Raw genomic sequence first — 220,450 nt, forward strand, 5'->3', positions numbered from 1 at the left:
GCACCCTGGCTGCGGGAGGGCTCCTCACCGGGGTGAACCAATTCAGGTCACCTTCCCAGGGCCCCGGCTCTCCCGGGGTCACATCCTGCCCGCAGGGCAAGCTCAGCACTCCGGCCAGGATGCTGATGTGCCTTTGGACTTCCCATCAACGGCACCATAGGAAATTAATACACCCTGATCGCGGGTTGACATAAGCAGTTTGTTAGCGTGCACGCACGGATGCGCTCAGGGAGACGTCTGAACAGGAGGAAAGGTGTTTTTTCCTCAGGGTTTGGTAAATGAAATCCTTTGGCAACGATGGCCATTCGCAGGGACCGTGTCTGCCCCCCACACAACCTGAGCCCCTCTCCACCGCCGCAGCGGACCCAACGGGGCCGGTGCCTTGAACGGGGACGTGAGGAACGCGCTGTTCCTCTCCATATTGATGCATCTCGGGCAGAGTCTCCATAGCGACTGCAGCGCCTGCAGCTCGGCGGGGCCGGATCCTGACCCACCGGGCGCCGCAGAGCCCGGATGCCGTGAGTGTGGCCGGGCTAGAGGTGGCAGCTCTGCTGTCCCCTGCCCCTTGCCGCTGCCCGGCCTTTTTGGGTCTGCGCGGGCACTTCCCATGTCCACCCCACCTGTCCTGCGGCAGGGCCGCGCTCACTGCATCCTCCTCTCGGTTGTGGCCCTGGCAGCCCCGCACGTGGTGCGTGGGGCAGGTCCCAGCACCTGCAGCCACTGCTCCAGCAGCTCTGCGAGAGATACAGATGCCTGAACCCCCTTCCCACCTCCTCCCCCCTTTGGGGAGACCCCATGGGACCACCACGGCCCCGCTCCCCAGCACCTCCTGAAAGCAGGCTGCACTTCATGTAGCCACCGCAGGCAGGGAAAGTCATACGTGTGTCTTACTGCCGGCTTTGCTAATCGCAATGTGTTGCTTCTCACAGAAATGCTAATCAACGCACCCTGACTTGCAATTATTCAGTGAACTTCTCAGAAAAGGCTGCCGGAGCAGTACCGGGTAGGGAAATTCATCAGGCAGTGAGCGCGGCGCGGGCGGGAGCTGGGCAGGACGATGCTCGGCGCCGCGCTTCCATCCTGCCCTGCTCAGGTGCACCAAAGGCTTTTGTATAGTTAAAAAGCAAAGTATTTTTAATATCAGCAGATGGTGCTATTAAAGATAGCTGCAAAAGCGCAGCCCGACAACACGCGGAGGCAGACCCGTGCGAGCGGTGAGCCACTTGCCCCAGACTTTGCTCTTTTCAGAAGCCGTTGTGTGCGTATGGGAAAAATTTGTTTCATGTTTGAATCTCTCTGATTCGGCAGGGGATGGATCCTGAAAACAAGACACCAGAGCCAACAGCAACCCAGTGCCAGGCTAAGTGCTGCAGCTGCCCCTAAGCAGTGTGCTCTCCATGCATTGCCTTCAGACTCCATGTCTCAACCCTAAAAATGACCCCGAGCTTTGCCCAGCCACAAAGTGCTTCCTCTTCCTGCAGGGCTGTGGCTTGGGGTGGCTCTTGCACAAAGCGACATCCTAATTATCCTCTGGGGAGCACCAGGTCACCACAGCCAACAAGGACATGGCCACGGACTTCATGGGCCGGCCCGTCGCCCTCACCTCCATCCCCTGGGGCAGCGGCGGCCGGGGACGCCGGCACAGTCACCGCTCTGCAGCAAAGGTCACTTCCAAGCTGGTGCTTCAGCGCCGCATTGCCACATGCTCGTGATAAATGACTGTTCCCAGCTCATAAAGCCATTATCGAATTTGGCACTCTCTCAGAGAAGCCCTCGGCAGACGCCTTCCTACCGGAGCACCCCGGGCGCGCGGCTCGCTGGGCCTGCCCTCAGAGCTGACCGAGCCCCTCGCGCTTCCGTTGTGCTTCTCGCCTTATTCAAGCAGGAAGGCTGAACGATAAGATCAAGAACTTCTCTGGAAATCATCTATATTCACATCCTGCCCTGGAGCTGGACTCTTTGTACCCGTCCTCTGCTGAAGGGCACGGCTTGCCCTCCTCCATATGTAACGGCTTGGCAGGCGGCGCGGCAGCCGTATTGCAGGGCAGGGTCGCTATACCCCTGGCATCCATAATTCAAGGAGTGGCTAAGAGGCTGCAGCTTTTATTTCACTCCTGCCCATTAGGAGGCTGGCTGCAACTTCTTCTATTACCACCTATTTTAACAGAGTCACATCCAACAGATTGCTGCCCTGTCCTCTCTCCCAGGACAGGGAAGCCAAATCCAGAAGTTTTCTCCCGATGGAATAATTTTAAATCACATGCTGAGATCGATTTCAGGTCTCTCCATAGCCCTGTGTTTGCATTTCACCATCTTTCTTTTTCCCATTCCCTTTGATGCCGGCTGGGTGCAGCCGTTGGTGACTCGGCGCCGTGCCCGTCACTGTGGCAGGACTTGCCCATCCCCAGAGCGGCCACAAAGCGGTGGCACTGGTGGCACCCGGCGCTCCCGGAGAAGTGTGTGATTCAACGCGCTCTGCAAATGCTGTGTCTGCATCTGCACGTTGTTCTCCCAAACCTCTTAGCACTCGATTTGTTGTCATACACTCAAGTCATGTTATTTTATCTTTCCCCCAAGCTGGGATGAAAATTGACAGCGTTTGGCCTTTCCCACCAGAGAGAAATACCGACCTGGGCAGCCACCAACCTGGGCAAGGAGTCCCTGACCTCTCCCCAACGCTTCTCCCATGCCACCACCCCGCCAGCCCTGGCAGCATCTTTGCTGCAGCCAAGCCAGCACCACAGGATGCATTTTGCAGCTCAGTCTCTGCTGCACCTGCCATGGACAGGAGCACATGGACGAAGTCACGCCCCTTGCAGCAGTGGCTCTGGACAGCCTGTCCCCTGAGGTCACCAAGCTGCAGGGCTGAGGCTCAGTGCATCACAAGAAACCCGCAGGGATGTTGCTTTTATTAGTGATGGGCAGCTAATGGGCGTCTGCTCAGCACGGGACGTGGCTGTGTCCGTCCTTGCTGTCCCAGGAAAATGGGTCTCACTTCAAAATGCCACCACGAGGCCTCAGCTGCAGACATTTAGCCTGTAGCATCGCAGGTACCTGCCCCCAGCTCCAGGTGGAACCACAGCTGGTTGCTGCTGAGCTCAGCCTGGGTGCGGCTCTGGGCTGAGCCCGGGTGCCAGCCCTTAACAGGCATCGTCCTCAGAGCGCCCCCCTGACTGTTTAGGTGCATCTGAGGCTGAAGGAACTGCTTTGCCAGATCTGGGCAGGAGATAAGAGGTGGTAATTTGCTCCCTAAAAGTCTTCAGATGGATGCTGAGCAGCCTGAAAGGGTTCCTTTGCTCCTCCCTGAAATGCACGCTGGCTGCTGCTTGACGCATGGCAGCTGGGTCCTGCTGCAGGGCACATCGCCGGCACTAATGTGGGAGCAAAGGTGGGTGTGCTGCTGCCTTGGGTTCCTTTGTGTCTCTCTCCGGTAGATCTGAGGGCTTAAGAAAAACAACCGAATAGTGCCCCTCCACCCGGGGTACCAGACATAGCTTACAGCCGGAGGAAGCAGCAGGCAGCTGGAGGCAGGGCCCTGCGAGCCCCGCTCTGGTCGAGCTGCATCTGCTCCAGCCTCCCAGTGTGGGAATTGCCTGAAGCTGCTGTTCGGCTCAGGATCGCTGTCAAAATCTTCCCCTTTTCCTCCCTTTGGGGAAATTGAAGCAAGAATGAGACTTCCTGATTTCTTCCCTTTGTAGCTGTTCCTTGCGTGTGTTACCGTGCCAAGCCCCTGGTTTGGGCTGGGACCGGGCTTTGCTGTGCTGCTGGTGTGGGGCTCTGCTGCGTGCCAGGGATGGCTCTGGCTGAACCTGATGTCCTTTGTGGCTCGGCACAACCAGCAGGTGCTGCTGTTCTGGGCTCTTTCCCCTGGCATTGCTGGCACCAGAGTTTGCAGCATGCACGAGGAGGGTCCTGCAGGCAGTGCCAGGTGTCAGCAGCCCTGGAGCCTCCTGCGACTCCACGTGCTTTGGGTGAGGTTTTGAGGGGTTTTCACTTCTCTTAGTGAATGAAAGCTGGAGATGGGCCCTGGGCTTACTGGCACCACGGTACATCTTCTGGAGCTCCCCCAAAGGGAGGTTTCTGGGTGCATGTGTCCCCTCTGCTCAAAGAGGTGCAGACGTGTCCACCATGAGCTTCTCCTGATGTCACTGCAGATCTTCCAACAGCTTAACTGCAGAGGAAACAATGTCACCTGCCCAGGAAACCTGAGATCTTCATTACCTCACCAATAACTCCCCAAATCCCTCAATATCTCCAGTGCAACAGCTTTTGCTTCAACTGCAGAAAGGTTACAAGGGCTCTCCCCATCTGCTGTGCGCTTCGGACAGAGGCAGGTGAGGACTGCGGTGCAGCCAGCTGCTGGAATGATGTTGGGTTGATACAAGAGCAATCGCTTCCTCCATGGGCAATTTCACAGCTGAGTGGATTTTTGCGATAGGACACTAAGGACAGACAGGATGCATCTGGGCTGCTTCCAGATGAGGCATGGCTCTGCTATTGCTCATCTCTTCCTTGCAATCGTTCTCGCACATGGGCTGGGTCTGCCCAGTGTCCCATCCGCAGAGATCAGGAGCCAAAATATTGACTGTACAGAAGAGACACAAAACTTTTCACAAGTGAACCATGATTTTGGATCCCTTTGCCTAGTAGTGATGATGATCTGGACTTTTGGCCCCACGTAGTCTATAAATCAAGCTGTGCCAAGCCATCTGAATTCAGACACCCCAAGATTAGGGGGATTTGGGGGAGGTAAGTGCTTACAGCTGGCTTCAGGCAGGCCACGTGGCACTCAGCTTTGAAGGGAGCTGCTAGAGAGTGGAAATATCGTCTTGTTTTTCACTGCATATAGATGAGAACCCAGTCCTTCCTCTCCTGACCTGTCAGACGAAGTCTGAGATAGATCTGGAAATCTATTTCCTTGGGGATGTTTTTTCATCCTAAGTAGCTTCTCTTGCTTATCTGCTGAGTGATCAAACAGTGGCGGTTGATTTATTACCCCTTCTGCATGATACATGGGCTGCTGCTCATCCTGGGCACCGCACTCTGCTCTCCAGGCTCCCTTAATGCCAGCACATTAGCAGGAGGGAGCAGCTGTGCAATGTAATTACAGGGAACGTGACATTCCTGGATGCTTCCCTTCCCCAGGCACAAAGCATCGCATCTCCGGGGTTCCTTGGCACAGCCCCGTGGCTCCCACCAGTGGTCTCCAGCCGTCCCCTGTCCTCCCCTACCTAGAAATAGCAGTCGCTGTCCTGTCCTCGCTTCTGGAGCGATGAGGAGATGGTAAACAAGTGGGAAGGGTGGGGGCTGCTCCTGAAACTCTCTTCCATGCTCAGCAGCAAGCAGAAACCCCAGGTTGTGTGGATGGGGCAGCGAAGGTGGCAGCACATGGCACAAAACAACCTTCAGGTGACAGTGAATCTGCCCCGGCTGTGAGCTGGGGGAGGCTCAGAAGCCAGGCACCAGAAGTGGGGTGCAGAAACCTGAATGTGAAGCATCTGTGTGACACTCACATATACCAGCCAAATGAAAGCCTTTTTTTCCCACCCTGCCTCTTCTTTTCTCACCAGCTTCTCTCTGAGTGAATTGCTCTGGCAGGTTCCCTTCCCAGTCCTTCAAGCTGTAAGGGGTCTGCCCATAGAGCTGACGCTCTCCTGCAGCATTTATCTCACAGATAGCTCAGGAAGCAACACAGCAGAAGGGGTCTTTATTTTCTCAGCCATCAAGGCAACCACATTCTCATTTTGCAGTGCCTGAGAGGTGGCTTGGAGCAGGCTGATGTCTGCAGCGACTTCACACGGAGCTCTTCTGGGATGTACAAGAAGTGTGAGGCCTTTTTACTCCTTTTTCCCATCAGGGAGGGCACAGATGAATGTTTGTTGCTTTGTGCTCGAGGAATCTCAAGAATCCTCGATCATCTCAAGACTTTCTACTTCTCATTTTAAAAAAACATTAGAGAAATCAGAATAAAAATTGCTGGCTTTCTCACGTGGTCATATTTTCAACAGCAGAGTTTATCCCAGCCCTGCCAAGAGCTCTAGCCATGCCAGCCCTGGGATCAAGGACTGAATCTGCAGTGCAAGAAGAGCCACACAAGACAAGGAGACAACATCAGGGAAAAAAAGTAGGTGAAGCCTGCAGCTCTTCTCCCTGCTTGGCAGGTCAGTGAGCAGCAAGGCTCTGGGACGTGGCAGGGATCAGCTGCTGCTGGAGGGAGGCTGCACTCAGGCTCTCAGAAGTTTGTTTTAGCTAGAAAAATTTCTTCTTTCAGTTTTAGATATGTGGGTTTCTAGCTGGGGTACAGTTCTGAAACAGGGGCACAGAGGAGCGTGGGCACAGTGGCTCAGCCTGCCCCTGGGAAGGGCGTTGTGATGCGATGCCACCACCTGCCCTTGCGCTCCCCAGACTGCCCCGTGCTGCTCAGCTGCCCGCCAAGCGCAGCTTATTTGGGATTTTAGAGCATCAGGAAAGCTCCATTTCAATGATCTGGCAGAGACACTGTGGCCACTCCTTCTGCATGTGAGCTGGAAGAAGCCTCGCTGGCAGCCCCTGTCTGCCTCTGCATCTGTGAGCACGGGCAGGTGCCGCCAGGGATGCGCGGCGAGCGGCCAGGTCAGCCTGGCTGCCAGCAGCAGTCCCCCGTGGGAACAGCACAGAAGAACAGTTCTCCACCAAGTGTTATGGAAAAAACACTTTAGGACAATCTGCCAGGTGTTACGATGTAGAGGTGTGAGAATTTGGCTAGAAACGTGCCATAGCAACTGTAATGCCGAGTGCTGCCAAAATAACAACCTTAGGAAAGAACAGCAGAATGCTTAAAATGAAAAATAAGTATATATAAAAAAAAAAAAAGCCTTCATTTGCAGGAAGCTGGCAACAAGAGTTCAGATGGCTGAAAGAAGGAAAGATTACTAGAGCTGGTTATTTGCATGCTGGGAACCTGGCAGACAGGGGGGCAGTGTTCGGATGCGACGGGACCGTGTGGAGCCTGGGATGGGAGCTGCCAGAGGGGAACTGGAAAGTGTCAGCTGACGGCCAGGAGAATCGGAGCACCAGGTCAGCAGGGCTGCTCTGGTTGCAAGGAGCACCTGGGGAACACCGAGGAATAGGCAAGCCACGAGACTCTTTCTCTCTTCTCAGATGAAGATGTGGTAGGCAGATGTGACCAAATAGTTCTTCCTTCCTAAAGGCTCTGAAAACAGCTCTTGAGAGCAAGCAGAGACTGGTAGGTGTCATGAGGTCTGGCTGCCCTTGTGAGGTTCAAGGCAAGTCACCTAAAGCAGGCTGCTCAGGACCATGTCCAGAGAGCTTTTCAGTATCTCCAGGGATGGAGACTCACAAACCTCTCTGGGCCTAGTCACCCTCCTAGTAAAAGGAGTGTTTCCTGGCATTCAGAGGGAACCCCTGTGTTTCAGGCTGTGCTCGTTGCCACTCGTCCTGTCACGGGGTACCACTGAAATGAGCCTCACCCCGTCTTCTTTACAGTCTCCTTTACATACAGTTTTTCATGAATAGTCAAGAAGTGCTAGATGTTCTTCAGCAGCTAGTTGGAAGTCATCCTACATAGCTAAATACAAGATACTATAATGATACTTTATCTGTTGACAGCTTCACAGAATGGCTGAGGTTAGAAGGGTCATCTGGTCGAACCTTGTGAGACTGCTTCTCCTTCCCTGCCTGCCACCTCTCAGGTCGCAGAGCTTGTCTCCGGCCCTGCTGCAGAAACTGTGCTTCTTGCAGAGGCACGGCAGTTCGCACAGCAGCCTCTGGCACTAAGTCAGGAGCTGACACAGACATCAGGCTGTCTGATGGCATATTTGAATGATGTACTATTTAAAAGCACATTCTGCTAAACACTTGCAGCAGTTAAAAGGGACCGGATGGCATGCAGCCTGGATCAATGATGTTCAGCTGCTCAGGTCAGTGGTTTCTTGGTGAAACCACTGACTGATGGATGCTCATGAGCCAACGGATGACTCCACTCCAGTGGTATGGAGCCAGAGAAATGGCTAAAAGTTGTTGGCACAGCCCTGAAGTCAAAACAGAAGGACATAAGCGGGATGAGGTGATACAAACAGGGCCCGGGCTGTGGAAGGGGTTGCCTGGCCCCAGTTGTAGCACACATGGTGCTTATCAGCCCTGAGGTGATTTGGGGAGCCCCAAAATTCACGTGTGCAACATGTGAAACAAGCAGATAAGAAAATTTTCCATGAGGATTTAAATAACAAGCTGTTACTGATGGTCTCTTCTGTCATCCCCAACTGCATCTCACAGCGTTGCCATTCATAGCAGGGGCTGCTAATTCCTTATCACCAGCGGTCTGGGCTGAGTGGTGCAGCCACCACCTTCCACCAGGCACCAGTCTGCTTGTGCCTGAGGGGCCATCAGTGCCCTGCACGCTCACAAAACGCTTGGGCGGTGTTCATCACCCCTGCCTGGCTTCCTCCTACACCTTCACCAGGCCCCCAGCAGAGGTTGAGGCTTCCCACAGCCCTAATGGAATGAAATTGCATTTAGATGAAATTAGAGGCTTGGATGGAGACCAGTCGCTGCAGGTGTACAGTAAAGATATCAACTCAGAAATCTGCGATGTTGTCACATAGTTCACCTATTGCTGCAGGAAATCTGCGCCAGAAGTTTAGGTTTTCCTTCCTTTCCAACAAAATGTCCAGCTTTTGTAGTGGTGAAGGGAAGAAAAAAACCAACGCAACATTAAAGTGTGAACTGGGCTGTGGAATGGGGAGTAGTTTACGTGGAGGCTAGTTCATGTCTGGGGGTATGAACACAAATGTATAGCACTTTTCTCTTGGGTCAGAGTTTCTGGGGATGGGAACATGGCAGGGAGACAGGTTTGGCCCCATGCTGCAGGTTCCTGTCAGTTATATGGCTGCAGTTTGCTCCTGGCCCTTTTACTTCAAAGCTGCATTCACTCCAGTGACATTCATGCTGCCTAATGTTCATCTATGAATATGAAGTGAAGAGCTGAGTTAAACAATATGGTGAACTTTTATTTCATTTATTTTATTTTATTTTGCCCACCAGTCAATGTGGTACAGCAGGGGAATGATTCCTTCCTTCTCTGGTTTTCCCTGCCCAAGTTATTGGATGGCTGATAAGCCCTTGAACTAATGAATTATTTAAGGTTTTCTATCGTACGGCATTCTGGCATTAGGAACCCAACCTCTAATCATGTATCCTGTTTTTTAATGTAACTACTTATTTTCAATTTTTATCTTCATAGGATTCATTGTTATTTCCTTGCTTTTGATTGCTCTTTCGATCATGTAGATAGGGGGCTGCTCAACAGAGTTTGTGTGTGCATGTGTTACATATGCTTGAGCAGTTGGAACTGGTAAACTGAGGACTGTTCACAAAATGTACTGAGGCATCCATAGATCAGCCTGACATCTAGATTATTTTCAGCTCATTCTGCCCCGCAATATTGATGGCCCTGTCAGTAAGAGCTGTGGCCACTCTGCCTGGTGCTTCCGCAGTCCCGTGGCCAGAGCTCCCGTTCCTTTAGGACATCTGAAACAACAGAGTGTTGGCGGAAAAACTGTCACGTTGTCCTTACTTGATTCATCAACATGAGAACTCCTGTTGGCTACGTCTGTAGGGGCAAACTCGGGACACCGATAGCCTTTGAGTAGTTGGTTATGAAACCCCGCTGACAGGATCAGTCAGCGTCAGTCGTGGGCAGGAGCTGAGGGGTGGCAGGGGGCGAGGGGCCGGCCTGGGGACACGGCTGTTGTTGGGTGTCGTGAGGACGGACAGCGAACGTGGAAGTATTTGCTGGAGGTATTTGCTCATCGCAGGGGTCTGCGCTGCTGCATGCGGCATAGGCTGCTCCTGGGGCTGCCCGTGCCTTTCGGTGAGCCGGGCAGATCCTGCCAGCGCCGTGTGGAGCAAAGCGCTCCTGCCCGTCCCCGAGCTCAGCCCCGCTCCAGTGTGCGGGCAGAGCTGCGTGCCCCCGCCTCGCCGCCATCCCAGCCCCGGCCCTCCCACGGGACCCGAGGCGGGATGCGGCCCTCCTCGGCGCTTCGCTTCCCGATGAAGTTCGGCCCGGCCGCTGCGCCGTAGGGCGGTTGCTGTAGCGACGAGCGGCGCGGCCTGGTGCGGCGGAGCTCCCGATGTCGTTCCGCGACCTGCGCAGTGAGCGCGGCCACGGGTCCCCTCGCGTCCCCCCCTGTCCCCCCGTGTCCCCCCTCGGGTCCCCGGGCTGGTGCGAAGGGCTCCCGGGCCGGGCTCAGAGCCGCGCCGTGCTCCGTTAGGGGCGCCGCGATGGCGGCCGGGCCCCGGCTCCTCACGGGGGGCTCGCGGTCGGTGCTCGCAGCAGCGCCCGGACCCGCGCTCTCGGCTGTTTTTCAGATTTCACCGAGATGATGAGGGCGCTGGGGTATCCCCGGCTCATCTCCATGGAGAACTTCCACGCCCCGAACTTCATGCTGGTTGCCGAAGTGCTGCTGTGGCTGGTGAAGAGGTGGGTGGGTGGTCGCTGCCGTGGGGCCGCGGGCCTCGGGCCGACGGAGAAACTTAACGCGACCCGGCCGTTCTCTGACATCTCCCCTCCGCGTCACGTAGAACATGCAGAAATTAAGTTTGAGGCTTTGGAGTTTAATTATAGAAGCTGACAACGTGTTTTGGTAACTGAAGTAGAGAATAGTGCCCGAGTCCTGTCAGGGACGGCACCCTGAAGTTGGGTGGACTTAAAGGTGCTTTTACCTTTCACGTATTCCACAGGCTGCACCGCTGGCCTTGCACCCCAACCAGGGCGATGTGCAGTCAGAACGGCTCGTTAGTTAGTTTTTATCTTGTTACAGTTCTTACTGGTTCAGCTTGGGCTTGTCCAGCATCCGTGCTGCATTGTAAAACCGTGTGCATATAAATACAGTATTCACCTACCGCTATCCAGTTACGGTTTTGCACCCACCTAACCCATTGACAGACTTTGTTTAAACGTTTATGAAACTTGACCTGCTGATACATACTCTTCTTTCCCTCACGTATGTGAAAAAAATAAAACAACTTAAGCTACTCCCCACATTGAATATTCCAATGGAAAATAGTGATCTGTTTGCCTGATAGCTGTTTCTTTGGCCTGGATTTGTAATTGATATAATAGCTGGGAAATTAAATTGAATGGATGTTTCCTGAATGCTGTCACAATTGTAGTAAAATAGGGGAATACTTAAAAATGATTCAAAAGTACTTGAAGTGAGTTACCCAAATATTATTTAAACTACTGCTATTACACAGAGGGTCTAAATTACTTGTTGTTTCCACCTCATGTTTAAAAGTGTGAATCAGTGTCCCCCCACAGAACACAACAGGGTTGCTGTGAAAATAAAGAAAATAAAAATATCATTTTTAAAATAGTATTTCTAAAAATAATAAAAATAATAAAATATCATTTAAAAAAATAGTATGTCCCTACTTAAAAGCTTAAACTTCAATGCTGTGAGATAACTGGGAGCTCTGTGCCTGTTAGGGAAGCGCTTTACTTTCAGACCAAACAGCAACTGAATGCCAGCATCCTTCTCTGTTATGAGTCAGATTTACACTTGACACTGACAAGCAGCTTTTCCTCTCAAGAAGCCTTTTGATTACACTTTAAAGCAGAGAGGCTACTTTGCACATGCCTTGCTCTTAATTGCAAATGTGACTTGAAAGGGAAGATGTTTTTTTTTTTTTTGCCTGTCTGAATGGTGAAAATCTCAAAGCCCGGGAATAACCCCAGGAATTTACTTTTTTTTCTTCCTTGGTTCCTGTAGGCTGGGGACTTCTGGAAGTTTCTGCACTTCACTAGTCCTTTTTAAAAAGCAGTTCACAATCTTTCCGTCTGCTTTTTCATGTTTCATTTAATTCTAAAAGTAATATGTGTGAAAGGATGTCCGTGAGCGTGTACTTTTCTTATGTATTTTGAGAGTGTGGAAACATGTATGGTAACATTTTAAAAGACAATGTGGCTCTTTTTGTTACTGCCATCAGTAGTAATCTAGCACACAACATTTTAACGTACCACCTGAAAGGCTGAGAAGATGAGCTCTGTCATATGCCAGGTGTTTTAAATTGTGAAGCCACGTGTGATCGAGTTTAGTTTGATTTACAGAAGCAGCTAGTGATTTGAGTAGTAAGTTATTGCTGAGTATAAGTATTTCACAGATTTGATTAAGTCAGCTAAATTTTGCTCCTTTGCAAAACCCTGAGTGAAAAGATGTACTCTGGATCCCAAAATAACAATTCCTGCTGGAGAAGTATCTCGAGTTTCATAGCTTTTGCAGTTTGTACACAAATGCAATGTGTAGCATTTGTGCAAGCCCTCAATGCATTCCAGGGCTTGGATCTCTGTATCTGCAGTAGGAGCTAAAGAGTTATTTTCAGTTTTGTACGTGTGTTGTCTTTTTTCTTTTTGATTTTGCCTCACAAATGAAAGAGTCTCCTCAATACTGCGTATTTATTTCAGAATTGATACATGCTTCTTTCCACAGGTACGAGCCTCAGACTGACATTCCTCCTGATGTTGAGACGGAACAGGACCGTGTTTTCTTCATTAAGGCTGTGGCTCAGTTTATGGTATGTCTGTTTATTTCACATTGAAATACGTGTTCTGTGTTAGCTTTAGTGGTTTCCCTCTTAATCCCTTATGATTTCCGTTTGATGGGTGGCTGAGTATGTACTGTACTCTGTGATGTATGTCAAATTGCAGGTCAGCTTTGTTTTCTCTCTGACATAATAATTTAGGCTATATAATTTACTGGGGAATTCTGCTCAGGATCAAAAATACAAATTAAAAAATAGTAAGACAATGAAGAGGAAGGGAGAGAGAGGTTCATTTCAGAACTTACTACTAATAAAGCTTCAGCTATTGCAATGATATAAGCATAACTGCTTACCTGATACTGTAAGTAGCTTCATTCGAGTCATAGTAGTGAAGTCAAGTAGAAGTATTCTTCCTTGGTTCATAGGCTCTTTGGGCCTTGAGTGTTCTTTTTGGCTTGTATTTGCACGGATCCAAAACAAGTGGCGACCTTGTCCGTGACTTGGGATCCTGATGTAACAGCTGTTACAAACTTGAGGAGCCCAGGGTATGCTGTTACTGAAATCATGTAGAGTTATGTCCGTGACTTCACAGAATTGGAATCTAAACATCTAATGATAAAACAGAATTCATCTTTATCTCTTAATATTGGGGGGTGGGGAGTGGGAGTAAGAGTGAAAGATATAGCTGTAGATAGGACGTTTGTGAAGCCCTTTAAATGGGTTCAGAAGAGATTCTGTCTTATTTACTACTAACTTTGGATACCTAATTAGTTCATATGCTTGAGTAGTTATAACCTCTGATGTGCTCTATAGAATCGTACACTGATATTCTGTCGTATGAGCCTTCTCACTGATTGGGCTGAGGCACATTTTTCTCAGAGCCAATCTTTTACCACCTTATTCTTAACCATACTTGAATTAGGTTATCAACTTCTGTAGTCTCATGCGATAAGAACACAGTCCTTCACATCAGCCTTGTTACTTTGATGTATGTGGCATGAGCCTTTGCTGTTACGACACACCTGTGCACAACTTTAATCAGGTGGAAAAAACTTAGTGGTTAAAACTTACAGATGGGTTTGGAAACAGTGGAATTCCTTCTGCTAGAGCCAAAGAGTAATTTCTTATAAAACTTCTCTGATTTTTTAAAATATATTAAAATGATATTCTAATCAGGATGACTTTTGTCTTCAGATTTGTGATGGTGTCCACCATAAGTTTCCTTGATTCTTAATTTTACGTTGTTCAGAATGTGATTCACATCTGTGCATACCAGAATGTACTTCTGAGCCCTGGAGCATCGTAAGACAAAGTGAACAGATGTATTTTGTTGGGAGGGATTTCTTCCCTCCAAACCAAGCATGTCTTGAAATGAAAAGATGGAGTCATTAGTAATGTTGTTAATACATTTTCCTTTTACTACGTGATTTCACGGAAGATATCCCTAAAGATTTTGAAGAATTATTTTATTGAGAAAATGAAATGAATTGAAATTTCTTTAATCATCCTATGCTTAGTTAATATTACAAAATAATGTGGGGATTATTGTAGTTCTTCAGCATTTTCAGAATGAGAAAAGCTTGTAGACATTTCCTTAATAACTCAATGTCTGTGGAACCCACAGTTATCTTGTCTAGTAGCTGGGAGCTTTATGCGTCCGTAGCCAGAGGTGAGATGTGATAGAGACAGATTTATTGTAGGGAATATCGTGATGGATTAATCACCATGAAATATATCTAGAATATTCCTTTCCTTTACCAGACAAGGAGTATAAATGTGTTTTTACTCAAACAATGCATTGCCCTGTGTTACTGGGTTTAGATACTACCGAGACTGTGTTGTTGTACAGGAAAGAAAGCGAAATGCTTGGGCCAGCTGGGATAAAGACTGGGTCTGCAACTGAATGGCTGGAGCACACAGCTGGGACTTCTGGTGGTTCTTCCCTGAGCTGTTTTTGCTTTCCCATCACACAGTATTTGGCTAATTAACTGATTACAAGGACTGAAACCTGTGTCTGGCATAGGCACAAGTCCTGCTCCTGGTACTGCCTGGGCTGGGTGCTTTACAGCTGTGTCGGGGTTCCAAAAAGGCCAAATGTCAGCAGCAAGGATCTCTGCAGAAACCAACCAAGGATCTCGGGGCCCGAACTATTACTGTCTTTGGATGCTCTATTGGTAATTTGCAGAGAGCTCTTAGGAGCACAGGAGTGTGTTAGTAGTGAGCCATGGGATAGAGGAAATAAATTGCAGGGCTTGTTGCTTTGCACAGCAAGGCCCTGTGTTTGTGGCATGTCCATAGCTCTGTGTCCTGGGACTGCCCTCACTGCTGGAATTAATGTTTGTTGTCAGATTCGGGACCTAGTGGTTTTGTGGGGTTTGGAGGAGGGTTACGATGCGTATGACCTCATGTAATTAGGATATCCGTTTCATCTGTCCTGTCTCATAGGAATATAAATTCTTCCTGCTTGCGGTTATCTCTTATTGAATTACTGAATTGACAGATAGAAAGTTTTAATATAACAGGAAAGATGTAGACTGTTGGGAGAAGCAAGGACAAAGGTACTGAGCCCGCCACCCTTTGGTTTAAATGGTACGGCATAGCGTCCCCTCCTACACAGCACAGAAGAAAGTAAGATGGGACTGGAAAAATCCGCCAGCCACTTTAATCCCCCAGGAAGGGGACTTGTAGCACAGTGGCAGTGCTGCGGTGCCGTGCCGCTCTGTGGGTCAGGCAGGAACCTTTCACGTTCCCGCTTCTCTGAATGTCTTTACTGAGGCTCTGCCTTGGGTCCACAATTTGGCTCCATGATAATAATGAAGCAGGTTTTAAAGTAGAGCAAATTTTCTGGCTGTTGATTCCATTCTTGCAGTGAATTTTTATTTCTTTTCTATTGCATTGTAATAATTGGATTTTCAGGATAGATGGAAGTGATTCGTGATGATACTTTAAAACTATTTGGAGTTGTTAGAAAATAGGTGACTGAATCTCGAGCTTTCCAAACATGAAGTTTGCTTGCTTGAATAGGCAGTGCAATTATGTCAATCTGAAAAATATATGTAGTTTTATGTGTTTTTCCTCTTTTTATTTCTAAGTAGCCTTTGAGTGCAAAACATTTTTTTCCTTTTACTAGACATTGATTTTTCTTTCTTGAGGTTGAATGGAACTGAAATTGGAATTCCTGTCTCTAACCATGTCCTTCATGATGTGGTGTATTAGTCGTCTTTGCGTAGTGGATGTTTAACAGATTCTGTCAATTTAATGGCATACTTCTCTTAAAATTTAATACCTACTGTTTCTACGGTTTAGTTTTTTAGATTCCTTGTACCCAAAGAGATGGAAGAACACATCTGGCTTTCTGCTTTGTGTGTCGGTTCGTTTGAGGTCACATTGGCCAAAATTTTCAAAAGCGGTTTGGGGTTTTTGTACCGTAAGCCTCATACTGCCCCTGATCAGGGTGTGCAACATCAGTAACCTGTTCTGGAAAGTGTGACTTCACTTTTACCTGTGCTCCTGCGTGCAGGAAGTGGGTGTAGAGTCACTGTGCTGCGTTGTGACTTGGTGAAGAAAGAGGCAAGATGCAAGCACCGCCCAGAAATCTGGTTGTAAAGTCATGAAGCTTGGCCGGAATCAGATGACAAAACGTTGATCAACAGCTGTTTGCTTTGTTTCCTTTGCTCCCTGAAAAGTTGGAGCTAGGTCCGTGGTTTGAGATGCAGTCCTTTCTCCCTTCCGTTTCACGTGAAACTTTCCTGCGTTGAAGTATTCGGAGAAGCCCAGTGCAGAGTGGGCAAAGCTAGTACCAACCGTTCTGGTGTTCGAGTCGTGTATCCCGAGGCTGAAGGTATTGCACTGCTAGGCATCCGTAAGAGGATGTGAAGTTAAAACTTAGCTGTATTTGTATTTGTAGAACTAGAGGGCAAACAGCTCTTCTTTGCTTGTCTGTTTAGTCAGGCCATCAGCAAGAGTGCCTCAAGGTTTAACCTGGAGTTTGGCGTTGGCTCCTTGTGGCTGTTCGTTTGTAACGTAATCTTGTTAGGAATTTCAAGAACTCCGTTTGTGTCCTTTCTGCAACAGATGTGTAGCTTCTGCGATGCTCACTTTTTCCCTTTGGTATTTTGAATAAAAAATGATAACGTTATAGTTTTTGATGGCTTTTTTCCTTACTGGTCTGTCCGTACTTTTCAGAGATGGAAGACAAGGGAATAAAGTCGGTAATATTGTAGCAGGGAATAATTTGACAGAAACAATAAAATATTCTGAAGGTACTGCTGAAAGAGAAGACAGTTAAATTAGGATAATTGATCTTATTCTTGTAACTCATTAAGGGTGAAATTTACCTCTCTGCAGCATCATCACAAGACCTGGGCAGCACTTACATTCCACTTAAACTTAATTTGAATTTAAGTGGTGCACAGGGTTTTTGCTGATCTTCGCACAGGGAAGAATTAATGGAGAGTTTGAGGTTTTTTTAGTCTGGTAATTATCTGCAAATGTTCTGACGTGCAGAAAGTGCACATATTTCAGAAAGATTTCTTTTAGAAACATCAGCAATACGGTGAGGCAAATTTGTTTCCAAACAGGAAGATTTATTCTCATAAAGCAGAGGATGGTGCCCCCAAAAAGAGCTTTAGAGTGAAGTGTGAAAAGGTAAAGATTTTATTCTTTGTTACATGATAAATTCTTTCTTCCCAAAGGCTACCAAGGCTCACATAAAGCTCAACACGAAGAAGCTGTACCAGGCAGATGGCTATGCAGTGAAGGAACTGCTGAAAGTCACCTCTGTGCTTTACGGTGCTATGAACACCAAGGGAGTGGAGCGCGCAGACGTGAGTGAGGAAGACAGCAGCAAATTCAAGTTTGATCTTGGCTCAAAAGTAAGGAAAACTTGTAGTCTTGTTTTGTATTAATCTGTGGAAAAAAAAAAACCATTTTCTGGCTGAAACCTAAGTAGAGAATGTTCTCTAAAGGAAGTTGATATGTCTTTATCTCAGACTTTCTGTGGCTGAAGTTACACACTATGGCTTGTTTTTAATTTGTGTGTTCTTAAGCAGAAGTAGAGGCAACAGAGGCACAAAATTGGTTATCTTTGTTTTGCATTGCTATTGAAATTGCAGAGCTATTGGAGTAGGCCAGAATAAAGACTTATTTTCTCTCTCTTAATCTCATTGCAACAAGGGAGCTTCCAAACCACTGACTGATAGTTGGGTTTTAAGCCAATTTGGGTTGAGTGAAAGGGGAATCTTCCTGTCATCTTAACGGACATCAAATGTTGTTCAAGCCCTTAAAATAAATGCCTTCTCTAGATATTTCATAAAAAAAAAAAAAAGGCAACCAACAAAACTGTGTTAAATAAGAGGAATTCTTGTTGCTGCTTTTTTGTTACTTTTATCACCTCTTTATGTTCTGGTATCTTTAGTCTTTGATTCTATTATAGCTGTGCTATGTCAGATCTGCTAAGAAAGTACCGAGAAGAAATCATGAAAAAACACTTATCCTAGATGATCAGTATTTGCTATTTATGCACCATGCTAGTCATGTACCTTCTATTATATGCACTTTTTACTTTTGCATGTGGAAAAAGGTATTTTCCCTTTGCCCTGGGCAGCACGTGAACCAACAACCGGCAGAGTCAGTTTTGAGGAGTGTTTTTTGTTGGCCTGAGGTGTCTGGGGTTTTACTGATGTGTAAATGGAGGCTAATCTAGACCACGTTAAAGCCAAGAGACAAGCTCACTGTGATTCCGGTGGGGAACTTCAGTGCTACAGTAGAGATTCAGCCTCTGTGCTGGCCTCCCATGCATTTTTAACATAAAATGGGAAAAATCTGTGGATCTTCTGTGTGATATTGTGGATTCTCTTTTGCCATTGAGTGCTGTTGCTCTGTTTCCAGATTGCTGACTTGAAGGCAGCTAGACAGCTTGCTTCTGAAATCACCTCCAAAGGAGCAAGTCTGTATGACTTACTTGGCAAAGAAGTTGAGCTAAGGGTAAGTTAACCCTGGAGAGTGTACAAGAACTTTTGTTCGCTGGGTGCTGCGAAGGAAAAAAGGTGGAAAAAGTATGTAGCTGTTTTTAACAGCTGCATCTAAAATGAATATCCTGTTATTTGTAGGATTGGGTCAGAAAGTTTGCGTTTTCTTCCCACTCATTAACACCTGGATTGCAATGAAACTGAGAGAACAGTTTTTGGCACTTTCTCTTCAGAAGAAAACTGAAATAGTCTGTGAAGAACTATTTGGGGATATTGACTTCACGTGTATGTTTTAGCAGTGGTGATGAATGTGTTCTGAAAGATAAATGATTAATGCCTTTAGTTATCCAAGTGCAAGGCTCGTTATTTCTGTTACAGTAATTGAAAGCCCCACAAGCCTGCAGGGTACATATTCTTTAGCTTTGTTGTAAAATCACAAGCTATTGCATGAAGTCACGGAAGTGTCATCAAACACTTTGCCAATAAGTCTTTCAATATTTTCTTTAATGCTTTCATCTGCAATGCTGTAGATTATTTGTTTGCTGATAACAGACATTTAAGCGAGGGAAGCCCAGAATATCTAGTATTGTTTTTGGTAATCTTCAGATTTGTAATATCTGAGCTGTGGGAAGCGCATCCTGTAAGAGCAGTAGACTGTGTGCCTTGACAACTAATGCTCCCGGGTCCTCGTTTGATGGAGTGCGAGTGTTTCAAAGGATGGATGATGCACAGGGAAGATTACCTGTGGAGCGTTGTCTTTTCTTCTAGATACATTAGCATGGTGTACAGCTGTGTGAAAGACATTAGTATCTTAGAAGGGAGAGAGAAGTGATAACCAGTTTGATTCAACATACACAAGTCTTACAAAACTGTTAATCAGTCACTTGTCATCTTGTACTTTTTGCTTAATTTGCTGGCTTTGACATTTTCACATTTTCACGTGAGTACTGCCTAACGTGCTAATGCTTGCTTTAGAGCATTAAACTATTTTTTTTTCTGTATGTGGCATCTCTTAGAGCTCAGCTAAAAAGTCAAGTACAGGTCAGTGTAAGTCAGCATTTTTAGAAAGTACTTAAGCATTGCTTTGAAATTGGTCATTGTTTAGTCACTTTAAATCAAGGCTTTTAGGAGTCCAACTGACTTTAGAACTGGGCCTTAAAATAGGGACTTACACAAGTGCCGAGTGCTGAAAGTGTGAAATGAAAAATCAAGAGATGGGTAAGTGCTTCATCGCAGCCACTTCTCGTTGCACCCATTAAGAGACCTTCAATGGTAGTCTGTTTAAGGGTGCGATTTGTAAAAGGATAGAATTTATTATATACTGTAGAGAGCGTATGTTTCTTGTGGTGTAACGACAGAGTGCACAAGCTGGGGCTAACTGATCTTACAGAGGTACGCAGTTTGTATTTTGCAAAAAGGCTTGACAGACTGAATTTGTTATCTTTAAGAAATCCTTTCCTAGGAAAGATGACCTTTGCTTCTGTCTCATTAGCTACGAGTTTATATCTTTAAAGCACAAAATGACACTATGCCAGTGCAGTGAGTACCTCAAGAGCAACAAAGAAAATTTCTTGCTCTGTTCCTTTGCATTTGATACTGATTCCAGCCTTCTGAGTGATTTGTTAAAACTGGAGGAAAAAAAAAAATTGGCTTGTGTGTTAAATGCCAAGTTTGGTATGTAATTGTGTACGAGTTTGAGATTTAAGCATTTAGCAAAGCAAATAATTTTCAGGTTAAAAAGCCATGAGGTTGCAATAAGCAGTTTTCTGGTGGAGTTTGTCAAGTTTGTTTGTTTTAATTATAAGCAGTTGTTTTTTTACTTCATGGCTTTGTTTTCTTCTACAAAGACTGCTAGCGTGGTGATGGTGATTACTTGGCTTTTTGTTGTTTGTTTATTTTAAATGGGGTCGCTGAGCACTTGCAACATCTTTGAAAGAGAAAGGGACAAAAGGCAGTTGTAGCCATGGCCTCTTTGGAACTGATCCAGCCTGGAATATGTCTAGGGCTATGTATGGGAGCACAATGGGTATGGTCTTCCCTGAGGACTGTGTCTTCATGTCCTGTTCTGTTGAACAAATATTGTAAAATGGGTATGGGAAAAGCACTTTAACAGTGGTTGGTTTTTAATTGGGACTTCTTATTTTTTTTTATGGAAAATGTATTTAATCATATAAAGAGCCTATAAATTGATAGGAAGGGATGAAGAATTTGCTTTCAATTAGTAACAGAAAGTTTATGACTAGACACCTGTTGCTGCCATTTTTTAGAAAATTGCAGTTTAGATACTGTAAAAATTATTTCCAGCCCGTGCACCAGAAAAAGTAATCTCCTAAAAATGAGCTGAACTTAGTGTGTTGTTCTGAGTAGTTTACAGATCACTTATACCAGGAAATGACCAAAGTGCTGGGCAGCTTTATTGGTTTTGGCACTGTTATGCCTCTTGTTGTCTGGAGAGACGGTGGAGGCCAGCACAGCGCCTTTGGGAGAGCTTAGAAAACATAAGGTGAAGTGAGACTAAATACAAGCGAATTCCCCTGGCTCTTGTCACTTCCATCTTTTCAGGAGTCACAAAGCAAAACCTTTACCCTCAAATTGGTACTGGGGTCACTTCAGTTTACCTCTTTGTAAAGTAGATACAGTAACTTTCTCTTCCTCTGCGAAGCTTAACTAATAATATGGGAAGTGTTGTCTTGGGCTTTTCTGACAGAATCTGCAATACGATTGTGAATGATTATAGCCGGGATTCGATTCAGGAGTGATAACCTTCCTTTTGGCAGCTACCGAGATCTTTGTGACGGAACCTGAGACCCTCGCTCTGTACTTTAGGAAGCAGATGGAAAAGGGAAATCCAGAAATAATGTGTAGGTGGGAGATAAATCTTACCGCTCCCTGAAGCTGGAATTCGGCTGAATGTGCAGCTGGGTCACTGGCTCACCGCTCCATTGTGCGGTTTGAGCCCTGTTTGGTGGTGCTGAAGGGTGTGCGCATCAATGCAGTCCATCCCAGGGCAAACCGGCCCCGTGTGCCTCAGCCACCTGTGTTGCTGGGATGCAGGATACTACCCAGAACTGCACCGCGTGCATGCATGTTTCGGTTGAGTGTAAAGGGAACTCAGTGTGGATGGCACGAAGGCGAGACACCTGCAGCTTGGTGAGATGGCTTTCCCCTTTCACCTGCCGGTGCAGGCCTTGGTCAAAGATCTTGACTGGGTGCACCAGGTGATCCTGCAATCACAGATGTGAGCACCTGAGTGTGTGTGGTGTAAGACAGTTGATGTGCTGCCTGGCACTGCCCAGCTTGAGGGCTTCTGTGTGCCTCCAACTCCCGGCAGCAGCAGCTCCAGCCTCGCTGCAGGCTATCCCAGCTGGGGGAGCGGAATCCTCGGGGCTGCGGGGTTTTCCTACACAAAGTTTATGGCAGGGAGGGAGGATGTCTCTGGGGGAAAAAGAGGGATGTATGGTAACCTTTAGAAGATTTCATCATCCTAATTTTTCCTCCCAAATATTTTAAATAATTGGGCTACATGAGCTCACTTGAGTATGAAATGAACTCATCGAGTGAGAGGCAGAGAGCCAAATGCTGCTGTTTTCTGCCATTGCCATTAAGTCTGATAATGCCTATGGAAGTCAGTGGAGTTGTAGTTATTTCCAAACAGCCAGTGTGGAGGGCAGTAAGGAATTGCCCGTCATCATTTCACCCCATCTCCCTGGATTCTTCACAGACTCGGTGAGGTGCTCTGAAGCTGACGGGGTGGCATCCTGTGCCTGCCCTTCCCACCCCGTTCCAGGTGGGCAGGAGAAGTGCTGGGAATTCTGCCTTCATGTGGAGACCTAGAGCTTTGTCTGTACATATCAAATTAGCTGCCATTAATCTAAGGTTACTTTTAGTATTTTTTTTAATGTGTTGGTTATTGATTTCCATTGCTTATTTTCTTTTGACATTGCATGGCTAAGTAACGCACACAATAAATTGCACTGGAGGAGAGACTGCGCTATTGAAGGGCAGTAGGAGAGCAGTATGGTTTATTTGTTAATTACGTTTTATGTCCTGAAACCTGTTGCATATATTAAAATGCATCGACAGTTCTGATATTGTTTTAATGAATTTGAGAACATGGTTGTTTTATTTTCCCCGAACTCCCTCCCCCTTCCCTTCCAATTCATCCTTCTCCAAATATCCAATTGGAGGATCTTGCTACCGAGGCTTAGTTAAGCTGAGGATCTTGTTTCTATCCTAAGCAAAGACTGCTTCATTTTCTTGTAACTGTAAAAGAAATGCCAGCGTTTGTCATTAATGGGTTGAATAGATCTGTTTTCATTGTCTAAGCACCTTTTGGGGAAAGATCACTGGGAAAAGTGAAGTAAAACTCATTTTTATTTCCTGTAGAAACGTTGACTATAATTTGTCACAACCTTTATTTTCTTTATTGGAGCTCTTCTTGCACATAATTTGTATAGAAGCTATGTAGAAAATCCTTATGCATAAGATAAACCTTATTGATCCAAGTCATGGGTCACTTTCGTAAATTACTTTCTGAATGAAAACAAATTTCAGCCAGAGAAGGGAAGGGTTTATTAAGGGAAAATTTATATCAGATGTGTTGTAGGTACGTATTGATGTAAATGCATCTGTATTAATTTGGTAGAGTATTTGTGTTCATGGAAATGTGGTACTGTGCCTTTGTAATACCTTTATAAATCCATGATTTCCTCATTGAATTTCTGATATATTTGTAAACTGCTTTTAGAATTAATCTATAATGTTCAAACAACAAAAAAAAACACAACCAATAAACATCACTCAAACCTTTAATTTAAGAATACCGGAGGAAGCAAAACCTACAGGTACTTATTTGCTTAATTCAGACTAGGGTGCTGTTGGTAATTTTTTGGTCAGAATCTTAACTAAAAGCTATGCTTATCTCATCAGATGAAAATCACAAATGTCATTTTTGGTTTAAATAAGAAATCAGATTTTATATTGGAGCAGAACGGGAAGGCATTTCCAGATAAACAGCCCTACAGCAGCAGAAAGCTGAAATGTGAGGAGAAGCCGCTGGGTTCCAGCCCTGCAGACGGGTCAGGAGATTTCTTTTCCTGCTCTCCCACCTCGTGCGTCGGGCTGCGGGGCGCGAGGTGTGGGTAGGGAGAAGTGCAGGTGCTGCCTTTGCCCTGTTGCAGCTGGGGGACACCGGTGCTGGCAGGTCACTGCCGGGGGGGGAACTTGGCACAGTTCAGCGCTAAGGGGGAGAGAGACGGAAAGCTGGACGTCATCAGGGGATCTTTGGAGTTCAGTGCTGGAGTGCACTGAAGCTGCTGGGATGCCGTGCTTCAAGAACAGCTGTTGGTGAGCACAGCATAGGTGTCCTGTGGCAGCGCGCTGGGGGAGGGACAGGCTTCTTGTTTTAAAATGGATTTAGCCCTTCTATTTGTGGATAGTTTGCAGTTGCCAGTCTTACTGGTCCAAGTATAGAAATTGGAAAGTTGGAGTTCGTAGAGTCTGTTTTTCAATATGCTGGTTCCTAGCGCTCAGTAATTGTTTCTTCATGCGTGGAATCATTGTAATCTTGATATATGTTAGGACTGTAGCGGAGCTGATGAATGAGTTCTGGTGCAACACAGTGAGTTCCCCAGCTGAAAAGCAAATTCTGTGTACGGAGGTGCATGTATTTATCTTCATTGTCTCCTTTACTGCCAGTGGGACTTCCTCTGCATTGCATGACTATGTGGCCTTAATTTTCAGAGTATTTATATCCAGCTTTGGAAGAGTAACTAGACACTGAGTTCTCGCTTCCTAGCACTCCCTTCCTGCCCCCCCCCCCCCCCTCAGATGAGGAAATGTGGGGGTTGATTTGAGTTTGGGATAGGGATGGAGAGATATGATTTATATTTCTCCCTCTCTCCATCCCTCTCTCTCTCTCTCTCTGTGCATACACTGTTTTCTATGCTTACGAGGACCAAAAGAAGTAGAAGTTGAAACTACTGGTGCTGTGATCAAGCTTGTCAAGCCCCAAATCAAGAAAAGCACTAGAGTAATTAATGTTGGTGCTCAGGCGAAATGCAGCGCCACTTCATTGTGCATTCAGTTCAGTTTTCACGTGGGTCGGCTGACCCTGGACCTACACAGCTAACTGCTACGGTCTTGTAAATGGCCCAGAGACCTTAGAAAAGCCAGTGGTCCCCTGTGTCATGTAACAGCTGGTTACCGACAGGTCGCTCGTGGGGAAGATGGCAAGACAAGTCTTTACTGGGTGGGAGGGCTGATGAGGTGACCCAAAAGATTCTTTAGCATAAAGCAGTAACGACTTTCAAGGTCAATTGTGATCAATTGAGGAAGGATGCTCCTGAGTTGTCATACGTTGAACATCCAAAAGGAAAAATTCACGGCTATTTATAACACTTGGGCGAAGCTGACTGTCTCTGAGAGGCTGCCACTTTGCGTCTGCCAGAGGTCCCGTGGACATGTTAGCAGGAGCCTGTCAAGTAGCTGCCTTGCTTAGGCTTGCTGGCTTATTAGACGCAGTAAGATAATGAAGCAAAAAAATTCCAAAATAAAACTGCCTCTGCGCTGGTGGCAGGCGTAAAGATTTCTGACCTTCTCAAGGTTGTTTTCATTTTATTTACCTCTTAATTAACTCCAAGCCATGTAAAACTGAAGAAAGGTGAAAATAATCTCTCTTCTGATGTACTTTGCTTGTGCTGAAGATGGGCGGCACCCTGGGTCAGTATTCTCACGTTCCTCTTGGCTCTTACTCAGTCTGCGACCTTGAACAAACCATTTAGTCCCTGTGTATTCTCTTGCGTAAATAAAGTAATTTCTGTAATTTTGTAGATCAGAGCTTTTAACAGCCAGATAGTGTTTCCAAGTCTGCGGAAGATGAATTTTGAAGTACAGGGTGTTGGTACGAGTGTTACTGTTATGTATGCACACAGTATAAGCTTATCCCAAAATTGATGGAAGCCATTGAGAATCTCTTTGCTGACTTCAGTTTGTGACATGCTTGAATTAAACTCTCAGGAGAGCCAAAGGCATTTAGATCCAGCTGCGGAACTGAAATGGCATTAGTTACAACATAAAGAGATGCCTCTGAAGACATTTAACTGGATCTCTTCATTCCCTGCTTCTTGATTTAAGATTCCCTCTCCCCTGCTTCCCCCTGCTCATTCTGTTGCAGTTTGCTGCCTGCCCCTCTCCGTCGAGGGAGAGGTGGGTCGGTTTGGAGTGACAGCTGCGTTCTTGAAAGGTAACTACAAGAAATTATTTTACCTGTAACGCTGGAAACGTTTTCCATCTGCCAAATGTTAGTTCTGGGTGCTAGAGACTGCCTAGGGGAGGCTGATAAACTAATTTCTCTCTTTCCCGTGCCTTGGCTACAAAGTTGCCACGCACATCACAGGGGTAAAAGTGATTTCTAGTGGGAACTTGTAATTCGAAGTTCCCAGAACTCCAGAGAATTACCTAGTTTGCTTCAAATTCTTTGAGCTGTGCTGCTTCAAACCAAAACCTAACTTACCAGTTTTGAAGAAGAGGGATTATTGCAAGGTGGGAAGCTGAAATTAAACCTTGAGGTTGTGAGAAGTTGAATCAATACTGCCCTATACTTTGGATTGTTTTAACCATAGGCGTGGTTATATGTTCACGTGACAAATAATTTTCTGGTGAGCTTTGCATTAGTATTTGGCTTGCAGACATAGCATCATCTATAAATTGGTAGGGGGCGCGTTTCCTGTTGCAGTTTGGGGCCAGTTGTTTCAGTGCAGTGATGATTTTGTCAACCAGCTGGAAGACTTGCATGCTTGTAGCTCAGTTCTAGACTGTTTTGAAAAGCCATTCTAGCTTAGCTGGGAAGCAAATCACATCCAAACCATCTTCTGTATGTCACAGCACTTGTCAAAAACTGCATGACTCTGCAAGAAGGTTCGCTTAATAATTGGGCTACATCAGAAACGCTGCGTTCTGAATATCTGGTGAGGCTTCAGTTGCTCATTATTCCTAACCTTCCTTCATTAGAGACAAAGTATAGCCATGTCAAAATTTTAATTACATCAGAGGAAAATGTGCTGACTTAAATTGCCTTTGTTTCTGCCGAAGAGCCGCCCCGTATTTCTGTCACTGGAGCACACCAGCCACTCCACTTCTTGCTGGTTAAGCTTTGTTGGGAATGGAAACCCAAGCTGCGTGGCAATGTCTACGGAATCGAGGGCTCGATGCGAGTTTAAAAGTTTAAACTGTCTCTCGGGTGGTATTGCTGCATACCCAATGCCTGTTCCTGCTTTTACTGCAGCTTTGCATGGTGTCATAGCATGTTTTTGAGGTCTGAAAGATGCTGCTGAACAAAACACTCTTTTTGTTGATGCTTCTTTTTCGTTCTGAGGAAATCATAACCCTTCCTGAAGCTTTCCTTTTATTTTTATCGAGTAGGGAAAGGAAATACTTTTAAAAACATTTGTTACAGAAGGATGTGGATAAAAGGAGATATTGAAGTAACTTCTGGCCTGAGCAGGTGCCTTGCCTTTTTGATGACCCTGCTGTTTTTTCCTTTAAAAAACAAAAAGCATGCTTCCAACTGTCCGTGCTGGCCAAGGCCAATTTCATCTGTTTGTAATAGGAAATCCACTCACAAACACAGCTTCTGCTGTGCTGGCAGACATACGTTCGTTGTCTTCTTGCCAGACTGTGGAAGAGACATCACAAGCTGCCGCCTGGATCAGGACCCCCGGTCCAAGCAGCACCCTGCAGCCCTGTGGACTAATCCAAACTTTACCAATGCAATGTGCCGTGAAACCCGTCGAGTATTAAATTAAAGGTGAGGGTTTGAAGGATGCAGGAAGACAGCAGTAAGCACTTGCTGGGGTTTGTGAGCGGAAGGTAATTCAGTGGAAACAGCTCTTGAGCTAGAAGACCCGCGGACCACCTGGAGGTCGGTGTGGGGAGGGGAGAGCAGCGTAACTACATGCCTGTCAGGAAGCTTTACAATTCTCCTTCTTGCCTCACAGTTCAGCAGTCTGGATGCTAATGTTTGCAAGGGGTTTCTTCTGTCATAAAACATATGTTCAGATTACATCTTATCTGGCTAGGCAGGCTGCCTGATTCTTTTTGGTCTGCAGAAAATTATGCTTTCCAGCTGGTTCTTTAGCTCAGATCCCCTTCTCGTGCCATGTTTTTTAAACATTGCAATAGCTACTGGGGCTTCGGACAGTAGCTTTGGTTGAGGGCTCTGCATTGCTGAGTAGGCAGATGTCTCTGTGGATTTACTTTGTGGACTGCTGAGATGAGCATACAAGACAGCAGCTTCCTGGGAGCCTGGAAGCAGCAAAAATCTCGATGAACTTGAGCTTTAATCTCCTGAGGAAGAAAGTAGGCTGTTAGGAGTATCAGGTTCCTTCAGAAGGTCTTGATTATTATAGAATCATAGAATATCCCAAGTGGGAAGGGACCCGTAAGGATCATCGAGTCCAACTCCTGGCACCGCACAGGTCTGCCCAAAAGCTTAGACCATGTGGCTAAGTGCACAGTCCAATCTCTTCTTAAATTCAGGCAGGCTTGGTGCAGTGACTGCTTCACTGGGGAGCCTGTTCCAGTGTGCGACCACCCTCTCGGTGAAGAACCTCTTCCTGATGTCCAGCCTAAACTTCCCCCGCCTCAGCTTAACACTGTTCCCATGGGTCCTATCGCTGGTGTTTACGGAGAATAGGTCCCCTGCCCCTCCACTCCCCCTCACGAGGAAGTTGTAGACTGCGATGAGGTCCCCCCTCAGCCTCCTCTTCTCCAGGCTGAACAGGCCAAGTGACCTCAGCCACTCCTCATATGTCTTCCCCTCTAGGCCCTTCACCATCTTCGTCGCCCTCCTCTGGACACTCTCCAACAGTTTCCCGTCCTTTTTGCACTGCGGTGCCCAGCACTGCACACAGTGCTCGAGGTGAGGCCGCACCAGCGCAGAGCAGAGCGGGACAATCACTTCCCTCGACCGACTAGCGATGCCGTGCTTGATGCACCCCAGGATACTGTTGGCCCTCCTGGCTGCCAGGGCACACTGCTGGTTCATATTCAACTTGGTGTCAACCACAGCCCCCACATCCCTCTCTGTGGGGCTGCTCTCCAGCGTCTCGTCGCCCAGTCTGTACGTATAGCCAGGGTTGCCCCATCCCAGGTGCAGGACCCAGCACTTGCTCTTGTTAAACTTCATGCGGTTGGTGATCGCACAGCTCTCCAATCTGTCCAGATCTCTCGGCAAGGCCTTTCCATCCTCAGCAGAGTCTACAACTCCTCCAAGTTTGGTGGTGTTGGCAAATTTGCTCAAAACACATTCTAGTCCTGATTATTTTTAATTTCCATCCTGTACCTTCCTGTTCATGTGTAACTGTGCCTAATAATCCATTCCATTTTGGCTAAATGTGATCACGGTGTATGTTAATTAGTTTCCTGAATGGTAAACTCTCCAAAAGTAGAGTTTTATTACCTGCATTGACAGCTGTAGTTACAAAAACCCTGTTTGCAGTGAGTATGGGATGTAATGCTTCCTGGAGTAAGACTGAAGGCAGCAGAGAGTGGCAGTGAGGAGGTAACTTGTATGTGCTCCTGAGAGAGGAGCAAAGATTTAATCCGTGGTCAAAAAATGTTATGTGCAAAGTCTACTGTGGTGGAGAAAAGCTTTTGTGTCTGGTCCTTAAGACAAAAAAGAAAAAAAAAATAAGATCTAGAAACCTCCGTTAGACTTCTGCACATCAGTATATACATATAATATACAACAGTTATCATGAGTGACCTGTATGCTAGTCGTGCACCCCTTACTGCACTTCAGAAGATACGTGCATCCATTTATCGCACATATCAGGCATGCAGGAAGCTGGCTTAGCTGGTTTTGATTCAGCATGTTGGAAAACAATAGCTAGTTGGAAATTCTTCACTGGGCATGTTTGTAGACTGTTTTTTGCATTAGTGGCTTTTCATTTTTAACCAAATATAAAACTCCTAGAGGGAAAAATCCTTAGTAAAGGAAGCGGTGGGGGGCTTTTGCAGGAATGGCAGCAACTTCCTGGCCCCATGTTGCGTGCACAGTAGGTACATTTGGCTTTTCTGCATGCTGACATTACTTTGTGGCCAGGCAGCCTGTGAATTTAGGATGACTTTAAGTGTTCCTTGTTATCACTGCAGCACCCAGGGAAACAAATCAACAGGAGCATAGTGTAGTGGGAACGACCTGCCTTGCTCAGTGGCATCACTCCTGCATGTCAGCGTATTTGCTCAGCAAGACAACGCGAAGTAGCACAGGTACACTCAAAATTCACCACCTTAGTTCTGTTTGCAGGAACTTCCTGTGCAAAGTGCCAGCATCGCCGCTGTACTCAGAGTCCGCTGACTTTAATAGAAGCTCTTCAGGTTGTGGTAGAAGGCTGAGAAATTGTACAGCTATTTCCCATTCTAGGTCTGAAATGCAAGCCAAATGAGCCACGCTGCAGCTGAGTCCATGTAAGTGCTTCTAGATTTCACAATGGGCTCACAACATTGTCCTTCATGTAAGGGTTGTGAATCAGATTATAACACCTCTTGCATAATGGAAAGCTAAAATGTACCTTGGAAGTGCTGCTGCTGGTTTCTGCTAAGGCCACGATCCCATGTACTTTTAGAAGATGCTGGGAGCTGTATCTTGACCCTCTGCCAGTAATTGCTCTGTGGAGCCCATATGACACTTGACAACAAACCAGTTCCTTCTGTAATGTTTGCTACTGCATCTTGTGCTTTGGGAGAGTTTTGTATTTGTTTTTCTTGACAATTTTAGTTGACTGCATGGAATATTTCTTATAATTGATGTGTAAGTGGGCTGAAGTCCAAACTTACAGGAGCTTTTATCTGGCTTTTATTTTACTTTTTATTCAGGAAGATGACAAAGCCATACTGTGTTGGTTTTTTTTGTTTTGCTTTTTAATTTGCAGTGCAGGTGCCCAAATCTAGCCATCTAAGCCCATTTTGGATGGCTGAAGTTGACCAAGACATCTGAAAATGGCTGGCAAATATAATACAGGACTTAGGGCGTACCTGGAAGATGAGTGACATCTTTGTTCGGGCACTGGAGTCCCCTGCATGTTAGCATTTATTTCAGAGATCCTGTATATACCTGAAGGGGAACTTTGCTTTGAATAAAAGATAAGTATTCCCTAATGGTCTTAGAGATCCATGTTTTTCCACATCCAGGAAGTTTGTCCGTAGAGCTTTGTGGAACAGGTCTTCAGGAAAGGCAGATCCTGCGCTGCTTTTCTGCATTTTATATTTCAAACAGCGTTTGTACGTTAGCTGGGTATTTGGCAGTGAAGCTGAAAGAGGGGTTGATAAAAATTACTGTCCCTGTATTTGTATCCTAAAGGATGCTTTTTTGATGAGTGCTGCAGAACTCCTGGTGCAATGAACGAGTTGCTTCCTTGTCCTTTGGCAGAAAGAAGCCTTACTGTGACACTAAACTGAGTGTTGTGACTATAATGACAGTTTGTGGTCCTGTGATAGGCAGACATCTCCAATAGGAGCCAAAAGGTGGCTGCTGGGGTAGATGACCAGAACCGCAGCTTGTTGCAGCTTCTGGAGGGCCAGCTGCTGGTGTGGTTTCCATCGACAGAACCTCAGGCATCTGCTGTGGCCTTCTCCTTTGCTGGTTTTTGAGCCAGGGGACCGTCACTCAGCAGCAGTGCACACGTGAGACTAGTAATTTCTTTAGACAGATGGAGTTTTGAAGGCTTTAAGCTCAGTGTTACTTCCTGAAACGATGGCAGTACAGTTTTGCTCTAAGGAAATTTATCTTCACTTTTGATGCCAAAACTGGTGCGACTTGGGTGGAGCTGGCTTCGCTGTTAGCCTTCTGCATCCTGCGGGGATTGTTCTGTCAGGCTGTGCTCTGTTCTGCTTGATTGGGCAGTCAGCTGGCCTTTGATTAGAGATCTTTCTAACTTTGTAATGAAATTCTCATTTCCAAAGAAAACAAAATTTTTGAGTCTAAACCAGCCAACTAATTTGATAGTACATTCAGTTGGCTTTGTCCAAAGTGAGATGCAACACTTGCAGAACTAACATCTCAGCCTTTCTTGTGCAGCACCAAATACTGGCTGAACCGGAGTGGGTTCAATGCCAGCAAATGGTGTCTCTTGTGTACTTTTGTGTGTTTTCTTTAATAATTGTCAGCTTTCGTTCATCAAAAATGATTTTACACTTGGCTTCCCTGATTTTTAATTAGTATTTATCATGTAAAAGTATAGCCAGGGAGCTCTTTGAACACCTTGAACAGGAAGCACTGGTAAGTGGTAAACAATCAGCTTGTTCATGAACACCTCTCTGTTTTTGTATATGTTTGTCGTCTTAAGTTGTAATTACTCGGCATAGTCCTAAATTGTTCAGCTTCTTCCCTCCTCTTGCCTTCATAATTTTTTCTATATTTTTCACCTCTCCTGAGAGCTCTGTTTTTAATGGTTAATTTAAAGGAAGCCTCTTGTGTATTATAATGTGCATTCTGATTAGTACACCTAATTGCAAAGAGTACATTACTTCAAAAGAAAATGAAGAAAGACACATTTTGCAGCTTGGTTTCATTTGCACACTTTTTTTGAGCACATGGAATTGTGAGTACAGCCAGTAGCAATGTAATACCTGGTATTTGGGCAAATTCAGAATATTGGTTTGCCTTCAGGTGTACAGCCTGTTTGTAGCCACAGATTTAAGCACAAACAGGCAGCTTTTGTGCCAAGTCAGGTTTTAAAAATCTCAGTTGTCATCTTACTGTGTATTTTATACCGGGGAAGAAATGCTATTGATGACAAGTTGGGCTGGCAGGAAAATATGGTTTATTTGCTTGTGTGGGGAGTCAGAGATTGTCAAAGTGGTCGTGTGAACTTAAATTCATTTTCTTTCATTTGCTAATGGCTTAATAATGTTTAAATTAGTCAACTCTGGTATTTTTAAATACTTTTCATAACATCTCCATAGTCTTTGTGGGGTATTTTATTTTTCTTCATGCACATTAATGTGAGCTATCTTCTTTTTATGGCCTTTGCCATAAAAGTTGCAGGGTCCTTCCTCAAAAGAGGTACTGAAAGTAAAAGCTTTCTCTTCAAGAGTTTTCATGGGGTGACAGGAAATGTCCCGCTGACAGATACCTATGGGAGCCTTTACAAACATCCAGTAATAAATTAATTTACCATTTTCATTTTCTCAAAGTGTATTTATTTTTCCATTATGATTTAGTGCCCACTTATATTTTCTGCTCTGAAGTCTCACAGGTTAATGGCACTGTTTGTAGCAGTGAAGTGAAAAATGGGCATGCAAACGTAGACCCTTAGGGAGGAGCTGTGTGCCCATGGAAGCTGCAGTGGTGCACCTGGGTTCACCTCTCGGTCTGCTGGAGCGCAAGGAGGACATTCATGGCACTGACTGCCTTCGTTTCGGTTCAGCTGTGGTTCAGTAATCAAGTCTGAAAACACAAATTGCTGCCTTAACTCTGCTCTTCATTGGCCTGACACACTTTTCCAAGCAGGCGTGACTCGAGGACTGAACCTCATTCTGGGCATTGATGTGGATTTCTCCATGAAGACTGTACGTAAAACTTCCACGGGTGGTAGAGGGAAGGTAGAAGGAGAGACATCAAACTTGTAGAGATGATTCCAACTTGAAATGGTGGCTCCTCAAAGGTATATCTGAAACCCATCAGTTACCCTGATCTGACACAGGTCAGAGTGACTTGTGCGTTATCTGTGGGTGCTTCACCAGGCTACTAAAAGGAAATTGGTAAGGGAGTTGGGTGTAATTAAAATCTAAGGTCCTTGCTGTTTCTTTTATCTTGTTTGAAAATGGAAAGGAAAATCATTTCCTTCCTCCTGCTGAGTGATAAACTATTTTGTTGAAAATACAGTCGCTTTGTAGCAGAGATCTCACTATTGCCATCGGGAGAGCTGAGTGCACTTGGCAGGGCAGTGTTTCCAGCAGCTGATCTGGCTTCCTTTTCAGCTTCTGTGCATCTCGGCTCAGGTGGAGTCTTCACAAATGAACAGGCATTTTGTTGAGCTTGTGGATGCAGAATGGTCTCATAATAGCTACTGAGCTACATTATTCCTATCCGGCCTTCCTCCAAAAGCATCTACCTGTGGAGTTATTCAGGAATATGTACTGTGCAGACTCTTCGCATCTTATATTCAACCAGACTGACTTTCTGCTGCTTGGCGCTTGTATTTCTGCGTGGGCAGGGGAACGTTCGTAAGCACCTTAGGCGGCGTAAGCTGTCACTGCCACTAACAGATGTAGCTCTTGTCATTCCCCAACAGGATATTTCTCCTACTTCTCTTGTGCCCCCCCCCCCAAAAAATAACAAAAGCCCTCCACACATCGTGTGGCAGGCTGATTCAGGGAGCTGATCCAGCAGAGGAATAAGCTCTGCACGAAAAGCAGCTTTTTTTGTCTGGGTGAGCTCCCCCATTGGATTCACTGTGCAACTCTCTGAGTTTGAGTTGGTGAGGCAGCGGGATGGAGTTGGGCTGCCTCCGCCAGTACGTGCTTACGCAAGCTGGAGTATCTGGCCTGGTAACGTAACGGAGTAATTGTATCTGCTGCCAGCAGCTGTCCTGTAGCAGGCTGGGTGCAGCCTGTTGCGGTGTGTGTAACGTGTTTTCAGGTTCTTAGTCAGACGTTCTCTAGAGAGATGCTATTTCTGTCTTTATCCACCTGCTTCCAAATGGTTTGCCGACATAAGATGATTTTAAGGACTTTTGGCTGGAAAAATCTCCCTCTTCTCCCAGTCAAGCAACCAATTCAGTGTTTGTGTGTAATGACCTGGTCAGTTTTGTAAGACATCATACGGACGAGGGCATGCTGAATACTCCTAAGCCCATCCGTCCCCAAAACTGCTGTATGCAGAAGAGGTTTTTGGGGGGATATAAACAAGGAATGCAGTTTTGATGAGGAGTCTGAATCACTTGGTTACCTGAATCAGAGAAGCCCATACATCTGCATCAGCTCATTTCATATGGGTCTGCACCCACATGGGAAGCGCCTACGGACTGTCCCAACTGCCTGGCTTAGTTAGGTGGGTTCACACTGCTTGTGTCTCTGCAAATTTTTGACACTGGGCTCATCTGCCTGCACTGCTGTTTATGTGAGCTGCATTGTAATGATGAAATCTTCTGTATAATGTTGCACACTTTGCTTAACGTGTAATAACCTGTGCAGTTTCTAAAAAATCTGCATTCAAGAATAGTTGCAGTTCAAATGATAACGCTTACCTTGTTTTGAAAAGTTACCTTAATTGCTCCATGTTGATCCCAGCCTCACTTAACTGACTTTTTCATAACCTCCCATTCTTTTAATTGTTTGAGCCCTGGTGCATAAATACTAAATCCTATGCCATTTGTTATGCAGATGATTATGTTGTTGTTGCTTGACCGTCCTCTGTTCTGCAAATACTGATTTCTTAGTGTACTGTTTAAATTTATTTATGTACTTTTATTTCATAGGAAGCAAGAACAGAATCTATTGCCAGACCTTTGGAGATAAATGAGGCTGAGAAGATGATGAAAATTGCCATTGACTGTGTTCTGGTAAGCAAATTGATATTTAATTGCAAAATCATCATTCCTCTCCTGCAAGAAGAACGTAGTTGTTCTTATCAACAGCCTAGGGTTAAGCTGTAGCGCACACATCACCTTCAACTGACTGGGCCAAGTAATGCTCTGCCTGGTTAGTTAACAGGTAGTGTGAAACTTCAACTAATGGCTAATGCAAGTTTTGGTCTTTGTGTTCTCACGTTTAATGTTACCTATGTTCATCAAGGCAGAGAGCAGTCTGTGATGACTCCTTGCATCGTGGCAATGAATATAGTGATGATCTTTATGATTTCTGTGGAAAATCTGTTGTGTTCAAAGTGAACAGCCCTGTTAACTGTAACTGGTAGCTTTTCTTGGCAGAGTAGAAGAGGTGTCTGCACAGTGCTGATTATGAGCTGGCAGTCAGAAATCACAGCCTGCAGCAGAACGGATAAACTATGTTAGCAGCAGTGCCTTGGAGAACATGTTAAGAGCATCTCTGCTGCCAGACTGTTGTGCTGTATGGCTGTGTTGGTTTAATGTGCAGAAATATTCTCCCAGCTGAACTGACTTTGGTAACAAACCTGTGGTGTTGCTGTCAATACAGCTGTGTCAAAGAACAGCTTCCCTTGGCCTCTATCTTGGGAGAAAACAACAGAAAACCCCTCCGTGGTTTAGTCGTAATCCCTGCTTCTGGTAGGGGCTCAGCAGTAGTCCCAGAATCTCTACAGGAATGATTGACTGCATCAGCACAGAAATCTGCATGCCACCTCCATTGTTTAAGCTGTGTCAGTTTTACAGTCCTGGCTGCAAGGGGCATACTTGGTAACTCAAAATGTGTTGCTACCTCTGGGGTTGTGAAGGTGGGCTCTGGAAAAAGGATAGCTGAACTGAGAAAGGGGTGAGAAGAACTTGCACTGTGCTAATTAGTGGCATGCCAGTGCATCATTACGGTTCCAGTTTCAGAAGTCCCTTGTCCTGGTCTCGGGAACATTGTCCTTGCTCCAGTGCTTGGGTTCCTGTATCTCTGAATCATTAGCTGCCCTGAGAGGCAAGTATGGTGGTTAATTAAATCCTAGTGAATACTGTAGGTTATTTAACTGCAAACTGTATCCAGTCCAATTGTATAATTACAAGGAGTGGAGTTCCAGGTTTTAAACAGCCAGCGCATAATCAATAGATACTCCTGGCGATCTTTGTTTCTGCTCCTACTTGCAGTCCATATCAACTCTAAATGTTGTTAACGTCCATTGATATTCTAGGCAGTAGTGCTAATAAACTACCAGGAAAATATTAGAGCAATGGAGAAATACCAATAACACATACCTCATCTGGTTTAGTTCTGGACCAGTTAATGAAACGACCTATTATAGCTGTACAGCACGTAACAATTACTTCTTGAATTTGAGTAACTGTGAAGTCCTTCTTCCCTTTCACTCAAGCGAGATTCAGAGTTTCTAGAGCATGAGCACCCTGAATGCACTCAGTTGTTCTAAAAAGCTTTCCCCTCCTTATTCCTATAATGCGTTACAAATTTTGGGATGCTTCCCAGATTTTGAAAAGATGGATGCAGCAAGACTCAGAAGAGGATGAAGGTATTGGGATAGATTAACTTCTTTTCAAAAGTAACATTTATCAGGAGGAAAAAGAATGTTGATAAAAGCCTAGATATTCCCTAAAATAGCGCCAAGAAATAAATACATTTCTCATCTGTGTTTGTTCAGATGCCTACCTGTTGAAAGATGACTTTCTATATCCTGTCAGATTTTTGGAGGGGGCTTCTTTCCTTCCCATCTTTTAGTACCATTTTGATGAAAAAGAAAGTAAGAAAGTTAAAGCTCAGGACAGCTTTTTTTTTTCTTTAAGAATGCATGGGGAAAAAGTAGGTATTTTAAATTTCTAAATGTATAGCTAGTTCATTATCCTGGTCACAAAAAAAAAAATCATTCTCATTGCCTGGCTTGTTCTAGCTCATTGTTATAAAGTTTTATGAAAACATGTTATATGAGATAATACAGAAGGATGTTTAGCATCTGAAAGACAATTCTAATTATTCCAGTGCATGCTATGGTTTATCATCCTTCTCCTTTAGGAACAAGTCCAAAAGACTAAAGACATGTTGAATAATGTGGCTTTGGATGAAGCCAATTTGGAAGCCAAGATTGAAAAAAGAAAATTGGAGCTGGAAAGAAGCCAGAAGAGGCTACAGACCCTACAGAGTGTTCGGTAAAGCTTATGAACCGATTACCTACTGCATAAATGAGTGCTAGCATAAATGATGGTATTGTGTGTTCTTAATGCTTAGAGCAGCGAGGAGTGAAGTCTGTTAATGAGACTGAGATGATGGCCTGTGGGAGAAGGATTTTCATCTCTAGAGATGCCCAATCTGGATTGTAGTTGTTTATTTTTTCGGTTATTTTGTATTTGAAATCAGATTATCAGGGCTGTTAAAAGCCCCCAGAACATTATTTGGTGGGCTGCCTAGTTGCTGCTTGAGCTGTACAAAATGGTCAGGTAGTATGTCTTCTCTCCTTTGTCATTAAACATAAATGGAGACATGTACTTCCACTGAAAATGACATGTGGGGCAAGCATTCCCTTTGTTCCAGAGGCTTCCAGCATTCCCAGCCACCAAAGTAATTAGGCATCCCTTGTTGGGATAGGTTCCTCTGGGCAGTGACACAGCTTGCCATAAAATCAAAATGTTTAGATCCATGATTTAGCTTGGTTAAATTAACCATGCCCCCTTGGTTAAATTGCAGATTTATGCAATCTATAAGATCATTCTCTATTTTTGAACCTCATATGAAGAAAAAAGAATATAAATATGAGAAAAATGAGTGGTGGGAAGAATAACATTGGATTCATATACACGTCGTGATCCAGAACACTTCAGTTGGTAGATGTGAAGCACTGAACAGCAGTAGCATTCTGTGGGGCACAGCAGTAGGCACTGTGGTAAAAGGCCTCATCATTTACTTGTATCGGGACTAGTTATGCTTCTAATAACACCGTACACTTTTGTTGCAGATAAGCCTCCAGTAAAGTAGGTGGCTTACCATCCATGCAACAAGCTGATTTTTTTTTTTTTTTGGAGTTAAGGAACAGCAAGCTGATTAATTTAGATTTGTCTGCTAAAGAGGCCAAAATGCTGCCTTCTGTTTGTTTGGAAAGGAATGGTAGTGGATATGCAGTAATGTTTCCTTTGCTATGTGTAATTTTCATAGGATAGCGTAGTATTTCTTTGCCTCATGCTTTTAGTCTCTGAAGTAGCGTGGAACCTTGGAAGAGAAGGTCCTTATAGATTAATACAGTAGACATGGAAAAGCAGCTGCAAAAACAGGAATGCTGTTCCAGATTTCTGCATGTACAGGTCTATGTTTCTCTGAGTAGTTTGTTCTTGTTGTCTGCAGTCCTGCTTTTATGGATGAGTATGAGAAGATAGAGGAGCAACTGCAGAAACAATACAGTAGTTACCTAGAAAAATTCCGTAATCTAACCTACTTGGAGCAGCTCCTGGATGATCATCGTCGGACAGAGCAAGAGATGTTTGAGGTAAAACAGTTTAGAAATGCTCATCAAGACTCTCTGTACTGTAGTCTTTGGCCTTATAACAGAAAATGTCATAATACCCCTTTGCCAAAGCAGCCTGTTGCTTGTAGAACCAGCTCCAAATGACCGGCAGTTTACTAATGTGCTGTAAAGTGTGATTGCTCTTGGACAAACGTGATAATAGAGCTTTCTATTTTCGGTTAGTGAAGTTAAACCAATGTAACGATACCCCTTTCCAGACTAACTTTTCTTGATTCTTTCTTTCTCAATTGATGCCTTTTATTGTGTGGAGCATTTTCAGTATTTCTAATCTTCCTCTTGCTACATACAGTGTATGTGCTAAGAGTTTTAGACAGTTATTTTTGTTGTCTGCCAACAACTGATTTATAAGGGCTTCTTAGCACAAGGCTCTTCAATTTCCTCATAGTTGTTCTCTTCAATGAAAACATAGCAAAAAGTAGCAGTGAAAGAATCAGATATGCTGGAATCCTCTCTCACAAAGACTTCACTTTATTTTGGCAGAAATTCTATTTTCTGCAGACTTACTGAATTGTATCAGTTCAGGGTGATTCTTGATTATCCAACAGGATAGAAAATATGCATCTCTATCTCATCTTATTTCATCCTTTCCTTTCCTTTGGGTGTTTACTGGACTGCAGCACTTTCAGCCAGCTTTTTATTCAGCTTCCTGTAGCTTTGTGGTTTACTGATATTATTGGCTTTTCATCCTTCTTGCAATCTTTACCCAGTACATTTTCTGTCTGCATTGAAAAGAGATGGTTCAGTGAATGATGTCCCCTTGGGCCTTAATCTTGGTGGGTGTGCTATACCTTGTTTGAGTGAAACAGTGCTTCCACTTTCTGGTCTCCTACCTTTCATATGCAGATTGTTTTATTTTGTCAACACAACTCACTCTCGTTCTTGGCAGAAGTTTGGGAGAGCCGCAAGTAGCGTTCCTTGTGTCTGGTCTACAACTGCACATTTTGCTTTTGTCATATCTGTATGAGCCTATTGATTTGGGGAAGAAAAAAAAAAACAGTTAAGTCGTTTACCCCCAAGTTTAGTTAAAGTTTTTGTGACCTGTGCTTAGGCTAGAAATAAGATAAGGTAACTTTGTCTCTCTTTTTCCATGATGTCTCTCTTGAGCTGGTGAGATTGTATCATTTTAGAAAGCTTTGCAATTCTGTAGAACTGATTGTGTCGAGAAACCTCCCCTTTGAGTATTGTCTGCACTCTTTCTGTGCATCTGAGCTGCACAACATGATGTACAGAGGGCTTCATAACCAGGCTCTCAGTTCTTTTTGCTGTCTAGAGAAAATACAGTAATGCCCGTCACCTCTGGGACACAGGAAAAGGATGCTCTATTTTGTTCAGAAGGCTCAAATATTTTACTGCATTATTTGCCTGAGGAGAAAGTCAATCTGTATTTTAAAAGATAACATGGGCATTTGACAACTTGTTAATTGTTGTGAACCAACTTCCTATTAATCTCCCTTTTTATAAGCTATCTGTCTCTGTAGAAACTGTCACATATTTCTAACCAGTAGCGAGCTTCATATTTTCATGTGTCTTGTTTAATAATACTCTAGTTCTTCCCGATCTCTTTGGAAGAAAAAAAAACCCTCCTCAATTAAATCATACTCTTGAGATGAAGCCTAAAATCTGATTTATTCTTTTCCCTTCTGTTCAAATGTCATTGAGACTTAATACCAGAGGTAGAAATGTTTTGAATTCGACTACCTGGAACTGTTTATAAATTCATGCACAGAAGTTAGTAATGAGTTGGCTTACAGCTCTTGAGAGGATTTTTGTTAAAAGATAATAAGATGAAGGAAAAGCCTTTGCCATTCAGGAATGTTCCTGTGCTTAGAATATGGAGAGCACTTTTTATTTTCCTTCTTCTTTCTGTGAGGTGCCTGGAGAATCCATATAGATTCTTTGGCTTTTAATTTAGTAGGCTAAGCAGATAGTGATATTTCAGCATTGTGCAGAATTAAAGAGTATTAAAGGCTGTGAAAAAAAGATGTGTCTTTCTCTGTGTACTTCTGTTACTTGTTATATGCGGTACACATTAGCCAGCATCAGAACTGGAAACTTCTTAAACGTGTGTTTTATGTTAACATTAAAATAGCATCAAGTCTTCTGCACTTGGAATGTGCTCTTGCCATGGTTGAGTGTTCCTAACAATGATCTCAAGCGATCTAGTTACCTTGCTTAAACCATCTGTAAAATGCATTGTGTTAGCTTAAACCAGCAGTTTACCTGTCTAGTTCCATAGCTTGAGCTAAGCCCTGAAAAGACCCTGAGACCATTTCATTTCACTTCCCATAGGTTAAAGTCTGTTAAATCTTTTCCTGAGGCAATGTTTGAGAATACTGTCCCATTTCCCCCCCCCCCCCCCCCCCCAAAAAAAAAAAAACACAACCACAAAACAAAAAAGACAAACAACAAGGGAGGAAAAAAAGGTACCTTTGACAGTTTTTGTTCAGACTGAGGAAAAGAGCATGGGTATGAAGAACAGAAAACTAGAGTATCTAAAATACTTAGAATGTTTAAAGAGTGAGGCTCTAAACGTCCCTTTGTGGGCAGCAATCCAGCGACTCAAGCAGCGATGACTGCTTTGTTGCAGAAGCTGTTGCTTTGGTAAAAGAAGAGGTTGTGCGTGTCTTTTACAGCCAGATTCTCAGGAGTGCTGGAGTCCAAGCTAGTATATGAAGTCATGAGATGTCAGTGCTTGAAATCAGGCTCCAGGACTTGGTAACTGAAAGAGAATGAAGAATCTGGGTCCTGACTAGGCCAAGAGACTTGCTGGCACTCTCGTAGCTCCAAACTGGTGGGAGGGTATTTTTATTTTTAAGAGTGTGGTGTTTAATCCATTTTGTGTTAGTCTCTCACCAAGCTGGAACACCAGGGCATTATTCTGACTTCTTGGTCTGCTTTTCAGGTAGTGTTTCTTCACCTTTGGTATGTGTTGGTGAAGCAAAACAGGGGGTGGTTTTCTTACATGCTTGAAAAAAGGAATTTGCTCCAAGCTGATGCTGAATGCCGTCTTAGAGTTTATCATCTCTGTATCACTTTTAGAATCAACAGAGGAAAAATAACTGGGATAATTGCATTTAATCCATTGTAATATGCAGTCTCTTGAACTGTCAAAAATACTGAAAATTGTGTTGATTTTAACTGTGATTTGTCTTTTGTTCCACCAAACAAATCTTAATTATCTTGTGTGGTAGAAGTGAGAGTCAACTCTTTTATCGTTGCAGTGTATTTTGTTAAATAGCTTGCTAGGAAAAGCAACAGCAACGTAATTAGATTAATCCGGCACTCTGTGTGCTGTTCAGTACTGAGGGCTGTTTCCTGGATCACTTTCCTTGACTGGTTGCATGTCTTAAAGAGGAATTTTTGTTCTGATTGAGAGACTGTTGCTGAATAACGAGACTAATCTCTAGCGTGCTTAGACTCAAAGCCGTTTGGTAGCCTGCTGACGTAACAGGGCTAATGACATAGGCCAGAGTGCATTTCCTAATTAGAAAAGTGATTTAAAGATTGTACCCAAGCACACAGATTTAATTAAGTGACATTGAGCAGTGGAAGCACTCCAGCCTTTCCAAACCGCGGTGCTGGTTGTTTGTGTGGATTTTTTGGGTTTGTTCTTTCAAGTGGGAGGTGTGTGGCTGCTTGGAGAGCTGCGCTCCGGAGCTCACGCCGCCGCGGCCTCGAGCTTCCCGTTCCTATTTTACTTGCCACCCGGTGACTGTGATAACAGGGAGCAGCGTTCGGAGGACAATTGGCGGTAGTCTCCTGCCAAGCACCGGACTGAGAAATATCCGTCGGTGTTAAAAGGAACTTGAAGGCTTGCTATTGAGTCTCAACTTAAAGAATTGGCAGAACTGAACAGTTAATTGATGATGAAATTACCACCTGCAGAGTGCCTGCCTGTTTGATGTGGAAACCCTTTGAAATGTATGAAAAATACGAAATTATTTGTCTGTTATCAACTCTCGTTTGTGGAAATGTCAGAAGTCCTTACATGACTCCTCTTTTGAGTGAGTTTCTCACATTTATTGACAAACTGTCGTGCACTATTTATTATTGGATCCAAGGAATTTAAATAAGGGTATTTTGTCTTTGTGGTTTCCTTAGCCATTTTTTCATTTTTCAGTCACCTCTTTTATTCTGTTTCCGTTCTCTTGTGCTGCTCGTGGCACTAATCCATCTTCTTGCATGTCCGCACAGAAGCGGGGATTTATGTGCCGTGTCTTCTGAAAGATTTGTTCTTATTTTTCTACTATGTAAAAAGAGTCGATGCTCTTCATTAATTTTTATCCTATTTTTAAGACAAAATTGGTTCTGATGTTTAGCCATTAAAGTTATTAGAACTTTGGCTGCTGTAAAATTCAAAGTTTCAGGGGTTTTCAGACTGGGGGCTGAATTTTTGGACTGTAATAGATGCCTGTCCTTTAAAGGACAGCACAGGCTAATACAGTTAGAAAGACATTTTTGAAACTAGTTTGTGTAATGCCAGAATAACATGGCAATATCCTTTAGCATTTGCTGGCCTTTTTTCTAGACAGAATATACTTATGTTTCTTTTGCGCTTTGCAGAGGGCATGCTTGGAGTATTTTCTTCAGCTACTTCCTACTGATGTGTTTTAAGACTGCTTTTATGATGGTACTGTGAAACTAAGAAATACCATGGAGTGGTGGACATGGAAAAAGATGTTCTAAGCTACTCTGTCATTATCTTTGGTTTGGGATTGCTTAAACCATTTTTCTTTTCACCATTCTGATATTACTTTCAATAAGCAGTCCATTATGATGAGAGGTTAAGCAAGGGAAAAAAACAAACTGCATCGTGACTTTCTCTTCGTAACCCACCCTACCCAGATAAAATCCTGTCTTCATTTACCTAACGCTTTCCTATCAGAGCTCCATACCTGAAGCAGGTGCTTTATTCTGAACATGTATGTATCAGGGATATCTGAGTTCTGCTGCTCTCCAAGATAATCTTTGGTTCTGCTGTTTTGCTTTTTGTCTTTTGCCTTGCACTATCCCTTTGAAATATTAAATCTAGACATTCCCATTGCAATGTCTGCTTACTGAAATAGCCAGACAGAAGGTTAATATGAAAAGCGTTTGGTTACAGTCTTTAATCTTCTAGCTAATGTGCACTTGAATTATGACTGTTTGGAAACATTTTTATAGGTATCAGGAGAGCACTCCTGGTACAGCATAGCTAAATTATATTGAATATCAGATGTAAAAGTAAGCACGGGCATCTTAATTGTTGATTGCTTCTGTTCTGGCATTTAGTCCAGTCTACAAGTACAACAGTGATGGTGGGCTGAGACACAGAAATCCCATAATGGAGAAATGTGGAAAAAAACAGAAGAGGAGGAAGGGATCGCATAGGCAGAGAAGGAGAGCAATGGAGCATTGGGAGGAAAAGACATAGGAAACTGCTGGCCTGAGAAATTATGGTCACACAGTAGGAGAAGATGGTGGAGACAAAGAAAAGGTGGGAGGGCATGTGAAGAGCAAGCTAGAAAAGATGGAGGTTACAAGGAGCTTTTGCTGCACACGTTCTTTCCACTGAAGCAAAAATGTGCAATCCCCTACCAATACCATGGCAACTGGAGCTGGAGTCTCAGAGGTACCTCGAACTGCCCTGAAGTGGTTGTGTGCTCCTGGTGCTTTATTGACGCTGTCTCACCTTAAAAACCTTAGCATAAACTTTTTGGGAAATGAAAACAATTGAGATGTATGTTTCTCAGTGCTCAAAGGTCCACGTATTTGTTACGGTTCTCTGGACATGTGATGTGCCATATGGGCAAACAAGCTTGCGTTTGTCTCCTGGATTTGGGGTCATTTGACTCAAGGCTATGTGTTCCTTTTATTCGACAGACTCTAGAATTTTTTGCAGACTCAGAGATCAAACAACAGTTGATTAAAACCCTAACAATACCACTTAAAACTCACTGTATCTACTGCACGATAACCCCTAGTTTGGCTTCGGAAGAATAAAACTGTGATATTTGAGAAGCCCTAACTGTTTTCTGGTGGCTCAGGAGGTACAAGTATAGAACTGAAACTCTGTATTGAGAACTTTGTTTTCACTCCACTCGCTAAATTAAAAAGGGAGCCAAGATGAGATTTAAAATATTTCAGTGAGCTAGGGATACGTGGGAAAGCAGAGAGGTTTTTGAATAGGCCAATACGCATCTGGCGATAGAGAAGAAAGCCAAGACTGCTGGGGCTTGGTAAGAGGAGAATGATGCAGGAATGCAGGTCATCTCTGCTCTCACATCAAATTCTGACACAGCCTGAAGTGGGATTCATTAAAAGAATTGAGGGGGTGGCAGGACTGAAGATGACTTCCCAGAGTGGCTGCTAAATCGTCTTGCGCTTGTTACCGCTGTCAGTTTTTGGAAGGAGCTACTCAGTACAGGTTCATCACTTAGAGGTTTTTTTCTGAACAACAACAATGTTCATATTCTGCCCTCAGCAGCCCACGAACTCCTCAGCAGTAAGAGGTGGAGAGGATCCTTGTGCATCTGGGCTTGGTGCTGCGCTGGATACGAACCCCCTGCATAGGCTGCTCCAGGCTAGTTCTCTGCTGCTGCTGCAAACCCGCTGTCATCCTGTTAGATATGAAATGCTCTGCAGCTGGGGAAGGAAGATGGGGACAGTGTCCACTAAGTACCGCACCGTAGTAATTCGCAGGTAACTTCTCTGTCGTGCCAGCAATTGTTTCCATAAAGCACGAGTTGTAACAGCTTGCAGTGATAGCTTAGCTTGGAAATCCACGAATGCTGCTAGAGATCAGAGACTGTGCAGCCTCTTAAGTTCTTAGGTTGTCTTGCTGAATTTCTTCTGCAGTGACCCCATTCCTGAAGAAACATTAGAGGATAATGGTGTCTTTTGTGTGTTCAGAATGCACTGCCTTTCAGTTTTTAAGTATTCTCTTATCTGATCTTATTTGGCAAGAAAATAGGATAAGAGGATTGTTCACGTGGTGGTCTTTCTGCCTTCCCTGTATGCCTGAGTTACGCTTCTGAATATTCACAAGTATTTTACATGAATGACTTATATAACGGAAATCTAGCTAAGTAGAAGACAAAGCAGAAAACAATTATAGATCACTTGAAGCAACACTGATCAAGTGGATCAAGTTTCTTTTTGTTCCAGCCTTCCCCCCCCCCCCCCCCCAAGATCAACACAAATAAAAAAAAAAATCATTACAAGAAACCTTTTGATAAGTGGTTACAAGCCCAGGAATTGGTTGGAAGAAAAAGCCCAAATAACAGTTATTTTGGGACTGACATTTTGCAACTGATTTGCACCAAATGACATAAGTAGGTAAAGTTAAAATGATGTGAGCAGCAGAGGCAGGTAGCTATGAAACACTGGCATTTTGATTCACACAAACATGCATAATCTCAAAGTGAAAAACAGGTTGTTTTTTATATAATGTTAAATAGTAGAGTAATTCTCAGATTTCCAGCTGTGTAGAAACAATTTCTAGTTATGTGAAATATATGAAAATGAAAGACTGTGCAAGTATGAACAGAACAAGAAGCCTTGTGTCAGACACCCACCTAGCACACGGGCTAGTGGTAGGAGATACGGCACCTCCCAGAGTCCTTCCCTTCCTCCTCTGAATGCTCCAGAATGCTGTTGGGGTTCACAGAAGTTGGTTCTGGTGTTGAGATGGATACCAGCACCCTAAATTGGGAGCTGTACCAGTTCAGAAGCATTCCAAGAGGATCAAGCATCGGGATTAAGGAAAGGTAAGAAATGCTAGGGCATCTTTCTGCCCAGGGACTATGGGTCATATTTGTATTGCCAGGATTCCATATTCATTCTCACTTGGCCTTGTATCGAGCACAATGTAGTCCTGAAATCAACGGGAACCTCCATTTTAAGGCCACTAGATTCTCCAAGGGCCTTCTTTTTTAAATCCGTTGAGCTGTGAAGCTGTGTGCCTTTCTCTTGCTCAAGCTCTGTTGCATCTTTGAGAGGTCAGCCTGTTAAGCAGGGTCTAAATCCCTTTGGCAGTTTGCATTTGCTTGAAATACCTGGTGGTGGCCATCTTTTAACAAGAAACAAGAGTATCATATAGCGCATCCTACATCTGAGTTTCTTCTCAGCACAAGGAGATTTAAATCAACAGTGTCTGTTTCTTAATCTGCACACTAGGCTGGAATGAAGCTACCCTGAAATGAGGTAAGAGCTTATGTGGTGAAGAACACAGAATTACTGAAAAGTAGAGAATAATGTGTAAGGTGAAACCTGATGTTTTTGTAGATCAGTGGTTGCCCAGAAATTATTACTTATTTTGTGTTAAAGAATAGCCTGATGTATGTGAACAGTCCTAGAAATAGTGTTTGCTATTCCTTTCAACAGAGATTTGTCTGCGTCATAAGTCTTGTCTACTTTATTCTTCTCTAGCTCATCACAATGAGAAATTAAAAAAAAAAAAAAAGGCCTTATCTCTGTTATCTCTGTCTTCTGGCGTTGTAGCTAGAGCACTGTCTTGGTGAGCAGGAACTAGGAGCTCAAATATTGTCAGGCAGGAGAAGTTGTAAAACCTAGGTCTCTAAGTCCTGTGCTAGGGTTCTAACAACAGCGCTGTTAAGACAGAGGCTTGCTGGTGCTGCCTCTTAATTTGAAGCTTGACTGGTGGGAATGAAAAAATAAACTGAAGTGCGTGTCAGCCACCTGTAGAAGAGATTCTTTGCTGTAAGAAACATGGGCTGTACTGGAACTAATTGATCTCAAGATGAAAGCAGATTCTGTTGTCAATTCCTGGAACCATTGAGTTCAACAAGAATTACCACCCTGTAATATAATAAATGCTATCCTTGAAAATAGCAAGTGATCCTGGCTCCCCTTGGAATGCTTAAAGGTTTGTGCTACCTGTGACACAGGGAGAGGATAATTCTGCTGTTAGATTTTAGCGGTGATGGGACAGTGACTGCTTGATGGTGGTAAACAAGATATAGCTGTGACTACTAACTTCCAATCAATACTAATTTGGATGATAATTTCTTCACACAGTGCAAACTGACCTCAGGTTTACATTGCGGAATTGTACATTAATTCAAATAAATCATACATCTAACCAATATAGCTTGTAAGCTAGTACAATAAAAATGTAATACATGGAGGGAATGCTCAATGAGCTGTTATTGAGTCATTATAATTCACGTCTTCCACAAAAGCGAATTGGAAAAATAGAGAGGAGCCGTTGTGATGGTAAACTTGCTCTAAATCTGATGATGACTACATTTGAGTCGCAGGGTAAAGTCCATCCTCTGCATCCCCTGTGACACAATTTCAGGTAGTAGTGAATTCCTGAGTGTTAGTGCTGATTTGAAGCTTGTATGAAAGCGTTTTAACTGGAAAATTCTGGGCAGAAAATGTTAGTCTGGGATTTCTACCCCCCCCCCCCCTTTTTTTTTCCTCAGTTCTGTTTGGATTCTATCACTCAGCACTAGAGGATGATTTAGAGGCCTGTGATCTCACCCAGTCTCATGATGCATTCTGGCTGCTTCCCTTCCAACCCTTTTCTCTTCTGTCTCTTCCTGATCCTCTTGAGCTATGCCCTGTCGTAGGTGGTCACAGAAATCCTCAGCGACCCAGTGCTGTATTACCTGTAACGTTCTGCTCCCTCAACTCTGATCTGTGGTTCTTGGATGGTTCAGGAGTATTTCTTGTATCCTTTTGGGGCCTTTAACTTCAGGCCTTTAATCAGCTTTATTGAACCTGGATCTTTATGTGGAAGAGGAAACTAAGCCTAGTATAAGCATGCTAGACTTACCTGTAGGCAGCGTCCCTGTGCTTCTTTAACCAACTGAAAAAAGGCGTTCAAGCTTGTACTTATCCTTGTGAAGCATGACATTGCACCATTCCTTGTTTCCAAATGGCCCAATTTATGTGAATAATGAGATGGCTCTGGCTGGTGGCACAACAAAGTGTGCTCTGGGAGTAGTGTTGGAAAAGCAGTTCAGCAGAAACATTTGGCATAAATGTCATCTGTGTGTTTTATGAAGGCTTCTCCACATTTATGATGCCTCTTTCCCTTTATTATTGAACGAATTGAGGTAGTCAAGGGAAAATTTACATCAATCTGCAAAGTGACCCATGCTGTATAAAATGCACACGTAGATGTGGGGGGAAACTGGCTGCCCCAAGAAGTAATGAAAATAGGGTGCATGTGTGCATATAAGAAGGGATCCTGATCACTGAAGCCTCAAAAAGTGGGGAGGGAAGGTCATGGAATAAAGGAGGATTTGAAGCATCAAGTTCATAGGAGCCAGCGTTGACTTCAGAACTGGCAGAGCTCGTAATGAAGGAGATAAAATTATAGAGAGCTCAACTGCCATCCTTCTCAGGAGCCTTCAGGTAGCTTATGTCAAATTCTTTGAATTGCCATCCATCATAATATATAGCACAAAACAAGTACAGTGCAGCAGTGGGGATGACTATCTGGGGTAGTTTGTTGTGTTTTTTGTTTTTAATATAAAAATGGTCAAAAGAGGTACATAATGTTTAAGCCTGCTTCACACCGATCACTGATTCACAGATTAATTCTGGTTGGAGAGGACTTTGTGAGGCCTCCAGCCAAACCTACTGCTCAAAGAAAGGTCAGCTATGGCATCGGACCGCGCTGCTCAAGACTCTATCCATACGGGTCTTGAAAGCCTCCAGGGACAAAGACTGCACGGCCTCCCTGGGCAAGCCGTTCACTGTTTGACCATTTGAATGAAAAACACAATGTGTATGTGGCAGAGACGGTGGAGTAAGCTGTGCAGAAAGATTTTATCTTGATGCACAGTGCATCAAGAAACCCGACACTAGGAGAATAACCAATTTACTTCATAAGGACAAGAGGGGAGAGCTGTAGGGGGAAGCAGAGGTTTACACGAAGCATAAACATGGCCCTCCAGTCTATAGGGCAAGTCGTGAAACCCAACCAGTAGTGCAAGAGCGAACACTTACCAAGGTGGAATTTGTCACCCTGAGCTAATTTGCTCTTTCTATATTTAGTCCCATCCTTTTGAGTTCCTGAGGGGAAAGCATTAATTTCAAGGTGAGACCTTCATGCGCAGTTTGCTTATTCAAGAGGGTGAGTAGCCGATCCGCCGAAAGTCTCAGGACACCACCTCTCAACTTCACTTTATGAAGTGTGCTGTTCAGTTTCAATTCCAATTTATCTGTTCCGCGAAAAGTGGTTATTGCAGTGCTTGTGAGTTGTACTGAAGTCAAAAGTACTGAAGTCAAAACTGCTCAGTAATTATGGGAGTTTTAGGAAGAAGTATGTGAGAAACATTAAACCAATATAATTTCAAAATGCTTCCTGTGGATTATGTTTCATCCTGTTACGTTTAGTGGGTTTTTTGAATGTACTTTACAGGTTGTGGCCTGAGCTTGGTAGCATTAAGAGCTGCTATGGTGGAATAGCATTAGTGTAGGTAGTTTAGGCTGTAAATCACAGCTTTCTCTCTCTCTGCCTTCTGCTGTTCAGGTGACATCCTGCAAAGGCACAGCTGGGCAGCTTGGTACTGGCTTCACTTTCCCACAGATCCTTGACAGCAGCTTGCCTTCCTAAAGACATTCTCCAAAATGGTCATCGTGAGAGCTCATACTGATATTTTAATACTATGCTATCTTTCCTTTATGATAAATTTAATTACATTAGAAAACATTTTAGTCTTTTTCTCCCTTTTATGATAGCATGAATGGCATTTGGTTAATTATCATGTGTTTCCTTGTAAAGATAAGCGGTTCAAGAAAATTTCAAGTCTTTTTGCATCTTTGGTTGATGGAAGTGCGCTTTGGTAGTGACCTATCAGATCTAATTATTTTGCTAAATGTGATCGCTGGAGTTTGTCTTGGGGAGGATGCAGTGTTCTCCATGTACTGTGAAGCAATGAACATGAACGTCTTTGTGATTCTGCCGAGCTCCTTTCAGTACGAAGTTGGTGCTTCACTTGGATGAGTATTATTCTGTCAGCTTTAGTGACTAATACTCTTCTGCCCCATTTATTCAAGTACCTTTAGTGTGTCTATTACAGTACTCCCTGTGAACACTTCTTCTACCGCAAAAAGCAGCAAAACATGAGGCTAGCAGGGTTTAAGACAGGAAAAGAACAGACTGGAAAGACCAAATCATGTTGTAAAGTAGCGTAAGATTTGCTGTTTTTTCAAAAAAAAAAAAAAAAATTATTCTAGATAGATATATCATCGATGGGTGTTTGTAATGGCTAGCTGGGACAGAAGAATAGTTTCAAGGTAAACAATTTCCTCTGAAGAAGGACAATGAATCAAATTCATTATTTAAAATAATGGCACTGGCAGAAATGAGCTGCTCCCCCCTTTCCACCATCGCTGTAGGGACAGTGTTATGATAACAGCTGGTGAATTTCTGAGTATCAGTTAAGCGTATAAAATACTCTCAAGTATGCTTTATGTGTGTTTCAATAGAAATGATTACTGTAAAAATGGCTGTTAATGATGAGAGGCAATGACTGTTTCAGGACATAAAATTGAGGGAGAAGATGGGAATAATGAGACCAGGGAGGAGACAGATGGTCCTATAATAGGGGCTGGTGATTTTCAATTCATTCGGTGTGTGCCCATCCACTGGAAGGATGACCTCTCCTTTAAAATAAATAAATAAATAAAAAATGGCCAGAGGTGGTGATTTTCAGACATGCCTCAGGCCAAAATGGTAAAGAGGTATACACGTACGTAAAAGTTATCTATTAGTGTGAACTTAGAGTGATCCAGAGAATCTGCTAGGACAAGGTTGTGTTTTCCTTCTGATGCAGAGCCCTGTGTTTGAAGCAGTGACTCGCTTGTTGGAGGCCCCAATCTCCAAAGCACTGTCCTTGATTTAATGCCAGGACGGAGGGAGGTTGTGGCTTTTTGCATTCATCAGGAAGCTACCTCCCAGTGATAGCAGTTCACAAGTACTGAGGTGGTGGCATCAAAGGAAACAACCTCTAGATGCAAAGTCTGTCTTCCAGCCAGGGAGCCGGCGACCTGCAAGCCAGCTCCACTGTGGTTCTGTGCTGTTCACCGAGTGCAATACCATGTGGTATGGAGAGGAGTATTTTTTTGTTGTTGTTGACTTTTCAGATTTGGTAGCTTCTAGAGGAAGGTGAAAGTCTTTATCCAATGACTGCAGGTGAGATGGGAAACCAGAGAAACCCAGCTGTGCCTTTGGTTTCTTTGTTGTTTCTTTTACTGAAATGATATGATGTGCTAAGAATATGACTTAAGCAGCTCAAAGTTTGAGGTTAAAATGAACATTAGCTTATGCAGCGTGATCTGTGTTGGTTTATAGGCCAGTGCTTTGTCCTCTGATCCGTAACCATAAGCTCTCACCAGGCTCAGCGCCTAATGCAAGGCGATTCAGTGCATTCAAGCCGCTCCTTTGCAGAGAGAGCAGCCCCTCCTCATTCTCCTCTCTCAGCCTTTCCTTTCTGGAGTGCCTGTATCCATCTCTTGCAATGCTCTGAGGCTGCAAACTTTCTCACCGTGGTTCTGTAATCCCAGTGGGTTCAAAGCTCTGCACCTGTGTACCTCTTAACGCCTCCAATCTCATTCTCTGTGCCGTGCGCGTTTGTGTACAGGACTAGAGATGGGCTTCCACGCATTGGTTAATTAATTTGGGGTGAGGTAATTATAAGCAGTTCAGCATGATAGGGAGCATTGTCTTCAGTTCTTAAAGAACAGCTCTGGGTAGGTTGGCACCTCATGCTGTCGTGAGCTTCAGCTGTGCAGCCTTGGTGTTGTGTTCCCTACGTTTCTGTTGTACCTAGCAGGCTTCCTCCCGCTAAGAGTGCGGTCACGTTCCCTGCTCAGGCACCGTGCAATTTCTCCTGGTCCTTATATCTCATCACCCCCGCTGAATGAGTGGCAACACTCTATTATGAAAAACAAATCCCGTTGCATGAGTGTAGCAAGAGCTAATCTCAGCTGCTTTGTTCTCCAACAAAGCAAGAAACAGCTGCTGAGATTAACAGGCAAGGTGAAGATGAGGTGGCTCAATTCATCTTCAAATCGCTTCGCTTCAAGTGTACTACAGAGCAGGAGGATTACCAGGATGCTCTAGCAAATGGCCAGGAAAAAAAAAAAAAGAAACATTATTTTCTCTTACTAAGATGAAAAGGTTATACATAGAGAGAGATGTTGAGAGATTTCTGGGATTTGGAGGGTGTCTGAGAGCAGAAGAAATAATGAAGGCAAAAATTGAAATGTTAGCATCTGAACAAAAAGTCAGCTATCTCCAGTTGTTGTCTTGTCATTCTTTCACACTTACCCGTTCTTATTTTCTTCATTTCTTTCCTTTGTCTTTCTGCTTAGTGGTAACCATATTGTCTGCCAGCTGGCTCCAGGGCACATACTTTTGGTATTCAAAATCCCGCTGACATTTTCTCCAGGCCTTTCCCAACAAAATTTTGACGTTAACTTTTTTTTTAAAAAGAGCCTTAAATGATTAAATACTGCATCATTTTTGGTTTTAATTTCTTGAGCCTAGATTTGCCACTTTTCATTCTGAAGGGACATGGGGTTGTCTTCAGTTACATGATTTCAGCAACTCAATTTTATTGTTTAAAACAATGCTCAGCAGCATTAGTTATATCATAAGGGACTGGCTGTCAAGAAATCATGTGGCTTATTCAAATCATGGATCACTTCCCTCAGTCAAACAATGAGCTGGTGGCAGAGCTTGTGTGATCTGGGGGTCAGCTGCTGGAGGATATTCTGCATGGTGGCATATCGGTCTGTTTAAAAACAACCAGAAAAAAAACAAACCCAAACAATCTGCCCCGCACCCAGGCCCTGCTCATAGCTATGTATAGTTTGCAAGTGGTTGTAATGGCATATTTTTTAGCAATGCCTCTCAGAGAAATTATAATTCATATTAAATAAGAAACTGATAAATGAAAAAGCATTTCTTGGGATTTGCTTTCATGTAGCTTTCTGCAAAAGGATTTTCAAAGCCAACTCCCGCTCTCTCTGCTGTAGGGAATTGTAGATGACGTTTTACTTGTCTGTAGGGTAATAAGTTAGATTGCAGTAAAATATTCTGCCAAACAGACATGTTTTGTCTCTTTGCTGTTTTTCAAAGGCTTTCATAGCCCGATGTGAGAGGTAAAGCCATTTCCTTTGCCAGTTAAAGTAGATGCAGATGCAGGGTATCTGTATTGTGCTCCTTCAGTCCCCGTTCTGTGAAGAACGTACGCCTGTCTCGCAATAGCGTTTGGCCTGCTGGAGGGATGGGTAACATTGGTGCTGAATTGGACAGTTTTGAAGAAATAAGCACGAAAAAGCTCACAGAAGTGGCCAGCATAAAACTGGAAGCCATCTCTGATTAGCACGGTCTTGTTTTCACCAAGCTGGTGTAAGTCACTTCTGTTAGATAACGTGAAGTCTGGGGAGCGGTGTGTGGGGCGAAGGTGGAGCCCAGTGGGGGCAGAAAATACAGCCTGGTGACTGCAGGCACTGAAAGCAGCAGGGAGACAGAGGGAAACTGAAGCTACCACTGATGCAGCTGTTCAAAAGTTGACATGATTTAAGTTTTCGGCGTTAAAAACAAATGAAGCTGTTGCATTTTTTCACTACTTTAACATGTCTCCTTCAGATTCTTTTAAGTGAGAATGTGACAAAAAAACCTGAATCATGGTAAATATAATTCACTTTCTAAATACGTAAATGGCTACTGCTTCTGCCTTCTCCTTTGAAGATCTTGCTTGTTCAGAAGTACTACAGCCAGCACATAATGATGCTGTCCTGGTTCCAACTGGTTTGAGGCTGCCCTTTTGAAACAAATTTGTTTTGCTGCAGTTTTTGGTAAGCTTTTGTAGGATGTAGCCTGGCAGCACAGCTAAATTGATGCAGTGATGGGCTGTTGTTGAAAGGGATGGTGTTGTACAGTCTCAACAGCTCCCTTGGGCTGACTGCAGCGTTTATCTGACCATGCTTGAAGCTATTCAGAAATCTAAACCGTAGAAAAATCAACATTTTTTTTTTTTCCAGTGAGCTCTGTGCTGGCTCGCTACGAGGTCAGCTGAGATGCTGCTGCCAGCACAAGGAAGAGGCTACAGGAAAGGGGGAGAAGTCTCAGCTGTATGGTCAAATCATTTTCTTAGACTCCACTTCTCTTATATTTTAAGCACGGGAATCAGCACTGAAGCTGAAAGCAACACTGCTCCCTCTTCTTACCCTCACGGTTTTTCCTGCAATGGCAATGCCCCGTCCTCCATGTGCAAGTTGAGACTTTGTGCAGCATCATGCTGAACTGCGCTGGAGAATTTGTCTGGTTTAATTTTATTTTGATGGATTAGTAGTTTTCACCTGGGTTTCTTTTGTGTAGCTGTACAAATTGTTGCACCAGAGGAGGAGTGAAGGAGCAAGTGGCTGAGGGTGCGGGCCAGGCAAGGCTGCTTATTTGATTGAATTTGGATTGCCTTCAGCAGTCTTAACAGATACATGGAACTACACTATTAGGCAGTGATTATGTCTATTATTATTTCAATGGTCCGTGAATAGATGTATTTTAAAAATGTTTTCCAGGTTTATGAATTTGTCCCCATGATATCTGGGAAATGTCCTTTCTTTTTCTACCTCCCTGTTGGCCTTTGCCATGTGCACTGCGTAGGCTGCAGCAGCCACGGGGGTTGAGATTCAGACGGCTGACGGATCCCTTCGTTTGTGCCCTTCATCCCAAGGACACAGCAAGTATTGTAAATGTTTGCTGGGGTGGGGAAAGGCTTGTTTAAATCAGTTTCTATACCTTCAGTGACCATCTTTAGGTCTTATGGCTGGCTGGGAGAAAAGGTGGGAAAAGCAGGTAGCAGCTGAGGCAGTGACCAGAAAATATTGGGACCCACTATTGCAGAGGGAAGTCTTGGAAAGGGGATGTGCTATGGACAGCAAAGGAAACACTGGTAGCTAGAACCCTCTGGGTATTTTTCAAGTCCACATTCGTTTTCACATTCATCCGTCTTTAAGAAGGCTTTGCTAACACAGAGGAGTGTGGAAGGTGGTAATCATTGCAGCGGTTACCCTTCTAAATGGGACTGAGCTGTGCTGGTTTGCCATCGGTGTGTGGACGTGTTGCTGCTCTGGGGAGCTCATTGTATCGTTGCCAGCAGCACAGAGTGAGAGGAGGCAGGTGAGATTTACTGGCCCGCTTACTGTACCGTGTCGTCCTCAGCACCCCTCCATCTTGCCTTTAATCCTTAGTTACGCTCCTCTGTCTCCTGGTCACTTGTTCCTTACAGAAAGAGCTAATAAAGAAGAACAGTTTCTTAAACAGGGTAATTAAAATGTTCTGAACCTCCACAAAACAGGTTATTAAAATATTTTTTGCCTTTTCCCTTCCTTGTTCTTGCAGGTGGAATTAGCTTCTTCCTGCAGAATACATATCCATCACCAGTAGTTTTGATTTCTAGGTAGCATGGCTTCTGCACGGTTGCCTTTTGTGTAACACTCCTTGCAATGGCAGTCATCTTTCCATCTCTGAGCAGGAATTGTTTGGTTTCTTCCCAGAACCTTTCGTACATTCCCAGGCAGGTTTGTGAGCCCAAGTGGCCCAGCGCTGAGTGCCTGCGCACCCACCGGTGCTCAGCACCTGGGCAGGCACACGGAAAATTCTGGTCAGGATGCTTTCATTATAAGGGGCAATATTTCTCTGTGCCTACGGGCTTTCCCCACGGACACCGTGACAATTCCCAAGGAGCCTTTCGCCCCTTTCTTGTTCTCATCCTCCTGTTAAAACATCCAGGTTTACACCTCAGGCGTTGGTATTTTGTGTCTTGCCCATACACCCATGTGAGCTGCCATGGCAGTACGGAGATGCCTCTTGCGCTTGTCATTTCCTTCCTCCAGGCACTGTACAGACAGTGAAAGGTGCCTGTGCTCCAGCTGCTTCGAAACAGCTGAGACCCGGAGCATGCTCAGCCTCGCCGAGCAGTAGCTATTAGGGTATTATGGATGCGTCTGGCTCACTGGAGAGAGGCTGAGGCAGCCCGGTCAGCGTATAATTAAGAAATCTGAATGAGGCAGCGAATGTGCTCTGTGTTATCAGGGTGATTACAGCGGGGCCTCCCGGGTCAACCCAAAGCAGGAGCTGATCGGGCACTGTGGGGTTTCTACTCCCGTCTGCCCTGAAGCCTTGCAGGGTCCGGGGCTCTGCTTCACTACCCACCCCATGTCACGACAGCTCAGGACGGAGAGGTGTGGTGGTGCTTGGGGGGGGGGGTGGAAGTGGGGGGGCGGTCACAATTCGTCCTCCAGGAGAATGTCGGGAAAAGAGAGCTAAGTGTGTAAGGAAAAAAATTCACATTGCTTTAGTATATGAAAACTAAATAAATGTGGTTTGTCTGCCAAAAGGCAATGGACCTGGGTTTCTCCTGGTTTTCACCCAGGTTTTGTGTTGGTCTGGCACAGCTTCCCCAGCTAACTGGCTTTATGCAATCTGCTCCTCGTCTCTCATGGAAGAATGAGATCTGGGCAAGCAGGACTGTAATTACCCAAAGAACTAACCTGGGGATTTTGGGATCTGGTAAATTCTCTTTTCCTACAGCTTCTTCTCCTAAGATTCAGACAAACTCAAAGCTCTTTGCTGGTGATGCTTTAATTATTGCACATGATATGAACTACAGCAGCCGGTTGCAATTGTTTGTAAGAGAGCTTTACTGGGATCTTTGAAATGGGGTAAGTCTTGCTCAGAAGGCTGTCAGGATGAATGTCGTTGTCTGAGAGGTGGTGTTGGGAGTCACAGGCATCCTCCCGAGCGACTTCGGCTGTGTTAGTTGAAACTCCTCCAGTCACCTGTGCTGGCAGCTTGTGTCAGTACCAGACACGGCAGTGTATGTGACCGGCTTCCCCAGCTGGTCCAGGTTTTGGCCCGTTCCCTTGTCTGTGGTCTCCCACTTCCGTTGCATTCAAAACTATGGTTGGTCAAGCACAGCCATACAGAAACTAGGATCTTTGGCCTAGAAACAACTTATAAGGTTATATGAGCACATAGAGATGGCTGCATGTGTGCTGTGCGCTAATGCAGCTGCTGATCCCTATGTCATCGCTGACCTTGCTCATTAATTATACTCAATACGTGATTAGACATAAATTTTGACCATTTACCCAGCCAGTCCTTTAACCCAACTTCCAAACTCAAGCAACCAATTAAGAAAAATGCTATTCACTACTTATTTCAAATACTAAGGGCAAAAGCAGAATTTAAATGACTTCAGCTTACTGCCTGGAAGCAATTTCTCTGCAAGCTTTTTCAGCGTGACTTTCAACTCCATAGACAGGAATGCTTATCCCAAGATGCAATGTCTTATGCAAGCCAGGCCTTCATCTCCAGCAGCTTCCTCGTGTACTGGTAGGACCTGGTAGGTTTCCAAGAGGTTGGTGGGAGAAGATTTTTCTTTCTCAAGCTACCACGCTGTTACTGTATGTAACGATACACGGTTCCATCTGAGAGTAAAAATCTTTCCTACCATTCAGCTCTTTTCAGATGATCTTCTTTTTTCCCCTCTTCCCACAGGTGTTTCATTTGATCCACTGGTTCCTTTCTGCACATGCACTTAATGTGCAGATTTGACCGTGTCAAAGCAGCAGTTGTCTGTTTATTTTTTTATTGTATACAAGTTCTGCGTAGAAAATCAAAGGCTCAGAGAAATTGCAGCTCAATCTACAGTTAATTAGCGTTCCCATCTACTTGTCTTGCTTGAGTGCAATTGTAGAAAAAACTAGAGCTAGTAAAGTGAGCGGCTAAATCCTTCCATCAGTTGTTTGCCATCTGTTTAATATCATAGGTTCTATCTTGATGTGGTTGTATGTTTTAAGTCTTACCTACTCTGTCATGTTTAGTTTGCTTTTCACCATTGATGTTATCCTAGTTTAAGCTAGATGTAATTAAAAATATATTTTTCTGTCTGATACTGCTATTGGAATACTAACCCTTAATTTCTAAAATCCCTTGGTAACTTCAGTAGATTTTATTCCTAACTGGATGGAGAACTTCATGAACTCAGCAAAAGACCTCCTAGAATTGCGCTGTTGTGTTTAGCAATCAGACAGTTCCTTTAGTCTATCTGGTGTGCAATGCTCAGCAAATGCATGTATACCAGAGGATTAAAATTACTCCCATCTGTTACTGTCTACAGAGGCAGGCATGTTTTCTTACCAATCCATTATGCTGGAATGAAAATGTCTGTTTTAACTGCTGCTGCCCAGCTCCCGTCAGCCTACTTCTTCCCTTCTGAGCTGTCACATTTCTTGCTCAGTTGATACTGCAAGACTTAAGTGTGGGGTTTTTTTAGGTCCTTGTAGGCCTTGTTGTAATATTCCTTTTATCGCTGGCATTCATTTGAATGGGGTGAGGGTTGTGATTGCTGCTTTTCCCCAGCACAGCAAACACTGTTCTACTTACCCTTTTCATTTGCTCTTAACTGCCTTTGTCAGAACTCTGTTATACTGTCAGTACAGTAGTGTTTCTCAGCATATTTTAATCTGCTATACTTAAAAAAGAAAATCAATGATCCACCTTGTGCAGTCTTGTTATCACGGTTCTCCTTTGCACCCAAATACTATCAGGAGTACTATACAATAGCATAGTATACTAGTATTATATAGTATATGGCTATACTTTTTCCAGCTCATTGTTTGCGCTTTTTCTTCCCATTTTGTTTGCATGCATGGAAATGTGTGAATTTGTCCTGGTTTGATTTATGTATTATAAAGCTACACTCATTTCACAAACCACTTCTGGTGGTTAATGAAGTATTAGTTGGAAAAAAAAAAAAACCAACAACCAAAAACCACTTTCCAAAGAAAGTCCGTTCTGTTCTGTAATGGCAGTAATGTTCTGTGGGACGAAAACAAGTGAACTCATTTTCACTGCAATAAGTGAAGTTTCAGCTGGCAGGGATGTATGGTTGATTTTCAGTGCACTGATTTACGTGGGTATATGCTTTATATCCTGACCTCATGGGCAAAGTAAGTAGGAGTTCCCAAGCTTCAGTTAAGACCTTTTTTTTTTTTTATGAAGTATTTCCCGTGCTGAAATTTTCCTTTTTCATTCTGCTTTTGAGTGCTCTTAACTGTTACAGGACCATCCAATTAGCTACTTGACTGGGCAATGTGGCAGCTTTTCTGATTCGTTTGTTTTCACCTGTTACAGGAAGCAGCAAACATGCTGCGTCTTATGCAGAACAGGCTGAAGGAAGAGGAACAACACCTGCTTAAGAGTGGAAGTAAGTGGGATTTCTAAACTAGTTGTATTGGCAGAAAAATGAAGCGCTGGCTGCTACTTGTATGAATGTGCACTTACAAGCCATAGGGACATGGGATAGACGACTGAGTCAACAGATGATGTTAGAAAAAGTGGGATGATGATAACTTGAAAAGAACACCAATGAAATGGAGAACCTAACCTCAGTGAAATGCTCCTTTACCTTGTAAATTTTACCTGTAGTGCTGAGAGGCAAAAACAGTCACTCACTAAACATGCTGTGCAGCTGCAGTGGGCAGAGGGAGGCTTCATTTTACTGGCATCCAAGCCCCTTCAGGCTAGCTGCAGATGAAGCAGTTGTCCCAGCACAGTGGGATTGATGATGAAAAGTTGGTTCGCTAACAAGCTCGGTTAGAGGATTCTACCTGGGAAAATGCTTGTGTGCTGGTGAGTAGTCTCACTGGTTCGTGGGACTACCTGGCTGCCTCGTGTTGCACAGGTGCTGGTTTGCCTTGCAAAACTGGAGGATCATTTTTGTCCTCACCAGTTAGTCTGCCATGTTGTGTGCTGTGGAGGTGGCTCTGTGTTTGGACTAATTCTTTGTGATGTATCTATCAGATTGTGACATTCACTCGTGAAAAAACCTCTGTTTGAAATCCTCGTTAATATCACTAATCATCAAAGTGTGGTCCATGTTCGCCTTCTTGGGTTTCCTTGGTTTAGTGTACCTGTAAAATGTGAATGCAATTAAAATTTGGGGATTATCTTTTTTTCTAAACTTTTAATTAATTAGAATTCTAGCTGAAGAACAGAAAGGAACAACAACCCCTTGAGATTTTGCAGAAAGCTAACAAACCAGATTTTGCTTCTTTTGAGTCAAGCGTCAGCAGAACTTCCTCATTAGTTGCCCCTGTGAATTGAATATTGCAATATGTGCATTTTTATATGGTAGTGAAAAAAAACAAGAGGGTTAACTCTCAGGATCAAAGGGAGAGTTCGTGAAAGCTAAAATTGGGTAAGGACATAAAAGTTATGCTTCACAGTTTGTTTGCAGGCAGATGTTTTCTGAACAATCTCATGAAAGAGGAAATTCATTCATCTCTGCCCATCTTTGATCTCTCATCTCCTTATGTCAATGCAGTAAAAAGTGAAGTTTTATCTGAAACATAGGATTTGTAATGTAAATTGCAAGAATGTGGAACTATTTCAAGGATTTACTTGAGTGAAAAAGTCCAGGTCCTGCTATGTGATAGTTTCCAGGATGATTAAGTTTGGTTTCAGTAGGTTTCCAGAGTAAATAAGTTCAAGAGGGAAGAACATTTATCATCAATAATTAGCAATGTGAAGTGTAACATGAAATTTTCCTGATTTTTTTTTTTCCTTGGCAGTGGACCTTCACTTAGAAAATTGTTCAGTCATTTTGCATCTCTCAAATAATACAAACCTTACCTTTTAGTGAGTGATCTAACTTCTACCTAAGAACTCATAATTAGGACTTTTACTGACCTCAAAAAATATTGCCATAATATGTCTTTATTCCAAATTGACAAAATTAGTGTTTGTTCTAGTGATAGGAGCAACAGGAGCCTGGTTTTCAGTGCTGGCTTATTTATTGATTGTCCCATAACCTTGGCAGATCAAGTCATCTTTCTAAGCTACAGTCTGCCCTTACCTGAACGTGGTGTTGAAGTCTGTGGAGCTGCAGGGATGTAACTCAGGCAATAAATTTGGCTCTTGGAGGCTGTTTCCTCAGTCGTGAGCACGGAGCACAGCTTTGTTACTGGGTGCTGTGAGGTTAATTTATTGAATGCTGTAAAACTGGCTGAGATCACAGTTTGCTAACGTGAAATGATCAGGTACCAAGTTGTGCTTTCCTCTTAGACCAGACCCCGCTTTCTCCTCTCACTGTTTGTTTTGAATTGTATAAAAGGCATCTTGTAACTAAGAAATTTACTTGGAGGAAAGAAGGAAGAAGTTGGTATCTCGTAGTGCCCTGTTAGGGGTGAAGTTAACCCTAGGATCCTAGTCACAAGTCAAGGATATATCTTGCACAAGAGGAAACAGAAGCAGCAGCAGAATCGGTGCAGCATCACTGAACAGCTTTGCCTGCCCCAAAGAGGTTATTAGTGAAATTCACACTAGAAATAGAAAGGACGGTAAGGGATGGAGCTTCGGCAGTTGAGGGTTCCCAAGAGCCCTGCAGCCTTGGCCTGGCACTCCGTGATTTTATCAACAGCTACTGCAAGCGTCATGTGGATTGTGGGGAACTGGTGTAAAACCTAACGGGCACGAGCACTTAGACCTTGTTTTACCGATGTGCTGAGGTTCTGCATGCTGTGTCCTCCTTCAGAGACAGGACCTGCCTTTTAGTGAGACAGGCGCGAGGAAGATTAAAGAAAGGCTTTTCTTCCCCATTAGAAAGATTTTTCTGAAGCAGGTTTTAGGAGAAAAAAATCACTTGTTTATTCCACTTGCATTTTTAAGTAATACACACACACGCGCACACACAGTCCAAGTGCTTTTATCGTGAAGTTGTTTTCCATCTTCAGCTTGCCAAAAAACCTCAGGACCTTGCTGTCTGGGCCGTTAGGGCAACAAATACGTCTGAGCTTCGTTCCCCTGCAGCTCCGCTCAGAGGCAGGCAGCCTGGCCTGGGTCCCTGTCTCCTAAGGCTGAACCTTCCCGTGAGCTCCCTTGGGACAGGTTCGTGGTCTGCCTGCACAGAGGCAGCTCGGGGCCAGTGCCTCCTGCGAGGGAAAAGGAAGGTGCTCTAAATCTCATTACACTTTGCCCCTGAGAGCTGCAAAGCACTTAATGAGGCTCTTGGAACAGCATAGGCTGGAATCAGGTGATAAATTTGTTACCATTAACTGATAAAAGTCAGCACTCACTCTGCCCCTGTAAGCACTCTCACCTTTGCATACCTTTGTAATCGATGCAGTTCTTTTATTGTCTGAATCCTTTGACCTTATCCACTGCTAATTTGGTAAGAAGGGCTGCAAATTAACAGTTAATTTCTCTGCAGCAGAAGTTGCAGGAATTCTGGACGGCTCTCGGTTTCCTTTCAGGCTGAACTAATAGTGAAGAAACCTAAATGATATTTATTATGAAGAATGGCTGTAAAACATAGGTCGAATTGTGCAGGTCTGTTAAGAACACAGAAAGGCAAAAGGCAATGGATATGTCAGGATGCATACACAAAATTTGCAACAACATTTAGTGCAATTCAGAAATAGCCTGGTTCTTTTTTCTTTTTTTCTAGTGTACATCACAAATCATCTTTCATTTCTCACAGAACATCTTCATAAAACCACTGCACTTAAAAAAAAAAAAGTTAACACTAAGTTATGTGGTAAAAACTGTTCTTAAATTATGTAAAGACGTTGAACTCTAGATACAGATCAGGCTTTCAGCAGTATTTGCATGATGACAATATATGCAGTTAAGTACTTGCAGCACTACAGAAATGGTTTTTGTGCGTGAAGAGTGATAAGTAAATTGCTGGTATTTTTGTAATCCTAATTTCACATAAGATGCTGTTAGAGAAACCAATATACGATGTGGTGTTTTTTCACAGCGTGCTGCCTTTGTAGCACATCCAGGGCTGGTGCAAAGTAACAAATGCCAATTGCCTGAAACTCAGGGCTTGCTGTAGTTGTGGGTAATGGAACAGTGCCTCTTAAAATATTATATTCGACACTGCTGGATGAGCACTGCGAAAACTGTTGATAGAACTATTGTCAGGTGTAGATACGTGAAGAGTTGCTCTGATAATGGTTTGGTGCGAGAGGAGAGGGCTAGGAGGGTCACTGACCACAGTAGAAATTCAGGATATTTTTTCAGCTTCTCCCGTTGTTGAAAAAAAAGTGTTTGCTGAGCAAAAAAGTAGCTAGTGAATTTTTTTCTAAGCTAAAATACATTTTTTCAGACTAAACAGACTATTTCATTTATACACGTTCTTTCTTTTTGTGAATTTAAAAGCAGAATATATATACATATTTTAAAAAAAGATGTATTTTCAATATAAAAAAATAAACCCTTAGAAGGTTTCAAACTGTTTCCTATATTTCTTTTGGCCAAATCTATGCCTAGCATTTGATTTCAGTTTGCAAAAATATTTGCTGTAAAACTGCATTTTTCAGTGCAGGTGCCACTCTCTGGCTTGCCGCTGCAGTCGGCCAGCCCAGCCCTGGCTGCTCTTGCTTGGTCTGTAGGAGGAAGAAGCGCCCGTGCCACGCAGCACTCTGAGATGTGCAGCTCTCTGGTGGTGGTCAGCAAACCTCGTGTCCCAACAGTAGCAGCAGGATTGATCGATGCTCCTGTACAGCTTGAATTCTGCCCAGTACACAACCAAAGCGTTTTCTTGGCCAGTTCTACGTGCGGAGCTAACTCTTTTTTTGACAGGCAAGCAAGATGTGCCCAGATCTAGCGTCTTGCTCAGTTAAACAGAGCAAATAGATGCTGTGCTCTGGATAGCAAATCACGTGGCGCTGTTGCAGGTTGGTGATGTACTGAATCTCTTGTATCCTTCCCACTCCAGAACTGATGCTCTGACATCTGACAGGTGATAAACAAAAAGCCCAGTGGCAGTAATTGTCACATCTGGAGTGTAGCAGGGAGTTGCTGGGTAATCCCCACGGGTGCCTGGATGGTATTGCTAATGCTCAGCACCCTCACCAGTAGCATGCTAAGACCATCCATCTTGTAAGAGATGCTTGGAATTTGTCCACAATTGTCTTGTGTTTTGCTCATTAAATAATTGCAAATTCATGTTCTAATATAATAGTACTACGATGGATTCTTGGCCTCTGAGATCATTAGAAACTTGTTATGGTGGCTGAACATGACCCCTCTGTAAAATGGGCCAAATAGCTACTCGTTTCTGTGCCAAGGCTACGAATCCCAGTTTGAATAGAGAACTATTCTGCACGATTTCATGTGACAGAGACCTATGGGTTCCCTGGGCAGTGGTTTGTTATCTGTACTGTTTAAGACATGAGATCGGATGGTGCAGCAATAGACCATTTTAAAATGACAAAAGGTGAGAAAGTGCACTTAGACCTGACTGCAGCACCTGCTTGGTGTTTGTGGGCATGGTATTGCTCAGTTTTCCTATGTTAAGTCTGAACATCCGTGCTTTCTGCTGAGGTCAGTACGACCATAGGTGTTCAGACCTTGCTCGGGAGTTCTTAGACCAACATGACTTTTTCTGAGATGACACAAAGGCTCTCAGTTTTGTGCTAAGGACACGGGATATTCCCTACTGAAATGCATACATCAAAGCATTTCTTTCCATTCAAATTTTCAGAGCTGCAAATACGTCAGTGTTCAGGCTGGTACATCTGACTGGTTTCTCTGAGTTTGGCTTTGGTAGAACGGAGCCTTTCAAGTGGGAGCTGAACATTTTTCCTCCCTTGGTAACGTTAAAATCCTAATCCGTTCCTTTTTTTTTTCCTGTTCTAAAATTTAATGCTATTTATCAAGTGGATTTTATTTTGGCTCAAGTGGCTGTTGGTTACCCACTTGGTTTTCTCATGACATTTTTCACCAAAATCAGCGTCTTGCTGAATACAGTAATCATGCAGCCAGGGTCTGTTTTCAAAGCAGTGATTTTTATTAAGAAATCGAACGTGCGAAGCAACACTTACATCTAATTCTAAATTTATTCATTCTTATCAATAAACTATGCCCTTTGTGCTCATTATCTTCACCCCAGTACCTTCTTATTTTACAGTTGGATACGTTTACTTGAATATTTATGCAAACTAACAAATCTGTAATGAAATCACTGGTACGTTATTAAATCATGCTGTTTTTCCTTCAAGCTTTGCAAATTACCCCAAATTTAATCATTTAGATATCGTACTATCAGTCCAGGTATCTGCTTTTTCTTTTTTTTTTCTGGAAACAGGTGTGTTTTGGAACAAATGACACACCTTCTGAGAGCACTGTTTCTCAGCTATAACCAGGATGTACTTTCTGTGGCTGGACTAGTTTAATTGAAACTAATTTAGTTGACTGAAGCCCACCTTTATGAAATGGAAATACTGAAATGTAAGGCAAGAGTTTAAAATCCTGGTATATTCTCTCTCAGGTGGTCTGATATTTTGCCAATATTCTCTGTGCAGAAGAGTAAATCCCAGCAGTGAGGAAGTGGGCCAAATGCAGTTTATGGAGCGTCTCTTGATTACCTTTTCATAGTAAAAATACAGGAGCCTGTTAAGATACCAGCCTTAAGCTTCAGTAAGCTGCCAGCATTAGCCTAAATTTGGGCACGTAGATTCCTGAGTTGCAGTTTATTGTTAAAAGTTAAATAACCTTCATGTAAAGCCATGCAAATCTCATAATCCAGCTACATTAGAATGTGTTCTGTACTTCGTGTACGAGTATGTGGGAATTTGAAGTAGTATGCTTTATTATTCTCATTGCTTTATATTAAGAGAAATCCACACTTTCTCCATAAAAAAACTTTCCTTGTGTGCTCAGAATGGAGGTATTGTCATTTCTGTTGTGCTGTAATGTCTATTGTGTAGTATTACACAGTTAGTGGTTGTCACCTCTCCTACGACAACGAGTGATTTCTTTGTGTGTTAAGTGAAACATTCTGAATTGTCACCTTTTTTCTGAGTATCCAGAATGTTTTTCTAGAAACTAGACACCCTGGGCATGTACAATGAGAAATAAAGGGTGGAGGAGTCCTGTAATGCTCTAGGTGGGTCAGATCACACAACATTAGACTAGTTTGCCATTTCATCCTTCCATAAAACCTGTACTCAGCTTGTTTTCACCATGTATAAATAATTTTTTAGCAATATGCTCTGCATCCTTGGCATTTTGGCCCTGCACAGTCGTGCCCTGTGGGCAATAACTCGGGCTGAAGAGCTCGGTGCTAGGAGCCACTGAGCCACCCATCACAGAATGCTGGGTTAGAGCAACGCAGTTATTTTTTTGCGAGTGAAAAGAGTGCTCGATGTCTGTCCAGGCGGTGGGCAGGAGACTCAGAGGCACAGGTTGTTGCTGAATTTGCATTTCAGCTCCAGCCTTTCTGTTCCTTCAGCATGTGCTTGCTGTAGCAGCCCGGTGAAACTTCACACTGGGGTCTGTGCAGCACAGTTCCAGACAGGCTGTTCAAAGACAGTCCAGACTCTTGCCAAAATCCATAACGAGCTTTGTTTCAAGGTCCCATCTCAGCTGGAAGAATGGCGCACTGTGTTTGCATGCTGGGAACTCACCTGATGAATTTTTCTCTTCATTTTTAGTGAAAAGTAATCCAGGATTTTTAAAGGTGTAAATAAAAGCTAGGTTTTCAGCTGCTGTTGGCTTGACTGTTAGAGCACACTTTGAAAGAGGAGAGGTGGAGCTGAGGCACCAGGTGTGCTTTTTGGGGGGGGCAGTGGCTCTCTGTGGCATCCACGCATGGACTGAGCACCTCCATCACTGGCAGGTGAGAGATAAAACATGTGGGTCAGTGGGGGAGAGGGATAAAAGTAACAGTGTGAGAAAGAGGGCATTAGGCAGAGCAGAGCAACTGAGTGGAAGAAGAGGTTGGGAGAGAAAAAAAGGTGTGTTTAAACCATTTCCTTTCCTGAAGCAGCAGCTTGAGGCCCTCCAGCCATGGATTCTCTCTCCACAGTAGGTATCAATTCTATCCCAAGGCACTGTTCACCGTGGGATCTTTCTGCTGGAATTGGGACTGGCAGTAAGATACTGTGGGGAATTATATGATGAGCTGGTCTTCCTTTTTTGCAAGTTGAAATGGGTCAGAAATGGCTGGAGAGCCCAGGAGCGCGCTGCAGGCAGCAGCAGGGTTCGCGTGGTTCAGGAGAGCATTAAGCCATCAGCACGGCTGGTTAGCAGAGAGAGAGCACCTCTACGGACAGCAGAGGGGTGATGGCAGGTTCATTTCTGTCCTTCTTGTCATCTTACCACTGTTCTGTCTGAAGGGAAGTATGTTTTACGTGTTGTATCTGAGAGTCTGTTGCTACAAATGGTTTAAAAAATGGTTTCCAGAAAAGTGAAATGTAAAATTAAAGCCCTGTGTGTTACAGCAGTGCCCCCACCCCGAGCGGAATCGCATCGCTCTGCCTCTGCAGGGTGAAGGCTCTAAGTCCTGCCCCCAAAGTGGTGTTAACTGGGTTTGTCACTTTGGGTTGCCACCAGAGAGCACCGGATCCATTAGTCCAGGTCTCAGCTGTCAGCTCATGCTCAGGAGAGTGAGAAGGAGAAGGTGCTAATGGGGAAGAAACTGAACTGGTCTGGCAGAGCACTCACGAGGGCCCGCAGCAGCATCCTCTGCTCTGGCTGGTGGTGCTGCGGAACAGGAGCAGCACATGACAAAATCTGCGAGAGAGGAATTGTTGCTCAAAGAAGGGGCAAAAAAAGTCCAAAATGAAAAAGAGCGTTTCAGTAGTAGCAGTGAGACCCCTTGCAGATGAGGTGGTCTGACTCTTCAACATGCAGAGCACGAATCTGAATCCTTCATTTAGGCTACGCATGGGTCTTCCCGAGGAGTTTGCCTGAACAGAACCTGGCTTTCCTGAATATTGGTAAACAGAAACAGTCTTCAGCTCCCACAGCAGTAAGTGATTCCATCGCTTGCCGAGAAAGAAGGTGCAACACAAACAGACATTGCAGCTAATGCTCTTGGAGCCTCGTAATCTTACCAGGGTATCAAATATATCCCTTGCTGTTTTGTCATTAACTTAATATTGCAATGAAAAAGATTATGGAAAAAAAGTCTAATATATCGTATATTGTCTGATAATTAAATATTGCAAAGATGTGTCAGCTCGTTACTAATCATAATTAAAGTAGTTATTTCCATTTTCACCTCAGACGTGTGTAATTAAGTGTACCTGGGAAAGAATTGCCTGCTTTCTGCAAATAACAGACAACTCTTGCTGCTGTGCCAAGTGCTAAGCTCGCAGTCCCGTGGGGTTTGGTGCAGCACCGGTGATTCCTTAAGCTCCTGCAGACCGGCCACCATGCAGCAACGCTTCTTGGTGGAACATCAGCCCTGAGTTGTTGGATCAGCTGTTGTGGGGGGCTCATCTCTACATAAAGCACAGGAGTTTGTAAGATGCCAGGAGCTGAAGGCTCAGCTGGGGAGGGAATTAAACAATCACGAGTGGGCAGAAGCTGGAAGGCAGAGCTTGGTCTTCATGAGCCAAGGAGCTTGAACAAGTAGTCTTGCATGCACAGAGGGGAAAAAAAGCTCATGGGTAGAAGGAGACTTAAATGGAGCCGAGCCTCTTCCAAACTTCTCACACACTCCTGCACCCAGCTGGACTGCTTCTGAAGAGGCTCAGAGGAGAATCAGTTTGGTTGGTCTTGCACGTGAACCTTGAGGTTGGACTCAGATGGGACCGATATGGCTGACTTGGAGAACAGCCTGCCCTCTTTTCCACTGCAGGTGCTTCGATGTGTTTGAAGGTTTTTGTCATCCTTTCAAACCTCCGAAGGACAGGTCCTTTAGGTTTATTCCAGTTTGGTGACTGGGGGATTGCTGTCAGGGATTCAGCTTTAGTTTGGGTGGGAGGAAGAAGACAAAGGCAGGTTATGAAAACGTTTGAAGTTCCTGCATCTTGGGAACTCTGGGCTCTCTTCCTAGTCCTGTTTTTCTAGACATCTTGGGTTTAGCTCTAACAACTTTCATTTATCTGGAGATGTCTTATTGTGCTTTTCTAACCTATGACTAAATGAAAGGCAAGGAGTCTAAGGGGACTTTTTGTGATATTACTTACAGCAGAGTAAAAGACTAAGATGTATTAATAAGCCCACACTTTCCAAAAGCTGTTAAAAGATCTTTATTTTGAAATCGGTTTCAGAAATAGCACCTTCTGACTGGACACACGGTTCATACCCAGAGAGTGTATTCAGGACATTGCCTTTACGGTACGACCTGAGGGTGGTCTCAGGACAATTGTTTGTATTGTACGCTCTGCTCATCTCAACTTCTTTGGCACTTACGTGTGGAAAGATGCCTTCCTTAGTGAGGCTGTGGAAACTGGCTATTCCCCTGCGCCTGTCAGCAGAGACAGTGCCCTGTTTCCAACACATTTTGAATTAATCTTGGACTTGAACAAAGGTAGAGAGCGCTAGCATCTCTTCCGTCTAACTGCTATTATGGGCTGTTGCGCGTTGTTTTTAGTGATGTTTATCTTCTGCTTTTGTTTTAACCAGATAACGATGATTCCGATGCAGACATTCAAGAGGATGAAGGCTCTGATAGTGAAGTGGAAGAGGGGCAGATCATGAAGCAGCGCATGGCCACGGAGGCTCTAATGCAAGGTACCTTCAGCTTTCCTGAGTTGCTTTTATTCAAAAGGACATGCTCAAAGCATCTGAGTAACCTTAAACGTAAAAGACCCTGTTCAAGGACGTTGGCACTGCTCCATTCATGCGAGCTGTAAGAGGACAGTGTCTTATGGAGAAAATACAGCACTTTCAGGGGAGCAAATTAAGGAGGATTTACTGAAGAAAAAAAAAGTGAGAAAAAACCTTTCTTAGTATTGCTTTGCAGATTCAGAAGTAGCTTTGTGCAAAGCCTTAGAAAAGTAATATGATTTCTCATTGCAAGGCATTTATTTCCCTTTAGGTGTAGACATTATCTCCTGTAGGGTCTTCTTCAAAATGGGACCTTCAGTGAGTCTGTAAAGCCTTCTGCACTGACACAGTCAAGGGTGTGACACATCTGAGTTACTTCATTCAGGGGAGGACCCCCAGCTTCTGGCACAGTTGATGCAGAGTGGAACTTCAGCCCCTGGCTGCCGATTCCTATAGATTCCGGGTCAGGAGCAGTCTGAGGATCTGTGTTTCACTTAGGTGGAAAAAAAAAATGTTCTGCTCAGTTTACAGTCAAGCAAAATGAAACCAGAAAATCGGGTTATTTCTCACTGACGTTCTTGTCAGCTGTGAGTGATTCTGTCCATCAGCAAAAGCCTCTCTGGGCTCTGGATGAAGTGCCAGTGTGGATAATATCGTGTGCCACTACTTCTGCTGGAATGTGTTACTTGTATAGACTGCAAATGTGTTTTCTTTCTGAGCAGAGTTCTGCTCCCCACTTTCTAATGGAGACTAGAGTAAGAAGCTAAAGTTCTCAAGTCAAAAAGATTCAAGCATTTTTATCCCCATTTCTTCAACTTTTCATAAAGTCGAAAACTCTTGAAAAGTTTGAAAAGTTGAAAGTCTTGAAAGTGCCAGATACCCTAATATTCACTTACAATTTTTACAGTGCAGTTTCTCAAAGAAAAGTTTGTACTCAGTTTTTAGAGCTTTAGAGCTGACTGTACCTGTCTGTGATGCCCCCTCTCAGCAGGCATCGTAACCCAGCGGTACGGGTCCTGGCTGTAGTTAGTCAGCTCTTAACATCAGCTTCAGGAGGAAGAAGTTTTATTATAAAAGCTGTAGATTTTGTTGCAAGTAGATTTTTTCTAGGATGAACTTTATCGCTAATTATACTTACTGGAGACTCAGCCTTAACTTGTCCAACCTAACGAAAGCAGTTGAAATCCCTGAGATATTTCCTCTGCCTTCCTGCTTAGGTGGCTTCTTTGCTCTTGTAGGTCTCATCCTAGTCTTTAGTAAACTACTTCTGACACACGATTATCCTCTGGCTTTTGCATGTTCTGATTGTGGTTTGCTGACTACCCAGTGGCCATACCAATCTTTACTCTGTGTGTCTCTGTAATTTGGAAGTCTCCCTTTGCTCTCTGTCCTCTTTTTGCCTCTCACTTGCTATGAACAGAACTACTGAACCAACTCCTTGTATGTTTAAATGGATCCTGAGATGCCTTTTCCATGGTTCATCCAGGGGTGAGGCTGTATTCTCCTATTGTAACTCACAGCACTTCAGTCCTACTGTGCTCCCATGCAATCTCCGCTGGCAGAGATGGATACAAACATCCTTAGGCTTCTAAGGGAAGAATGATCAGCTTACTTTTCTGCCTTGCTGAGGTTACTCCTCGTCGTCCTGGGCAAATCACCTAGTTGCTCTAGCTGTATCTACACTGTGAGATTAACAGCAGGCTCTGCGTACTGCTGGCGTTGCTTAAAAATGTTTTGTTTAGGAAACTCAGCCTTGCTATATCTCTGCCTCTGGTGTAAAATGAGCTCTCTCAGGCCTGCCGATTCCTTATCGGTACAGAACATAGGAAAAAAAAAAGCTTGGACTATGTCAAGACACCAGCCAGGCTTTCCTTCAGGAGGTCCAGCCTGATCCAGAGTGCACACTTAGTGAGGAGCAGCTCTAGCCTCAAGGACAAGCTCAGTCTGCCTCTTTTTTGTGTTAATTGGCCCCTTTGGTCACATCAGTGGTGAGGTTGTGTTTGACTGCGTGAGCCTGGCAAACTGAAGCGCTGGAGACAATGTCAGGACCTGAGATTAATGTCAGGTTCTTCAGCTTCGTTAGCAGATTGAGCTTGAGCACTCACTGGCCATTCATCCTTAAATGCAGAGAGAATCTATTCGTGTACTTCAGCATGGGTAGTTTGCATTTAAAATGTACGTAATAATTAAGACAATATAATAAGAACATCATTTTTGTTAATTACCACTTTTTTTTCCTTGGCTCAATTCAAGAGATTCCCATTGCTTTCTTTTGAAGTATTGTCTTCTTACAAAGTGATGCTTCTGAGCCATATTTGTTCTGCTGAGAAGTAGTCCACTGTGGTTAGTTCCTGCAGTTGCTGCGATTCAGTTTTACATCTCTAATTTCCATGTTATTAGTATTGTAAGAGAAGACTTCCTCCCCCTGTAATAGGTGGGCAGATATTCTAGTGTGTTTTCCCATTAGAGAGGCAAGATTCATAGGGAGAGATAATCACTCTTATTAGGCCACTTGGTATAAATTGGAAAATCAACACACTTTCTCTCTCGAGTCGTTTCAGCAGGTCTGTCTAAATGCAGTAAAATTCAAACTAAATGCAGCTTTGACAATATTGCTCCTGATTTTGTTCTTTTAGCCAGTTAAAAGACTTGAAGGTATAGGATTTAGTCACCCATGGAGCAGAGAAAAGAGTGTTGGCTAGGGGAGACATGACAGACTGCCAACTCCTGTGGTACAGAGAGAAAATCAAATCCTTATTCCCCATGTACAAAGAGGAATAGGCGGGCTAAGAAGGAGGTTAAAATGGGCTATGGAGCCTGTATCTCCATCGAGTTCAAGATATTTACACTCTGATTCACTGATACAGCAAACCCAGCTTTAGGAAGCCAGGAGGTGCTTCTGTACAAGGAGAGAACAGGCACGGGGGTGAGAATGAATGTCTGGAAGGATGGTCACCAAACTGGCAGATGCTGCCTTGTTGGCTTTGTGACACTACAGCCAGCTTTGTCAACACAGTTGGAGGCAAGCCTTCTCCTTGATGTGGCTTATTGTAATAAATTCACGTGTCACTAATCATTTGCTTTTATACGTGAAAGAATACATTTATTTATCATCTGCATCTTTTAATTTGAACATTGTAAGCGTAAATAAAAGTTCACATCCACTTTTGTTCTGCCTGGGAATAGATAAGTGAGGCTGTTACACAAATAAAATAGCAAATGCTTGAACTTTCCTGAGGTCAAACTGTGAGTTAGTGTTGATGTTTGAAATAAGATTCTGTTTTGTCAGAGAGCCAAAGAAAAAGAAATTCTTGCAGTGTTGTAAGGTCTTAGCCCTCTGCAATGCAGACAAAGCTCTTCCCTGAATCAGGCCATAGACCAGTGTTTTGCAGCAGCATGGTTGTTCACGTGCAGATGGTATAGATGTTGGGGAGAAATAGGCAAAGCTTCATCCTGGGAAGGTAGAAGTTACCATGCCAGGTCTGGCATAAGGTCCATGTAGCTTGGTCTTCTGTTTCCAGAACTGCCTGATGGAACATGCCTGGGGATGACTTCAAGAACCTCCCTCAGGTTCTCTCCCATTCTCAAACTGGTTCAAGCTCCATTAGGGTTTCCTGAGCTGGTTTTGGTTTCCACATACTTGCTCTAACCCTTGGTAGGTGTTTTATTCTAAGAACCTGTCCGGTCTCCCCTTGAACTAAAGTGGTTTTTTATTACCCATGCTACCAAAAGTGGCAGACTTTGAAGTGATGCTGTGGTTACATGTGCAGATCCATCTTTTCAGACTCATTCATCCAGAGTTCTGAAACGCATTGTGGAATTATGAGCAAATTCAGGATCTCTCCTCTTCCCGGAGGCTGCACTGGCTGACTGTGCGAGCCATGGCAGACTGGCACACGCTGTGCTTGGAACAAGGTAGGCAGTGGAAATGCTACTGAATGAAACAGAAGTGATTAGTGCTTGCAAAACAATGGGACTGTGCCCATATAGTAAATCATCCTCTGTTCCCCACTGCCAGGATCTTTCAGCTCCCAAAAAACAGTTAACCAGTTGTTCTCTCTCCTGTGTTTCCTTTTGTGATGTTGGCGTTGAGGGGCATTTTTGTCCTGTTAGGACTATGGAGACTATTCTGCTGTCGAGACAATAACAACTTCAGCTCCATTTGGTCTTTATTGTTAGACAGCTTTTTCAAATGCTGAATATTACTTTCTAAACAATCAGTCCATGGTGAAACCGTGAGAACAGCTCTCTTGGAGCCTCTTACCTTTCCAGAACTGCCCCAGAGGATCAATGTGGTAATGAAGTCCTGGCAGCCAGGTTAGCAAGACTACTTGCCAGTGAAGGAATAAAACGTTAGCCTGTGAAAAGCTGCAGCCTAACATAGCAAGGACAGCAGATGAGAACAGAGGGGTTTTGTTAAGAAAGCCAGCTATATCTCACTGAGGGAAGTGGAACCAAATGTACAGCAATCAAACCAGAGATGAGCTTGGGACAGGCAGGGAGTGTGGCCCCAGGTCCCCGTGGACACGGGCTGGCTTGCCATTGCCAGCTGTTCCTGTGCTGCAGTCGGGCATGTGGGGATCCCTGGTCCCGTACAGATGAACCTCAGGGAGGCACTGCGCACAGAGCAGCACGCCTAAAGCATGCCAATGATGCTTTTGTGGCAGATATTCAGTGTTTTGAGATGATAGTGATGTCTAGTCTCCCTGTCCTACTTTTCTTTTTAAGCTTTTGTTGGTGATAATTAAGTAGGAGCCGGCTAGCAGGCATGGGGCAAGGGCTGAGGATGCCCTGCATGCTGGGGGCAAGGCTCCAGTGGGTGAATTAGCCCTCACGTTTTCAGTCCTTTAGGGAGAATGGGAGCTTTGACAGAGCAGCAAGAAATCCTCCCAGGCCTGCACAGTCCTGTTTCCTAATCCCTCCTTACAGCACACAAGCTGGAAACCAAGAAAGTCCTTATCTGTTCTCACATAAGGAAATGGTCAGACTCCTCTTGTGGCAATTCTCTCCCCAGCTCATGACCGTGGTCAGGCTTCTGCTACTGAATTTCTAGAATGCTTTACTTCCCTCTAACTTCCTCAGTGCCTAGAAACCATAGGCATGCCATCAATATGAGGGGGAATTGAGGGATTCAATTATGAATGTGCAACAGCTGCCTGTTCCTTGTTCGATGTCTTGTTCACATTGAGTTCCTGTGGATGTCACCTGTCTGATTTTTAAAAATGTATGTTAAATAATTAAACTGTCTTCACTTTTCTCTGGTTCCTAAAAGAAATTACGTTTGTAAGTCCAAGACCAAGAAACATACAAGTGCATTTATCTTTACAAACACAGGTTTTCTCAAAATGTTGCATTCTTTGCTTTTGTGAAAATGAGTTTTGATAGGAAAAACATGCTGAAGCCTGCTGCAGTTGTCTAGGCATCATTCAGATGTTGTGTGAGTCTGTTCCTGATCCCTCAGCTTCTTCCATAGGGACAGCTGCCTCCTACTGGCATGCAGCGTAGTGTAGGATGTGGTCTCCCACTTTACTGTTCCCCAGTCATTCCCCCCGGTGTTCAGAAGTAACAGTCAGGATCTTCCTGCTGCTGCAGTCAGAGGCACTGGAGCTTGTGTTGTTGGAAAAAAATAAATGAAGAGAAGAAAATGTCTTGTTCAGAGTCATGCCACACTTGGTAACTAAAGTGTCACTAAGAAGGATTTGCCAAGGGTCTGTTGCCCATGCAGACTTCAGCCACAGACTCAAGAAACTGTCAGTGTCCCTCCGATGTCCCAACAGCTCTCAAAGGTACCAGGAATCTGCAGTTCAAATGCTCAGTGAGGCTTGCAGGCATTCTACATCTCACAATTTCAGAGTAGAAAATAGAGTTTGATGCTTGCACTGAAAGGAGACACATGCCTGCGCGCACACATACACATATATATATATATATATCTCACAGAAAGGTGAGTCGGGGTGAACAGCAGCCTTGACACCAGCTCTGCTGGGCATCAAACTCTACTTTTCCCTTCTGTTGGAGGTTCGTGATTCTTGTCTGTAACCCCAGAGCTCCTCTGAAAAATCCCCATCTGATTATTTGGCAGTTAACAAGAGATATACAGCAACAGAAACAAAACTCCCTTCTGACCTGATCAGACTGCTCTCTTCCTGACAGCTCTTCACAGAGCCAGGCATTTGCAGGCCTCTCGTTGCATGTGTTTGCAAACAGGCCTTGATCCAAAGTCTGTGAAAGTGGGTCTGGATTTTGCACATCCTGTGGTGGTGGCAGAGGGAGAAGGCTGAGGCATGAAGACTGGGTCTTGCAGAAAGGCATTTGGCTGTGCACGGGCAGGAGTCAACTTCTCCCGCTGTTTGATAAGGTATGAAGTCGAGGAGAACAATTTCACAAATGCACCTGCTCTCAAAGCACCTCAGAGGACTCTGCCAACCTGGTATGATTCTCCATCAACGTTAAAAATTCCTTCCTTGAAAACACCACAAACTGCAGTTTTAATCCGACTGGGGCTTTGTATCCATGTCATACTGTGGATCCTTGTGATTGTGCTTCTGGGGTGAATATGCTTTTCTAATAAAGGAATGTGAGTTCTAATTGCAAGCACTTCAAAGTGATTTTGGAGAATCGGGTTAGTCTCTTTTTCCTTGCCTCTTCAGCTCAAGCAGAAGGGAAAAACAGTCGGCGCTGCGTCAGGAACCGCTGGGTCTGACTGCCAGTGCTTAGAGGAAACTCGTCTGGGGAGGAGGAAAGCCAATATAGCTGCTCTTCTGATCTTAGCATATTTCTGTGTGGATCTCTGTAAATTCCCATCCTTCAGATAAGAGTCTGCAAAATCTTTAGGTTTACTGATGTGGCTAGCTGCTGGATGTCCTCGTGTAGCTGGGAAAAGAAGAGTCAGGTGGTTTTGGACACACCAAAAAGGGTCCGCAGTTTGGAATTCATGGAATTGAGTTTGTCTTAACTTGAAATAGTTCCCTCCCTCCATCTCGTCATCTTCTCCCAACAGAGCTATCTCCGGCTGCACTTATTGTGTCACCAAAGTGAAGCGCTTACAGGGATGGAGGAGGTGTGTCCCTGTGCTCTCAGCCTGTGTTACGGCCGCTGGACCTAGTGGAGGAGGAGGAGGGCTGTAGGTCTGAGATGGTGGGGTTGAGACAGGTGACTTACTTCCAAGCAAGTTTCCTTTTCATGGGTGATGTGAGAAATAGAAGTATGAGTAGCAACTGTAGCGTGCTTGTTAAACCACTGTATTTTGGCAGTGTCTGGAGAACGCTGCTGAGATCAGGGCCTTCTGCTAAGGGCTACACTCACACGTGTAAGAGGGCAGAACCCAAAGGGTGCACAAATCAGAGAGATCAGGCAAAAGATTTATCCTCATTTCCTGTGCAAGGAGGGGAAGCCAGAGGGAAGGGAGCTCACCCTGGAAATTTGCATTAAGATTGGAAGACTGAAGGTAGATCTCCAAATTGGAGGCAAAATGTTTCAGCTGCAAATCTCTCTTCCCCTCGGGGTAGGTTGTCCTAACCTCTCAGGTTAAGTGTCACTTCTTGTTGTCAGGAACAGGGTTAACATATACCTACTGCTGAGTAAGAAGATGTAAATCATTCTGGTCCTGTGGATCCATTGTAGGCAGCTGCACAGGTCAGTACAATGGCAGGCATCACACGCAGAGCAAAAATGGCAAATGCTCACGGGATAAAATCATGGATGCACATTCACTTCTGATCTTTGAAAGCTCAGTGGCTACAAACCATGGCGATGCACTGAGATTAGATTTGAATCCAAAGGTGCGGTGAATTACAGCCTGTTCATTACTAGCATTTTACCTAATTATCACTTTGTACAGCCTGTCCCAGCTGAATTCACATTATCTGTAAGTAAACATAACAGGCTTTCACCCGCTTGGAAGCTGCGTGAGCTTCTGTGGCCAGAGTGGTGCAGCACTAATGCCGCAGCAAGCTGAGCCCAGCTAAATTGAACCCAGTAAATTTCAAGTGCCAAACACCCCCGTACCTGCCAGCCCTCCCTGTTGCGTGCAGGCAACGCCTCTGTTTCCTGCCTCCCCTCCAGCACGCAAGGAAATTCACTGCGGCCATCTGTCACTTCTCTTGCTCCCACACGCAGAGACTTGGGGTTTAATATGGGAACGGTAAAATGAGGCTCCTGCCTTTGTCACAGAAGCTCTTCTGGTAACATGGAAAATCTGCCTTCTCTCCCATTTAGACTACAGCATATTGCACAGCCTGAAGCTCCAGGCTCTCTGCATGTCGTGGTGTCTTCTATGAGCATCCCAGGGCTGTGCCACGGGATCTAATGCTGCTGATCCCGCAGGCGCTAGTTTGAAGAGGTCCTCCCAGCTTAAACCCATGTAGGCATCAAAGTTGGGGCAGTACCTGGTCCTCTTCTTTCTCCAGCTGTAAGCAGTTGGATGCCAGTAAGACGCTCTTCCTGTATCTGCTGGTGGAAAAGCAGCATCTTGTAGACTTTGTTAGCGTTCTTCAGGCTCTTTCCTTGGCATTTTTGAACTGTCCTATTTCATCAGCTCTCCTCGTTTGATAGTCTGGTTCTCTTCAGGATCTCCCTCAACTTTGTCTTATCAGTAAATTTTAGGAACTCTCTGCTGCTTTCTGCTTTGAGGTAATAAATCCCTATCTAGCACTTTATGCTGAATCTTCTACGGAAGAAAATTGCAGTTAAACTCTTGGTCCCATTTGTTGGCTGAGCAAAAGAGTCATTCTGTTGTCATCTAAAGATGTCAGCTGCAATCACCTCTGAATTCACGTAGTAAGCCTATGTATATCAGTCTCTAAAGCTTGAGAATCTAAAGCTCTGTCCAGGAATCATCTTATAATTCCAGCTCTGCTGCCTGTGTTGTCAGCAACCAGCTCGATACTTTTTATTTGAAGATATAGGATCCTTTAAATTATCTGTCTTGACACAGCAAGGGTTGTTTGGTGGCTTCTGGATGAGTTAGCCAGCTGTTTGCTACAACTAACCCAAATCAACCTGCAAAAGGGGGTGAGAGGGACCCGTCTTCTGTACTTCGGGAGGTGCAAAGGAGGTTTGACAGGATATATTTTAAAGTTGTGTTGTTCTCATGCTTAAAAAAAAAAAATTGTCTAGTTTGGAAAAAATCCCGTATCTGTCTGTCATAGAGAAAACTAGTGATGGCACGAGATGGAGAAATGGGATGGCCCCAGCAGAGTTGTTAAACAGGCATCCAGTCAGTGCTGAGTGTTTTCCAGTGGCTGCAGGAAGCAGGGCTGGCTCAGCCAGGCAGCCCATGTGCAGAACTTCCCAGTTACAACTCTGCTTTACCCTTTCCCAACCCCTTCCTGCCTCCTTTCTCAGCAAAAAGGACCATGCTATCATCTTCCCACTTCAGATGGCCTCTGCGTGTCCCAAAGTACCAAAGCAAGGCTTGAGTGCTTTGTCCCTTTTCAGTGGACTCCCTACAACCACTGCCTCTTCAGACTTGCACATCCCGCTCTCAGCAGGAGATTCCTGAGCCTTGGCACTGCCCAGGATTCCTGTGAGATGTCAGTCCCTGCTGGAATGTCAGCCAGGGTCTGAGCATCGTGGCCTCTCTAAGGGCCGGAGGGCTTACCAGGAGAAAAAGATGGCCATTTGTTCTCTGTATGCTCAAGTGGAAGAAGGAATACACAATTTCACGGAACCATTTAGGTCGGCAGGGACCTCTTGAGAGCATTTAGTCCAACCCCTCAGCTCAAACAGCATCAACTTGAGCAGCTTGTGCAGGACTGCGTCCAGTCGGGTGGTTTGGATGCGAAGACAAGAAGAGAGGGAGGACCTGCCACTCCCTCTGTGCCACCAACTGATTGCTCTTGCAGTGAGAAATCCCTGCCATATTTCTGATTGGGTTACGTTTGGCTTCACCTTCTAACCCCTGACTCTTACGTCTTTCTGTTAGCGATTTAGCACCTTGTATATCATAAGATTTTCTTCCAATGAGGCATATCTGTACAGGATAATCATATCCTCTCCCAGTCAGATTTCCAGCAACCTGAATAGATTGAGCTACGTGGTTGGGGGTTCTCCTTGCCTGAAGGTATAAACAGTTGTCAAAACATTGCTATGAAGTTCTTGATTCACTTGTCATGCATATCTTTTCTTCAACCTTTTGTATGCCTTGGCCTAGCAGCATCGGGTAGCTCTGGGAACACAGTCTTGACTGGAATTCCTGTCAGCCTCACCCTCTCCACCTTCTTTCCAGTTCTGAGGCTTAACAAGTGGGGTGGCCTTACATGCGTTGGGATCTCATCCTCCCGCTGCCATTTGGTTGCTTCTCTAAAAGGAAACCCTGAGCTTCATCTTTCGTTCTCCCTCCGTGCTAACCACGAGCCAGGCTTTATGGTGATTCTCTTTGCTCTGCAGGGAGAACTGGCACGCGGATCGTGGGAACAATGCAAGGTGGAGACACAGAGGAAGAAGTAAGTAACCATCCCACGCACCTGCAGGGCTTCTCTGGCAGTGCTTCAGAATGACAGCTCTCTCCTTAGCTAGAGACACAGATTTGTATCTGCTCAATCTTCATGCCACAGGCCTGCTTTTCCCCTCTTTCCCTCCAGCTGACTGCTCTCCCTTTATCTGCACACACGCATGCTTTCCTGTTGTTCTTTTGCTCTTAGAGTCTCTGCGCATTGCCCTGTGCTTTCACCTCAGCCCAGAGCATGTAAATAGCGGCACACAGGCTACAGTGATGCTGTTTTGCTGAGCCATGGGGGCAGGTTGCTGGGAGGAGGGATCAGTGCAACATAATAGGAGTTAGATGTGTTGATCTGAATCCCCTAATTTGCTCAAAGTCATGCTCCCTGGAGCCCTCTCACCGACCTGTACTACCACGCAGCATCTCAAGCATCAGTCCTCCAGCTGATGGGATGGGTGGGAGCTGAACTGCGAGCTGTACCCCTTGGGGTCCCTGCCTTGAAGATGAAGCTGTCTCCTGGCTTTGCATCTGGTTGAGGCTGACCTGGTGAATAGATGGTAGCTAAACAGGTACGGCCAGGTTTGTACAGCGGGCAGTTGCTCTGACTGCTCTGCTCAGCCTTTGGCATATGGGTGATGTTTCTATGCCTCTGGGCACTCTTAAGTGGCTACATCTGTACAAGGAAGTAAGACAGAGCCTCTGGCCCTGAAGCCGGCTGCTCTGATATGGCTTGCATCCACACCGTAAGCTCTCCCCGCCATCCCAAAAAGGTGCCTGTATCCAAGCTGCCAGCAGGGATCAGAGGGGCTGTCCTGTTCCCCAGGTGATGCTGGAACTTTGGGAGAGTGCTAGCTGGCACAGGCCAAAACCGTGTAAGGAAGTGGGACAAACACTTTAAAACTGTGATGACTGTGAACTCACATTTGAGTCCATGCTATTAATTTACTAGTGTGGAGCTTTTCTGTCTCACCGTCCAGCAGACACCTCACCCCGTGTTGCCTGTCTGGGTGAGGAGGCGTGCCAGGAGTTCAGACATCCCTGTGCCACTGGGGCATTATCAGTCCTCTCAGTACTGCTTTGGCTCTCGCTGTCTTCACGACATGGAAATTAAGCCTCTGTGAAACAAAGAATGTGCTCTTTCAGAAATCCCTTCACAAAAGTTAGGCTCCAGACCCTGGGGAAGCAGCAAAGCACTGGCTTGGAGCAGGAAGCTGAGGTTAGTGGTCAGCCGTGAGCTAGCCCAGGCTGCTCCGTAGCTCTGCACTGGAGCGGAGGTGTTGGGTGTTCCAGCGGTACAGAGCTCTGCCCTGCGACCCAGGGGTCTGAGGCTTTGGGCCATCTTTTGCATCTCAGAGCTCTGGTGGGCACAGAGCACAGCAGCCCGTGTGTGCAGTAACACGTGAGCTCCGGGAGCGTGGGCACAGGCGGGGTCAGTGCCGCCGTCCTCCCAGCCAAATCCCCAGCAGCGCTGCACTGCCTGCCACAGAGCCCTCCGGCGAGGGACGTGTCCCACCAGAGCCGTGGTGGGGCGCCAGGCCCCAGGGTCCCAAGGAGAGTTTAAAATGAGAGAGAAGCTGCTTGGGGGAATTCACCTCTACGGGATGTAAGGATAGTTGGAAACTCCTGATGTTTGCCACCAAGTACAAAAGCCATTTGCCATGGTTGTCCGGTGCCGCTAGGTTAGCGGTGCAAAGCTGCGGGCTGGCTATTTCTCCTGCAGGTAGGGTCAGAAGAGGGAAAACGCTGCTGTTAAGCGGTCGTTGTAGAGACTCAGAGGCACCATAGCGATAAGGGAGTTAAGTGCCCTGCTAGAGAGGGACAAGCTGCCTTCACCTTGTTTGTCCTCACTTTTTTCTCTGGAAAGCAGCTTACAGACCGTGCTCTGCTGTTTGTTTCTGCCAGAAGGGATGTAGAGAAAGCTGTTTGTTGCCTTCTGGGGAGTGAGTTATGCCCTTGGCACTCAGACCCATTTCTGGGTAGGGTCAGGAGTGCCAGTGCTGTAGGTGAAAATGCTGTGACTTCAGTCACAGTGCTGCCTGATTGTTCTTTACCAAGTCCTTGCCAGCTTTGTCTATGAATAATCATCCTCTGTAATTTCTCCGCCCTTTGGATTTCCCTTGTGTTGTTTTTTACCACATCCCGTTCGCAGCCTTCTCCCATGTCTGCCTGTTGGCACAGCCCTAGCACATCAGGTGTGGAAGGGAAAGCCTCTCACTGCCTCAGCTGCAGCCACGTTGGTTGTCTTAGGGCTCTGCCCTCTTAGTTCTGCATCTCAGCAGGCATCAGGGCTGAGAAGCTTGCTGGGGACTCCTGCAGGCTGCTGTGTCTGAGGTCAGGAAACAAAACTAGTGAGGCTGGTTAGGAGTTAATCTGGCTAGGGGTTTGAGAAGAGAGCAGACTTCAGCCTCCCCAGGAGCTGGCCTCTAGCATTTCTTTGCTCATGTGGCTCCCCTCCCCTTCCCTCCCCTCCCCTCCGTATCCGATGAGCCCCTGAGCTGTACCAGTGAGCCTGCACCCCCTGCCCAGGGCACCCCACCTTTGCTTGTGGGTTTCTCCTGTGTGTGGAGCAGGGCATCTCCTGCAGCAGCACAGCTGGGGGCTGTCGGGAGGAGACCCAGTCACCGACCCCGTCATCTGGCAGAGCTGCCCTTGAGTCTGGGAAGACAAGGTGAGCACTCGAACTGAAGGTGACTGCTGCCCCACATGGGATGGGGGGGGGTGAACGCAGTCCAGGCAGCTCTTCTGCCTTTCCCTGCTTCTAGCTCCCCTCCCATACAGGGCAGCTGCTTTCCTGCAGCACACATTTCAGGCAGGCCCACCTGCATGCCTCCTTTTGGTGAGCAGGTCTCTGGGCACCTGCTTGTGCTTTGTAGTTTAGTCTCAGTTTCCCCCACTTTGGTTGTATTCTCAGTGTCCTTTGCAGTGTAACAAACGGTTCTCAGATGTGGCACATGATGCCCCAGCTCTACCTGCCTTTGCCACCTTCCCTCCTGCTCCCATTCTGGTTACTTTCTTTTTTTTCTTTTATGTTTTTGTACTTTTTTTTTCCTGCTCTGCCTCTCCTGTTCTTTCTGCTCTGGTTCTCCAAGGGGAGATCTGCCCCAGCCCAGCCAGGCAAGCGCAAGATCATCACCAAGGCACAGGTGGGTTTCTTCTGCAGTTTTTCTTCCACTAGGCCTTGATTCTTCGGTCTCACAGTACGTATCACTTTGAAATTAAACACTCTGCAAGGCCTTCAATACCACAGATTGAGTAGAAGTCAGGAAGTTCATTTTTGTCAGCCCCGTGAAGCGAGGAAGGATGTTTGCTGTGAATCGACTGGAGCAGCCAGTGTCTAGCAAGGCGGAGAGCTGCTGGTGGAGCCGTGTGGGCATTTAGCTCCCAGAGGCAGCTGAGCTCTGGCCTATTGTTATTTTAAAAGGCAGCAGCCAGAGCTGTGGGCTAGAATGAAACCTCTTGCAGAAGCTGCTGCTGCTGCCCAGGGCAAGTCCAAGCCTGGATGCATAGCAGTCCAGACAAATGGCCTTCCCCGTAGCCCCCAGGCGTGTGATTGCGCAGAGCGCAGGGGAGGAAGCAGCTTGATGTCAGCCAGAAGCACCAGCCTTCCCTTCTGAGCTGGCACAGGTGCCTCGCCACCCGAGAGCTGAACTGGTCATGGACTCTGTGTGCTTCCCTGCAGGAGGAGTCGGGGGATAGTGAGATTGACCTGGATGATGATGAAGATGAAGAGGAGGAAGAGGATGTGGAAGATGACAGCATGGAAATCTCCCCAAGCAAATCCAATCACCGAGCAAAGAAGCCAGAGCCTCTAGAGGAAAGTGACAACGACTTCTGACCCTCTAGTAGCAGGACCAGGAGGCACCTTGAAATAAAAACTTTGGAGAGTATTCAGGCCAGGAACTAATATCCTGCCATCTGAAAAGTGCTCGTCAGCATGAATTCAGGAGTTGGTAAATAATGTTCATTAAACTTGAAAATTAAACTTGGATTGCCAGTCCTGTGACTCGCAAAGTATGAACAGTTTATCCGTAATGAGAATCACGGTAATGTGGAGTGCTGTTATTTCCATAATTGCATTAGAACTGGCCCTCATGCGCTGCAGTGCCAGAAGTCTCACTCCAGTGAGCATTGTGTGCCTGATTTCCCTGCATTTTGTTATGTCCAAACAGATTTTTTGGCTTAATAAAGCTGGATGAAAAGCTGCTCTGGGAACACATTTAAATTGATTTTGAAACTGGCTTAAATCTGTTTATCCTAAACATACCCTTTCCTTAATCAAGGGCTTGTCTCTACAAAGAGCAGTGCCAGCAGGACTAGAGGAGTGAAGTTAAAACTGGGAAACTAGTGAAAGGATCCTCAAAGCCTGCCTTCCATGCAGCAGACTTAAGTGCACTGTGCTTGAGTGTCCTGAGAGCAACTGTGTGAGACTGTGCTGTAACTAAATCCATATGAAATTAGTCTTTTAATTATACTGGTACTTCTGGGGCAGACTAAGCTTTAGGTGCTCAAATGGCCAGAAGTTGGGCACTGTTGCTTCCTTTTGTTCCTCTGCTTGCCTTTCTTCATGTATCATGGGTCACCAAGAGAACAAATGTCCAAACCCAAAAATCAGTAGAAATTGACTGGTGTGCAATGCTGTTCTGGTAGAAGAGGTCCCCTTTACATTTTTTTATTTAAGAAAACATTCCTACTTGTATCAGGAATAGGTGTATTTTCTGTACTTAATTATTCACCAGTTTTAGCCTGATTTTCTATAGGAACAAGATCAAGTGATTGCCCCCTTTTTCTACCCCTCCCTGAAGAACTTTTAGGATACCTGGCCAGTTTCAGTGAAGAGTGGTAAGGATGTCTGGATATTAAATTCCTGAAAACTTTGGGGAAAAAAAATAAGGAGATGTTAGGAGAATACTTAATGGAGGTACTCAGTTAACCTGGTGAGGAATAAGAGGTGTGTGCAGGAGCCAGAAGATCACGAGGTACGTGGTAGGAGCTGAGGGTTAGTGTAGGGCAGTGGTGGTGTTGGGATGCGGGCACAAGCCTGTAGGCATCCAGGCTTTGGTAGTCTGCTGCTCGCAGAAGTGCTTAGCATACTGGGAAGTTCGGTGGGTTTAACTGATGCCATCAGTGAAGGTACTCAGATGAAAGCAAAAGCTGGAGTTTTTCTAGCGTATTCCCTCCTTTCCTTTAGCTCTGCTGTAGCGTCACGGTTTGTCTTCACAGGAGCAGAAATCAGTGCTTGATTAGAAGAGTTCATTCTGGTGTGTGTTCATCAGGGCAGGCAAGAGCCCAGGCTGTTCTCTTGCCCTTCCCTTTTCTTCACATCACTGAAGTACTTTGCTTTCTCTCCATCTGAAATCTACAGTCAGGTCCAACCCCTCCATTATTACACTGAAGGAAGGAATACACGAAGGAAGGAATACTTGAAAAACCAAGAGATTTTTCATCTCTCCGATTCTCTGACGCCTGTCAGCAGAGCTTAGAACTTAAAATGTCCTGTTGGAATGAGCCAAAACTTCACAGGTAAACGCTCCACAACTTTTATGTAGTTAACAGGACGTATGTGGGTGCTGTGACGTGCTGAAATGCACAGAATTATATAGGCTTGAGCTGAACTGGCTGACAGTTAGGATCTTTCTTTGCACCCTTAATTATGAAGTTAATCAACATTTTGCACCTCACTTCAAAGAAAGCAGACATAGAAGATGGTGTTCTTAGCGCTAGATATCTACTGCAAATCCATTAGGGTGGTCCTGTGACAGCTAGGGAAAAAGTGTATGTGCTTGCCCCATTCCTTCTCCCAAGGGCTGAAATGTCCTGATTTTAGGACCTGATCTGAAAACATTCTTTCGTGGTATTCAGGGAATCTGTTCTGGTCCTCCCTGCATGCTGAAAGAGATGTGTTTGACCTGTGAGGGAGATTTCCCATGTGACTGGGCACAGTCTCTGAGTTTGGAGCACTTTTCTGTTATTTCCTATACCGTAGGCTGAAATGGAAAGCTGATGTACTAAATCAGGTGCGTAGAGCCAGAGCCTCTTCAGGCAGCACTGCCACCTAGCCTTTCAACAGGGCCTGCCAGGTTTTAGGGGAGCTGTGGTTTGCATTGCTGCTTCTTGTGCTTCTTGTATCAGGCATGAACAGCAGTGCTTTTAGCAGCCACCCCCCAGTGCCAGGGGAAATGCACCCTCTGAGTATTTGACGCTTTCAGCACGGAAGTGTTTTTCTGTAGCTAGGTATGTGTACGTGCATACAGATCTATAAATGTCTTTCAGATTGTTGTTAACCCCGTATTTCCTGCAGCTCTAGGGTTTGTGAGCCTGCATGGGATTGTTGATTGCTGTCTCCCTTCGGTACTTCAGGTAACATTTCAGCTCGGGGTTAAACACAGACTTTGGGCAGAGCTGGCCTCAAGGCCCTGTCTGCCCTGAAATAATGATGACAGAGGTAGGACTTCAATCACTCAGCATCACTATATCCTGTTGGAGATCACGAGCCAGCCTCTAATGCCTCATGGAAAAGCTACGAGCCCTCCTGATGTGCTAGAACAGGGTTTGGGGTCTCCAGCCTGGGCAGGGGAACGCAGTCCTAGTGGTGCACCCAGAATGTCCTATGTAATGATCCACAACCAATAGAGGAAGGCAGTGCAAAGGCATTTTTCCAGCTAGGAACCAATTTATTTCCAAGTATGTACGTATCGCACAGCTCACCCCAGCATTCCTCCAGGATCAGCCCACAGCGGTGTTTGGAGCAGGACTACAGCAGCAGCACGTCCACGTGTGGACTCTGGCTGGGGTGGATCAGGGAGAGGGGCAGTGGCTGGCAGGGGCTCTGGGGGCTGCACAGACTGCTTTCTGGTCACTTGCAAACCTCGCACCTTCTGGAGAATCACCGTGTCTCTGCTGCACACCCAGAGGCATCACTGGGCACCTCTGCTTTCAGCAGCTGCCTGCCCAGAAGGTGACCTGCTAGGGGAGGACCCTCTCTGGAGCTGGGACAGTGGGAAGACATGTCCCAAGGTCACCCAGCTTGTCACCGATGGCAAGAGCAGGAAACCCAAGAAATCCAGCCTAAGCTTGTGAGAGGCAGACCTTTGTCAGGAGGCCTCCCAGCAGCACCTGGATGCATGTGCTGGAGGTGGCCCATCCTCATGCAGTGCTGTTCCTCTTCCAAACACCCTCCTGCTCCTCCTTCTTTTCTCCCAAGGGCTCTTTATTTCCCAAGGCCTTTCTAGATGGTTCTACTCCTACACGTTGGGATTTCTGTCTCTTCCAAGAGGCTTTGATGCAGGACAGCACTACCAAACACTTTGGGCATGCCCAGCCAAAACAATCTTGTTACTGAGGGCACGGCAAGGCACACCGCCGCACAAGGAGCAGCCCCTGCTCTGAAATGCCCTGGTCCAAAGCACCACCGCCTGATCTGAGCAAGGGAACAGCAAAGCTCTCATCTCTCCGGGACTTCAGCGGGAGCTGCAGGACGGGGCTGTATTTGGTCTGGTGAGAAGGGGCGGCTGTTGCACCCAGTTCTCCCAGCCTCTCCCTAGCAGACCTCAATGGAGAAGAGCTGGCACTGGGAGCAATGTCCTGGGGCCGGGCTGGGGTGCCATGACGTTTGCCTACAGCAACCCAGGGTGAGAAGAGAGCCGAGCTCCTGGGCGGTCAGGATGTGCCTGGTCTGGGACAGGCTTTGGGCACAGCCCCGCGGCCCCAGCATCACGGAGATCACAGGAGGGGTTTGCTGCCCAGGCGGTGGGAGGTAAGTCACCCCTGTGCATGGGAAAAGGGCCTGGCGTGTGGGGTGTCCCCCCCTCCCTCCTGTTTCCATTTCACCCATTCACATAGCCTCGAAGCTCCCCCAGGGCACGGCTGAAGGAACACCCAGCTTTTTAACGCTGGCAAGTGTTGACCCTCATGCACTGCTGATCCGGAGCCCCAGGTCCCAGCAGCTGCGAGCCCCTCGGGGCCATGCTGAGAGCTGCGGGGCTCTCCTTGCCCTTGCTCTCCCCTGCCGGGCGGCGGGCCCGGCGTCCCCCTGCACAGGCACAGCGGCCGAAGGGACGCCCTCCGCCCCACCAGGCCACCTCCTCGCGGCGGCCAGGGGCCCTCACACCTCCACGACGCAGTCGGGCGAGTTTGTCCGGATGGCGTCAGAGATCATCTTGGCTCCCGACTGGCCGATGCGGTTCCCTTGCAGGCTGAGAGAGGGGAGGAAGAGGAGTTCAGGCTTGGATACGGGGTGCAGCAAGATCCCCAGCGGGTTCGAGAGAAGCTCCCCAGCTTTGCACCAGCCTCCAGCATCGCACCCTCCCCACGCCAGCCCAGACCTCCTGCAAGGACCCTGGTCACAGAGGACTCTGGCTTTGAGAGCCCCGAGGCAGCCAGGTGAGCAGCTGTAGAACACCCCTGGGGAGCTGGAAGGGCTGATCCAGCTGGACCTTGTGGTATTTTGGGGAGCGTTTGACTTTTAGGATGGTTCTTTGCCCCGAAGGCATCCCCAGAGAGGAGCTGTGGGGTCTGGAGCAGTGTAGGGATGTTGGCTGCTACTCGGGAGGAGATCGGGATGCCCTGGCCCCCAGCCCCACTGGGGAGGACCCTGCAGGGCAGCTGGGGATGGGCAGTGCCAGCAGTGGGGAAGGTCGCCTTACCATTCCTGCGGTCTCCCCGACCCCTGCCTTACCGTCCAGCTCAGCAGCCACTTACTTGACGTACGTGAGGCCGTGGTTCCCCTTCAGAGCGGTGGCGATGCAGATGGCTCCGTCCATGCCCAGGGAGTTCTCCTGCAGGCTGCGGGAGGCGGCAGGGTCAGAGCACCGACCTCCAGCAAGGTCTGGGAGCCTTCTTCCTGCCTCGCCCCGGGGAGCAGGGTACTCACTTGAGCCTGCGGAGGCTCCGGTTCACCTTCAGCGCGTTGGCCATCGCTTTGGCCCCTGCCACGCCGATGAAGTTTCCTCTCAAGCTGCAAAGGAAGGCAGGCCATGGGGAAGGACAGCCCGGGGTGACCCGTGGGCCCCATGCTCTCCATGGGTGAGAGGAGGAGGTGGGAGAGGCAGCCCCACATCAGCGAGCGAAGGGACAGGTAAGTCTGGTAGGCCATGATGTAGGGGATGCAAGGGGTGATGAGCCAAAGACCGGGGCCTCGGACACCCCCAGGCAGCAGTGTCACCGTGACAGGGACTCGCTGGCCCCACCGAGCACTTACTCCAGGATCTGCAGACTCTTGTTGACCATCAAGGCCTCTGCTAGGGCTTGGGCCCCGGCCGCGCCAACTGAAGCCACCTGAAGGCTGCAAGAGAACAAGAGCCCTTCAGTGCACGTCCTGAGGTGGCCGTGGTGTGCTAATTAGACGAGCTAATCAGACTAGCTGCAATGCCAGGGCCCTGCCACAGCCTGGGTACTCACTGGAGATCTGCCAGGGTTGTGTTGACCTTCAGCGCAGCGGACAGGGCAGCCATTCCCTCATCTCCGATGGCATTCTCCTGCAAGCTAAGACACGGAAATCCTGCGTCTGCCCCCAGCCTGAGCACCCAGGAGCAGGGAGACGGGCAGCGAAGGCCACCGAGCACAGGGCACGGTGTGCCGAAGTGCCCTGGGGCTCCCTGCCCAGGGGTGCCCAGGACCTGCCCACCTGTATCCCCACTTACTCGAGGCTGGCCAGGCTGCTGTTGGACTTGAGTGCTTGTGCCAGCGCCGTGGCAGCGTTTGCCTGAATGAAGTTCCACTGCAAGCTGCAAAAGAAGGGGAGGTGAAGGCCGGGGCTGCAGGCTGCGGGGTGCCCCCTTCCCTCCGGGCTCAGCACCCATCCGTTCACCACCTCCAACGTGGTGGAGGCTCGGGGGCGACCCTGTTCACCCAGTGCAAGGCCCCCACGGGTCCATGCAGGATGGCACGCTCCACGTCCCGTGGAAGGGCAACTCAAGGAAGCCACTTGCACGCCAGGTCCGAGGGAAACTCACTGGAGGGACGTGAGCGCCCTGTTCTCCTTCATCGCCAGAGCGATGGCCTTGCCGCCTTCGTCGTACAGCAGGTTGGCTGCTAAGCTAGGGGCAGAGGACAGAGGACACGAGTCACACATGGTTTGGGACATCTCCAGCGACACCGCGCAGCAGCGTGGGTGCCCTCCTGGGCCCGTGGGACTTACTCCAGCCTCCTGAGGGTGCTGTTGGTCCGCAGGGCGCGGGCGATGGCGGGGCCCCCCTCCTTGCTGATGGAGTTCTCCCGTAGGCTGGGGAAAGACAGAGGTTGGGGGGGAGCGCCAAGGCAGGGCATCGGATGCCCCCCCCAGCCCCTCTGCCCCCTGCTCTGGGGCTGTAACCATCTGTGGCACCAGCATCTCCACCAGCGTCTGCATCTCCGTTCCCTGCATTGCTGTCTGCAGCGAAACAAGCTGCAGCTGTTCTCATCAAGAGATGTCCTCGGAGAAGAGAAGCCTGAAGTCTGACCTCGTGGTGTGGGGCTGTGCACAGTAACTGTCCAGGCTGCCCCACTGAAAATAGGGATCACGGATCACAGCGTGGCTGAGGTTGGAGGGGACCCCTGGGCCTATCTCCTCCACCCCCCGCTCCAGCAGGCTGCCGAGGCCCATGTCCGGGTGGCTTTTGGAGATCTCCAAGGAGGAGACTCCACAGCCCCTCTGGGCAACCTGTGCCAGGGCTCCATCACCTGTAAAGAAGCGCTTCCTGGTGCTCAGACAGAGCCTCCTGTGATTTCTGTGGGGTGGCATTAGATGGAACAGAGCTGCTGTCACAAGCGCCCTGCTGTCACCCCTCCCTGGAGCAGCTAGTGTTTGCAGCACGTCCCACAGATGTGAGCACTGCCAGCTTATCGGGGTTTTTCTCAGCCTATTTCCCTGCTGTGATCGCTTTGTTGCAAGAGACAGCTGAGCTGATACTGTCTCACGGGGAGAAAGTTAACGACTTCCAGCTCTCAGCCTTTGGAGAGACCGAGGCTGCTTTCAGCATCTGGAGCACTCGTGGAAGCAGCCGGGCACAAGCCCAGACTGCCGAGGAGCTCCCGTGTCCCGTCTGTTGAGAGAGCTGTGCCCCAGGGCGGCATCGCTGGGACAGGGGGGCCAGAGGGGCCGCCACTTACTTGAGGTTGATGAGTCCCTTGTTGGAGCAGAGAGCCACTGTCAGGGCGGCGACCCCGGCGCTGCTGATGGAATTGCTCTGGAGACTGACACAAAGAGGGGGGCATTAGGACGGGCCACTCTTGGCACCACTAGGTGGGCTGTGGGGTTGTGTTGGGGGTTAAAAGCGCCTGTTACACCAAGAACCCAGCAGCTCCCTGCTGCGGGGAGCCGAGGCCAAAGGAGCAAACGTGGAGGGAGCAGTGAGCACCCAGCAAGGGGCTCTGTGGCAGCAGGGTGGGAGGCAGCCAGGGGCTGCCACGTGTCGGGGACTTACTCGAGGCTTTGCAGGCTGTGATTGACCTTCAGAGCTTCAGCCAAGGCGACCGAGCCATTGTCTCCAACGGAGTTGCTGGAGAGCCTAAGACACAGATCCAAGCGAGCGTTACCAGCAGCTGTGTCACAACCCAAGCCCCTGCCAGCAGCGTGGGGTCTGCAGTCCCCTGCCCTCCAGCGGGACCTGGGCAGCTTTGCTGGCCTTCCCTTGCTGGGGCCGTGCTTAGACCTGCTGCCAAGGATTCATTTGACCCAGCGGGAGTCCCACCACAGGGTCCCCGTGTGCTGGGCCTGGTATACCTTTGGGTCCCGGGAACACCCTCGGGGTCCCTCAACAAGCAGGAATTTGGTGCGGTCTAATTTCCAACCCCCACACACCTGTGTTGCTGTATCAAAATTGCTTTTTAGCTGAAACCTCTTTTAATGTACCTACAGGGCCAGGAGACCTACCATTCTGGAGGGCAGCTTGGCCCCTTGGTTCACTCCATGGCTCCCTGTTTCCCCGGAGGTAAGCAGAGCAACTCAGCACCGGGTCTATCCGAAAGCCATTCTGACACGCTTCCCACCCTCCCCCACGATAGTCCCCTTGGACGAAGCTAGCAAAGCCTGCCCTGGCTGTGTAGCACGGCCCAGACCCCTCCCTCAGATCCCAGGGACATATGGCATTGGCACTGCCATCCCTCGGCCTTGTGCTGCCCCTGTCAGCTCTCACATTAGTTCCTTGAGGCTGCAGTTCCGCTTCAGTGCTTCTGCTATTTTCCTCGCACCCTGGGCTCCAATGGAGTTTTTCTGCAGGCTGCAAAGGAGAGGAAGTCACCCACGATTATCAGCCAGCCCCAGTCACGTCTCTGCTGGCAGCACCTGCACCCCCTTCCTCCCCTATAGACTGTTCTCAGCTCTGGCAGTGCTCTTCCACCCCGCATGTACCCTGAGAACACGTCAGGCTGGGAAAGAAATTGGGTTGTGACAATCTCTAAAGGCCTGGAAGGTCTTTGCTGACAGGGGTGGTGTGGGGACAGTAAACTAGGAAAAGCAGCGTGGTGGGAAAGCCCCGGCTCTGCTGCTTGGCCCTCATGGCCAGCCAGACACCAGGATGCGGCCGAGCCGGAGGCCGCGCGGGGTCTGCTGGTGGCTGGGAGGAGCAGGGGGGCACCGGGTCCCAGTCACTCACTGCAGGGTCGTCAGCTTGTGGTTGGTTAGCAGGGCCTCGGCCAGGAACGCCGCACCGTCCTCCTTGATCACGTTGTGCTGCAGGCTGCAAGGAGGGAGGAGCAAGCTGTGAGCGAGCGCCAGGGCGGGCGGCACCCGCTTCATCTCAGCACCCCCAGACACACAAACACCCGTCCAGGGCTGCCACCAGTGCTGGGTGAGCAGGAACCCCCCTGTTACAGCACTAAAGGGTTCCCAGCTTCACTGCCCACAGCAGTCTGCTTTGCTGTTGTGCAGTCCTGCATCCCAACGAAGATTTAGGGCCCCTCTGGCTGATGGGGATTTAGGGCCCATATTATTTCTGTGCCCCCTGCGGTCAGGCTTGCTGCCCAGCACAGCCGAACCAGGGTGTGCCCAGGGACTCCCCACGAGGGCAGGGAAACCGCGATTTGCAGCCCTGCAGGCAGCTCATCCCATGCCTCTGCTCCTGGGGGTGCTGCAGAAGTCGAGACTTACTTCAGGGAGAGCAGGACTTGGTTTTTTTTCAGTGCGTCAGCCAGCGCTTTCGCTCCCGAGGGGCCGATGGAGTTGCTCCGCAGGCTGGGGCGAGGCAGGGGAGAGGTGAGCAGAAAGGACGCGGTTAGCAAGGCGCGAGCGGCACTCGCCCACCCACACCGGGACCGGCATCCGAGCAGGACGTGCCCGCTTTAAGCCAAATGCCTCCACGTGGCGCTGCCTTGGGACCGCTGCTCTCCCTCCTGATGTCCCCTTGTCCCCGGGCTGTTAGTGTCCGGGTGGGACACCGTCGGTCTGACATTTATTAACGAAGCCACGTGAAGGGACTGTGGCAGTTGGCTGACACGCGCCCAGCGCAGCTGAGTGCTGCTGTGGGATGCCGGTGGCTTGCAGGCTGCGCCCACCCCTGCAGCAGCGCGGCGTTGGGCACGAGGCTGTCCCCAGCTCCGTCGGGCCAGGCGGGGTTTGGCTGCGCAGGGACGGCGCGGCGCGAGCTGGGAGGACGTAACACTTACTCCAGCACCATCAGGCTCCTGTTCACCATCAGCGACCTGGCCAGTGCTTTGGCACCCTTGTTGCTGATCTGATTTTCTGCCAAGCTGCCCAGAAAAAGAGAACGGGTGTCTGTCAGGGGAAGGAAGAGGCTCTCACAGCCCCGGTGCGTCTGCGAGCGCTGCTGGGACACAGCTGGGGACGGTGCAGCACAGGAGAGCGATGGGGAGTGTTTGCTTGGTGGGCGACACGGCCCTGCCTCGCTGTGCAAATGCTTCGGGGTGTGCTCCCCTGGGGTGGCACTGCAGGGACAGGGTGGAAAGGGAGTTTCTAGACTTAATTCATGTAGTGAAACGGAGAGGTCACAGTGAAGGGGCCTCTGTGTGCAGCCACAGACAAGGAAGGGAAGGGAGATGGGAAAGAGAGGACCCATTTTCTCGGGGCCACGCACCTCCGTGCACCAGCTGGTCTAACCCATGCTGAGCCCCTTGTGCCCAGCAAACAACCAGGACCTTGGGAAGTGGGTTACCAAGACAAGCAATGTGGAGCTTGCTGCCCAAATTACAGGTTTAAGAACAGCAAGGAGGTAGGAGTCCAGCTAAAAATAACCGAGGAGGGTGGCACTGATCAGGATTTTGGATGAATCATGGCCTGTGCTGGAGACAAATGCAGGGCTGCTGCTGGCAGCTTGTCCCAGGGAGCCCGGGCGAGATGGCTGCCCCAGGGAGCATGCTCCCGAAGCAGGGTAAGGTGCAGGAGCCCCCCGCGTGGGGCTGTCCTTGTCACCTGGCACCCTGGGGAGCCAGCGGGACGGCTGCTCCTGGAGGCCCCTCGCTCTGGTTCTCCCCAGGAAGAGCTCATCTGGGCCAGGTCCTACCTGAGCTTCTGGATCTGACAGTCCTTCACGCTCAGCACGCTGCCCAGCAGCTCCATCACATTGTCCTTAAACTGGTTATTGTCCAGCCTGGAGGAAAGAGAAGGAAAGAGCAAAAGCCAAGGTACTTTGGAGAACAAAAAGTGAGGAAAAGACTACCCACAGGTGCATAGGAACACAGCTGTCCCATGGTGTCTGCACTTCACAAATGGAAAAACTCAGGGACAGAAGCAGAGGTGGCTTCCCTGCAGATCTGGCCCCGTGCCATCCCCAGGACAGAGGACAGCTTTGTGGTGACGGACAGCGCTGGTGGGCCTACATCTCCTGTAGACACCTGGGGTTTTGAGTCACGGGAGCAGTCTGGTGTCCCTGCTTGCTAATCCGAGTGCAGCCCCACTGCGCCTTACCTGAGGTTGTGGCAGAAGAGGAGCTGGGGGAGCAGGCTCTTACAGACATTGTAAGTGAGGCAGTTGGAGAGGTTGGTCTCCTCCATGCACACGTTGGAGACCTGCAGGAGATACGCCAGGACAGAGCAGTTCACTGGCGTGAGCATCCCGGCCAAGCTCTCGTTCTTCATCGCTTCCTCCACAGACTTGGCAATCTCCATGTGCTGGATCTCATACAGGCAGTGCACGGTGTTCACTGTCCGCGAGGAGATAACGTAGTCCGTGTTCAGGCAGCCCTGGAGGAAGCTGATCGCTTGGCTCCTGAAGCTGTTGTGCTCGTCCTTCGCCAGGAGCCACCCGGAGAGCAGCTTGTTCACCTGGGGGGAGAGGAGCCCCGAGAGGAAACGCACGAAGATATCGAGCTGCCCGTCCTCGGCCTGCAGCGACCTCTGAACAGCGCTCTTGAAGTGGTTGAGGAAACCCAGCTTGGGCCAGGACATCCCGTTCTCCGTGAAGAGGTCGAATATTGCCCGCTTCGCAGCGGTGTAATAATAAATAGCTGCTAAAAACTCCTGTATGGTTAGGTGGGAAAAATAATAGGCTGTGGAGGACTGCATCTCCTCTTTGAGTAAGAGTCTGCTGCACAAGCTGCTCTGCAGCAAGGAAAGGTCTATGCCGTACGTCTTCATGTCCTGCTCGTAAAACACGTACTTCCTTTTGAGCAGGCCATAGAAGGCCAGCCTGCCCAGGCTGCCCATTATTTTCTTGCTGTTGTTCACAGCTTGCTCAATCCTGAGTGTTTCTCTCTGCTTTTCTGGCCAGTCACTGCTCAAAGTCATTTTAAAATAATAGGAATAGATTTCTGATAAGGTTTTAGGAACAACTGTCGTTTCTTGGGATTGATCGGTGCTGTTTTTTAGGTAATAACCAATTGAAGAGCCAGAAATCCAGCAAAAGCCAGGAACTGTGCACATGATGTGTAAAGACCTGTTAGCCTTGATATGATGCAGAACTTGGCTGGACAAGTCTCTGTTGTCGAGGAACATCTGGTCCAAAAATTCTTTCATCTCTGCCGCTCCAAAACCTCGTATTTCTGTCATCCGGTCAACAAGGCCACCGGGGATTTGGCTGGCTGCTGTGGGCCGTGAGGTGACCCAGACAGAAGCCTCCTGTAACAGGTTGCCACGTATGATGTTGGTGATCAGGTTGTCCACCTGAATCTCCTTTTTGGGGTCGGTGCACACAACCGTGTTGGAAAAATCCAAAGGAGTCTTGAACTCGTCCAAGCCGTCGAGGATGAGCAGCGTCCTGGCGGCTCCCGCGGAGATGCAGCTGGGCTCGGTGATGTGAGGGAAGGCCAGGCGGATGAGCCGCTCGGCAGAGAGCTTCTCGTAGGTGTTGAGCTCCCGGAAGGTGAGGGGCAGCACCAACATGATGTCCCTGTTGATCTCCCCCTTTGCCCAGCTGTAGACAAACAGCTTCACCAGCGTGCTTTTGCCAATCCCAGCCACCCCTATGGTCACGGAGATCCGTGGGGGGATGCTGACCTTGGACAGGGGCAGGAAGAGCTTCTCTAAAGGGATGCTCTTGGATACGTTACGTAGGCCTTTGGTGGTTTCGATCTGCAGGATGTCGTGCTCCTTCTGCTGGATGTCGGTCAAGCCTTCCACCAGCAGCAGGTTCGTGAGGCGCTGGAGAGGACCCGTCTCCAAGCCATTCCCATAGTAGCTTTGGAGGCTCTCCAGATGTTTCTGCACCATCGGTTCTGCACAGAGAGAAAGGAAACAGGAGGTGAGGGGGAGGAGAACAACCACAAATGCAAATGAGAGACGCTGCTCCGCTTTTCTGCCACTCCTGTGAGGAGGGGAAGCTGCACGGAGCCCGTACACGAGGCGTGTGCCAGGGCCCTGACTGGCCTCACCTGCAGCCTCCACCCACACCTACAGGGCCAGGAGCCTGTTTAAGCTCAGGCCTGGGCCTCCCGTCCCTGCCCGAGCTGTGCTGTAGGAGTGCTTGTTGACAGCTCCACCGCACCTGTGCCTGCTGTGGGCCTTGCTGATCCAGACCCTGATCTGTGCACTGCCTTTCAGCTTGTCCTCGGGCCCTCCTCAGCACTCTGCACTTGCCTGGGGGTCTCTGGCATGTGCCTGGCCCCGGTTTTCCTCCCCAGGGCTGATCCTGTGGCGTGGCTCCGTGGCTTGGCCTCAGCCCCATTGCCACAGAGCTGGACCCTTGCTTGCACTCAAACCCCAGCAAGTTACTTATATTGAAGTGCAGGATAAAACGGGGACTCGAGGGGAGGAAGAAGCTGGTGTCTGGGGCTGCTGCTTCTGATTAGGGAGCAGAGGAGATGCCTCAGCTGGGGTATGAGCCTGGGGGCTGCAGTTCAGCACTACTGACATGGTCCTCCCACTTTCTGCCTCTTCCCAGGCTGCAGAAATGTCTCGGAGGCTGCATGGCCCACCCGGGGCCCTGCTGCGTCTCTGCATTGCTGCAGTTGGGTGGCGATGGAGGATCCATCCCCAGATGGTCCTGTCAGACTGCATGAACTCCCTGGGAGACACCGCCCTCTGAGCACAGGTATGGCATCGGTGCAGCTCTCGCGAGCCCAGCTGCTGCCTGCACCCTCAGCTCTGCTCTGCTCTGCCTACAAGGGCTGTGAGGCTCTGCCCCCGGTCTGGCCGTTGCCAAATGCGACGGCTGCCTGGGGAAGTGCACTAGAGCAGGCAGGAGGAAGGTCCCTCGGAGCTGGCAAGGCTCCTGTCACCCCCTTGCTGTGTCCTTCCTCAGCTGATGCTGGAGGAGGCCCTGAGCCAGCAGCAGCGCTGGCATGGGGCTGCGGAGCCCACCTGAGCTGCCAGTTGCAGCCCGGCTCTGGACACATCACAGGGCACTCTGGCTCCTGGCCACGGGCACGCGGACACCCCGTGTCCTGCCCCCCTGTGCGCTGCCTACCGTAAACAGTGATGTGGAGGTAGAGCTGGGAATTGGTGGTCTCGATGAAGGTCTGCAGGCACTGGGAGGCATAGCTGCCCTTGCCAGCCAGGACATCCACCACGGCCCTCACCTGCTCGGGCAGGGAGCTCGCCTCCTGCACCCGGCCGGCCTCCTCCGCCGTGAGGAGGTCCAGCCTCCGCAGGTAGCAGATGATCTCCTCCAGGAACTGTGGTGAGATGGACCTCACCAGCTGCTTCTGGTAGCGATTGATCCAAGCCTCTGTGGGAGAGGAGAGCAGCAGGGTTGGGTCTGGTACGAGGCCTGGGCGCGTGGCTCGGGGGTGCTGGGGAGGGCGGCAGTGGAGCGCCTGGTCTGGCTGGGAGGGCAGCCCTGCTGGGAGCAGGGCGTAAACCAGAGCCCTCCAGGGGAACCTGGCAAAGTCCTCCTGGAGGTGATGCCGTCCCACAGCTGTGGCAGGCTGGTTTGTTAGGAGGTGCTTGGTCAAGGTGGTGGCTATAGAAAATGGTGGTAAAGAAACCCAAAAACACAAGAGATGATGCTTCTTCCTGGAAACAAAGCCTGCGCAGAGAGCAGGGTCTGAGGAAGATCATCTGCCTTCAGGGGCAGCTGCTCCCCCCATGCCAGCACAGCAGTCCCCAAGCCCTCGGACCAGGGACCACCGTCAGTGCTCACACCTGGGTGCCCCTCCTCACCCCATTTTTGGCCACGAACCCCACCAAGGACTTCCTTGAACCACTGCCCGTCCTGCTGCAGAGCCCAGCCACAGCCAGGCCCGAGGACCCGGCTGTGTCAGTGACCCTGCAGTTCCCTCCGGCCACCACTCACCTTCCATCAGAGGCCTCCCGTGGCATCGGCGATCCCGGGGCGAGGAGCGCGGTGTTGGCAGCAGCACGGCTCTCAGCCTGCGCCCACCACCTTCCCATGGACCGCCCGGTGTTCCCTCGGGCAGGCACGCAGCAGACGGCACGTCAGTGCAAGCTCCGGCTGCCCCGCTCAGCCCTTATCCATCTTCCTGCTGGAACGAGAGGAGCGGCGTGGGAGGGAGCTGCCTCGAGGTAACGCTGCCCTCCCCGCCGCCGGCACAGGGGGACGCGCACTGAGCTGGTGGCCATCTGCAGCCACTGCCACGAGCCCACATGGGCCCACGCCAGCGCTGAGGTTGCCGCGTACAGAGCTCAGATGCCAGCACTCAGCCCTGCCCCGCCTGATCCTCTGATACTAAAATCCAGCAGCATCCGTCTTAACTTGGGGCTTAGGTCAGCCAAAAGCTCAGACTGCTGTGGGCTTGGCAGGGGCTGAGCCCGTCGTGCTGCAGCATCTCTGCCTGCTTGCCCGGACCTCGCGCGCTGCAGGCTTGGTGCCTTCGCCAGCACCGCTTCTGCAGGTGCCTTTCTCGGGCACTGTGGCTGCGTTAAGTGCCCAGACGTGCGGTGACACCCCTGTGTCACCTGCGGGGCACCCGGCAAGCGTCTGGGTGCCAGCACTGTCACCTGTGGGTCAGCAGGACTGTGCACTGCTCGTCAATTTTTCTTTTTGTTGTAAAGGAAGTTGTGGGGCAGCAGCAGAACGACAAAGGACCCGTTTCAGTTTCCAAGCCACCTCGTTGCCGTCCAGAGCCTCCGTCACAGCTTGCTGATCGGTGGCAAACACCACATCCTGTTGCAGAGCTGTAGGTGCTCCATGGTGAATCGTAGCGCAGACAGAGCACCTACCCACTCCCTCCCCCTCGTCTGCTGCAGGACCACTGCCAGGCTGCTCTTACTTTTGTTTTGTTGTTCAGAAGCGCGTCCACTCATTAAGTCCCATTGTTTTTAAAGCAGAGAGCAGAGGTGAGGAGGGAAATACCTTCCTGCAGAGAATGCTCCAGGCTCCATCTATATTAGCACTTTGTACCACACCTCGTCACCAGCCCTGAAGCCATCGCTGTGGCTGTGTCGGGGTGGGAACTGCTCAGCCCGTGGAGCCAGGAGCCCCAGCACCTCCAGGGGCAGCTACTTTGGGCCGGGGCTGTCCGAACTCAGCAGCAACACAGGCACCACATCCGAGTGCCCTGGCACAGCACCTGGGTTGTGTAGGTCCGTGCCACTTCACCCCGAGGCATGCCAGCCGGGTGCTCTGCAAGAAGTGACCCAGCTCGCAGGCAGGGCTGCCCTTGCCCAAATCTTTCCTGAGCCAAACGTGGGCACCACAGGGGCTTTGTGCTGCCTGGCCAGCAGTCACAGCTAACTGTCGCTTGCTTTGGTCGGACAAACCCGAGCTCTTCCAGAGAAAAAGCGTCAATGCAGCTTTGACCAAGGGAACCTGGAGGAGATTCTGGTCCGTGGTCAGGTCCATGGTGCAAGGCTAGGATGCGGGACAGCCGCTTTGCAGTCTCCCCTGCTCGTCCTGCCAGGAGACCCGTGTGAGATCTGTGTTTCCCGACAGCAGACGCGAGGGGTGAGTGCCCAGGCTGCAGGAGGGAGGAGTGGGGCCGAGTCCCGGGGGGCCCTGCACACACTGCGGGGCCGCTCTCTCCTCGAGACCCCTCGCAGCCGGTGAGCGTACAGCGGGGCGCAGTGACGCATGCAGGCCTCCTACGCAGCCCATCCCCGTCCGCCCGCTGGCAAGCCAAGGTTTGAGGCACGGATTGGGTGCTGGTGCTGTTTTAAGGGTAGCTGGGTCTGAACCCACACACTCTCCCTCCAAGAGGGAAAGCCAAGTCGTCCTGCTCCTCCTCGGATGCCCAGCTCTGACCCTCTGGTTTCAGAGGCCCGGAGGCAGCTCAGCTGCCTCGCATTTCACCCCCCAGGCAGCCTCTAGGTCAATTAAAATATCAGCAGAAATTAAAGGAGCTCAGAGAGCAGTTCACGCAAAATTTTCACCCTTTGATGTCTTCTTGTCTCTTAACTGGCCTGGAAGATTCAATTAAGTCTTTGCATGCAGCAGTCTCTAGGTTTCTCATCTTTGCTCTGCAACCAGTAGCGTGGTTAAAATGAAAGGGGTTTTTGCTGCTTGTAGTGATGTGTCCCTGTCAGCCCTTCCTCTGAAACGTGGCTGGCCAGGAAAAGCCCTTTGATGGGGGAGAACCTGCTCTAATGCTAGAGATTATTTGATCACATCCCTTGGTGCTACATCAAAACGTAATCCTGCTGCTGGAAGCCAGCAGCCGTGGCTCAGCTCATCCAAAAACATCTGACACGGAGAACAAAGCAGCAGAAGAAATGATGCAGTGGCAGCAATTTTTTTCTGTTTCCGGCACGAAAGTTTCCCATGGACGCAGCTCCAGGACTGCCCGGTGGGTGCTGGTTTTCTCCAGGAGGGCGGAAGATGTTATCTGCACAGGCGGGGAGGCTGCAAACACCGCGTGGCCGCCCGAGGGGGATCCAGCAGCGGCTTGTGTCTGTCCTGCCGTGCTGCCGGTGTCCCTGGGAGCGCCAAGGTGAGAAGAGGGAGAAGGGGAAGCCGCACAGCTGAACTGGCGAACAGCATCTGTGAGCCCCAGGCAGGGAAACGTGGGATTTAGTTTGCAAGAAGGTGGCGTTAATCGTCGGAAGGGTCCCATGCAGTGGGACGCGGGGCTCTGGGGACATGGGGACCACTGGCTGGGGTAAGTGGAGTGCCAGTGCATGGGCAGGCTTCTGCTGGTGACCCCTGGGCATGGCGGAGTCCTGCGGAGTGCTTTGGCTTTAGCGGTGCTTTTGTCTTCCAACAGAAGATTCGCCCATCCGAGGATGTCCGGTCAACACTCGTGTTGTCCCTTAGCAGAGCTGCGGCCCTGCCTCCTTCGTCCCACCACGCCTGTGAGCAGAGGGCGCATGTCCACAGCACGTCTGTACCCGGGAGTCCGTGCTGGAAGGGTCCCGTACGCAGCCGCACCTCCTCCCTTCTGCTCGTCTTTGGCTCCAGCTCCCTAAACACACTCCTGCTCTCAGCACAACCGCGGGGGATTCGGGCTCCTGCCTGCAGCAGGCCTGGTTCAGCGGGCTGCGCGCGCCGTAACCCTGCTACGTGCGGTGTGTGTGACCGAGGCGCGGAGCAGCGTGCCGCGGGGGATGTGGCTGACGCCGAGCAGCGCAGCCCAGCCGGCAGAGCCCAGGGGCCCGGCCTGCCCTGGTGGGACAGGACGGGCTGGCATAGCATGGAGCCTTTGCAGACGCCAGACTGCCTGGAAAACTGTGGAAAATGGCTGATCCGCAGTATTTAGGTATGTTATAAAGCTTCTTACATTAATTAATAGTTGCATTATTAACCAGGTGCCTCTAGGAGCAATGAACTGCCCGTTCCAGTGCAGCTCCGTGCCCCCAAACCAGCAGAACCCCTTGGTGCTGCCTCTGCCTTCTCCCCGTTTCATGACCACCCCGCTGGGGCTCACTGGTTAATTTGGGAGGCCCCGCGCCGAGCCCAGCAGCACGGTTCTCTTGTGCTCGCTCTCCCCCAGCCATGGCAGCAGCGTTGCTCAGAGGGAAACCAGCCTGCCTTCCCACCATTTCCTGGCACGCATGAACCTCGGTGGCATCCTGCTCCGGCGGCGCTCTCCGAGCTGGGGCAGAGGGCACGATAGCAGCTGGGTCCCCAGGACCAGAGCAGGATCTGTTCCCACAGCACCGGGGACTCGGGGCTGTAGGTAAAGCCGGTGACGAGCTTGGAAGCTGGAAATAGAAAACTGCCCCTGCTAAAGTGACGTGGGAGGTGGCGGTGCTCTTGCTGCAAGGCTGGAAGTCTCCCTTATCGATGCACCACCCCAGCAGCAGCGGGTGCTTTGGTTTTTCCTGCTGCTTATCTGCGGGGCGCGGAGGGAGGGCAGCTCTCTGAGGGGCAGCGCATCGCACGCACGAGCGGCCAGGCCGTCCTCTCCAGCCGCTCTCCCTCCGCCGATGGTTTGAGCAAATCCTGCAGGCGCAGCACGGGCTGCCACCTTTTGGCAGAACAGAAGAGAATTTCACTGAAGCACTGAAGCGTCTTCTGCGTTAGACCCAATTACAGAGCCAACAGACTTGCAGGTAATTCACCCACCTAAGCTTGCACTCGATTTTAAGATGCCACCTTGTTTTATTTTTACCGTTTGCACGTAATGTTAGCAAAAACGATTGTGCCCACACAGAGTTTCCTGTGTGCACTCTCCCGTCAGCCCTTCTTTACCAGGAGGACTTTCTCAAAACCAGAGGCCCCAGTGGCTATTTTACCCCGGCCACCACCCTGTAGAGACCAGCCGGTGTAAAGCGTCACCAGGAGACAAGGCTGGCTGGGCCTCGCACGTCCCAGCATCGCAGCAGGCAGTGCTGTCACTGCCCCAGTAAACGTCTTCTAGATGCACCACATCTAACCCCTACCAGCTTTGTTTTTTCCTCCAAAACCTCAACCAGAAAAGCAGGGCCCAGACCCAGCTGCAGTTAAACAGCAAGCGGTGGAGGTGAGGAGCCAGCGAGTGCCCGCAGGCTGTGTGCTAGGAGCCCGGACACCAGATCTCATCAGCAAAAAGCAAGGATTGATCTACGGGTAACTCCAAACCGACAAAAATGAAGCTAATTTCAGAGAAGGTTTCTTGCAGGGTGCTGCTACACCTCGGAAGCCTCAAAATGAAAAATGAAGCATTTACTGAGCTGACTGTGCCCTCAGGACAAACTTCAGCACGTATGTGTCTGCAGCTCACGGAAATGCAGACCCTCTCCCCCGGAGCAGTTTCAGCCTCTCTCGCCCCGGGGATCTCCGCTCTCAGGATATCAGCACAAACACTGAGCACGAGCCTGCCCCGTAGCGAGGCCAGCCTCAGCCCCGGCGGGGAGGCAGAGCTGAGGGCGCTGAGCTGCCGCGGTGCTGCCCCGCTGCCGAACCTTGGGGACGCGCCAGGTCCCCCGGGGCTTCGGTCACACGGCGCCTGCCCGGAGCTGCGGCTGTGAACCCCCAAAACCAGCTGCAAGTTCTCAAGAAACTTTCGTGCAACACTGAACATCCTTCGTGCTGGGCTCTCCTCAGACTGCCCCAAATTGCGTGCCTGGCCTTGGGTCGCCCTCCACGCAGCACTCAAACCGCAGGCGTCTGGTGACAGCACCCGGCCCCTGATCCGGCTGCCCTCTCCCAACAGTCCCATGCCTCCAGGGTTCATAGCATCCCTGGTGCTCTTTGGTACTTAAATAAGAGCAGGATTAAGCCTCGTGCACCGCCCACAGTGCCCAGCACGCAGTGTCGTGCTGCAGGACGCTGGGCATGGACACACGTCCCCTGCCTCCTTGGCCTGCCCTGGCACCTGCAGTTCGTGCATCATGTTTGGGATCCCCACAAGCAAAAAGAGCCCAAGGAGGTACCAGGTGAAGCCACTACGCCTTTGGCCTCACTGTTCCTGTGGCTGGGCACAGGGAGGGCTCAGTGGTCCCATGTCCTGAAGAAGGACGTGTGGGTGTAGCCCAGCAGAGAAGCTTTCAAGGCCCATCTGGTTTCATCCCAGCCCCAGGACCCCTGCTCGCTCCTTGATGCGCTGGGCTACTGGGCAGCATGATGCACTGAAGGATGCTTATCTCATCCTTTTCTGTTTACACCACATAAATAGCATATTCTATTTATGCTACATTTCTTTAGTTGTTTTTGAAGAGGACTGAAGTCATCAAAATGGCAGTAACATGGGGGCAAAACCTGGCGACGCACGAGGTGGGCAGGCTGCACCGGGCCAGTGTGTGCAGCCAGCAGCAGGCAAGGGGACAGGATTCGTGATGAGGGACAGATCCCCGCGTGGTGCCACGCATGTCCCCATTGCACACGATTGCTCCTGAGCCTCTCCTCCTCTGGCTGAGCTGTGAGAAGGCCAGCAAGCCCGGGCCAGGAGAGCCAGGACGTCTCACAGCAGCAAAGCCGGCGCCACAGCGCATGGCTGCCGCAGCGAGGTGTGCAGCAGCTCGTCCCCACGCTGGGCGGCCAAGCGGCACCCTGCCATCCCGCACGCCACCCAGGTGACAACGGCCAAGCTCTGACCAGCCCCACCAAGACCTTACCTCTGCCTCGCGCCGCCTTCCCCAGGTCCCCGTGCGAGCAGGGCGGGAGGGAGGACGCCCCTAGTCCTGGTGGGAGCATCCTCCGCGCCCCTGCATGTCCCCACTCAGACGTCTCCCCAAAGCTTTGCTCTCTCGCCGCCCGGATGTTCGAGCTCAAGTCAGAAAATGGAAGCCGAGCCCCTGCCCCTGCCCCTCCGGGACCCGAGGAGGAGCTGGGGGCCGTGGGCCCCCACAGAGGAGCCGGGGCAGCACCCGGGGGCGGTGGTGGCGGCTCCCCCCGCCCTCTGCGCCGTGCCAGCCGAGCCGCTTTTGCTCTGTCTCGCTCCTTGCCCCTTCCTGTGCTGTGGGTCTTGCTCGATCTTCCTTCCTGTCGCGGCAGAGCTGTGGGGCTGCCGTGTACGCAAATCGAAGCGCGGCTCTACCGAGAAACCCGCAGCGCTGGGAACCACCCCATCCGACGTGAGGCCTCGGTGCACGGCCGCCGCCTGAGCCACGGCTGCTCTCCTGGCTGCTGCATCTCCACCGAGCGATTTCAGACAAAAACAAATTCCCCCCAAACAACAGCACAGGGGAGCCCTGCGTGGGCAGAGCCCAGGGGAGCTGGGTGCTGAACGTCGCCAAGCCGGGGCTGAAGCTCCGGGGAGACCCGACGGAGGAGGCTGCTGCCACGCACAGCAGCTCTTCCCCTCGCTGGGCCGCACCAGGAAACGTTTGCCATTCCACTGGTAAATTCAAGTTGTATCTTGAAAACGCTGATCGAGCAGGAGGGGAGGAATAAAGTCCCTTTCCTCCGGAGCTGTTCTCCTGCCAGCACTGGAGCAGCGTTTGGACAACGCTCTCCAGGTGTAACTCGGGTTGCCCCGCGTGGAGCCGGGAGATGGACGTGAGGATCCTTGTGGGTCCCATCCACCTTGGGCCGTTCAGTCACTCCGTGGGGCTGTCTGCAGGCCCCCAGCGGGTGTCCCCCACTGGGTGCCTCCCACTGAGTGTCCCCCGGCAGCAGCACCATCACCCCTGGGTGCGGGGCTGCCGTCAGCCTCCTGCCCCCATCGGCTTTGCCTTACACATCCATGGCCGTGCCAGGCCTGCCGTTCTGCCTGCTGCCGCCGTCTGCCCTGCGTGAGCGGGTGGGGACAGCGCGTCCTGCGTGGGGAAGGGGTCGCTCCGTTTCTGGCAGGTAGCGCGAATGAAGCCGCACCGAAACCCCCGATGCCCGTTGTGCGGCCCCTAGGTCTTGGGGAAAGGGACATTTATTTATTTTTTCGGCTAGTATCACGTGCCCATGTGTTTGCTTATATATATTAATATGAACCTGTATATATATATATACATATATATATAATTATAAATATATTTATATAATATGATTAATATATCAATACAATCAATGTGTATTAATATGATATATTAATATATTAACATATTAATGTGAATGTTAATATTACTCGAACAGATATAGTTTGGGTCACACAGTGCTGTAATTCTGTGGTGTCCATACAAGGGGCTGTGCCCGGTTCTCGCAGCGTGCTTGCTGCCGCAGCCTGCCCCGGCGCCAGCTTCCAGGCTGGCTGCAGGGATGTGAGGCTCCTTTTCTGTAATTAAAGTGATCTGAGTCCGTCCGTGTCCATCTGTGTCCATCCGTGTCCATCCGTGTCCTCTTTCCCAGCACAAGGAGGTGCGGAGCGATGAACTTTGCAGAAACCTCACATCGGTCAGAAAGGAATGCGGCATTAAAAGGAAATCATAATGATTAATAATAATGATTAATAATGATTAACAATAATTATTATTAATGATAACGATAATAATAACAATAATCATAACAACAATAATAACAACAATAATAATAATCGGAAATAACGCTCCCAGAAGAGCAGAGCCCAGAAGAGCCGAGACGAAAGTAGCCGAGCGGAGCCGAAGGCAGCCGAGCGGAGCCGAGCAGAGCCGAGCGGAGCCGAAGGCAGCCGAGCGGAGCCGAGCAGAGCCGAGCGGAGCCGAAGGCAGCCGAGCGGAGCCGAGCAGAGCCGAGCGGAGCCGAAGACAGCCGAGCAGAGCCGAGCAGAGCCGAAGGCAGCCGCCGGGCGGAGCCGAGCGCAGCCGAGGGGAGCCGAGCGCAGCCGAGGTGCGTGAGGCGAGGCCATGGCGGGCCGGGGCCCGGTCGTCGTGTTCGGGGCCACCGGTGAGCGAGGGCCCGGGGCGGGCCGGGGGCTGGGGGGGCTCGGCCCGGCGGCCCCCGGCTCACGGCCCCGCGTCGCCTCCCGCCGCAGGGGCTCAGGGCGGCTCGGTGGTCCGGGCCCTGCTGGCCGAGGGCAGCGGGGAGGTCCGCGCCGTGACGCGGAGCCCCGGCAGCGCGGCGGCCGCGCAGCTGAGGCAGCTGGGAGCCCGCGTGGTGGCGGCGGACCTGGACGACGGGCGGACGCTGGAGCCGGCCTTGGCGGGCGCCTACGGAGCCTTCGTGGTCACCGACTTCTGGAATCACTGCAGCCGGGAGAGGGAAGTGGAGCAGGTAGCGCCTTGCCGTCGCGGGCCCGGCGCCTGGCGGAGGTGCGGCCGTGTGGCAGCGGGGCGCGGCTGCTCGCGGAGCTCTTCCTGCAGCCTCGCCAGCCCCGCTGGCTCCGGCCTCTGGTCCGCAGCGGTCACCGGGCTTTGCAAATGGATCGGGTCCCGGTTCTTGCAAAGCCAGAACTCGTTCCCCGCGCCCACCTTGTCACACGCTGAGATGCCCTGAGACTCGGGGCGGTGGAGGGCACTCAGAGCACAGGGGTGGGCAGACCGCCCCGCAGAGCCTCCCTGGGAGGGAGCCAGGGCTGTGGCTGCCTGCGCTCCGCTGCACGCGCAGCTCTGGGGCCAAAACGTGTTACAGCATCAGAAATCCCAGGGTCTTCCCCAGCGAGAGGAGCTCATCCTAGGGGAGGCTGATGGCTTCAAAAGGTAAGATCTGCTAGGGCAGATCCCTGGAGGGTGCTTAGGGTTGGGGTTTGTGCACTCGGCGGAGGAGCTGGAGGGTTTGTGACCCCTTAAAGTAGGATGTACAAGCGGAGGACTGCTCCACCTGGCCAGCACACACTGCTGGGTCTGCTCAGCCCCGGTCCGGCTGAGGGCTCAGAGCATGAGGTGTGTGGAGCGTGTCCCCTGGTGTGTTGGATGCTGCCTGCCCGCCCAGTGGAACGAAGGGGAAGGGGTGTGTGGGGATGAAAGCTTGCGTGTCCCATGGGAGCCATGCTTCTCTTCGTGGCCGGTGTCACTCTTCACGCAGGGGAAGCGGCTCGCTGATCTGTCGAAGCGCCTGGGTTTGCGCCACGTGGTGTACAGTGGCCTGGAGAACGTCAAGAAGCTGACAGGAGGCTGCCTAGAGGTGCCCCACTTTGATGGCAAAGGCATGGTGGAGGAGTACTTCCAGGCCATCGGCGTTCCCACCACAGTTATCCGAATGCCGTGCTACTTTGAGAATTTTCTTTCTTGCTTCAAACCTGAGAAGGCGCCACAAGGAGATGGGTTTGTCCTGGGTAAGATGGAGCCTCTTGCTCTGCAGCTCGCTCTCCCAGCTTCTTGTCTGCTCAGTGCAAACTCCCTGGGCTGGAGGAACCATCCCCTCTGCGGGCTTCTCCGCAGTTCAGAACATAGAGGCTCAAAAGATCCTGGCTTTTCCACACCTCACGTTCAGAGGCAGGGTGCCAAAAACTGCAGCTTTGCATCCGGGGAGCTGGGCTCTCGCGCAGGGCTGCGCTCTGACCGGGATCGCTCTGTCCCCTACAGCGCTGCCCATGGGGGACACCCCCATGGATGGGATGGCAGTGGAGGACTTGGGGCCCGTTGTGCTCAGCGTGCTGAAGTCCCCGGAGGAGTACATAGGCCGCGTGATCGGGCTCAGCACTGGCAAGCTCACCGTGGCAGAGTACGCCGCTGCCTTCTCCCAGCAGACGGGCAAGACCGTGGAAGCCTCCAAGGTAGGAAGCACCCCTTGGTGCGTTGGATGCTGTTGAGGTAGGTGGGAAGCTGGGTCCTGTCTGGGACAACAGGCAGGGGCTGCAGCAGCTCTGCTCTGAGAACAAAGCACCTCTGATGCTCGCTGTAGCTTCTCCTCTGCCAGGGATAGGCAAGCAGAGTTTTTCTTCCCAGGCCTCCAGCACAGCACAGCAGCAGTGCCCCACACCTTGCTTCAGGCAGGGACAGCAGCTCCTGTGGTACCTGGTGGCAGCCCAGGCTGCTTGGGCTGCCCCAGAGCTCTCCCAGACCCCCCCAGGTGTTTCCAGAGCCCCTCAGCCATGGCTGTGCCTAGGGGCAGGGAAAGGCTCCTGCTGGCTGCCCTGGGCCTCGTCTGCTGGGGCGTGCGCGTGGCGTGTCTGAGCCTAAGCCTGGCTGGGGGCTGGCCCCGAGCAGCCTGGGCTGTCCCTGCCAGACAGGACCGCAGGGCGCTCAGTGGCACTGCCCTGCCACGTGGCTGTGGATCTGGGAGGCAGCTGCCTCGGGACGGATGCAGAACAAGCTCCTGAGCATCTGCTGTGTGATGGCCCCCTACGCACACCCTCCTCACACTGGAGGAGGGGTGGGCTGGGGGGGGGGGGACAACTGGTGGACCCTACCCAATAGACTCGCTGAGCAGCAGATCCTTCCTCACCCGTGGAAATTAATGCAGCAGGCTGCTATAATGCAGCCCTCTTCGGCCTCCCTGCATGGTGTAAGAGAGATGCCCTAGCACCCTCTGCCCTGTGAAGATGGTGCTTTTCCTCGATTCTCTCTGCAGATCTCACCAGAGGAGTATGAGAGACTTGGCTTCCCGGGGGCGAAGGAGCTGGCTGCGATGTTCCGTTTCTATGCCCTGAGGCCAGACCGCAACGTGGAGCTGACGATGAAACTCAACCCCAAGGCCCGCACCTTCCATCAGTGGCTGGCAGACAACAGAGCTGCTTTCTGACCTTTCCTTCTCTCATCTTCCACCCGAGCTTTTGCAGCAGGTAGCAGGACCTGGCCGAGGCCGTGAGCCACGCAGCTTTCTGCTCGTGCCTGGGGGTGGCTGACCTCCAGGAGCACGTGCAGGAGCAGCGTGCCGACTGGGCTGTAACTGCTCTGCACACCGTCTTTAGGGAGGTGTTTAGTAATTCTGGGTGTTTTCACATCTGTGGGATTGGTTTCTTGGGATTGGTTTCTTGGGACCACACGCTTCCCTAGGCAGCTCCGAGCACACTGCACAACGTTGGGCACTCAGGTCCCAGTAGCGCCGTGCCCACGCCAGGTACCCGCAGCAGCGCCCCAAAGCAGCGCCGGGGCAGGCTGGGGTTTCTCCTTAGCCCACGTTCAGGCATCACAGGCAGGGCGGCAGGCCTGGCTGCGTGTCTGCGGAGACAGCCCCAAGGGGTGAGAGCTCCATTCCTCAAGCCAGACAGCTCCCGGCACCTGCAGCCTGGCCTTTGGGCTCACAGGGCTGATTTCCAACACTGCCCTCAGTGGCTGAGTATAACTTTCACAATTGTCTTTTAAGACAATTAATTGTCTTTAACAATTTAAGACTTGTTTAAAAAGCTTTTTCCCTCACCCTCCCCTGACGGTACTGTTTGGGTGAGCTCTGGGCCACAGCTCTGGGCTGTCTTTGTGCTTGAAGTCAGGTGTGGGCACGACTCCGTTACCTAGCCCTGTGCCCCCAGCCCAGAGCCGACCTTCGTTCCTTGCCCGTCCCTGGGGTGGGGAAGGGAGCAACGACAAACCCACAGAGGCGGGATGGGGGAAGAGCAGACAAGGCAGCGAGGCGCAGCACGTGTTAAATATCTTTATCAATCTTATTTACATGGATACAGAATCACTTTACAGGCAATTTAATCAGGAGGCAACGCGTGCTTTTTTCAGCTAATTAAGAAGGGCAGGACTGCGACATGTTCTTGTTTAGCTGGTCGATTAGTTTGTGGGCTGACGGTACCTGCACGGCATAGCTAACAGCGGGCAACAGTAACCATGAAAATACTGCAAGAGCTCAGCTCCTCCTGGAAGGACTGATCCACTTCACTTGTATTCTCACACACGTAGAACAAGGACTCTGAACAATCATTTATGCTGTGGGTGTTGCACTAACAATAAATTTGTCCAAACTGGCAAAGGGCTTGGTGATAAATTTGTACCGGCTTAGAAGCAACAGCATCTCCGTAGTGACTTCAGTTGATTGAGGAGGGGGAGGAAACCTGAGGCAAAGCGCAGATCCCGTCGCTGCGCTTCGTGCAGGAAATCAGCAGGACTAAGAAACCCCAAGGCTGCTGAGGAAGCCGGGGCAGCTGGGCTCTGACAAGTCCCAGTGAAGGGGAGACATCCTGCTGCGAGCGCGATGCAGGGCGGCTAGAAGGGCGCAGGAGACTGTCTGTTGTGAAGACAGGCTTAAAAGCCACGGACACACTGAGTCTCCTAGGAGAAGATAAGCAGTGCCAAGTTCACCACGCACGTCTAGCATTCAGAGGGGCACCTGAGTGAACAGCAGCCATCTCGGGCTCCATACAGCAGACTGCTCCACTCTGTGCTGGGAGGACAATTCTTTATTTTCACATTTCCACTGGTTTGGATTCTAAGTAATTTTTCAACTTTTTTTTTAAAAAACAAAAACAAATAAGCTTCTAGCAGCAGTACGGACAGTGGAACAACCTCAGGAGACACCCACGTTACCACAAAGCTGGCATTTTCCATTGTTACCATTTCCTGGGACGCTGGGTTGCTACTGTATCGTGATGAGGGTTGGTGCCTCAGTGCTTTGTGGCCTCCAGCTGGGATTCTCGCTGTGCTGCTGACTGACATCCTTCGCTCCACAGAGCCTGCTGCCAGAAGGATTCATCCCCGACTGCTAAGATGATCTGCTGCTGCTGGCTCTTAGTTTCCAGTAGAACGTTTCCCTGCAATTGAAGCAAGCAAAATGTGTAATTTTTCCCGAATGCACCAGATTGAGGTGCGCAGCCCCTCCAGCCCGCTTTGGAGCACGAGCAAGTCCCCACCTGACCTGTGGTCACGCTTTGTCAGCCACAAGGGAGCGGACGAGTTTGAAGCTGAGCCCCTGGAATCCAAGGGGGCGTTTCCAAGTGGGCTGCTGTCAGCCCACGACCAGCACCAGAGGCTCTGCGGGCCCCTCCTGCACCTCCCAGCGGCAGCAGAACTGCCCGGCCCCAGCTTTGCCAGCTCACAGGAACGCCCTCAGTGCTTGGAGGAGGGACAGTCCCCGAGGGGACAAGTACTCCCAGGAAGCGGAGCTGCAGGGGAGGCCACCAACCTCCCTGAAGCTGTCTCCAGCGTTTCCTTTTCTGGTGCAGCAACAATGCAACTGGGGCCCTGGCTTTTTGCTCCAGGTCGCAGGGGACAGCTAGGGCTGGTCACATCGGTGGCTGGAAGGCCTGAGGCTAAGTGAGAAGCAATGCGCTGCTTTCGCTTCTTCCACCTCCCAAGAAGGGCAAGTTCTGCTCGGTGCGGGGGAAAGGCAACAACAAAACATAAGAGGCTTCCTACCTCGGATGGGGTATCAGGAGCTAAACATTTTCTTAAGTTTGGAAAGGAATCCCTCCTTGTTCTCCTCAGCCTCAGGCCTATCCTCGCCTGCGTCAGCTCTAGCCGTGGCCCTGCCACCTGGACACAAACAGCAAAGGGCTGCAGTCAGATACATTCCTCAGGCTGCCCCAGCTACGTCTCCCACCAGCAGCCAGCGCCCCTGACAAAGGGAGAGGGTTATTTTAGACTGGGAACGGTCGGGTCAGCTGGTTTCACCAGCACCCTTGAGTATCTCTCCATGAGGGGCTGCAGCAGGCAGCGAGCCACGGTACCAGGGCCGCTCTCTGAAAGCGCCGGGGAGCCTGGACCCCAGAAGGGGAACAGAAGGAGATCAGCCCAGGTAGCGGCGGTCCTTTCCCTTCTCCTCAGCCCTCCAGCTGCCAAGGGAATTCCTGTGCTCCACACAACCGGGGCAGAGGCCTGACATACTTAGAACACAAGCGCTTGGAAGCAAGAGTCTGCCACTGAAAGCAAGTTCTTGACTTCACCCTACAGAAGAGTAAGCTACGCTAGTGGTCCCTGGAAAAATCTGTCTGCCCATGTTTCACCGTCTGCGTCACGTTTAGGGCAAAGGAGTGCGAAACCACAGCAGGAGCCTGCTGTAAGTAATTCTCATGCAATGCTCAGACAAACAGTATCAAGGAGAAACTGAACTCAGGCTAGAATGAAAAAGGCTACAGATATTTCAGAACAAGTGTCCAGATAAGGAATCTTACTGGCAGCAGCTGGCAAAGTTTTCCTATATAAAAAAGTCCTGAGAAGTTTTTTGTCCTTCTGAGAAGTGGCTACAGCAAAAACAAAGGAAACCTCTTTGCTACTCTGTTTTTTTCTGCAGCCTAACCATCAGTAACAAAACCCCAAATCCTCCCCAGCCTTTCTTGGGACACAGAGGGCACAAAGTCCAGTCCTCCCCGTCCTCCCGCAGCCGACACCCGAGCCCAGACTGATGCAATGCCATGAAACACTGAGGCCTGCAGCAGAACGTGCCTCCATCCACTCAGGGTACTTTCTGCCTCCCAGAGCAAGGACAGGCTTTTCAGCAGCAGCCTGTCTCAATACTGCAAGCTACTGGCTTTGGTTTTAATCCACCTTGTTGCTTAATTGCATTTAAGATATCTCTGCCTTTCCCTCCAAGATGCATCTTTAATGTTACCTGAAGCGGAAAAGACAATCCCATTCACTTCTGTATCATCAAAGCACTATAAAACATAACACCGGTAAGTATATGGCAGATTCCACCTTCCAATATCCTGAACTTCCAATATCGTAGGCTTTGGCATCTGAGGTAGAGAGGACCTCAATTCCCACAACCATATAGCAGCTTTGAAAAGCTTACCTTTGCCTAGCTGTACACAGTCAAAAATGCCCTTTTTGGTTTCAACCAGAAATAAACCACAATCTAACAGGCATTAAGAAGCTCATTGTTCCAGTGTGAGTAAAGAAAGCACTGTTTTGCTAGCAGAAAAGACAAAATTTTTGTCTTGCCTTACTGTTCTGCATATATTTTGTCTGCAGCTGCTACTGCTGCAGGATACCTCACCACTGACACTTAAAACACAACTGCTGGATCCAAGGTTTTAATCTGGAACTGAAAAAGCAGCTTTACAAAGCTCCCAGCTGACTTCACGCCTTCCATCACGCTGGATGCTCTCTGCTGACTGGAGCCAACACCCAGCACCAACAAACCTTTCTAGCCAAGGCTTCCCCATGTGCACCAACTATGGCTCAGAGTAACCTTGACAGCAGTACTCCCCTGCAGCTTTCAAAGGGAAACGTCCCCACTGCAGCCAGAAGCAAGCGCTGAGGACGGATTAGCTCACGCAGAGAGCTGGCCTGAAGCACATTCACTTTTTCCACCTCTGCTACCATGACGAGTTACCTCTGGCCCAGGGGTAAAAGCCGGCAGCAGGAGGCATTCGTCACCACAGCGAGACTCACCAGAACTTGTCAGGACCTGGAGTATCACAGTACCTGCTCTTTGTTCACACACAGATTTTGCCCAGTGACTACCAGAGCAATGCTCCCTGGGAAGAGGCTTTATGCCACAGCCCATTAATATCTCACTAAAACTAATTTCAAAGTAACACGGCAGGTTGTGCTGACACGCCGTCCGACAGTCGCCTTGGCTCACCTTCCGCTGTCCCCCCTGAGCCCCCGGGAAGCATTGTGCTCTCCCACACCACCTCCCCGAGGAAGGAGCACTAATTCCCCCAGCCCACCTGATGCTGTATTTGTGACTCCGTTCACTGTGCCGTCCACATCTGTCTCGTCCTCGGCATAGCTCATCATTAAGGCTCTCTGGCGATCCGTCAGCCTCCTGCAGGTCAAAGACAGAGGTGTTGGTTACAGCTGCCTTTAGAGACATCGCCAGGCTTCCTTAACCTCCTCTGGCAGCACACACAAGAGGCAGCTACTGGAAGCACAAGATTAATACATCTGGCATTCCCTGAGAATCCCTGTGATCAATCTATAAAGAGCCAGCCCCAGTGGAAGAGGAGAGAGACGACCCACTACATTTCACCAAACTGTAGAGAAAAAGCAAAACCTTTTCAAGTGCTGAGAGAAACATCTGGAGCTGCAACAGAACAAACACCTGTGGGGGGAGGCCTCAGGAAATGAACTCCCTTGCTGCGTGCAGCAATGCAAACTAAAAAGTTTGCTTCACCACAGGAGCAGAGGGTGGTGAGGCAGCCTGAAAAGCAACTGCCAAGGACCTGTTACTTTAAGCTGCAGGTATAAGAGCACAGACATGTTGTAAGCCAGAACACTGAATTTACGTAACTGGGTTCCAGACGAGAAGTGGCAGAAATCCAGGTGCATGACTATTTATATATTTCTAGGGTTTAGGATTTTTACAGCTGTGTTGCCAAACTGTATTCTCAAAAAAAGCAAGCAAACAAACAAAAACCACAACAGAAGTCCAAAAGTCTACCTGTCTACCTCACACTAGGAAAAAAAAAAAAAGGCAGAGAAATGACTCTAACCGTCCAAGGAAAATTCAAAACAGATCTTGATAAAGCAGTAAGAAATTTTCACAAAATCTTTCTGAACATCTTTATTTTTTTTGCAAAAAGCTCAAGATTTCCCAGAAACTTGTGTTACTTACTGAGGAACTTTTATCTTTATGTGAATGTAGTGGTCTCCGTAGCCATAACTATTAACCTTGGGAATGCCTTTCCCACTCATTCGAATTCTCTGGTCTGGCTGAATACCAGGGGGTATCTGTGAACACACAGGGGACACGTTTGTTATTCCACCGTATGCATTTACACGGTAATTGTGTTGCATGTTTGTAATCAATTATTGCTCCAGCAGGCTTCAAAATAAGATGGGAGAGATCTGGTAGGTTCACGCATCTGAACACGTTCAGAGGCTAAGTCAACAACGATGGCAAAGCTTGTAAAGAACCTAGCAGGGTTCACCAGACTTCGGAAGGGATTTGTGCAGCAATCCACCCAGCCGCTCCTGTCCCTGTCCCCACACAGTGATCTGGAAAGGAGGTGGGCCCAAGCAGGTCGCAAGATACCTGACACTCAGTCCTGAAGAAGTCTGACACTTGATACTGGGGGACCGAGACAATTTGCACCATCTCTGCAGCAAAGTGGGGCTCTGATGTCCCACACTGAATTACGCCCGAGCTCTTCCACGTAACGGTACCTACCGTGATATTGATTGTCTCGTACAAGCCTTGACATCTGGCTGTACCTCCCAGAACAGCTTGTGCTACTGAAATAAGGAGGTCTGAATGGATATCTGCTCCATTTCTTCTGAACACGGAACTTTTTTGAACCTAAAAGGCAGGCAGTTCCAAAAAGTAGTGAGCGGAACAATACAAAGTTATCACGGTAAACTGCTTTGAAAGGTCTCAGCAGAAAGCACCAGAAAGCTGCAGCCAGACCCTTTACCACCCACAAACCGTGTGGCTAACAAGTCTAGGTTAACGTTCAGTCTTTTAGAAAATCACAGCTCTTGACATAACTGTAACTAGCCAGAGGCTTAGGGGGATGTCTGCTGCTTATCTCAGCAGCTCCCTCCTCTAATCCTGTTTGTTAATTCATCAGTGTCAGTACGATTCTGCAGAGACAAAGACAATGCTGTCTTGTCCAGTACCCCAAAAAAAGGAAAGCCTGAAGAGGGAAGCAGGAACCTTTGCGGTGGCCTCACAAGCTGGAAGAGAATTAAATCCTGCACCACCAAGGTACTGAAAAAAAGAGTTTTCTCCCTGACAGAGCCACATATAACAGGATACCTACGGGAGAAGAGGGCCCCAGCTACAAAGAATGTGCAAAGCAGCACTTAATGCAAATCTGCAAAAGGGTACTTGACCAGCCAGCCTCCCGTGCATTCCTCCAGCCCTCCCACCGCTGCAAGCAGACACCTCCTTCAAGTCTCCAAGTCAAATTCTAAAGGCACCAAGAACCTGCTCGGTGTTTTGATACACACTACCACAAAGGCCTCACCCCAGAACTAGCAGCACAATTCTTCATGAGCAGACTCGACTTGTTACAATGCAGATCTTCTGCTATCTCAGAAAGTTCACACGGATCACGTTACCTCAGCTGTTTAGAAGGATCACTTGCTCTTCCTCCTCCTGTTCCCCATTTTGTCGGACTTCCCAGGCAGTTGTGAAGGGAACAAGCAACCAACTTAATAATGGAAAAGAGCTTACGCTGTAACGATACGTACCCTGAATGTAATGAAAATTTCCTTCTTCCCCACGGGCATCCGAACTGTCTGCCCGTCCTCAACACCTGCAATCAGGAGAGAGAAAAAAAGGGGGAATGTTATCACGTTATCAGCACCCGCACACCACGAGCGGAAGCACAAGACCTACCAGAGGCACAGCGAGCCCCTCGCCACGAGCCCAGGACCGCAGCCAAAGGGCAGAGGTCCAGCACACACTGGTACCCCAGAGGTGATCGCTGCCCGCCGAGCAGAGCAGCACCCCTACGCAGGCTCAGTCCCTACAGAGTTCTCCTGAGAAACGCATCAGCCTAAGGAACACTGGGCAGCCTCTACAAGCTACAGGAAAATTACACGCTGGTTACCCAGGGCGGTCTCAAAGCAGCATCTTCAGTCCCACTGCTTGTTTTACCCTCTTTGGTGAGGGAAGCAATCAGCAAACTTTTCTGAGCTAAGCTAAGGCTTTCAAGACTCCCACCCTCTCCACCTGCTTCACCAAGGACAAATGAAAAAATCTAGTTAAAATCTTTTGAAAGTGTCACTCTTCAAACACTGCCAAGAAGGATCCATGCAAGAAACAAAACTTCATCTCAAAAAGGGCAAAGCAAATATTTTTATCTGCCAGGTACAAACGCACGGCCAGGAAGTTTCTCTCATTACTAATGCTTTCAATTACCAAGCTATTGATCTGCTTTGTTCTTAAGATTAAATTATCTGCAGCAAAACTTCTTTACATTGCCCTGACTTCTGTACCTGGCAGGGAACAGCCACGCTTTAAAGGCAAGTGCCTTGCTGTTAGCCCAGCAGAAATAAATGACTACAGTCCCTTTAACAGACGGCAGTGCACAAACACAACACTGACCAGCTGGCACCGGAACCACCACTGTCTTCTTCTGTTTGGTTTGCCCCCTTCCTCGACACACTAAACACGGGGTTGTGATGATGGAACCACGACCGCCACACCGTCGGCACGTAGATCGCATTACAAAGGGGCCCGTATTTATCGTTTCCTGGTGAAGAAAACACAATCATACAAATATTTAGTACCGAGGTGGTACTTTTCACCCCACTTTTCACAGTGACTGGCCCAGCAGACTTGAGACCTTCTAATCGCACATACAGCCTGACAGGACAGTTGAGGGCAGCGTTATCTTTTAACAAGGGGTGGAGCAGAAAACAGGCTCGGAAATCCAAAGAGGATGCTGCTTGTGAGAAGCTGGATCAGATTCAGCTTCCATTACCATATGCTGATTTCCACTGAAAACCATCACGACTATGAGCAAGCGTCTGCTGGCCTGGGGAAGGGAGACAACACTTTTCATCTCTAGGATATAACGCAAAAGAACAAGACTCCTCGCAGTGCTCTTTCACGTGGCGTTACAAACAACTGTATCTTGAGGAGCCCAAGGACAATCTACTTGCAAGAATTATTGCTGTATCCAGGAAAAGGTTACGGAGACTAAACTATGGACCAACCCGTCACACGAGGAGACAGTGGGAAAGGCTCGCCTTGTCCTCTGGCCAACTGTGCCCGTTCCGCACAGCAAGCTATTCTGGCCACAGACTGATCGCCAGTTTCCATTTTGATGCATGGAAAATCAAAAGCCCATTATTTCAAATTATTTCTTTACTAACTTCTTTACTTACTGTCAGCAGCATACATCTTCTCATTTCATGACTATCCTTAAGCTATCCTTGCTCCACCCTCCAGCCCTCAATTCAAAGTATGCCCAAGTAATGTCAGAATTGTTACATCAGGTAAATAACGGTATTTACCTGAAGGGTAAATATTACTGGTCACGATACCAAACTGACCTCGTCCTGAAGGCTACTGCTTTAGCTGGATAGAACATGCCTTTAACTTAGAAAAAAAAAAAAAACTCCTAGCGCAGATTAACATCAAGTCCACATTAACCTGATTTCACCCAAGATAAGCCGATGAGTGTAGTGAGAATTCTTCAGCGTGGAAGGGGCTGACTTGCCCCAGTAAGGAAGAGAGGCAGGTTCTGCTGCGCTTTAAGCACTCACCATGCCGGTGCCGTTGCAGTAGTGGCAGTGCTGTACTTTGGTACCAGGCTCGTTCCCTTTCCCACCACACCGCTCGCAGGAGTCATTGATGTTCACCACAATCTCCTTGTTCACACCTTTTGCAGCTTGGGTGAAGGTCAGTTCCATGATGTACTGCACGGGAAACACTGACGTCAGTCCACAACCGATGTGTGGTGGGGTCTTAAGCAAACTGGAATTGGTTTTGCCAAATATCAAACTGTGCTTAAATACGTCCGGGTAACAGAGGGGGAAAGAAACAGATGGATGCACAACTCGTTCGGAAATGTTCTGCCTCAATTTGGGAAGCAACAGCCTGTCTCATATAAATAAAAAGGATGGCAAACATTACAGGAACGATGATTATACCATTGTGTAACAGAAAGGAGATTTTAAAAGAGAAAAGACAAGTATAAACGCAAGTCATGTGTTTTTCTGCTCTCAGGAAAGACCTTTAGTATTTCCAAAGGTTTTACTGAACAGAAATACATCAACAGGTATGGGCGGAGGCTTTTGCTCCCAAAGAAAGCATTTGCTCTTCCTGAATAAACTCTTTACTCAGCAAGGGAATTCAGCAGAAAAGGTGACTCCACAAAAGAGGAAGTTCTGTTTGTACCAGGAAGGCCGTTCCCAGCTAGAAGCACTGAACGCCACACATCTCCGAGGGCGTCGCGTGAATCAAGGCTGTCAAGACTTAAAGAGCATTTAGCTGCAGCGCAAAGAACAAGAAATATTTTTTGCGTTATTATGGGCTCCACTGCAAAGTTAAGCCAATTAAGTTGCAAAATAAAGCCAATTAAGCAGTCAAATCCAATGCTGGAAGGCTCGTTTTATAGTTAAAAGGTATTCTGTGGTTTTTGTCATTACAGCACGAAGCAGACACATGCAAAGCAACTTAAAGCAGAAAAGTTGCCTATACAAAGATGGAAATTGTTTGGCAGCACTAACCGGGTCAGTAAACACCAGGAGAAGGAGCTGAAGTCCACAAAAAAATGCTCGGTCTGGAGGCGTGGAGAGGGTATCCGCACGGCTTACTAAAAATACCCCCCCACACACAGCAGGACGCTCACGTGCTGACGTTCCCAGAGCAAACGCTTTGCTTAACCTCGCTCTGGCAGCGATCTGACAGCCTGCTGCCCCGCTCCAGCTTTGCAGCTTCACACACCCAGGAAACGCGCGCATCTCGTTACCTCCTGCGGCTGGTCGAAGACGTTCTGGAAATCGCCGAAAGGGGACCCCGAAAACTCGCCAAAGATTTTCCTGAAAAGCTCCTCCGGATCAATCGATGGACCGCTGCTCCAGTACTGGCGCCCAGCACCGGCACCAGCACCCGTTGCGCCAGGATCAAAACTAGCTGTCCCATACGCGTCGTACTGCTTCCGCTTCACTTCGTCGCTTAATACCTTGGAGGCAAAGAACGATGCCATCAGGACACCGACCAGGCCCCGAGCAGCCTGGCTGTCCTGGGCAGCCCCCCCAGGGGAACTCAGGGCTGTTTGTCACCAGACGGCGCTTGCTCAGACCTTCATGTCCTCAGGAAGCGCGTCCCAGCCTTCGCGATCATACAAATTATCGAAAAGCTTGTCATTAGCAAGACGACAAGGTCTTACTGGTTCATAACAAGCAGGAAGAACTTATGTTGTATATTTCATTGCTTGTATGTTGAATGAAAGTTGGTGGTACGAGTGCTGGAGGAAATCTGAAACCTGCCAGAGTGCAAGCCAGCACAACACAAGGTGGAGAGCAGAAACGGAGCTGAAGCACAGTGGAACGTACCTTTGTCTCAGAAAGCTGGTAACTGCTGACAGGTTTGTTTGTTTGTTTATTTCACCTACGCGCGAACTCCACCGCAGAAACCACCTTTCCCAACTGTGCCAGTCCCTCATTGCTAAGAGCCAAAAATGCAATGAGCCCAAAATACGATCAGGTAAAACAGAAATCTGCGCTAAATAACTCGCTGTAGACACCTCTAGGGCAGCTGCACTCACACCTGAAGCACAAGACGTCAAAAAGCAGCTGTGCTTTTACAACAAACACAAGAAGACGCAGTATTTCCACTCCGTCTACTCCAAGAGCTGTTCCCACCTCTCTTCCCTCTCACGGCAATAAAACCCCGCACGTTACCTCATAGGCTTCTGCCAGCTGCGCGAACTTCTCCTTAGCTTTGGGGTCGTCCTTATTTGTGTCGGGATGGTATTTCTTCGCCAGCTAAACGAGAAAAAACCCAAGCGTTAGAGACAGACAAGACCAATCTCGCAGGCGGCAGGCGAAGCTCGGTGCCTGCGCCCTGGGGGACGGAGCCCCTCGGGGGGACGCCCCGGGGGGGCGGCGGGGCCGTGCCTGGTAGTAGGCCTTCTTGATCTCCTTCTGGCTGGCGGAGCGCGGCACCCCCAGCACCTGGTAGTAGTCCTCCTTGGCGCGGGCCGCCGCGCTGCTGTGGAAGGAGGCGGCCGGGACGCGGCTCGGCCCTGCGGGAGGAGGAGAGGGGCGGTGAGGGGGCGGTGAGGGGGCGCCGGGCGGGCAGCGGGCGCCCCTCAGCCCCCGAGCCCCCCTCGGGCCCCGCCGCCGCCGCCCAACCCCGCTCCCCGCTCACCCGCGGCCCACGGCCCGGCGCACAGCAGCGAGGGGCGGCGTGCGGCGGGTCCCGGCGCGGGGCCGAGCCCGCGGAGCAGCCACACCAGCGGCAGCCGCAGCGCCCCCCGGCCCCGGCCCCGGCCCGGCCCCGGCCCCGCCGCGCAGCCCCGCGCGGCACCGGCGGCGGCCCCCAGCCAGCGCGCGGCGCTCCCGGCCGCCATCTTGGCCCGCGCGCGGCGCTGCGCGTGCGTCACGGCGGCGGGGGGGGGGGGGGGGGAGCGCGGTGCCGCGCGTGCGCAGTGGCGGGGGGGCGGTGAGGGGCGGGGGGTTCGCGCTGCGGGGCTCGGGACCGCCCTCCCGGGCACCCCGGGGCCGTGGCCGGTCTCCTGCCGCCCGGGCGGGGCGCGGGCAGCGGGCTGAGGCGCAGGTTCCTCTCGCGGAGGTGGCCGCGCTCCCGCAGAGCCCGCGGTGAGGGCAGGAGCTGTTCCCGATTCCTGCCCAGCGCCCATCTCCCGCCTCCGTCACCGGGGCCGCTGCCGCCGAGCCCCGTCAGCGGGGAGCGCAGCACACACACACACACAGCTGCCCACAGCCCTAGCGAGACACCGGGGCGGCAGGGCCCGTCCCGGGGCTCGCCGCGCGCCCGCGGGCCGGGTGCCGGTACGCAGCACCCGGACCGCGGGCGGCGGAGCCTCGGCGGGCCTCGAACCCGCGGCCCTTGGAGCTGCCTCGGGGTGGGGGGGGTGGGGCGCCGCGCCCGGCCCGGCTCGGGGGCGTGGTCAGCGCGGAGGGGGCGGGGCTAGGGCGGGGCCGGCGGCTCGGCCCGGCTCGGCTCGGCTCGGTTCGGCTCGGGCGTCCCGGTTCGGCCCGGCTCGGCTCGGCTCGGTTCGGCTCGGGCGTCCCGGTTCGGCCCGGCTCGGCTCGGCCCGGCTTGAGGGTCCCGGCCCGGCTTGAGGGTCTCGGCCCGGCCCGGCCCTGCTCGGCTCGGCTCGGCTCAGTTCGGTCCGGTCCGGCCCGGCTCGGCTCGGCTCGGGATTCCCGGCCCGGCCCGGCCCGGCGCACCATGAACCGCTTCAAGGCGTCCAAGCTGCGGCACACCGAGGCCCGGCTGCCCCGCAGGGAGGTGAGCGCGGGGGGCTCGGGGCGAGCCGGGGCTCCCCGGGCGGGGCCGGGCGCGGCGCGGTGCGGCGGGGCCGTGCTGGGGCGGGCGGCACCGGCCCGGCACCCGCGGGGCTCCCGGTGCCCCGCGCCCTCCGTCCCCGACCCCTCCAGCTCAGGGATGCCGGCTGGGTTGTGCTGGGCCAGGCGGGGGCTGAGCCTTCCCGGGGCGCGCAGCCCTTGCGGGGGCTCCCCGAGGCCGCTCTGGTTCCCGGGGGCGGCACCCGGGTGTGGGGTGCGGCGCCCTTCGGCGTGGGCTGTGGGGCCAGCAGCGGGTTGGGTGATGCTGCGAGAAATCTTGGGGTCTCGCTGCCTTTGGAAAAGGTTTGGGCCCCCCAGGGGCACGGATGCGTTCATCTCCCAGCCCGTGGGCTTCAGCGCGCTCCTTCCCTTTACCTTCCCGTCCGAGCTGCCCTTGCACAAGCCTGGCCCGTCCTGCACCCACACCCCTGCAGGCCTGCCAGCACCCGGCGTGTCCCTCTGGGGGTTGATGCAGGGTCGGAAGGGATGTGGCTGCCCCCGCGCGTGTGCCCAGCCGGCCCAGAGAGCACACGCGGGTGCCGGGACTGTGACAGCCCCGCGGCAAAGGTCCCAGGGGCCCGCAGGCAGGGGCGTCCCCGCACCCTGCTGGGGGAGCTCTGGGGGACGTCAAGGGCCCTGCGTGCAGGGAGACATCTGCTCGGCCTCGGCAGCCTGCGTGGGACGGGGCCTCCCTTAGGGCATTCCCCATCCGGGCACGAAGCGTGCCCCAGGGAGCCAGGCCTCGTGCCCCAGCCCCGTGGGCAGGACTCGTCCCCACGCGTCTCGGGAAGCGCCTCGCGTCCCTGAGCGTGGCCGCTTGTTTACCGAGGCGAAGGCAGACGCTTGACCTGGCCGGATCAGGAAGCACGGCACAGACACGAGGATCGCATCTGGGTCGCTTCTCCCCCCCGGCAGCCTCCGAAGGGCTCTGCTGGCGGAGACGCCCTGAGGGGCTGCGGCTTGTTGCAGGGATGTGGCCGGGGTGTTCACCTCCCCCGGGTGCGGGAAGGGTTAAGGGGCCTGCCACCAAGCAGGCTGCTGTGACAGGGACCAGAGGAAGTGCTGCAGGAACCGCTCGTCTCTGTCAGGCCCCAAAAGGAAGCCGTGCAAAGAGAGGAAGCGCAGCTCTCGCTCCTTGTGGGGTTGTGCAGCTCCCGTCCTGCAAAGGGCTCTGTGTGGGACGCGGGCACACGCTGCAGCAGTGCTGGTGGCCCTGCTGGCACCCGTCCAGCGCCCCGCTGTCGCCTCTGCACGAGGGTTGGACTTGGCCCCGGGTGTGCCGGGGAGCTCCCACGGGCCTGCGGTTGCGCACTGATGTCGCCTGGAGCAGGTCCGGCCGATGTGAGGCTTCTCGGTGCCCCGCGGGTGCCATGCTCAGGCACAGAGGTGGTGGGGAGCGAGCAGCCGTGTGGGATTTTGGCTCAGGAGCTGTGGTTTCATGGAGAGGCAGCGCTAGGAGCTGGGGTGCTCCCAGCCCTGCAGAGTAGCAGCAAAGCTGGCCCCGCAGCCCCAGCCCCTGTGATTTTATGGATGGAGCAGGAACAGCCGCATTGCTCCATCCCTCCCTGAGGACAGGGCCCTACAAACGTGCCTCCAGGTGGAGCCAGGTCCCTCGGTGAGGTAGCTCTGTTGGGACTGAAGGTCTCCAGCAATGCAGTGTCAATGCTTCGTGCTCTCCCCTCCAGCCATGCGCTGACCAAAGCGCCAGGCCCCTCCGAAGCAGAGGCATCTCGTAACACAGGCTTTTCTCTCCATCCCAGGCCTGGATTGGGGGTCTCCGAGCTGGCTCCGTCGCGTCCTGCGGGAACCACGTGAAGGCCAGCTGCCACTGGGTAGCGTTCAGCGCCGAGACGACAGGTGAGGATGGGGAGGTGGGATGGGTTTGTCCCCGGAGCTGCGGTCCCTCGGGGCTGGCTGGCAGCTGCATAGGGCACAGGAGGCACACGGGTACATGGAATTCCCCCAGAGGTGCTGGCAGTCCCGCAGGTCCGTCTCTTTGGATTGCAAAGCTGGGTGCTCCCTGCTGCGTCCCGGGGATTCCTGGGAGCTCCTGCGGGCAGCGGCCAGGCTGTGGGTGGCCGGTGACCTGCGGCTGTGTCTTCTCCTGCAGGTGTGCTGGGCATCGTGCCGCTGGAGGGCACCAAGGATGGAGGCAAGAGGACCGTGTCTCAGCTCTGCTGCCACTCAGGTGAGCTGGGCGTCTGCTGAGCCCAGTCCAGCTCGTCCTGTACTCCACAGCGCTCTGCACTGGGGCACCGAGGTGGCGGGTGCCACCTCCACAGCAGGCGTTTGGCCCAGCACGGCTGTGCAGGGGGGCTCAGGAGCTACTTCTCAGCCTGGGCTCACCCGGGGATGCTGCGTTGGGCCATCTGTGTCCTGGGAGAGGGGCTGGCAGAGCTGCTGGAGTCCCCAGGGACCACCACCCGCAGGCAGGGTGACCCAGACACGTCCCGCTCCCGTGTGAGGCAGGGACCTGCTGAGTTCAGAGCCGTGGAAGCTGTGAGCGCTGAGGACCCTCTCTCAGTGCCCTGCCCCCCTGTGTCGCAGTAGGGCATTGGGACATTGCCCACCTGCAGCATCCGGGCAGCTGTGCGTAGCAGAGGGGTTGTAGAGAGGCCAAGCTGAACACGAGGGGCTCAGCAAGGTCGATCCCGGTCCTTTCGCCTGTAGAGCTGCCGAGTGGTCTCAGGCTCCTGGGGACCTTCCTCCAGCACGCCCTTCCCGTGTCACTCGTTGTGTGCCCTGGGCTTCCCAGTACAAAATGTGAGCGGAGCAAACCGGTGGGAAAAGCGCCCCTGGAGCATAATTCTAGACTCGACTCACCTCGAGCATCCTGCAAAAGGCTCTTGGAAGACACCCGAGGAGCAGCAGCAGAGCAGCCCCGGGGCAGGCAGCCTTGCAGGAGAAGCACGGGAGCAGCCCAGCACCAGGCCGGTGGAGGAGCTGGGATCCCGGCGGTGTGCAGTCGGCTCCAGCGACAAGGGGAATGGGAATGGGAACGGGAATGGGCTGATGGCCGCATGGCTCTGAGCAGCTCTGACCCGGCCGAGCGAGTGCTGCAGGGAGAGGCGGCTGGCAGCGGTGGCTGAAGGCACGGGGAAGGAGAGGGGGAGCCTGGGGCACCCTTCCCCTGGTGTCTGCGGTGTGCTGGCTGCCCATTTCCCCAAACACTGCGACAGACAGAGCATCAAGATGGGAGCAGGCTGCTGAGCCGCTCCCAGCGCCGCCCTGGTGCGTGCGGTGCCTCGGCAGGGCTGCGGCAGCGCGCAGCGTGCGCAGGCTGGGCTCTGCCCGCCTCGGCTCTGCCCGGTGCACCGCGTCTCCTCCAGCCGGGGTGCCGGCAGGCGAGAGCTGCTTCACGCTGGCGCGGAGGCCAGCAAAATCCTTCTGTAAGCGAGGCAAGCCAAGGCAGGGAGCTGGAGCCCGGCGCCGCGGGGAGGCCCTGTCCGGGCAGCAGCGGGCTGGCTGCCTCCCCACACCCCGCGGTGCTGCGCTGCCTCCTGCTGCCTCCCGCTGCCTCCCCGCCTGCCACTGGCAGAGCCAGGAGGGTTTGGGCTCTGCCCCGGCTGGCCGGACTGACCTGAGTCCCTCTGGTGCTGCCGTAAGGGCAGCCGAGCTGCCACTGGAACGAGGAGGCTTGAAGCTTCCCAGCTTCCTCGGGCTACTGTCAGGCAGGGCTCCTCGCAGGGTTGTTTGCTGCCCTTTCTTGGGGCTCAGCCCATCATCCGCTGGGCTCGTTTCAGCCCCCTTTCTGGGCTTGTTGCCCTTCCAGAACTGTTTTGCAGCCTCCGTCCTGTCCTGGCAGACATCCCTGTGCCACCAAGCTCCCCGAGTTCCCGGAGGAATGCTCGGTGGGGCCGGCGGCGCACGCAGCCAGCGCAGCCGTTAATGAGATTTCAGCGCAAGCCCTTTGAAGCCGGCCGTGCCCGGGAAATGCCTCCCTTCGGCATTCAGAGCAGGGGAGGGATTTTTCTCTCCTCCCCGGGGCAAACACGGCAGATAAGTCAGGAGCTGGAGTAAGTTGCTTTTCTTTTCGTGCCTTCTGGGCCCGTATCTCCGCAGCCTCGTGGAAGCGGAAAAGTACACAGTGACCCAGTTTCCCGAGCGTGCCGATGCACCGGAGGGGCTCTTAGTGCCGGTGCCAGCCCAGCCTTGCTCCCGCGGGGCTCTGCCGCCGGCACGCTGCTCAGGGCCGTTACAAAGGGAGCGTTGTGACCAGCGCGGGGCCGACACAGAGGCCCTTGTGCCATGCGTGCTTCTCCTGCCTCCCCAGGCTGCTGCGGCTCGGCTCTGGGGACGTCTGTTGTGAAATTGGAGCCAAAGCTGGGTGGCGGCACCTCGAAGAGGGGAATGCAGCTGTGGTGCGCTCAGGGCTCCCCGAGGGACAGCGTGGAGGCTTGCAGCAAAGCTGAGCTGCCCCAAAATACCTTGGTGGGGCTGGGTCCCCCGAGGGGACCTTGCTCCCCGCGTGTGCATGACAAGGGTCTGAGACTGGGGGACAGCAACGGGGGGCGAACGTGCTGTCTGCGGGGGGCTCGGCAGAGCGGTGGTGACGCGGGGCTGGACCTCTGCTCCTCTCCTTCCAGACGTGGTGACAGACTTTGACTTCTCGCCGTTCGATCAGCTCCTGCTGGCTACGGGCTCTGCTGACGAGACGGTGAGTGCTCGGTGCCGTGGGGACCCACGGGGCCACGCTGTCCCCACCCCGGCGTGACCCTGGGCTTCGCTGCAGAGCTTGGGGAGGTGGATCCAGAGAGACGGGAGGGCGAGGAGCCTGGGGAGGAGGGTGCCAGCCTCGGAGAGCAGTGTGGGCAGTCCCTGGGTTGTAGGGGACGGGGCAGAATGATGTGAGGGACTCAGGCACGTCCACGGAGGATCAGCCGTCTCCTGTCACCCGGGACGCCTGCAGCCCCAATCCCACCAAGGGTCACGCGATGAGGCTCACCTGGTGTCCCATTTTCCTGGCTCTGGGTAGAAGGCACCAAAGCCTGGAAGAGCAGCAAGCACCACCTGCTGGCTCCGTGCTGACGCGGAGAGCTGCCTGCGGGGTGCAGGGCCAGGGCCGGCTCACCTGCCTGGGGGCTGACCCGCGTCTTCTGGGGGCCGCAGGTGAAGGTTTGGCGCCTGCCCGAGGGCGGCCAGGACCTGCCCAGCAGCGCGGGGCTGACGCTGGGGCCCGGCGGGGGCCCGGTGGACGTGCTGCAGTTCCACCCCACGGCGGACGGCGTCCTGGCCAGCGGCGCGGGGAAGCGAGTCACCGTCTGGGACGTGGGGCAGCAGCAGCCGCTGGCAGGTAGGCGCGTGGCAGACGCGGGTGCCATTGGCCCCTGAGCAGCCGGAGCTGAGCTGCCCTGGCGTGGTGGCTCCTGACCTTCTGTTCAAGCTGCCAGGGGCGCGGGGATGCTCCTGCACGGCTGCAGCCGTGTCCCCAGGGGGTCCTGGCCTCAGCTTTGGCAACCGCAGGCCCTCCAGAAAGGGCAAATCATTTCACCTGGGAAACGCTGGAAAAAATGGGTAGCAAAAAGCGATGGCTCCTTCCCGGAAACCTCTCTGATGGGCTGCAGGGTCGGGGTTTCCCTGGCAGAATGTCCCTGGAGATCCCTGGGTCACGAGGGCTTTACTGGGAGGCTTGCAAGAGGAGACTGGGCAGGGGAAGGCTGCAAATGAAACCTGTGCTCCCCCAGCAGCGTGGGGTGTGTGGGCAGGCAGGCTGGGCTCGCAGGGGCTCAGCACACCAGCACCACCTTGGTTTGGGTTTTGAATTTAGTGGCTTTGAGTCCAGAAGAACCAGCAACTGCCTCGCGATCTCCGTGTGGCAAGCACCCAGTCCACCTGGGGGAGAGAAATCTGCTTTCTCGAGCAGAAGCGTGTCATTTGGCCAAACCAAGCCGGTCGGGTGGAAACCCAGCGGGCAGCGTGGTGCCGAGGGGCGCTCCTGCTGGGAAACCGTGCCAGCCCTGCCCTCCTGCTCTGGCTGCCCAGGGCTGGGGTGGGGAGGTCCTGCTTTGTCCTGCGGAGCACGAAGCGGGTGCCCAGCCCCACGGGAGGCCCTGATCATGCTTTCCTCTCCCAGCACTGGAACCTCACGGGGACCAGCTGCAGAGCCTGTCGTGGAAGCGAGACGGCCGCCTCCTGGGCACCTCCTGCAAGGTGAGCAGCGCAGCCGCCCTCGGCCGTGCGCGGGGAGGCTGCTGAGCGCCGCGAGCACCTCAGCGGGCATCTCCCGTCCTCCTCCTCCTCCTCCTCCTCCTCCATGGGGACTTTGCTGGGCTCTGGCTGCCCTGCGTGAGGTGCTGGCCGGGCTGCTCGCAGAGTGCTGCCTGTCACCCACGCACCGTGTTGCTGGTGGCCGTGAATCCGCCTCGAGGAGCGCTGGCTGCTTGGCTGAGCGCAGGGGCTTTGGAAGGGGGGAAACCTCTTTGTGGCACGGCTGGGCTAACCTGCTCCTGGGGTGCGCACGGTGACCCCGTTTTGGGGAGAAAAGGCACAATCGGAGCCCGGTGAGAGGCGCTGAGCAGCGCTAGATGGCGCCTGCTGCTCGCCGCCGGCGTGCGGTGCCGGACAGGCGGTGCGCAGGGTGCGTGGAGGCCTTGTGTGAAGGCCTTGCGTGGAGGCCTTGCCTTGTGTGGAGGCCAAGCGAGCAGGACCAAGCATGCGAGCCTGGCTGAGCGAGCAGCCGCGGTGTCGGGCTGTCCCGTGGCGGGGTCGGGCCATCCCGCATGCACCCTCCGGAGGGGACGTGGCTCAGCCACGTGGGGCAGGACGGCCCCACTGGCCCCACGGCGCTGCCTGATCCGACAGATACAAAACGTACGGGTCCGTGGCACAGCTTGGTAGTGAGTGCTGCTGCCATGAGGGCCCGGGCGGGTCGGGCTGGAGCGGTGTGACACTGCAAAGAGCAAAGCTGGCTCCAGGGCACCTCCCCGCCGCATCCCACCCGTCTGGCTGTGGGGTGCTGGGCAGGGAAAGGCTCACCACACCGCCCTCAGGGTGCTGGAGAGCGGTGGGAGGATGGGGGCTGGGAGGTCAGCTATAGCCCTGGGTCTGCTTTGGAGGGAGGGTAGTTGTGGGGGTGTCTTGGAGCAGTTTTGGGGGTGTGGGGGCCCTGGTGAGGCCATGGGGATGTGCCCATGCCTGCAGCATGGGGCAGGACCTGCAGGGTGCCCTGCACGTCGTAGGATCCGGCACTATGGGGAGGAGGAGGCTCGCTGCAGCCCTCTGCTTAATATGGCCACACATCCTGCTGGCCCTGGGGTCCTTAACCCCTCTCTGTTTTCTTTTTATCTCAACAGGACAAGAAGCTGCGGATCTTTGACCCCCGAGCCAGCCCGGCTGCATCCCAGGTACCGTCCTTCCCGGCTGCGCCGTGCGGCGCGCTGCAGGCAGCCCTGCCCGGCCGGGGTGCTCGGTGCCCCCAGCTGTCCCAGCCCTGGCAGGGCTCGCAGACACTCCGAGGGGCCCTGGTGGCAACGTGGTGGCACAGAGGGGACAGGGCTGCCTCCTTCTTGGCCCCGGTGACATTCACCACATGGGGTCCCTGCCCTCCCGCTGGAGCTGGTGAGCACTCCCGGTGCTCCGGCACGCTGGTGCAGGGCAGGAGGGACTCGCGAGGGCTTTGGCACCGTCGCCTTCCCACTGAGGAGCCCTGCGGGCAGCGGTCCTGAGCCCTGCAGGCACGAAGGCTCCAGCGTGGCTGCGGGCTCCTGGGCTTTGTGTTGCCGTGCAGGGGCTGAGCAAAAGGCTTTTGGGAACAAGGACTTGCCAAGGGTGAGGCTGGGCAGCTGGATCTGCACAGCTCAGCAAACAACAGTGATTAGGAAATAAGTAGAGGACTTGGGCCTTGCCATCAGCGTCAAGTTTAAACAGCCTCTTATTAGAGGCTTCCTGTGGCTTTGGGGCTCTGGCTGCCGGCAGCCGCCGTCCCTCCGTGCAGAAGCGGTGGGAGGCATTTGGGAGGGGAGGGAAGCAGTGGAGACCAGGACAGGACGGCGGCAGCAGGCTCCGCCGGTCCTCGCACCTCTCCTGCCACTGGCGTGCGCCTGCCCCTGGGCTCGGGAGGCCAGCCGCCTCCGGTGCTCGAGTGCTTGGCTCCCAAAAGGCCCAGGGGCGCTCTCTGCGGGTACAAGAGGTGCTCTGACTCTCCACGCAGCCGTGTAAATACAGCAATAGAATATATTTACATAAACCCGGCGATTGCATATGCAACTGAGCTAGGGTGAAGTGCTCCCCGCCCTCTGAATCGCTTCGGGAGCCGCTCAGCATCGCGGGGAGGTGCCAGCCCCTGCTCCCAGCTTCACCCCGTGCCCACCCTGCCCGCCCCCCGTTCTTCCCCCGCCAGACCTGCCGGCTTGGGGACCGGCGTTTCTGCAGAGCCGCGAGCTCCGTGGGCTCACGCCAAGTCTCCTAGGGAGGGTGGACTCCGTCTAGCTGAGCTATTAAAAATAATGTGTGAATGATGGTGTCTGTTCAAAGCAGGCAGCTCACTTCCCTCCGCTGCCGGCTGAGCCAGACTGGGTCCGGCGCGGAGCCCTGGCCGGCGCTCGGTTTGCCAAGAGAAATATGCACCTTCGCCGCCGCTGCCGAGAAGCGCAGCACCGCAGCCGTAACCCCGTCCGGCTGAGATTTGATGAAGATGTTTAGTCTTGGAGAAGTACTGCGCCGAAGGGGAAAACTTTAAAATGCCATAAATCCTCTGGAAGCTTGCGCAGGGCTGGCTTAGCCAAGAGGAATAACACTCCTGTGTTTTGTTTTTTTTCCCCCTGTTGCTGGAGGGCCGGGTTGCTTGGAAGGGCTCCTTCTCCCCGGAGCCAGCGTGGTTATGAAACCGGGTGATGCCGGGGCCGCTGCGCGGTGCCAGCAGCTCGCCAGCTCCCGTCTTTGAAGTGGCCCGGGTGGCGCGGCGGTGAAGGAGGTGAGCGATGGGTTCCAGCCAGCCCCGCTTGGAGCAGAGGGCTCGGGCTCGGCACCGCCGCCAGCGCGGCCCCATCCCTTTGTAGGGCTCGGCAGAGGGCTGCTCCTCCGGCTGGTTTTCTTAATTTGCCAAGCCTGCCTCATTAAACCGTTCCTTTTTTAGAGCAGGGGAAAAGGACGAGAGGAGCTAAAACGGGAGCCTCTGGAGCAGGAAGGAGAGGTCGCTGCCGCGGGGCTGCAACGCCCCGTGTTGCTCGCGGGTCTCGCGGGTGCCGCACGCGCCAGCTTGGGGACCGTGGGGTGGCCGGGAGGTCGTGCTGGGGGCTCGGCCTCCAGAGCCGGGCTGGAGGCTCCTGCAGCCGTGCGTGGGGAGGGCCCGGCCCCCCCGCTCCCCTCGCAGCTATTTCGAGCACGTCCCGGCCGCGGGCAGGAGCGTGTGACGCAGCGAGAGCGGTGACGGATGGCAGGGTGGCGCAAGAGCTGTGCGGCCAGGGGCTTGCAGTCCCCAGAGGGTGCCCAGTGAATACCCACGGCCATGATGTCCCTTGGGAGGACAGTGGCTTCATCCTGCTGGACCCACAGCCCCTCGTTGCTGCATCTGGGCTGGAACAGGGAGGTGCAACCACGCCGGCCCCTCTGTGAGCGTTAGGGCTGCGCTTGCACCCGCTCGCTGCTTGGTGTGGCTCCCTGGGGCCCCAAAATGCCCTTGGAGACGCCTCGAGCCTCAAGCAGGGGCTGCTCAGCCCTACCAGGTTCTGGGGCCACCCTTTTGCTCCGGTCCCACCGTGCCTCCCCATGCAGCCGTGCTCCCCAGCCCGGCTTGGGCTGGGTGTGAGCACTGCTGTCCTTTTGAAGAGGTCCCGTGAGTCCCATCCACTGCCTTGGCCTCGCCCCCCTCCCAAGGCCATGCTCCCTGTGCCGCAGCCTCCCACGGGCTCAGGGCTCGCTGCTGCTGTGCACAGTTGCCTCCTTGCCTTTACCCTCGCGTTGGAAGCGCGTCGCATCCCCTTCCCCCTGGCTGTGGCCTTTCTGGGGCTCAGTGCTTCTCCCCTCCTGCCTTCATCAACCCTGCAATGCCTGGGCACGTCCCTCCTGCCTCCATGCGCTCCCACGTCCCCTGGACGGGGCCCTGGGGTTTCATCACGCAGCAGCCCTGGTGGGGGACGAGCTGGGGCACCGGGAGGGCTCCTGTACCGCGGCCGAGTGCTGGGTGAGCCACCGGGACCCGCACCGAGCAGCTCAGGTGCAGCGTGGGCAGTGCTGGAGGTGGCAGCTCCCCTTGCCGGCTTTCCCAGCCACGCTTTCCAGGCGAGTGCTTTTTTGGCACGCCAGCCAGCGCCCTGGTTTGGTGCGGCGGAGCCACCTCACCAGGACCCAGCATTGCCCCGAGGGGCCGCATCCCGCGGCCGCCCCTGTGCTCACAAGGCTGCGCGAGCACGCGCTGGGCTGCGCGCATCTGGCCAGCACCTGGCTCCCACGGCGGGGCCGGGGCAGGCGCCGCAGATAGGCCGGGCTGCGGGGCCGCGGCTGAGCGTGGCCAGCGTGGGATGGGGAGGGAGCGCGCTCGTTCTCACGAGAAACTTCCCCCGCCGTCATTTCGGCAGGACCGGGGGCGAGGGAACAGCCGCACGCGCCGGGCGAGCGCACGCCCGCGCTCACGTTTTAAAGAGCTCCCTTGGAGCCTGGTGCTTGCGGGGCCGGGGCTGAGGGCAGCTGGGGACAATTTGCAGGGTGTCCCTGTGGGTTTGTCCCCGCTGTGGGTTTATCCCTCCTGCTGTGCCTGCCACGTCGAGGGGGCACAGCCCGGCGCCTGGCAGTGCCCAGGTGGGGACGTGGGGGTGCCCACCTCTGCCTGCAGCCCCTCTCACCGCGGCTGTCACCCTGCCTCCCCGTCCCTCGGGCCACATCAGGCCCCTGCCATGAGTACAGCGGGGCTGGGGGCTCTGTGGCCGTGCTGGCAGGGCGATGCCGTGGCCAGCTGGACACCAGGCTGGGGTCATCAGAGCCCAGTGTGGCACCTCTGCCCCGGATCCTGCTGGAGTGATGGCCCTATCCCTGCCCGCCAGGGCCGGCTGGGGACCACTCCACAGGGGGAAGGAGCACCAGGACAGCCAGAGACTTTCTGCCTTCATCCCCCCCCCCCCAGCAGCACGGCATCCCACGCCGGGGTCACCCCGGGGGTACCTGACTCCCAGCCTCAGCAGCAGCTTCCTCCGGGCGGGGGGAAGGTCCGCAGCATCCCACATTCCCAAGGAGACCGTGGGAAGCTTTGAAAAAGTTGGCCTAGCTCTGGGCTGCCTATTTATAGCATCGCGCGCTCCGCGCTCTCATGCTTCTGTTCCCCAGCGTAGCTGCACGGGACTGTTTATATTTCCTCTGCTCTGCTTCCCCCTCGGCCGTCCTTCGCAGGAATGCCGCTGGTATTGCAGACATGGGGAAGTCGAGGAGGATTCGGGCCGAGCATCACGAGGGACGCGGGCGCACGGGCTCGCCCTCGCCTGGGTGCCTCTCCCTCCTGCGGGCGTGCTGGGGATGGCCGTGCCGGGTGGCAGGCTCGGGGTGTGTTACTGCTCGCTTATGTGGGCTTGGGGCGGTTTGGGGCCCCCCCCCCTCCTCCTGGCTCTTTGTGGAGGTGGGAGGCTGCGGAGCCTGGCGGCTGTCCCGCTGGGAGCCCGCTCGCCTTCCTGCCCTTGCTGGGCCGGCGGCATCCTCGGGAGCCTTGCTTTGGCCTTGCCAAGTAGCACAAAGGACGGGACGGAGGCTGGGGCCTCTCCCGGCAGTGGGGTGGGGGATGCGGGGCCTGCGGGTGTGTACCCGTAACACGGGGACACTGAGGCAGCGCTGCTCCCTTCCCGCTGACGCCCCGCACCCGCTCATCCTGCACTGGGCCAGCGCCAGCAGCGTGATGGCTGCCGGAGCATCGCCGCCACCGCATGCAGTGACTGGAGCTCCCCGCGGGGAGAGGCCCCGTGCCCCTCATCCCCTGTCAGCCCCGCGGTTTGGTGCGGCTCAGCGAGGGGTGGCCGGCCGGCGGGCTGCCCGCAAGCACCGCGCTCAGCTTCAGGGCGGATCTGAGGAGGGCGGCTTCTAAACGCAAAAGCCGCGCTCGCTGGGGGCTTGTGGCCCCTCATCCGTGCACTGTCCCCTCTCTCTGAGCATCCTCGGTCGGAGGAGCCGATCTGCAGACGTGGGGCTGGCCTGCGAGAGGCTGCTCTGCACTCCTGGCCACCTCTGGAGTAAGTGGGATTTGGCAGCAGGAGATCGCATTCTTCTGCGGGGAGGATGCGCAGCGGTTAACCCCCTCGGCTCCTCGGGAAGCCCTTCCCCCTGCCCCCTGGGCCGTGGCTGTTGCAGGCAGCGGTTGCTCTCCCCACCCTTTCGCTCCCTCCCGCAGGGGGTTCGGGTGCCTGCAGGCTGCCAGAGGGCAGAGCTGAGGGGCTCCCCCCCCCCCCGACCCAGCCCCGCGGCTCTGCCCTGGGCTCCCCAGCCCCGGCCCTCCCTGCCCTCGCCTCCCTGCCCAAGGTAAATATTCCCTGCGGAGGCAGGGATCGCCCTGGTGCGGGAGCAGTTTTCGCTTTGTGTCGGGCTCTCCTAGGCAGCCGAGGAGCCGAAATCCGCCAGCAGCTGTTACCAGCTCGTGCTGACCCGCCGTGGCTCTGCTGCCAACAGCTGCATCCGACACGCCGGCCGAGCTGCCCCGGCCCTGCTCCCCCGCGGTGCTCGGCCACCCCGCAGCCCCCGTGTCCCACAGCGGCCCTGGGGCCCCGCAGGGAGCAGGGCTGGGGACCCCCAGAGACCCGCCACAGGAGCTGGCACGGCACCCAGCCTGCGCCAGGAGAGGTGGGGAGAGTTCCCCAGCACCCTCCCTGCGCTGCCGATCGGCCTCAAGAGGAGGGAGCACAAAATTTCCCCCTTCCCTTGGCCTGGGCTGCCTCAAACCAGCTGGGCTGAACCTGCACAATGGGCTGGGGGAGGCTGGGCTGCCTCGGCGCTGGCGTGACGGGGTGGTGGCGGGGGAGCTGGAAGGCCCTCCTGGGCTCCCTGCGTGCCAGCCTGGAGCTGGAGGTGTCTGCCAGCCTCCGCTGAGCCTGCCAGGAGGACGAGCAGCTCAGCGGGGACACGGAGGGGCTGCCAGCGTCACCTGGGTTCAAAGCACAGGGTCCTTGCCCAGCTCTGGCAGCCCCAGGGACCTGCGGCTTCCCCAGCTCCCAGCTGACCGAAGCATCCCGGTCGCACCGCCCCATCCCAGCCTAGGCACCTGCCCACGGCAGAGGACACGGGTGGGGGTCCTGGGGACCCCCCCGGGACCCGCTGCCGCTAGGTGGAGTGGCGCACGCGCCGCCCGGCCCCGCACGCTCACCTCTGGCAACATCTGCACAGCCTGGTGTCTGAGCCACCTCCGAAACCGGAGCGCCCCGGCCCCAGCCTCCCTGCATATTTGCTGACATACGTACTGCTCAGCCCGGGATGGAACTAATGCAGAAAACATGTTTCCCCGCTGCAGCGTGCGCAACGTGGGCTGGGAGCAGCGAGGCCCCGCCAGGGCGCTGGGCTGGCCCGTGCGAGGGTCCTGGCACCGTCTGCGCTCCGGAGCAGTCCCGAGCCGTGCCCCTGGGTGCTCTGCCCTGTCCCACCCAGCCGGGGACCGTCCGCGCATCCCCGGCACCGCCGCGGTCGGCACCGGCCGCGCACGGGAGCCAGCGGAGCCGGCGCGCGCGGCTATCGAATCTCCAGCTGTGGAGTTTTGGCTGCCGCGGCCGCGTGGCTCAGGTGCAGAAGCGATCTCCCCGCTGATGATCTGGGCTGGCCAGGGTTGGGCTTCCAGCTCTCCTGGCCCCAGCTCCCGGGGTTTCCTTCCCCGCTCGGCTCCGATCCTGGCTCCTGTCCGTCAGGCGGGCAGTGGGGCCCTGGGAGGACTGGCAGCCCCCAGGCTGCCTCTCCCACAGCCCCGCTTTGGACCTCTCCTTGTCCCCACCACGGTGACACAGCCCTGCTCCGCAAGGGGGAAACGTCCCCCCCCTCGGCCCCAGGGGCATCACGGGCCCCAGGAGCGGGATGTGGCTGGAGGGGCGCCGGTGCTGGAGCTGTGCGTGGTGCAGCAGGATGGAGCCAGCAGGAAAGGGGGACTGGGTCAGGGGTTTGTCGGGGGCCTCCTGTCCCCGCTGGAGAAGTCTCCTGTGCCAGTTTTTTAGATGTGGGGAATGGGCCCCTCCTGCCCCACATCCTGCCCCACATCCTGCCCCACATCCTGCCGCCGCTGCTGGGAGCGCCAGGCTCGGCTTGGCCAGCGCAGCGCCTTCCTCGCGCGTCGCTCGCGCTGGCTGGCTTGCGCCGTGTTTGTGCTGGCAAGGCGGCCGTGTGCCGGCGCCAGGCAGTGGATGCGCTTGGCACCACGCGCACCTTCTCCAGCCCTGGCCGCAGGCCCCGGCGGCTTCTCCGGAGAGCGGGCATCCCGCTGGGACCGGGGGCGGCAGCTCCCGGCGAGGCTTCTCCAGGGGGCAGGAGGCACGGCACCTCCGCGGGGATGCGGCTCGCGGGACGTGGCTCCCTCGGGTGCCGGGGCAGCGTGTGCATGCCACCCCCATCTGCCTCCCGCCCCGGGCACGCCGGGTCCTGCGGGCCCCTCTGTGCCGCACGGGGAGCGGGGCTGGGAGCGCTCGGCTGCGCGGAGGGGCCGGAAGCGCTGCGCTCGGCTCAGCTCCGCTTTTCCATGACAGCTCTGGAATCGTTAGTGGTTGGGCTGGTTTATTGGCGCTTCGTAAAACGAGAACGAGGAGGCTCCAGCGCCTCCTGCGTTGCGGGGCGAGAGCTGGCTGCCGGGCCCTGCTGGGATGCCGGGAACCGCAGGGCCCATCTGGGGGCCACATGGGAGCCGGCCCGCAGTAACTCTTCCCTTCCCATCCTCGGCGGAGCAGCACTGGGGCCTGGGGGTGGGATGGGGCTGGGGATGGTGCCGGGGCGGGCAGGATGAGGCACAGGCCTGCTGAGGGGGGGTCCCAGCCCTGCAGGGAGTGGAGGAGGAGGTGCGGGGGGCGCTGCCGGGGTCACTTTGCCATCAGTGTCTCGGTAGCCTCTGGACACGCGTGGGGCACCTGCCTCCTGCAGCCAGGATTTGGCACAGATCGAGAGCCCGGGGAAGCATCCGGGGAAGTAAGTGCCTCTCCCTCCCTGGCCATGGCTGGTGTCAAACATCTTCTGGTGCCTGCCAGCATGGAGCAGCTTCTCGGTGCTCTGGCCCCCCGAACCCCCACGCTTGCCATAGGGGGAGCCCGGGCGGTGCTGGGGGACCTGGGAGCCTTGCCGTCACGCTCACGTCACCTGCTGTCACCCCCCGCTCATCCCAGCCACCACACCGGCACCTCCGAGGCCACCTTGCCGGCTGGGGGTTCGGGACGGTCACTGCTTGGGGGCTGCCCCCACCCCGCTGGCACTGTGGGCACCTCTCGGTGGGGACCTGGAGCCAGCGCTCGGCCCCGCGTGCTCGGCCCCGGGGCTGGTCACGGCCGTGCTGTAGCCGCACATGAAGCACGCGTCCCGCGCGGCGGGCCCGGCGCGGGCGGTGGGAACGCTGACGGCCGTGTCTCCTGTGCCTTGCAGAGCGTCCCGGGACATGAGAACAACAAGGACTCCCGGCTGCTCTGGATGGGCGCCAGCGATTGCCTCATCTCCGTGGGGTTCAGCCAGGTACGGTCCTCGCTGGGAAGGCAGCTCCGCGCTGGCTGGGATTTCCCACCCTGTGCCAGGGCCGCGGCACGTTGTCCCCACGCGTCTCCTTGGCGCCAGCCTGGGCTCCTGCACGGCATGGCGATCGCAAAGCAAGGGCACCCCCAGGTGCTTTTCGGGCTGCCTGGCCCCCACGAAAGCAGGCAGCTCGGGAAGCAGGAGCTCTCCTCCCAGTCCCTGTGGGTGGCAGAGCCTCCGGCCACCTCCAGTCCTTGCAGCGCCCTGCCCGCAGCCACATCGGGTCGGAGCGGCCGCGCTGGGTTCTCCCCTGCCTTGCACAATAGCCACCGGCACTCGAACCCACGCTGAGCCGCGGGGACACCGAGCGAGGTCAGGCGGGCACAGCCCCTCCGCTGCCTGCCCGGGATTGCCCTCGTGGCCTGGGGCGTTGCGTGCACTCGGCCGTGTCCCCCGTGGTGGCCGAGTGGCTGGGCACTTGCAGGCTGGAAGGCGAGGACGTGGGGACGGCTGTGCCACCCCGCTGCCGCGCAGCCCCCAGTGCCGTGTCTTCGTCCCTGCAGATGCGCGAGCGGGAGGTGAAGCTCTGGGACACGCGGAAGTTCAGCGGCGCGACTTTCACCTTGACGCTGGACACCTCGCCCGGGTAAGGACGGGGACTCGCCACGGGATGCTTGAGGAGGGACGTGGGGCAGCGTGGCAGTGCCGGGGTGGGGACGTGCCCTGCCATGGCCACCACCCCCGCCTTGCTCGGGGAGCTGCAGTGAACACGGCGGGAGAGCAGGACCTGGCAGGGAGCTCCTGGCATCGGTAGCGCTTGGACACAAAGCCAAGGACAAGCCTGGGGACGATGTGGCTGCGTCCCTGGCACCACGCGGGTGGGAAGGGCGGGAGGTGGCAGTGCTGGGGACAGCACGTCCATATCCCCAGCAGCGCGGGGCTGGGGAGGGTGCTCCGTGCTGCTGTGACAGGTGATGGCAGCGCTGGTGACAGCACAAGGCAGTGTTTGAGGTGGCCGCGGCCGGGCGGGCGCGTGCTCCGGGCAGCACACGTTGCTTGGGAACAGGGCTGGACCCCGGCGCGATGCTGCGGGCGACTGAGTCCCTTTGGCACGGCTCGGCCCTGACCCTGGCTGGCGGCAGGGCTCGGTGCTTTGTGCGGCGCTGAGGCTGCCCAGACAGACGGGGGCTGGCTGGCGGCGGAGCTTTGCTCGTGGGGCGTCCTTTTGGGAAACGGAACAGCAGTTTTTGTGGCCGTGAGGGGTCAGCGCCTCTTTTCAAGGCTCGGTGGAGATGTCTCCTGTCTGCGTGGCACCACCGAGGCTGCGGAGGTGACAAAGACTCCAGTGAGGGCTGACCTCGCCTCTCCCACGCCGCCCCCGTGAGCTGGCCCAGGATCATGGTGCAGGCAGGGAAATGGGGGCCACACCGAGAGGCAGGAGGAGGAGGAGGCACTGCCTTCATCCCGCCAGGGTAATGGGGGTTTGGAACAAGGGCTTTCTGGGCCGTGCTGGAAGCCTCTGGCTGTCCCAGAGCTGCTGGCAGGGCAGCAGGATGCCGGGACCCTCGCTGCACACCGGGCTGGCTCCGTCACATGCGGCAGGGACACCGGGACCCTCACCACACACCAAGCTGGCTGCGGCACGTGGCGGGATGACGGAGCTGGCTGGGTGGTCGGGAGCCGCCGGGTGCCGATACGTGGCCTCTGGCAAGGAGCTGAGTGAGCTGTGACAGCAGGGCTGGCCCTTGGCTGCCCCACCGCATCCCCGCGCGAGGTGTCAGCCCCGAGCCGGCGCTGACGGCAGCTGGGACCGGCAGCAGGGGAGAGGAACGGCCGCCGGCGCTGCGGGGAGGTGCTGGCACGTCCCTGCGAGGAAGGGCAGCTCAGCACGGTGACCGGGGGAGCAGCAGGAGGAGGGAGGCAGAACAGGAGGCTCGCGGAGCATCCCTCACCCTCCTGCGAGCTCGCGGGGCTTGCAGCTCGCCTGCTCCCCAGCTGTGCCAGGACAACAGGCAAAGCAGCCACAGGGGTGCTGTGTCCAGCCTCGCCTAGCCGTGCCCCAGGGAGAGCGAGGTTGCTGCTGGGAAAAGCACCCCGGCACTGTCAGGGTGCTTCTGGGCTGCGGCAGCCTCTCCGGGCATCATTAGTGTCCAGAGTGAACGCCCTTGAGGGGAGCCAGGGCACACAACACACTGCCAAAGGGGATGCTTTGGGATCCTTTATCCAGAACCCACCCCGTTGCGCCTTTCCAGGAATCACCCCAAACCCTGCCGTTCCTCATCCCCCACGCGCGTGGGCCTCCGTGCCGGCGCTCAGCCGGGGCGAGCCCGCCCGGCTAAATTGGATCCAGACGCGAGGCCGCGCGCAGCCCTGTTTGCGCAGGCTGGAGTTATTTTGGCTGCCGGGTTTATCGGCCGCCAGGAATGCGGCTGGCAGGCTCTGCTGCGCGGCCCGCAGTGGCGTGTCAGGCCGGGGCTCCGCGAGGTTGTGGCTGCGTGGCGAGGGGAGCTGATAAGGCGGAGGAGGAGAGGGGCCGCGGGGCGCCGGGAGCGAGCGGGGCCCCTGCTCTGGGGAGCTGCGGAGGAGAGGGAGGTGCTCTTCTTAGCGAGCCGTGCTGGGGCTGAGCGCTGGCAGCCGCCTTTCCAGCCCTCTCCCCACCTCTCCCCGCCTGTAAATCTCGTGGAGATGACAAACCGCGGAGGGGGATTTGGGCTCGCTCCCAGCAGACGTGCTGAGCGCAAGCCGCGCTCTCCCTGCGGCACAGCCGCCCGGCACGGCACGGCAGGGTGCGATGCTCGGGGAGGCAGGACGGGGGGGTGAGGGTTTGGGGGTCACAGGGGTCCCCCCAGGAGGCAGAGCCTGGGCAAGGGAGCTGCACGCTTGGTTCAGGACCAACAGACCCCAAATGGCACAGCACCCGGCCACGCCATCACCGGCACCCGTGCATGAGGGCCGTGCTCAAGGGGCTTTTGCCTCCCCCTTCCCTGAAGGCCACCCCCCATGAATCAGCCCCTTCCCCGCCTGCTCTCCCCTAGGTTTTGGACCAGACCCTCTCCATCGCAGCCCAGCGCAGAGCACGGGCCGTACCAGCCTGTCCCCACCGTGTCCCCTTGCGGTGCTTGGCACCCAGGGGACCCCTGGGGAAACGCAGCCGCCTCCAGGCAGGGCACGGAGAAGCCGCTCTGTGCACGTGCCGCTCCCCGGCGCCTTCCCAGCGGTGCGGGCCCCCAACCTCTTTGCCACCATCTCCATCCTCGCTGCCCCATCTCCGTCCTTACATGGCCCCGCACGGAGACGTGGCCGCGCCAAGCTGGCACGCAGGAGCCAGCCGGGCACTGCGCTGCCCACGACCACTTGGGCACAGTCACACGTGGCCGCGGGTGCCGGTTGCGGGGCCATCGAGCGCCGGCTGTGCGGTGCCGGCTGTGCCAGGAGGGGTGCCAGGCTGGCATGGCGGCCGTGGCCACAAGCCGTGCACAGGCAGCCCGGCGCAGCAGCAGCTCATTTAGGCTTTTTGAGGAAGCAATCAGTGGGCGGGCAGGAAGCTCATACCATTCATTACTGACGCCGGGCCGGCAGGAAGGGGAGCGCGTGCCCCGCCGCGCCCCGCTGCGGGGGCCCCTTGCCTGCCGAGGCTGCCCCACGCATCCCTGGGCACCCCAAAATGGGGCAGGAGCGTGGCCCGAGGTGGGGCGGGGGGGGACAGCCCCCACGTGCCCAGCCCCGACGTCCTGCAGTGCCCGCAGCCACCGCAGCTCCACAGGCGGCTGCGCCCCTGCACAGCGTCCCCAGGGGTGAGGGTGGGAAGGGAAAGCCCTGGCCTGATTCACCCTGCTTTGTCCTCTATGTCCTCGAGTGCATTCGGGGGGTTTCTCATCCCAAACCCTGAGCAGGTGAGCACTCTGTGACCACGTACACCTTGTTCTGAAAGCACAGGGCAGCAGCCAGGCAGATAGCGGCATATGGCACAGCCCAACTTAGCCGCTTGTGCTGGATGTGTCCCCGGGTGTCCTGGGAATGCTGGGGTGGGGGCGCTCCTGGCCCTCCTCCCCAGTCCCTGCCTGGGGGCTGAGTCCCTGCCGGTGCCCAGACCCCGAGGGACGCGGTGGCAGGAGGCGCGGGTGGCCCCGGCCCCTCTCTGCGCCGCCATCCTCACGTGCCGCCTTTTGCCTTTTGCTTGCCCGTCGCTCCCTTTGAATCAGGTTTTGTCTTCCCTCCGGCCCCCTTTAATTGGATCAAGGAGCAGCAGGAAGGGGCCTCAATAGGTTATTGTTGCCCTAAATTGTAACCAGCACCGGTGGGGTTGGGTTACGGGCTCAGACTCAGGGTCAGCGGCCAGACCCCGCTGCCGCACGCCCGCAGCCCCGGGCCGGTGCCGCCTCTGTGCCGGGGATGCCGAGAACAGTGGCTCCCTTGTTGTGCCACCCAAACCTTCCCCTGCAGAGCCGGCAGCCTCAAACCCCTGCCACAACCATCTCGGGGCTGGGCCAAGGTGACTGGGTCTTGCAAAATGTCCCAAAACTCCCGAAATGCTGGGCCCCCCCCGGGAGGGCTGGGGAAGAGCTTTCAGGAGGGCTGAGCGATGGGGCCCGGTGGGGCCGGCTGGGTCTGTGCTGCCCTTCGCAGTGCAAAGTCCACCAGCGCTGGGAGGTGCCCGCGGCGGGGGCAGCGGCGTGTTTGCAGAGGGCTTTAGCGCCGCTTGGGTTGGGATGCGAAGGGCCCCGGGTGGTTCCCCCCAGGGGCGCTGACCCGGGCAGGCTCAGCGCTCTGTACTCATCATCCTTCCCTTCTCCAGCTCGTGGGGCTGGGCCCTGGTTGCTGTGAGCCCCGGCGCTCCCCGCGGGGTGGGACGCAGCTCACTGCAGAGCCTGCAAGTGGCCAGGGCTGGAGCACAAGCCCTTCCCGGCGGCGTTGCTCACCCGGCGTTGCCCGGCCGCGGAGCTCCAGCTCTCGTGCACACTGAGCCACACACCTCCGCCGTCTCGCTGTCCCCTGTCCCCATTCATCGGCTTTTATGGGACTTCTGCAGCAGATTCTGTTGTGTTCCCCGTGCCCTGAGCCCAGTGGGGCTCCCCCGTGCAACGCGGCTCGTCCCAGGGGTGCGCCCATGCCACTTGGGGTTACTTTTACCCCAAGTCCCCGTGCAGGCAGCGCCAGCACCACCAGCTCCCGTCCCAGTCTGGCCACGAAGCCACGGACGCTGGCTTTTCCTGGGACTTGGCAGCCATTTTCTATGATTTTGGGTAGCACGGACATTTTGGGGGGGGTCTCCAACAGCTCCCACCCCAGTGGCAAGGCCTTGGTGGCAGAGCCCTGAGCAGGACAGGTCCCCGTCCCCATCCCTGTGCCACAGGCGTCCCTATAGAGCCCTGCCCTCGCCCCCTCTGCCCCCAGGCCCGTGCTGGTCCCCCTCAGCAAGGAAAGGGCTTTTCCCTCTGCTCCAGCCAGCCCCTGGCTGCTGCCACAAGACGCAAGGAAGGACAGAAGCCACCTGACCAGGTGCCGGCCCCAGCGGGGACCATCCCCGCACAGCAGTGGGGACAGATGCTTCCCCGTGGCCGCACGAAGGGGTTAACGCCAGGGCGGCTGCCCAGCCCCGCAGCCTGCCCCGCTAATTGCACCCGTGTAAAAATAGCCCAGTGCTTGCGCGGCCGCTCCAGCGGGAAGGCGGCGAGCGGCCTAATTGCCGAAATCGCTCCCAGATGGGCCACAGCCTCGTCCCGGCCTCGTGCTGGCCCGCAGCCGCCTCCGCGGGCGACCAGCGCTCCCCAGCCCTGGCCTCGTCAGCTTTCCAGGAAGCCAGCAATATTTCTGCCTTTCCACAACTTCTTCCTGGCAGCAAATGCTCTGCAGCAGCGTGGGGCGGGGGGGGGGGAGCTGCGGGACACTTGCACGCACGCTCCGGCTCCCCGTGGGCATCCCTCGCCCTGGGGCAAGGGGACGGGGACCCAGCACCCCCTTCATGGCCCTGCAAAGGCTGCATGTCCTGCTGCGGCTCTGCTCCAGCCATGGGGACGTCAGGGACCCGGCACAGGCTCCCTGGGCTGCTCAGGTGCTGGGGACACCGGGACTTGTCCCTCTGCAGCTCGCGATGCTCTTTGCTGGGCCCCTGTCCTGCTGGAGGCTCCTGCCCAGGGCTCTCGGTTACCCGAGAATAGCGGGAGGGATTTTTTTTTTTTGGTTTCATTTCAGGGGGTTTTGCAATCCTTCCCCTGCGCTGATTCAGCTCGGAGGAATTAGCAGAGCCGCACAATGTGCCGCGCTCATCTGCTCCTGGCGTGCTCGGAGCTGGCAGTGGCTGGGGGGACTTTTGTGCTGGGGCTAGGGAAGCCGTGAGGGCTTGGGGGAGCTGCGAGGACACTTTTTGGGTGCCACTGAGCTTCCGCAGAGCCACATGGGTGCAGACGTGGGTGCTGGGTATCGCAGAGGGTCCAAGCACTGCGGTGTGCCAAGCTGCGCCCCGCTGCAGCATCCCCCTGTGCCAGGGCCTTCCTCAGCCACGCTGAGCGGGGATGGTGCTCAGGGAGCCGGTGCCTTGGCACAACAGCCCGATCCGGGGGGGGGCGTGGGGGGGTGGCAGCCACCAGGGCTGCAGGCCAACAGCCTGCTCTGCGGGGTCCGACCTCCTGCCAGCAGCACGGCTGTGCATGAGCAGAGGTTTGGCCCCCCCGGCATGCTTCTGTGGCATGGGCAGAAGGGGACCGAGGGGCTGCCCCTCGTGCTGCTCCATCGCCCTCCCCGTCGCCTGAACCACCCCAAAACCTTGTCTGGGAGCCCCGCGAGCAGCAACGTCCTGCTTCGTGCCGGGGGAGTTGCTTTTGAGCTGTCGGCAGCCACCAGGAGCGATGTGACCAGCCAAGGGTCGTGCGTGGGGTCCCCCGGCTCCAACCCTCGCAGCCCAGGCATCTCATTTCGTGCTGGGGAGAAATGAGCCTGGCAAACCTTGAGCTAACTGCAAGTGGGAAAAGTCCCTTCGTTGGGAGAGGGGCACATCACGAAGCAAAGCAGCGAGAGAAGTCAGGGAGGAGTGAAGCAGCCGCTCCGGTGGGAGCATGACCCTTGGAAGGGGATGTGGCTGTGCCAATGCTTGGATGTGGGAGAGGGATTTGTGCTCCCTCCCCGCCCTCTCCAGCCTGGGCGGTGAAGGATGGGGCTGCTTGAAAGCGGGGAGGGGATTTCTCAGCGAGGTCCTGGAGCTGTAGGAATATAGGGAGGCAAAAGAAAGGGGCCAGGAGGGAAGAGGCGTGATGGCTCCTTGTGTGATGGTGCGGGGTCTGGTGAGGCGAGGGGACGGTGCTGGGGCTGAGCCCGTCCCTGCGCCCGTCCCGGCTCGGGGGCTGCGGCAGTGACCGTCCGGAGGCACCCGTCACTCGCCGGCACGGGGCTTGCGCTCCGCCAGGGAGTTTTCTGCTCTCCTCCTCGCAGGGCTGGAAAATATACAAAGCTCGCAGTGAAAATATTTACACAGCAGCAATTTTCAGAGGAATTTGGGATGTTAATTTGAAAAATCTGTGGGGAGAGAACCACAATGGGCCCTTTGAGCGGGCGAGCGTGGCCCTCGCGCCTGCCCGCCCGCGCCGGAGAGGGGCCCCCGCTGCCACTGCGCCGGCCCTAATGGGAGCCAGCCCTGCCGGAAACCCACCTGGGAGCCGGGGGGGGCCGCGCCAGACAGCCCCCGCTGCCGCCCCGCGCCCCTAATTGCATCCAGAGCGCGCACAGGACCGGGTGAGGGCCACATCCTGCAGCAGCGCGGTGTGCCCGGGGGTCCCGGTAGGCTGGGGGGGGGGCTGCAGGGCGCTCACCTGAGCCGCCAGCCCGGGGAGGCAGCAGCCCCGTTGGGTCGTGTCCCCTCTGTAACCCTTTCGGCAGCCGGCCCGCCACAGCTCCGCTCGCTGTGGTGGCGGCGCTTCAGCCCGCTTTGCTCATTTTCTCCAAATAAAACATACCTCCGCGGGCAGGGACCCAACCTGGAAAATTCCAGCCCGAAAGATAAAGGATTGGAAAACGATTAAAACCAGAGGTTGGAGCAGAAAGCACTTGGCAGCGGGAACCTGCCTCGCGCCGGCCCCGAGCCCCCCCGCCGCAGCCAGCGCACGAACACGGCTGTTCCTGGGGCCGGGGGGGCTCGCAGCCGGGAGGGGGGCCCAGCACGGGCTGCCTGAGCCTCGGCGTGGTGGCAGCCCCCGGCGTGCGGGGACCGTGGCCCTCCTGCAGGCCGAGCAGCTGCGTGGCTGGGGATGAAGGCTCAGGCACGGCACGGTGCCAGATGCAGGGCAGAGCCCCGGGCAGCCCCTTGGCGTGAGGCTGGCGCAAGGAGGAGGAGGAGGAGGTGGAGGAGAGGAGGAGGAGGGTGACGTCAGGAGGTTATCGAGGTTGAGCCACGCTGTTTGTCCGACGCCCCGCGGCCATCTGGCAGCCGGGGCAGGATGAAGTCAGGCTGGATGATGCGCAGGGCAGGGTCTCATTTGAAACTCGTGGCCTCTGTTTTGCTAGCAGCTCGCGCTGGGGGGGCAGCTTCATGGGGCTGGAACCTCCAAAAAACTGCCCCAACTCATCCAGCGCCAGCAGCAACGGGGAGGACGCGGCCGACCTGTCCCCTCCTCTGCAGGGGACACAGGCACTGCCACCAGCAGGGTCTGCCCGAGAGCCCCAGGGGAGCTGGGCTGTGCCGCCCTTGGGAGGGGTCCCGCAGCTCCCAAGATTGCAAATGCTGTGCACAATTCCTTGTTGTTATTATTTTATTTTATTTTTTTACAAAAAGACACCCTTCTGGTCTGCCTTACAAAACAGATGTACACAAACCTGTACTAGAAAAAGAGTTTTCCCAGAAGAAATGGGAAATAACCATGTATAAATATTCTCTCTGAGTTCTTAAAGCTTCGATTCCCGGTTTGCCTGCTCGGCGCTTCCTTTGGCGCGCGGCCCGGGGGTCCCGAGGGTCCCAGCACCTCGGCTGGGCCGCGCCGCTCACATCAGCTTCCAGGGAGTTGAGAGCCACGGGCCGTGCTCCACTAAAGGGCCCTTGTTGCCAGCACGTTGATGCCCCTTAGCTAAGTCACCGATGACTTTCTTTTTAGCACTAGCTAAAAAAAAATAAAAGGCCAACCCAAACCCCAAATTAAAAACGAAAACCCCTCTCTTTCGCTACCCACGTTCTACGTAGAGTCACAGAAATCAAGGCACTTAGTCATACGCCGAGCGGTAAAATTAGTGTCTACTCCCTAAGTGTGTAAGCCTCTCAGAAATTGCACGTTACGGGTTTGGGCTTTGTGCCTTCATTCAGTTAACTCCTCGCTGTTCCTCGGCCCGGAGGAACGGGGCCGGGTGCTGCCGCCAGCCGCGCGGGGCTCCCCTCGCCCGGCTGCCCGTGCCGCCTGGCTCAGAAGTAGGAGGGCTTGAGCGCGGTGGTGTTGTTGTTGCTGGGGTAGTGCGCCTGCATGAGCGGGACCTCGCACTCGGAGCCGCCCGAGAGCATCGCGGCCTCCGGCCCCTTGCGGCTGTGGTTGCTCAGATCCCCGTTGTCCAGGCAGGCTTTCACGCCTTCCAGCTCCAGCGGGCCGGCGTCCACCCCGCCGCCCGCGTGCGCCTTCGCCCGGCGGTGCCGGCGGTAGTACGTGACCGCCGTCACCACCACCACCAGCAGCAGCACGGCGGCCAGCGCGGGGACGATCATCAGGGTGAGGTTGTTGTCCTTGCCCTGGGTGACGGGCGAGTGCTGCTGGTGGGTCATCTGCAAGGTGTGCGCCTCGACGCAGAACTCCTCCTTGGAGACCTTCTCCCCCAGCGGCCCGACGCAGACGCGGTAGGTGCAGTTGGGCCTCAGCGCCCGCACCGTGTACTCGGAGAGCGAGGCCGGCAAGCGGAGCATCACGGGCCGCTTGTCCGGCCCGGAGAGGTTTCGGTAGCTCAGCCGGATGCCCTTCAGCTGCGCTTTGGACTGGACGTAGTTCTGCAAGTCCACCTTCAGGGACGTGCTGCTCACCTGCGTGATGCTGATCTGCCGGCTCGGCGTCGGCGCCTGGGTGGCCGGGGACGGCGTCGTCCCCCTCGCCTCCTCCTCCTCGCAGTACGCCCCGGCGAAGCCCTGCGGGCACAGGCACTGCAGGTGGCTGCGTGCGTCCAGCTGGCAGGTGCCGCCGTTCAGACACGTGCGCGGGGGGCAGATCTGCGGCGGGGGGCTGCTGGGGGCCGGGGGGACGCTGAAGGACACCGGTGCGGAGCTGCCGGGGGAGGCCCTGGCCTGCGGGGTGGGAGCGGCGGTGCTGGGCTCCGGCGGCGGGCGGCTGCTGGTGGGGAGCGGCGCAGGCGGCCGCAGCGTGGTGGTGCGCGGCGTGGTGGTGGTCGTGGTGGTGGTGGTGGTGGTCGTGGGGCAGCCGAAGTCCGCGTACTGCAGGTGGTGGAGGAGCTTGCCGGAGTTTTTTGGGGGGAAGTGGCAGCGCGTCTCCTCGGGCCGCCGGAGGACCACGCTGCTGGCGTTCACCCACTGCACGAGCCAGCTCATCTGGCAGATGCAGTTGAAGGGGTTGCCGGCAGCTGTCACGGCCCGGAGCCTCGGGAAAAAGCCAGAGAAGTCCCGAGGGATGGTGTTGATGTTGAGGTTGCTGATGTCCAGCTCCTGGAGGTTGTGAAGGCTGTGGAAGTCCTCTGCCGGCAGCTGGGAGATCTGGGCATTGCCAGCCAGGCTGAGCTTGGTGAGGCTCCCCAGGCGCCGTAGCACGGCCGGGACGCGCTCCAGCAGGTTGTTGGAGACATCCAGCTCGTGGAGGTTGTTCTGGGTCTGGAAGAGCTCCTCGTCCAAGCTCGTCAGGCCCAGCCCCGCAATCTTCAGAGACTCGATGTTGACGGCGTGGAAGGTCCCGGGTGCAATAGTGGGGATCTTGTTCCAGCTGATGTCCAGCAGCAGGAGGTTGGGCAGGTCAAGGGGGGGCACTGCCCAGAGCTGGTTGTTCTGCAGCTTCAGCTCCAGCAGGTTCTCCAGCGTGTCGAACGCGGCGGCGTGGATGTGCTGGATCCTGTTCCTCTGCAGGTAGAGCCGCTCCAGCAGCCGCAGCCCATGGAAGGTCTCATTGGTGATCTCCTGCAGCTGGTTGGAGGACAGGTCCAAGTTGACAAGCTCCGTTAGGGGCTGGAAGACGTTTTTCTGGATGCTGGTGATCTTGTTTTGTGAGAGGTCCAAGAGCTGAAGGGCGGGCAGCCCCGTGAAGCTGTCCTCGCTGAGCGTCGTGATGCCGTTCTCAAAGACGTACAGGGAGAGGGTGTTGGGGGGCAGCCCCCGGGGCACGGTGTGGCCCCGTCTGGCCGCGCACAGGATGGTCTTGGGGTCCTGGCACTGGCAGCCAGCGGGACATGCCCGCGCGAGCTCCCCGGGGACCAAGAGAAGCAGCGTGCAAAGGACCAGCTGGTTCATGGTGTCAGCTCTGCGGGAGAGAGAGGTTTGCATGAGGATCATGGAGCAAGCACCGCCGCAAGCGCGGCTTCACACGCAAAACACCCGGCTTGTTTGGCGATGCTGAGGGAGGGGCTGGCTCCCCGCAGCTCCCGGGCCAGGCTGGCACGGGAGCCCCCAGCCTGGCTCCCGGTGGGGCAGGGACAGCCAGGCTCGGGCACGCTGCTGTCCCCACCGCTGTCCCCACCGTCCCAGCACGGCGCCACAGCCTCCCAGCCCCCGGCTGCCCACACGAGAGGGACTGAGTGGCCATGCCACGAGCCCCTCGGCATCTCGCCATCCCCTCCTGCCCTGCCCGGGACACTGCAGCCCCAAAGGGACCATGAAAGAGCCCAAAAGCCCCCGCTGCGCTCGCGTCTCCCCGCCGCTGCTCCTGCCCGGGGCTTGAAGCAGCGCACGAGCTGCCCACCCCGGCCGAATGCTCTCCCTTTCCCCTGGCCCCCCAGATTTAGGGCCGTTGGTGTCTGCGCACCCCCAGCTCCTCCGTGCACGGTGTCCCGGCTCCGGCTCGAGGGGCTGCCTCCCGCGGGGCGAGGCGGCGGGGAAAGGGCCCCTCCTTCCCCCCGGCTCCTCTCGGCAGGGTGCAAACCAAACATGTGGGATGCGCCGCCTCCATCCCGGGACGCACCCGGCTCGGCCTCCGCCAGCGAAGGGGGTGGGAGCGCGCCCGCTTCCCGCATGCCGAGCAGGACTTAACCCTTTGCTTGTGCCGCCCGCACGGCAGCTGCCCGGAGCTGCGCCCAGGGGCGAAGCCCCCCCCGGGACCCCTGCCCATGCTGTTGCTTTGCCCCCCCCATAAGCACTGCAAGGCGCTGCTTTTTGGGGTGGGCACGTGGCCCCCAGCACCAGGGCGAAGCGTAGGGCAGGGTTTTGGGGAGGGGGGGTTCAGTGCTTTGAGGTATCCAAATGGCCGCGCAGTCTCCAGCGCTTGGAACCGGGGACCCCCCAGTGCCAGGGCAGTGCGGGCGCTGGTGGTGGCAAACGCGCCCGAGGACGGTGGCACTCGGAGGTGGCACCCACCGTGGGGTGGCCTTGGCTAACGAAATGCTGCCAGGGCAAGGCTGTGGGGCCGAAGGAGCTGGCCGCCCCAGCCCCAGCGGGGAGGCTCAGGGTGCGGGGGACGTGGCCATGGGCGGCAGGAGGGCATCACAAAGCTGGCGAGGTGCCGAGAGCGGTGCGGAGCCACAAAACGCCCGCTGACGGGTGCTGCCAGCCCCCCCCAGCCCCTGCGTGCCGCTCCTCGCGGCCCCAAGTCACGGGCAGATGCTGCATCGTGTCTGCGTGGGGGAGCAGGGAGAGGACAGTGCTGTGACCTGGGCTCCGCTCCCCTTGGCAGAGCAGAGCCATTGGCAGGACGGGAGCCCCTGCCCGGCACCGTCCTGCTGCTCCGAGGGCAGCGGGGCCACGTCCCCGGGCTGCAGAGGGGGGCACTGGGCCAAGCTGTGACCCCTCCGCGGGCTCAGCCCCTGGCAGGCCTCCAGCCCTCTTATCTCCCAAATCCCTGGCTGCACGCTGCGACTTGGCGTCCCAAAAAGCTTCCTCTGTTGGCATCCCGGGATTCTGGCACAGCACCGGCCTCATCGGGACACAGAGCCCCTGGGCTGCGGCCCTCGTCCCTCCGGCGTGCGGAGACTGTTCGGGGCAGAGCACCAAGGGGAGGACGCTCCTGGTGTGAGCAAGGCCACAGCAGCCCCTGCTCCAGCCCCTCTGTGCCAGGGGCCCCGGGGACAGACGTCCCAGCTGATGTCCTTGCCTAGGACGTGGCTGGCTCGTCTCTCAGCCCCGTCTTTCAGCCCTTTTAATGACAGCCCTAATTAGTGCCGGCGAGGGGTGGCGGGTGAGGCGCGGGGTTGCAACAGGGCCGTGCTTTCTCTGCCACCCCACCGCAGGCGCTCTGCAGGCCGTAGGGGTGCCGCGGCCCCCGCAGCCCCTTCCCCAGCGCCTCCTCCCCCCTGCCGAGCCACTCCGAGCTGTTAATAGCTCCAGGCAAATAAAACCCCTGCGGTGCGCGAGGGGCCCCCGCCGTGTGCGGGGGGCTACCGGGTCGTGCAGCAGCACGCGCCGGCTGCCCCGGCCGCCCCTCCGCCGTGGGGGGCCCCGGCCGAGCCGCACCGGCGGCACAGCACGAGCCCCAGCAGCACTGGGGGGGTGACACCGACACCCAGGGGCAGCTCCGTGCTGGTGCCCCCCCACCCCTGTCCTGTGCCACTACCCGGACAGAGTTAAGGCGGTGGCCGGCTCGTGGCCCGGTCCCGGGGTGCGCCCCAGGGTGGGGTGCACCCGCGCCGCTGGGCAGGGTCACCGCAGCGCCTGAGTCACTTGGCCTGGGGACGCCAGCGGTGGGGAGGAGCCGCTCCGTGGCCACGGGGTCACCATCACCAAGCCCCCGCCCGGTCCCATCGGGGGGGTGGCCCTGCCAGGGGCTGCTGCACCCTGCGCAACGCGGTCAGGCACGATGGCCGAGCCAAAGAAAGCATCGTGCAGCCTCGTGAAGGGGTTTTGGGGACACTGGGGGGGTTAAGGGAACTGGGAAGTGGGCTGGCACCGCTCCCACCGCTGTGTGAGCCCTCGGGGGGTTCAGTGCCGGGCAGAGGGCCCAGGTGAGCGGCTGCAGGAGCTCGAGGCTGCCGGTGACACCCTGGGGTCCTGGCTGCCCCCTGGGAGCGAGGAGCCAGCCAAGAGCCCTGCACCAACCTCAGGACTGAGCGGGGGACAGCGGGCACCCCGAGACAGCCACACCAGTACCAGGACAGCCTCGAGGCCGGCGCAGCGTGTGGCCGTGCCAGGCCACCCGGGTGGGCAGCGCCGGGTGCCGGTGGTGCAGGAGCTCGGGGCTGGGACCGGGTTTTGCAATGCCAGGGTCGGGTTTCGCTGACGTGTCCCATGCTGCAACCAGCTGCTGACTCCAAGTCTCTCGTCCCTTTAATTACGCTGGCATTTCCTCTCCGGCTGCCAGGCTCCGCTCGCCCGGCCCCGGGCAGGTTGGGCCGGGCCGTGACCGCGGCCGAGCATCCCGCCTCGCCGGCCGGGCCGGGCGCCCGTGTGCTCCACCCACGCGGCTCCCGCCTCCGCCACCGCTCCCTCGGCACCGCCACGCTCCGCCGGCACGCGCCAGCATCGCCTCGGCACCCTGATGGGCTTGCAGGGTGCTGAGGGGTTGATCCAGCCCGGGGGCTTGGCAGCTCCGTAGGGGCCGGGGTGACGGGCAGGGGAGTGGAACAGCCTCGCCGCGTCCAGGCGGAGGAGATGTTCTTCTGGAGGTGCTCGGCCATCCCGCGGCCGCCCTGCCAGCGGCCTGCTGCTGCCTTGGCTGGGCTCCCCCCTGCCTGCACCGCAGATACTTGCCGAATTATTCATATTTTCCGGCTGCGGGAGGATCCGGGCTCAGCCTCCCCGGCTCACACAGCCTCTGCCTGCCAGCCTGGTGGGCTGGGAGCGCCGTCCCCGCTCCCCGGGGAGCTGCCCTGGGTGAGCCCCGCTCCCTGCTCAGGGTGGGCACCGTGGCGCCTCTGCCGGCATGCATAGAGCTAGTCCGTCCTGGGGACACGGCGGGGTCACCCCTTTTCCCATGTGAGGGGGAGCCTGATAGCAGCCCCGTGCAGCTGCCGGGGCTGATGGGCAGGGCCGGCTCCTGCAGGGGGTCCCCGTCCCCATGCCGTGGGTGACACCTGGGCAGATGGATCCTGCCGCAGCCACAAGGAGGTGACCCTGCTGCTTGGTGAGCATCCCTTGTCCCTGGCGCTAGCGCCCGCAGGGCTGCTCGCCCTCCCGACATCAGAGGTCGGTGAACCCGGGGGTGCCAGACTGCGGCCGGGAGGGGTCCCACAAGCTCTCACGTCGCGCCCCATGTCACGGCGGGTCCCTGAGCCGGGGGTACCCAGCACAGCCGGGACATCTCCTCCCATCACCGCCCACACCGGTGAGCGAGGCCCTGCATCCGTCCGGCTCCCGGCACCGAACAAAGCCACCGTTGTTGCCGGCACGCAGCCAAGCCCGGTGGGCCACCCCGGCCGCTCGCGGGCACCGGCGCAGGCACGGCTGCGTCCCCGCCACTGCTCGGGGCCCCGCGCGCAGGAATGCGGGGCCTGCACCGGCGGCCGGCTCGAGTTGCAGGCGCCGCTCCCCAGCCCCTGCTCGCGGGGCCCTCCCTAACGCCCCCCAAACAAGCCCGTGTCAGCACGTGCCCCCTCCCGACCCCCGGCGGGGGCGCAGGATTAGCCCCTAATCCCCCTTTTCCCTTCAACCCGCCCTCCGCCGCAGCTCCCACCTCCTCCCAGCCTCCCCTCCCTATTTAATTAAAGTTTCCGCAGCAGCCCCGGAGGAATGCGGGCCTGGTTATTGCCTCCCCCCCCCCGGCGCCAGCCCCTCGGCCTCGCTCCTGCCCCCGTGACCCGGCCGCGCTCCCGGCTCTCAGGTGCCGGGAAGGGGAAAAACCAGCAGGGTGGCTTCGCCGGGAGCCAACGCGCCCGGGAGCCCGGCGGTGCCGCCCTGCTGCCACGCGCGGATTCCTGCGGCCTGACTGTGGCTGCCGTGTCCCCGAGCGCTTCCTCCTGCCGCATCCCGCCGGGGCGGCGGAGCCAGCCGGGCAGGCAGCGCTTGCGTCAGGGCGACCGGGCCAGGCCACCCGGGCTTGGTGTGGTGGCGAAAAATAGTAATTAGTGTCGTTCGTCACGCCGGCACGGCCCAGCGCCGTGTGGGCAGCAGCCCGGCCCCAGCTGGGTCAGGCCAGGCTGGCTGCCACCAGGTCGCGGTACGAAGGGACCTGCCCGTGGCAAGGAGGGGTGACACACGTCTGGCTGGCACTGTCACCCGAGCATCTCCCCGCAGTGACGCCGGGATGCCCGGGCACTTGGGGCAGCGTGGTGGCTACAAGGGAGGGAGCCCGACACGGCGAGGGATGCTCAGCCCGCGTCACGCCTGGGGAGGCGATGGGCCCGGTGTCGCCCCGGCACGCGCTGGGTGACAGCGAGCGCACGGCGGCAGAGCCGGTGGGGCATCACCACCGGGCTGGCCGGTGGCCCTGCTGGCACACAGCCCCACGGGGACACCGGTGCCTGCTGTCCCCTGCCTGCTGTCCCCAGCGGCGAGCCCCGCTGCCACATCCCTCGGGACCGCGCTGGGTCCCACCACCGCCACCCGGGAGCCCTCTGCCAGCAGCACGGCTCACGGCCGCCCGGCAGCAGCGGGGGTCCCCGCAGCCACGTCTCGCCCCCTGCCCGTGCCGGGGCAGCACCAGGCCCGGGGCCGGAGCCGCGGCAGGGGCGGGCGGCGGGGGACGGGACCCGCGGAGGCACCGCGCCGGATGGGGACCCCGCCGCCGGCTCCCCCGTCCCCGCGCACCCGGGGGGCTGCCGCCGGGGCCCCGTCCCCGGGCGACGCCGTGCAGCCGGCGGGGCCGTGCAGCCCGGTCCCCCCCCCTCCTGCCCGCGGCCCCCGGGACGCGGCACTCACCGGGGCCGGGCCGGGCCGGGCCGGGCCGTGCCGGGCGCTCAGCGCATGGCTGCGGGCGGGCGCTCCCCGCTCTGGCCGCGCCGGGCGCGGGGGGGCGGCTTTTAAAGCTCGGGGGCGGGGCGAAGGGCCGGGGGGCGGGGACGTCTCCCCCGCCGCCTTCCCATTGGCTGAGGGAGCCGGGGGAGGGGGTTGGGGGCGGGGCTGCCGCGGAGGCTCCGCCCCCTGCGCACCTGGGGCCCGGCGCGGGGGCGCCCCAGGGACCCCCAGGGACCCCCAGGGACCCCCGGACCCCGGGGGCAGCGCGGGGGGGCAGGCGCAGCGCCCCCGGCACCGCCAGGCCCTGGTGCCCCTGCGGCCCCCAGCAGCCCCCCCCGGTCCCCCCGCGGCTGTGGGTGACCCCAGTGCCCCAGCGGAGCCCTGGTGCCCCCTGCCACGACCCCCAAACCTGGTCCCGGCATGGCGCTGCCCCGACGCGGTGCCCCCCCCGCCGCCCTCCACTGGGGACAAGGGGCTCCAGGTGTCCCCGCGGGGCTGGCGTCGCGGCGCCCCGGTGACAGCAGAGCTGTGCCAAGCGCTCCAGGACGGCGCTCGCCCTTCATCGCCTCGAGGACGGGGTGGGCTGGGTGTCCCGGCACCCACAGGTGCCCTTGTCCCAGCGCTGGGCCCTGCTGGCGGTGGCAGTGCTGGCAGCGGTGACCGCAGCTGGGCAGGGGACCCACCGTGCCTGCCGGAGCCACCCCAGCAGTATTTGTCCAAGTTGTGCCAACAGCCACGGGCCAGGATTGTGCCGTGCCAGCCAGGGCCGTCCCTGGTGTCAGCCGGCCACCCCGCGACGTCCTCTGTAGTGTCCCCGCCGCAGGGACCGGCCGTTGGCACGGGGCTGCCGGGGCCGGGCAGTGGCTGGGGTGGGTGCACAGGGCCGAGCGCCTTTGTTGGGCTGCGTTTCCTCAAAGTCGTTCCGTGTAAAATCCCGGCACTGCACGTGCTCCCTTCCCCCAGCCGGCACGACCACAAAAATGTCAACCCGAAAGTAATATATTGTCCCTTTGTTCTCCTGGAAGCTGCCTCTGGAGCTTTCTCCTCCACCCGCATCGTGGGGAAGGAAGAGAAGGGCTTTGGTGCTCCCCGTCCCCTCCAGCCACAGGGTGGGATGGGGACAGGGTTGGGGACAGGGACAGGGACGCTTTGGCCAGCCCAGCCGGCGGCCCCGACCGCGGGACTGGCAGGGCGGCGTGTGCCGGTGAGGCGTGTGGTGTGCCGGCTGCGCCCCGCGGCCCCGTGCCCGCCCCGAACAGGCTGAGCCGGCCCGGGCAGCCCGGGGCAGTGCCGCAGCGGGGCCAGGCGGGCCCCGGGCTCCCTCGCCCGCATTTGGCATCCGTGTGCCCCGTCCCCGCGCTGCCGTGCCACGCACCGCGCGGCTGGAGGCGGCCGCCAAGGTCTCACGGCCATAAAGCTGTCACGGCAGGGCTGAGCGTGGCAGGGCTGTGCCACGGGAGGCTGTAAATCGGGGGAGATGCTCAAGGCCGTTCCCATGCGCCTGACCGAGGGCACCCGGCACTGCCCTGCTGCCGGGAAGCCACCGGCGTGCGCCCACCTGCCGTGATCCTGGGGCTTGGGGCTCCAGCGGGGGAAAGGGCTGAGAGGGCAGGATCCGGCCCCGTGGCTACTGGGGCGCTGCCGTGTGCCAAGGCAAGGTGCTGGGCCCCGTCCTGCGGTGCTCAGTGCCCTCCTTCCCTTTGCAGGGCCATGATCCCGCTGTTCGACGCTGACACGGGGCTGCTGGTGCTGGGGGGGAAGGTGAGGAGCCACGGCACGGGGGGGTGGCGGGGTGCTCCCCGCGCCCCCGCTTACACCCCAGCCCCTCCGCGTCTCTTCGTCTCTTCCAGGGAGAAAACCTCCTGTACTGCTTCGAGGCGGCACCAGCACAGCCCGCACTCACCCAAGGTAAGCAGGATGCGCCCCGCGCCGGGCTGCCGTGGTCCCCAGCCTCGCCCCCACCCCACGGCTGTCCTGCCTGTCCCCAGTCACCCAGAGCCTGACAGAGGGGCGCACGCGGGGCCTGGCCGCTGTCCCCCGCCTGGCCCTGGACGTCATGGCCTGCGAGGTGCTCCGCGTCCTGCAGCTCACCGACACCTTCCTTGTCCCCGTCAGCTACATCGTGCCCCGCAAGGTAAGGGGGCGCGGGGTTCCCTCGGGGGGGGGATCAGCACCAAGCTTGGACCCCGTGTCCCCGTAACCCTGGCGCCCGCTCCCTCGTGCCACAGATTTGGGGACTGACCGCAGCGTGCGGGGCCGTGGCGTCTCAGCCAGGTTCTCTCGCTGCCCCCGATGCGCTCAGGCTCTTCCCCACTCCCTAAAGCATTTTTCTGAGGGAAAAAAAAAAAAAAAAAAAAAAGGGTGGTGGCTACAGAAATGCCCTTTTCTGTAAACAGACACTGTTGTGGAAAAAACTCACGTTTAAAAAAAGAACCAGAGCGTAAGCGCTGCTGCAGGGCGGCCACGGGCTCTGGGGGGAGGGCTCTGTCCCCACAGGGACGCTGCTCGGGCAGGGCTCAGCTCCCCAGGGAAACTGAGGCACAGAGGCTGCCGCCGCCGCTCACCCCAGGACCCCCCTAGCAGCACCAGGACAGAGCTCGGCCCCTGGCCCCCACCCTGCAGGCAGCACCATGTCGGGGGGCCTGGTGCCATCTCACGGGTGCCACGTCACCGGCCACCGCCGGGGGATGGAGGGCAGCCAGGTGTGGTGAGGGGTGGCGGGGGACCCGGGTCCCTGGCCTGGGGGCAGCAGGAGAGGAGGGAAACCTGCGGGGAGCTGAAACCTGGGTGCTGGGGGCTGAAACCTGGGTGCTGTGTGGAAGATGTGGGGTGCTACCGGACCCCGCTGCCTAACGGAGGCTGGGCGCTGGGGCAGGGGCTGCAGGCCGGGTGCTGAGAGCTGGGTGCCGCCGTTGGCAGCGGAGGCTGGGGGCTGCATTTTGGAGGCCGGATACTTTCAGGGGTGCACGGCGCAGCCCAGAGCTGGGCAGCGTCTGACACCTACAGGCTCCGGCGTGCAGCTCGGCCGGGGCTGGGGCTCCGCGGCCGCAAGGTGCCCGGGGGTCTCCTGCCCGGGGCCACCAGCGCTCGGTGCCCAGGGACGGCGAGGGGCCGCAGGCAGAGCACCACCTCCGCCCGCCCCCTCTCCCGCAGTCTGTCCAGGAGTTCCACGAGGATCTGTTCCCCGACTGCGCCGGGGTGCTGCCGGCCACAGGTGCCCAGGCCTGGTGGGCAGGGGACAGCCAGCAGGTGAGTGTCACCCAGGGGGTGTCCCCATGGCAGGCGTCGCCCGGGGCTGGGGGCAGCACTGGTGCCGGCACAGCGACCACACCACAGCCTTGGGATGGGGACATGGAGGGGCGTGTGTGCAATTTTTTAATCACATCCTTTTAATGGAAAGTGGAGATTCATACAAATCAAGTCTGTTTCCCAAACGCCAGTGGGTTTTTGGGGTGGCCGCGATGGTGGCAGGGCACCGAGGTGCACCCCCAAGAGGGTGCCATGCACCTCGTGAGTGCGGAGTGGGAAGGAGGTCCCTGGGGATGAGCAGGGCTTCACCCCCAGCCACCCAGCGCGCCCAGCCCTGCGCTCGGCTGCTTCTGAACGCAAACACAGCTTCAGGAGGTCTCGTCTGTCCTGCCACTGACATGCGCCCACTGAGTTTAAAATGGTTTTCCAGCAAGGAACTGCTCAAAAAGGCTCTCCTGAGCTCAGCCAAGTGAGCTCTATTTTCCATCTAAGTGCAGCTAAAAGTAAAAATCTAATAGTGAAAACACATTTCCCACCATCTTCCTTAAAAACGTAGAGGTTGAGGCAGTATCCTTAATGCATCCAGAGCCACGAGCCGGAGCAGGGCCTCTCCTGTAAGCCACATACCACAAGCGGCAGGTCTCGGTGGGGGCGACTGCAGAAGGAGGGGGAAAAGGGGGTTTTGTGGGGGCAAACCCGCTCCTCGGTGCGGCTCCTGAGAGTGAGCGGGTGGGACTCGGGGGCTCCTCTGCCAGTGCCCGCTCGCCGCAGCGCTGCCGCTCGGCAGGTGGGGAAGGTGAGCCTGCACCCGGCGCGCAGACCCACGCAGACCTTCCGCTCCCCCGTCATCGCCGCCGCGGCGCCCAGCACCCAGCTGCCCGACGATGGCCCCGCCGACACCGACCGCAGCGTGAGCAAGGGGGCACGAGGGGCCGGGGAGGGGCTGGATGGGGGCAGCACCCCGTGCCCACGCGCCGTCTCCTGCAGGATGGCAGCGGCTACTCCTCGCCCTCTGGCTCGCTGGCCTCGCCGAGCAGCGCCGCCACCTCGCTCTCTGCCAGCACCGGCCCCTCCAGCGGCTTTGCCAGCAGCCCCAGCCAGAAGTCTCTGCAGAGCATTTTGGGTGAGTGGGTGCCGGGGTGGGCTCGGCATCCCCCACCCACATGGCCGGAGGAGCCGTGGCACTCAGCGGTCCCCGCCTCCGCAGGGCCCAGCTCCCGATTCCGGCACGCGCAGGGCGCGGTGCTGCACCGCGACACCCACATCACCAATCTGCGGGGGCTGAGCCTCACCACGCCGGGCGAGAGCGACGGCTTCTGCGCCAACCACGAGCGCGTCGCCCTCCCGCTGCTCTCCGCTGGCGGCCAGATTGCCATCCTCGAGGTACAGCGGTGGGAAGAGGCTCTCCGTGCCACCGCTGTGCCCAGCACATGGGCGCCCAGGCCTGCTGCGCACCCTGGGTGATGCGTTGCTCTCCGCCAGCTCTCCAAGCCGGGCCGTCTCCCTGACACGGCCGTGCCCACCATCCAGAACAGCGCAGCGGTGGCCGACCTCTGCTGGGACCCCTTTGACCCACGGCGCCTCGCTGTTGGTACGTGCGCTGTGCCCAGGGCATGCGCCGTGGGGCACTGACACCCTGCCGTGGCAAACTGCACCCCGTGTCACCACTCACCCCCTGCCTGTCTCTCTCCGTGGCGGTTTCGGTGCTGCAGCAGGTGAAGATGCCAAGATCCGGCTGTGGCGGGTCCCCGAAGGTGGGCTGCAGGACACGCTGCGGGAGCCCGAGGCTGTGCTGCAAGGTGAGTGCGGTGCAGGAACACAGCTCAAGCACCGATTGTCCCTGGGTGTCCAGATAGAGCCGCACGGGCAGACGGGTCTGGTGGTGTCCCTGTCCCAGTGCCAGCACTCCGCTCTCCTTACCAGGGCACACGGAGAAGATCTACTCCATCCGCTTCCACCCTGTGGCAGCTGACCTCCTCGTCTCCTCCTCCTATGACATGACGGTGCGGATATGGGAGCTGGGCACCAGGCAGGAGGTGCTGTGCCTGCAGGGACACACGGACCAGGTAGGGTCAGGCACCGTCGGGGGACCGCAGCACCCAGACGTGCCAGGCCTCCACACTGCGGCGCAGCTGGGTGCCAGCTGGGAGCTGGTTCCTGAATTACGGTGCTGAGATGCCATCGGGGAGGAGAGGTGCCCACGGGACACCCAAGGGATGCACCTGGCCGGCCACCAAGTCCCCTGGGCCAGCCGGGGGCTGGGGCACAGATCCCTGATGGGGGCACCCTCCATCTCCCAGATCTTCAGCTTGGCCTGGAGCCCCGATGGGAGGCAGCTGGCGACAGCGAGCAAGGACGGCCGGCTGCGGCTCTACGAGCCCCGGCGCAGCCCCCAGCCCCAGCAGGTGGGACCACAGCAGCAGGAACGGGACAGGAGAGCTGGGAGGGGACAGGTCCCCATGCGGGGAGCTGCTGAGCAGGGGGTGCAGCCGGTGACCCTCCTTCTCCCCACACAGGAGGGCCCAGGCCCCGAGGGGGGCCGCGGGGCGCGCCTGGTCTGGGTGTGTGGAGGCGACTTGCTCCTCGTGTCCGGCTTCGACAGGTGAGGGCGGGCACATGGCCGTCCCTCGCGCCTCCCCGGGCACGGCCACCACTGGGCACAGTCCCCGGGGGACGAGCTGTGCCTCGGTGCCCACCATGGGGACACCGGGTACATCGGGCCCTGCCGTGCCACCCGCCCACCCCCACGTCCCCACAGCCGCAGCGAGCGGAGGATCCTCCTGTACCGGGCACAGGCCCTGCCTGATGGGCCCCTCTCTGTCCTCGGCCTCGACGTGGCCCCATCCACCCTCCTGCCCTTCTACGACGAGGACACCAGCGTCGTCTTCCTCACTGGCAAGGTGGAAGGGCCTGCATCCAGGAGGGCTGCCTGCACAGGGCACCGTGGCATGGGACCCGCCGTGCCCTCACACCAGCCCCCGTCCCACTCTGTCCCAGGGTGACACCAGAGTGTTCCTCTACGAGGTGACCCCCGAGCCACCCTATTTTCTCGAGTGCAACAGCTTCACCTCCAGCGATCCCCACAAGGTGAGGGGGCGCCCGCTGGGGCCGTGCTGCCTGCCCTGCTCCCAGCCCCGCTCACGTACCTGCTCCCCCAGGGCTTCGTCTTCCTGCGCAAGACAGCGTGCGACGTGCGGGAGGTGGAGTTCGCCCGAGCGCTGCGGCTGGGGCAGGGCGCCCTCGAGCCCGTGGCTTTCCGCGTGCCTCGTGTCAAGGTAGTCATTAGGGCTGGCCGCGTGGGGGGCCAGGTGGAGGCCCCCCCTCACCACCCCGCCTCCTGCAGAAGGAGTATTTCCAGGACGACATCTTCCCTCCGACCCGCGTATGGTGGGAGCCCTCCCTCAGCGCCGGCGCCTGGCTGGCGGGGGCGGACGGGCAGCACCGCCGCGCTGACCTCCGTCCCGCCGACATGACGCCAGGTAGGTGCGGAGGGGCGAGGCGGGCAGCGCGTGCGGGGCTGCCCCACCTGGAGCTGCCCCACATCACGCCGCCCTCCCAGTGAGCCAGGCCCCGAAGGAGCAGCCGGCGCGGAAGTTTGTCCCTGCGGCCGTGTACCTGGGGGAGAAGACGGACGAGCAGAAGAAGGAGGAGGTGAGCGCGGGGATGGGGATCGCCAGGGGACGCTGAACCCCCTTGCGAAGCCCCATCCCCACCGCGCTGCTTGCCCCGTAGCTCCTCAGCGCCATGGTGGCCCGGCTGGGCAGCCGCCACGACCCGCTGCCGCAGGACTCCTTCGAGGGCGTGGATGAGGCCGAGTGGGTAGGCACGGCGGGGATGTGGGGACGCTGGGACATGGGGACACCAGGACACTGCAACGTGGGGACAAGGGGACACCACGACGTGGGGACACGGGGACACTGTGACACCGCAACATGGGGACATGGGGACACCACGACATGGGGACACCGTGACACCGTGACATGGGGACATGGGGACACCACGACATGGGGACACCGGGACACCGCAACATGGGGACACGGGGACACTAGGACGTGGGGACATGGGGACACCACGACATGGGGACACCGGGACACCGTGACATGGGGACATGGGGACATCAGGACGTGGGGACACTGGGACACCACGACATGGGGACACTGGGATGCTGCAACATGGGGACACGGGGACACTGCGACATGGGGACTCCGTGACACGGGGACGCGGGGAGCGAGCCCTGCCGCTCTCATCGCCCCCTATCTCCACAGGACTGATCCGCGCCCGGAGCCCACGGCTCCCCACGGACACCGCGCTCTCCGGAGCGGACCCGCCAAGCCGCGGGCGCGGTTGCGGCGCTGGGGCCGGCCCCGCCATTAAAGCCGTGCAGCCTCGGCCCGCTCTGCCGTGCTTGTGTGGGGACGAGGGGCCGGGGAGGGGAAAATGGCGCCCGCCCGGGGCCGGGCGCCGCCGCCAGGGGGCGATGTGGGGGCGGCGGCTCCGCCCCGCGCCCTCCGCTCCCTGACCCGGCCCCGCGCGGAGCGGAAGGGGCGGCGGGGGACATGGTGAGCGGCCGGGCCGCGGCACCGGGCGGGCACCGGGCGGGCACGGGCACGGGGACGGGGACGGGGGCACGGAGGGGGACGGGGGACGGGGGACGGGGACGGGGCGGCAGGGGACGTGGAGGGCGGCAGGGGGACGGGGGACAGGGCCCTGGGCAGGGGACGGGGGACAAGGGACAGGGCAGGGGGACAGGACCCGGGGCAGGGGACCGGGACGGGGACAGGGAACAGGGCCCGGGAGGGGGTGACATGGCCATTGAGGGTCCGAGTGACAGAGCAAGGAGCCAGGGCTCTGGGCAGGGGACAGGGGACAGGGCCCGGGGAGGGGGAGGCCGGATCCGGATCGGGGCCGGCCCGGGGGGCGCAGGACGCGGCAGGGACACGTCGGGCCCGGCGGTGACAGCCCCGGTGTCCCCGCAGGCCAAGTACCTGGCGCAGATCATCCTGGTGGGGGCCCAGGTGGTCGGACGGGCCTTCATGCGGGCGCTGCGCCAGGAGTTCGCAGGTAGGAGCCGAGCCCGGGACACCCCTGGCTCCCCCAACCCCGGGCTGTGTGCGGGCAGGGGACACCCCCGGGTCCCTTTGTGCGGGGAGGGGACACCCCCGGGTCCCTTTGTGCGGGGAGGGGACACCCCCGGGTCCCTTTGTGCAGGCAGGGGACACCCCCGGGTCCCTTTGTGCGGGGAGGGGACACCCCCGGGTCCCTTTGTGCAGGCAGGGGACACCCCCGAGTCCCTTTGCGTGGCCCCCAGGCTCCTGCCACCTCCCCAGCGCTGGGTGCAGGGAGGGGACCTCACCCGGGTGGCCCCATGAGGGGGGCGGGTGGCTGAACCGGGGCTTTGTGGCTGTGACCCGCCTGGAAGCCCCCGGGGTTTTGGGGTGCGGGGACAGGCCGTGAGGCACCTTCGGGGGGCTGACGGTGTCCCGGGCAGCGAGCCGAGCTGCGGCAGACGCGCGAGGGCGCTCGGAGAGGCCCCAGTCCGCTGCTGCCTCCAGGATCATCGGCATCAGCCTGCAGGAAGCTCAGCAGATCCTCAACGTTTCCAACCTCAACCAGGAGGAGATCCAGAAGGTAGAGGCTCCCTCGGAGTGCCTGTGGCTGGGGAGGGCTGGTGCGGGGCGGCGGGGGGTGATGCCTGGTCTCCGGAGGGTTTGTGGGTGCTGTCCTGGGCATGGCTCGTCCCAGGAGAGATTCACTGCCCCGGCTTGAGCTGCAGCACGGAGGAATTTGCTTGGCAGAGCTGCCTGGGGACGGGGACACTGCTCCCCAGAGGTGCTTGTCACCACTGCACGAAGCAGCCTCCACCCCCAGGGCCAGAGGCCGTCAGGATTCGGGGAGCAGAGGGTGCAGGAGGCAGCGACTGACGGGGAGCTTTGCTTTGGCAGAACTATGACCACTTATTCAAGGTGAACGACAAGTCTGTGGGAGGCTCCTTCTACCTGCAGTCCAAGGTGAGCAAAGGGAGAAGAGGTGCGGGGGCCCCCCAGCTCTGCCCTCAGCCTGTCTGGCTTTGAGAGGAACCTTCCAGAAAACAGATGTTTTGGGGCAACAGCGTCTCCTGCACAGGCTGAACCCACCTGAAGGCCATGCAGGGAGGGTTTTGCTGCCTCTGCCTGGCTGCTTTGGGAGGGAATGGGGGCTGTTGGTGCCAGCCGAGCAGAGCTGGGCTGACAAGGGGTCAGGAATAGGCTCTGTCCCCACCCTTTGTCATGCTGGAGGCCATCCAGCACAGGGGGATGCCTCGGGGCAGGGGCGGGGGGTGGCAAGGGACCTGCAGCACTGACAGTCACTGCGGACGAGCCCCTTTCAGAGCCCTGGTGAGGCAGGAAGGACTCGGAGCCTGGTGCCAGCAGGCAGGGTGTGGGTGCTCTGGCCCTCTGTGTCACCTTGTCCCCTTGTCCCGCAGGTGGTGAGAGCCAAGGAGCGGCTGGACGAGGAGCTCCGCATCCAGGCCAAGGACGAGAAGGAGAAGGGCTGGAAAGCAGAGACGTGACTCCTGCCACCCGTGTCTCCGCTTCCCTCTCCCTTAAGTTAAAGGTAGCCAATAAACGCCGTGTCCTCCACCGCCTGGCCTGGCTGCTCTGCGCCCCGGTTAGGGAGAGGGGGCGGCCCTGGTGCTGCCGCTGCCCTGCTGCTGTGCCCTGGCCCTCGGCGCACAGCAAGAAAACACGACCCAGACGCAAGGGACTGGCACGGGCTGCGTCCTGTCCTGCGGATGACGGAAGGTGGAGGAGGAAGGAGGGGTGTCCCCAGCTGGGCCTCAGGGCAGCGAGGGCTGCCAGCGCACAGATCACGCCCGGGAAGGCCGCAGGAGCTATTTTAGTGGGGGGTTGGATGCTCTTGGCCGGACTGCACACATGCCTCTGGCTCTGGACCACGTGAGAGCTGGGAGCTGCGTGCAGACAGGCAGCAAGGGCAGGCGCTGGGTTGGGGCACAGCAGCAAGGAGCCGTGCGGGGACACAGGGGGGCTGTCCTCGCTGCGGCCCCTGGAGGGGGCTCAGCCCCCCAGGGAGGCCAGGCAGAGCCAGCCGTGCCCCAGGACCCCAGCCCCAAGGAGAGCGTGCTGGTGTCACCCCTCTGTCCCCTGGCACGAGCTCAGTACTTTGTCCCCAACTCGGGCTCCTCGCTGCCCTCGAGCCCCGGGCACAGACTGAAACAGGAACTTACTTCAACTTCGCTTTATTGTTTTCTTAATAAACTTCCTCTCCCATGGAGGAATATAGTGTTATAGTCGTTAGCTTATCTCTTACTTCTGTAGTCCTTAAACTCTATGCTAACAGCGATGGAGCCCAACAGGAGGAAAATAAAAACAACCCAGAAACTACAATAGAAAGGCACTTAGAGACCGTTAAAATACTGATGTCCTGGAATGTGCAACAACAAACCAACAAACGAGCAAGAAAACGTACACCGGCCGGGGAGGCCTGGTCGATGGCCGAATGCCATGCTGTGGCAGTGCCAGGTGGCCGCCGCGCCCCGGCCCGAGGACGGTGAGCACGGGGAGACCGGCTCCCCGCGGGGCGTGCGGCCGGGGAGCGCTCCCCTCCCCGAGCCTGGGCCCCTCGTGGGGCTCCTTGCAGCTGGGTCAGGGTCGGGGAGACCCCCGGTTCGGAGAAAGCCATGGGCAGGGGTCCTGCCCGGGGCAGGGCGAGGTACGCAGGACCCCCCTGTGCGCACCGGGGCGAGAGAGGCACCGGTGCCGTGGGAGCGGTCAGGGAGAGCTGGCCCCCGTGCTGGGGGTGGTCGTGGCCCCGGGTGAGTGCGAGCGGTCCCTCAGAGAGGGAGGGTCGGGGCTGGGGGAGCAGGGATGGAGCTCAAGGGGCCTCAGGGCACCTCCGTGGGGTCCCCATCCCCGAGGCTCCTGCCTCTTGGTGCTGCTGGCAGAGCCGAGCAGGGGCCCTGTCTGCCCAGCCGTACTGGGGCTGCCCAAAATCTCCGTTTTGCCACGACGCCTGGGCCGGGATGGGCTCTGCCTGCGCTGCACAGAGCCTGGGCAATTTGCAGCACCTAGCCTGCACCGGTGCTGCCCCACGGCGTGGGGGGCACATTCAGAAGCTTGCTGTGGGGCTGGCCTGTCCCACGGCAGGACACCCTGTGGGTCCCCTGCCAGGCAGGGTGGCCCGGCCATGCCAGGAGAAAACACCGCCCCGTTGGGGCCCCAGGGAGCCGGCACGGCACCGAGCCACCCGGTGCCAACGTGCCGCTGGCAGCTGCCCGCAGCCCTGCCCGCGCCAGGCACCCTGCCTGCGCTGCCTGCATGCGCTTGCGTTACATGGTTAGGTATGAACATAGCTAAACACAGTGGCTCTGCCCCGGTGCGGAGCCGGTGCGGCGAGCGGCACACGCGGCCGTGTGCCTTGTCACGGGGAGGGCCGGGGAGGCGGCGCGGGGTGGCCCAGCCGCGGAGCGGGCGTTTGGGGACGGGCACCCAGGAGCCGCGGGAGCAGCCCCCGAGCTGTCACCCTGCTGTCCCCACGGCAGCCCCGGGCTGGCACCGGCGGGGCCGAGGCCTCGGGCAGGGAGACGCCAAGTCAGCGACAGCAGAAGAGCCCAACAGGGGCCCCGTCAGAGCAGGGGTCTGGTCGATAAATAAATAGCGGCGTCTCCGGCTGCCGAGGCCGGGGCTGGGCGCAGAGCAGGGCCCCCAGGCCCACCCCGCGGGGCCGTGGCGCTCACGTCGAGCAGCAGCACGGGGTCGCAGCTGGCTCTGTGCGCCGAGGGATTATTGCTATTCTCAGAAGAGTCCGATCTTCTTTCGTGAAGGTTAGAATCGTGCGCAGACCCGCTGCTGGCAGAGGCAGCACCGGGGGTCTTGGCGTGTCCCCCCCCCGTTTTCGGGAGCGGGGCCGGCTCCTCAATTCACCACGGCCGGCTTGAGCAGCAGGGAGCCGGGTGGGATGACGACCCAGCCAGGCGGCAGCGCCTCGGGGGGGCTGCTCGCCGCCCCGATGCCAGCCGACAGGTCGAGCACAGCCCCCGGCAGCAGCGCCAGGCTCTCGGGGGGGGCCCGCAGGCGCCCCAGCTCCGTCCTTTCGCAGCCCGGCTTGCGACTCTCCGGCCCCTTGCCACCCTTGCGGCCCTCGGCCCCCGCCGCCTTCTCGGCCTCGGCCTTGGCCCCGCCGGCCAGCAGCGACATGACGGGCAGCCCCAGGCCGCCAGCCGCGAAGGGCGAGGACAGCAGCGGGCTCTTGGCCAAGTTCAGGGGGCCGCCGTTGAGGGGCAGCGCGGGGCCGGGCAGGGCGGGCAGCCCCCCCGAGCCCCCCGCCCCGCAGCCCAGCGCGCTCAGGTCGAGCGGGGCCGGCGCCAGCGGGATGGGCAGCCCCGGCAGCCCGTGGGGGGCGAAGAGGGCGGCGGGGTTGGGGATGACGAGCTGCGCCCCGTTGACGTAGGGCACGTCCGCCGAGCCCAGGGGCGTCTTGGGGGGTGGGTGGCCCTTGAGCATCTCCTGGTGCTCGTGGGACACGAAGTGGCCGTGGGCCTTGATGTGCTTGCGGAGCGAGCTGGGGTCCGTGTAGCGCTTGTGGCAGCCCGGCATCTTGCAGTAGTAGGGCTTCTCCACGTAGTGGGTGCGGGTGTGCTTGAAGCGGTCGCTGGAGTTGGAGTAGCGCTTGTTGCAGCCTTCGTAGGGGCAGATGTAGGGCTTCTCGCCTGCGGGACGGCATAGCACCGGGTCTGGCGGGGCCGGACGCCTCCGCCACCCCCCCGCCAGGCCACCCCCCCCACACTCCGGCCCCGCACCCTGACCTGTGTGCGAGCGGTTGTGGATCTTCAGGTTCTCCAGGCGGGAGAAGCTCTTGTTGCAGGTGGGGCAGCGATGCGGCTTCTCGTTGGTGTGCGTCCGGATGTGGATCAGCATCTTGTACCTGCACCCGCAGCCGTCAGCTGGGGGGGGCCGGGCGCGACCCCAAACCCACGCCCCCCGCCCACCCCACTTTGCCACCTACCACAGCTCGCGGGGACACCCGGTGCGGTCACCCAGCGCCATCCACCCTCACAGCCCAGCCCTGCCCGGGGGTGCAGCGCTGCGCCCCCAGCCCCAAAGTCCCCCATGGAGCCCGAGGTGTGTCCCCCCCCCCCCCTCCGCACCCACCTGGCGTTGAAGCCCCGGCCGTGGCGGGCACAGCCCTCCCAGTGGCAGCAGTACCCCGCGTCCTTCTCGGGCTTGACGTGGAAGTCGTTGACGTGGTCCACGAGGTCTTGCAGGAGGTCGAAGAACTGGTTGCACTGCGGGCAGGAGGCTGGGGGTGAGGGTGGGGGGAGGGCTGGGGACCCTCCATCCCCCTCCAAGTCCCCATCCCTGAGGACCCCCCGACTCCCGTGCGTGCCCTGTGCTCACCGTGAGGGGCTGGGGAAACGAAACAACCCCTCGCATCAGCCCCCTCCTCCAGCCCTATATCGGCTGCCCCCCAGCCCCACATCCCCCCCCCAGCTGACCTTGGACCAGCGGCAGACGAGCTGTTTGGGCAGGGGCAGCTCCGGGGAGAGGCGCTTGTCCTTGGGGGGGGGCAGGAAGGCGGAGGAGGGCAGGTGCAGGGCCCCCCCGGCGCTGAGCGGCAGGAAGAACTGGAAGGAGCTGGGGATGCCGTCGATGTAGCGCAGGGACTGGAAATCCTGCGGCAGAACCCAGGGGGACGGCGGTCGGGGAGGGGGCCAGCCCGCAGGGCCATCCCCCCCCCCGACCCAAAAAAAAGAAATGGGGCGGCTCGGGGATGCCAGGAGGGGGGTCGTGCAGGTGGAGAGGGGGGGGGGTCCCGGCCGTACTCACGTGGGGGACGGCGGGCAGGGGCAGGTCGCTCGCCCCCGGCCGCTCGGGGGACAGCGGGGCGCTGCCCCCCGGGGACTCCACGCCCGGGGGGGGCGAGAGGCTCAGGTCCATGACGGGCACGGGGGGGAAGCGCCCGTCCCGCTTCTCCAGCAGCTTGGAGTGTGCGAGGAGGCCGGGGGCCGGCCCCCGCCCGGCGCCCCCCCCCGCGCCGAGCCCCGGCTCTCCCCGGCCGGCGGGGCGTCCTGGCGCGGGGGGGGCGCGGGGCCGGGCGCAGGGGGGGCCCCGCTCCCGCTTGTCCCGGGCGGCCCGCAGCTTGGAGATGCTCAGCTTCAGGTCCAGCGGCTCGTCCAGCGAATGCATGGCGGCGGCGGGCGGGGGGCTGCGGGGAAGGAGGACGGCACGGTGTTTGGGGGGGGGGGGTCACCACCGCATCGCCCGGCCCGGCCCCCCGCCGCGGGGGGGGGGGGGGGGGGGTCTGGCACGGGCTCAAGGCCGCGGGGCGCTGGCACGGGGCCGGGGCCGTGCCGGTGTCCCCGTGTCCCGGTGTCCCCTCCCGCGGCGGGCAAAGGGCAGGGCGCAGCGCGGGGGCGACGGGGGGGGCACGGAGGAGGGGGGGGGGGGGGGCGCGGGGCCGTGCCCGACCCCATCCCCATCCCCATCCCCATCCCCCCGGGGCGGACACGGCCCCGTTCCCCGCCCCCCCCCCCCGGGGATTCCCCCGCGACCCCCCCCGCCCCTGCGCCTACGGGGGTGGCCGCCGGGCCCCCCCCACCTCCCGCGGTGCCCCCCCCCCCGCAGCCCCCCCCCGCCCTTTCCCAGGGGCGGCGGCGGCTCCAGCCCCGCCGTGACCCGAGCGCGTTGGCCCCCAGCCCCGGCTTCCTCCCCCGCCGGGGCCCCTCCGCCGCTGGGGCCGGGCAGGGGCTGCCCGCGGCTCGGCTCGGGGCCCCCCCCCGGCTCCTCCTCGCCCCCCCCCCCGCCCCTTCCCACCCCCCCCCCTCTTCCCCGGTGCCCCCCCCTCCCCTTTCCCCAGCCCCTTTTTCCTCCATCCCGGTGTGTGCGCGCGGGGGGGGGGGGGGGGCGTGGGGCCGGGCAGGGGGCGCAGCGCACCCAGCACACGTGGCACCGTGGGGCCCCCCCCGGCGTCCCCCCCCCCCACAAACACACCCACGCCCCCCCCCCCCCCCCTCCCCGCTGCCGTTGCCGCCGCCCCGGGGGGCCCGGCCCCCGCCCTGCCCCGCCGCCGGGGCCCCCCCGCGCTGGCCGGGCTCCAGCGCGGCGCAGACGCTGAGGAATGCGGAGGAGCCGCGGGGGGGGGACACGCAGGGGGGCCCGGCCGCGGGGGTGGGGAGACCCCCCCCCACCGCACACACACAGACACCCCCCGCCTCGCCCCCCCCCCCGTCCGGCTGTGGGGCTGGCCCCATGGGGGTGAGCTCCCTCCCGCCCCATAGCAGCTGGGGGAGGGGGGGCTGCATAGGGTGGTGCCCCCCCCCCCACGGGGGCCGTGGGGCCTGCCCCACTGCAGCTGGGGGGCTGGGGGGGGCAGAGCCCCCCCTGCCCCATAGTTGGGGCGCTGCCCTGAGCCCCCCCCCCCCAGCCTCTCCCTGCACCCCCAGGACGGGCAGGCGGCACCCACGGGCGCGGGGCCCCACGGCACGCACTGCGGGGGGGGGAGCCGGGTGTGCGGCGTGGGGGCTGACCCCACGGGGGGGGGGGGTCGGGACACGGGGGGGCCAGGGGAGCGGCGCAGCCCCAGGCTCTTTAAAACGCCCAAACCCACGTCTGGGGCCGCTTCCTCTTCCTGCCACCCGCGGCCCCCGCCCCACGCGGGGATGCGGCGATGGAGCCTCGCGGGGCGGGGGGGGGGGACACGGGTGGGGTCTGGGGGGGCGACGAACCCAAACGCTGCCGGGACGCGGCCCTGTGCCAGGCCGGTGCCCAACAGCGGGCGGCCCCCGCTCTGTCCCCGTGTGTGTCCCCACCCCACTCGGGACGGGTTTCGTGGGGTGCCGTTGGGGGGGGGGTCAGGGGGAAGCGGCTTCTGTCGGGCAGCTGAAATGGCTCCGGGGGTTGGGGGGCCGCCAAAGCCTCCCGCGGCCTCGCTGCGGGGACAGCCGGGGGTCCCCGGGCAGCCCACAGCAGCCACCCCGCTCCGGGCAGTGGGGGGATCGTGGAGGGGGGGGAGACCCAGCGACGGGGTGACATCACCGCCCCCCCCCCCCCCCTACAAATAAATAAATAAATAAATAAATAAATCGCCGCCCGGATAAATAAAGCCCCGAGCATCCCCCCCCCCCGCCACCGCCAGCAGCGCAAGGACGGAGCCGGAGGGAGGACGCGGTCACGGGTGGGTGACACAAAAGGCGAGCGGCTTGCGGGGGGGGGGGGGGCACGCCGGGAGCCCCCTGGGGGGGCTGTCACGCGTCCGGGGGGGGACCCACCAGCAGCACCGGCACCACCGGCACCATCATCACCATCACCCCCCCCCCCCCGGACCGCTGCCTACCTGCGGGCGGCTCAGCGCGGGGCTTGGCGCACGGCCCCCCCCCGCCGCGGGGCCAGCGGGCGGCTCCGCCACATCTGCGAGGCGCCGAGCGCCGGGGCCGGGGGCGGTGGGAACGGCGGGGCCCCCCCCGGCCGGCCGGCAGCCCCGGGGCGGGGCGGGGGCTCTGCCCGCCGTGATTTATGGCCGCCCCACCGAGCGCCCCGCTAGGACCGGCCCCGCCGCGCCGCCGCCCCGGCAGCCATTCGCGGGTGGGAGCTGAGCGCATGCCTGGGCCCGCCCCGGGGGCCGGGGGGGGGCTGCGGGTTGGGGGGGGGGGGGGGCACACGGACGGACACACGGACACACGCGGACACGGAGAAAGCGGCGGGGGGAGGGGGAAGGGGGAGCCCCGCTGCGGGGACGCGCACACGCGTGGACGCTGCTGCCCCGCGGGGGGGGGGGGGGCTGTGGCCGTGCCCGGTGTCACGCGTGGGGGGGGGGGGAAGAAGAGGAGGAGGGGGGGGGGACGTGGCGCGGGGACCCCCCCCCTCCGGATGCAGGAAGCGAATCCCCCCGGCCCGCCCCCCCCCTCCCCTGCTCGGGGGAACTCGGGTGGGAGGGGGGGGGGGGGGGGGGCGAATCTCCCGCGTGACGCCAGCGCCGCTCCGTGACGTCACGGCCTGGCAGGGCCTCCCTATGACGTCACCCCCCCGCGGTGCGCCTGGAGGAGGGAGGGAGGGAGGGAGGGAGGGGAAGGGGGCGGGATGGGGCGGGGGGGGGGGGGGGCACACGGGGGGGTTGTCCCCGGGGCTCCTTCCGCAGGCAGGATGTGGCGGCTCGGCCCGGCTGCAGGGCCGCGGGGGGGTGTCCCCGCTGTCACGCCCCACGCGTGTGTTTGGGGGGGGGGGGCAGAGCTGAAAGCGGGGCACAGCCCCGTGGCGGGTGGCTTCCAGCCCCCCCGGGGACATCCGCCACGGCGTTGTGCCCCCCCAGGGGAGTTGTCACCAATGTGCCCCCCCCCCCCCCGTACACCACCGTCCCCCTGTGGGGCCTCCCAAAATCCCACTGTGCCGTGAGCCCCGTGGTCCCCAAAGCCACCTCTGAGCCCCACAAGTGCTCGGAGCCCACCCCCCCCACAAGGCCCCCCCCACCTCCCCCCCCCAGCCCCATTTGGCAGCCCCACGGGGACGGAATGGGGTGGGATGGGGATGGGGATGGGGACAGGACAGAGGGGGACAGGGTCAGATGGGGTGGCACAGGATGGGACAAGGATAGGGTGGTTGGGATGTGATGGGGGTAGGAAAGGATGGGATGGGGACAGATGGGACAGGGCAGGATGGGATCAGATGGGGTGGCACCGGGTGGGATAGGACAGGATGGGATGGGGATAGGATCGGATGGTGTAGCACAGGATGGGATAGGGATGGGACAGGGATAGGAAAGGACGGGATGGGATAGGATGGGATGGGATAATGGGATAGGGATAGATGGGATAGGATAGGATGGGATGGGATAGGATGGGATGGGATAGGATGGGATGGGATAATGAGATAGGGATAGATAGGATAGGATGGGATGGGATAGGGTCGGATGGGATAGGATGGGATGGGATAGCACGGAATGTGATAGGGTCAGATGGGATGGGAACAGGACAGAGCAGGATAGGATCAGGTGGGGGTGGCAGAGGATAGGATAGGGATGGGATGGGGATAGGAAAGGATGGGATAGGATGGGATAGGGTCAGATGGGATATGGTGGGTTGGGATGGGGACAGACGGGATGGGATGGGGTCAGGAGGGGATGGCACAGGATGGGACGGGGATGGAATGGGGATAGGAAAGGATGGGATGGGATGTGGTAGGAGAGGATGGGACAGGAATATGAACGGATGGGATTTGGTCAAATGGGATACAATGGGATGTGATAGGGTCAGATGGGATACAATGGGATGGGGACATGACAGAGAATGTAGGATCAGGTGGGGGTGGCACAGCATGGGATAGGGATGGGATGGGGATAGGAAAGGATGGGGTAGGATGGGATAGGGTCAGATGGGACAGGGCAGGATGGGATGGGGACAGGATGGGACAGGGATAGGATCGGATGGGGTGGCATAGGATAGGATAGGGATGGGATGGGGATAGGAAAGGATGGGATAGGGTCAAATGAGGTAGGTTTGGATGGGATGGGATGGGGACAGGACAGAGCAGGATAGGGTCAGGTGGGGGTGGCACAGGATGGGATAGGGTAGGACAGGATGGGATAGGATGGGATGGGACGGGATGAGGACAGGACAGAGCAGATAGAGCCAAATGGGATAGGAAAGGATGGGATAGAGTCAGATGGGATAGGAAAGGATGGGCTGGGCTGGGCTGGGCTGGGACAGGATGGGACGGAGATAGGAAAGGATGGGATAGGGTCAGATGAGATGGGATAGGCTGGGATGGGGACAGGACAGAGCAGGATAGGGTTGGGGGGGTGGCACAGAATGGGATAGGAATGGAATGGGGGTAGGAAAGGATGGGATGGGGTAGGACAGGATGGGACAGGGACAAGAAAGGATGGAATAGGGTTGGCTGGGATACGTTCAGATGGGATAGGGTCAGATGGGATGGGATGGGGACAGGACAGCAGAATATGGTCAGGAGGGGGTGATGCAGGATGGGATAGGGATAGTATGGGGATAGGAAAGGATGGGATGGGATAGGATGGGATGGGATGGGGACAGGAAAGGATGGGATAGGGTTGGATGGGATACGTTCAGATGGGATAGGGTCGGATAGGATGGGATGGAGTTAGGACAGCAGGATATGGTCAGGAGGGGGTGGTGCTGGATGGGATAGGGATGGGATAGGGATAGGGCCAGACGGGATGGGATAGGGCCAGACGGGATGGGACAGGACAGAGCAGGATAAGGTCAGTTGGGGGTGGCACAGGACGGGACAGGGATAGGATGGGGACAGGAAAGAACGGGATGGGGTAGGACGGGACGGGACAGGGTCGGACGGGACGATGCCAGGACCCGGCAGGCCACAATCCCGGGGGTGCCACCGGCCGCGCCGGGGCCCTGCTCGGCCAGCACGCGTCGGGGCAGCACGGCACGGGCACGGGGACGGCGGCCGGGGCGTTGCGGGCAACGCACCGCCCGCCAGGCCGCCCGCGAGCCCTTGCGATCCCCGCAGCGCCCCGGCTCCCCCTCTACACCCCCGCCCCGAGCCCCCTTCGCCCCCCCGAAGCCCCTCTCCCCCCTCTCCCCGGCGGAGCCCGCGCCGTCCTTTGTTTACATGGGCCGGTGGCTGGCGGAGGCGGCGCCGCCGGGGGAGGGAGCGCTGCTGTGCTCTCCCCAGCTGTTTCCCGCCTTGTGAGACACACGCACACGCACACTCACACCCGCACACGCACCGCCCGGCCCCGCACGCCGCTCCCAGCCCGGCCCGGCGGCCGAGCAGCCCGGCATGGAGTACTTCATGGTGCCCGCCCCGAAGATGCCCTCCCTGCAGCACTTCAGGAAATCCGAGAAGGAGGTCATCGGCGGGCTCTGCAGGTGGGGCACGGCTCTCCCCGCGCTTCTGCCCCTTTCCACCATTTTCTCTCTCTCTCTTTTTTTCTTTTTATTATTATTATTATTTTATGCTTTTAAAAAAAAAAAAATTTCTCTGTATTACTCCCCCCCCCTCCCCGCCCCCAGCCGCGCTCCCGGGGCCGCCGCTCCGCACGTGGGTGCGCGCCCGGGGGCGCCGCGCACATGGGGCCGGGCCCCGCCAGCGGCCATGCGGCCTCCGGGGGGGCCCCGCCGCCGCTGCTGGTGGTGCTGGGGCGGCGGGGAGACAGAGGGGGGGCGGCACCGGGCCGCCCCGTGCCCCCCGGGGACGGGGATGGGGGGCAGCGGAGCCCGGAGGAGGAGGAGGAGGGGGCCCGGGGGCGCCCCGGCGGCGGGCGGCGGGGCCGGGGGGGCGGCGGCGGGGGGCGTGCGGCGGGGCCGGGGGGGTGTGTTTACTGCGGGCCCGGCCGTGACTCTGCAGCCCTCCCGGAGGAGGCGGGCCGGGCCCGGGGCTGCCGGGACTTGTAGTGCGGAGCCCGGCCGCGATCCGCGGGGCCCCGCCGCACAAAGCGAGGCCGCCCCCGGGGGTGGGGGGGGGGGCGGGGGGGGCGGCTGCGGCGGGCACGGGCCCGGCCGCGGGAGGACGAGGACGGAGAGGAGGAGGAGGAAGGGGATGGCGGCCCCGATCCCGGCCCCGGTCCCGGCCCCGGCCCCTCCGCCCCGCCCTCGGCCCGGGTGCGGCCCCGGCGGGTCCCCACGCGGCTCCATGGCGGCCCGGCCCTGCGCGGGGCCTGCTCGGGCCTCTGCCGGGCCCCCGCGCACACGCACACAGACATGTGCACTCACACACATGTACACACACACACACACATGTGCACACACATATACACACGCACACCGACACCCACACGGCCCCAGGCCCGGCTGCGGCGTGGGCGCCGTGTGGACGTGGCCCCCTACAGGGGCTGGGGGGTGCCCGGGCCTGCCCCAGGGCGCGGGGAGCTCGGGGGCGCACGGCCTGGGGAGGCGGGTGCTGCCCCCGGGGGGCTCGGGGAGCTGGGGTGCGCCCTCCTTGTGAGCTTGGGGAGCTCCGGGACGCCCTGCCCGTGAGCTCGGGGAGCTGGGGTGCGCCCTCCTTGTGAGCTTGGGGAGCTCCGGGACGCCCTGCCCGTGAGCTCGGGGAGCCGGGGTGCGCCCCTCTTGCAAACTCGGGGAGCTTGGGGACACCCTGCCTGTGAGCCTGGGGAGCTCGGGGATGCCCTGCCCACGTGCCTGGAGACACCCTGCCTTTCCTGCGAGCTTGGGGGACGCAGGTGCACCCTGCCTCGGAGTTCGGGGACACTATCCCCTTCGTGCAGGCTTGGGGACCGTGTGTACGCCCTGCCTGGGAGCTCGGGGAACCTGGGTGCGTCCTGCTTGCAAGCTTGGGGAGCTCGGGGACACCTTGCCTTCGAGCCTGGGGATGCCCTACCCTGCCTGCGTGCATGGGTAGCCCCAGGGATGCCATACCTGTGAGCTCAGGAAGCTTGGGGACACCCAGCTGGCGAGCTCAGGGTGCTCGGGTAAACCCTGAGCTCGGGGACACCCTGCCTGAGAGCTTGAAGAGTGCAGCAACACCCAGCCTGGGAGCTTGGGGACACCCCGAGCTTGGGAACACCCCGAGCTCGGGGACATCCAGCCCACCGGTGCAGCCCAGGCTGGGAGCTGCAGGCACCGACAAACACGGGCTGGCACAGCGGGGCGCCCGCAGAGCCCCGGCACGTCCTCATGAGTTGTGTGGTGGCGGCCGGCTTTGATCCCCTGTGGTTTTGCTTTCCTCGAGGTCCATGCGAGCGTTGGTGTCCCCGCCAGGTCCCACGTGGGTACAGCCATGCAGCTGGAGAGGGAAGGATCAAATTCTACCCGCCCAGCCCACGCCTCGTGTCCGGGTGCACCCGCGGCACGGGGTGGGGGCTGTGGGCACCCCGGGGCTTCTCCCCGCCGTGGCTTTTATGGCACAAGCGCTTCCGTGCACAGGAGCGGCCGGAGCAGGAAGGGAGAGCCCGGGTGCGCTGCTGGTGCGTCCCAGCACGGCGGGGCTGGAGCTGGGGCTGGATCTGCCCCGCTCGGGGCTCTGCCCCCGTCCCTCTGGCTGCAGCACGGCCGCCGTGGGCAGGTGCGGGCAGGCAGCAGCCGAGCACCGTGTGGAGATGCCGGTGTGGAGCCTGCTCCCAGGGCGGCACTGGGCGCCAGGACAGCTTCTGAATCGAGGCCTTTCTTTTTCCCCTTTCTGTATTTAGCTGTCACTTTTTAGGTCTCTTCCCAGGAAGAGCAGCTGGGGAAGGTTACGAGAGGTCTGCTGGTGAGGAAACGGGCTCTTCCTCCTTTTCTTGTATTTAAGAAACTGGTTCCGCGCTGCCCGGCCTGAAACATCCCCATCTAATTCCCCTTGTGGGCTTGCAGCTGGTGGCCCTCGGGCCTGAGAGGCATCAGTGCAGGATGACGAGGGGCAGATCCTGCCCTTGAGGAGGGATGGTGACCCTGGCAGCCTCCACGCTCGCTCTCGGCAGGGTTGTCCCCACGACGAGGGGACGTGAGCCCGTGCCCACTGCTGTGGCTGCCCCAACGTCGCGCCGCGTCCTAACGGCCACGATGGGCACATGCGGGGCAGAGCCCCAGGACCCATGCAGAGCCCCGGGGCACCCCTGCGGAGCTGTGCCGGGGGATCCGGTGCCTCCAGTGCTCCTCACCCAGCGCCAGCCTGCACCACGGCGCTGTCTGGGCAGCCAGGCACCAGCGTCTTCCCCGTCCCCGTGGGCTGAGCCAGGACCTTCCCCAGACACACGGCTTTGCTTCCCAGCCTGAGCGAGGCGTTCGGTGGCACGGTCCCGGCTCCCCGTGCTGGAGCTGAAGATAACACCATGGCCCCGCACCCGGCGCGATGCAGACGAGGGGCGAGAGGCGGCGGGGAGGCTCGGCTCGCTGTGCCTGCACCGTGGCGTCAGCCCCGGCGCTGCTTGGCACCTGGACGCATGTTAAAACGCAGGCTGGGGCCGTGCACGGCGCTGCTGCCTGCAGGGGAAGGCCAAAGCCCCTCTTATCTCGCCTCGTGCCGGCCGCCTGTCCCCTCTGTTTTGTCTTCGGCATTTCGCAGCTTTCCTAGCCCCGGCTCTGCACGGAGCTGGGCGCCTGGCGGCGGGGGCAGGCTGCGGCACACGTCGCCTGCTTTGGTCTCGGTGCCTGGCTGTCGCCCCAGCATTCAGGGCTCCGTGTTGCTCGCCGCCCTGCTCGCTGCCCCGTGCCACCGTCACTGTCCTTGGCGTGCCAGCACCCCACGGGGTCAGGAGGCACAGGGTGCGCGTGCTGCCCCTTCCCTCCCGCCGCGGATCCCCTTTTGTTCTGCTCATTTATTGACCACTGCTTGCCAGGATTCAGTCTCCCTGCTCCCCGCACCACCTTGGGGCTGCTGAAGAAGCCGAGCCGGGGGGAAGAACCGGGACCCCCCCAGCCCTGGGCTTCACCAGGGTGCAGCGCCCGGCCGGGGCACGTTGGCGGTGGCCGGCGGTGTTTCCCGGCCCAGCTGTGGGGCGAGGGCGCGCAGGAAGCAGGCGGGAGCTGCGGCTTCGGGCGGGACGGGGGCTTCTCCGCTGGGAGCTGTCATCTGGAAGCCATCAGCGGGGCGGAGGGAGCCGCCTTCCCGGGGCCACACACGCTGGCCGGCCCCGCGGGGATGCAGCCGGCGGCCTCGCCCTCCCGCCCGCGCGGGGTCCCGCGGCCCCTGCCAGCGCGTGGGCACAGCGTGGCACGGCCCCGCGGCTGCTCAGAGGCGATGCCGGCGGAGCAGGCACCCGCATGTGGCCCCGGACAGGCCGTCTTTGCTCACGGGGTGTCCGTCAGTCCCCCTTCCTCCCGGCTTTCCGGAGCTTTCTGGAGCCCTGTGGGTACGGGAGCATTGCCAGCTTGCCCTGACGGCAGCGTCACGCAGCCTCTCCCCGTCCTGCACAGGACAGAGGTTGCGCTGCACCCCACCTGCCTGCAGCTGGAGCATTCGCCCCGCGGGCTCAGCTCTGGCCGTGCTGTCGGGATTCGGGTCTGCCCTCCCGGAGGGTTCTCCCCACGGTGTTCCCCATCCTTTCCGCCGCTCGGGGGTGCAAATCGAGACAGTGCGGTGCTGGGGATGCAGAGCACAAACGGCCGGTCCCTGGGGGACGCACGGGGGTGCAGCCCCCCCCACCTCTAACACCCAACCTCTCTCGCAGCTTGGCCAACATCCCGTTGACTCCGGAGACCCAGCGGGACCAGGAGCGGCGGATACGCAGGGAGATCGCCAACAGCAACGAGCGAAGGCGGATGCAGAGCATCAACGCTGGTTTCCAGTCGCTGAAAACCCTCATCCCGCACACGGACGGGGAGAAGCTCAGCAAGGTGAGCCGGGGCTGCGGCGATGGGTGACGCAGGTGTCGGTCCCGCACCTTGTGGTTTCCTACACTGCTTGTGGGGTGATGCCTGAGAAGGGCAAAGTGGGGCGCTGGCTGCAGGGAAATCCCAGGGGAGGTGCGGGGCAGGGGGCTCGGGGAGGGACCGTGACTGCTGCCTCACCGCCCCGCCGGCTCTCCCGCAGGCGGCCATCCTCCAGCAGACGGCGGAGTACATCTTCTCCCTGGAGCAGGAGAAGACCCGGCTACTGCAGCAGAACACCCAGCTCAAGCGGTTCATCCAGGTGCTGCCCCAGGCGCTGGGAGGGGACGGTCCTGGGGGTTGGGGAAGGGACGGTTCCCGCTGCTCAGCACTTCGCTGCTGCTCCTCGGGGTCCGTCCTAGGACATGGAGGGGGGGGAGATGCCCTGCCCTCCTGGCAGGCCGGGGGAGCGGATGGAGGCACTGACCCCACACGCTGCACGTGTCCCCAGGAGCCCCTTCCCTTGTGGGGAGCCCTGGGGTGTGCTGGGGATGGCCACAGGGGTGGCACTGCCCAGCCCTGGTCCGGGTGGAGGGCTGGGAGAGGAGGGCAGCGCCAGGGCTGGGCCCCGTCCCCTGACACCATGTCCCCGTGGCAGGAGTTCAGCGGCTCCTCCCCGAAGCGGCGACGGGCGGAGGACAAAGACGAGGGCATCGGCTCGCCGGACATTTGGGAGGACGAGAAGGCCGAGGACCTGCGGCGGGAGATGATCGAGCTCCGGCAGCAGCTGGACAAGGAGCGCTCGGTCCGCATGATGCTGGAGGAGCAGGTGAGGCCGCGGGACGGAGCCGGCCGTGCGCGGGGCGGGCTCGCCCTCTAGCGGGCTGTGCCGTGGGGATGCTGGAGATGGTGCGGGTCCGGCTGCGTGGCTGGGACGAGCCCCTCTTGTAGCGAGCCCCTCCTGTAAGGAGAGGGCTCCGCTGTCCAGCTCGCTGTCCCCAGGCTCGGCCGTGCGCTCTCCGCCTTGTCTCCACATCGTCCACCCCGTGGCTCCGTGCCCGGGGACATCCCAGCTCGGGTCAGGGCAGCGTGCACGGCATGGGCTGTGCTCCCCCAACATGCCAGGGCCCTCTCTGCTGGCAGGTTCGCTCCCTGGAGGCCCACATGTACCCCGAGAAGCTGAAGGTGATTGCTCAGCAAGTGCAGCTCCAGCAGCAGCAGGAGCAGGTGAGGTTGCTGCACCAGGAGAAGCTAGAGCGCGAGCAGCAGATCCGAACCCAGGTGAGTGCGGACGCATCCCACCACCTGCCTGGCTGCGGGGACGCCCCGGCAGCCCCCGTCCCTGCAGGCTTTCTCCCGGGATGCGCGGGGCGGTGAAGCACAAGGGGTCAGGGCAGTTTGATGATGTGCTTGGCACCTGTGGGAGGCTGGGGTGGGCAGCACTGTCCCGGCAAAGCACCTGTGTTAGGGAGCTTGGAAGGGGTTGGCGCTGAGGGTTCACGTCTCACTGGGGGACTCCAGCTGATTTTTGGGGATGCCAAAACTGCTCGCTGTCGCCTGCAAGGCTGGGACGGGCAGCAGGCGTGCTGGCAAGCATCGCTGCCTGGCAGAAGTAGCAGGACTGCAGGGATAGGAGCCTTCACCCCTAGGGGTGGGGAGCGTAAAAGGGAGTGAGGAAAACCGGCTTCCTCTGTCGTTTGGCTTCTGCAGAGATGCTTCCCTGCAGGAGCCCTCCCAGCCGCCTCCTGGGGAAGTTCAGCCTATTTTTAGGCGAAGGCTCCTTAGCCTCCTGCGAGGGCAGCTCTTTGCACCCGCTGTTTTAGTGGGGATCTTCGAGGGGTGCGGCATGTTCCCGGCTGAGCAGGTCGGGACGATAGCAGGGCGAGCGCGCAGCAGCCGCTCGGGTCTGGCTTTAAGCCTCTGCCTGCCCGAAAACCGAAAGCTTCAGGATACGGGGGGGAGGAGGAATTCTTCCAGTTCATCCGGATGCCTCCTGCTCTGCCAAAGCAAAGCTGACTGCAGCTTTCAGCTGGCGTCCTCTTGTGTCCATCCAGGACGGGCGAGCAGCAGCTGATGGAGCTTTTACGGCCTTTTGGCAAGCGGCGCTCCCCATCGCCGCCTTGCCCGGCTCCAGGGGCTCCTGCCTGCCGTGTGCAGTTATGGGGCCGCCCCTCTTCTGGTTCCATCCTCACTTTGAGTCACAGTTATCTCAAGTGAAAACTGGGCATGGAGCACGGCAAAACACCGCTGCGAGCGGGAGGGACGGGTTAGGGCACTGCTTCCGTCCCTGATAACCAGCGTCAGGGTGGCCACGAGGCCCCCAGCGCCGGTCCGGGGCGCAGACCAGTGTTGGGGTGCGGGGACCTGGGGATGTTCCCTTACAGATCACATCTCTGGGTAGGGCAGAGGCAAAGGGGACGAGGGGTTTGGGGCAGGAGCTGTCGCCCTGGGTGGGGGGGTTTCCCCAGATGCTCGCCCGGAGGGAGGCTTTGCCATGCTGACAGGGGGGTTTGCTTCTGTGCCCAGCTCCTGCCAGCACACGGTCCCCCAGCGCCCACCCACCACCCCACTGTGATCGTACCAGCACCGCCTCCCTCCCATCACGTCACCGTGGTCACCATGGGCCCGTCCTCGGTCATCAACACAGTCTCCACGTCCCGGCAAAACCTGGACACCATCGTTCAGGTAGGGAGGGCTGCGGCATTGCAGGGGGGAGCGCCACAGGGTGCCCCGGGGATGTGGGGGTCCCCAAACCCGACGCGAGGGGGGTGTCACCGTCCTGACGGCCGTCGGTTGCCCCCGGCAGGCGATCCAGCACATCGAGGGGACGCAGGAGAAGCAGCTGCAGGAAGAGGAGCAGCGGCGTGCCGTCATCGTGACGCCCGCGCGCGCCTGCCCCGAGCCCTCCGCCTCCGACACCGCCTCCGACACGGAGGGCAACGACAGTGACTCCATGGACCAGAGCAAAGAAGACCCCTCGGGGGAAGGGGAACTGCCCTGACACCCCCCGGCCAGCAGCCGGGGCGGGGAGCGGGGCGAGGGAGGGAAACGTCAGAGAATATGCTGAAATTTTTAAAAAATACGATGCGATTTGGGTCTCTTTTATGACCTTTTTCCAATACTGTAAATCAGAGCGCTAGAACCAGGCGACGTTCGCTGCTCACTTCCCAGCGAGCGGGGAGCCGGGGGGGCCGGGGCGGGGGGGCGGCGGCGGGCACTCGAGGGGGGACAGAACTGGAACCGGGGCTCGGGGTGCAGCCGGGGTTTGGGCCGGGCGGGGGTCAGAGCCCCCCCAGCCCCCCGGTTTCATCAAACTCGCCCCCCACCCACGGGAAATCCTGCAGAACCAAAGCCGGTCCCGGCGTTCCCGCTGGCAAGCGGGCACCGTGCCGGCCGGAGCCGGGTTTCCCTCGGGACGCCGGGGCTGGGGGGGGGATGTCGGTTGGGATTTTGATTTCTTTCCACCTCTTTTTGTTTTGTTTTAAACTTTTCGTTTTTTTAAGCAGGGGGGGGCAGACTCCAAGCGACGCGGTCGCAGACACAGCACCAGTTCTCCCAGAGGGACGGGGACCCCGGCTCAGGGTGCGCCTGCCCCGCCGCGGCTCCCGCTCCCCACAAGCATCCTGCACCGTGCCGGGGCGAGGATTCCCACCCACCCCGAGAGCAAACACCAGCGGGATGCGGCTCGTCGGAGCACGGGCTGCCCGGCACGCCCAGCCCCGGCCCCGCCGCGGGGATGGGGTTTTGGGGTTCCGTTTTTGGTGCCGGCCCTGTGGGGCTCCCCTTCCCTCTCCCCTCCCTCCTTTAAGCACTTAATCCGGTTTGCGGGGTTCGTCAGGTGAGAAGAGCTTTTCTGTTTCGTGGTTGTGTCGCTTCTGTTTTTCGTTGTGGGCGGGGGGGCCCCACTTTTGTCCCGCCTCTGCCCCCCGCCTCTGCCCCCCCTCACCCCCCCGTTTGGCTGTAGGGTTTTAGGCCAGTCGTGTGTAGAGCCTTGTTGGTATTTGGTAGGTTCCTCCCCCACCACAGCTGTTTCTCTCTCGGTTTCTTTCATTTTTTTGTATTTTTTTTTACGATTTTCAGGTCTTTGTGTTCATTGAGAAGCTATTATATTTTGTTAAGAAAGTGAAAAAAAAAAAGAGGCTTGTGCCTTTGTAAAGAAACAAAATAAAGTTTGTACTTTGTTTTTTAGAAGCTCTGCCCCAGCGTTATGTCTGTGGGGGCTCGGGGACAGAGTGGATCCGGCCGTGGGGATGCTGTCCCCTGGAAGCCGCTGGGATGTGGCAGGAGGGTGCCGGTCCCGGGGCCGTGTCCCACGCCGGGGGGCTCCGGGGCTGGTTTTGACACCGTGTCTCAGCTGGGGGGGCTGGGGAGGGGATTTCTGTGCCCACCGGGGGCCCAGTGTGCCCCAGGATGGGGGTGCCAGGATGGGGGTGCCCCATGGAGCACTGTGGTTTGGGGAGGGGGGCACACCACCTTTTCCCAGGGCTTTTTGGGGGCCCCCCCACGGGCCAGGCTCTCTGTCTCCCCCTCTGTACCATGGCCACCCGCAGTGCCTGGCAGGGGCCGGATCCTGCTTCCCCACTGCGCCCCTCTCCCAGCGCGGCCCGTGGCCTCCTGCACCATTGTCCCCATCCCCACCACCCCCTGCTCTTGCTGGGCTTTGGGATGGGGGAGAACTTTCTCAGATGTCCCCAGGACGCTGAGGGCTTGTCCCCATCCCTGGGGACAGCTCTTGGCATGGGACGGTGACCCCACGGGCAGTGCCACCTCCCTGACACCAGCCCTCCCCGGGCTGCAGCGCTGCCACCCCTGTCCCCGTCCCTGTCCCCCGGCTGCGGGCCCCCGGGATCGGTGGCGGCAGCATCTGTGCAGGGCTGTGCTGACAGCAGCCAGCCCGGCCCCGCGGCCCCCGCGCCGTATAAATAGAGGCGACGAGCAGCAGAGAGCTCCTGGCAGCCACCATGAAGCGCCTCAACCTGCTGTGCTGCTGCGTGGCCTCGCTCCTGCTCCTCGGCACAGCAGGTACGGCTCCCGCACCTTGCCCGCGGGGCTGGGGGTGTCTGTGGGGCTGGGGCTGTCTGCGGGGCTGGGGGTGCCTATAGGGCTGTTGGTGTCCAGGGGGCTGGGGGTGCCTATAGGGCTGTAGGTGCCTATAGGGCTGTGGTTGTATATAGGGCTGTGGGTCTCTGTGGGGCTGTGGGTGCCCACTGGGGCTGTGGGGTGCCTACAGGGCTGTAGGTGCCTATAGGGCTGTGGGTACCTATAGGGCTGTGGGTGTCCATGGGGCTGTGGGTGCCCAGTGGGGCTGCGGGTGCACATGTAGGTCTGGGTGCCTGTGGGGCTGTGGGTGTCTGTGGGGCTGCAGGTGTCTTTGGGGCTGCAGCTGCCTGCAGGGCTGTGGGTGTCCGTAGTTCTACAGGTGCCCATTGGGGCTGCAAGTGCCCATGGGGTGGTGGGTGCCCACACGGACCTTTGGGTGCCCGTTGGGCTGCAGGTGCCCACTGGAGCTGTGAGTGCCTGTGGGGCTGTGGGTGCCCGTGGGGCTGTGGGTGCCCGTGGGACTGTGAGCACCTCCGGGGCAGTGAGTGCCCCATGAGCCCAGCCTGCCCACAGGGCGGGTGCCCCACGCAGGACATGCTGCAGGGCTGCAGCCGGCTGAGCTCATCTATGCCAGGGCTGCAGTCACCCCAAAACTATGCGGGGACACAAGGTGGGGGGGGGGGGGGCTGTGAAGGTCCCCACTCCACAGCCGGGGTGGGTGCAGGGGCTGTGCTGCAGCTGGCGTGCTGAGGGAAGCGTCACCCGTGGGCTGCAGGGATGAAGCCCCCGCGTGGGGTCTGATGGGCTCCGGGGCACCCAGCACGGGACCCCCCCACCCACCAAGTGTCTGCCAAGCAAGACAGCATTGGGGTGACCCCCAGACCTCCTTCCCCAGGCTGGAACATCCCCGCTTAGCACCCCAGCCCCGTGGCAGTGCTTGGCCGGGCGTCCCACGGGGAGCCGGCGACATCGCCGTTACCCTTGCTTGCCCTTGAGTTAATTTGGGCCGGTTCGCTGCCTGGCTGGGCTCGGGCGGCCGCGCTGCCGGGGGGCGGCTAAGTATGGAAACAGCCGTGTAACGGGACACTGCGCTCCTGCGGCCGCCCTGGCCCCCGCGCCACCGCGGCCCCGCGCGCGGGCACCCGCAGCTGCTGCCTTCTTGCAGCCCGGCACCCCCGGCCCGGCGGAGTTTTATCCTTTTAAGGGCATCTTTTACCCTTCTGGGGAATAAAAGGGGTTCGGGGTGTGGGACGTGTCCCGTCGGTGGCTGGGGGACCTCCGTGGAGCTGTGCGCCAGGGATGGGGACGGGAGTGCCAGAGGGATCCTCTCCGGGCACGGCTGGTGGCTGGTGCCACCCAGGGTCGGGCTGGTGGCCCAGTGGGGGACCTGTCACCGCAGGAGGTGGCCACCAGCCTGGCTGGGCTCGCCCCTGTGCTTGGGCGAGGTGGCTCTGGCTTTTTCCTTTGGTGCGGAGCCGGGCTCTGGGACAAGCTCCCCTTTGGCCTGCAGGAGGAGGCCCCTGTCACCCTGTGCCTGGCTTTTCCCATAGGCGCTGCTGCCATCTTGAAAGCCTCGGCTTCCCGGGGGACCTGCAAGGCCCTGCGGCGAGGAGAACTCAGGGGGACCCCACGGGCAGACAGAGGGCCTGTCACAGGCACCTGGTGGCTCAGGACGAGGGCTTGGGGTGGTTCCTGCAGCCCGGTGACCAACCCTGGCCTCATACTTGGCACGTGGGGATAAAGCCCCCCTAGTTTTATTTTTTTTTTTAGCTTCTGTGTGCTCAGCCCCACTGTGGTGGCTGTGGCGATGCCGGGGGCGGCTGGGACCCCGCCACCGCTCCCGGGGCAGGAAGGGCCCCGCGCTCGTTGAGCCCCTGCCAGAATGGCCCGCGGGCCACGTGGCCGGGGCTGGCACAGCTCCCCGGCGTGGACGGGTGCTTGCCCACCTCCAGCTGGGCAAGGAGCTGAGGGAAGCCCTGGCACGGCCCCGAGGGCGTTACGGGGCTGGCACACGGCTCTCCCCATAGCAGCGGCCTCGGCCACTACCGCCACGCCCCGGGACTCCTCACCCTGCCTCCTCACAGGATGTGTCACCGGGGGTGGGCACCGTCGACGAGTCCTTGTGGTGTCCCCAGCACCCAGGACGTGTCAGCTTGGGGTGGAACCCACCTCAAAAGTGTCATCTGGAAACACGGTGGACACTTCCACCTGGAAAGTGTCATCTCGCACTGGGCTCCGTTGCCTGGGATACACCTTGAGGAGCGCCCCATCTCCCGGGAACGTGTCCCAGGACATAACACTGGCATAGGCTCCACCAGTGGGACGTGTCACCTCATGGTGAGCTCCATCACCACGTCCTCGTGTCACTTTGGGGTGATCCCCATCACCCATGACATGTCACCGCAAGTGGGTTCTATCACCTGCGACACATCACCTCGTGGTGGGCTCCGTCACCAGGAATATGCCATCTTGGGGTGGGCGACATCATCTAGGACAAGTCACCTTGATGTGGGCTCTGTCCCCTCAACACGTCACTTTGGGGTGGGCTCCAGCTGCCAGGATGGACGAAAAACACCTTGATGTGAGCTCCACCACCTGGCATGCATCACCTCGGCTGGGTGGGACACAGCACCCGTGGGAGAGCCCCAGCTCTGCCAGTCCCAGGCTGCCCACCCTAGCCAGCTGCCTCCATGGGCATCACTGCTGTTGGGTGCAGAGGCACAGGGCTTGGGGTGCCACAGCCACCCACAGATCTTGGCCATTCGTGCCACCTACATCCCTGTCACATCCCCTCACCTGGTGGATATCCCAGCCCCTGTGGGTGACCCGGATCCCTCCCAAATTGTTGGCCAAGGAAAGCAAGGCAGATGTCAGGCATGCTGGTGTGATGTGGCACCCTGTCCCACCAGCCCCGATGTTTCTGGGAGCGCTCTTGGCATGCTGTGCAGGTGACATCCAGCCACACAGGACGTGTGGATGGGAAACCTCGCTTGTGTGCAGCCCCCTTGGCACAGGGTCCCCATGGGGAAGGGGTTGGGAGTTGAGCTGCAGCCAGGGAAACACGTCCCCACCATGTCCCCACCGCATCCCTGCTCACTGACCTGCCTGCTGCTGGCACTGGGGGGTGCCGAAATCCCAGCCCATGAGGCAGGTCCGAGAGTGACCAAATCACTCCTAAAATCACCCCATTCTTCAGGCGCTGCAGGAATAGCAGCAGTGCTGGTGGCTTGGCACTGTTCCTCTGGGCTATTTTAAGCCTGCGGGGACATTTCCCTTGTAAGCGATAGCCCGAGGAAGCCATCGAGCTCGTGTGCCGGCGGGGTCTGGCGGAGGGGCCGGGCAGTCTCCAGCCGGGCACCCCAAGCCAGGCGGGGGTGCTGGCACCAGGAGAAAAGCCCCAGTGCCAGCCGGGGTGGTGGGACCCCAGCTGAGTTGGGGGTCCGTGTCCTTTGTCCTGCTGCTGGGGCTATTGGAAGGGGCTGGGTAACCGCTGCGTCCCTGCCTGGATAATCCCAAGGATTTAAGGATCCTGTGGGACAAAGCAGCAGCAGCAGCACCAAAATCCAGGCTGGTGAGCCCCAAGGGGGTTGTCCCATGCAGGTGGCCAGAAGCCCCTGGCAAAAACCAGAAGAGGAATAAAGGGTCATGACCCAGGGCACCCCTTGGGGCCACTGGTGGCCCTGAGGCCAGTTGATAACATTTTCCCTCACCAGTAGCCCAAGGACAAGGCCAATGTGCCCTCTCAGGAGTGGCTCACCAAAGGAAGGGGCTCCCCTGGGGTCTCCCGGCCACGGCACAGCCTTTCCCACCTTGGCATCTCCGCCTCCAGCCCCGGGTCCTTCAGCATCTCTCGGCACACAGTGTGGCCTCCGGCTGTGCCTGGACCTCGGCCTCCTGGCCAGGGAGTTGCTCGCGTTGTCACTCTCCGCTGCCCCGTCCTTGTGCCACCTGCAAGCTACCAGCCACGAGTTTGGGTTTGCCTCCAAGTCTCTGACAGGAACACCAGAGTGGGCACCCTGTGGGAAGACAGTTGAAAAACACCCTGGAGAAACGATTCCCAATTTTCATCTCTATATTTAGCAAGCCCTGAGCCTGGTTTAATCCATTTGGTGCATCCTGGTGAGGTTTCCTTACCCTGACTCCTTAATCAAAATATCATGCAGCTCTACCCCCCTATTTACAGAAATGAAGTCTTTTTTTCTTTTTTTTTTTTTTTAGCCTGACAAATCTGTTTCCCGTGTCAGCAGTGTGATCTGTATCGATCAGCCATCTCCCCCTGTAGGTGGGCATCTGGGATTTCTGAGATCACGCTGGGATTTCTCCTGCTAAAAGGCTGGAAAATGCACTGGGGTGGCTGGAACTGCCCGGGGTGGGAAACTGAGGCACAGGGGCGCCAGGCAGGAGCTGCTGCCCTGCCACGCCGCCTGTGCTAGGTCAGGGTGGCGAGGCGAATCCTCCTCGAGGTGCTTGCTCTGGCAGCAGGCTGGCAGCAGTGCGGGGCATCCTCCCTTTCAGAGCTTCTGTGCATTCCCCACCTTGTTTCCCCTGGGCCATTCGTGCTGTTGGCTGGAGGCGAGCTGGGCCAGCCCTCCGTCCCCAAGCAGAGGCAGGGACATCGCTGTGATACAGGGGGACTGCAGCGGGTCAGATGGCGCGGCCGGTGCCACGGGAATCCCAGGAGGTGCCAGGTGGCGTCTTGGAGCCCAGCCACCTCCCTGCACCTCTGGAGGACTTTGTCAGAAGCAGGCACGTGGTTTGGGATTCGTGCAGCCTTGCCAATCCTCAGAAAGAGGGAAGAAAGGGGCTGGGGGCTTCCTCGGGTCTGGTACAAAATTCTCCAGCAGGAAACACGTGCTTCCTTCTTTCATAGCAGCAAGATGTCCCCCTAAGTCAAAGAGCCCATTTGACCAGAACCTTTCTTTGACCAGGCCTAAATAAAAGTAATGTTGGCAAGAAATAGTGCTTCGGCAGCCGAGGCCTGGCCTTTTCCTTTAAGTCCGTGTTGCTCGTCCTGCCCGTGTACCTCTGGGCAGTGCCACCGTCACTGCTGCCACTCCTGCTCCCACTGGGACGCGCACGGCCGCTGGAGCAGACGGGGACGTGTGCCTGGGGTGTGGGGTTCCCCAGAGCCCCTCTGGAAAGGCAAGGGGAGGGCAGGACTGGTGGTGGCCGTCCCCCCGGTGACCTTCCCCGCAGTGCTGGTTTATGGGCTGCCAGTGGGACCCATTTGGGAGCTGTCCCTCAGGCCGGGTCCCCATTCCCTGAAGAGCAGAACAGAAACCAGCTCAGGCAGTGATGGCTTTTCTGTTTCCCCCATGACGTAAAACACAAGCAAGGAAGGGGGGGCCCGATGATGAACACAGGAGTGCAGGGAAAGGCAAAGTCAGGGTTCGTGTGGGGCTCTGCGCCCCTAAGGGCATCTCGTGGTGCCTCCCAGGTTACTGCTCCCACAGCCTGCGGAGCCGCTGGTCTCTGAATCAGCCACGCCATCAGAAATAACTCCCCGCGTGCTGCAGGGGCTGGCATTCGGGCAGAGGAAGAGGGCGTGTGAAAAGCCATCCCCGCGGTGCTGCACATCGCCGGCCCCACGCTCGGGGCTCCTATTTCTGCTGGAGGGGGAGAGTGTCCTTCCCGGGGCCACCTGTGCCCATCTGTCCCTCCTGGCTGTCCCCATCCTGGCGCCACCCTCAGAGGCAATCCCTCCCGGTGGGCTCCGTTCACCCGTGGTGCTGCTATTTCATGGGGCCCTGTGCGAGGATGGCAGGGAAGGGTCATGTGTGTTGTAGCCATAGGATGGCCGAGCCATCCCTCTTCCTGGCATCAGCACTGGTGTCCTGCGGCACACCGAGTCCACCGTGGGATTCCCATCACGGCTGTGCCCCACATTGCTGTTCCAGCTGGGGACAGGGCGGTCATGTCCCCAGCCATGTGGGCAGGGCTGGAGCAGGCTTGGTGACCTGGGGTCCCACCACCAAGGGGGGCAAGGTCTCCTCTTTGGTGTTGCTCAGTACAATGCAGGGTGTGAAGTAGGGGAGCCCTGGAGTCATCTTAAAATGGGTCTGCATGTTGTAGTTGTCCCACTCTCTCCTGCAAGTGCGTGGGGACATCTCCTGGCCGAGGATATCACCCTTGGCTGGTAGGCTGGCACCGGGGCCCAGGGGCTGAGGACAAGCAAGTGGGTGTCTGCAAGGGGGCTGGTGCCATCCGTGCCCCCGCTGAGCTGCTCCTCCTGACCCCACCGTACAGTTGCTGGATGTATTTTTAGCCCACAGAGGCCGGGCGGAGGGTGTTAAGCCCATAACCTTCGGCCCATTTTGCTGCACAGCGCTCATCAGCCGGCCATCTGCAGATCAGCACAATTTGCCTTGTGATGGATTTGGAGACCATGTAGGGGAAACAGGAGGGAGAAGGAGGTGGAGAGGGGAGAGGGACTTTACATAATGCTGTGAAGGTCACAGGAAATAAAGCCCGTGGCTGACACACCAGCAGGAATATCCCAGTTAGAGTGCGTGGGGAACATTTCCCTTCTCCCGCAGGGGATGGCTCACAGCTGAGCGCTGGGGCCCAGTGGTCATTGCCCAGGGGACACGTCCATGCCCTGCATTCAGAGGGGACACGCCGGCCTCAGAGATCTCCGGTGGGGTCTCCTTTGGTCCCCTCCTCACCTGCCCTGACCCTCTCCAAATGCCCACTCAGGAATCAGCTTCCCTCCAAGACCTCCAGGTCACCAGCTATTCTGGGGCCATGCTGAGAGTCTCCCTGTCCCCATCCGCTGTGGGGACCCTCAGGGTGCAGGTGGGCAGAGCATGCCTCACACCGGCCGGCCTCTTCAGGCCCTCTTGGGTGGGAGCTGCGTGGGGCTTGCCGTGCTCAAGGCCGGACCTGGAGCCTGCGGGTACCTGCGAGCCACCTGCTAGGACAGGATTCGGGAGGTCAGCATGGGCAGAGAAGGGTGACTGTGCATCTGTGACAGGCTTGGGGATGCTGGCAGCTCTGAGCCATGGTGTCAGGCTGCACATGAGGACTACAAACCCTGGCAGGCTGAGGTGGGCTGGTGCCTCCCAGCTGCCTTCCGCTGGCATCGTTTGTCCCCCGGCGCGAGCCCTCAGCTGTCGTGTGACTGCAGGCTATCAGCGTGGCTGGCCCCGGCATGGCACGGACAGACACACGGCCGCCTGCCCGGCGCTCTGCTCCAGGGCTGCAGTGGCAAAGTGGCTGCAGTGGGCTAAGAGGCCTCGGGTTGCCCCACACTGTCCTTGGCTGTGCTCCTGCCGTGCTCACACCGGGGATGGGTGGTACCCAAAATTTCAAGGGTGTTTTAAGACACACACCATCATGCTGCTGAAGCGGTGCTGCAGCACACACCGTAGCGAGCCAGGTCCCCGTGTCCCCGGCACAGCACTGCGGTGTGCCACTGCAGGGCCACGGTGCACGAGGCCGGAGGAGGAGGCCAGCTCCATGCTGCGTGCTGTGCCCGCACTGCTCGCCATGCCCGCTGCCTTCCTGTGGCCTGGGCGGAGGTGGCGTTTCTCCCAGTTGGCATCTGCTTGCCAGCTGGAGTACAAAGGCATTATTTTCCTCTGAAACGCTTCCCTGGTATGCAGGCATTAGAGTTTTCAGGGGATTATTTAGACTAGCAGCAACTGTTTGTAACGGAGACAGTATAGCTGGTGATATTTTATTTTTGGCATCAGTTGACTAATGTTAAATTGCACTTGGAGGCCTATGGAAAATACAGATGACTTCTCCCGGACTGCAGAACAAATTCATTGTGTTCCAGCCAGTTGCACGGAGTGGCAAATGTTTTCCTAATGAAGGGACGCTCACAATAAATAGCTCCGCGCCCCGCTGCGGGGTCAGGCCCTGTGGTGCCGCCCGGCCCAGCCCTTCCTGCGCGCTGCCGGCTGCGGAAAGGCACGGCCCCGCTCCGGGGAGCCGCCGGCCGCCCTCGCCGCCCTGCGGGGCTGGGGAAGGACCCTTTCACCTGCCAAGTGCCCGAGGCCTCTCGCACCCAGTGCCCCACTTTCATATCCCCACCACCACTGGGTTCTCTCTCAGGGCTGCTTCACCGCCTCGCCCTAGCCCCACAGCGCTTCTGCGGTGCCCCACAGCCTGCACGGCCCCGGGGCCACGTCCCAGCCCTGCGCAGCATCAGCGCTTCTGCCCGCAAGCACCTCTTTGCGTCCAGCTTCTTGCTACGGCCAGGAAACGAGCTGGAATCAGAGATGCGTTAGGAGAATTTAAAGTCTTGGTGACAGCCTCGAACCCCCTCTCTTGCCCCCGCTGTCCCCCGGGGCCGCGCGCCCCGCAGCCGCGGGCGGGCGCGGGTAAGACTGACCGAGCTATTCTCACTGTTTAGAGCTGCGTGCCCCAGCCCCGCCGGGCGCCGAAGATGTTGGCCATGCCGCACAACGCCCCTCGTTGGCCATGGAGCCCCGGCTGGAGGAGATGGCCGCCGACGGCAGCCCTGAGGAGGAGGAAGATGGCGGCACCGCCAATGCTTCCGTGCCCAGTGCTGCAGAAGAGGGAGGCGGCGAGGGGGAGGAAGAGCTGAAGGGAGGCCTGAGCGGGGCCATGGGGCTCAGCCAGGAGGGGCCCCACAGGGCACAGGGCCCTGGGGAGGATGATGCCATGTTGGGCGCCCCTGAGGCAGGGGGAGAGGCCGCCCACCAGCCTGGCCCACAAGATGGCTTCCATGACCAGGAGGATGAGGAGACTGATGCTGGCTCCAAAGAAATGGCCACTGAGGAGCAGGGGAAGCCTGAAGGAGAGAAAATGGAGGAGCCAAGAGTGGTGTCTGCTCCTGAAATTGGAGAAGAAGGGGAAGAGCAGAGCTCAGAGGAAGATGACGAGCAGGGGGAATCTGAGGAAGAGGGAGATGAAGGTGGAGAGTCTGAAGAAGATGGAAGCAAAGGAGAGTCGGAGGAGGAGGGAAAGTCTGAGGAGGACGGAGAGTCTGAGGAGGACGCTGCTGGCCCAGCAGGGCCAGAGGACGGAGCTGAAGGAAGTGACAAGGAAGAGACCAGCGTTTTAGGGGAAAGTGGCCACAGCAAAGCAGCAGCTGCCAGCAAGGGAGAAGCCAAGGATGGCCCTACCAGCTGCCATCACCCACCATGTGGGGACGTGGAGCCTGGCTCTGGCAGCAGCAGCCCAGCAACGGCAGAAAACCCACCTACAGCAGTGGAAGAACCAGCAGCAGCAGAAGACCCACCAGCAGCTGTTGAAACTCCACCAGCAGTAGTGAAAAACCCACCAGCAGCAGAAGACCCTCCAACAGCAGAAGACCCTCCAGCAGTGGAAGACCCTCCAACAGCAGAAGACCCTCCAACAGCAGAAGACCCTCCAACAGCAGAAGACCCTCCAACAGCAGAAGACCCTCCAGCAGTGGAAGACCCTCCAACAGCAGAAGACCCTCCAACAGCAGAAGACCCACCGGCAGCAGTGGAAGCCCCCCCTGCAGACAACCCATCGCTGGCAGAAACGGAGAGCCCACCCAGCCCCAGTGCCCACCCTGCTGCCGCTGAGCACCAGCACAGACAGATAGGTTGGAGTCTTTTGCTGTTGGTGTGCCGTGGCGTAGTGAGCAGAGGGCGGCGAGAGTGACCTACTATCAACCCTGGCGGAGCTGCGCTTGGCTCATTAAACTGCGCCTAATGCATGGCCCTCTCCTAACGCTTGTGCTTCCTGCACCCGCCCCTAACTGCTGCACGGCCGGGCCAGCCACGCCACGGGCAGCGGTGGCACAGGTGGGAGCCCGCGGATGCCAGCAACGCAGGTGCTTGTTGCAGCGATACCAAAGCTGGCCAACATTTCCCTCGCTGCACTTTAAGCCCATGACTTCTCCCATCTGCGGACACATGAACTTCTGCCCTTCCCCTCAGCCCCTTTCAGCAGCCACAGACCTGCTAAAGGACATTTACCAGCCCTCAGAGTCCACCAGACCAAACTCCCGGCTCTCTTGGCACGCAGGCAGGATGCTGCCCAGGCCGGCAGGTCTCGTGTCCATCAGCCACTGGCCCGCAGCCCTTGCCACGTAAGGAACGTGTAAAGAGCCAGTTCAGCCTGCTGAATTGCTGAAGCGCCTGCTCTGGCCATGGACAGGGTGTGTTTGGTCACCGAAATGTGAGCTAGCTCAGGAAAACTGACCCCCCCCCCCCCTTCCATGTTTTACTAGAAACGCTTACGGACTTTGGCCCATGGGCTAGGCAGCAACCTTTGGACACAGCTGATTCTTTTTTGCTTCCTTCTGTAACATCCCGGCTCAAAAAGCTCACATTTGTGCCGAGAGGAAAACCCAGTTTGGAATCTGTGGCTTGGCAAGTCAAAAGGTCTTCCTCAGCCCCACACTCATGGAGAGGCTCAGCGCAGTCCCTCGGGGCAGCCCCAGGGCCCGTCAGCGCCCCTGTTTGCCCGGGCACCCATTCCCCAGCCCAGGCAGTAGGGCACGTGTCCTTGAGGCCCCGCTTCAAAGCCCCAAGCCATGGGGCCCTCTGTGTGCCAACCCCTTTGCTAGCACGCCCGGAGCAGGGACACGTCTGTTCCCCTCCGCGGGGAGGCTGGGGAAGGTGCCCAGGGCCACCTCCTGCCACGCGGCACCGAGCCAGGGAGGCTCCGGAGAGGCAGCCTCCAGCCTGGCGAGAGGCAGAGGTGGAGAGGCAGGAGGGAATCCAGGCCTCACAAACCCTCATGTCTGCAGCTCGACGTGTGATTTCTGGGGGGTGGACAGGGAGAGAGGCAGAGCAGAGAGCACCCAAAGCTGAGGGGAGTTGCAGCTGCCGGGGGGAGTGGCGGGGCAGGCAGGAGCCCCGTGGGCAGCAGCTGCCGCGTGCCCCCGCCCTGCACTCCCCAGCGCCCGAGAGCCCCTTCCAGGCACATCCTTCGCATTCCCCGCGAGCACCGGCCCTCGCCTCCCCCTCGGGAGACACCAGGGGCCTCCCTCACCAGCCCCTCCTTGGAGCCAAGCAGTTGCCTGCGATGCTTCCCCCGGCAGCCATGGCCCCAGCAACCTCGGCCAAGCTTCCAGGAGCATTTGCAAAACAGAAACTGAGCGGCGTGCCAAAGCTGGCGGGTGCTGGGTGCACAATGGGGCCGCGGGCTCAGGGTGTGCACGCTCCCCAAAGCCCTCTCCCCAGCAGCAGCTTGTGTGAGCTCCTGTGCGGGTCCCCCGCCGCCAGCTCCATCAGTAACAGGTCTCCTTGTTTTTCCCTCCAGAAGAGGTTGAGGATGCCAGCGAGCCCACCAAGCGCGACCGGTCCCACTTGGAGAGCACCCTCAAGCTGAATGAAGACAAACCTGCCGATGACTTCTCAGGTGGGGGAGCCCGGGTGGCACCGATGCGTGCAAACCCTGCTCCTTTAATCCCAGCGATGTTTCCAGGATAAGCTCCCTGCCACTGTCTGAGAGCTGAGTCTGGCAAACCTGCTCTGCTACGTGAGGAGCATGGACAGGGCTCTCCTTCCCTAGGCTGCTTTGTCAATAGCCTTATTTCTTGTGGGTGCAGTAGCACCACGTCTTCAATACCAGCCCTTACACTGGACTAGCATACTTTAGGTATTTTAAAGACAGCTCCAAGAGCGAACAAGAATGAGGAGGCTAGAGAGGCTGGCTAATCATGAATTGGCCTGGGCCAGCCGCACTGCTGCCTGCTGCTCAGAGAAGCTTGGGGCAACTTATAATAAGGGGTTTTGATTTTTATTCCAATTATGAATTGGGTACTATTCTTATAAGGCTTGCTTCTGCTGGTCCAATTGGCAGTCAGGACTAGAAAGGAAGCAATAAAAGTGGTTGGGAAATGCCAGCAGTAGGGGGGCAGCTCTGGCTGCAGCAGGGGTCCCTGGGCTCCGTGGTGGAGGACTTTGGGGATCACGGGTGTTGAGTGCTAAGCAGCATTAACGAGAGAGGTTCCTTGCATCAGTTGCCGGCAAGCACGAGACCAGCAGGAGATGGGGACAGTGCCCAGTAGGAAATATTAGCAGGGCAGGGGCATCAAGATGCGTGACTTGGATCAGTTTGGCCAAGATTTCAAGCATGAGCTGCGTCTCTTGATCAGCTGTCACCCTCAAGGTCTGCAGGGAATGCCCAGCAGCTTACCTAGAAGGGATGCAACCAGGGTGGCTGGGGTTTGCCTGTCACCCATCTGCATGCTTTTGCTCCCACAGGAGTACTGCAGCGGCTGAGGAAGATCTACCACTCCTCCATCAAGCCCCTGGAGCAGTCCTACAGATACAATGAGCTGAGGCAGCACGAGATCACAGGTAACGCTGCGGGCACCGGGGTCTCCGGCACCGTCAGGTCATTGGGATGCATTCAGACAGCAGTGCAGAGAGCAGATCATGGAAAGGCTCGGATAGTTCGTCTTCCTCTACACGTTCCCAAGAAGGCCATGAACATGCTGGGCTTGGAGGACGTGCCCTAGTGAACCCAGCACCCAGCGGCAGGCATTCCTGCATCTGCCTTAGCCCATCTGCTGTCAGGACCATCTGTGTAGGCTGAGCATTGAACCCTGCCTGCTTTGGGTCCTCCACCTGCTCAACATCAATGCTCTGTACCCGTGCCAAGCAGAGATCATGGCCCAGAAAGACGGGCTTGGCAAGGAAGCTTAGGACCTCTCGAGGCTGGGGTTGAGCTTCCTGGGGGTGACTGGAGCTGGCATCCTTCCTGCTCCATATGGGACACGGCCATGTGGGCAGGGTATTCCTCAAGCTCGGCAGCCTTCACTCATACCGGGAGTTAGAGTTTCCACCTCTTGGCAACTACAGACACACTGGCTCAGGTGAGCAGGTTCCTGTGGCCCTGGGCATTGGCTTGGGCTGAGCCCCAGTGGTGTACGTGTCCCTCCAGAAGAGGAAAGTGCAGCTCTGGCCCCAAGATGCTCACACACCTGGAGGTTCCTGTGACCCTTATGACATGAACCACCCCATTTTCCAAGCACAGATGGCTCCAGCCCCAGGTTAAGCCTCTGCCAAAGCCCTGTCCCTAGCTGGGGCCAGGTCGCCCCGTGCTTCGGCTGCATGCTCACATCAGCCTCCTGCCAGGGTCCCTCCTAGCCCCGGGGTTTTGCTTCCTCCCCCAAACATCCTCAGGGCTTTGGCCTCACACCCTGGAGCCATGCCTGCCCCTCCTCGTGCCAGAGGCATGCCTGCCCCACCGGAGCCAGAAGGACCCCGCACACCACCCTGACCTTCCTCTGCAGCTGTTCGTGGGTCCCCTGCTCGTATGGGTGAACCCACAGGACACATCCACCTAGAGCAGAACTCCTGCTTTACAGAGGCGCCCATTGCAGCCCAAATGCCACTCCTAGGTCAGTGCCAGACTTCTGACATTCGGCAGGTGGGCTTCCTCACCCCCGGCCCAGCCAGCCCGTCTCCAGCTTGGAGCCAGTGGGGAGCACGGGGGGACCCACGGGGCAGCAGGACGGGGTAGGGTCAGGGCTGTGGAGCCCTCATCACCAGCCCAGGTCCTGTCCCTCCACCTCACAGCACACCCTGGGCATCGGCCACCACCCACCGGGGTTCTGGGGCGGGCGGTTGGAGGTCTCACACGACCGGAGGCATGCGCAGCTGCCCCGCAGCCCGCTCCGTGCCGCTGCCTTCGCGCTGCCTTGGCCTGCCTCAATGTGCCTGGGGACCACGAGCTGCTTGCCGTGCTGGGGGTTGGCCGGGGGGGGGTCACAGCAACAAGCATCTGCTCTCAGCTCACCCCGGGGCACTGCGTTTTGGAGACCACTTGAGGTCGGTCGCAGGGGCAGATAGTGGACTCACAACCTCTTTCCTTATAGGATGCAGCCCTAGCGCACAGCCTGTGGCCCAGCTCAGGACATCTGGGTCTGCTCCTCAGCCGTCCCACGCCCAGGCAGCACCTCCCTGCTCCCTGTTGGGGAGTCTCAGCTGCCTGGCACAGGGGCACTGCATTGCCTGCAGCCCCCGGCTCAGCCAGGCACAGCCCCGCTGGGCTGTGAGAAGCCCAGACCACGCTCCCACCGGAGCTGTCTTGCCTTCCACCAAACTCAAGTACCTCTGGGAACCCCAACCCCATCATACGTAGTCACATCCTAAAAGCCTAAAGCACAGCACTTTGCCTTTTATACCCACTGACACAGTTTTCCCCAACCCTTCATTAGTGGTGCAATTAGAGCAGCCTGCAGATTAAGTAGAGGGTTGGCCGAGGGAGCCCCTTTGGCTTTGTAGGGTGGTTGAGGGCATGGTGGGGCTGAGGGATCCATCTCACCTGCTTCCACCATGTGGTGGGGTGAGCTCCTGTCCTGCCTGTGGCCACAAGGGGTTCCTGGCATTGGGGTGCCCCTGTGAGCAGGAGATGCCCCAAGCCTCCCCCCATGGTGAGCCCCCACGGCACGGGAGGCTGGAGGGCGCGGAGCTGCGGCTGAGCTGGCTGGGGGGAGCGGGACAGCTGGGCGAGCGGCGGGGCAGCAGTGTCATGGAATATGCATGACCTTTGAAGGTGTAAGCCAATATAGAGGGGTGCCACCGCAGGCACCTTCGCCCCTCCATTACGCGGCAGCCCTCCATTTTGTCCACCTTCCATGGGCTCCCTTTTGGCCTCCGCTTTGGAGCTGTGGCCACGTCAGCCCCAGCGTGGGTCTGAGCCGAGCGGGGCCTCCCCACCACACACACCAGTGCGAGTGTCACCTGCCCTGGGGGGCTGCGACCGGCGCCGTGAGCCTGGCTGAGACTCGAAATTGCAGCCCAGAGCATTCACCCAGCTCCCTGCTCACAGCATGGCGAAGCCCCACAGGGGACGTCTCCATCCCATGCTCAGCATGGGCTGGGTCCCCTGTGCGCTTGGTCCCTGCAGGCCACCTGTTGGGGATGTCCCTCGCTCAGGGAGCCTCGCAGCCTGGCGATGGGAAGCTTGCCACCAGGCCATGGTGCATGCCACCGATGCTAATTACTGTGTATGTGCCAATTAGCCTGCCTGCTTAAGGAACGGCCTGCCGATCGCCTTCACCAGGCTGTCTAGGGAGGCATGCAGATAACTGTGGGGCGGTCAGGACACGTGTCTGGGTTGCTTGCTGTCCTAAGCATGCCTCGTGTGGCTCCGTTTGCTTGGTGATGCTGCCAGGGAAGGCAGAGGCAGGAGGATTGGGGCGCAGGGCATCCCCGGCGAGGCAGCTCTGCCTGGGTTTGGATTCTCATCCTGGTAGCTGCGGGTCTCGTTGCTCACAGACTGTAACTCCTTCTTTCCTTCTGGAAACGTGGCCATCCTCTGGCTTTGTCCTGCCTCCGAGAAGGCCAGGGCCAGTGTTCAGCTCCCTCTTCGGCCCGGGCCAGACCCAGGCAGCCGCATCCCTTCTTCGACTCACGGTACCTTTTCTCTCTCCCCGTGTCCCCTGCTAACAGCTTACCCCGGACGCACCCTGGGCTCCTCCGCCACAGGTTGGTATTGCTGCCTGCCCCCTGCATGCTGCCAACGCTGCCTGAGCTCTTCACTGGCCTCTGGCTTTCCTCTTCACCCATCCCAGCAGAGCCACGTCTCAGCTGCTCACGTGCCCCACGGCACTCAGTGCGTCCCGGAGCTCAGCAGCACAGCGCTGCCTCGGCACTGCCCGCCCCGCAGCCGTCCTCGCCTCTGCCAGGCTTCTAAACCTTTCTCTCGTGGGTTCAGTCTCAAGAAGGTTCGAGGTCCTCTAGTGATGGTTCAAGGGCTTTCGTGGTGGGCCCGCAGGTCCGTCTCCCACCCATGGGAGCGGAGCAGAGCCCACACTGCGGGGGTGATCTCTTTTCACCCTTCTACGTGCAGAAACTTCCCCAAATGCCTCCCCTTGATCCCCCCGGCTGCAGTTTAAGCCGATGACCCAGCAGCAGCTGTCCTACTAACACAGCCTGGCCCCTGCGCGGCGGCCTCAGCCCTCTCGGGAGCTGGAGCTGGCTCCTGTCCCGTGTCATGCCCAGGGGGAGCTGCCAGGGCCCCCGGGAGCACCAGCCTGGAGAAGCAAGGGCTGGGAGAGAGGCCAAGAAGCGCCGGTGATCACACCGCTCTTCCCCTGGTTCCTGCTGCGGCACAAGGCACACAAAGGATGGGGAATCCCATCTTATGGCCCTCGTGTCCTACCCCACGGCCCCTGCTCTAGGATCCTGCCAAAATGGGCTCCTACGTACCCCGCCCCAAAGTGGCAGAGCCCCAGTGGTGCCCAAGGGCCTCTGGCTCCCTGTCATGGCAGCGTGCAGGCAGTGGAGAGTGTTGTAGATATATATAGCATGTCAGATAGCTGTATTATCTGTGTCTCTAGCTGCACAGGCACACGGGCGTGCGTGCTTGCTGCTTGCGTGGGTGTGTGCACGCAGGGGGCGAACGCACGGAGCACGACACAGGGCGAGCATCCATGTGCAGCTTTCCCCCCGTCCGCGGGCACATGTGCTGTTCAGGCAGACAGGAGGCTTCGCGGGTGGGCTGGCAGCCCTGCTGGGGCTGCAGGCAGAGTTCCTGCCCCCGGCAGAGTGCCCGACAGCATTTGGGGTCGGGGATGGCTTCGCAGGGTGGGCGATGCTGGGACAGCCTGGCCAGGTGTTTGAACCCACCTGGTTTGCGGGCAGAGCGGGATGTTTGGGCCAGTCTGAGCCAGGAGAGGAAGGAAGCTTTTTCCACATCCTCTGCCTTGCTGCGTGTCCTCGGGACGGACCTGCACTGTGGGGTCACCCTCGCTCCATGGGGCTGAGCCAGCACCCAGCATTTCTGCAGGGCTTGAGGAAGGAGAAGACCCAACCCAGGGCTAATCCCGGCCCCAGAGCAGTGGGGCTCCCACCTGAGGGCAGCCTGGCCTTGGAAGCAACATGGGAAAACGACCCACAAAGCCACTACTGTAGGAAAAAATCCCTCCATGAGCGAGAGAAGCAGTTCTCTGTCCTCCCCTGCAGGACAGCAACCCTTCCAGGAGCGACAATGCTCCGGGGCATGGACTGAGCCAGAGCCGGACAGTACGAGATGAACACAGCCTCTGCAGGGGAGATGTGACCTGCTGGCCCTGTTTGCCAGGTGCTTTGCAGCGTCTCAGCATTCTCTGTGCCCCAGAAACCCTTCGAGAAGCAGCTGCCGTGATTTAAGCAGAACCACAAATGAAATGCAAAGAGCTGCAAGGTCTGAGGGTCCCCCCACTCACATGCAGGGCGATATCATGCACCGGTGTGAGGCCGCCCTGCAGACACCACCAGGACGAGCTGGGATGCACTGGGACGAGCTGGGACGAGCACCAACTGTGGTGTGAGCCAGGCTGGGCTGGGAGCGAGCAGCCACAGGGTGGCTGGAGAGAGCCGCGGTGGCGGAGCTGCCGTCATCCCGTGCTGGTGCTGGCAGGGACTGAGCCTCTTTTCCCCTGGCAGCAGCACCAAGGTGACGCAAACCCATGCTGGAGGGACGCAGCGGGGGGACCCAGCAGGGCAGGAGGCCTGGCCAGGCACCCAGCAGGGTGGGAGGCATGCTCTGCTTCCCCAGCCCCACACCGTGGGCAGGGGCGAGGAGGGCTCACGTCCCCCAGGGCCCAGGAGCTTTCCAAAGCAAGGGAGAGGATGGGCTGGGTGAGCGGCTAGTCACCTGCAGAGGGGCTGCCCACCTCGGCACGGCCACGTGTGGCCCCGGCACGCAGGGATGGTGCTGAGCCACGCACCTTGCACCCCGAGGAGCCCCCCCGGCACGTGCAGCGGAGCCGGGGCTCGCTGGCTCCTGCCCTCACCCAGCCACACCTGGCCGGGAACCTGTTATGAAAGAGCACGCGGGGACCCGCCTCAAACCTCTGGCACAACATCACAGGGGATAATAACAATAATAATCCGAAACCCAATTAAAGCCGGCAAGTGAACAGAGCGGCAGTGATACAGTGGTTCAGAGGAATGATTAGTAATAAAAGCCCCAGGTTTCGACACTTGTTTTTGTCCCGCATGGGAACAGAAAGTCAGATCCCAAATATTTTGGGGAGACAGGAGTGGGAAGGCTGCTTCTTCCCTGGCGGAGGAGACGGAGGGGGTTTGGTCCGACTGCCCCTGGGTGACGGCCACCCCGCTGCCTGACCCTGCCTGCCTGGTGCCGCCTCACGCTTCAGGGGCAGGAGCAGGGCTCGGGGCCGACCCTGCCGTGGGTGCCCTGTCCTGTCAGCGGGGGAAGGCTGCGGGACAGGCCTCCCGGCTCCTGGAGGCACCCAGCCCCACCGGGCAAATCTCCCACTCGCACCAGAGGCCCCCTCCCATGCTGAGCGGGGACACAGGGGACACATCCCCGCCATCCTTCGTGGCTCCTGTCGCAGTGTGGCTGTGGTTTGCTCCCCCCCCCCGGTGTGCCCACACGGCTCTCCCAGCACCGCTGCCCGCCCGGCTCCGGACCAGGCTGCCTGCCTGAATGAAGCGGGGATGGGGAAGGTTCCCACAAACGGGAGCTCACTCATCCAGTTTTTACTTCCATTTCTGGCCTGATTTGGCCTCGAGCCGACCAGCACACTCCCACCTGCCCAGGGCACGGTCTGGGGACCAGCATGGCCCAGGGGCTCCCCTGGCGCAAGCGGCCCCCTGCCCAGTGCCGCCGGGGCTGGGCCGTGCAGGGACGGGCTGATGGCGCAGGTCGGCCCCAGCACCTCCTGGAGCAGCAGCTGCTCCTGGGCAGGGGACAGGTCGTTACGGGCCCCACGCCAGCCCTTATCTGCATTCCGTGAGCTTTTAGCAAAGTGTGGGGCTTCCAGAGCGTGGGCTGGGGACTGTGGTTAATTCTCCTCCTGCCTTTCCCCCAGCCCAAAGCAGGGCTGTTGGCTGAGCTTGCCCTCCCTGTGCCGGTCTGGAGCCCTGCAGCCTTCAAACACCCCAGTTCCTTTTGCACGAGGCATTTACCTGACTGCAGCATGGCCACGTCCCCTGCATGCCCAGTGCTTTGTGGCGCCTGCCCTCCAACAGCCCCCTGCAGCCAGCCCCGAGCTCACCCTGGCTGAACTCGAACCGAGCCGAGACCCGATCTAAAAGGCTTTCAACTTGTCCTGTAGTCTAAGAAGGGCCAAAGCTTAGAGCAGGGCAGACAGGGTTCGATCTCGCTGCGGTGCCGGCACGGGGCCCTGCTGGGCGATGCCGTGGCTTGGCGCGCAGCGGCGGTGCTGGGAGAGCAGCCCCGAGGGCGGCTGTCTCCCCGAGGCTCTGCGGCCGTGCCGCTCAGATGGGATGTTCATTACGGCAGGGAGTTAAATGTGCAGCGGCTACGGCTATTGTTTCTTCACTTCCTCTTGTTATTTCCCCTCTCCACAGATGGGGAGATCACTTCCAAGCCGATGGTGCTATTCCTGGGACCGTGGAGCGTCGGTAAATCCTCCATGATAAACTACCTCCTAGGGCTGGACGACACTCCCTACCAGCTCTACACAGGTACCTCGCTCACGGCGGCCCCGCTGAGCCCTGGCCCCCGTGGGAGGGCTTCTTCCCCTGCCACATCCCTGTCCCGCAGCGCAGCGCTCGCCGCCTCCAGCCCCCTGGGTGCAGCGCAGCAGGGAGCCTGCATGGCTGCGAGAGCAGCAGCCATGTAGCGAGGGCAACTCAATGTCTTCTCCCCATCCTGCCCAGTTTATTCACCCTCCCGGGAGAAAAGCCCTTCCCGGTCCTCCTCTCTGCTCCCACTGACGTTGTCTTGGAGCCTGGGAGGTGCTCCCCGCAAAGGCCCGGGCCAGCCCCTGCAATGGCCAGTGCCCGGCACAGATTTCACAGCTCTGCTGCTCCTCTTGTGCTGGACAGGGGCAGAACCCACCACCTCCGAATTCACCGTCATCATGCACGGCCCCAAGCTGAAGACCATTGAGGGCATCGTGATGGCTGCAGACAGCGCACGCTCCTTCTCGCCCCTGGAGAAGTTTGGGCAGAACTTCTTGGAGAAGCTGATAGGGATAGAGGTGCCCCACAAGCTCCTGGAGCGAGTGACCTTCGTGGACACGCCAGGCATCATTGAAAACCGCAAGCAGCAAGAACGAGGTAGGGCTTTACTGCGTTCATCCGAGGGACTCCAGAAAAGATGCTATTACGATGAAGGATAGCAATGATGACTGAAACATGATGAGGAAGAGCCCTAGGCTACAGGAGGGGTCTGCTCTCGCTTTGGGGGGGTTGGGGAAGTGTGTCTGCCCGTGGCCTGGGGAACGTACCCGGACATCGTGGCTCAGCATTTGCTGTCCCATTTGTCACTTGGAGCCAGGCTTTGCCAATGGCTGGCGCCGCAGCAGCACCCAAGGGAGCACCTGGCACTGGATGCCAGAACAGGCCCAGCAGGGCTTGCAGACCCTCTCGGTGCCCACTGGGGAAAGCGGTGCTGGGGACGATACCTGCTGACAGGAGCAGCAGGAAGCTGTGGCTGGCAGCAGGGAGAATGGAGGTTTGGAGATAAAGTTGAGGGAGACACACAGTCACAGGCCACGGGGATGAGTTATCATGCCAAGAAATTAACTCTGAAGTGCTTTAGCACATGAGAAACAGGTTCTGTGCCACATGGGAAGTTAGCTGTGTCTCACAGCCTGTACAACCCAGACGGGGTGAGTTGCAGCAGGCTCAAGGTTTCCCTGTCCCTTGACCTGAAGGGACTCCCACTGTGCTGGCCATCGCTGCTGGATTTCTCTTTCCTCTCCTCAAGGTTACCCGTTCAATGACGTGTGCCAGTGGTTCATCGACAGAGCCGATCTCATCTTTGTTGTCTTTGATCCTACAAAGCTGGACGTGGGCTTGGAGCTGGAGATGCTGTTCCGCCAGCTGAAGGGCCGAGAGTCCCAGATCCGAATCATCCTGAACAAAGCCGACAGCCTGGCTACTCAGGAGCTTATGAGAGTCTACGGTGCCTTGTTCTGGAGCCTGGCTCCTCTGATCAACGTCACGGAGCCACCCAGGGTGTACGTTAGCTCCTTCTGGCCCCACGAGTATCAACCGGACACCCACAAAGACCTGTTCCTCAAAGAAGAGATATCACTCCTGGAAGATCTCAACCAGGTGATTGAGAACAGGATGGAAAATAAGATCGCCTTCATACGCCAACACGCCATCCGGGTGCGCATCCACGCCCTTTTGGTCGATCGCTATCTCCAGACCTACAAGGACAAAATGACCTTCTTTAGTGATGGAGAACTGGTGTTCAGAGACATTGTGGAAGATCCTGACAAGTTCTTTATCTTTAAGTCCATTCTGGCAAAGACCAATGTCAGCAAATTTGACCTCCCCAACCGCGAGGCTTACAAGGACTTCTTTGGCATCAACCCCATCACCAGTTTTAAGCTGCTGTCTCAGCAGTGTTCCTACATGGGCGGGTGCTTCCTCGAGAAGATCGAGAAGGCCATCACCCGCGAGCTTCCCGATCTGCTGGGGAGCATCGGCCTGGGGAAGAAGCCCAATGTTCTCTCCTGCGACATCACCGGCTGTGGCGAAAACCCAAAGAATCGCTACAAGAAGCCGTAAGGTTTCTGTAACACAACAGTCCACGTGTTCCTACCGGTGAATGAGCTTATGTCTTATCTGTCCAAGAAGCCGTGGTCTGTTAACCCTTTGAGTGCCACACTGGCAAAGGCTACTGTACAATGAGGACTTTGAGTCATTGACATCAATGGCAGGGGAAGATGGGTGGGCATAAGAAAGAGAATAAAAACTGTGAATTCCTGACATTTTATCTTTGTTCTTTTGAGTAGAAGGCAATGTTTAAGCTGTAAGTATGAGCAATGTGTGGTGAGCTAGGACTGTAGCTGCTTCTTCACTGCTGAGATGGGTGAACTGGAATTTCAACCTCTGCATACACAAAGCCAGCAGGGAGTGAGGACGAGGGCACGGCGAGAGCACAGGGGCGAGCAGTGACACAGTAACCTGGGGCATCACCGGGAGCCCCGGGGCACGGCGCTGCGCAGGGGAGCAGAGGCCAGGTTCCAGCTGTTGTTTTCAGGCACAGAAATCCTACAAATCTCTGCAAATATTGATCCTGTTTTTCCTTCCAAGGCTTTTAGGTCACCTGGTAGAGTCCTCCTTTCATGTAACAGCTGAGCTTAACTTTGTTCTGCAGCCTTCACCTGAGCATGAGCCAAAAGAAGGGATTCAGTCCCCCCACCGGGCGTTTGCAGGGGCATTTGTTGCTCCAGATGGATCACCGTGATGTGATCTGCAAGTCCATGCCAGAGCAAGAAGTGGTCTGGAGAGGAGCTGCAGGACCTGGCTGAGTTGTGCTGGAGGAACAGGGGCAGCACCCCACTTCACAGAGTCCTGCAAGGAGCTGTCAGCAAGTTCTCTTTCCAGGCCAGTACAGAGACAGGGCACTTAGTGCCTGCTCCTGCCATTAACCTCAAAAATCCATGCTGGCAAGTCAAGCCTGAGAGTCAGCGGGGCTCAGAGGGTTAATAGTTTGGCAGTTTGACCTCATTTAAGTCCTCATTGCATGTTTTCTCCAAGCAGCCCTGGGTTTTTTTGCTCTGTGGAGGCAGACTGGAATGGGAGATGACTCGCCACATCCTTTTTTCCCCTCTGCTGACCTGTTCTCCCCAGGACAATCCAGGCAGGTTTCTGTGGCTTATTGTCCAAACCTCACCCATTTTAACCAGAATTTTGTTGGCTTATCTCTGTGCATCGGCGCTCAGTCCTGGGAGTCACGGGAGAATGACAAATCCCAAACAGGCGACCTTCCCCAGGGAAGCCGACCTTGGAACCTGGCAGCGAGCGCTGGAGGACTACGGGTGGCCCCCGCTGCTGAGCTGCGCTGCCCAGCACAAGTGACAAAGATCTCCCGGACGGAGCCTGGTGCCTTCGAGCCCAGCCACAGCCTGCTGAGTGGCTTTTCTCCTTCCTCCTGCCAAAGGACCACTACCACTGCTGCTCTCCAGGAAACCTCTGGAGCAGGACTTACCTTTGGCAGGAACAAGATGAGTTGGAGGTGCCGGGTGAGGCAAGAAGAAGGCAAAGGGAATGAGCGAGGGAAAGAGAAAGCTGGAAACAGAAGGCTCTGTTGTGATGGGAAAGGTGTGAAGGGCAGTGCCCCTTGTCGCCACGTGCCCCACGGGACGTGGGCCAAGGCAGAAGGTCCCTGGGGTGCCATGTCCCCGGGCGCTGAGGCTGGGTGCTGCAGAGAAGAGGTCCCCTGAGCCCAGGTGGGTTTGGGGTGATGCCGCCCAGGGACTTCCCAAGCTCCTTGCCTCTGCTTGGGGCGAGGACTGTGCAGCTGAACTAGAGCCGACGAGACACAAATCCACCTCCGAGCATGAGAAGGGACATGTCTCATGCAGAGGGGACTGGAAGTAACGAGTGAAGGCAAGGAGAGGTGTCAGAGAAAGCAGAAGCCAGGATAGCCTGGAGAGAAGTGATGCACTCATGAGTCAGTGCTGTGAGGTCTCAAACCTGCTGCCTCCCTTCGCTCCTGTTCCTTTTTCCCTCTTTCACGTTATCTCATTGCTCATCGCCGTCCCTCTCTATCTCACCCACTCTTTCTCGCCTCTCACTGTCCTCCGCTGGGTGAGTTTGCATGGTTTTCTTAAGAGCTAATGGCACTGAAATGCCAAAAGAAATGTGCTAATAGAGTTGCTGTTCCTGCCGTTGCGCTGTGTGTCATTGTCACAGTAAGCAAAGTCCAACAAACCTTCTATTTGCAAGTGCCGTGTTGTGCCATCTCTTTCTTTGCTGCCTTGTCCCTCCAGAGCCCGTGGGCTCTGCCCGGGGTGCCCCATGGAAAGCCCCCGGAGCCCAGGAGGAGCCTGACCTCTCCCTGATGGCCTCAGACCTGAAGGCAGCATCACTGTGCTCTCAGGCTGCTCCCATCCTTCTCCCAGCCCCTTTCCTTTCCTTCTTTTCTTTTGCTCCAGCTTTTCTTCAGCACTCATTGCCTTCTCTCCCATTTACGACCCCTCGCTCTCTCCTCCACCGCCTGCAGCCCCGTGCAACGCACTGGCACAAGTGTCCTGGACAGGGCTCCTCTGGCATGGCCAGCTCCTTTCCCCAGCACACTGCGCTGGGCTTCTCTCTCCCACGCGACGTCCCACGCAAGAGCGATGGCAGCGGGGGGGTTTGAAGCTGGGGCAGGGCCGGGGCCGCCTCCTGCTGCCCTCATCCCCGCGTCGCGGGCTGCGAGCATCTTGCCTGAGCGTGTGCTGGACAGACACTCGCAGGAGTGACACAGTGGGGGCACAGGCCCGTGTAGATGCCCGTGATCGAGTGCATTTGTATGAAACTGTCAGCTTGAACATTGGCCTAATAAATCCTGGCATTTTCCAAACACACTCTCTGCGGGTGCCTGGTCTTTTTTCTCTGGCCTGGGGGCAGCAAGGCAGGGGCCAGCAGGGTGTGTGTGGGGGGGCAGCAGCCAGGTCCCCGTCCCTGAGGCTACAAGGAGCGCGTCCCATCCCATGTGGGCTCTCCCCAGCACCGGGGTCCCCCCGCTGCCCCCATGTCACATGAAGCCCAGGGGCATGCACAAGCAGCTGACGCCTTGCATGCCTGCAGCTTCTCCCCCTTGAGCATCGCACTGGCACCCGGTCTACCCCGAGGACCTGGTGCCCCCCAGTTATCTGGCTAGCTTGCTGGTCAGAAGGGGTTGTCCCAAGAAAGCTGGAATAGGTGGAGGAACATCTCACTCAGCCATGGCTCCTTTGGAAAGCCTGGAAAAACCATGGCATCTCAACGTGCGTGAAGGTCTGACTAGCGAAAAGCACAATTTCTTTCCAGAGCTACTTTAGGGACGTGAATCACGAGAAATTAACACTCCTGGCAGAACGAAAACTGATTCCACTGAGACGCAGTGCTGGCAGCAGCCCTGGCATATCTCTTTGATGGAAAAAGCAAACATTTATCCCAGGACCTAGCTGGGCAGGAGCTGCCCATGCTGCTGGCGGCCCCCGGCACAGAGTCCAGCTCCTGCCTGTGCCCAGGGCCGGCTCAGCAGCGTTCCCGAAGTGCAGCCATGGCACTGCCGATGTCCAGGCACAAGCTGAGGGTGTTACTGTCACTGCTGCCTCCTTTGCCCCAAGACTTGCCCCAAAGTCTCCATCACTTGCCCTAGTGGTGTGTGGAGGTGATGGGACGTACCCGCCATGGGATGTTCCCACTTCCCCCTGTGCAAGGCTCAGAAACCTGAAGAAGCCCAATAGTAAATAAAAAGGGTTGTGTTCTGCCTATTAAAACACACTGCTTGAAACTTTACCACCCTCGGTAGCATCTCTGCATTTCAGGGATGAAAATATCTCGGTGGCTCTTTCGCAACGAAGTTGATTCAATTTTTTTTTTTATTTTTTTTTGTGTAGACATCACATTACACTTTGCAGGGGTGAGGATCAATGCCTGTAACTTGATCAATTTTTCTTGCTGCAAGCACAAGGCCAGTGCTTCTCACTGTAAATAATTAAGCTTCGCACCTCCCCGGGTGTAACTTCCCCATGGAGGAGCACCTGCCTTTCGTTAGTGGGGAACTCGGCTGCGTGCTGCATCTTTCATCGGAAGAGAATCGAAAGCCAGATTGTCGCACGCAGTTGCGCCTACTTGGGATAAGCTGGAAATCAATGGGTTTTGCCTGAGGCACGTACATGCTGAATCACAAAAGTGCACAAAGCCTTGCCTGAGGAGCACGCAGGGGATGCTGGCGCGCTCCATGCGGTGGGAGGATTGCCACGGCCTTTGGGAGAGGGCACCTGCACAGGGCTCAGACCAGAATTGGGGCTCACAAGTGCCACAGGACCCGGCAAAGCCCCAGCAGGTCACCGCCCGCCTTCGCAGCCCGGTGGCACAGCCAAGACCCGAGGGAGGCTCAGGGCAAGAGGCGGAGGCTCAGAGGAGGCCGGGCAGCGTGGAGCCCTGGGGACGTCGCTTCAGCCTCACCCTCTGTCACAGGTTAGTTCATTGGGTTGCTCCTTTAATAGCACGTTCATTAGCGGTCATTTAATTGCAGAATGCCAACATTAGCTGTTCTGAAGAACTAATATGCATATGCAAATTAGCAACAAGCATTTAATGCTACCAATAATAGAGGGAGTAATGGTAGTGGCAACAGGAAAAATACTGCAAGACCACAGCCATCGGGAGATCTGCTCTTCCAGCGAGCAGCCTGTGACCTTCAGTGGTCCCGGCGGCAGCGGGGACCGGATCGATGCCTGCAGCAGCCTCGGCAGGGGACGAGCAGGGTGAGCCGGAGGCATTAGCGGGCACCCTGTGCCCCCAGCACCGGCTGTCAGAAGGGATGGCAGTGGGGACAGCACCGCTGGGACCTGCGGACACTGGTGTGTAAGTGTCCGGGTCCTGTCTCCACCGAGCCCTGGCTGCACAGGTGCAGCATCGCGGTGACACACGTGCTCCTCGTCCCCACGCGTGCTTCTAAAGCTGTCAGCACGGGGAAGCCCTTGCTTCCTGGCTGCTTTCTTGCACTGTCTGCCAAGGGATGGGAATGGCCGAGCAGGAACTGAGCGCTCCCAGGGATCACAAGTGCTGCCCAGCACTTCCCGGCACCCGTGATTAATTGTTGCTCTTAAATTCAGCGCTTTTATGCAGGATGGAGGACGGCCAGCCAGAAGCCCAGCTCCTGCCCCACCTGTCATTAAAAAACATTGCGGTTGTATAGTTGTGGAAGGAAATAAGAGTAAATGCATCCTCTGTAAGTGGCTTCAGCTTTCTACGCACATCTGCATCCTACCATTTCCGCTTCGGTGGCCGGTCTGCTTCTGTTTTCCCTCTTCCCATGACCTGTACTCTGCTTTTCTCCTTAATCCTGTCTGCAGCTCCTGACGTGGGGCTTGGGGCAGCGCCGCAGTTATGGATAGCGGGGAGGAAAGGAGCCACAGCTGCCTCTGGCCGACTGCAACTGATGGAAATTTTGGGTAAGCTGCAGCTGCAGCCCAAGCCCCGTCCAAACTCAGGGCTGCTCCAGGTGCTTTCTCCCTCCCTGATGCACGATGCCCTCTTCCCTCCTTTGGTCTGCCCCATTTTAACACCAGGGAGGGAAGCTGGCAAGCCAAAAAAACAAGTAAGTGAGGGCAGTAGCAGGGTGATGGGGCGAAGCTGAAGCTGCCCTGGGGCCTGGCGGCAGGGCTGGGTGTGCCCTGGTGAAGCCGCGGTGTGGAGCGGCTCTCCGGGTCCCTCATCTCCACCTGCAGAAAGCCGCATGTTTGGTGCTTTCTGCTTGAGGCAGGAGCACTGCAGCCCCACCACAAAGAGTTCCACAGCCGGTTTCCACCTTGGATGGGATTTTTGGTGGCTGAGACCCACTTCTACGTAAATCAAGAGCGAATGACCTCGTCCAGTCAGGGAAATGCCAGCTGCAGGTGAGGAGAGAGCAGGGCTGCACGGGCAAGTGGCTCAGAGTCAGGACGAAGGCGCCCAGCAGGTTCCAGGATGGCTGAGCCCAAAACTGGGGCTGTTGCAGCCCTGGTGCCCGTGGCGGAGCTGTGATCCCAGCAGGAAAGCAGGGTGGGCTTTTTGCAGCCCGCATTGGCGGCAAGTGCAACCAGACAGTGTTTTCCCACCTAGGGGTTAGCCAGCTTCGCTTTTGGTGCTCTCCCTCCAGTGCAAAGCAGGGCTGCAACGTAGTGGGAGGGCAGAAGCACAATTAAAACCTAGGGCAAGGAAGGGGAGATGGGCTGAAGTGGCAGAAACATTGAGTCAGGCACGACAAGTCCCAGCAGCTCAGAGGCAGCATGGCTGGATGCCCCAGCCCCTGCTACAGAAGACACCGGGATGATTTTGGTGTGCTCAACGCTGGGGAGCACAGCCCCGTGCTGGTCCCAGCGCCACGAGCTGGGAGGCGAGAGATGCTTGGTGCTGCACCTCGGTAAAGCACATCAAGAAGAGAAGGGACCCAGGATGAAGAAGTTGGAGGTGAAGAGGATCGAGGGCAGCAGCTCCTCCTGCACCGGGTCTGGGGCTCGGCAGCATCGGTGGGCAGAGGAAATCCAGGGAGAGGCACCACAGAGGAGGGAAGGGCTTGCGGGATCACAGTGCCGCAGAAGGAGGAGTTTTTTTCCATTGCTTGCAAACATCATCATGTTGTATATAAACACAAAATGCCAAAATGTGAGTCAGCTTAATGGCAGTTTGGCTTGCACACAGAAAGAAGACGATAAATGTTAGAGGCACAGTTTGCAGAGGTGATTTATGGGCGTTTCGGAGGTTTTCAACAAGTCGCTTCATGGCAGGTAGAACATGCTTCCACAGTCTAATAAATTTTTTTGATGAGTTGCTTCCCATCAGTGAGGAGAAACCTCTCGGGCCCAGCTAGTGGCCAAGCTTACTTTTTTTGCCTTTGGCCTTGATATACTTTAGAAAGTGGAAATGCAGATGGTGTCTTGCTATGGGCAATAGGATACGAATACATAACAGTGTACTTTTAATAGCTGCTAAATAAATTTAGTGGCACAATGCCCTGATCCAGCACAACAAAAGATCCTATTCACATGAGGGAGCAGATTTAAGACAGACTTAGGAATCTTAATTCCTGAATTTCCCAGCATTTTTTTTTTCAACATAAAGAATCCCAATGACCAGTTGCAGAGACTTTGATATAACGTCATTTTTGTAACAAATGCTATAGTCAAAATATTGCTCCGCAAACATTTACGCATGTACTTAAATTTACACGTGTAAATAATCCCATTCAGGTCAGCAAAACTAACCACATATATAAAGTTAAGCATGTGTGAAAGTGTCTGCAGGATTGAGGCCAATGATTGCAAAACAGTTTAAACTGTAATCCTCCATTTTCATTAGTTCTAACTTTCTTGAAAAACTTCTACTGTGGGCTCGAAATTCTGCATGTCTTGTTGAGCCAAAGGCGATTTTTCTCCCCAGGAAGTCCAAGCAAAACCCTTCCAGCTGTTTTCAAGTTGTTAGGCTTCAAAATTGCATTTCCCACCAAGGACATTCTGCCCTTTTAACTTAGATAGCTTGAAATCTATTGTGTAAATACAGCTAATTAAAGCTAGTTATTACTTGCTATACATGAAAGCCCTCAAACACCACAGTCCGGTAGATTTGGCTGCTTTCGCTAATAAGTCGAGGAACTCTCCGAATCATTCAGAAAGCTCCTTGAGCTTTCAGCACGCTGCAGAAACACTAAATACAAAGTTTACAGCCTACCAAGAAGTTTCCCAAGCCTCCTTCTTTTCTGTAAGTCTTAAGACTTCAAAGAAGTGGAGGTATTTTGGAACGCAGCATTTGGTGACCCACGTCCAGCTCCCTGCCCGCCATGGGTGAGCACCGGAGGGCAGCCCAGGGAAACCTCTGATTCCCAGGCCCACAAGAAGCCAAGGCGCTAACAGGTGGCCCCCTTTAGAGGTCGGCCCATCCCTCGCACCCTCTGTCTCAGCAGTCAAGCCTGGGCTGGTGGCAGAGCTGTCCGAAGTACTTCTGTGGTATGGTTCACGCAAGTACAAATGCGAATCTTTTGGCAAGTGCGTTCACACAGCACCACGGTGGAAGAAATCCCTGGTTGCATGGAAGGAGATGCAGAAACGAGCTAGCTGGCTGGGCCTGGTGATCTTGAAGGTCTTTTCCCAACTAAATGAATCTACGATTCTGTGATTTTCTTTTACCACTGAGACTCGGCGCGGGACCGCACTCCCAAATCTCCATGTGTTCATCCTCTCAGAGCGTCACGGCGCTGCCTCCAGCCCCTGGGCATAGCAGCGGTGGGCTCCCATCGCTGCTCATTGCACGCCCCAGCCAGCGAGCAGCCACAGTCATCTCGTGGTGAAATTTCTCACTTGTACAGTCCAGGCGTCTTGTTTTTTCTTGGACTTGTTTCAGCAGTTGGGAAGATCATGGAAACCTCGTCCTTCTATCCAAGCGAGGTGACAGAAAAGACAGCGCTGCCTCAAAAATAAAACATGGCAGTCATTATGCTTTGTGTGTTGGGGGTATAACAAAACAGGATTTAATGGATATGTGTTATTTGAAAGGCCGTGAGAAGGGAACGGGGAATTTTCACTGCTCTTCCACTGAGCCAAAGCTAAGGAAGGAACTGAAAAAAGGAGGGTAAAAGTGGAGAAATTAGAAGACAGGAAAAAGCCACTTAATTCACCAAGCCTGCTCCTCCGTGGGGTTAGCTCAGCCCCCACGCTCCCGTCTCTCCCCAGGGACTCACGTTGCTGCATCCTGAGGCCAGGCCGGGCTCCGCGGCCTTCGCTGGTCGGGGAGCGCGGAGCCCTGGGGCGCTCCAGGGGCTGCTCTGCCTGAAGCGTTGTCCAAAGGCACGGGATCGCTTCGTGAGTGCTTCAGCCAACGGCACATCTTCGTAGCTTATCCAGGAGCAGGTTCTGTGGGATCCCAGGAGCTTACTCCTAATAACGGAGATGTTTTGGCTAGGCAGATAAGATGAAATCTGGTTGTTTGTTTGTGCCGGAGAAATACCAAGAGGCCATCTCAGCTCCTCGTTTCCTTTTCAGGCTTCTAGGAAATAATTTACCAACTAGCAGACAACATGCAGTGAGGAGATGGGGTCACACAGAGTAACACATCAGGCCACCTGGCCTGCACCAAATCCCCTTTTAGATACCCTGCAGTACTTAACTCACCTGTCCAGGTCTGCCTGACACAACACCTGAGCAGCTCCCGCAAAGCTTTCAGGGGGCCTCTGAAAGCTGCAGCCTGGAGGCAAACCTCGTTGGGAAATGGCCGAAAAGCCTGCCATGGTTATGCTTTTTCCTGACCATGTCATTCAGAGCTCAGCTCGTGCTGTGAAGCATGAGGGTTATCGGATTTTTGCTTATCACGTGCGACTGCCGGTGCTCCCATTACCCAAGTGAAGGAGATTCCCTGTTTATAAAAGGACAAGGGCCCCATTCCTGAATCCTGATTGCATCTAGTCTGGACCATGTAATTTCTCATTCCACAATCTTTCATTTTTCTATATGCTATTTTGTTTCTCCCAACTCACCTTTTTACCAGATTCTTGCTGTTTTCAGCACCCCAGAACTGATATTTCTCCCTAACTGCAAAAGAATACGCCTCGCCTTGCCTCCAGTTTCAGTCACTGACAGAGCAGGGTTCACATTGCTCCACACGATTTCTTCTTGCTTCATCAAAGCCTTAAACCTACCACCATGGCAGTACCTCACAGGAGCTCCTGCTGCCTGTGCTTCATGACAGCAGCAGTGGGCTCCTTCCAAGCTCACAGAACACCAGCGCGTGTAAATCATCACTAACACAGGCTGGAAATGGAAACAATCATTCCTTGGTGCCTCCCACATCAGCCTCTTAAATCAAACGCCTGCTGCTCAAGGGCATTTGCTCGGGGGGAGCGGTGAGTTATCCACGATCCTAGAGAGCACGGCAGCTGCGGCCACCCGGGAGAACGCCCAGGTAGAGCTGAGAAGGTGGCTGCCTTCTGTCTTCTTGGGGAGAAAAAAAAATCACCAAAAACTGGTATTACAGATTTTTTTTTTTGATGATTCTGGCACCCACGCCACAGAATAACAGATTTGTAGCTAAAATACGCTGCGACATTCTGAGAAGGGGAAAGAGAAAGTGAACGCGTTAGATGGGAATGCCGCATTACTCAAATGCAGCCCCTGGCTCGGGGCAGCAGCGGCCGCCACCACGTCCCCCAGTGCCACCCTAACGGTTCTGGCACCCACAGCCCTGGGAACAAGGGATTGTGCCCCAAAAATGCTAGAGCGTTTTGGCCTCGGAAACCTACACTTGAAAAGGGGCTTGGTACACACACCACAAATGTTCTACTAACTTTTGTGTAATTCCCTGTGACACTTGGAGTCCTGGAGCTGGTATTTTCTGTGGAGTTGCAGCAGGTCTTTCTTCAAAACCTGTGGAGTGTGCACAAGGTGGTTGCATAAGGCTGTAATTATACCTATAAATTCTCATCCCCACCTCTTTTCAGTTGAATAATCCAAAACATTAAATATAAAATGTGTTGCAAGTTGCAACTGTACTGTTGCAATAAAAAAAAACAACAGAAAATGATAAAGTGAAGTTATGTATCGTAGTGTTCACACACATTGCACAAATGACAAATGATTTTTTTCCAAATCTCCATCATTTCCTCATAATAATGCCGGAAAATCCTGTACTGAGTGTCACCCTAAGAGGAAACCTGCCTGTGAGGTTATACAAATAGCTCAGGCTATTCTGAGGGTGATTCCATGGAACAGAAATCCCTTATCCCTAAGGATCTTCCCACAGAAACTGTGCAGTGAAGACAGGTTGTCTAAATAAATGAGCTGGTATAACTATTTTATTTTATTTTATTTTATTTATTTTCTGTTTCTCTGTAGCATTGGCTTCATAACTCCTATTTTGCAATATCACCTAAGTCACGATGTTATCCAGGTACAGGAGCATGTACAAGGTCTTCATGGCATTGCAGCACATAGGTCACCAGCCCTTCTTTAGACAAGATGGAAGTCAAATTTCCAGGGAAAGTACAGTGCACCAGGACTTCCCCTAAATCAAATGGTATTTTTTGCCTTAGCCCAGTGATGGCTGGATATCTCACTTGCTCAGGGCTCAAAAAGGGTTACTGGTGTTTTTTTTTTTTGTTTGTTTGTTTTTGGCAGATAGAATTGCCTGCTCATCATGGGAGGCTTTGCCAGCGGTGGGCATTTCTTGGACCGGGAAGACAGCGAGACCGGCCTGCAGCAGGCACCACGGAGAAATGAGCAGTGCCAGGACGGTGGCACGCAGCTGATGGCCCCGACACATTTTCTAAAGTCTGTCTTTCTGTAGTGTGCTAAAAAATAGTGACAATCTATCTGCAAGATAAAAAGCCAGCTGAGCAACTTGAGAAGAGGAAAATGGGTGAATTAACGCTATGCTTATTTTCCTACTTATCAGCCTGACGTGGAGCCACAGAAACTCCTCCCTAATGCGCACCATGTATGGGCTATTTTTACATGCATTTTCACTGCCTTTCACCTACTCACAGAAGTCCTGCCCATGACTTAACAGCCTGAGTTCCCACCACTTGACTGCAACTGTTGGTCACTTTCACTGTTTTTCGGTACTTTGTGCTGTGCTACAAAGCTGAGATGTGGCCTGGCAGCGAGAGTGACCCGGCTCCACTCAGGCATCATGGGTGAGCATCTCCAGGGCTCATCTCCCACCAGCTGTTTTACAGCTTCATTGTTTTTTAGTGGCTTATGGGTTTGTTTTAGCTGAGCTGCAGGCTGTCCCTTGTCCCCCTGCTCTGCTCTGACCGTCCTGCCGGTAGATATGCTGGGATCTTGATGCTTGGCTGGGCGAGGCGACATCAATGCCTGCTGCTTGTCCTTCTCCTGCTGTTGATGCTTCTCCTCCTTGATGCTTGCGTGCCAGAGAGCCCCATTCACACTGATCTTAACTTCTCTACTGTAAGTAAAAAAAAGGCCTTTTTTTTTTTTAATTAAAGAATGCTATGCAAGTTCCTCCAGCGAGAAGTTGTAGTTATAAAAAACAGCACGTTAGATGTGGCAGTGTTTGCAGACAACAGTGGTACTTCCTGTGCTCGGAAGCTGAGCAAGTTTCTATTTCAGGCTTTGCTGACTCAAGGGTGAGGTACCCACGCTGATTCAGCAGCTTGGCGAGTCAGGAGAACTTCTCGTTAAGAATGGCACCAGCAATAAATTTTAAGTTTGCCTGCCTCTTACGGAAATGCATTTTAAGTGAAGCCACCTCCTGGTGGCAGACAATTTGCCAAATAAGTGGTATTGTCTGCACCGCTTTTGGTGTAGACGGCCACTTGAATGAGACACCCATAAAGCCTGCAAGGAAAAGCCTGGTCCTGCAGGAGCCAGCACTTCCCACTCAGCTAGGCCAGGATTTATCCTTCCTACCGAGGTACAAGTCATGCAGAAAGACCTTCTATTGCTTACTTTCTTCTGTTATCCATGCATCTTGTCTGGGACATGAAATTGTGTCGGTAATACGGATAATTTGAACCACAGCTTCAGAAGGATGAAAATACAGCACAGTGAAAATCAACCTGGCCACCTCACAGAAGAAAGAAGAATGCACCACTTTCTCACCTTCCTTTGCTTTACAAGGAAAAGGTGCCAAAGGTAATCCTTGTGCTCCTCTTTTATGGAAAAGTGAAATAAGCATCGTGATCATTTTCTGAATTTAAGAAGCAGATGGGGGTAACAATCCTCCCAAATGTTTAACCTGTCAGTACGCAACCAGAAGTCAGAACAGTATGCTTCTTGTCCAGAACATGAGCTCTCTCACCCAGTGGTTGTCAGGGTTCAGAACAAAGCTCTGAATGAACACTACTGGGCCAGCTAGGATGCAGAGGCAGATGTTTGTCTGAAAGTGAAATCCTGCTATCTGTTAAGGTAGGAAACTAGGGAAAGGGACGTCTGTTCTCTCTCCCTTGAGCCTTTCTGTCTCTGGATGGACTAAACAGGTTTCAAAACATTTTTTTTGTAACAGTTTTGCTGTTCCCAGAGCCAGACGGGATAAATAGTCTCCATCCATTGCATCCATGATGCCTTCTCTTTCAGGCTGTTAGTTTTCCTTTGCCAGCATACAATAAAAGCCACAAACTTCTCAATAGCATTCCTCCTTCCCAGCTACTCCGGCATTAATATACTTTGTTGTTCTAGCCAGCAGTTCCCATGTCATATTCTTCTGCCTCCTGAAGGCGGTTTGTGAAGTCTAAAAAAGCATCATGTGGGTTGTCACATTTTAGAACCCCCCTAAATAGTTTTGCACAGCTCCATCAGATAAGCAGTGAAGTACAATATTATGAATGTCAAACAAAAGCTAATCAGAAGAGCTGACAAAGCTGTGCCTCTGAGAAGGGAAGCAAATCAAATTCTATAGACTAAATATGTATATTTAGTGGCATGAATTTAAAAGAAATGTGCAAGTAGGATATGCATTTGCCTAACTATTGCACTGTAAAGTATTTCCTCTAACTGGGTCTCTGAGAAAGGAAACCAGCCACGGTATATTTTGGAAGGGTGGCCAGAATTCTTTACAGGAAAACAGCACAACCCAGAACTACCAGGCGCTAGAATTAACCCAAGACTCAAAATCAACACTGCCTGGTAGCTTCCAGTTCGGTCAAGGTGCGCTTACTGAGACAGTGACCAGGAGGAGGCATCTTCCTTGGAGGGTGCTACAAAACTCACCCACCTACCTTAGAGGGACACAGCAA

The 220,450-nt window shown here is 55.7% G+C and overlaps 10 protein-coding genes and 1 long non-coding RNA gene across 34 annotated transcripts; 6 read left to right on the forward strand and 5 right to left on the reverse strand.

Annotated features, from left to right (window-relative positions):
- Positions 1-9,663: 9,663 nt before the first annotated feature.
- On the forward strand, positions 9,664-84,842 carry CLUAP1 (clusterin associated protein 1). 16 transcript variants are annotated; one of them, XR_013939623.1, is made up of 14 exons: positions 9,914-10,152; positions 10,369-10,480; positions 12,489-12,573; positions 17,235-17,414; positions 18,430-18,525; positions 34,991-35,074; positions 37,152-37,285; positions 38,472-38,613; positions 45,116-45,333; positions 59,822-59,894; positions 70,055-70,162; positions 80,588-80,643; positions 83,729-83,782; positions 84,319-84,842. XR_013939623.1 is itself a non-coding variant. In XM_080556398.1 (13 exons), exons 2-13 carry the CDS (start codon positions 10,380-10,382, stop codon positions 84,472-84,474), a joined length of 1,269 nt encoding a protein of 422 aa, XP_080412524.1. In that variant the 5' UTR covers positions 9,664-9,798; positions 10,369-10,379; the 3' UTR covers positions 84,475-84,842. The 16 variants fall into 16 exon arrangements, 14 of the variants coding, with proteins under 14 accessions (XP_080412524.1, XP_080412529.1, XP_080412517.1 ...); XM_080556398.1 differs by lacking the exons at positions 9,914-10,152; positions 45,116-45,333 and adding an exon at positions 9,664-9,798; XR_013939624.1 differs by lacking the exon at positions 83,729-83,782.
- A 141-nt stretch (positions 84,843-84,983) lies between these two features.
- NLRC3 (NLR family CARD domain containing 3) lies at positions 84,984-107,330 on the reverse strand. 4 transcript variants are annotated; one of them, XM_080556373.1, is made up of 19 exons: positions 105,375-107,330; positions 99,238-99,424; positions 98,410-98,670; positions 95,476-97,219; positions 95,072-95,158; positions 94,218-94,301; positions 93,703-93,786; positions 93,209-93,292; positions 92,750-92,833; positions 92,039-92,122; positions 91,725-91,808; positions 90,775-90,858; positions 90,590-90,673; positions 90,278-90,361; positions 90,036-90,119; positions 89,836-89,919; positions 89,509-89,592; positions 89,337-89,420; positions 84,984-88,831 (listed from the first exon to the last, which is right to left on the reverse strand). In XM_080556373.1, the coding sequence occupies exons 2-19, from the start codon at positions 99,242-99,244 to the stop codon at positions 88,741-88,743; spliced, it is 3,282 nt and encodes a 1,093-aa protein (XP_080412499.1). In that variant the 5' UTR covers positions 99,245-99,424; positions 105,375-107,330; the 3' UTR covers positions 84,984-88,740. The 4 variants fall into 4 exon arrangements, with proteins under 4 accessions (XP_080412499.1, XP_080412497.1, XP_080412498.1 ...); XM_080556371.1 differs by having other exon boundaries at positions 99,238-99,427; XM_080556372.1 differs by lacking the exon at positions 105,375-107,330 and having other exon boundaries at positions 99,238-105,368.
- Positions 107,331-107,425: 95 nt separating this feature from the next.
- On the forward strand, positions 107,426-111,462 carry NMRAL1 (NmrA like redox sensor 1). The gene is made up of 5 exons (XM_080556404.1): positions 107,426-107,553; positions 107,642-107,880; positions 108,631-108,880; positions 109,131-109,321; positions 110,119-111,462. The coding sequence occupies exons 1-5, from the start codon at positions 107,514-107,516 to the stop codon at positions 110,287-110,289; spliced, it is 891 nt and encodes a 296-aa protein (XP_080412530.1). The 5' UTR covers positions 107,426-107,513; the 3' UTR covers positions 110,290-111,462.
- On the reverse strand, positions 111,125-122,898 carry DNAJA3 (DnaJ heat shock protein family (Hsp40) member A3). 2 transcript variants are annotated; one of them, XM_080556379.1, is made up of 12 exons: positions 122,206-122,898; positions 121,953-122,080; positions 121,737-121,820; positions 120,803-121,015; positions 119,595-119,747; positions 118,429-118,576; positions 117,570-117,634; positions 116,545-116,673; positions 115,990-116,105; positions 115,103-115,200; positions 112,845-112,961; positions 111,125-112,240 (listed from the first exon to the last, which is right to left on the reverse strand). In XM_080556379.1, exons 1-11 carry the CDS (start codon positions 122,693-122,695, stop codon positions 112,858-112,860), a joined length of 1,728 nt encoding a protein of 575 aa, XP_080412505.1. In that variant the 5' UTR covers positions 122,696-122,898; the 3' UTR covers positions 111,125-112,240; positions 112,845-112,857. The 2 variants fall into 2 exon arrangements, with proteins under 2 accessions (XP_080412505.1, XP_080412506.1); XM_080556380.1 differs by lacking the exon at positions 112,845-112,961 and having other exon boundaries at positions 122,206-122,422.
- A 95-nt stretch (positions 122,899-122,993) lies between these two features.
- On the forward strand, positions 122,994-163,527 carry LOC308178189 (coronin-7-like). 2 transcript variants are annotated; one of them, XM_080556410.1, is made up of 28 exons: positions 122,994-123,309; positions 125,126-125,222; positions 125,476-125,553; positions 127,952-128,022; positions 128,475-128,658; positions 129,439-129,515; positions 130,658-130,708; positions 138,873-138,959; positions 139,520-139,602; positions 157,596-157,650; positions 157,740-157,797; positions 157,878-158,023; positions 159,043-159,138; positions 159,926-160,048; positions 160,126-160,261; positions 160,346-160,521; positions 160,621-160,729; positions 160,851-160,937; positions 161,062-161,204; positions 161,439-161,543; positions 161,655-161,740; positions 161,897-162,038; positions 162,136-162,225; positions 162,297-162,413; positions 162,482-162,617; positions 162,698-162,789; positions 162,871-162,957; positions 163,404-163,527. In XM_080556410.1, the coding sequence occupies exons 1-28, from the start codon at positions 123,250-123,252 to the stop codon at positions 163,407-163,409; spliced, it is 2,778 nt and encodes a 925-aa protein (XP_080412536.1). In that variant the 5' UTR covers positions 122,994-123,249; the 3' UTR covers positions 163,410-163,527. The 2 variants fall into 2 exon arrangements, with proteins under 2 accessions (XP_080412536.1, XP_080412535.1); XM_080556409.1 differs by having other exon boundaries at positions 122,996-123,309; positions 162,871-162,953.
- On the reverse strand, positions 147,677-151,018 carry VASN (vasorin; the record flags this gene model as incomplete). The annotated part of the gene is given in 4 exon segments (XM_080556411.1): positions 147,677-150,373; positions 150,875-150,920; positions 150,923-150,965; positions 150,968-151,018. Coding segments are annotated over 4 exon segments (2,178 nt in total). The 3' UTR covers positions 147,677-148,335.
- Positions 163,528-163,866: 339 nt separating the features above from the next.
- On the forward strand, positions 163,867-165,758 carry PAM16 (presequence translocase associated motor 16). Its single transcript, XM_080556413.1, has 4 exons — positions 163,867-164,199; positions 164,627-164,766; positions 165,081-165,146; positions 165,602-165,758. The coding sequence occupies exons 1-4, from the start codon at positions 163,944-163,946 to the stop codon at positions 165,686-165,688; spliced, it is 549 nt and encodes a 182-aa protein (XP_080412539.1). The 5' UTR covers positions 163,867-163,943; the 3' UTR covers positions 165,689-165,758.
- A 601-nt stretch (positions 165,759-166,359) lies between these two features.
- Positions 166,360-172,711, reverse strand: GLIS2 (GLIS family zinc finger 2). Its single transcript, XM_080556412.1, is given in 8 exon segments — positions 166,360-168,844; positions 168,941-169,059; positions 169,287-169,420; positions 169,631-169,807; positions 169,962-170,147; positions 170,150-170,216; positions 170,218-170,340; positions 172,468-172,711. Coding segments are annotated over 7 exon segments (1,581 nt in total). The 5' UTR covers positions 170,322-170,340; positions 172,468-172,711; the 3' UTR covers positions 166,360-168,050.
- Positions 172,712-174,867: 2,156 nt separating this feature from the next.
- On the forward strand, positions 174,868-184,555 carry TFAP4 (transcription factor AP-4). The gene is made up of 7 exons (XM_080556749.1): positions 174,868-175,990; positions 180,226-180,391; positions 180,588-180,686; positions 181,023-181,193; positions 181,508-181,645; positions 182,891-183,049; positions 183,171-184,555. Exons 1-7 carry the CDS (start codon positions 175,902-175,904, stop codon positions 183,363-183,365), a joined length of 1,017 nt encoding a protein of 338 aa, XP_080412875.1. The 5' UTR covers positions 174,868-175,901; the 3' UTR covers positions 183,366-184,555.
- A 132-nt stretch (positions 184,556-184,687) lies between these two features.
- On the forward strand, positions 184,688-207,012 carry SRL (sarcalumenin). 4 transcript variants are annotated; one of them, XM_080556745.1, is made up of 8 exons: positions 184,688-185,386; positions 193,764-194,948; positions 196,616-196,714; positions 197,563-197,658; positions 200,761-200,796; positions 204,634-204,750; positions 205,114-205,347; positions 206,000-207,012. In XM_080556745.1, the coding sequence occupies exons 1-8, from the start codon at positions 185,326-185,328 to the stop codon at positions 206,809-206,811; spliced, it is 2,640 nt and encodes an 879-aa protein (XP_080412871.1). In that variant the 5' UTR covers positions 184,688-185,325; the 3' UTR covers positions 206,812-207,012. The 4 variants fall into 4 exon arrangements, with proteins under 4 accessions (XP_080412871.1, XP_080412872.1, XP_080412873.1 ...); XM_080556746.1 differs by lacking the exon at positions 200,761-200,796; XM_080556747.1 differs by lacking the exon at positions 193,764-194,948.
- Positions 207,013-207,150: 138 nt separating this feature from the next.
- On the reverse strand, positions 207,151-212,077 carry LOC308178298. Its single transcript, XR_013939675.1, has 2 exons — positions 212,000-212,077; positions 207,151-211,897 (listed from the first exon to the last, which is right to left on the reverse strand). It is a non-coding gene; the product is annotated as an uncharacterized lncRNA (long non-coding RNA).
- Positions 212,078-220,450: the final 8,373 nt, after the last annotated feature.

This window comes from Anser brachyrhynchus, assembly GCF_964034855.1.
Source record: "Anser brachyrhynchus genome assembly, chromosome: 15".
NCBI lineage: Eukaryota > Metazoa > Chordata > Aves > Anseriformes > Anatidae > Anser > Anser brachyrhynchus.

Coding starts and splice junctions, on each gene's coding strand:
- CLUAP1 (XM_080556390.1), top strand. CDS start 10,131: ATGTCGTTCCGCGACCTGCGCA. Junction 10,481..12,488: donor CTGCTGTGGCTGGTGAAGAG/GTGGGTGGGTGG, acceptor TTCTTTCCACAG/GTACGAGCCTCAGACTGACA. Junction 59,895..70,054: donor ACACCTGCTTAAGAGTGGAA/GTAAGTGGGATT, acceptor TGTTTTAACCAG/ATAACGATGATTCCGATGCA.
- NLRC3 (XM_080556373.1), bottom strand. Junction 89,593..89,835: donor AAGAGTCTGCAGATCCTGGA/GTAAGTGCTCGG, acceptor CTTCCTTTGCAG/CTTGAGAGGAAACTTCATCG. Junction 89,421..89,508: donor CGGAGCCTCCGCAGGCTCAA/GTGAGTACCCTG, acceptor CGCCTCCCGCAG/CCTGCAGGAGAACTCCCTGG.
- NMRAL1 (XM_080556404.1), top strand. CDS start 107,514: ATGGCGGGCCGGGGCCCGGTCGTCGTGTTCGGGGCCACCG. Junction 107,881..108,630: donor GGGAGAGGGAAGTGGAGCAG/GTAGCGCCTTGC, acceptor CTCTTCACGCAG/GGGAAGCGGCTCGCTGATCT. Junction 109,322..110,118: donor AGACCGTGGAAGCCTCCAAG/GTAGGAAGCACC, acceptor TTCTCTCTGCAG/ATCTCACCAGAGGAGTATGA.
- DNAJA3 (XM_080556379.1), bottom strand. CDS start 122,695: ATGGGCGCTGGGCAGGAATCGGGAACAGCTCCTGCCCTCACCGCGGGC. Junction 122,081..122,205: donor CGCCGGGCCGTGGGCCGCGG/GTGAGCGGGGAG, acceptor CTCCTCCCGCAG/GGCCGAGCCGCGTCCCGGCC. Junction 115,201..115,989: donor ATAAAGATAAAAGTTCCTCA/GTAAGTAACACA, acceptor TTTGACCTGCAG/GAGGCTGACGGATCGCCAGA.
- LOC308178189 (XM_080556409.1), top strand. CDS start 123,250: ATGAACCGCTTCAAGGCGTCCAAGCTGCGGCACACCGAGGCCCGGCTG. Junction 160,049..160,125: donor CCGCCGACACCGACCGCAGC/GTGAGCAAGGGG, acceptor CGTCTCCTGCAG/GATGGCAGCGGCTACTCCTC. Junction 160,522..160,620: donor GCCAGATTGCCATCCTCGAG/GTACAGCGGTGG, acceptor GCTCTCCGCCAG/CTCTCCAAGCCGGGCCGTCT.
- PAM16 (XM_080556413.1), top strand. CDS start 163,944: ATGGCCATTGAGGGTCCGAGTGACAGAGCAAGGAGCCAGGGCTCTGGG. Junction 164,200..164,626: donor GCTGCGCCAGGAGTTCGCAG/GTAGGAGCCGAG, acceptor TGTCCCGGGCAG/CGAGCCGAGCTGCGGCAGAC. Junction 165,147..165,601: donor CCTTCTACCTGCAGTCCAAG/GTGAGCAAAGGG, acceptor CTTGTCCCGCAG/GTGGTGAGAGCCAAGGAGCG.
- TFAP4 (XM_080556749.1), top strand. CDS start 175,902: ATGGAGTACTTCATGGTGCCCGCCCCGAAGATGCCCTCCCTGCAGCAC. Junction 181,194..181,507: donor GCATGATGCTGGAGGAGCAG/GTGAGGCCGCGG, acceptor CTCTGCTGGCAG/GTTCGCTCCCTGGAGGCCCA. Junction 181,646..182,890: donor AGCAGCAGATCCGAACCCAG/GTGAGTGCGGAC, acceptor TTCTGTGCCCAG/CTCCTGCCAGCACACGGTCC.
- SRL (XM_080556745.1), top strand. CDS start 185,326: ATGAAGCGCCTCAACCTGCTGTGCTGCTGCGTGGCCTCGCTCCTGCTC. Junction 194,949..196,615: donor GCACCAGCACAGACAGATAG/GTTGGAGTCTTT, acceptor TTTTCCCTCCAG/AAGAGGTTGAGGATGCCAGC. Junction 196,715..197,562: donor ACCTGCCGATGACTTCTCAG/GTGGGGGAGCCC, acceptor TTGCTCCCACAG/GAGTACTGCAGCGGCTGAGG.